This window comes from Protomyctophum bolini (assembly GCF_963924005.1).
Source record: "Protomyctophum bolini genome assembly, chromosome: 1".
Lineage (NCBI taxonomy): Eukaryota > Metazoa > Chordata > Actinopteri > Myctophiformes > Myctophidae > Protomyctophum > Protomyctophum bolini.
Genome location: NC_137862.1, coordinates 37,143,211 through 37,355,710, shown reverse-complemented (window position 1 = coordinate 37,355,710; position 212,500 = coordinate 37,143,211). Strand labels below are relative to the sequence as shown.

General features: G+C 41.1%; 7 protein-coding genes across 8 annotated transcripts in view; 2 read left to right on the top strand and 5 right to left on the bottom strand.

The window, feature by feature from the left end:
• Positions 1-12,242, top strand: part of cmtm4 (CKLF-like MARVEL transmembrane domain containing 4) — a 28,363-nt gene extending 16,121 nt beyond the window's left edge. Inside the window, exons 3-4 of the mRNA XM_080767550.1 lie at positions 6,975-7,073; positions 7,809-12,242. Of these exons, the coding sequence (XP_080623676.1) occupies positions 6,975-7,073; positions 7,809-7,973 (264 nt within the window). The 3' untranslated portion in view covers positions 7,974-12,242. The remainder of the gene's footprint in view (positions 1-6,974; positions 7,074-7,808) is intronic.
• Positions 12,243-16,894: 4,652 nt separating this feature from the next.
• Positions 16,895-26,965, bottom strand: LOC308313173 (CKLF-like MARVEL transmembrane domain-containing protein 3). Its single transcript, XM_080760130.1, has 5 exons — positions 26,668-26,965; positions 21,058-21,213; positions 20,489-20,584; positions 19,748-19,871; positions 16,895-18,209 (listed from the first exon to the last, which is right to left on the bottom strand). Exons 1-5 carry the CDS (start codon positions 26,782-26,784, stop codon positions 18,181-18,183), a joined length of 522 nt encoding a protein of 173 aa, XP_080616256.1. The 5' UTR covers positions 26,785-26,965; the 3' UTR covers positions 16,895-18,180.
• Positions 26,966-109,532: 82,567 nt separating this feature from the next.
• cklf (chemokine like factor) lies at positions 109,533-112,040 on the bottom strand. Of its 2 annotated transcripts, none has more exons than XM_080761143.1 (4): positions 111,944-112,040; positions 111,034-111,189; positions 110,255-110,350; positions 109,533-110,153 (listed from the first exon to the last, which is right to left on the bottom strand). In XM_080761143.1, exons 1-4 carry the CDS (start codon positions 112,001-112,003, stop codon positions 110,034-110,036), a joined length of 432 nt encoding a protein of 143 aa, XP_080617269.1. In that variant the 5' UTR covers positions 112,004-112,040; the 3' UTR covers positions 109,533-110,033. The 2 variants fall into 2 exon arrangements, with proteins under 2 accessions (XP_080617269.1, XP_080617270.1); XM_080761144.1 differs by having other exon boundaries at positions 110,279-110,350.
• galns (galactosamine (N-acetyl)-6-sulfatase) lies at positions 111,035-142,643 on the bottom strand. Its single transcript, XM_080761133.1, has 15 exons — positions 142,470-142,643; positions 142,039-142,162; positions 140,686-140,760; positions 139,742-139,844; positions 139,150-139,293; positions 137,388-137,454; positions 134,227-134,354; positions 132,621-132,760; positions 132,174-132,277; positions 127,670-127,827; positions 127,237-127,339; positions 120,845-120,966; positions 115,317-115,434; positions 113,456-114,304; positions 111,035-111,152 (listed from the first exon to the last, which is right to left on the bottom strand). The coding sequence occupies exons 1-14, from the start codon at positions 142,584-142,586 to the stop codon at positions 114,218-114,220; spliced, it is 1,590 nt and encodes a 529-aa protein (XP_080617259.1). The 5' UTR covers positions 142,587-142,643; the 3' UTR covers positions 111,035-111,152; positions 113,456-114,217.
• Positions 142,644-142,913: 270 nt separating this feature from the next.
• Positions 142,914-144,815, top strand: trappc2l (trafficking protein particle complex subunit 2L). Its single transcript, XM_080782474.1, has 5 exons — positions 142,914-143,012; positions 143,287-143,459; positions 144,201-144,288; positions 144,459-144,538; positions 144,638-144,815. The coding sequence occupies exons 1-5, from the start codon at positions 142,980-142,982 to the stop codon at positions 144,681-144,683; spliced, it is 420 nt and encodes a 139-aa protein (XP_080638600.1). The 5' UTR covers positions 142,914-142,979; the 3' UTR covers positions 144,684-144,815.
• Positions 144,816-144,824: 9 nt separating this feature from the next.
• Positions 144,825-147,555, bottom strand: pabpn1l (PABPN1 like, cytoplasmic). Its single transcript, XM_080782349.1, has 5 exons — positions 147,180-147,555; positions 146,620-146,687; positions 146,417-146,523; positions 145,821-145,908; positions 144,825-145,419 (listed from the first exon to the last, which is right to left on the bottom strand). The coding sequence occupies exons 1-5, from the start codon at positions 147,256-147,258 to the stop codon at positions 145,096-145,098; spliced, it is 666 nt and encodes a 221-aa protein (XP_080638475.1). The 5' UTR covers positions 147,259-147,555; the 3' UTR covers positions 144,825-145,095.
• Positions 147,556-154,595: 7,040 nt separating this feature from the next.
• cbfa2t3 (CBFA2/RUNX1 partner transcriptional co-repressor 3) lies at positions 154,596-208,073 on the bottom strand. The gene is made up of 12 exons (XM_080765154.1): positions 207,907-208,073; positions 178,069-178,224; positions 174,869-175,110; positions 173,846-173,935; positions 170,476-170,657; positions 167,082-167,365; positions 165,228-165,313; positions 162,146-162,392; positions 161,558-161,626; positions 159,860-159,913; positions 156,858-157,048; positions 154,596-155,092 (listed from the first exon to the last, which is right to left on the bottom strand). The coding sequence occupies exons 1-12, from the start codon at positions 208,007-208,009 to the stop codon at positions 154,730-154,732; spliced, it is 2,067 nt and encodes a 688-aa protein (XP_080621280.1). The 5' UTR covers positions 208,010-208,073; the 3' UTR covers positions 154,596-154,729.
• Positions 208,074-212,500: the final 4,427 nt, after the last annotated feature.

Genomic DNA, 212,500 nt, shown 5'->3' with positions numbered 1-212,500 from the left:
GTGTGTGTGTGTGTGTGTGTGTGTGTGTGTGTGTGTGTGTGTGTGTGTGTGTGTGTGTGTGTGTGTGTGTGTGTGTGTGTGTGTGTGTCACAGTTCGTGTGCAAATGAAAATAGCCAATCTACAACATGTCAAGTCCAGGGGGGCAGTCAGACAGATATTTTGTGAAGCCACTAAGGAAATCGAGACATCCTGAAAGTTCATATAATGGCCTGTTGTGGCGCTGTCATTGGGCCCAAAAAAACCCATATCCCCATAGAGGTCCATGTATTTGGGCCCAACTTAATAAACATGGTTGAAAACATGAATACTTTCTGCTTCCAGTCACTAGTTTAAAGTCTCATTTCTCATGTCATAATATTCTTTTTGGAAAATTATGGTCCCATTTATTTAAAAAATGACCATATGTTCTGAGGGGCGTGGCAACCGTTACAGTCTATGAACGGGAGTCACCCCCCGTTCGAGTCAAAATAAAAACCAACTAAGAAGAAGGGGGGAAGTCCCGCCTCGTTGTCTGGGCAGGCCAATGGCCAGCTGGGCCAAAACGGATCTAGAAAAATGGCTATTTACAATTCAAGGACTGACTGGCTTCATTTTACGTCCATATCAGACCCGGCGAACGCTTTGTCCATATATTTTTTTACAGTCTATGGTCAAGTCGTAACACGCTGTGGACTTGTAGATTGGCTATTTTCATAATTAACATATATCGCTCATTAATCGTCATTTAGGCAAAGCGTTGAAGTTTGATTGTGATACTGATTTGAGGACCCAGGACATATCGCCCCAGGACATATCGCAGCATCGCCCCAGCCCTTCTCAGGACTTTGCCATGTACTTGAGCCATGTTTAAATCAGCATGAACTTCTCTGCAGAAGTCTTCTTCGTTTGGAAGGGGCATAGTTCAGTGGTTCCCAAAGTGGGGTCCGGGGACCCCTAGGGGTCCTAGAGGGAGTTCTAGGGGGTCCCCAGCTAAATGATAGTTTGGAACCAAATGTACCCTTATGGGTCTGTAACTCTGAGAGTGTACAAATGGAACCAATATTTGTTTGGGAACAACTGGCATAGTTGACATGGCATAGTTGACCAGTTGATCAGAAAGGTTTCTACAGCTGGAATCGCATTCGTTTTTCTAGCACATAAACACAGCCCTATAGATACACAGCCACTCGGACGTAAACATGCAGCATATTGTCCTTGTCATACCACATTGTTCTGCAAAGCATTTCAATTCTCCTTTTATGTAATTATATACTGTATAGTAGTTGTCAGACACTGTGATGCAACACGTTGTGAGCTTGTAGATAAGAATGAAAGTTCTTAAATGTGTTTTAACCAATGAAAAGCATTTACAAGAGCTTGTGACAAAATAACAACTACATTGGAACACAGGTTGTTTTTCTTATATTTCCTGAAAAGTAATCAGTTTGGACATAACAAGGATTCCGCACAACATGCAGGTTTGGTTCTCATTTTGAATGAAGCAAAAATATATAGGAAGACCATTTGTTTTGTTTTATTATTTCAAAAGAGAAATCTGTGGAGCAGTCTTGATGACTAAGGCCCAGGGCCAGCGGTTTTGGGGGTAGTGTATGTGTGTTATTTAAAGGTTTACAGAGTGCTGGCCTGGTTAGGATGTGGAATGTGGGAAATGACTGGAGCAGAGCGCGGCAGGGGTCAACCAGAAGGACAGGACTCACAGGGTTGTAACAGAATGCGCATGGGATCATTCTGAATGGCTTTGTTGTCCCTGAGAGCAGGACGGCACTGGAACTGACATATACCGGTTCCTGAAAAACCAGTCAAGCCAGAAAAGGTGTGTGTGCATGCATGCGTGCATGCGTGCATGCGTGCGTGTGCGCGGCTTTGCGTGCGTGCACGCGTGTCTCTATGTGGGGGTGTGCGTATGTCTCTATGTGGGGGTGTGTGTATGTCTCTATGTGGGGGTGTGTGTACAAATATTGTATAAATGGCATTCATAAAATCACCATCCCATGTCTTCGCAAGTATAGTAATACAAACGTACTTGTGTGTGTGTGTGTGTGTGGGTGTGTGGGTGCATGCGTGCGTGCGTATGTGTGTGCGTGCATACACATGCTTGTGGTATGATTACATATTAACAACACTTTGCTACATTAACCACATGAACCCTTACCCTATCCCTTTTCTGGACATTTCGTAAAACAAGCCAGAAGTACAGTGAAAATAGCTCTGCTTCCTATTTTCGGCCACGGACACGGATAAGAATATAAGCACCAGGAGTACATAGGGTTAAAAGGACCACCCATAATTAATTATGTCCTCACTAATGCTCATTGTAAGCTGGCAGCATTTCTGTCTACACTCTCTGTGTCTCAGTTGAGGGCTGTGGACAGTTCAGAAACCTGTCTACACTCTCTGTGTCTCAGTGGAGGGCTGTGGACGGTTCAGAAACCTGTCTACACTCTCTGTGTCTCAGTTGAGGGCTGTGGAAGGTTCAGAAACCGGTCTACACTCTCTGTGTCTCAGTTGAGGGCTGTGGACGGTTCAGAAACCTGTCTACACTCTCTGTGTCTCAGTTGAGGGCTGTGGACGGTTCAGAAACCTGTCTACACTCTCTGTGTCTCAGTGGAGGGCTGTGGACGGTTCAGAAACCTGTCTACACTCTCTGTGTCTCAGTGGAGGGCTGTGGACAGTTCTGAAACCTGTCTACACTCTCTGTGTCTCAGTGGAGGGCTGTGGACGGTTCTGAAACCTGTCTACACTCTCTGTGTCTCAGTGGAGGGCTGTGGACGGTTCTGAAACCTGTCTACACTCTCTGTGTCTCAGTGGAGGGCTGTGGACAGTTCTGAAACCTGTCTACACTCTCTGTGTCTCAGTGGAGGGCTGTGGGCGGTTCTGAAACCTGTCTACACTCTCTGTGTCTCAGTGGAGGGCTGTGGGCGGTTCGGAAACCGTACCTACCCTACCAGTGATGATGATGATGTTGTAGATGATCATCATCATCATCATAATCATCATCATCATTATCATCAGTAGGCAGTGATTTCAAACAATTACGTTATTCTGTAATTTTTATTAATGCAAAAACAATGTCTTATTTCAGCATGCTAACTTTCCAGGAAGAGAAAAGTTTCTATCAGCTTGGAATCCCCATGGAGGATGTCATTGGTAGGCAGATTACTGAACTGTCCACAGTTTACCACCAATTGAGGCTGAGTAGACAGAAATGGTGCCATCTTATAATGAACATTAGTGAGGGCCAATTATATGAAGATGAGGTTGAAAATGGTTGAAGTGCTCTGTAAAGCTTTACAGTTTCCTGGCTGTGCACACGAGTTGTTAACAGACTCGGTTTGTTCAAGTATCATGTGTGCGTTTGTGGCATGCAACCACGTGTCATCATCATGTGAGACAATGTCAGGCATTATTACCATCACATATCTAATCATGGGGCTCCACGCATGCATGGCCCAGTCACGCTGCCTTCGCCCTGGCAGCTACACAGCTACAGGCTACCAAGTGATCACACAACGTTTGCTATACAAAATCTACAAAGCTGCAATCCAAGTTGAGCTGGCTGGCTTCAACTGCGTCTACAATAATATACTGATAATGACATCAGTGATCTCCATATATGAGCATAAAAGGGACACAGACTGACATAGAGATCTCCATATAGGCATATACACGTGTGAGTGAGTGAGTGTGTGTGTGTGTGTGTGTGTGTGTGTGTGTGTGTGTGTGTGTGTGTGTGTGTGTGTGTGTGTGTGTGTGTGTGTGTGTGTGTGTGTGTGTGTGTGTGTGTGAGATCTGAGTTGCTAGGTAGCTTTGAAGTGTGTGCTATGTTGGCTTTGTTAACCCCCTGGCGTTTTAAATCCAGGTATAAACAGGAACAAATGGCTGAGAATGTGAGAAGTTCAGCAAAGCCTTTGAGAGTTCAGCATCATATACAGCCTTTTTGTACATGTCATGAAGTCAGACCCCGGCGTGTTGAGAAAGTAATTATTTATATGTACAGTGCACTGAACGTATTGTGTGTGTGTGTGTGTGTGTGTGTGTCACGCGCACTCAGATCAGCTAACGCAGGGAAGCTGGAAGTACCCTCACTAAAAACGCCGGGACAACGCTCCACACGTCCCAAACTCTTCTCCCTTCTGGCTCCAAAACTGTGGAATGCACTTCCCATGGCAGTCAGAACTGCAGCATCACTCCCAATCTTCCGCCGTAGTCTGAAAACCCACCTTTTCAGACTCCATCATGGCCCATAGCACTTACTCTACCCTAGATAGCACTTCTGTAGACTTAGATAGCATTTGAAACAGACTTATAGCATGTTATGTAGACAGCACTAGAATTGCATTGTATATAGTCATAGCACGCCATAGTACATATGTATAGCATAGTAGTATATATGTAAAGTTTATACGTATAAATTTCATTATATAGATATTCCACTGTTACTTTCTTGATAAAGCCGAGGAAATCAAAAACAATCCTCGGGAGCTCTGGAAGCTACTAAACAATCAACTAGGCTGTGGTCAGAAACTTAAAACCAGGTTTACTAACATAAACATCAAATCAAATAACACCCTCATCACTGACAAGGTTGATGTAGCCAATCACTTGAACATCTTCTTTACAAACATTGCAACAATGCTGGTTAACAAACTGCCCTCCCACTCTGGGCGTTTTGGTGTAGAGCACATCAAAGGCTTCTACAAAAACCTAGGTGTTTGTAAAGATGATTTTAAAATGACAATGGTAACAACTGAGGAGGTACTTAAGAAACTGAGTGCCCTCCAACCCCACAAGGCCACTGGCCATGACTTATGACATATATTCCCTCCATATATAGACTCAGCCATTTCCATAGCTCCAGTCATCACCCACATAGTTAACCTCTCCATCAAACAAGGACAGGTCCCCAGAGATTTTAAACTGGCCAAAGTAACCCCCCTGTACAAAAAAGGGAGCAAATTAGAACCCGGCAACTACCGCCCTATTTCTATTCTAAGCTCCATCTCGAAAGTGATGGAAAAAATAGTCTATGAACAGGTTGAAAAGTATCTTGCCACTAATAAATTGTTGTACGAGTTCCAATCTGGTTTCAGAACATCCCACTCCACTGACACATGCCTTCTCTATTTGAGCGACCACATCAAACACGAGGTGGATGCTGGAAAATACTGCGGCATGGTCATGCTGGACCTCCAAAAGGCTTTTGACACCGTGAACCACTCCATACTGGTTAACAAGCTTAAAGCTATTGGTTTTGATAGCACATCAGTGAGCTGGATGCAATCCTACCTGGAGGGGAGAGAACAGATGGTGGAAGTGAACGGAACACTGTCCCCCCCCCTCCCAGTGAGCTGTGGCGTCCCACAAGGAAGCATACTAGGGCCTTTACTGTTCCTAATATATGTAAACGACATGACTTCAGCTTGTGACTGCAACTTGTTCCTGTTCGCAGACGACTCAGCACTGCTGGTCTCGGACAGGAACAAACTGCAGGTTGAAAAGACCCTCAGCTCTGAACTCGGTAGAATCTGCACCTGGCTCGCTGATAACAAACTATCCTTACACCTGGGAAAAACTGAATCCATTCTCTTCGGATCAAATAGTAATCTCAAAAAGGCAGATGGCTTCTTGGTTAGAGTTGGTGATGATATTATCACACGGAAGGATCAAATTACCTACCTAGGTTCCATCCTGGAGGCCAATCTTTCCGGTGATAAGATGGCCACCAACGTAATCAAAAAAGTCAATCAAAGAACAAGATTCCTCTACAGGATCTCCTCACTGGTCGACAAAAACACCTTGAAGACCTTAACAGGAGCCCTTGTACAAGGTTTCTTTGACTATGCATCCACCTCCTGGTACCACAGCACCTCAAAGGCCCTTAAAACAAGGCTCCAGACCTCCCAAAACAAACTGGTCAGGCTCCTACTTGGCCTCACCCCCCGAACCCACCTCACCCCTGCCCACTTTGACAGGCTGGGATGGCTTAGGGTCGACGACAGAGTACAGCATCTTGCAATGGGTCTGGTCCACAAGATTAGATACACCACCAAGATACCCATGTACCTGTCTAAATACTTCCTTAATGTAAACGAAGTCCACACCCACAACACCAGAGGGAGTGCAACAAACCATGTACAACCCAGATTCGGCACAAACAAGGGACTAAATTCTTTTCGCTCCTATGCGACCAAAATGTGGAACGCCCTACCAACAGTCATTAAGACATGTGAATCCCTTGGCTCCTTCAAAACTGCTCTCAAAGGGCACCTACGGATGGCTGCAATTCGAAACTGGCCTCTGTAAAAGCTGAATTTGTATCTGGATTGTACTATGTTTTTGTATGGACGTGATGTTGGGTGCCTGCACATATGCACACATGGCATCAACGCATGGTGTTGTGTGCAGGCGCCCTACACTCTGTCTTTGTACTATGGATTGTACTATGTTTTTGTATGGACGTGGTGTTGGGTGCCTGCACATATACACACATGGCATCAACGCATGGTGTTGTGTGCAGGCGCCCTACACTCTGTCTTTTGTTTTCTTTTCTTTTATCCCCCTGTTCCCCTCACTGTATATATACTTTTTTTCCCTTTTCGCTTCCTATATGATGAATTCCTGTTCTGTTCTTTAACTACATAGAAGTGTCTATTTGTTTGTCTCTAAATGTTTTGATGAATTGAACAATGTGGACCCTGTTGTAAACAAGTGTAAGGCTTAATTGGGTCGTCCACTCACAGTTAACAGTCTTTGTATTGAGTTTGTGCTTGAAATGTACTGTAATTCTGCAAACTGTTAATAAAGATTTCAATCAATCAATCAAAAAGCTTACGCATGTTTCATGATGAATGTTTTTATGTGATGTATTCCCATGCTTTTGTTCTTGCTTAATGTAAGTCGCTCTGGATTAAGAGCGTCTGCTAAATGCCTAAATTGTAAATTGTAAATTGTGTGTGTGTGTGTGTGTGTGTAGGACCTGGTCAACACTGCCGCCAGCACGGTCTTCTTCTTCCTGTCTTCTCTGGTGTTGGCCTGCATCAACCACAACACTGGAGCTGAGGTAGCAGCGGTGGTGAGTAGAGTACCATTAATCTATTCATCCATTCATTAATTCATTCGTTGGTTCGTTGGTTCATTCATTCATTCATTCCCACATCCACTCTCACTACTTATGTTTACGGCTGCTTGATTACGCACACACGCACAGGAAGAAACACAGTTGCGTCTGATTAGAGAGTTTTTTCAACCTGTCTGTTATTATGATCCTGCCAGCCTGTCTGAGGGAGAAGAGCACCTTGGTATTGTTGTCTTAGTCTGGTTTCATGTCCATTGAGCGCTGCTGCCCTCTTGTGGACCATTATCTCAGCCTCATCACCATCATATCACATGGTGCCTTTGATGAGCGAGAAAGGGACATCCAATCACAATCAGAATGCATTGCTCCATATGTCAACTTTTTAGGTGTTTTGTTTGTCATCGTCATAGTACAGTGTCACACAAAAGTAGCAAAAAGTGGCAGATCTACAAACTGACATTTAAGTGAAAGTGTTTAGGTGTGTCTGTGGGTTTTATACATACTGAATCAGTGAAAAGTATTAACAAGACCTTACTTACGTTACTCTTCGTGCTGGATAGCACGTAAGTTCTTCACCAGTTTAGTGAATAAATATAACTACCTCCATTGGAACACAGGTTATTTTTTCAGTTTAGCTGTTCAAGGTTTCCACCCGACAGCAACGACATACTGTATGAACTGAAACTCATAACGTCTTTTTTATATAATAACAACCGTGTCATTTGAATGCAGATCTTTGGCTTCCTGGTGACGTGTGTGTATGGCGCCAACACCTTCCTGGCTGTGCGGAGGTGGCGTCGCGGGGACAGCGCGCAGGGCGTGGCCCAGAGCAGCGAGTACATGCGAGCACGCACCGCATCGCGCGGCGAGATGGAGGCGCGACCTGAACTCGCATGAAGGACTCGACTGACCGGGCGTTCAAACTGAGAAGGAGTGGCTGCACACGGTCACAGTGGCAGCAGAAGACAGCCTGACAAAGGAGAAGGAACGCACGCCTGCGTTAAGGAGGTGCTGACCACGGTAGACACAGAACTGTTTGGGAAAAGGCGGTCGCACAGCTCGTAGGCACGATGCAATATTGTTGTATTTACAAGAAGATGACACTAATCGTTTTGATCTGACAATAATCATACGGCAGAGATTTTGATTTGTCGTGAAATTGTCCCTCATACACTGGACTGGACTTTTTCTGTGTACAATAAATCTCTGCACCGGCCATGAGCTTGACAATTGCGGTGATGAAGAAGGTGAAGGTGATCCAAAAAATAGAAGATCTACAAGCTTGCAGATCTATGTTTAGCTAATGGATGCTGGGGTGCAAGTGGTTAACAAAGGTGGTATTTTAAGAGTTTTACACAAATTTGGATGATCGCAATAATGTCATTAATAATCGTGACATGAAATGACCATATTGTCCCACCCAGTATAGCCTTCGTCAGGGTTTTGATAATGAGCAAAACTACACTGTTCAAACATTGGTTGTCATCCTTTTAGAATAAAACAGTATTGCATCGTGGCTACGAGCTGTGCGAGCTTCTTGAGAGCAGCAACAGACAGTCTGCCATCGAACATGGCACTCGATTTCAATATTACTGATTGCAATGCCATCATGCCCATCACACCCACCCACAACACCCACCCACCCACACCAAAGACATCAGAAACAAAACATGGTGATCTTTAGCTTTACAAATCAACGTGACTCAAACTCACCACTTTCTTCACTTTGCTATTATCTTGTTTGCCTTCACTGCAGGTGAATAAGTCCTTGTTTCATAGCCATGTGATAGAATACATCAGTGGTTCTTAAAGTGGGGTCTTTCACAGGGTCTTTCACAGGGTCCCAGGGGGGGGGGTCCCCAGAAAAAATGGTTAATATAGCATCAAAATCTGTTTAATCACTTTGGATAGTTGGATATTTTAAAATAGACAACCTACAAGCGAGTTTGTAGATCTGCTATTCTCAACAAATCTTGTAATATTTATGAAACAGTTTAGCAACATATATCTTGTATGGAGAGGTCACTGGCACACATTATTGTCAGATGGGTGTCTGCAGCCAAACACATATTAATATGGGGGTCCTTGATTTTAAAAACTTGCCGGAGAAACACAGTAAAACTCTACACAAGTTGGAATTGGGTTGAGGTGCAATAAATGAGATATGAATATTTTAATGAAGCAGAGGGAAAGAAGACTTCCGTGATGCGTCGTGGATTTCATTCTTCATCACGTGGCGGTGTCTTGTGGCGAGAATAGCCGACCTGCAAGCTCACACCGCCCGCCTCACAGTCTAGGTGCACCACGCTGTGAGCTTGTAGTTCTGCTATTCTCGGGGTAACACTTTCTATGACGCCCATGTCTATAATAATGATAATTCTTATCACTGTGATGGACCACTAATTGGTTACTTTAAGTAAAGAAATGACATTCCTGAAGGTGTATGGAGGTATTGATATATTCTTTTACTTTAATTAAATGTATGCATTATATAAATATGCTTTACACAGAACATCAAGCAAAGGAAACACAATACAGTGACATTAGAAATAGGATGTATAAAACAGAACAGATAACAGATACAGTGCAGAAGAAAAAGAAAACAGACAAAAAGAAGAAAAGTACTCAATCAAAGGCAGTGGAAAACAGAAAGGTCTTTGTGTTTTAAAAGGAAAAATGTGCAGATAACATTGCTTTATAAAGCAGATAATAATGCATTATAGGTGTGTTTTTATTATGAGTTATAGACATAGGCTTAAAATGCATTGTTACCTAAACCATTTATGAAAGGAGAATCTGCAAGATGATCAAACTATTGCATGATTTGCTCAAGCCCCTGTCTATGGAATCTGTGGTATACGTGTTAACATAAACATACCATGCCCTTACAGACAGCAGTCATCGGAACAGCAACCCACAGAGGAAACGTGACCTTAACTACTTGAACCTCAAACCCTATTCTAGGGGGAATGTTCGCCAGAAATGGCCGATCTATATCGGCTATTTCTGACAAAGCCATTCGGTGTAGAATGGAAACAAGAACATAGTTGCAGAGTTGCAACTCAGTTTCCCTGACAATAGAAGATTGAACTGGTTAATGAGGCTTTTTGCATCTGTACATGAGAAGGATTTATTACAAGGGTTAGAAACTAGGGGTGCACGATTATGAAATTATGACCGATATCCGATCTCTGATTATTTGCAGGTACCGATTCTGACAGATTCCAATATTATACAGATTATGCTATGCTGCCTTCAAACATTAGAAATAAATAAGACAAAAGCGACAGAGCCATTGACGGTCACATTATTTTGCGTCATCAATATCTGTGAAAATAATCAGGGTTATTTTTAGACCGATCCAATACCGATAAGGCATTTTTATGGCCGATATGGCTGATTTCAATATGCTACCGATTATATTGTGCATGGAAACGTTTAATTTTAAACATTAGACAAGTTGTAATAAATGAAAGGATGAAGATTGTATTTATTTTGACTGGTTCTAATGAATTCCTTTTGCATGTGATTTTTAGCCACTGTAAAAAATCCTTTGCTGCCAGCATAATACGGTCTATGTACTGTACGTCCGACTGCAATAAAGTGAGTTGAGGGATAGATGCAATGTTATAAAACATAAAGACTTGGCAATCCCACAAGACCAAACTATATTCTGACTGCCTTCATCATTTCTGGATTAGTCTTGTGAGTGTATTGGTATATTGATGCCCTGTTAAGCGCCAGAATCCAATTTTAAACAAAGAAGAGAGTTCTAAAAAAAGCCCCCAAAAAAGGAAAGAATAACAGCTCCAATAATGATATAGGGTCGAATAACAGAAATGGAATTGAGATGTATGTGCATCTTGTTGGCTGATGATTTCGCAGTAGGTATAATGATTGTTTAATATTATGTTGTTAAATATTTTACTATTTTATAAATACGGGGCCTCAGGAAATAGAAATTAACAGAGGTACGTAAATGTGGTACATTTGAAAATAAGAATCTACATGTGAGATAAAGATCAGTGTACTTATATCTCAGGTATTGAAATAGACATGGTGAATTTTAAGACTGATTGAAGTGAAATTGCAGTGTGCCTTGATCTGAAAGCTGCCCCCCCCCCCTGTTTTTCCTTTCAACCCTATTTTGAGCATGTCATTATAGGCAAAATGTTTGAAAATCTAAAGTAATTTGTTTGTTCTTAAAATGTTTCAAAAATAACAAATAGTAGCAACATATTGATCTTGTAGATCTGCTATGTGTGCTATTTGTCACAGGACAAAGTATATGAAGTGGTGTATCAGTGGCCATGACCGGACTGTCACACAGAATGGGGAACAGATCATTTTGTTTTACTTCTCAAAAAGAAGAATCGATAAGACTTGATTGCATTATAAAATGTCTGCATTTGTGTCATTTGATCAGATTCTATCAAATATTATTAAACCCCTTTATGATTCCACAATGTATCTGTCATGTGACTTGTGATATTGAAATACAGAACTCAAAGATGTCTCATCATTCCATTTTTGTTTTACTTACTGTTGTAGCTACTGTACTTGATACACAAACGGTAGGCTTGAAAACTGATCATATATGCCTGTGTCTTGGTAGAACTTTTTGTGTGTGTTGTTTTTGTATCATTCTAATATATTTGTTTGTATCTACACCAGTGTCGTTCAATATGTGTGTTCTATGAATTGTTTGAGACCTCTGTATGTATATGTGGCTCATGGTAATGTTTGTACAGTTTAAGGGAGTTGTGCTCTAGTCAAAATGGACTGAACAGCACCATCTCCTGGTCTTTGTCTAAATTATATTTGACAACAATGGACCAATCAAGGCCCAATGTCAATGACTTTGAATTATGTTTGAGGGAACATTACCTAACTTCAGTAAGTGATTCTTGTGGACTGTTAGTGAAGATAACCTTTACAAACAATGTCATAAATATGTTTGAATGTAACTTAAAGATCTAGTACATTGTACACAGACTCATAAATACAGTAAAGGCACATTGACAGCTAGAAAACAGAGAATTTCTCATATTGTTTGTATGATTTAGAAATGAGTTCAGTCCCCAGGCGCGGTGCCCAGGATTACTTTGAATTGACAATCAAATAAATGTATATTGGTTTCTCATTACATAAAAATACTTTACTGTTTTCTGTTTTCACTTGTACCGACACCTCTGCATTATAGCAATCTATTCTGTACATCACGAACACCTTACAGATAATCATGAGTGTCATATCTCCTGGAAAAAAAGAAAAAGGCTTTCAAAATGACCATTTTAACATGTTAAGACACTAAGTTACACCTACATGTATTCACAAAGTAAAACAGAAATGCCTAGCTCCATTTTACCAAACTGTGCTTCATAACAAAGGTCATATTATCCAGGTTTCAAAACCTGTAACTGTATGATGAATTGCCTGTAATTTTGGCAAAGTTATAATATGGGCTGTTGTTTTAAAGTGACATGCTTTTTTTCTTTCCTTTTAGCTATATGGTCTGTCAATGATAATGTTTTTCTTGTACATCACGATGCCGTACTTAACTGTATTTTTGTATTTGAAATTCAGCATCAGTATAGTTTATAGCGACAATTTAAATAAAAATGATGTGGGCACACAAGACACAAGTGGTCTATTTTTATTTGAAACGTTTATTTACAAAAGGGTGAGCAATGCTGTTTGGAATTTCTTCACAGCATTATTAGTGGTTAAGATGTTGGCCTTCAGTGCAGGGGAACTGTGAGGCACATAAATGTTGCTTGGGGCCACTAAAGTCCTAGAACCGGCACTGCTGTGTTCGATTCCTGGGTGTTACACTAACAGACAAAACAACTCTTGAACAGCACTCAAAGCATCTGAGGAACGTGATTCTATGTTCAACTCTTGATTCTTTCAACTTTACTAACTGAAGGCTAACATACAAAAGATTTGCTTCAACAGTACGAAGAGGCAGTTGTTACTGAGTGATGGTGTCATGTTCAAATCCCACTCTTCCTAAAGTTTAATGCTAGTTATTGAGCTTAATTTACTGCTATTCTAGCAGTGTCTCACAGCCTCAGCCTAACCTCAAAACTCTAATTGTCGTAGTGGTTAAGATGTCGGCTTTCCACATGGGAGACCAGGGTTCAATTCCCAGCTGTTACACAAATACAAAAGAAGACCTCAACGGTGCTAAGAAACATCTGATGAATATGATTCTCTGTTATTTTAACTTTACTAACTGGAGGTTAGTACAAAAGATCACTTCAAAATTACCAAGAGACTTTGGCTGATAGTCTCTGACTGATGGTGAACAACTTTTAACTTTTCATGGCTTGAATAAAAAATAAAAACTCAAAAGCACCAGGAGACATCTGCTGAATGCCCAAAGGTGCCTTGGCTCAATGGTGTGGTGCGCTTGATAGTTTGCCTCTGCTACAGACAGTTGGCAGGTTCAAGTCCCATGTCATCAAGGTGCTGGAGGACCATCGGGAGATGGTGCTCTCTACCTCTCTAGAGTTTTGACGTGTTCAGGCTGAGGCTGTGAGCCACTGCTAGAATAACCTTCAGTTAATAAATCTGAATAATCCCACCTCCCCTCTTTTCTTCTCTTCTCTACAGCTCTACATGTTCAAATCCCTGTTCTCTTATAGTTTAATGCTGGAGTGTTTCAACTTTACTAACTGAAGGCTACCAGGATACTTTGACTGAGAGTGTCTGACTGATGGTGCAATGGTCTAATGATCAGACTTTCTGTATGGACATTCCATGTTCAAGTCCCATTGCATACAGTATGTAGGACTAGTACCATGCCAAAATGGGTGCTATTGCCATTGAGAATGCATTGGGTGTTTAAGTTAAATAACTACAAAACATTTCAAAGTAAAAAGTTCCAGCATGTGTCTCTACAGTAAACTGAATTATAAAAAGTGTGAATGAAGTTTCTAGGTGAAAGTGTTTTTTTGACATGCCAAAACCTGCCATTGACCCCCATTTTGAATTTCTCAAATTTAAAAGCATTACATTTCTAAAACTATGAAACATTTCAAAGATTAATTTTCAGGCAAACATGTCCACTGTGGCCCGAGCGGCTGGCGTAGCTGTCTGGGCACCTTGGCTGGTAATCCAGTTTGGCAGTGTGCTGCGGGTTCGTCTCCAGATCCCAATGGCCTTTACTGCATGTCACCCCCCCATTTCCTGTCAGCCTACTTTCATCTATCGCTCTATCAATATGTAGTGGGTTGAGCTTTTCCAATCATGTGACACCCCAATTACCCATATTCAGGACAGCTTACACCTGGCTGATCACTGAATAAGAGGGAGCCACACCCAGCTATCAGAGTAGCTGGCTGGCTTGTTGTGTTTGCCTGGTGGTGTGTTGGGGTCGTATGTGCAAGAGAATGTCATTGACGGTATGTAAGGTCTCCTATGTGTTTGTGTAATTGTAAAGTTATGAGCAAAATCTAAGTGTCTTATTCTACAGTCATCTGACAGTGGGAATCCCACCCTGGGATAGGCTGCTGTGTGTTGGTACAGTTGGTACTGTTCAACCAAGGCATCCAGATTTGTCCCCATGTCATGTCATCTGCCCTCTTTTGCCTTGCAAGCGGAGGCATTGTCCTGTGCTGTGGGCACGTCTGCCCAATATGTGTTTGAACCGTTTAACAGAGGTAAGGCAGAACTGCCTTACCTATAGTCTATACTAGACTATAGTTTGATTTCAGTTAATCATGTCCAGGTATTAATGGTATCCTTTTGTTTGTATTAGGAGAACTCAATCCAGTGATCTGCCTTGCCTCTGCTGTTTTTGTCTTATTTTGGTTATGATTTCGTTTTGTTTCGGTTTATTTTGTTTATTGTTTGGTGCAAACCTATAGTATCTCAGACTTGATGCCCCTTTGATAATGCTTGAACATAACGTGTAATGTAATATTGGGCTCTGCAGTTTATAGTAGTGCCAGTAGTTAAGGGTGCTGTACGTGTAGGTGTAGGTCACGTGGTCCTGTAGGCTGTCTTGGGGTTTAGCTATAGTGCGTGCTATTTGTTTAATGTTAGACCAGTGCTGTGTGTATAATTGTATTCTCTTTTCTTGCAGTGTTTCATGTGAAGTGTGTGTGTCCTTGGTGGCGGTGATTATTTCCCCTCACTCCCTGCCTTCCTCCTGTCAGTAAGGACACCTTGGCACCCCCTGGCTACTGGTATTTGTAGTTTTAAGATATTTATAGGCTGTTGCCTTTTTAGATCCTTTTGATATTGACCTGTGATTAAAGTCACTTTTAATTAACATTTTGTATTGAACATAATATAAATGATGTATATACAAAATAGTATAAAACTATATAGTTCAACTGGAACGGCACATCTCTGCTCCCCTTCTTATCTTTGCCCAGTGGGCTTGCAATTGTGTATTATATTCTCTGGGGGAAATTCCCATTGTGGCGTAGTCTGGCTCTGTTTCCGGGCCTTAGTGCCCAGGTTACAAATACAATGGCGAAAGCCAAAAAAGAAAAAAGTCTTTAAACATGTCCACCGTGAGATGAACCAAAATAGGTTTGAATGGGGTTTCTATATGTAGGACTAGTAGCATGCCAAAGTTTGTGCTATTGCCATAGAGTGGGGTGATTAAGTTAAATAACTCGGAAACTACAAAACATTTCAAAATAAAAAGTTCCAGCATGTGTGTCCACATGTAAACTGAATTGTAAAACGTGTTAATGGAGTTTCTAAGGTGATAGTGATTTTTTTTTGTACCAAAACCTGCCATTGACCCCCATTCAAATTAGCCTACATAAGGTGGTCCCTGATTGGTCAAGCGCTCCCACCAACATGTGATTGGTTAGCTCATTTTTTTCGTTTACATATGACGTAAGTTTTCCCTTCAATGTCAATAGCGTTTAATGTTTTATTTATATTTTGCCATATTTAGCGGAACTATCACCTCTTGTCATCATGCATCATCTCATACTGGCCAATCAGAATGCCTGTTGCCTGTGATTGGTTAGCTGATTTGCTCGTTTACATATGAAACATTTTCCCTTCAATGTCAAAATGTGATTTGATGTTTAATTTTTCCGTTCATTGTCAATGGCAAATATTGAGACGTGTGGGGACAAGATTTTGCGGACATTTGACCCTGAATTTCCTTTTCATTGTCAATGGCAAATCTTGAGATGTGTGGGGACAAAAGCTGTAAGGGGCCCTTAAAAAATACTCAGGCTAACAAAGCCATTACAATGCTACCTCTTGTGCTGTTATCAGACACATATGACGTACATTCTCCATTCATTGTCAATGGGAATTGAATCTTTCCAGGACAAAACAGATTTCCTCGTCCACATTCTCCATTCATTATCAATGGGAATGTAATGTTTGTGTAAGACGGAAGTACAGATTTCCTCAGACACATATTACATTGGAATTACATTTTTGTGTAGGACATAAAATGCATCAAATTGTTGGAAAGCGCAGACATAGACTTGAAAAAATCAATCTTAATATACATCTTGATCACATAACCCCAGAGATGATGTGTATCGATTAATGTGAGTTTTGAACACAATCTGTAATAGTAGTAGTAAAAAGTGTGGCATTTCTTCCTTTATATAGTGGGAATGTACGTGCAAAGTTACACGGCAATTGAACTCACTGTGTTCATGATTTGAGGCATCTTGTTCATCTTGTTCAAAACAATTAACTCTTGACAATCTTTCTAGTGCGTTTAATTCATTAGCATTCCTTGACACTAGAGATCTTTACTTAGTAGCCGTAAACAATGTCTGCCATTTTGAAGGTGACAGAAAAGTAGATTATGACAGAACAAGTTAAATTTGCAATTCAACACAGTATATTTATTCAAATTACATTATCAAGCTAAACAAGACTACACTAAGTGGTTATAACCCATTGTTAAGGCTGTTTGTGACCCTCACTCAAGCACATAGTGTAAAAAATAAAAGTAGCATTTCCATTCTGCCATCCCAATTATCACACAATTATTATAGTTTTACAACATTGTAGCTACAGCAAGCAAAACCGGTATTAGACAAGAGGATGTACCAGCCAACCTGCTGCCAATCTATTCATTCATACAGTAAACATAATTTGTTGGAATAATACAAATAAAAAAATACTGTGGCATATGCCGATTTGTCTAGTGAAAACAATTACAGAAAGGGTCTTCATAATTCCCAAACACACGCATTGTTAAACGGGTTAATACACTTTTCACACAATTATGCAATTTCTGGACAATAATAAAAGAAATTAGATTAAGGCTCTCCATATTTTTACCCAGGATTCATTGGGAATTAGGTGCTCTAGTTTGACCAAAATGGGCTTTTGTTACTAGGTGCATCGCCAAAAACAACCAGTCACTCTTAAGACAGGGGTCATTATTACTAAAAAACTGCCCATGGCCACATGTAGAAACAATATTCAGTCTGTTGTAAATGCATATCGAAGCCCTCAATATGACATTACAGACTATTCACAGCTTTGACATTTTCAGGATCATGCAGGTTCAAAAGAGTTTGAAAGGACAGCCAACAAATATAGATATTTATGTCTATAATATTGTAGATGAAACGGTGAAAACAAAAGCTATTCGCAGTGAGCAGAAGAATTTAAAGAAAACGATACACAATTCAGTGTAGAGTTTATCAGTTTTCCTTGGTAGGAGTAACATTTCAGATATTTCCATAAGGACTTTTCAAATAAGATCACTGAAGACCTGCATTTTGTACCAATATGGCGTTTTTTACCATCTCTATATGAATGAAATGTACACATTGTATAGAGCCAACTAAAGTATTCTCACATTTAGTTTATGCATCTTATTCTACATGTGCCATTGCTGGACAATACATTTCAAATCCAAATGCTGTTCAGTGAGTGCATCATTAATTCACCAACAATCAATGTGACTTTTGCATGGATCTACCATAGAATGCCTTCATTTATCACTGAGGAATGATGGAAGATGTGTAACATTCTAGAATTCAGAGTAGTGGTAGCTGTCTCTGAGCATCTCTGTTCCTCAGCATTCTCTTGCACAACTTGATGTAAACAAAAAACATATTCGCTGGTGAGGATACCTGGAGTGAACTGTTCAGTCTGAGTCGGAGTCTGAAAGATCCTCTGCAAAGAAAAGAAAATCATAGGTCAATTAAAACTAACTCTGCTTTCATGACTACTGTCTTTTCCAGTATGTACCTTAGTCTCACATTGCCAGTCCTAATTCTATCCACCTAGATATCAGGTGACCTCTAAATTCAATGTATGGAGTCAGCTGACGATAAGTAATATCCAGTAATATCCAAAAATGTGTTTTGCTCCTGGTGACACTAGTACTATGACTACTATAACAGGCCGATGTGAAAACTGTTCGGCAGAGGCTCTGCTTTGGCCTCCAAGGAGCGTGTGTGCACAGTTTCATGTCGATCGGACCAACAAGCTCACGTGTCGTGTTGCAACCTGTTTTGAGGTTGTAGATCTACTATTTTTTGTGCATTTTCTAAATGTCCATACAACAATGCATTGTTGATATTAAATAGAAAATGTACATTACAATTTGTAGCTTTGAATACTTTTACTTGAGTACTATTTACTAGTATATACTTTGTCCACCACTGCAACAGCTACGTTTACATGAGCAGTTAAATCCCCTTTTCATTCCGAATAGAAGTTCAATCCTATTACACGTTGTCATGTAAACACCTACAAAAACTTAAATCCGAATGATAATGCTCGATGCGATCTAAAAACCATTCCGATGTCACTGGCCGGATTATTCCAATGTTCAATGCGATTGAAAGAAAATTGGACATATGTATACACTGCTTCGGATGTAAGTTCATTGTGGTCTTTCTGAGCATGCTCCAAGGCGCTCATATCCAAGGCGCGCCGAGGAGTTTGCACATAGAGCGCGTTATTTCGTGCATTTTGCAGATCCGACATCCACAAAAAAAACGTGGAGCAGCAGCAGATGATGATACCCCTGTGTGTGTGCGTGTGTGTGTGTGTTCAACGGTCTCTCTCTCACACTCTCTCTCTCTCTCTCTCAAAAATAACGAGCACCCGATACAATAATAATCAGTGTGTTGCGTGCCCAGCCCTGGCCGTGCTGTAGATAATAAAGTACACATAAAAACGAGATGATCACCTTCCCAGCGGAGAAGGGGAGCCGCAGCAGTTGGGAAAAAAAAGACGGTAAACAATATGTCCGCCCCTATCCAAGCAGCAGCCTCAAAACTACTGCGGAATGAAATTATGGGATTTCAAAGTGTCGTCTTTCATCTGACAGTCACAATGAATGAACTGTCTATATTTTATGTGTCCAGCTGATGGCGTAGTTTCACATGAATTAACATATATCATGTCTTATATCACATGCATGTAAACAAACATTCGGAATGACCATTTCCCATGGAAACGCGCAGCAAAAAACATTACTTCCGAAGTATTTTATTCGGAAGTATTCATTCAGAATGATCACCCTGCATATAAACGTGTCCGTCATTTAATCTCATGTTTTGATTTCTATTCAGTGAATGAGTCATAAAGCATCAGCGTATGCACTCGTGCTAACACACTGTAAACAATGCATCTACAAGTTGTGCAATGAGCAATGTGATTGTTATGTCCATATCAAAAAAATAAACATGAGCTTGAATTACCCTGGCGTCTTGGTGCTTCCTCATTTGACTCCCCTCGGCCTCCATGCTTGAGGAAGTCAGCCAGGTCATTAAAGATTACGTAAAAATCCAAGGCAAAAACGATCGTGGCAATGAACCCGAAAACCTGTGAAGAGAATGGTGTTGGTGCCAGGCAGAAAATGTGTATTTTCATTAGGTAATCATAAAATTAAAATTAAAATAAATAAACAGGGAAAGTGGGGAGGGGCCTCTAGCGGTGACACATTTGACACAAGTAAAACGCAAACGCGGGAAGCGAACGCAGCTCGTACATTTTTGGGTTTTTTAAGATATATTTTAAAAGTTATGTTTTTTATGTTTTTGTGTGTGTGTGTGTGTGTGTGTGTTTTGTGTGTGATACAGCTGCGCCCTCTGGTGGCGGGCATGTGGTGTTACAGCGTGACAGACAGACAGACACACAGACAGACAGACATGGTCTGCTAGGTCTCATAGTTAGTGCTCATTGCGTTCGCAATCACAGCAAATAGGGCAGTAGGTATTACACAGGATTCTTGTGTTACACATTCTTGTGAATACAGTAAATAGGACAGTTGCATGGATGCAATGTAGTGTGTTGTAGACTGTATTTGTGCATGGAGAGATTTGTGCAAACAGAGTGGTTTGGTAGAAGACGACAAACGGATAAACGGGTGCCCCCTTTTCAATTAGGGTAGAAGGATGTAAGCTTTGACAATTAATTGTATCAAACTTGATCAACTTTACCCCAGCAGCCCTGGAAGCTCCATCTGAGTATCTGGACACTGACATTATGGAGATGATGAAATACAGGATGGAGGCACTCACACATCTCAGGAAATCCTTGAAAGGGAAAAAGAGAGAGACTGATTGAGAGAGACGCACATTGTTATAGGATATTAATTTACTTTATGTTTGTCTCACGTGGAGGGGTCTAGATCAGTGGTTCTCAACCTTTTCATGTCAAGGAGCTCCAAATTCATATACTGTAGGTATTTGGGCCACAGACTCCCATCTGAAAACATTTTGTGCCGGGAACCCCTCATACAAGATGTGTGTTGTTAAAATGTTTCACAAATCCTTTGTCAAATCTTTTCCATGTGTTCTTTAAAATAGCCGTTCTACAGTATCAACGCGTCACATCACGCTGTGAAGTTGTGGATCAGCTATTTTCAAATGGTCAACGTACTATAGGGTCCCCATTGATCCCCGTCAGACAAGGACCACTGGGGGTCCCCGGACCCCACTTTGAGAACCACTGGTCTAGCTCATGTGCCAGTAGACTTTCAATCATTTTGTGTTAATTGTGTTATCACCATAAGAGGCCACTGGAAGCCTTTAAATCTCTCATTGAACTTGGTGGAATAGGCAAAAAGCAAGAAGAGTGCCAGCAGGAACTCAAGGAGGGGCGCCGTGACGAAAGCTGCTGCTTCAGACGCCGCGAAACATGTGAACGAGATGAAGGACAGAGCCTAAAATGACAAGAGACAAAGCATTAACGTCAAATGTGCATCATTTCAAAGGTTCTAAAATACACAAGCTAATGATTTACTTATACCAACGCTGTAGCTGTTCCCTTCTCAATTTAGTTTTTCAATTATTTTATTAGCTATACCCGCCTACCCCACATTTATCCAAGCATCATAAAGGGGGTCTTTGTGATGCTTGGATAAATGTGCTGTATACGTTATAATTGGTCTATTCCAGACAGCCTTGGATAATGAGTGGGAGGTTTTAGGTTGCAACTGTTGCTCTTTTCTATCCGTGTCTGATCCTTGTTGTTGTTTCTCTTTTTTTGAGTGGTGCAACCACTCCAAGGAACAGCAATGTCCCTATGTCCATCCCTATGTCTGTATGTCCCTATGTTTAGGGTACCGACAGGGGGCGCTGTTGCACCACTCACTTCAGACAGGTCTGTTTTTTCTGAGAATGGCTGTGTTGTTAAAACAAAAAAGACACAAGCTTCTGATAAGCTGCATGTGTGCACACCACTTCAGTTTTCAGTTATCATTGTGATTCAACAGCACATTTCTCCCTTTTGAGAAAAGCTGTGATTTACACACAGGCCTACTTCCTGTATTTAATGAGATACAGCTGTTTAAAGACAATGTTTATTCACAATGGTTGCACAGCATAACATCTCTCTCTGCACATGCATGCATGCGCACACAGCCGCACACACACACACACACACACACACACACACACACACACACACACACACACACACACACACACACACACACACACAGCAACTAGAGTTAAACTTCACAACGAACTCTTACAAAGTGTATGTGTATGTATGTATGTATGCAGCAACAGTATGTGAACCAGTTGACCATTGGATAATGGGTCTGGTTATAACCTGCCTTGACTTTATTCTTTTCCCTAGTAAGCACTAACTGGACACAAACTGGGAGTGTGGGCCTGTCCAGACACTGTAATCTTAAGCAGACTCAGCCATCTTGTCTTTGTTGCAGCCAGTCATCAAAACTGCACAGATGTGGGACGTTGGCCTGGGGGTATAGAAACTCCCTCCTGTGTTAACTAAAACTAAAACTGCTGCGGCTGCGGTTTCCGCAGACGCTGGCCAGGTCTACTGTACATTATTCCATTGGTTCTCAGGGTGGGGTCCGGGGACCCCCCAGGGGTCCTTGGTGGGGTTCCTGGGGGCCCCCTGCAAAAGTAGTTCAAATAGTGTCGTTTAAACCACTTCCATTTATTACATGTTGACTATTCAAAAATAGCAATTAGGGGTTCAGAGTCTTGCTCAAGGACGCTTTGACACTAAGGGGGAGCCTGGGTTCGAACTGCCACTTTACCCCTGAGCCACCACCACCCCAAGAAAACGCTACAAAATTTGTATTTGTACAATTAAATGGATAGATTAGTTGGATTAACTGTTGAACACATCACTGTTGTTGTTCACTTATTGTATGAAGAAAAGATCACCGTATTATCAGTACTTTGCATTTGCCAAATAAACCACTTCCTGTACCGGAAATGTCTTCATAAAATAGCAACCATGACAGTGGAGTGGGCAATCATGTGGTGATAAAGTCACAATGAGCTTTTCATTACATTATAACAAGCTTTAAAGATATATGTTTTGGTGCTATAGGTTGCATTCAACAACTTTGAATAAGTTACAGGTTTGTATTCTTCAAAGCCTACAACACTGAAATATGACCAATGTTTTAAGGCTAGATCAGGATGGGGAAAATCATGATCATGTTTTCCCATCATACTTTATCAAAACCGGTATCGGGAAAAGTATCGGATCGGCCTTTATTTGTCATATCGGTATCGGTGAAAATGCCAGTCTAACCACAGATCCGACACAGGGGTAAGGGGTTAGGTAAATGTTGGACATGTGGAATTTGCTTTGGAGTTGCCCAAACTGCAAGTGCACAATTGAGTGAGGACTCTGCTATAAACACAAAATGAGATATATAGCTAGATAGCTATAAACACAAAATGATATATATAGCTAGATAGCTATAAACACAACACGAGATGTATAGCTAGATAGCTATAAACACAACATGAAATCACAACACTGGTATCGGTATTCGGTATCGGCTAACACAGAAATGTAGGTATCGGGTTAGGATCGGAAGCGAAAAAAGCGACATCCCTAGTTGATACACAGAATGTGTAAATGTGTTTTTTGACTTGAACAGTGTTGATAAGAGAGGAGGTCGCACAGCTTGTAGCTACAATGCGAAACATATTTTTTTGTTGAAAGAAACCAAACTTTTGACAGTCTTCAGAGTTTTTGACCTTGAACAGTGACCCATATGACATTAAGCTTTAATGCCTCACACAGTTTTTGTACCATTTCAAATACAGCGAGGAGTGTGTTTCATCTTAAACATATAGCTTACAAAATGTGAGTTCATACATCTCCCCATGGTCTTGAAATAGCTGCAATTGAAACACACAGTAAGCCATACAAGGTGCTCTGATGCACTGTTTATAGAAGCACAGTGAGATCTGTGACTGACTAAATACTCTATATGCCCAACAGTTCAACTATCTTATAAGCCTACTTGTTGTTTTCATTAGGCCTACATCTAGTGGTCCAGCATGAATACTGGAATCACTTTCTGACATGGTGGGGTGAGTTGTCTGTACTTTCTGACATGGCGGGGTGAGTTGTCTGTACTTTCTGACATGGCGGGGTGAGTTGTCTGTACTTTCTGACATGGTGGGGTGAGTTGTCTGTACTTTCTGACATGGCGGGGTGAGTTGTCTGTACTTTCTGACATGGCGGGGTGAGTTGTCTGTACTTTCTGACATGGTGGGGTGAGTTGTCTGTACTTTCTGACATGGTGGGGTGAGTTGTCTGTACTTTCTGACATGGTGGGGTGAGTTGTCTGTACTTTCTGACATGGTGGGGTGAGTTGTCTGTACTTTCTGACATGGTGGGGTGAGTTGTCTGTACTTTCTGACATGGTGGGGTGAGTTGTCTGTACTTTCTGACATGGTGGGGTGAGTTGTCTGTACTTTCTGACATGGTGGGGTGAGTTGTCTGTACTTTCTGACATGGTGGGGTGAGTTGTCTGTACTTTCTGACATGGTGGGGTGAGTTGTCTGTACTTTCTGACATGGTGGGGTGAGTTGTCTGTACTTTCTGACATGGTGGGGTGAGTTGTCTGTACTTTCTGACATGGTGGGGTGAGTTGTCTGTACTTTCTGACATGGTGGGGTGAGTTGTCTGTACTTTCTGACATGGTGGGGTGAGTTGTCTGTACTTTCTGACATGGTGGGGTGAGTTGTCTGTACTTTCTGACATGGTGGGGTGAGTTGTCTGTACTTTCTGACATGGCGGGGTGAGTTGTCTGTACTTTCTGACATGGTGGGGTGAGTTGTCTGTACTTTCTGACATGGTGGGGTGAGTTGTCTGTACTTTCTGACATGGTGGGGTGAGTTGTCTGTACTTTCTGACATGGTGGGGTGAGTTGTCTGTACTTTCTGACATGGTGGGGTGAGTTGTCTGTACTTTCTGCGGGGGCGAGTTGGTAAAGGGAAAAGACAGACAGAGCCGTGGACAGCTCGCCTTAATATTTCCCGACCACATAAGACAGTATAAATGACTATAAGACATGATTAAATGAGCTGTTATTGCCTTTTGCTGTCTGAAGAATGGGGAGTTATATTGTTGAAATAACAGGGCCAATTCATTGCTGTTATGGATGGGAGAATGATGATGAGAATAATAGGGTTGAGTGCAACTAGGCGGGACAGAGCTATATCATGCTGTAAGCACTTGTGTAGTAACCAAGTGTTTACCACCATCACTACATGCTATTGTTCAATACAGACAGCTCACAGAGGGTGATGGGTGAGGGACGGTGCTAACAGACCCATCAGATTGGTACATCAAACATCAGTCTGGATTTTCAGTGGTGAGGTGACCACCGAACTACAACATGACATGACGTCACGGGCCGCGGTGAAGAGCAAATCACCGCCACCGCCCCAGCCCCCCCTTCTTTCTGTTTTTACTCACCACCGTTTAACGTTATTTCAGCTCCGGTGGTCACCTCACCACTGAAAATCCAGACTATGAATGAGCCTTTACCATCCAGCAACTGCGTACGGACTGCTGCTTCAATATGACACAGACAATATTATAAGACCATTATGGAATGGCTTCATCGTGCCAACATTAAAAGCAATTCTGTTGCCACAAATATCTGAGGTGGGAGCTACAAAGCTGTGCTTTTAGTAGGCCTACAGGTGTCTTATGTTAAGACATTTTATTTTATTGACCCTGGGGAATTCAGTTGCCAAAAGCAGCACAGCAGTTAACATACAGATTACAGGGCAATAAAAGTATACTGTAGAATGATAAAGCAGGGTAAAATACATCACCCTCAAAGAAACAAAATGGTGACACTGAATTCTTGTGCAGCCTATGATGCCTATCCACCCACCCACCCACTTTGTCATTCACTGATATTAGAGGCCATATACAGTTTCAGATTTGAAAGCCAGGGGTGAGGAGGATCACATTTTAATGTGGGAGTGGACGTCCATTGTTGAAGCAGACAGATAGTGCCCAGGGCAGGGCAAGGGGTCCATATAGTCATAGAGCCCTAGCTATCCCTGCATTTACACAGTCAGATAACTGTGCCTTTGGGAACAGTGTGAATAGAGATAGCTGTGTCCAAGGCTGTACTGTCACATGATAGCTATACTGGGCTGGCTGTGACGACACATATTATTGGGACATTTATGATACGTCTCCTGGATTTATGGTACAGAATGAAAACAGTCTAGAAGCTTTTTTCCACAGATTATAATTCGCTTTATCCTAATAAACAGTGACTTTTGTAATGATGTATATTCTAAAGTTAAAAAAGCCGAAGTAACGGGACAACTCGAATGACCCATCCCTCATGGTGGACACACCCCCGTTCTTTCCTGATCTGTAGACTATACTTTCATTTCATTTAAAAACAAAGGGCATTTTAAAAGCATATAATATCAAATATGTTTTGCTGATTGCATAAACTGTGGGTAGTATAGATCTGGATTCAGTAGGCGTATCAGTGCATCATTCATGACAATGTATATATATATATAGGCTACGATTCTACCAATCGCTAAACATTGCATAACTAATAGAAAGTATCCACATTTAAAGTTCGGTGTTTACCACAATATACGTTAAATTGTTAGGCTATTAACCGCCACACCATGCTCCTCCCTTGACTAATGCAAACCTTGTGATGGAGACTGCTATAGCCTATAGAAAATGACAGATTTGAAACGGTGCAAACTTTAATCAAAATATTCCAATGTTTCCCTGTCGAATCTAAAACTGGCATAAAAACGCACAATTGCGCAATTTGACTCATCTACGCATTTGAGACATATGGCTAAAACCAATGTAAAAATCACTTCTAAGTTCTTACCACTTCAGCAATAAGAAGCATTCCTTTCCGTGAAGTGGCAAACTCTTTGCTGGGGAGAATGGAGAGTAAAACACTTTCGCGAGGTCCAGTGGAAGTGGGAGCTTCGATGTCCCCCATTGTGAAGATCTGTCTTTAAACTAGGCCTAATTTGAAACAAATCAACTCAACTAAAGTAAACCTATGCTAAGCTTGCTTGAAGACAATGTCAAAATGCACAACTCGCGCGTGATAGGCCTACTTCTTGACAGTGGAAACGGAAACAATGACACTGCGGTCTGCGGAAACGCAGAGTGCTTCACAAAGGCGCAACATCTGCATTCTCCAGATGTGAAACGCGATGCCCCGGGCCCATAGTCCATGGGCCCAGACCAGAATTTTCATTAGTGAGCGACATTCAAGGTGGCAAATGCTATGTTTTTTTTAAGGTCTATATCCCTATAGAATAGATAATATTGCAACATGATAGCAGTTCCTTAAAGTGGTAGGTTAGTTGCAGTTTTGATTGATTGAAATATTTATTAAAAATTCAAAAAACATGGGCTATAACTCATCGTTTTTTTCATTTTTTCATTTTTATCAAATCCTCAAAAATGATGAAAAACGGCGTGTTATAGTATGCCGTACTATATGAACTATAGCCCATGGTCCAAAATGATGAAAAACGAGGATAAAAAAAATAATCAAAAATTCAAAAAACATGGGCTATAACCCATCGTTTTTTTCATTTTTTTCAAATCCTCAAAAATGATGAAAAACGGCGGGCTATAGTATGCCGTACGATATGGGCTATAGCCCATGGTCCAAAATGATGAGAAACGAGGATAACCTTTTTTTTCAAAATTTCAAAAAACATGGGCTATAACCCATCGTTATTTTTAATATTTTCATTTTTGTCAAATCATCAAAAATGATGAAAAACGGCGCGCTATAGTATGCCGTACGATATGGGCTATAGCCCATGGTCCAAAATGATGAGAAACGAGGCTAACTTTTGAAAAAAAAAGTTTTTTGAAATTAAAAAAAAAAAAGTTAGCCTCGTTTCTCATCATTTTGGACCATGGGCTATAGCCCATATCGTACGGCATACTATAGCGCGCCGTTTTTCATCATTTTTGAGGATTTGAAAAAAATGACGAAATGACAAAAACGATGGGTTATAGCCCATGTTTTTTGAAATTTTGGAAAAAAAAGTTAGCCTCGTTTCTCATCATTTTGGACCATGGGCTATAGCCCATATCGTACGGCATACTATAGCGCGCAGTTTTTCATCATTTTTGAGGATTTGAAAAAAATGACGAAATGACAAAAACGATGGGTTATAGCCCATGTTTTTTGAAATTTTGAAAAAAAAGTTATCCTCGTTTCTCATCATTTTGGACCGTGGGCTATAGCCCATATCGTACGGCATACTATAGCGCGCCGTTTTTCATCATTTTTGAGGATTTGAAAAAAATGACGAAATGACAAAAACGATGGGTTATAGCCCATGTTTTTTGAAATTTTGAAAAAAAAAGTTAGCCTCGTTTCTCATCATTTTGGACCATGGGCTATAGCCCATATCGTACGGCATACTATAGCGCGCCGTTTTTCATAATTTTTGAGGATTTGAAAAAAATGACGAAATGACAAAAACGATGGGTTATAGCCCATGTTTTTTTGAAATTTTGGAAAAAAAAGTTAGCCTCGTTTCTCATCATTTTGGACCGTGGGCTATAGCCCATATCGTACGGCATACTATAGCGCGCAGTTTTTCATCATTTTTGAGGATTTGAAAAAAATGACGAAATGACAAAAACGATGGGTTATAGCCCATGTTTTTTGAAATTTTGAAAAAAAAGTTATCCTCGTTTCTCATCATTTTGGACCGTGGGCTATAGCCCATATCGTACGGCATACTATAGCGCGCCGTTTTTCATCATTTTTGAGGATTTGAAAAAAATGACGAAATGACAAAAACGATGGGTTATAGCCCATGTTTTTTGAAATTTTGAAAAAAAAGGTTAGCCTCGTTTCTCATCATTTTGGACCGTGGGCTATAGCCCATATCGTACGGCATACTATAGCGCGCAGTTTTTCATCATTTTTGAGGATTTGAAAAAAATGACGAAATGACAAAAACGATGGGTTATAGCCCATGTTTTTTGAAATTTTGAAAAAAAAAGTTAGCCTCGTTTCTCATCATTTTGGACCATGGGCTATAGCCCATATCGTACGGCATACTATAGCGCGCCGTTTTTCATCATTTTTGAGGATTTGAAAAAAATGACGAAATGACAAAAACGATGGGTTATAGCCCATGTTTTTTGAAATTTTGAAAAAAAAAGTTAGCCTCGTTTCTCATCATTTTGGACCGTGGGCTATAGCCCATATCGTACGGCATAATATAGCGCGCAGTTTTTCATCATTTTTGAGGATTTGAAAAAAATTACGAAATGACAAAAACGATGGGTTATAGCCCATGTTTTTTGAAATTTTGAAAAAAAAAGTTAGCCTCGTTTCTCATCATTTTGGACTGTGGGCTATAGCCCATATCGTACGGCATACTATAGCGCGCCGTTTTTCATCATTTTTTGAGGATTTGAAAAAAATGAAAAAATGAAAAAAAAATCCGCAATTTCCGCAATTACCGCAATTTCCATTTCAAATTATTTCAAATTCCAAATTACCATTTCCGCAATTCCGCAATTTGACAAAAACGATGGGTTATAGCCCATGTTAAAAAAAAAAAAAAAAAAAAAGTTACCCTCGTTTTTCATCATTTTGGACCGTGGGCTATAGCCCATATCGTACGGCATACTATAGCGCGCAGTTTTTCATCATTTTTGAGGATTTGAAAAAAATTACGAAATGACAAAAACGATGGGTTATAGCCCATGTTTTTTGAAATTTTGAAAAAAAAAGTTAGCCTCGTTTCTCATCATTTTGGACCGTGGGCTATAGCCCATATCGTACGGCATACTATAGCGCGCCGTTTTTCATCATTTTTGAGGATTTGAAAAAAATGACGAAATGACAAAAACGATGGGTTATAGCCCATGTTTTTTGAAATTTTGAAAAAAAAAGTTAGCCTCGTTTCTCATCATTTTGGACCGTGGGCTATAGCCCATATCGTACGGCATACTATAGCGCGCCGTTTTTCATCATTTTTGAGGATTTGAAAAAAATGACGAAATGACAAAAACGATGGGTTATAGCCCATGTTTTTTGAAATTTTGAAAAAAAAAGTTAGCCTCGTTTCTCATCATTTTGGACCATGGGCTATAGCCCATATCGTACGGCATACTATAGCGCGCCGTTTTTCATCATTTTTGAGGATTTGAAAAAAATGACGAAATGACAAAAACGATGGGTTATAGCCCATGTTTTTTGAAATTTTGGAAAAAAAAGTTAGCCTCGTTTCTCATCATTTTGGACCGTGGGCTATAGCCCATATCGTACGGCATACTATAGCGCGCAGTTTTTCATCATTTTTGAGGATTTGAAAAAAATGACGAAATGACAAAAACGATGGGTTATAGCCCATGTTTTTTTAAAATTTGAAAAAAAAGTTATCCTCGTTTCTCATCATTTTGGACCGTGGGCTATAGCCCATATCGTACGGCATACTATAGCGCGCCGTTTTTCATCATTTTTGAGGATTTTAAAAAAATGACGAAATGACAAAAACGATGGGTTATAGCCCATGTTTTTTGAAATTTTGAAAAAAAAAGTTAGCCTCGTTTCTCATCATTTTGGACCGTGGGCTATAGCCCATATCGTACGGCATACTATAGCGCACAGTTTTTCATCATTTTTGAGGATTTGAAAAAAATGACGAAATGACAAAAACGATGGGTTATAGCCCATGTTTTTTGAAATTTTGAAAAAAAAGTTAGCCTCGTTTCTCATCATTTTGGACCGTGGGCTATAGCCCATATCGTACGGCATACTATAGCGCGCCGTTTTTCATCATTTTTGAGGATTTGAAAAAAATGACGAAATGACAAAAACGATGGGTTATAGCCCATGTTTTTTGAAATTTTGAAAAAAAAAGTTAGCCTCGTTTCTCATCATTTTGGACCGTGGGCTATAGCCCATATCGTACGGCATACTATAGCGCGCAGTTTTTCATCATTTTTGAGGATTTGAAAAAAATGACGAAATGACAAAAACGATGGGTTATAGCCCATGTTTTTTGAATTTTTGAAAAAAAAGTTAGCCTCGTTTCTCATCATTTTGGACCGTGGGCTATAGCCCATATCGTACGGCATACTATAGCGCGCCGTTTTTCATCATTTTTGAGGATTTGAAAAAAATGACGAAATGACAAAAACGATGGGTTATAGCCCATGTTTTTTGAAATTTTGAAAAAAAAAGTTAGCCTCGTTTCTCATCATTTTGGACCATGGGCTATAGCCCATATCGTACGGCATACTATAGCGCGCCGTTTTTCATCATTTTTGAGGATTTGAAAAAAATGACGAAATGACAAAAACGATGGGTTATAGCCCATGTTTTTTGAAATTTTGGAAAAAAAAGTTAGCCTCGTTTCTCATCATTTTGGACCGTGGGCTATAGCCCATATCGTACGGCATACTATAGCGCGCAGTTTTTCATCATTTTTGAGGATTTGAAAAAAATGACGAAATGACAAAAACGATGGGTTATAGCCCATGTTTTTTTAAAATTTGAAAAAAAAGTTATCCTCGTTTCTCATCATTTTGGACCGTGGGCTATAGCCCATATCGTACGGCATACTATAGCGCGCCGTTTTTCATCATTTTTGAGGATTTTAAAAAAATGACGAAATGACAAAAACGATGGGTTATAGCCCATGTTTTTTGAAATTTTGAAAAAAAAAGTTAGCCTCGTTTCTCATCATTTTGGACCGTGGGCTATAGCCCATATCGTACGGCATACTATAGCGCACAGTTTTTCATCATTTTTGAGGATTTGAAAAAAATGACGAAATGACAAAAACGATGGGTTATAGCCCATGTTTTTTGAAATTTTGAAAAAAAAAGTCAGCCTCGTTTCTCATCATTTTGGACCATGGGCTATAGCCCATATCGTACGGCATACTATAGCGCGCCGTTTTTCATCATTTTTGAGGATTTGAAAAAAATGACGAAATGACAAAAACGATGGGTTATAGCCCATGTTTTTTGAAATTTTGGAAAAAAAAGTTAGCCTCGTTTCTCATCATTTTGGACCGTGGGCTATAGCCCATATCGTACGGCATACTATAGCGCGCAGTTTTTCATCATTTTTGAGGATTTGAAAAAAATGACGAAATGACAAAAACGATGGGTTATAGCCCATGTTTTTTGAAATTTTGAAAAAAAAAGTTAGCCTCGTTTCTCATCATTTTGGACCGTGGGCTATAGCCCATATCGTACGGCATACTATAGCGCGCTGTTTTTCATCATTTTTTGAGGATTTGGAAAAAATGAAAAAATGAAAAAAAAATCCGCAATTTCCGCAATTACCGCAATTTCCATTTCAAATTATTTCAAATTCCAAATTACCATTTCCGCAATTCCGCAATTTGACAAAAACGATGGGTTATAGCCCATGTTAAAAAAAAAAAAAAAAAAAAAGTTAGCCTCGTTTCTCATCATTTTGGACCGTGGGCTATAGCCCATATCGTACGGCATACTATAGCGCGCAGTTTTTCATCATTTTTGAGGATTTGAAAAAAATGACGAAATGACAAAAACGATGGGTTATAGCCCATGTTTTTTGAAATTTTGAAAAAAAAAGTTAGCCTCGTTTCTCATCATTTTGGACTGTGGGCTATAGCCCATATCGTACGGCATACTATAGCGCGCCGTTTTTCATCATTTTTTGAGGATTTGAAAAAAATGAAAAAATGAAAAAGAAATCCGCAATTTCCGCAATTACCGCAATTTCCATTTCAAATTATTTCAAATTCCAAATTACCATTTCCGCAATTCCGCAATTTGACAAAAACGATGGGTTATAGCCCATGTTAAAAAAAAAAAAAAAAAAAAAAGTTAGCCTCGTTTTTCATCATTTTGGACCGTGGGCTATAGCCCATATCGTACGGCATACTATAGCGCGCAGTTTTTCATCATTTTTGAGGATTTGAAAAAAATGACGAAATGACAAAAACGATGGGTTATAGCCCATGTTTTTTGAAATTTTGAAAAAAAAGTTAGCCTAGTTTCTCATCATTTTGGACCGTGGGCTATAGCCCATATCGTACGGCATACTATAGCGCGCCGTTTTTCATCATTTTTGAGGATTTGAAAAAAATGACGAAATGACAAAAACGATGGGTTATAGCCCATGTTTTTTGAAATTTTGAAAAAAAAAGTTAGCCTCGTTTCTCATCATTTTGGACCGTGGGCTATAGCCCATATCGTACGGCATTCTATAGTGCGCAGTTTTTCATCATTTTTGAGGATTTGAAAAAAATGACGAAATGACAAAAACGATGGGTTATAGCCCATGTTTTTTGAAATTTTGAAAAAAAAAGTTTGCCTCGTTTCTCATCATTTTGGACCATGGGCTATAGCCCATATCGTACGGCATACTATAGCGCGCAGTTTTTCATCATTTTTGAGGATTTGAAAAAAATGACGAAATGACAAAAACTATGGGTTATAGCCCATGTTTTTTGAAATTTTGAAAAAAAAAGTTAGCCTCGTTTCTCATCATTTTGGACTGTGGGCTATAGCCCATATCGTACGGCATACTATAGCGCGCCGTTTTTCATCATTTTTTGAGGATTTGAAAAAAATGAAAAAATGAAAAATAAATCCGCAATTTCCGCAATTACCGCAATTTCCATTTCAAATTATTTCAAATTCCAAATTACCATTTCCGCAATTCCGCAATTTGACAAAAACGATGGGTTATAGCCCATGTTAAAAAAAAAAAAAAAAAAAAAAGTTAGCCTCGTTTCTCATCATTTTGGACCGTGGGCTATAGCCCATATCGTACGGCATACTATAGCGCGCAGTTTTTCATCATTTTTGAGGATTTGAAAAAAATGACGAAATGACAAAAACGATGGGTTATAGCCCATGTTTTTTGAAATTTTGAAAAAAAAAGTTAGCCTCGTTTCTCATCATTTTGGACCGTGGGCTATAGCCCATATCGTACGGCATACTATAGCGCGCAGTTTTTCATCATTTTTGAGGATTTGAAAAAAATGACGAAATGACAAAAACGATGGGTTATAGCCCATGTTTTTTGAAATTTTGAAAAAAAAGTTAGCCTAGTTTCTCATCATTTTGGACCGTGGGCTATAGCCCATATCGTACGGCATACTATAGCGCGCCGTTTTTCATCATTTTTGAGGATTTGAAAAAAATGACGAAATGACAAAAACGATGGGTTATAGCCCATGTTTTTTGAAATTTTGAAAAAAAAAGTTAGCCTCGTTTCTCATCATTTTGGACCGTGGGCTATAGCCCATATCGTACGGCATTCTATAGTGCGCAGTTTTTCATCATTTTTGAGGATTTGAAAAAAATGACGAAATGACAAAAACGATGGGTTATAGCCCATGTTTTTTGAAATTTTGAAAAAAAAAGTTTGCCTCGTTTCTCATCATTTTGGACCATGGGCTATAGCCCATATCGTACGGCATACTATAGCGCGCAGTTTTTCATCATTTTTGAGGATTTGAAAAAAATGACGAAATGACAAAAACTATGGGTTATAGCCCATGTTTTTTGAAATTTTGAAAAAAAAAGTTAGCCTCGTTTCTCAACATTTTGGACCGTGGGCTATAGCCCATATCGTACGGCATACTATAGCGCGCAGTTTTTCATCATTTTTGAGGATTTGAAAAAAATGACGAAATGACAAAAACGATGGGTTATAGCCCATGTTTTTTGAAATTTTGAAAAAAAAAGTTAGCCTCGTTTCTCATCATTTTGGACCGTGGGCTATAGCCCATATCGTACGGCATACTATAGCGCGCAGTTTTTCATCATTTTTGAGGATTTGAAAAAAATGACGAAATGACAAAAACGATGGGTTATAGCCCATGTTTTTTGAAATTTTGAAAAAAAAGTTAGCCTAGTTTCTCATCATTTTGGACCGTGGGCTATAGCCCATATCGTACGGCATACTATAGCGCGCAGTTTTTCATCATTTTTGAGGATTTGAAAAAAATGACGAAATGACAAAAACGATGGGTTATAGCCCATGTTTTTTGAAATTTTGAAAAAAAAAGTTAGCCTCGTTTCTCATCATTTTGGACCGTGGGCTATAGCCCATATCGTACGGCATTCTATAGCGCGCAGTTTTTCATCATTTTTGAGGATTTGAAAAAAATGACGAAATGACAAAAACGATGGGTTATAGCCCATGTTTTTTGAAATTTTGAAAAAAAAAGTTTGCCTCGTTTCTCATCATTTTGGACCATGGGCTATAGCCCATATCGTACGGCATACTATAGCGCGCAGTTTTTCATCATTTTTGAGGATTTGAAAAAAATGACGAAATGACAAAAACGATGGGTTATAGCCCATGTTTTTTGAAATTTTGAAAAAAAAAGTTAGCCTCGTTTCTCATCATTTTGGACCGTGGGCTATAGCCCATATCGTACGGCATACTATAGCGCGCAGTTTTTCATCATTTTTGAGGATTTGAAAAAAATTACGAAATGACAAAAACGATGGGTTATAGCCCATGTTTTTTGAAATTTTGAAAAAAAAGTTAGCCTCGTTTCTCATCATTTTGGACCGTGGGCTATAGCCCATATCGTACGGCATACTATAGCGCGCAGTTTTTCATCATTTTTGAGGATTTGAAAAAATTTACGAAATGACAAAAACGATGGGTTATAGCCCATGTTTTTTGAAATTTTGAAAAAAAAGTTAGCCTCGTTTCTCATCATTTTGGACCGTGGGCTATAGCCCATATCGTACGGCATACTATAGCGCGCGCCGTTTTTCATCATTTTTGAGGATTTGAAAAAAATGACGAAATGACAAAAACGATGGGTTATAGCCCATGTTTTTTGAAATTTTGAAAAAAAAAGTTAGCCTCGTTTCTCATCATTTTGGACCGTGGGCTATAGCCCATATCGTACGGCATACTATAGCGCGCCGTTTTTCATCATTTTTGAGGATTTGAAAAAAATGACGAAATGACAAAAACGATGGGTTATAGCCCATGTTTTTTGAAATTTTGAAAAAAAAAGTTAGCCTCGTTTCTCATCATTTTGGACCGTGGGCTATAGCCCATATCGTACGGCATACTATAGCGCGCAGTTTTTCATCATTTTTGAGGATTTGAAAAAATTTACGAAATGACAAAAACGATGGGTTATAGCCCATGTTTTTTGAAATTTTGAAAAAAAAGTTAGCCTCGTTTCTCATCATTTTGGACCGTGGGCTATAGCCCATATCGTACGGCATACTATAGCGCGCGCCGTTTTTCATCATTTTTGAGGATTTGAAAAAAATGACGAAATGACAAAAACGATGGGTTATAGCCCATGTTTTTTGAAATTTTGAAAAAAAAAGTTAGCCTCGTTTCTCATCATTTTGGACCGTGGGCTATAGCCCATATCGTACGGCATACTATAGCGCGCCGTTTTTCATCATTTTTGAGGATTTGAAAAAAATGACGAAATGACAAAAACGATGGGTTATAGCCCATGTTTTTTGAAATTTTGAAAAAAAAAGTTAGCCTCGTTTCTCATCATTTTGGACCGTGGGCTATAGCCCATATCGTACGGCATTCTATAGCGCGCAGTTTTTCATCATTTTTGAGGATTTGAAAAAAATGACGAAATGACAAAAACGATGGGTTATAGCCCATGTTTTTTGAAATTTTGAAAAAAAAAGTTTGCCTCGTTTCTCATCATTTTGGACCATGGGCTATAGCCCATATCGTACGGCATACTATAGCGCGCAGTTTTTCATCATTTTTGAGGATTTGAAAAAAATGACGAAATGACAAAAACTATGGGTTATAGCCCATGTTTTTTGAAATTTTGAAAAAAAAAGTTAGCCTCGTTTCTCATCATTTTGGACCGTGGGCTATAGCCCATATCGTACGGCATACTATAGCGCGCAGTTTTTCATCATTTTTGAGGATTTGAAAAAAATTACGAAATGACAAAAACGATGGGTTATAGCCCATGTTTTTTGAAATTTTGAAAAAAAAGTTAGCCTCGTTTCTCATCATTTTGGACCGTGGGCTATAGCCCATATCGTACGGCATACTATAGCGCGCGCCGTTTTTCATCATTTTTGAGGATTTGAAAAAAATGACGAAATGACAAAAACGATGGGTTATAGCCCATGTTTTTTGAAATTTTGAAAAAAAAAGTTAGCCTCGTTTCTCATCATTTTGGACCGTGGGCTATAGCCCATATCGTACGGCATACTATAGCGCGCAGTTTTTCATCATTTTTGAGGATTTGAAAAAAATGACGAAATGACAAAAACGATGGGTTATAGCCCATGTTTTTTGAAATTTTGAAAAAAAAGTTAGCCTAGTTTCTCATCATTTTGGACCGTGGGCTATAGCCCATATCGTACGGCATACTATAGCGCGCCGTTTTTCATCATTTTTGAGGATTTGAAAAAAATGACGAAATGACAAAAACGATGGGTTATAGCCCATGTTTTTTGAAATTTTGAAAAAAAAAGTTAGCCTCGTTTCTCATCATTTTGGACCGTGGGCTATAGCCCATATCGTACGGCATTCTATAGTGCGCAGTTTTTCATCATTTTTGAGGATTTGAAAAAAATGACGAAATGACAAAAACGATGGGTTATAGCCCATGTTTTTTGAAATTTAAAAAAAAAAGTTAGCCTAGTTTCTCATCATTTTGGACCGTGGGCTATAGCCCATATCGTACGGCATACTATAGCGCGCCGTTTTTCATCATTTTTGAGGATTTGAAAAAAATGACGAAATGACAAAAACGATGGGTTATAGCCCATGTTTTTTGAAATTTTGAAAAAAAAAGTTAGCCTCGTTTCTCATCATTTTGGACCGTGGGCTATAGCCCATATCGTACGGCATTCTATAGCGCGCAGTTTTTCATCATTTTTGAGGATTTGAAAAAAATGACGAAATGACAAAAACGATGGGTTATAGCCCATGTTTTTTGAAATTTTGAAAAAAAAAGTTTGCCTCGTTTCTCATCATTTTGGACCATGGGCTATAGCCCATATCGTACGGCATACTATAGCGCGCAGTTTTTCATCATTTTTGAGGATTTGAAAAAAATGACGAAATGACAAAAACTATGGGTTATAGCCCATGTTTTTTGAAATTTTGAAAAAAGAAGTTAGCCTCGTTTCTCATCATTTTGGACCGTGGGCTATAGCCCATATCGTACGGCATACTATAGCGCGCAGTTTTTCATCATTTTTGAGGATTTGAATTTTTTTTCGAAATGACAAAAACGATGGGTTATAGCCCATGTTTTTTGAAATTTTGAAAAAAAAGTTAGCCTCGTTTCTCATCATTTTGGACCGTGGGCTATAGCCCATATCGTACGGCATACTATAGCGCGCGCCGTTTTTCATCATTTTTGAGGATTTAAAAAAAATGACGAAATGACAAAAACGATGGGTTATAGCCCATGTTTTTTGAAATTTTGGAAAAAAAAGTTAGCCTCGTTTCTCATCATTTTGGACCGTGGGCTATAGCCCATATCGTACGGCATACTATAGCGCGCAGTTTTTCATCAATTTTGAGGATTTGAAAAAAATGACGAAATGACAAAAACGATGGGTTATAGCCCATGTTTTTTGAAATTTTGAAAAAAAAAGTTAGCCTCGTTTCTCATCATTTTGGACCGTGGGCTATAGCCCATATCGTACGGCATACTATAGCGTGCAGTTTTTCATCATTTTTGAGGATTTGAAAAAAATGACGAAATGACAAAAACAATGGGTTATAGCCCATGTTTTTTGAAATTTAGAAAAAAAAGTTAGCCTCGTTTCTCATCATTTTGGACCGTGGGCTATAGCCCATATCGTACGGCATTCTATAGCGCGCAGTTTTTCATCATTTTTGAGGATTTGAAAAAAATGACGAAATGACAAAAACGATGGGTTATAGCCCATGTTTTTTGAAATTTTGAAAAAAAAAGTTAGCCTCGTTTCTCATCATTTTGGACCATGGGCTATAGCCCATATCGTACGGCATACTATAGCGCGCGCAGTTTTTCATCATTTTTGAGGATTTGAAAAAAATGACGAAATGACAAAAACGATGGGTTATAGCCCATGTTTTTTGAAATTTTGAAAAAAAAAGTTAGCCTCGTTTCTCATCATTTTGGACCGTGGGCTATAGCCCATATCGTACGGCATACTATAGCGCGCAGTTTTTCATCATTTTTGAGGATTTGAAAAAAATTACGAAATGACAAAAACGATGGGTTATAGCCCATGTTTTTTGAAAATTTGAAAAAAAAGTTAGCCTCGTTTCTCATCATTTCGGACCGTGGGCTATAGCCCATATCGTACGGCATACTATAGCGCGCAGTTTTTCATCATTTTTGAGGATTTGAAAAAAATGACGAAATGACAAAAACTATGGGTTATAGCCCATGTTTTTTGAAATTTTGAAAAAAAAAGTTAGCCTCGTTTCTCATCATTTTGGACTGTGGGCTATAGCCCATATCGTACGGCATACTATAGCGCGCCGTTTTTCATCATTTTTTGAGGATTTGAAAAAAATGAAAAAATGAAAAAGAAATCCGCAATTTCCGCAATTACCGCAATTTCCATTTCAAATTATTTCAAATTCCAAATTACCATTTCCGCAATTCCGCAATTTGACAAAAACGATGGGTTATAGCCCATGTTAAAAATAAAAATAAAAATAAAAGTTAGCCTCGTTTCTCATCATTTTGGACCGTGGGCTATAGCCCATATCGTACGGCATACTATAGCGCGCAGTTTTTCATCATTTTTGAGGATTTGAAAAAAATGACGAAATGACAAAAACGATGGGTTATAGCCCATGTTTTTTGAAATTTTGAAAAAAAAAGTTAGCCTCGTTTCTCATCATTTTGGACCGTGGGCTATAGCCCATATCGTACGGCATACTATAGCGCGCAGTTTTTCATCATTTTTGAGGATTTGAAAAAAATGACGAAATGACAAAAACGATGGGTTATAGCCCATGTTTTTTGAAATTTTGAAAAAAAAGTTAGCCTAGTTTCTCATCATTTTGGACCGTGGGCTATAGCCCATATCGTACGGCATACTATAGCGCGCCGTTTTTCATCATTTTTGAGGATTTGAAAAAAATGACGAAATGACAAAAACGATGGGTTATAGCCCATGTTTTTTGAAATTTTGAAAAAAAAAGTTAGCCTCGTTTCTCATCATTTTGGACCGTGGGCTATAGCCCATATCGTACGGCATTCTATAGTGCGCAGTTTTTCATCATTTTTGAGGATTTGAAAAAAATGACGAAATGACAAAAACGATGGGTTATAGCCCATGTTTTTTGAAATTTTGAAAAAAAAAGTTTGCCTCGTTTCTCATCATTTTGGACCATGGGCTATAGCCCATATCGTACGGCATACTATAGCGCGCAGTTTTTCATCATTTTTGAGGATTTGAAAAAAATGACGAAATGACAAAAACTATGGGTTATAGCCCATGTTTTTTGAAATTTTGAAAAAAAAAGTTAGCCTCGTTTCTCATCATTTTGGACCGTGGGCTATAGCCCATATCGTACGGCATACTATAGCGCGCAGTTTTTCATCATTTTTGAGGATTTGAAAAAAATGACGAAATGACAAAAACGATGGGTTATAGCCCATGTTTTTTGAAATTTTGAAAAAAAAAGTTAGCCTCGTTTCTCATCATTTTGGACCGTGGGCTATAGCCCATATCGTACGGCATACTATAGCGCGCAGTTTTTCATCATTTTTGAGGATTTGAAAAAAATGACGAAATGACAAAAACGATGGGTTATAGCCCATGTTTTTTGAAATTTTGAAAAAAAAGTTAGCCTAGTTTCTCATCATTTTGGACCGTGGGCTATAGCCCATATCGTACGGCATACTATAGCGCGCAGTTTTTCATCATTTTTGAGGATTTGAAAAAAATGACGAAATGACAAAAACGATGGGTTATAGCCCATGTTTTTTGAAATTTTGAAAAAAAAAGTTAGCCTCGTTTCTCATCATTTTGGACCGTGGGCTATAGCCCATATCGTACGGCATTCTATAGCGCGCAGTTTTTCATCATTTTTGAGGATTTGAAAAAAATGACGAAATGACAAAAACGATGGGTTATAGCCCATGTTTTTTGAAATTTTGAAAAAAAAAGTTTGCCTCGTTTCTCATCATTTTGGACCATGGGCTATAGCCCATATCGTACGGCATACTATAGCGCGCAGTTTTTCATAATTTTTGAGGATTTGAAAAAAATGACGAAATGACAAAAACGATGGGTTATAGCCCATGTTTTTTGAAATTTTGAAAAAAAAAGTTAGCCTCGTTTCTCATCATTTTGGACCGTGGGCTATAGCCCATATCGTACGGCATACTATAGCGCGCAGTTTTTCATCATTTTTGAGGATTTGAAAAAATTTACGAAATGACAAAAACGATGGGTTATAGCCCATGTTTTTTGAAATTTTGAAAAAAAAGTTAGCCTCGTTTCTCATCATTTTGGACCGTGGGCTATAGCCCATATCGTACGGCATACTATAGCGCGCAGTTTTTCATCATTTTTGAGGATTTGAAAAAATTTACGAAATGACAAAAACGATGGGTTATAGCCCATGTTTTTTGAAATTTTGAAAAAAAAGTTAGCCTCGTTTCTCATCATTTTGGACCGTGGGCTATAGCCCATATCGTACGGCATACTATAGCGCGCGCCGTTTTTCATCATTTTTGAGGATTTGAAAAAAATGACGAAATGACAAAAACGATGGGTTATAGCCCATGTTTTTTGAAATTTTGAAAAAAAAAGTTAGCCTCGTTTCTCATCATTTTGGACCGTGGGCTATAGCCCATATCGTACGGCATACTATAGCGCGCCGTTTTTCATCATTTTTGAGGATTTGAAAAAAATGACGAAATGACAAAAACGATGGGTTATAGCCCATGTTTTTTGAAATTTTGAAAAAAAAAGTTAGCCTCGTTTCTCATCATTTTGGACCGTGGGCTATAGCCCATATCGTACGGCATTCTATAGCGCGCAGTTTTTCATCATTTTTGAGGATTTGAAAAAAATGACGAAATGACAAAAACGATGGGTTATAGCCCATGTTTTTTGAAATTTTGAAAAAAAAAGTTTGCCTCGTTTCTCATCATTTTGGACCATGGGCTATAGCCCATATCGTACGGCATACTATAGCGCGCAGTTTTTCATCATTTTTGAGGATTTGAAAAAAATGACGAAATGACAAAAACTATGGGTTATAGCCCATGTTTTTTGAAATTTTGAAAAAAAAAGTTAGCCTCGTTTCTCATCATTTTGGACCGTGGGCTATAGCCCATATCGTACGGCATACTATAGCGCGCAGTTTTTCATCATTTTTGAGGATTTGAAAAAATTTACGAAATGACAAAAACGATGGGTTATAGCCCATGTTTTTTGAAATTTTGAAAAAAAAGTTAGCCTCGTTTCTCATCATTTTGGACCGTGGGCTATAGCCCATATCGTACGGCATACTATAGCGCGCGCCGTTTTTCATCATTTTTGAGGATTTGAAAAAAATGACGAAATGACAAAAACGATGGGTTATAGCCCATGTTTTTTGAAATTTTGAAAAAAAAAGTTAGCCTCGTTTCTCATCATTTTGGACCGTGGGCTATAGCCCATATCGTACGGCATACTATAGCGCGCAGTTTTTCATCATTTTTGAGGATTTGAAAAAAATGACGAAATGACAAAAACGATGGGTTATAGCCCATGTTTTTTGAAATTTTGAAAAAAAAGTTAGCCTAGTTTCTCATCATTTTGGACCGTGGGCTATAGCCCATATCGTACGGCATACTATAGCGCGCCGTTTTTCATCATTTTTGAGGATTTGAAAAAAATGACGAAATGACAAAAACGATGGGTTATAGCCCATGTTTTTTGAAATTTTGAAAAAAAAAGTTAGCCTCGTTTCTCATCATTTTGGACCGTGGGCTATAGCCCATATCGTACGGCATTCTATAGTGCGCAGTTTTTCATCATTTTTGAGGATTTGAAAAAAATGACGAAATGACAAAAACGATGGGTTATAGCCCATGTTTTTTGAAATTTTGAAAAAAAAGTTAGCCTAGTTTCTCATCATTTTGGACCGTGGGCTATAGCCCATATCGTACGGCATACTATAGCGCGCCGTTTTTCATCATTTTTGAGGATTTGAAAAAAATGACGAAATGACAAAAACGATGGGTTATAGCCCATGTCTTTTGAAATTTTGAAAAAAAAAGTTAGCCTCGTTTCTCATCATTTTGGACCGTGGGCTATAGCCCATATCGTACGGCATTCTATAGCGCGCAGTTTTTCATCATTTTTGAGGATTTGAAAAAAATGACGAAATGACAAAAACGATGGGTTATAGCCCATGTTTTTTGAAATTTTGAAAAAAAAAGTTTGCCTCGTTTCTCATCATTTTGGACCATGGGCTATAGCCCATATCGTACGGCATACTATAGCGCGCAGTTTTTCATCATTTTTGAGGATTTGAAAAAAATGACGAAATGACAAAAACTATGGGTTATAGCCCATGTTTTTTGAAATTTTGAAAAAAGAAGTTAGCCTCGTTTCTCATCATTTTGGACCGTGGGCTATAGCCCATATCGTACGGCATACTATAGCGCGCAGTTTTTCATCATTTTTGAGGATTTGAATTTTTTTTCGAAATGACAAAAACGATGGGTTATAGCCCATGTTTTTTGAAATTTTGAAAAAAAAGTTAGCCTCGTTTCTCATCATTTTGGACCGTGGGCTATAGCCCATATCGTACGGCATACTATAGCGCGCGCCGTTTTTCATCATTTTTGAGGATTTAAAAAAAATGACGAAATGACAAAAACGATGGGTTATAGCCCATGTTTTTTGAAATTTTGGAAAAAAAAGTTAGCCTCGTTTCTCATCATTTTGGACCGTGGGCTATAGCCCATATCGTACGGCATACTATAGCGCGCAGTTTTTCATCAATTTTGAGGATTTGAAAAAAATGACGAAATGACAAAAACGATGGGTTATAGCCCATGTTTTTTGAAATTTTGAAAAAAAAAGTTAGCCTCGTTTCTCATCATTTTGGACCGTGGGCTATAGCCCATATCGTACGGCATACTATAGCGTGCAGTTTTTCATCATTTTTGAGGATTTGAAAAAAATGACGAAATGACAAAAACAATGGGTTATAGCCCATGTTTTTTGAAATTTAGAAAAAAAAGTTAGCCTCGTTTCTCATCATTTTGGACCGTGGGCTATAGCCCATATCGTACGGCATTCTATAGCACGCAGTTTTTCATCATTTTTGAGGATTTGAAAAAAATGACGAAATGACAAAAACGATGGGTTATAGCCCATGTTTTTTGAAATTTTGAAAAAAAAAGTTAGCCTCGTTTCTCATCATTTTGGACCATGGGCTATAGCCCATATCGTACGGCATACTATAGCGCGCGCAGTTTTTCATCATTTTTGAGGATTTGAAAAAAATGACGAAATGACAAAAACGATGGGTTATAGCCCATGTTTTTTGAAATTTTGGAAAAAAAAGTTAGCCTCGTTTCTCATCATTTTGGACCGTGGGCTATAGCCCATATCGTACGGCATACTATAGCGCGCAGTTTTTCATCATTTTTGAGGATTTGAAAAAAATTACGAAATGACAAAAACGATGGGTTATAGCCCATGTTTTTTGAAAATTTGAAAAAAAAGTTAGCCTCGTTTCTCATCATTTTGGACCGTGGGCTATAGCCCATATCGTACGGCATACTTTAGCGCGCGCCGTTTTTCATCATTTTTGAGGATTTAAAAAAAATGACGAAATGACAAAAACGATGGGTTATAGCCCATGTTTTTTGAAATTTTGAAAAAAAAAGTTAGCCTCGTTTCTCATCATTTTGGACCGTGGGCTATAGCCCATATCGTACGGCATACTATAGCGCGCAGTTTTTCATCAATTTTGAGGATTTGAAAAAAATGACGAAATGACAAAAACGATGGGTTATAGCCCATGTTTTTTGAAATTTTGAAAAAAAAAGTTAGCCTCGTTTCTCATCATTTTGGACCGTGGGCTATAGCCCATATCGTACGGCAAACTATAGCGCGCCGTTTTTCATCATTTTTGAGGATTTGAAAAAAATGACGAAATGACAAAAACGATGGGTTATAGCCCATGTTTTTTGAAATTTTGAAAAAAAAAGTTAGCCTCGTTTCTCATCATTTTGGACCGTGGGCTATAGCCCATATCGTACGGCATACTATAGCGTGCAGTTTTTCATCATTTTTGAGGATTTGAAAAAAATGACGAAATGACAAAACGATGGGTTATAGCCCATGTTTTTTGAAATTTTGAAAAAAAAGTTAGCCTCGTTTCTCATCATTTTGGACCGTGGGCTATAGCCCATATCGTACGGCATTCTATAGCGCGCAGTTTTTCATCATTTTTGAGGATTTGAAAAAAATGACGAAATGACAAAAACGATGGGTTATAGCCCATGTTTTTTGAAATTTTGAAAAAAAAAGTTAGCCTCGTTTCTCATCATTTTGGACCATGGGCTATAGCCCATATCGTACGGCATACTATAGCGCGCAGTTTTTCATCATTTTTGAGGATTTGAAAAAAATGACGAAATGACAAAAACGATGGGTTATAGCCCATGTTTTTTGAAATTTTGAAAAAAAAAGTTAGCCTCGTTTCTCATCATTTTGGACCGTGGGCTATAGCCCATATCGTACGGCATAGTATAGCGTTGCAGTTTTTCATCATTTTTGAGGATTTGAAAAAAATGACGAAATGACAAAAACGATGGGTTATAGCCCATGTTTTTTGAAATTTTGAAAAAAAAGTTAGCCTCGTTTCTCATCATTTTGGACCGTGGGCTATAGCCCATATCGTACGGCATTCTATAGCGCGCAGTTTTTCATCATTTTTGAGGATTTGAAAAAAATGACGAAATGACAAAAACGATGGGTTATAGCCCATGTTTTTTGAAATTTTGAAAAAAAAAGTTTGCCTCGTTTCTCATCATTTTGGACCATGGGCTATAGCCCATATCGTACGGCATACTATAGCGCGCAGTTTTTCATCATTTTTGAGGATTTGAAAAAAATGACGAAATGACAAAAACTATGGGTTATAGCCCATGTTTTTTGAAATTTTGAAAAAAGAAGTTAGCCTCGTTTCTCATCATTTTGGACCGTGGGCTATAGCCCATATCGTACGGCATACTATAGCGCGCAGTTTTTCATCATTTTTGAGGATTTGATTTTTTTTTCGAAATGACAAAAACGATGGGTTATAGCCCATGTTTTTTGAAATTTTGAAAAAAAAGTTAGCCTCGTTTCTCATCATTTTGGACCGTGGGCTATAGCCCATATCGTACGGCATACTATAGCGCGCGCCGTTTTTCATCATTTTTGAGGATTTAAAAAAAATGACGAAATGACAAAAACGATGGGTTATAGCCCATGTTTTTTGAAATTTAGAAAAAAAAGTTAGCCTCGTTTCTCATCATTTTGGACCGTGGGCTATAGCCCATATCGTACGGCATTCTATAGCGCGCAGTTTTTCATCATTTTTGAGGATTTGAAAAAAATGACGAAATGACAAAAACGATGGGTTATAGCCCATGTTTTTTGAAATTTTGAAAAAAAAAGTTAGCCTCGTTTCTCATCATTTTGGACCATGGGCTATAGCCCATATCGTACGGCATACTATAGCGCGCGCAGTTTTTCATCATTTTTGAGGATTTGAAAAAAATGACGAAATGACAAAAACGATGGGTTATAGCCCATGTTTTTTGAAATTTTGAAAAAAAAAGTTAGCCTCGTTTCTCATCATTTTGGACCGTGGGCTATAGCCCATATCGTACGGCATACTATAGCGCGCAGTTTTTCATCATTTTTGAGGATTTGAAAAAAATTACGAAATGACAAAAACGATGGGTTATAGCCCATGTTTTTTGAAAATTTGAAAAAAAAGTTAGCCTCGTTTCTCATCATTTTGGACCGTGGGCTATAGCCCATATCGTACGGCATACTATAGCGCGCGCCGTTTTTCATCATTTTTGAGGATTTAAAAAAAATGACGAAATGACAAAAACGATGGGTTATAGCCCATGTTTTTTGAAATTTTGAAAAAAAAAGTTAGCCTCGTTTCTCATCATTTTGGACCGTGGGCTATAGCCCATATCGTACGGCATACTATAGCGCGCAGTTTTTCATCAATTTTGAGGATTTGAAAAAAATGACGAAATGACAAAAACGATGGGTTATAGCCCATGTTTTTTGAAATTTTGAAAAAAAAAGTTAGCCTCGTTTCTCATCATTTTGGACCATGGGCTATAGCCCATATCGTACGGCAAACTATAGCGCGCCGTTTTTCATCATTTTTGAGGATTTGAAAAAAATGACGAAATGACAAAAACGATGGGTTATAGCCCATGTTTTTTGAAATTTTGAAAAAAAAAGTTAGCCTCGTTTCTCATCATTTTGGACCGTGGGCTATAGCCCATATCGTACGGCATACTATAGCGTGCAGTTTTTCATCATTTTTGAGGATTTGAAAAAAATGACGAAATGACAAAACGATGGGTTATAGCCCATGTTTTTTGAAATTTTGAAAAAAAAGTTAGCCTCGTTTCTCATCATTTTGGACCGTGGGCTATAGCCCATATCGTACGGCATTCTATAGCGCGCAGTTTTTCATCATTTTTGAGGATTTGAAAAAAATGACGAAATGACAAAAACGATGGGTTATAGCCCATGTTTTTTGAAATTTTGAAAAAAAAAGTTAGCCTCGTTTCTCATCATTTTGGACCATGGGCTATAGCCCATATCGTACGGCATACTATAGCGCGCAGTTTTTCATCATTTTTGAGGATTTGAAAAAAATGACGAAATGACAAAAACGATGGGTTATAGCCCATGTTTTTTGAAATTTTGAAAAAAAAAGTTAGCCTCGTTTCTCATCATTTTGGACCGTGGGCTATAGCCCATATCGTACGGCATAGTATAGCGTTGCAGTTTTTCATCATTTTTGAGGATTTGAAAAAAATGACGAAATGACAAAAACGATGGGTTATAGCCCATGTTTTTTGAAATTTTGAAAAAAAAGTTAGCCTCGTTTCTCATCATTTTGGACCGTGGGCTATAGCCCATATCGTACGGCATACTATAGCGCGCCGTTTTTCATCATTTTTGAGGATTTGAAAAAAATGACGAAATGACAAAAACGATGGGTTATAGCCCATGTTTTTTGAAATTTTGAAAAAAAAAGTTAGCCTCGTTTCTCATCATTTTGGACCGTGGGCTATAGCCCATATCGTACGGCATACTATAGCGTGCAGTTTTTCATCATTTTTGAGGATTTGAAAAAAATGACGAAATGACAAAAACGATGGGTTATAGCCCATGTTTTTTGAAATTTTGAAAAAAAAGTTAGCCTCGTTTCTCATCATTTTGGACCGTGGGCTATAGCCCATATCGTACGGCATACTATAGCGCGCCGTTTTTCATCATTTTTGAGGATTTGAAAAAAATGACGAAATGACAAAAACGATGGGTTATAGCCCATGTTTTTTGAAATTTTGAAAAAAAAAGTTAGCCTCGTTTCTCATCATTTTGGACCGTGGGCTATAGCCCATATCGTACGGCATACTATAGCGCGCAGTTTTTCATCATTTTTGAGGATTTGAAAAAAATGACGAAATGACAAAAACGATGGGTTATAGCCCATGTTTTTTGAAATTTTGAAAAAAAAGTTAGCCTCGTTTCTCATCATTTTGGACCGTGGGCTATAGCCCATATCGTACGGCATACTATAGCGTGCCGTTTTTCATCATTTTTGAGGATTTGAAAAAAATGACGAAATGACAAAAACGATGGGTTATAGCCCATGTTTTTTGAAATTTTGAAAAAAAAAGTTAGCCTCGTTTCTCATCATTTTGGACCGTGGGCTATAGCCCATATCGTACGGCATACTATAGCGTGCAGTTTTTCATCATTTTTGAGGATTTGAAAAAAATGACGAAATGACAAAAACGATGGGTTATAGCCCATGTTTTTTGAAATTTTGAAAAAAAAGTTAGCCTCGTTTCTCATCATTTTGGACCGTGGGCTATAGCCCATATCGTACGGCATACTATAGCGCGCCGTTTTTCATCATTTTTGAGGATTTGAAAAAAATGACGAAATGACAAAAACGATGGGTTATAGCCCATGTTTTTTGAAATTTTGAAAAAAAAGTTAGCCTCGTTTCTCATCATTTTGGACCGTGGGCTATAGCCCATATCGTACGGCATACTATAGCGCGCAGTTTTTCATCATTTTTGAGGATTTGAAAAAAATGACGAAATGACAAAAACGATGGGTTATAGCCCATGTTTTTTGAAATTTTGAAAAAAAAGTTAGCCTCTTTTCTCATCATTTTGGACCGTGGGCTATAGCCCATATCGTACGGCATACTATAGCGCGCGCCGTTTTTCATCATTTTTGAGGATTTGAAAAAAATGACGAAATGAAAAAAACGATGGGTTATAGCCCATGTTTTTTGAAATTTTGGAAAAAAAAGTTAGCCTCGTTTCTCATCATTTTGGACCGTGGGCTATAGCCCATATCGTACGGCATACTATAGCGCGCCGTTTTTCATCATTTTTTGAGGATTTGAAAACATTTACGAAATGAAAAAAACGATGGGTTATAGCCCATGTTTTTTGAAATTTTGAAAAAAAAGTTAGCCTCGTTTCTCATCATTTTGGACCGTGGGCTATAGCCCATATCGTACGGCATACTATAGCGCGCGCCGTTTTTCATCATTTTTGAGGATTTGAAAAAAATGACGAAATGACAAAAACGATGGGTTATAGCCCATGTTTTTTGAAATTTTGAAAAAAAAAGTTAGCCTCGTTTCTCATCATTTTGGACCGTGGGCTATAGCCCATATCGTACGGCATACTATAGCGCGCAGTTTTTCATCAATTTTGAGGATTTGAAAAAAATGACGAAATGACAAAAACGATGGGTTATAGCCCATGTTTTTTGAAATTTTGAAAAAAAAAGTTAGCCTCGTTTCTCATCATTTTGGACCATGGGCTATAGCCCATATCGTACGGCATACTATAGCGCGCAGTTTTTCATCATTTTTGAGGATTTGAAAAAAATGACGAAATGACAAAAACGATGGGTTATAGCCCATGTTTTTTGAAATTTTGAAAAAAAAGTTAGCCTCGTTTCTCATCATTTTGGACCGTGGGCTATAGCCCATATCGTACGGCATACTATAGCGCGCCGTTTTTCATCATTTTTGAGGATTTGAAAAAAATGACGAAATGACAAAAACGATGGGTTATAGCCCATGTTTTTTGAAATTTTGAAAAAAAAAGTTAGCCTCGTTTCTCATCATTTTGGACCGTGGGCTATAGCCCATATCGTACGGCATACTATAGCGCGCAGTTTTTCATCAATTTTGAGGATTTGAAAAAAATGACGAAATGACAAAAACGATGGGTTATAGCCCATGTTTTTTGAAATTTAGGAAAAAAAAGTTTGCCTCGTTTCTCATCATTTTGGACCGTGGGCTATAGCCCATATCGTACGGCATACTATAGCGCGCCGTTTTTCATCATTTTTGAGGATTTGAAAAAAATGACGAAATGACAAAAACTATGGGTTATAGCCCATGTTTTTTGAAATTTTGAAAAAAGAAGTTAGCCTCGTTTCTCATCATTTTGGACCGTGGGCTATAGCCCATATCGTACGGCATACTATAGCGCGCAGTTTTTCATCATTTTTGAGGATTTGAATTTTTTTCCGAAATGACAAAAACGATGGGTTATAGCCCATGTTTTTTTGAAATTTTGAAAAAAAAGTTAGCCTCGTTTCTCATCATTTTGGACCGTGGGCTATAGCCCATATCGTACGGCATACTATAGCGCGCGCCGTTTTTCATCATTTTTGAGGATTTGAAAAAAATGACGAAATGACAAAAACGATGGGTTATAGCCCATGTTTTTTGAAATTTTGAAAAAAAAAGTTAGCCTCGTTTCTCATCATTTTGGACCGTGGGCTATAGCCCATATCGTACGGCATACTATAGCGCGCAGTTTTTCATCATTTTTGAGGATTTGAAAAAAATTACGAAATGACAAAAACGATGGGTTATAGCCCATGTTTTTTGAAAATTTGAAAAAAAAGTTAGCCTTGTTTCTCATCATTTTGGACCGTGGGCTATAGCCCATATCGTACGGCATACTATAGCGCGCGCCGTTTTTCATCATTTTTGAGGATTTAAAAAAAATGACGAAATGACAAAAACGATGGGTTATAGCCCATGTTTTTTGAAATTTTGAAAAAAAAAGTTAGCCTCGTTTCTCATCATTTTGGACCGTGGGCTATAGCCCATATCGTACGGCATTCTATAGTGCGCAGTTTTTCATCATTTTTGAGGATTTGAAAAAAATGACGAAATGACAAAAACGATGGGTTATAGCCCATGTTTTTTGAAATTTTGAAAAAAAAGTTAGCCTAGTTTCTCATCATTTTGGACCGTGGGCTATAGCCCATATCGTACGGCATACTATAGCGCGCCGTTTTTCATCATTTTTGAGGATTTGAAAAAAATGACGAAATGACAAAAACGATGGGTTATAGCCCATGTTTTTTGAAATTTTGAAAAAAAAAGTTAGCCTCGTTTCTCATCATTTTGGACCGTGGGCTATAGCCCATATCGTACGGCATTCTATAGCGCGCAGTTTTTCATCATTTTTGAGGATTTGAAAAAAATGACGAAATGACAAAAACGATGGGTTATAGCCCATGTTTTTTGAAATTTTGAAAAAAAAAGTTTGCCTCGTTTCTCATCATTTTGGACCATGGGCTATAGCCCATATCGTACGGCATACTATAGCGCGCAGTTTTTCATCATTTTTGAGGATTTGAAAAAAATGACGAAATGACAAAAACTATGGGTTATAGCCCATGTTTTTTGAAATTTTGAAAAAAGAAGTTAGCCTCGTTTCTCATCATTTTGGACCGTGGGCTATAGCCCATATCGTACGGCATACTATAGCGCGCAGTTTTTCATCATTTTTGAGGATTTGAATTTTTTTTCGAAATGACAAAAACGATGGGTTATAGCCCATGTTTTTTGAAATTTTGAAAAAAAAGTTAGCCTCGTTTCTCATCATTTTGGACCGTGGGCTATAGCCCATATCGTACGGCATACTATAGCGCGCGCCGTTTTTCATCATTTTTGAGGATTTAAAAAAAATGACGAAATGACAAAAACGATGGGTTATAGCCCATGTTTTTTGAAATTTTGGAAAAAAAAGTTAGCCTCGTTTCTCATCATTTTGGACCGTGGGCTATAGCCCATATCGTACGGCATACTATAGCGCGCAGTTTTTCATCAATTTTGAGGATTTGAAAAAAATGACGAAATGACAAAAACGATGGGTTATAGCCCATGTTTTTTGAAATTTTGAAAAAAAAAGTTAGCCTCGTTTCTCATCATTTTGGACCGTGGGCTATAGCCCATATCGTACGGCATACTATAGCGTGCAGTTTTTCATCATTTTTGAGGATTTGAAAAAAATGACGAAATGACAAAAACAATGGGTTATAGCCCATGTTTTTTGAAATTTAGAAAAAAAAGTTAGCCTCGTTTCTCATCATTTTGGACCGTGGGCTATAGCCCATATCGTACGGCATTCTATAGCGCGCAGTTTTTCATCATTTTTGAGGATTTGAAAAAAATGACGAAATGACAAAAACGATGGGTTATAGCCCATGTTTTTTGAAATTTTGAAAAAAAAAGTTAGCCTCGTTTCTCATCATTTTGGACCATGGGCTATAGCCCATATCGTACGGCATACTATAGCGCGCGCAGTTTTTCATCATTTTTGAGGATTTGAAAAAAATGACGAAATGACAAAAACGATGGGTTATAGCCCATGTTTTTTGAAATTTTGAAAAAAAAAGTTAGCCTCGTTTCTCATCATTTTGGACCGTGGGCTATAGCCCATATCGTACGGCATACTATAGCGCGCAGTTTTTCATCATTTTTGAGGATTTGAAAAAAATTACGAAATGACAAAAACGATGGGTTATAGCCCATGTTTTTTGAAAATTTGAAAAAAAAGTTAGCCTCGTTTCTCATCATTTTGGACCGTGGGCTATAGCCCATATCGTACGGCATACTATAGCGCGCGCCGTTTTTCATCATTTTTGAGGATTTCAAAAAAATGACGAAATGACAAAAACGATGGGTTATAGCCCATGTTTTTTGAAAATTTGAAAAAAAAAGTTAGCCTCGTTTCTCATCATTTTGGACCGTGGGCTATAGCCCATATCGTACGGCATACTATAGCGCGCAGTTTTTCATCAATTTTGAGGATTTGAAAAAAATGACGAAATGACAAAAACGATGGGTTATAGCCCATGTTTTTTGAAATTTTGAAAAAAAAAGTTAGCCTCGTTTCTCATCATTTTGGACCATGGGCTATAGCCCATATCGTACGGCAAACTATAGCGCGCCGTTTTTCATCATTTTTGAGGATTTGAAAAAAATGACGAAATGACAAAAACGATGGGTTATAGCCCATGTTTTTTGAAATTTTGAAAAAAAAAGTTAGCCTCGTTTCTCATCATTTTGGACCGTGGGCTATAGCCCATATCGTACGGCATACTATAGCGTGCAGTTTTTCATCATTTTTGAGGATTTGAAAAAAATGACGAAATGACAAAACGATGGGTTATAGCCCATGTTTTTTGAAATTTTGAAAAAAAAGTTAGCCTCGTTTCTCATCATTTTGGACCGTGGGCTATAGCCCATATCGTACGGCATTCTATAGCGCGCTATTTTTCATCATTTTTGAGGATTTGAAAAAAATGACGAAATGACAAAAACGATGGGTTATAGCCCATGTTTTTTGAAATTTTGAAAAAAAAAGTTAGCCTCGTTTCTCATCATTTTGGACCATGGGCTATAGCCCATATCGTACGGCATACTATAGCGCGCAGTTTTTCATCATTTTTGAGGATTTGAAAAAAATGACGAAATGACAAAAACGATGGGTTATAGCCCATGTTTTTTGAAATTTTGAAAAAAAAAGTTAGCCTCGTTTCTCATCATTTTGGACCGTGGGCTATAGCCCATATCGTACGGCATAGTATAGCGTTGCAGTTTTTCATCATTTTTGAGGATTTGAAAAAAATGACGAAATGACAAAAACGATGGGTTATAGCCCATGTTTTTTGAAATTTTGAAAAAAAAGTTAGCCTCGTTTCTCATCATTTTGGACCGTGGGCTATAGCCCATATCGTACGGCATACTATAGCGCGCCGTTTTTCATCATTTTTGAGGATTTGAAAAAAATGACGAAATGACAAAAACGATGGGTTATAGCCCATGTTTTTTGAAATTTTGAAAAAAAAAGTTAGCCTCGTTTCTCATCATTTTGGACCGTGGGCTATAGCCCATATCGTACGGCATACTATAGCGTGCAGTTTTTCATCATTTTTGAGGATTTGAAAAAAATGACGAAATGACAAAAACGATGGGTTATAGCCCATGTTTTTTGAAATTTTGAAAAAAAAGTTAGCCTCGTTTCTCATCATTTTGGACCGTGGGCTATAGCCCATATCGTACGGCATACTATAGCGCGCCGTTTTTCATCATTTTTGAGGATTTGAAAAAAATGACGAAATGACAAAAACGATGGGTTATAGCCCATGTTTTTTGAAATTTTGAAAAAAAAAGTTAGCCTCGTTTCTCATCATTTTGGACCGTGGGCTATAGCCCATATCGTACGGCATACTATAGCGCGCAGTTTTTCATCATTTTTGAGGATTTGAAAAAAATGACGAAATGACAAAAACGATGGGTTATAGCCCATGTTTTTTGAAATTTTGAAAAAAAAGTTAGCCTCGTTTCTCATCATTTTGGACCGTGGGCTATAGCCCATATCGTACGGCATACTATAGCGTGCCGTTTTTCATCATTTTTGAGGATTTGAAAAAAATGACGAAATGACAAAAACGATGGGTTATAGCCCATGTTTTTTGAAATTTTGAAAAAAAAAGTTAGCCTCGTTTCTCATCATTTTGGACCGTGGGCTATAGCCCATATCGTACGGCATACTATAGCGCGCAGTTTTTCATCAATTTTGAGGATTTGAAAAAAATGACGAAATGACAAAAACGATGGGTTATAGCCCATGTTTTTTGAAATTTAGGAAAAAAAAGTTAGCCTCGTTTCTCATCATTTTGGACCATGGGCTATAGCCCATATCGTACGGCAAACTATAGCGCGCCGTTTTTCATCATTTTTGAGGATTTGAAAAAAATGACGAAATGACAAAAACGATGGGTTATAGCCCATGTTTTTTGAAATTTTGAAAAAAAAAGTTAGCCTCGTTTCTCATCATTTTGGACCGTGGGCTATAGCCCATATCGTACGGCATACTATAGCGTGCAGTTTTTCATCATTTTTGAGGATTTGAAAAAAATGACGAAATGACAAAAACGATGGGTTATAGCCCATGTTTTTTGAAATTTTGAAAAAAAAGTTAGCCTCGTTTCTCATCATTTTGGACCGTGGGCTATAGCCCATATCGTACGGCATACTATAGCGTGCAGTTTTTCATCATTTTTGAGGATTTGAAAAAAATGACGAAATGACAAAAACGATGGGTTATAGCCCATGTTTTTTGAAATTTTGAAAAAAAAGTTAGCCTCGTTTCTCATCATTTTGGACCGTGGGCTATAGCCCATATCGTACGGCATACTATAGCGCGCCGTTTTTCATCATTTTTGAGGATTTGAAAAAAATGACGAAATGACAAAAACGATGGGTTATAGCCCATGTTTTTTGAAATTTTGAAAAAAAAAGTTAGCCTCGTTTCTCATCATTTTGGACCGTGGGCTATAGCCCATATCGTACGGCATACTATAGCGCGCAGTTTTTCATCATTTTTGAGGATTTGAAAAAAATGACGAAATGACAAAAACGATGGGTTATAGCCCATGTTTTTTGAAATTTTGAAAAAAAAGTTAGCCTCGTTTCTCATCATTTTGGACCGTGGGCTATAGCCCATATCGTACGGCATACTATAGCGTGCCGTTTTTCATCATTTTTGAGGATTTGAAAAAAATGACGAAATGACAAAAACGATGGGTTATAGCCCATGTTTTTTGAAATTTTGAAAAAAAAAGTTAGCCTCGTTTCTCATCATTTTGGACCGTGGGCTATAGCCCATATCGTACGGCATACTATAGCGCGCAGTTTTTCATCAATTTTGAGGATTTGAAAAAAATGACGAAATGACAAAAACGATGGGTTATAGCCCATGTTTTTTGAAATTTAGGAAAAAAAAGTTAGCCTCGTTTCTCATCATTTTGGACCATGGGCTATAGCCCATATCGTACGGCAAACTATAGCGCGCCGTTTTTCATCATTTTTGAGGATTTGAAAAAAATGACGAAATGACAAAAACGATGGGTTATAGCCCATGTTTTTTGAAATTTTGAAAAAAAAAGTTAGCCTCGTTTCTCATCATTTTGGACCGTGGGCTATAGCCCATATCGTACGGCATACTATAGCGTGCAGTTTTTCATCATTTTTGAGGATTTGAAAAAAATGACGAAATGACAAAAACGATGGGTTATAGCCCATGTTTTTTGAAATTTTGAAAAAAAAGTTAGCCTCGTTTCTCATCATTTTGGACCGTGGGCTATAGCCCATATCGTACGGCATACTATAGCGCGCCGTTTTTCATCATTTTTGAGGATTTGAAAAAAATGACGAAATGACAAAAACGATGGGTTATAGCCCATGTTTTTTGAAATTTTGAAAAAAAAGTTTGCCTCGTTTCTCATCATTTTGGACCGTGGGCTATAGCCCATATCGTACGGCATACTATAGCGCGCAGTTTTTCATCATTTTTGAGGATTTGAAAAAAATGACGAAATGACAAAAACGATGGGTTATAGCCCATGTTTTTTGAAATTTTGAAAAAAAAGTTAGCCTCTTTTCTCATCATTTTGGACCGTGGGCTATAGCCCATATCGTACGGCATACTATAGCGCGCGCCGTTTTTCATCATTTTTGAGGATTTGAAAAAAATGACGAAATGAAAAAAACGATGGGTTATAGCCCATGTTTTTTGAAATTTTGGAAAAAAAAGTTAGCCTCGTTTCTCATCATTTTGGACCGTGGGCTATAGCCCATATCGTACGGCATACTATAGCGCGCCGTTTTTCATCATTTTTTGAGGATTTGAAAACATTTACGAAATGAAAAAAACGATGGGTTATAGCCCATGTTTTTTGAAATTTTGAAAAAAAAATTAGCCTCGTTTCTCATCATTTTGGACCGTGGGCTATAGCCCATATCGTACGGCATACTATAGCGCGCGCCGTTTTTCATCATTTTTGAGGATTTGAAAAAAATGACGAAATGACAAAAACGATGGGTTATAGCCCATGTTTTTTGAAATTTTGAAAAAAAAAGTTAGCCTCGTTTCTCATCATTTTGGACCGTGGGCTATAGCCCATATCGTACGGCATACTATAGCGCGCAGTTTTTCATCAATTTTGAGGATTTGAAAAAAATGACGAAATGACAAAAACGATGGGTTATAGCCCATGTTTTTTGAAATTTTGAAAAAAAAAGTTAGCCTCGTTTCTCATCATTTTGGACCATGGGCTATAGCCCATATCGTACGGCATACTATAGCGCGCAGTTTTTCATCATTTTTGAGGATTTGAAAAAAATGACGAAATGACAAAAACGATGGGTTATAGCCCATGTTTTTTGAAATTTTGAAAAAAAAGTTAGCCTCGTTTCTCATCATTTTGGACCGTGGGCTATAGCCCATATCGTACGGCATACTATAGCGCGCCGTTTTTCATCATTTTTGAGGATTTGAAAAAAATGACGAAATGACAAAAACGATGGGTTATAGCCCATGTTTTTTGAAATTTTGAAAAAAAAAGTTAGCCTCGTTTCTCATCATTTTGGACCGTGGGCTATAGCCCATATCGTACGGCATACTATAGCGCGCAGTTTTTCATCAATTTTGAGGATTTGAAAAAAATGACGAAATGACAAAAACGATGGGTTATAGCCCATGTTTTTTGAAATTTAGGAAAAAAAAGTTTGCCTCGTTTCTCATCATTTTGGACCGTGGGCTATAGCCCATATCGTACGGCATACTATAGCGCGCCGTTTTTCATCATTTTTGAGGATTTGAAAAAAATGACGAAATGACAAAAACTATGGGTTATAGCCCATGTTTTTTGAAATTTTGAAAAAAGAAGTTAGCCTCGTTTCTCATCATTTTGGACCGTGGGCTATAGCCCATATCGTACGGCATACTATAGCGCGCAGTTTTTCATCATTTTTGAGGATTTGAATTTTTTTTCGAAATGACAAAAACGATGGGTTATAGCCCATGTTTTTTGAAATTTTGAAAAAAAAGTTAGCCTCGTTTCTCATCATTTTGGACCGTGGGCTATAGCCCATATCGTACGGCATACTATAGCGCGCGCCGTTTTTCATCATTTTTGAGGATTTTAAAAAAATGACGAAATGACAAAAACGATGGGTTATAGCCCATGTTTTTTGAAATTTTGAAAAAAAAAGTTAGCCTCGTTTCTCATCATTTTGGACCGTGGGCTATAGCCCATATCGTACGGCATACTATAGCGCGCAGTTTTTCATCATTTTTGAGGATTTGAAAAAAATTACGAAATGACAAAAACGATGGGTTATAGCCCATGTTTTTTGAAAATTTGAAAAAAAAGTTAGCCTCGTTTCTCATCATTTTGGACCGTGGGCTATAGCCCATATCGTACGGCATACTATAGCGCGCGCCGTTTTTCATCATTTTTGAGGATTTAAAAAAAATTACGAAATGACAAAAACGATGGGTTATAGCCCATGTTTTTTGAAATTTTGGAAAAAAAAGTTAGCCTCGTTTCTCATCATTTTGGACCGTGGGCTATAGCCCATATCGTACGGCATACTATAGCGCGCAGTTTTTCATCAATTTTGAGGATTTGAAAAAAATGACGAAATGACAAAAACGATGGGTTATAGCCCATGTTTTTTGAAATTTTGAAAAAAAACAGTTAGCCTCGTTTCTCATCATTTTGGACCGTGGGCTATAGCCCATATCGTACGGCATACTATAGCGTGCAGTTTTTCATCATTTTTGAGGATTTGAAAAAAATGACGAAATGACAAAAACAATGGGTTATAGCCCATGTTTTTTGAAATTTAGAAAAAAAAGTTAGCCTCGTTTCTCATCATTTTGGACCGTGGGCTATAGCCCATATCGTACGGCATACTATAGCGCGCGCAGTTTTTCATCATTTTTGAGGATTTGAAAAAAATGACGAAATGACAAAAACGATGGGTTATAGCCCATGTTTTTTGAAATTTTGAAAAAAAAAGTTAGCCTCGTTTCTCATCATTTTGGACCGTGGGCTATAGCCCATATCGTACGGCATACTATAGCGCGCAGTTTTTCATCATTTTTGAGGATTTGAAAAAAATTACGAAATGACAAAAACGATGGGTTATAGCCCATGTTTTTTGAAAATTTGAAAAAAAAGTTAGCCTCGTTTCTCATCATTTTGGACCGTGGGCTATAGCCCATATCGTACGGCATACTATAGCGCGCCGTTTTTCATCATTTTTGAGGATTTGAAAAAAATGACGAAATGACAAAAACTATGGGTTATAGCCCATGTTTTTTGAAATTTTGAAAAAATAAGTTAGCCTCGTTTCTCATCATTTTGGACCGTGGGCTATAGCCCATATCGTACGGCATACTATAGCGCGCAGTTTTTCATCATTTTTGAGGATTTGAATTTTTTTTCGAAATGACAAAAACGATGGGTTATAGCCCATGTTTTTTGAAATTTTGAAAAAAAAGTTAGCCTCGTTTCTCATCATTTTGGACCGTGGGCTATAGCCCATATCGTACGGCATACTATAGCGCGCGCCGTTTTTCATCATTTTTGAGGATTTTAAAAAAATGACGAAATGACAAAAACGATGGGTTATAGCCCATGTTTTTTGAAATTTTGAAAAAAAAAGTTAGCCTCGTTTCTCATCATTTTGGACCGTGGGCTATAGCCCATATCGTACGGCATACTATAGCGCGCAGTTTTTCATCATTTTTGAGGATTTGAAAAAAATTACGAAATGACAAAAACGATGGGTTATAGCCCATGTTTTTTGAAAATTTGAAAAAAAAGTTAGCCTCGTTTCTCATCATTTTGGACCGTGGGCTATAGCCCATATCGTACGGCATACTATAGCGCGCGCCGTTTTTCATCATTTTTGAGGATTTAAAAAAAATTACGAAATGACAAAAACGATGGGTTATAGCCCATGTTTTTTGAAATTTTGGAAAAAAAAGTTAGCCTCGTTTCTCATCATTTTGGACCGTGGGCTATAGCCCATATCGTACGGCATACTATAGCGCGCAGTTTTTCATCAATTTTGAGGATTTGAAAAAAATGACGAAATGACAAAAACGATGGGTTATAGCCCATGTTTTTTGAAATTTTGAAAAAAAACAGTTAGCCTCGTTTCTCATCATTTTGGACCGTGGGCTATAGCCCATATCGTACGGCATACTATAGCGTGCAGTTTTTCATCATTTTTGAGGATTTGAAAAAAATGACGAAATGACAAAAACAATGGGTTATAGCCCATGTTTTTTGAAATTTAGAAAAAAAAGTTAGCCTCGTTTCTCATCATTTTGGACCGTGGGCTATAGCCCATATCGTACGGCATTCTATAGCACGCAGTTTTTCATCATTTTTGAGGATTTGAAAAAAATGACGAAATGACAAAAACGATGGGTTATAGCCCATGTTTTTTGAAATTTTGAAAAAAAAAGTTAGCCTCGTTTCTCATCATTTTGGACCATGGGCTATAGCCCATATCGTACGGCATACTATAGCGCGCGCAGTTTTTCATCATTTTTGAGGATTTGAAAAAAATGACGAAATGACAAAAACGATGGGTTATAGCCCATGTTTTTTGAAATTTTGAAAAAAAAAGTTAGCCTCGTTTCTCATCATTTTGGACCGTGGGCTATAGCCCATATCGTACGGCATACTATAGCGCGCAGTTTTTCATCATTTTTGAGGATTTGAAAAAAATTACGAAATGACAAAAACGATGGGTTATAGCCCATGTTTTTTGAAAATTTGAAAAAAAAGTTAGCCTCGTTTCTCATCATTTTGGACCGTGGGCTATAGCCCATATCGTACGGCATACTATAGCGCGCGCCGTTTTTCATCATTTTTGAGGATTTAAAAAAAATGACGAAATGACAAAAACGATGGGTTATAGCCCATGTTTTTTGAAATTTTGAAAAAAAAAGTTAGCCTCGTTTCTCATCATTTTGGACCGTGGGCTATAGCCCATATCGTACGGCATACTATAGCGCGCAGTTTTTCATCAATTTTGAGGATTTGAAAAAAATGACGAAATGACAAAAACGATGGGTTATAGCCCATGTTTTTTGAAATTTTGGAAAAAAAAGTTAGCCTCGTTTCTCATCATTTTGGACCATGGGCTATAGCCCATATCGTACGGCAAACTATAGCGCGCCGTTTTTCATCATTTTTGAGGATTTGAAAAAAATGACGAAATGACAAAAACGATGGGTTATAGCCCATGTTTTTTGAAATTTTGAAAAAAAAAGTTAGCCTCGTTTCTCATCATTTTGGACCGTGGGCTATAGCCCATATCGTACGGCATACTATAGCGTGCAGTTTTTCATCATTTTTGAGGATTTGAAAAAAATGACGAAATGACAAAACGATGGGTTATAGCCCATGTTTTTTGAAATTTTGAAAAAAAAGTTAGCCTCGTTTCTCATCATTTTGGACCGTGGGCTATAGCCCATATCGTACGGCATTCTATAGCGCGCAGTTTTTCATCATTTTTGAGGATTTGAAAAAAATGACGAAATGACAAAAACGATGGGTTATAGCCCATGTTTTTTGAAATTTTGAAAAAAAAAGTTAGCCTCGTTTCTCATCATTTTGGACCATGGGCTATAGCCCATATCGTACGGCATACTATAGCGCGCAGTTTTTCATCATTTTTGAGGATTTGAAAAAAATGACGAAATGACAAAAACGATGGGTTATAGCCCATGTTTTTTGAAATTTTGAAAAAAAAAGTTAGCCTCGTTTCTCATCATTTTGGACCGTGGGCTATAGCCCATATCGTACGGCATAGTATAGCGTTGCAGTTTTTCATCATTTTTGAGGATTTGAAAAAAATGACGAAATGACAAAAACGATGGGTTATAGCCCATGTTTTTTGAAATTTTGAAAAAAAAGTTAGCCTCGTTTCTCATCATTTTGGACCGTGGGCTATAGCCCATATCGTACGGCATACTATAGCGCGCCGTTTTTCATCATTTTTGAGGATTTGAAAAAAATGACGAAATGACAAAAACGATGGGTTATAGCCCATGTTTTTTGAAATTTTGAAAAAAAAAGTTAGCCTCGTTTCTCATCATTTTGGACCGTGGGCTATAGCCCATATCGTACGGCATACTATAGCGTGCAGTTTTTCATCATTTTTGAGGATTTGAAAAAAATGACGAAATGACAAAAACGATGGGTTATAGCCCATGTTTTTTGAAAATTTGAAAAAAAAGTTAGCCTCGTTTCTCATCATTTTGGACCGTGGGCTATAGCCCATATCGTACGGCATACTATAGCGCGCCGTTTTTCATCATTTTTGAGGATTTGAAAAAAATGACGAAATGACAAAAACGATGGGTTATAGCCCATGTTTTTTGAAATTTTGAAAAAAAAAGTTAGCCTCGTTTCTCATCATTTTGGACCGTGGGCTATAGCCCATATCGTACGGCATACTATAGCGCGCAGTTTTTCATCATTTTTGAGGATTTGAAAAAAATGACGAAATGACAAAAACGATGGGTTATAGCCCATGTTTTTTGAAATTTTGAAAAAAAAGTTAGCCTCGTTTCTCATCATTTTGGACCGTGGGCTATAGCCCATATCGTACGGCATACTATAGCGCGCCGTTTTTCATCATTTTTGAGGATTTGAAAAAAATGACGAAATGACAAAAACGATGGGTTATAGCCCATGTTTTTTGAAATTTTGAAAAAAAAAGTTAGCCTCGTTTCTCATCATTTTGGACCGTGGGCTATAGCCCATATCGTACGGCATACTATAGCGTGCAGTTTTTCATCATTTTTGAGGATTTGAAAAAAATGACGAAATGACAAAAACGATGGGTTATAGCCCATGTTTTTTGAAAATTTGAAAAAAAAGTTAGCCTCGTTTCTCATCATTTTGGACCGTGGGCTATAGCCCATATCGTACGGCATACTATAGCGCGCCGTTTTTCATCATTTTTGAGGATTTGAAAAAAATGACGAAATGACAAAAACGATGGGTTATAGCCCATGTTTTTTGAAATTTTGAAAAAAAAAGTTAGCCTCGTTTCTCATCATTTTGGACCGTGGGCTATAGCCCATATCGTACGGCATACTATAGCGCGCAGTTTTTCATCATTTTTGAGGATTTGAAAAAAATGACGAAATGACAAAAACGATGGGTTATAGCCCATGTTTTTTGAAATTTTGAAAAAAAAGTTAGCCTCGTTTCTCATCATTTTGGACCGTGGGCTATAGCCCATATCGTACGGCATACTATAGCGCGCCGTTTTTCATCATTTTTGAGGATTTGAAAAAAATGACGAAATGACAAAAACGATGGGTTATAGCCCATGTTTTTTGAAATTTTGAAAAAAAAAGTTAGCCTCGTTTCTCATCATTTTGGACCGTGGGCTATAGCCCATATCGTACGGCATACTATAGCGCGCAGTTTTTCATCAATTTTGAGGATTTGAAAAAAATGACGAAATGACAAAAACGATGGGTTATAGCCCATGTTTTTTGAAATTTAGGGAAAAAAAGTTAGCCTCGTTTCTCATCATTTTGGACCATGGGCTATAGCCCATATCGTACGGCAAACTATAGCGCGCCGTTTTTCATCATTTTTGAGGATTTGAAAAAAATGACGAAATGACAAAAACGATGGGTTATAGCCCATGTTTTTTGAAATTTTGAAAAAAAAAGTTAGCCTCGTTTCTCATCATTTTGGACCGTGGGCTATAGCCCATATCGTACGGCATACTATAGCGTGCAGTTTTTCATCATTTTTGAGGATTTGAAAAAAATGACGAAATGACAAAAACGATGGGTTATAGCCCATGTTTTTTGAAATTTTGAAAAAAAAGTTAGCCTCGTTTCTCATCATTTTGGACCGTGGGCTATAGCCCATATCGTACGGAATACTATAGCGCGCCGTTTTTCATCATTTTTGAGGATTTGAAAAAAATGACGAAATGACAAAAACGATGGGTTATAGCCCATGTTTTTTGAAATTTTGAAAAAAAAGTTAGCCTCGTTTCTCATCATTTTGGACCGTGGGCTATAGCCCATATCGTACGGCATACTATAGCGCGCAGTTTTTCATCATTTTTGAGGATTTGAAAAAAATGACGAAATGACAAAAACGATGGGTTATAGCCCATGTTTTTTGAAATTTTGAAAAAAAAGTTAGCCTCTTTTCTCATCATTTTGGACCGTGGGCTATAGCCCATATCGTACGGCATACTATAGCGCGCGCCGTTTTTCATCATTTTTGAGGATTTGAAAAAAATGACGAAATGACAAAAACGATGGGTTATAGCCCATGTTTTTTGAAATTTTGAAAAAAAAAGTTAGCCTCGTTTCTTATCATTTTGGACCATGGGCTATAGCCCATATCGTACGGCATACTATAGCGCGCCGTCTTTCATCATTTTTGAGGATTTGAAAAAAATGACGAAATGACAAAAACGATGGGTTATAGCCCATGTTTTTTGAAATTTTGGAAAAAAAGGTTAGCCTCATTTCTCATCATTTTGGACCGTGGGCTATAGCCCATATCGTACTGCATACTATAGCGCGCCGTTTTTCATCATTTTTTGAGGATTTGAAAAAATTTACGAAATGAAAAAAACGATGGGTTATAGCCCATGTTTTTTGAAATTTTGAAAAAAAAGTTAGCCTCGTTTCTCATCATTTTGGACCGTGGGCTATAGCCCATATCGTACGGCATACTATAGCGCGCGCCGTTTTTCATCATTTTTGAGGATTTGAAAAAAATGACGAAATGACAAAAACGATGGGTTATAGCCCATGTTTTTTTTAATTTTGAAAAAAAAAGTTAGCGTCGTTTCTCATCATTTTGGACCGTGGGCTATAGCCCATATCGTACGGCATACTATAGCGCGCAGTTTTTCATCAATTTTGAGGATTTGAAAAAAATGACGAAATGACAAAAACTATGGGTTATAGCCCATGTTTTTTGAAATTTTGAAAAAAAAGTTAGCCTCGTTTCTCATCATTTTGGACCGTGGGCTATAGCCCATATCGTACGGCATACTATAGCGCGCCGTTTTTCATCATTTTTGAGGATTTGAAAAAAATGACGAAATGACAAAAACGATGGGTTATAGCCCATGTTTTTTGAAATTTTGGAAAAAAAAGTTAGCCTCGTTTCTCATCATTTTGGACCGTGGGCTATAGCCCATATCGTACGGCATACTATAGCGCGCCGTTTTTCATCATTTTTTGAGGATTTGAAAAAATTTACGAAATGAAAAAAACGATGGGTTATAGCCCATGTTTTTTGAAATTTTGAAAAAAAAGTTAGCCTCGTTTCTCATCATTTTGGACCGTGGGCTATAGCCCATATCGTACGGCATACTATAGCGCGCGCCGTTTTTCATCATTTTTGAGGATTTGAAAAAAATGACGAAATGACAAAAACGATGGGTTATAGCCCATGTTTTTTTTAATTTTGAAAAAAAAAGTTAGCCTCGTTTCTCATCATTTTGGACCGTGGGCTATAGCCCATATCGTACGGCATACTATAGCGCGCAGTTTTTCATCATTTTTGAGGATTTGAAAAAAATGACGAAATGACAAAAACTATGGGTTATAGCCCATGTTTTTTGAAATTTTGAAAAAAAAGTTAGCCTCGTTTCTCATCATTTTGGACCGTGGGCTATAGCCCATATCGTACGGCATACTATAGCGCGCCGTTTTTCATCATTTTTGAGGATTTGAAAAAAATGACGAAATGACAAAAACGATGGGTTATAGCCCATGTTTTTTGAAATTTTGAAAAAAAAAGTTAGCCTCGTTTCTCATCATTTTGGACCGTGGGCTATAGCCCATATCGTACGGCATACTATAGCGCGCAGTTTTTCATCAATTTTGAGGATTTGAAAAAAATGACGAAATGACAAAAACGATGGGTTATAGCCCATGTTTTTTGAAATTTAGGAAAAAAAAGTTTGCCTCGTTTCTCATCATTTTGGACCATGGGCTATAGCCCATATCGTACGGCAAACTATAGCGCGCCGTTTTTCATCATTTTTGAGGATTTGAAAAAAATGACGAAATGACAAAAACGATGGGTTATAGCCCATGTTTTTTGAAATTTTGAAAAAAAAGTTAGCCTCGTTTCTCATCATTTTGGACCGTGGGCTATAGCCCATATCGTACGGCATACTATAGCGCGCCGTTTTTCATCATTTTTGAGGATTTGAAAAAAATGACGAAATGACAAAAACGATGGGTTATAGCCCATGTTTTTTGAAATTTTGAAAAAAAAAGTTAGCCTCGTTTCTCATCATTTTGGACCGTGGGCTATAGCCCATATCGTACGGCATACTATAGCGCGCAGTTTTTCATCATTTTTGAGGATTTGAAAAAAATGACGAAATGACAAAAACGATGGGTTATAGCCCATGTTTTTTGAAATTTTGAAAAAAAAGTTAGCCTCGTTTCTCATCATTTTGGACCGTGGGCTATAGCCCATATCGTACGGCATACTATAGCGCGCGCCGTTTTTCATCATTTTTGAGGATTTGAAAAAAATGACGAAATGACAAAAACGATGGGTTATAGCCCATGTTTTTTGAAATTTTGAAAAAAAAAGTTAGCCTCGTTTCTCATCATTTTGGACCATGGGCTATAGCCCATATCGTACGGCATACTATAGCGTGCCGTCTTTCATCATTTTTGAGGATTTGAAAAAAATGACAAAATGACAAAAACGATGGGTTATAGCCCATGTTTTTTGAAATTTTGGAAAAAAAAGTTAGCCTCGTTTCTCATCATTTTGGACCGTGGGCTATAGCCCATATCGTACGGCATACTATAGCGCGCCGTTTTTCATCATTTTTTGAGGATTTGAAAAAATTTACGAAATGAAAAAAACGATGGGTTATAGCCCATGTTTTTTGAAATTTTGAAAAAAAAGTTAGCCTCGTTTCTCATCATTTTGGACCGTGGGCTATAGCCCATATCGTACGGCATACTATAGCGCGCGCCGTTTTTCATCATTTTTGAGGATTTGAAAAAAATGACGAAATGACAAAAACGATGGGTTATAGCCCATGTTTTTTGAAATTTTGAAAAAAAAAGTTAGCCTCGTTTCTCATCATTTTGGACCGTGGGCTATAGCCCATATCGTACGGCATACTATAGCGCGCAGTTTTTCATCAATTTTGAGGATTTGAAAAAAATGACGAAATGACAAAAACGATGGGTTATAGCCCATGTTTTTTGAAATTTTGAAAAAAAAAGTTAGCCTCGTTTCTCATCATTTTGGACCATGGGCTATAGCCCGTATCGTACGGCAAACTATAGCGCGTCGTTTTTCATCATTTTTGAGGATTTGAACAAAATGACGAAATGACAAAAACGATGGGTTATAGCCCATGTTTTTTGAAATTTTGAAAAAAAAAAGTTAGCCTCGTTTCTCATCATTTTGGACCGTGGGCTATAGCCCATATCGTACGGCATACTATAGCGTGCAGTTTTTCATCATTTTTGAGGATTTGAAAAAAATGACGAAATGACAAAAACGATGGGTTATAGCCCATGTTTTTTGAAATTTTGAAAAAAAGGTTAGCCTCGTTTCTCATCATTTTGGACCGTGGGCTATAGCCCATATCGTACGGCATACTATAGCGCGCCGTTTTTCATCATTTTTGAGGATTTGAAAAAAAATGACGAAATGACAAAAACGATGGGTTATAGCCCATGTTTTTTGAAATTTTGGAAAAAAAAGTTAGCCTCGTTTCTCATCATTTTGGACCGTGGGCTATAGCCCATATCGTACGGCATACTATAGCGCGCAGTTTTTCATCATTTTTGAGGATTTGAAAAAAATGACAAAATGACAAAAACGATGGGTTATAGCCCATGTTTTTTGAAATTTTGAAAAAAAAGTTATCCTCGTTTCTCATCATTTTGGACCGTGGGCTATAGCCCATATCGTACGGCATACTATAGCGCGCAGTTTTTCATCATTTTTGAGGATTTGAAAAAAATGACGAAATGACAAAAACGATGGGTTATAGCCCATGTTTTTTGAAATTTTGAAAAAAAAGTTAGCCTCGTTTCTCATCATTTTGGACCGTGGGCTATAGCCCATATCGTACGGCATACTATAGCGCGCCGTTTTTCATCATTTTTGAGGATTTGAAAAAAATGACAAAATGACAAAAACGATGGGTTATAGCCCATGTTTTTTGAAATTTTGAAAAAAAAAGTTAGCCTCGTTTCTCATCATTTTGGACCATGGGCTATAGCCCATATCGTACGGCATACTATAGCGCGCCGTTTTTCATCATTTTTGAGGATTTGAAAAAAATGACGAAATGACAAAAACGATGGGTTATAGCCCATGTTTTTTGAAATTTTGGAAAAAAAAGTTAGCCTCGTTTCTCATCATTTTGGACCGTGGCCTATAGCCCATATCGTACGGCATACTATAGCGCGCAGTTTTTCATCATTTTTGAGGATTTGAAAAAAATGACGAAATGACAAAAACGATGGGTTATAGCCCATGTTTTTTGAAATTTTGAAAAAAAAGTTATCCTCGTTTCTCATAATTTTGGACCGTGGGCTATAGCCCATATCGTACGGCATACTATAGCGCGCAGTTTTTCATAATTTTTGAGGATTTGAAAAAAATGACGAAATGACAAAAAAGATGGGTTATAGCCCATGTTTTTTGAAATTTTGAAAAAAAAAGTTAGCCTCGTTTCTCATCATTTTGGTCCGTGGGCTATAGCCCATATCGTACGGCATACTATAGCGCGCAGTTTTTCATCATTTTTGAGGATTTGAAAAAAATGACAAAATGACAAAAACGATGGGTTATAGCCCATGTTTTTTGAAATTTTGAAAAAAAAGTTAGCCTCGTTTCTCATCATTTTGGACCGTGGGCTATAGCCCATATCGTACGGCATACTATAGCGCGCCGTTTTTCATCATTTTTGAGGATTTGAAAAAAAATGACGAAATGACAAAAACGATGGGTTATAGCCCATGTTTTTTGAAATTTTGGAAAAAAAAGTTAGCCTCGTTTCTCATCATTTTGGACCGTGGGCTATAGCCCATATCGTACGGCATACTATAGCGCGCAGTTTTTCATCATTTTTGAGGATTTGAAAAAAATGACGAAATGACAAAAACGATGGGTTATAGCCCATGTTTTTTGAAATTTTGAAAAAAAAGTTATCCTCGTTTCTCATCATTTTGGACCGTGGGCTATAGCCCATATCGTACGGCATACTATAGCGCGCAGTTTTTCATCATTTTTGAGGATTTGAAAAAAATGACGAAATGACAAAAACGATGGGTTATAGCCCATGTTTTTTGAAATTTTGAAAAAAAAGTTAGCCTCGTTTCTCATCATTTTGGACCGTGGGCTATAGCCCATATCGTACGGCATACTATAGCGCGCCGTTTTTCATCATTTTTGAGGATTTGAAAAAAATGACAAAATGACAAAAACGATGGGTTATAGCCCATGTTTTTTGAAATTTTGAAAAAAAAAGTTAGCCTCGTTTCTCATCATTTTGGACCATGGGCTATAGCCCATATCGTACGGCATACTATAGCGCGCCGTTTTTCATCATTTTTGAGGATTTGAAAAAAATGACGAAATGACAAAAAAGATGGGTTATAGCCCATGTTTTTTGAAATTTTGAAAAAAAAAGTTAGCCTCGTTTCTCATCATTTTGGTCCGTGGGCTATAGCCCATATCGTACGGCATACTATAGCGCGCAGTTTTTCATCATTTTTGAGGATTTGAAAAAAATGACAAAATGACAAAAACGATGGGTTATAGCCCATGTTTTTTTAAATTTTGAAAAAAAAAAATAGCCTCGTTTCTCATCATTTTGGACCGTGGGCTATAGCCCATATCGTACGGCATACTATAGCGCGCAGTTTTTCATCATTTTTGAGGATTTGAAAAAAATGACGAAATGACAAAAACGATGGGTTATAGCCCATGTTTTTTGAAATTTTGAAAAAAAAAGTTAGCCTCGTTTCTCATCATTTTGGACCGTGGGCTATAGCCCATATCGTACGGCATACTATAGCGCGCCGTTTTTCATCATTTTTGAGGATTTGAAAAAAATGACGAAATGACAAAAACGATGGGTTATAGCCCATGTTTTTTGAAATTTTGAAAAAAAAGTTAGCCTCGTTTCTCATCATTTTGGACCGTGGGCTATAGCCCATATCGTACGGCATACTATAGCGCGCCGTTTTTCATCATTTTTGAGGATTTGAAAAAAATGACGAAATGACAAAAACGATGGGTTATAGCCCATGTTTTTTGAAATTTTGAAAAAAAAAGTTAGCCTCGTTTCTCATCATTTTGGACCGTGGGCTATAGCCCATATCGTACGGCATACTATAGCGCGCAGTTTTTCATCATTTTTGAGGATTTGAAAAAAATGACGAAATGACAAAAACGATGGGTTATAGCCCATGTTTTTTGAAATTTTGAAAAAAAAGTTAGCCTCGTTTCTCATCATTTTGGACCGTGGGCTATAGCCCATATCGTACGGCATACTATAGCGCGCAGTTTTTCATCATTTTTGAGGATTTGAAAAAAATGACGAAATGACAAAAACGATGGGTTATAGCCCATGTTTTTTGAAATTTTGAAAAAAAAGTTAGCCTCGTTTCTCATCATTTTGGACCGTGGGCTATAGCCCATATCGTACGGCATACTATAGCGCGCGCCGTTTTTCATCATTTTTGAGGATTTGAAAAAAATGACGAAATGACAAAAACGATGGGTTATAGCCCATGTTTTTTGAAATTTTGAAAAAAAAAGTTAGCCTCGTTTCTCATCATTTTGGACCATGGGCTATAGCCCATATCGTACGGCATACTATAGCGCGCCGTTTTTCATCATTTTTGAGGATTTGAAAAAAATGACGAAATGACAAAAAAGATGGGTTATAGCCCATGTTTTTTGAAATTTTGAAAAAAAAAGTTAGCCTCGTTTCTCATCATTTTGGTCCGTGGGCTATAGCCCATATCGTACGGCATACTATAGCGCGCAGTTTTTCATCATTTTTGAGGATTTGAAAAAAATGACAAAATGACAAAAACGATGGGTTATAGCCCATGTTTTTTGAAATTTTGAAAAAAAAAATTAGCCTCGTTTCTCATCATTTTGGACCGTGGGCTATAGCCCATATCGTACGGCATACTATAGCGCGCAGTTTTTCATCATTTTTGAGGATTTGAAAAAAATGACGAAATGACAAAAACGATGGGTTATAGCCCATGTTTTTTGAAATTTTGAAAAAAAAAGTTAGCCTCGTTTCTCATCATTTTGGACCGTGGGCTATAGCCCATATCGTACGGCATACTATAGCGCGCCGTTTTTCATCATTTTTGAGGATTTGAAAAAAATGACGAAATGACAAAAACGATGGGTTATAGCCCATGTTTTTTGAAATTTTGAAAAAAAAGTTAGCCTCGTTTCTCATCATTTTGGACCGTGGGCTATAGCCCATATCGTACGGCATACTATAGCGCGCCGTTTTTCATCATTTTTGAGGATTTGAAAAAAATGACGAAATGACAAAAACGATGGGTTATAGCCCATGTTTTTTGAAATTTTGAAAAAAAAAGTTAGCCTCGTTTCTCATCATTTTGGACCGTGGGCTATAGCCCATATCGTACGGCATACTATAGCGCGCAGTTTTTCATCATTTTTGAGGATTTGAAAAAAATGACGAAATGACAAAAACGATGGGTTATAGCCCATGTTTTTTGAAATTTTGAAAAAAAAGTTAGCCTCGTTTCTCATCATTTTGGACCGTGGGCTATAGCCCATATCGTACGGCATACTATAGCGCGCGCCGTTTTTCATCATTTTTGAGGATTTGAAAAAAATGACGAAATGACAAAAACGATGGGTTATAGCCCATGTTTTTTGAAATTTTGAAAAAAAAAGTTAGCCTCGTTTCTCATCATTTTGGACCATGGGCTATAGCCCATATCGTACGGCAAACTATAGCGCGCCGTTTTTCATCATTTTTGAGGATTTGAAAAAAATGACGAAATGACAAAAACGATGGGTTATAGCCCATGTTTTTTGAAATTTTGAAAAAAAAGTTAGCCTCGTTTCTCATCATTTTGGACCGTGGGCTATAGCCCATATCGTACGGCATACTATAGCGCGCGCCGTTTTTCATCATTTTTGAGGATTTGAAAAAAATGACGAAATGACAAAAACGATGGGTTATAGCCCATGTTTTTTGAAATTTTGAAAAAAAAAGTTAGCCTCGTTTCTCATCATTTTGGACCATGGGCTATAGCCCATATCGTACGGCAAACTATAGCGCGCCGTTTTTCATCATTTTTGAGGATTTGAAAAAAATGACGAAATGACAAAAACGATGGGTTATAGCCCATGTTTTTTGAAATTTTGAAAAAAAAGTTATCCTCGTTTCTCATCATTTTGGACCGTGGGCTATAGCCCATATCGTACGGCATACTATAGCGCGCCGTTTTTCATCATTTTTGAAAAAAATGACGAAATGACAAAAACGATGGGTTATAGCTCATGTTTTTTGAAATTTTGGAAAAAAAAGTTAGCCTCGTTTCTCATCATTTTGGACCGTGGGCTATAGCCCATATCGTACGGCATACTATAGCGCGCAGTTTTTCATCATTTTTGAGGATTTGAAAAAAATGACGAAATGACAAAAACGATGGGTTATAGCCCATGTTTTTTTAAATTTTGAAAAAAAAAGTTAGCCTCGTTTCTCATCATTTTGGACCATGGGCTATAGCCCATATCGTACGGCATACTATAGCGCGCCGTTTTTCATCATTTTTGAGGATTTGAAAAAAATGACGAAATGACAAAAACGATGGGTTATAGCCCATGTTTTTTGAAATTTTGGAAAAAAAAGTTAGCCTCGTTTCTCATCATTTTGGACCGTGGGCTATAGCCCATATCGTACGGCATACTATAGCGCGCAGTTTTTCATCATTTTTGAGGATTTGAAAAAAATGACGAAATGACAAAAACGATGGGTTATAGCCCATGTTTTTTGAAATTTTGAAAAAAAAAGTTAGCCTCGTTTCTCATCATTTTGGACCGTGGGCTATAGCCCATATCGTACGGCATACTATAGCGCGCAGTTTTTCATCATTTTTGAGGATTTGAAAAAAATGACGAAATGACAAAAACGATGGGTTATAGCCCATGTTTTTTGAAATTTTGAAAAAAAAAAGTTAGCCTCGTTTCTCATTATTTTGGACCATGGGCTATAACCCATATCGTACGGCATACTATAGCGCGCTGTTTTTCATCATTTTTGAGGATTTGAAAAAAATGACGAAATGACAAAAACGATGGGTTATAGCCCATGTTTTTTGAAATTTTGGAAAAAAAAGTTAGCCTCGTTTCTCATCATTTTGGACCGTGGGCTATAGCCCATATCGTACGGCATACTATAGCGCGCAGTTTTTCATCATTTTTGAGGATTTGAAAAAAATGACGAAATGACAAAAACGATGGGTTATAGCCCATGTTTTTTGAAATTTTGAAAAAAAAAGTTAGCCTCGTTTCTCATCATTTTGGACCGTGGGCTATAGCCCATATCGTACGGCATACTATAGCGCGCAGTTTTTCATCATTTTTGAGGATTTGAAAAAAATGACGAAATGACAAAAACGATGGGTTATAGCCCATGTTTTTTGAAATTTTGAAAAAAAAAAGTTAGCCTCGTTTCTCATTATTTTGGACCATGGGCTATAACCCATATCGTACGGCATACTATAGCGCGCTGTTTTTCATCATTTTTGAGGATTTGAAAAAAATGACGAAATGACAAAAACGATGGGTTATAGCCCATGTTTTTTGAAATTTTGAAAAAAAAAAGTTAGCCTCGTTTCTCATTATTTTGGACCATGGGCTATAACCCATATCGTACGGCATACTATAGCGCGCTGTTTTTCATCATTTTTGAGGATTTGAAAAAAATGACGAAATGACAAAAACGATGGGTTATAGCCCATGTTTTTTGAAATTTTGAAAAAAAAGTTAGCCTCGTTTCTCATCATTTTGGACCATGGGCTATAACCCATATCGTACGGCATACTATAGCGCGCTGTTTTTCATCATTTTTGAGGATTTGAAAAAAATGACGAAATGACAAAAACGATGGGTTATAGCCCATGTTTTTTGAAATTTTGAAAAAAAAAAGTTAGCCTCGTTTCTCATTATTTTGGACCATGGGCTATAACCCATATCGTACGGCATACTATAGCGCGCTGTTTTTCATCATTTTTGAGGATTTGAAAAAAATGACGAAATGACAAAAACGATGGGTTATAGCCCATGTTTTTTGAAATTTTGAAAAAAAAGTTAGCCTCGTTTCTCATCATTTTGGACCGTGGGCTATAGCCCATATCGTACGGCATACTATAGCGCGCCGTTTTTCATCATTTTTGAGGATTTGAAAAAAATTACGAAATGACAAAAACGATGGGTTATAGCCCATGTTTTTTGAAATTTTGAAAAAAAAAGTTAGCCTCGTTTCTCATCATTTTGGACCGTGGGCTATAGCCCATATCGTACGGCATACTATAGCGCGCAGTTTTTCATCAATTTTGAGGATTTGAAAAAAATGACGAAATGACAAAAACGATGGGTTATAGCCCATGTTTTTTGAAATTTTGAAAAAAAAAGTTAGCCTCGTTTCTCATCATTTTGGACCGTGGGCTATAGCCCATATCGTACGGCATACTATAGCGCGCAGTTTTTCATCATTTTTGAGGATTTGAAAAAAATGACGAAATGACAAAAACGATGGGTTATAGCCCATGTTTTTTGAAATTTTGAAAAAAAAAAGTTAGCCTCGTTTCTCATTATTTTGGACCATGGGCTATAACCCATATCGTACGGCATACTATAGCGCGCTGTTTTTCATCATTTTTGAGGATTTGAAAAAAATGACGAAATGACAAAAACGATGGGTTATAGCCCATGTTTTTTGAAATTTTGAAAAAAAAGTTAGCCTCGTTTCTCATCATTTTGGACCGTGGGCTATAGCCCATATCGTACGGCATACTATAGCGCGCCGTTTTTCATCATTTTTGAGGATTTGAAAAAAATGACGAAATGACAAAAACGATGGGTTATAGCCCATGTTTTTTGAAATTTTGAAAAAAAAAGTTAGCCTCGTTTCTCATCATTTTGGACCGTGGGCTATAGCCCATATCGTACGGCATACTATAGCGCGCAGTTTTTCATCATTTTTGAGGATTTGAAAAAAATGACGAAATGACAAAAACGATGGGTTATAGCCCATGTTTTTTGAAATTTTGAAAAAAAAAAGTTAGCCTCGTTTCTCATTATTTTGGACCATGGGCTATAACCCATATCGTACGGCATACTATAGCGCGCTGTTTTTCATCATTTTTGAGGATTTGAAAAAAATGACGAAATGACAAAAACGATGGGTTATAGCCCATGTTTTTTGAAATTTTGAAAAAAAAGTTAGCCTCGTTTCTCATCATTTTGGACCGTGGGCTATAGCCCATATCGTACGGCATACTATAGCGCGCCGTTTTTCATCATTTTTGAGGATTTGAAAAAAATGACGAAATGACAAAAACGATGGGTTATAGCCCATGTTTTTTGAAATTTTGGAAAAAAAAAGTTAGCCTCGTTTCTCATCATTTTGGACCGTGGGCTATAGCCCATATCGTACGGCATACTATAGCGCGCAGTTTTTCATCAATTTTGAGGATTTGAAAAAAATGACGAAATGACAAAAACGATGGGTTATAGCCCATGTTTTTTGAAATTTTGAAAAAAAAAGTTAGCCTCGTTTCTCATCATTTTGGACCATGGGCTATAGCCCATATCGTACGGCAAACTATAGCGCGCCGTTTTTCATCATTTTTGAGGATTTGAAAAAAATGACGAAATGACAAAAACGATGGGTTATAGCCCATGTTTTTTTAAATTTTGAAAAAAAAAGTTAGCCTCGTTTCTTATCATTTTGGACCTTGGGATATAGCCCATATCGTACGGCATACTATAGCGCGCCGTTTTTCATCATTTTTGAGGATTTGAAAAAAATGACAAAATGACAAAAACGATGGGTTATAGCCCATGTTTTTTGAAATTTTGAAAAAAAAGTTATCCTCGTTTCTCATCATTTTGGACCGTGGGCTATAGCCCATATCGTACGGCATACTATAGCGCGCCGTTTTTCATCATTTTTGAAAAAAATGACGAAATGACAAAAACGATGGGTTATAGCTCATGTTTTTTGAAATTTTGGAAAAAAAAGTTAGCCTCGTTTCTCATCATTTTGGACCGTGGGCTATAGCCCATATCGTACGGCATACTATAGCGCGCAGTTTTTCATCATTTTTGAGGATTTGAAAAAAATGACGAAATGACAAAAACGATGGGTTATAGCCCATGTTTTTTGAAATTTTGAAAAAAAAAGTTAGCCTCGTTTCTCATCATTTTGGACCATGGGCTATAGCCCATATCGTACGGCATACTATAGCGCGCCGTTTTTCATCATTTTTGAGGATTTGAAAAAAATGACGAAATGACAAAAACGATGGGTTATAGCCCATGTTTTTAGAAATTTTGGAAAAAAAAGTTAGCCTCGTTTCTCATCATTTTGGACCGTGGGCTATAGCCCATATCGTACGGCATACTATAGCGCGCAGTTTTTCATCATTTTTGAGGATTTGAAAAAAATGACGAAATGACAAAAACGATGGGTTATAGCCCATGTTTTTTGAAATTTTGAAAAAAAAAGTTAGCCTCGTTTCTCATCATTTTGGACCGTGGGCTATAGCCCATATCGTACGGCATACTATAGCGCGCAGTTTTTCATCATTTTTGAGGATTTGAAAAAAATGACGAAATGACAAAAACGATGGGTTATAGCCCATGTTTTTAGAAATTTTGAAAAAAAAAGTTAGCCTCGTTTCTCATTATTTTGGACCATGGGCTATAACCCATATCGTACGGCATACTATAGCGCGCTGTTTTTCATCATTTTTGAGGATTTGAAAAAAATGACGAAATGACAAAAACGATGGGTTATAGCCCATGTTTTTTGAAATTTTGAAAAAAAAAGTTAGCCTCGTTTCTCATCATTTTGGACCGTGGGCTATAGCCCATATCGTACGGCATACTATAGCGCGCCGTTTTTCATCATTTTTGAGGATTTGAAAAAAATGACGAAATGACAAAAACGATGGGTTATAGCCCATGTTTTTTGAAATTTTGAAAAAAAAAGTTAGCCTCGTTTCTCATCATTTTGGACCATGGGCTATAGCCCATATCGTACGGCATACTATAGCGCGCCGTTTTTCATCATTTTTGAGGATTTGAAAAAAATGACGAAATGACAAAAAAGATGGGTTATAGCCCATGTTTTTTGAAATTTTGAAAAAAAAAGTTAGCCTCGTTTCTCATCATTTTGGACCGTGGGCTATAGCCCATATCGTACGGCATACTATAGCGCGCCGTTTTTCATCATTTTTGAGGATTTGAAAAAAATGACGAAATGACAAAAACGATGGGTTATAGCCCATGTTTTTTGAAATTTTGAAAAAAAAAGTTAGCCTCGTTTCTCATCATTTTGGACCGTGGGCTATAGCCCATATCGTACGGCATACTATAGCGCGCAGTTTTTCATCATTTTTGAGGATTTGAAAAAAATGACGAAATGACAAAAACGATGGGTTATAGCCCATGTTTTTTGAAATTTTGAAAAAAAAAAGTTAGCCTCGTTTCTCATTATTTTGGACCATGGGCTATAACCCATATCGTACGGCATACTATAGCGCGCTGTTTTTCATCATTTTTGAGGATTTGAAAAAAATGACGAAATGACAAAAACGATGGGTTATAGCCCATGTTTTTTGAAATTTTGAAAAAAAAGTTAGCCTCGTTTCTCATCATTTTGGACCGTGGGCTATAGCCCATATCGTACGGCATACTATAGCGCGCCGTTTTTCATCATTTTTGAGGATTTGAAAAAAATGACGAAATGACAAAAACGATGGGTTATAGCCCATGTTTTTTGAAATTTTGAAAAAAAAAGTTAGCCTCGTTTCTCATCATTTTGGACCGTGGGCTATAGCCCATATCGTACGGCATACAATAGCGCGCAGTTTTTCATCAATTTTGAGGATTTGAAAAAAATGACGAAATGACAAAAACGATGGGTTATAGCCCATGTTTTTTGAAATTTTGAAAAAAAAAGTTAGCCTCGTTTCTCATCATTTTGGACCATGGGCTATAGCCCATATCGTACGGCAAACTATAGCGCGCCGTTTTTCATCATTTTTGAGGATTTGAAAAAAATGACGAAATGACAAAAACGATGGGTTATAGCCCATGTTTTTTTAAATTTTGAAAAAAAAAGTTAGCCTCGTTTCTTATCATTTTGGACCTTGGGCTATAGCCCATATCGTACGGCATACTATAGCGCGCCGTTTTTCATCATTTTTGAGGATTTGAAAAAAATGACAAAATGACAAAAACGATGGGTTATAGCCCATGTTTTTTGAAATTTTGAAAAAAAAGTTATCCTCGTTTCTCATCATTTTGGACCGTGGGCTATAGCCCATATCGTACGGCATACTATAGCGCGCCGTTTTTCATCATTTTTGAAAAAAATGACGAAATGACAAAAACGATGGGTTATAGCTCATGTTTTTTGAAATTTTGGAAAAAAAAGTTAGCCTCGTTTCTCATCATTTTGGACCGTGGGCTATAGCCCATATCGTACGGCATACTATAGCGCGCAGTTTTTCATCATTTTTGAGGATTTGAAAAAAATGACGAAATGACAAAAACGATGGGTTATAGCCCATGTTTTTTGAAATTTTGAAAAAAAAAGTTAGCCTCGTTTCTCATCATTTTGGACCATGGGCTATAGCCCATATCGTACGGCATACTATAGCGCGCCGTTTTTCATCATTTTTGAGGATTTGAAAAAAATGACGAAATGACAAAAACGATGGGTTATAGCCCATGTTTTTAGAAATTTTGGAAAAAAAAGTTAGCCTCGTTTCTCATCATTTTGGACCGTGGGCTATAGCCCATATCGTACGGCATACTATAGCGCGCAGTTTTTCATCATTTTTGAGGATTTGAAAAAAATGACGAAATGACAAAAACGATGGGTTATAGCCCATGTTTTTTGAAATTTTGAAAAAAAAAGTTAGCCTCGTTTCTCATCATTTTGGACCGTGGGCTATAGCCCATATCGTACGGCATACTATAGCGCGCAGTTTTTCATCATTTTTGAGGATTTAAAAAAAATGACGAAATGACAAAAACGATGGGTTATAGCCCATGTTTTTAGAAATTTTGAAAAAAAAAGTTAGCCTCGTTTCTCATTATTTTGGACCATGGGCTATAACCCATATCGTACGGCATACTATAGCGCGCTGTTTTTCATCATTTTTGAGGATTTGAAAAAAATGACGAAATGACAAAAACGATGGGTTATAGCCCATGTTTTTTGAAATTTTGAAAAAAAAAGTTAGCCTCGTTTCTCATCATTTTGGACCGTGGGCTATAGCCCATATCGTACGGCATACTATAGCGCGCCGTTTTTCATCATTTTTGAGGATTTGAAAAAAATGACGAAATGACAAAAACGATGGGTTATAGCCCATGTTTTTTGAAATTTTGAAAAAAAAAGTTAGCCTCGTTTCTCATCATTTTGGACCATGGGCTATAGCCCATATCGTACGGCATACTATAGCGCGCCGTTTTTCATCATTTTTGAGGATTTGAAAAAAATGACGAAATGACAAAAAAGATGGGTTATAGCCCATGTTTTTTGAAATTTTGAAAAAAAAAGTTAGCCTCGTTTCTCATCATTTTGGTCCGTGGGCTATAGCCCATATCGTACGGCATACTATAGCGCGCAGTTTTTCATCATTTTTGAGGATTTGAAAAAAATGACAAAATGACAAAAACGATGGGTTATAGCCCATGTTTTTTGAAATTTTGAAAAAAAATATTAGCCTCGTTTCTCATCATTTTGGACCGTGGGCTATAGCCCATATCGTACGGCATACTATAGCGCGCAGTTTTTCATCATTTTTGAGGATTTGAAAAAAATGACGAAATGACAAAAACGATGGGTTATAGCCCATGTTTTTTGAAATTTTGAAAAAAAAAGTTAGCCTCGTTTCTCATCATTTTGGACCGTGGGCTATAGCCCATATCGTACGGCATACTATAGCGCGCCGTTTTTCATCATTTTTGAGGATTTGAAAAAAATGACGAAATGACAAAAACGATGGGTTATAGCCCATGTTTTTTGAAATTTTGAAAAAAAAAGTTAGCCTCGTTTCTCATCATTTTGGACCGTGGGCTATAGCCCATATCGTACGGCATACTATAGCGCGCAGTTTTTCATCATTTTTGAGGATTTGAAAAAAATGACGAAATGACAAAAACGATGGGTTATAGCCCATGTTTTTTGAAATTTTGAAAAAAAAGTTAGCCTCGTTTCTCATCATTTTGGACCGTGGGCTATAGCCCATATCGTACGGCATACTATAGCGCGCCGTTTTTCATCATTTTTGAGGATTTGAAAAAAATGACGAAATGACAAAAACGATGGGTTATAGCCCATGTTTTTTGAAATTTTGAAAAAAAAAGTTAGCCTCGTTTCTCATCATTTTGGACCGTGGGCTATAGCCCATATCGTACGGCATACTATAGCGCGCAGTTTTTCATCATTTTTGAGGATTTGAAAAAAATGACGAAATGACAAAAACGATGGGTTATAGCCCATGTTTTTTGAAATTTTGAAAAAAAAGTTAGCCTCGTTTCTCATCATTTTGGACCGTGGGCTATAGCCCATATCGTACGGCATACTATAGCGCGCAGTTTTTCATCATTTTTGAGGATTTGAAAAAAATGACGAAATGACAAAAACAATGGGTTATAGCCCATGTTTTTTGAAATTTTGAAAAAAAAGTTAGCCTCGTTTCTCATCATTTTGGACCGTGGGCTATAGCCCATATCGTACGGCATACTATAGCGCGCGCCGTTTTTCATCATTTTTGAGGATTTGAAAAAAATGACGAAATGACAAAAACGATGGGTTATAGCCCATGTTTTTTGAAATTTTGAAAAAAAAAGTTAGCCTCGTTTCTCATCATTTTGGACCGTGGGCTATAGCCCATATCGTACGGCATACTATAGCGCGCAGTTTTTCATCAATTTTGAGGATTTGAAAAAAATGACGAAATGACAAAAACGATGGGTTATAGCCCATGTTTTTTGAAATTTTGAAAAAAAAAGTTAGCCTCGTTTCTCATCATTTTGGACCATGGGCTATAGCCCATATCGTACGGCAAACTATAGCGCGCCGTTTTTCATCATTTTTGAGGATTTGAAAAAAATGACGAAATGACAAAAACGATGGGTTATAGCCCATGTTTTTTGAAATTTTGAAAAAGAAAGTTAGCCTCGTTTCTCATCATTTTGGACCTTGGGCTATAGCCCATATCGTACGGCATACTATAGCGCGCCGTTTTTCATCATTTTTGAGGATTTGAAAAAAATGACGAAATGACAAAAACGATGGGTTATAGCCCATGTTTTTTGAAATTTTAAAAAAAAAGTTATCCTCGTTTCTCATCATTTTGGACCGTGGGCTATAGCCCATATCGTACGGCATACTATAGCGCGCCGTTTTTCATCATTTTTGAAAAAAATGACGAAATGACAAAAACGATGGGTTATAGCTCATGTTTTTTGAAATTTTGGAAAAAAAAGTTAGCCTCGTTTCTCATCATTTTGGACCGTGGGCTATAGCCCATATCGTACGGCATACTATAGCGCGCAGTTTTTCATCATTTTTGAGGATTTGAAAAAAATGACGAAATGACAAAAACGATGGGTTATAGCCCATGTTTTTTGAAATTTTGAAAAAAAAAGTTAGCCTCGTTTCTCATCATTTTGGACCATGGGCTATAGCCCATATCGTACGGCATACTATAGCGCGCCGTTTTTCATCATTTTTGAGGATTTGAAAAAAATGACGAAATGACAAAAACGATGGGTTATAGCCCATGTTTTTTGAAATTTTGAAAAAAAAGTTAGCCTCGTTTCTCATTATTTTGGACCATGGGCTATAGCCCATATCGTACGGCATACTATAGCGTGCGCCGTTTTTCATCATTTTTGAGGATTTGAAAAAAATGACGAAATGACAAAAACGATGGGTTATATCCCATGTTTTTTGAAATTTTGGAAAAAAAAGTTAGCCTCGTTTCTCATCATTTTGGACCGTGGGCTATAGCCCATATCGTACGGCATACTATAGCGCGCAGTTTTTCATCAATTTTGAGGATTTGAAAAAAATGACGAAATGACAAAAACGATGGGTTATAGCCCATGTTTTTTGAAATTTTGAAAAAAAAAGTTAGCCTCGTTTCTCATCATTTTGGACCATGGGCTATAGCCCATATCGTACGGCAAACTATAGCGCGCCGTTTTTCATCATTTTTGAGGATTTGAACAAAATGACGAAATGACAAAAACGATGGGTTATAGCCCATGTTTTTTGAAATTTTGAAAAAAAAAGTTAGCCTCGTTTCTCATCATTTTGGACCGTGGGCTATAGCCCATATCGTACGGCATACTATAGCGCGCAGTTTTTCATCATTTTTGAGGATTTGAAAAAAATGACGAAATGACAAAAACGATGGGTTATAGCCCATGTTTTTTGAAATTTTGAAAAAAAAAAGTTAGCCTCGTTTCTCATCATTTTGGACCATGGGCTATAGCCCATATCGTACGGCAAACTATAGCGCGCCGTTTTTCATCATTTTTGAGGATTTGAACAAAATGACGAAATGACAAAAACGATGGGTTATAGCCCATGTTTTTTGAAATTTTGAAAAAAAAAGTTAGCCTCGTTTCTCATCATTTTGGACCGTGGGCTATAGCCCATATCGTACGGCATACTATAGCGCGCAGTTTTTCATCATTTTTGAGGATTTGAAAAAAATGACGAAATGACAAAAACGATGGGTTATAGCCCATGTTTTTTGAAATTTTGAAAAAAAAAAGTTAGCCTCGTTTCTCATCATTTTGGACCGTGGGCTATAGCCCATATCGTACGGCATACTATAGCGTGCGCCGTTTTTCATCATTTTTGAGGATTTGAAAAAAATGACGAAATGACAAAAACGATGGGTTATATCCCATGTTTTTTGAAATTTTGGAAAAAAAAGTTAGCCTCGTTTCTCATCATTTTGGACCGTGGGCTATAGCCCATATCGTACGGCATACTATAGCGCGCAGTTTTTCATCAATTTTGAGGATTTGAAAAAAATGACGAAATGACAAAAACGATGGGTTATAGCCCATGTTTTTTGAAATTTTGAAAAAAAAAAGTTAGCCTCGTTTCTCATCATTTTGGACCATGGGCTATAGCCCATATCGTACGGCAAACTATAGCGCGCCGTTTTTCATCATTTTTGAGGATTTGAACAAAATGACGAAATGACAAAAACGATGGGTTATAGCCCATGTTTTTTGAAATTTTGAAAAAAAAAGTTAGCCTCGTTTCTCATCATTTTGGACCGTGGGCTATAGCCCATATCGTACGGCATACTATAGCGCGCAGTTTTTCATCATTTTTGAGGATTTGAAAAAAATGACGAAATGACAAAAACGATGGGTTATAGCCCATGTTTTTTGAAATTTTGAAAAAAAAAAGTTAGCCTCGTTTCTCATCATTTTGGACCGTGGGCTATAGCCCATATCGTACGGCATACTATAGCGTGCGCCGTTTTTCATCATTTTTGAGGATTTGAAAAAAATGACGAAATGACAAAAACGATGGGTTATATCCCATGTTTTTTGAAATTTTGGAAAAAAAAGTTAGCCTCGTTTCTCATCATTTTGGACCGTGGGCTATAGCCCATATCGTACGGCATACTATAGCGCGCAGTTTTTCATCAATTTTGAGGATTTGAAAAAAATGACGAAATGACAAAAACGATGGGTTATAGCCCATGTTTTTTGAAATTTTGAAAAAAAAAGTTAGCCTCGTTTCTCATCATTTTGGACCATGGGCTATAGCCCATATCGTACGGCAAACTATAGCGCGCCGTTTTTCATCATTTTTGAACAAAATGACGAAATGACAAAAACGATGGGTTATAGCCCATGTTTTTTGAAATTTTGAAAAAAAAAGTTAGCCTCGTTTCTCATCATTTTGGACCGTGGGCTATAGCCCATATCGTACGGCATACTATAGCGCGCAGTTTTTCATCATTTTTGAGGATTTGAAAAAAATGACGAAATGACCAAAACGATGGGTTATAGCCCATGTTTTTTGAAATTTTGAAAAAAAAAAAGTTAGCCTCGTTTCTCATCATTTTGGACCATGAGCTATAGCCCATATCGTACGGCATACTATAGCGCGCAGTTTTTCATCATTTTTGAGGATTTGAAAAAAATGACGAAATGACAAAAACTATGGGTTATAGCCCATGTTTTTTGAAATTTTGAAAAAAAAAGTTAGCCTCGTTTCTCATCATTTTGGACCGTGGGCTATAGCCCATATCGTACGGCATACTATAGCGCGCAGTTTTTCATCATTTTTGAGGATTTGAAAAAAATGACGAAATGACAAAAACGATGGGTTATAGCCCATGTTTTTTGAAATTTTGAAAAAAAAAGTTAGCCTCGTTTCTCATTATTTTGGACCATGGGCTATAGCCCATATCGTACGGCATACTATAGCGCGCCGTTTTTCATCATTTTTGAGGATTTGAAAAAAATGACGAAATGACAAAAACGATGGGTTATAGCTCATGTTTTTTGAAATTTTGGAAAAAAAAGTTAGCCTCGTTTCTCATCATTTTGGACCGTGGGCTATAGCCCATATCGTACGGCATACTATAGCGCGCAGTTTTTCATCATTTTTGAGGATTTGAAAAAAATGACGAAATGACAAAAACGATGGGTTATAGCCCATGTTTTTTTAAATTTTGAAAAAAAAAGTTAGCCTCGTTTCTCATCATTTTGGACCATGGGCTATAGCCCATATCGTACGGCATACTATAGCGCGCCGTTTTTCATCATTTTTGAGGATTTGAAAAAAATGACGAAATGACAAAAACGATGGGTTATAGCCCATGTTTTTTGAAATTTTGGAAAAAAAAGTTAGCCTCGTTTCTCATCATTTTGGACCGTGGGCTATAGCCCATATCGTACGGCATACTATAGCGCGCAGTTTTTCATCATTTTTGAGGATTTGAAAAAAATGACGAAATGACAAAAACGATGGGTTATAGCCCATGTTTTTTGAAATTTTGAAAAAAAAAGTTAGCCTCGTTTCTCATCATTTTGGACCGTGGGCTATAGCCCATATCGTACGGCATACTATAGCGCGCAGTTTTTCATCATTTTTGAGGATTTGAAAAAAATGACGAAATGACAAAAACGATGGGTTATAGCCCATGTTTTTTGAAATTTTGAAAAAAAAAAGTTAGCCTCGTTTCTCATTATTTTGGACCATGGGCTATAACCCATATCGTACGGCATACTATAGCGCGCTGTTTTTCATCATTTTTGAGGATTTGAAAAAAATGACGAAATGACAAAAACGATGGGTTATAGCCCATGTTTTTTGAAATTTTGGAAAAAAAAGTTAGCCTCGTTTCTCATCATTTTGGACCGTGGGCTATAGCCCATATCGTACGGCATACTATAGCGCGCAGTTTTTCATCATTTTTGAGGATTTGAAAAAAATGACGAAATGACAAAAACGATGGGTTATAGCCCATGTTTTTTGAAATTTTGAAAAAAAAAGTTAGCCTCGTTTCTCATCATTTTGGACCGTGGGCTATAGCCCATATCGTACGGCATACTATAGCGCGCAGTTTTTCATCATTTTTGAGGATTTGAAAAAAATGACGAAATGACAAAAACGATGGGTTATAGCCCATGTTTTTTGAAATTTTGAAAAAAAAAAGTTAGCCTCGTTTCTCATTATTTTGGACCATGGGCTATAACCCATATCGTACGGCATACTATAGCGCGCTGTTTTTCATCATTTTTGAGGATTTGAAAAAAATGACGAAATGACAAAAACGATGGGTTATAGCCCATGTTTTTTGAAATTTTGAAAAAAAAAAGTTAGCCTCGTTTCTCATTATTTTGGACCATGGGCTATAACCCATATCGTACGGCATACTATAGCGCGCTGTTTTTCATCATTTTTGAGGATTTGAAAAAAATGACGAAATGACAAAAACGATGGGTTATAGCCCATGTTTTTTGAAATTTTGAAAAAAAAGTTAGCCTCGTTTCTCATCATTTTGGACCATGGGCTATAACCCATATCGTACGGCATACTATAGCGCGCTGTTTTTCATCATTTTTGAGGATTTGAAAAAAATGACGAAATGACAAAAACGATGGGTTATAGCCCATGTTTTTTGAAATTTTGAAAAAAAAAAGTTAGCCTCGTTTCTCATTATTTTGGACCATGGGCTATAACCCATATCGTACGGCATACTATAGCGCGCTGTTTTTCATCATTTTTGAGGATTTGAAAAAAATGACGAAATGACAAAAACGATGGGTTATAGCCCATGTTTTTTGAAATTTTGAAAAAAAAGTTAGCCTCGTTTCTCATCATTTTGGACCGTGGGCTATAGCCCATATCGTACGGCATACTATAGCGCGCCGTTTTTCATCATTTTTGAGGATTTGAAAAAAATTACGAAATGACAAAAACGATGGGTTATAGCCCATGTTTTTTGAAATTTTGAAAAAAAAAGTTAGCCTCGTTTCTCATCATTTTGGACCGTGGGCTATAGCCCATATCGTACGGCATACTATAGCGCGCAGTTTTTCATCAATTTTGAGGATTTGAAAAAAATGACGAAATGACAAAAACGATGGGTTATAGCCCATGTTTTTTGAAATTTTGAAAAAAAAAGTTAGCCTCGTTTCTCATCATTTTGGACCGTGGGCTATAGCCCATATCGTACGGCATACTATAGCGCGCAGTTTTTCATCATTTTTGAGGATTTGAAAAAAATGACGAAATGACAAAAACGATGGGTTATAGCCCATGTTTTTTGAAATTTTGAAAAAAAAAAGTTAGCCTCGTTTCTCATTATTTTGGACCATGGGCTATAACCCATATCGTACGGCATACTATAGCGCGCTGTTTTTCATCATTTTTGAGGATTTGAAAAAAATGACGAAATGACAAAAACGATGGGTTATAGCCCATGTTTTTTGAAATTTTGAAAAAAAAGTTAGCCTCGTTTCTCATCATTTTGGACCGTGGGCTATAGCCCATATCGTACGGCATACTATAGCGCGCCGTTTTTCATCATTTTTGAGGATTTGAAAAAAATGACGAAATGACAAAAACGATGGGTTATAGCCCATGTTTTTTGAAATTTTGAAAAAAAAAGTTAGCCTCGTTTCTCATCATTTTGGACCGTGGGCTATAGCCCATATCGTACGGCATACTATAGCGCGCAGTTTTTCATCATTTTTGAGGATTTGAAAAAAATGACGAAATGACAAAAACGATGGGTTATAGCCCATGTTTTTTGAAATTTTGAAAAAAAAAAGTTAGCCTCGTTTCTCATTATTTTGGACCATGGGCTATAACCCATATCGTACGGCATACTATAGCGCGCTGTTTTTCATCATTTTTGAGGATTTGAAAAAAATGACGAAATGACAAAAACGATGGGTTATAGCCCATGTTTTTTGAAATTTTGAAAAAAAAGTTAGCCTCGTTTCTCATCATTTTGGACCGTGGGCTATAGCCCATATCGTACGGCATACTATAGCGCGCCGTTTTTCATCATTTTTGAGGATTTGAAAAAAATGACGAAATGACAAAAACGATGGGTTATAGCCCATGTTTTTTGAAATTTTGGAAAAAAAAAGTTAGCCTCGTTTCTCATCATTTTGGACCGTGGGCTATAGCCCATATCGTACGGCATACTATAGCGCGCAGTTTTTCATCAATTTTGAGGATTTGAAAAAAATGACGAAATGACAAAAACGATGGGTTATAGCCCATGTTTTTTGAAATTTTGAAAAAAAAAGTTAGCCTCGTTTCTCATCATTTTGGACCATGGGCTATAGCCCATATCGTACGGCAAACTATAGCGCGCCGTTTTTCATCATTTTTGAGGATTTGAAAAAAATGACGAAATGACAAAAACGATGGGTTATAGCCCATGTTTTTTTAAATTTTGAAAAAAAAAGTTAGCCTCGTTTCTTATCATTTTGGACCTTGGGATATAGCCCATATCGTACGGCATACTATAGCGCGCCGTTTTTCATCATTTTTGAGGATTTGAAAAAAATGACAAAATGACAAAAACGATGGGTTATAGCCCATGTTTTTTGAAATTTTGAAAAAAAAGTTATCCTCGTTTCTCATCATTTTGGACCGTGGGCTATAGCCCATATCGTACGGCATACTATAGCGCGCCGTTTTTCATCATTTTTGAAAAAAATGACGAAATGACAAAAACGATGGGTTATAGCTCATGTTTTTTGAAATTTTGGAAAAAAAAGTTAGCCTCGTTTCTCATCATTTTGGACCGTGGGCTATAGCCCATATCGTACGGCATACTATAGCGCGCAGTTTTTCATCATTTTTGAGGATTTGAAAAAAATGACGAAATGACAAAAACGATGGGTTATAGCCCATGTTTTTTGAAATTTTGAAAAAAAAAGTTAGCCTCGTTTCTCATCATTTTGGACCATGGGCTATAGCCCATATCGTACGGCATACTATAGCGCGCCGTTTTTCATCATTTTTGAGGATTTGAAAAAAATGACGAAATGACAAAAACGATGGGTTATAGCCCATGTTTTTAGAAATTTTGGAAAAAAAAGTTAGCCTCGTTTCTCATCATTTTGGACCGTGGGCTATAGCCCATATCGTACGGCATACTATAGCGCGCAGTTTTTCATCATTTTTGAGGATTTGAAAAAAATGACGAAATGACAAAAACGATGGGTTATAGCCCATGTTTTTTGAAATTTTGAAAAAAAAAGTTAGCCTCGTTTCTCATCATTTTGGACCGTGGGCTATAGCCCATATCGTACGGCATACTATAGCGCGCAGTTTTTCATCATTTTTGAGGATTTGAAAAAAATGACGAAATGACAAAAACGATGGGTTATAGCCCATGTTTTTAGAAATTTTGAAAAAAAAAGTTAGCCTCGTTTCTCATTATTTTGGACCATGGGCTATAACCCATATCGTACGGCATACTATAGCGCGCTGTTTTTCATCATTTTTGAGGATTTGAAAAAAATGACGAAATGACAAAAACGATGGGTTATAGCCCATGTTTTTTGAAATTTTGAAAAAAAAAGTTAGCCTCGTTTCTCATCATTTTGGACCGTGGGCTATAGCCCATATCGTACGGCATACTATAGCGCGCCGTTTTTCATCATTTTTGAGGATTTGAAAAAAATGACGAAATGACAAAAACGATGGGTTATAGCCCATGTTTTTTGAAATTTTGAAAAAAAAAGTTAGCCTCGTTTCTCATCATTTTGGACCATGGGCTATAGCCCATATCGTACGGCATACTATAGCGCGCCGTTTTTCATCATTTTTGAGGATTTGAAAAAAATGACGAAATGACAAAAAAGATGGGTTATAGCCCATGTTTTTTGAAATTTTGAAAAAAAAAGTTAGCCTCGTTTCTCATCATTTTGGACCGTGGGCTATAGCCCATATCGTACGGCATACTATAGCGCGCCGTTTTTCATCATTTTTGAGGATTTGAAAAAAATGACGAAATGACAAAAACGATGGGTTATAGCCCATGTTTTTTGAAATTTTGAAAAAAAAAGTTAGCCTCGTTTCTCATCATTTTGGACCGTGGGCTATAGCCCATATCGTACGGCATACTATAGCGCGCAGTTTTTCATCATTTTTGAGGATTTGAAAAAAATGACGAAATGACAAAAACGATGGGTTATAGCCCATGTTTTTTGAAATTTTGAAAAAAAAAAGTTAGCCTCGTTTCTCATTATTTTGGACCATGGGCTATAACCCATATCGTACGGCATACTATAGCGCGCTGTTTTTCATCATTTTTGAGGATTTGAAAAAAATGACGAAATGACAAAAACGATGGGTTATAGCCCATGTTTTTTGAAATTTTGAAAAAAAAGTTAGCCTCGTTTCTCATCATTTTGGACCGTGGGCTATAGCCCATATCGTACGGCATACTATAGCGCGCCGTTTTTCATCATTTTTGAGGATTTGAAAAAAATGACGAAATGACAAAAACGATGGGTTATAGCCCATGTTTTTTGAAATTTTGAAAAAAAAAGTTAGCCTCGTTTCTCATCATTTTGGACCGTGGGCTATAGCCCATATCGTACGGCATACAATAGCGCGCAGTTTTTCATCAATTTTGAGGATTTGAAAAAAATGACGAAATGACAAAAACGATGGGTTATAGCCCATGTTTTTTGAAATTTTGAAAAAAAAAGTTAGCCTCGTTTCTCATCATTTTGGACCATGGGCTATAGCCCATATCGTACGGCAAACTATAGCGCGCCGTTTTTCATCATTTTTGAGGATTTGAAAAAAATGACGAAATGACAAAAACGATGGGTTATAGCCCATGTTTTTTTAAATTTTGAAAAAAAAAGTTAGCCTCGTTTCTTATCATTTTGGACCTTGGGCTATAGCCCATATCGTACGGCATACTATAGCGCGCCGTTTTTCATCATTTTTGAGGATTTGAAAAAAATGACAAAATGACAAAAACGATGGGTTATAGCCCATGTTTTTTGAAATTTTGAAAAAAAAGTTATCCTCGTTTCTCATCATTTTGGACCGTGGGCTATAGCCCATATCGTACGGCATACTATAGCGCGCCGTTTTTCATCATTTTTGAAAAAAATGACGAAATGACAAAAACGATGGGTTATAGCTCATGTTTTTTGAAATTTTGGAAAAAAAAGTTAGCCTCGTTTCTCATCATTTTGGACCGTGGGCTATAGCCCATATCGTACGGCATACTATAGCGCGCAGTTTTTCATCATTTTTGAGGATTTGAAAAAAATGACGAAATGACAAAAACGATGGGTTATAGCCCATGTTTTTTGAAATTTTGAAAAAAAAAGTTAGCCTCGTTTCTCATCATTTTGGACCATGGGCTATAGCCCATATCGTACGGCATACTATAGCGCGCCGTTTTTCATCATTTTTGAGGATTTGAAAAAAATGACGAAATGACAAAAACGATGGGTTATAGCCCATGTTTTTAGAAATTTTGGAAAAAAAAGTTAGCCTCGTTTCTCATCATTTTGGACCGTGGGCTATAGCCCATATCGTACGGCATACTATAGCGCGCAGTTTTTCATCATTTTTGAGGATTTGAAAAAAATGACGAAATGACAAAAACGATGGGTTATAGCCCATGTTTTTTGAAATTTTGAAAAAAAAAGTTAGCCTCGTTTCTCATCATTTTGGACCGTGGGCTATAGCCCATATCGTACGGCATACTATAGCGCGCAGTTTTTCATCATTTTTGAGGATTTAAAAAAAATGACGAAATGACAAAAACGATGGGTTATAGCCCATGTTTTTAGAAATTTTGAAAAAAAAAGTTAGCCTCGTTTCTCATTATTTTGGACCATGGGCTATAACCCATATCGTACGGCATACTATAGCGCGCTGTTTTTCATCATTTTTGAGGATTTGAAAAAAATGACGAAATGACAAAAACGATGGGTTATAGCCCATGTTTTTTGAAATTTTGAAAAAAAAAGTTAGCCTCGTTTCTCATCATTTTGGACCGTGGGCTATAGCCCATATCGTACGGCATACTATAGCGCGCCGTTTTTCATCATTTTTGAGGATTTGAAAAAAATGACGAAATGACAAAAACGATGGGTTATAGCCCATGTTTTTTGAAATTTTGAAAAAAAAAGTTAGCCTCGTTTCTCATCATTTTGGACCATGGGCTATAGCCCATATCGTACGGCATACTATAGCGCGCCGTTTTTCATCATTTTTGAGGATTTGAAAAAAATGACGAAATGACAAAAAAGATGGGTTATAGCCCATGTTTTTTGAAATTTTGAAAAAAAAAGTTAGCCTCGTTTCTCATCATTTTGGTCCGTGGGCTATAGCCCATATCGTACGGCATACTATAGCGCGCAGTTTTTCATCATTTTTGAGGATTTGAAAAAAATGACAAAATGACAAAAACGATGGGTTATAGCCCATGTTTTTTGAAATTTTGAAAAAAAATATTAGCCTCGTTTCTCATCATTTTGGACCGTGGGCTATAGCCCATATCGTACGGCATACTATAGCGCGCAGTTTTTCATCATTTTTGAGGATTTGAAAAAAATGACGAAATGACAAAAACGATGGGTTATAGCCCATGTTTTTTGAAATTTTGAAAAAAAAAGTTAGGGTGGAGCGAGATTAATTCGTGGCGGTGACGACTCGCCACGACCTATTTTTTTACGCCATGACGTATTCTTCATTATCCGCCGTGGCGAGTACAGAATCCGCCATGGCGAGTACAGAATCCGCCATGGCGGGGACTCGCCACGACCTATTTTTTTACGCCATGACGTATTCTTCATTATCCGCCGTGGCGAGTACAGAATCCGCCATTGTTTATTTTTTTTTTGCGTGCGTTGGGGCAGGTTTTATTGTCCTAGTAGTACTATTCTCGGAATTATTTCATCCTCTTGTAGCGTAACGGTTAGCGCTCTCGCCCCTATAGTCAAGGCACTGTGCCGGGCCAAGTTCGATTCTTGCAAAAAACAAACTTTTTTTTTTTAAAGTTATTTTTTTACCCGTACATACAGTGTGTGTGCGTGCGTGCGTATACAGTGTGCGTGCGTGTATGCGTGCGTGCGTATACAGTGTACATTTATTATTATTATTATTATTATTAATATGCAGGTAATAATAATAAATACGATGAAGCACGCACGCACGCATATACAGTGTGTGTGCGTGCGTGCGTATACAGTGTGCGTGCGTGTATGCGTGCGTATACAGTGTGTGCGTGCGTGCGTGCGTGCGTGCTTCATCGTATTTATTATTATTACCTGCATATTAATAATAATAATAATAATAATAAATGTACACTGTATACGCACGCACGCATACACGCACGCACACTGTATACGCACGCACGCACACACACTGTATGTACGGGTAAAAAAATAACTTTAAAAAAAAAAAGTTTGTTTTTTGCAAGAATCGAACTTGGCCCGGCACAGTGCCTTGACTATAGGGGCGAGAGCGCTAACCGTTACGCTACAAGAGGATGAAATAATTCCGAGAATAGTACTACTAGGACAATAAAACCTGCCCCAACGCACGCAAAAAAAAAATAAACAATGGCGGATTCTGTACTCGCCACGGCGGATAATGAAGAATACGTCATGGCGTAAAAAAATAGGTCGTGGCGAGTCGTCACCGCCACGAATTAATCTCGCTGTCTCTCCTCGTTTCTCATCATTTTGGACCGTGGGCTATAGCCCATATCGTACGGCATACTATAGCGCGCCGTTTTTCATCATTTTTGAGGATTTGAAAAAAATGACGAAATGACAAAAACGATGGGTTATAGCCCATGTTTTTTGAAATTTTGAAAAAAAAAGTTAGCCTCGTTTCTCATCATTTTGGACCGTGGGCTATAGCCCATATCGTACGGCATACTATAGCGCGCAGTTTTTCATCATTTTTGAGGATTTGAAAAAAATGACGAAATGACAAAAACGATGGGTTATAGCCCATGTTTTTTGAAATTTTGAAAAAAAAGTTAGCCTCGTTTCTCATCATTTTGGACCGTGGGCTATAGCCCATATCGTACGGCATACTATAGCGCGCCGTTTTTCATCATTTTTGAGGATTTGAAAAAAATGACGAAATGACAAAAACGATGGGTTATAGCCCATGTTTTTTGAAATTTTGAAAAAAAAAGTTAGCCTCGTTTCTCATCATTTTGGACCGTGGGCTATAGCCCATATCGTACGGCATACTATAGCGCGCAGTTTTTCATCATTTTTGAGGATTTGAAAAAAATGACGAAATGACAAAAACGATGGGTTATAGCCCATGTTTTTTGAAATTTTGAAAAAAAAGTTAGCCTCGTTTCTCATCATTTTGGACCGTGGGCTATAGCCCATATCGTACGGCATACTATAGCGCGCAGTTTTTCATCATTTTTGAGGATTTGAAAAAAATGACGAAATGACAAAAACAATGGGTTATAGCCCATGTTTTTTGAAATTTTGAAAAAAAAGTTAGCCTCGTTTCTCATCATTTTGGACCGTGGGCTATAGCCCATATCGTACGGCATACTATAGCGCGCGCCGTTTTTCATCATTTTTGAGGATTTGAAAAAAATGACGAAATGACAAAAACGATGGGTTATAGCCCATGTTTTTTGAAATTTTGAAAAAAAAAGTTAGCCTCGTTTCTCATCATTTTGGACCGTGGGCTATAGCCCATATCGTACGGCATACTATAGCGCGCAGTTTTTCATCAATTTTGAGGATTTGAAAAAAATGACGAAATGACAAAAACGATGGGTTATAGCCCATGTTTTTTGAAATTTTGAAAAAAAAAGTTAGCCTCGTTTCTCATCATTTTGGACCATGGGCTATAGCCCATATCGTACGGCAAACTATAGCGCGCCGTTTTTCATCATTTTTGAGGATTTGAAAAAAATGACGAAATGACAAAAACGATGGGTTATAGCCCATGTTTTTTGAAATTTTGAAAAAGAAAGTTAGCCTCGTTTCTCATCATTTTGGACCTTGGGCTATAGCCCATATCGTACGGCATACTATAGCGCGCCGTTTTTCATCATTTTTGAGGATTTGAAAAAAATGACGAAATGACAAAAACGATGGGTTATAGCCCATGTTTTTTGAAATTTTAAAAAAAAAGTTATCCTCGTTTCTCATCATTTTGGACCGTGGGCTATAGCCCATATCGTACGGCATACTATAGCGCGCCGTTTTTCATCATTTTTGAAAAAAATGACGAAATGACAAAAACGATGGGTTATAGCTCATGTTTTTTGAAATTTTGGAAAAAAAAGTTAGCCTCGTTTCTCATCATTTTGGACCGTGGGCTATAGCCCATATCGTACGGCATACTATAGCGCGCAGTTTTTCATCATTTTTGAGGATTTGAAAAAAATGACGAAATGACAAAAACGATGGGTTATAGCCCATGTTTTTTGAAATTTTGAAAAAAAAAGTTAGCCTCGTTTCTCATCATTTTGGACCATGGGCTATAGCCCATATCGTACGGCATACTATAGCGCGCCGTTTTTCATCATTTTTGAGGATTTGAAAAAAATGACGAAATGACAAAAACGATGGGTTATAGCCCATGTTTTTTGAAATTTTGAAAAAAAAGTTAGCCTCGTTTCTCATTATTTTGGACCATGGGCTATAGCCCATATCGTACGGCATACTATAGCGTGCGCCGTTTTTCATCATTTTTGAGGATTTGAAAAAAATGACGAAATGACAAAAACGATGGGTTATATCCCATGTTTTTTGAAATTTTGGAAAAAAAAGTTAGCCTCGTTTCTCATCATTTTGGACCGTGGGCTATAGCCCATATCGTACGGCATACTATAGCGCGCAGTTTTTCATCAATTTTGAGGATTTGAAAAAAATGACGAAATGACAAAAACGATGGGTTATAGCCCATGTTTTTTGAAATTTTGAAAAAAAAAGTTAGCCTCGTTTCTCATCATTTTGGACCATGGGCTATAGCCCATATCGTACGGCAAACTATAGCGCGCCGTTTTTCATCATTTTTGAGGATTTGAACAAAATGACGAAATGACAAAAACGATGGGTTATAGCCCATGTTTTTTGAAATTTTGAAAAAAAAAGTTAGCCTCGTTTCTCATCATTTTGGACCGTGGGCTATAGCCCATATCGTACGGCATACTATAGCGCGCAGTTTTTCATCATTTTTGAGGATTTGAAAAAAATGACGAAATGACAAAAACGATGGGTTATAGCCCATGTTTTTTGAAATTTTGAAAAAAAAAAGTTAGCCTCGTTTCTCATCATTTTGGACCATGGGCTATAGCCCATATCGTACGGCAAACTATAGCGCGCCGTTTTTCATCATTTTTGAGGATTTGAACAAAATGACGAAATGACAAAAACGATGGGTTATAGCCCATGTTTTTTGAAATTTTGAAAAAAAAAGTTAGCCTCGTTTCTCATCATTTTGGACCGTGGGCTATAGCCCATATCGTACGGCATACTATAGCGCGCAGTTTTTCATCATTTTTGAGGATTTGAAAAAAATGACGAAATGACAAAAACGATGGGTTATAGCCCATGTTTTTTGAAATTTTGAAAAAAAAAAGTTAGCCTCGTTTCTCATCATTTTGGACCGTGGGCTATAGCCCATATCGTACGGCATACTATAGCGTGCGCCGTTTTTCATCATTTTTGAGGATTTGAAAAAAATGACGAAATGACAAAAACGATGGGTTATATCCCATGTTTTTTGAAATTTTGGAAAAAAAAGTTAGCCTCGTTTCTCATCATTTTGGACCGTGGGCTATAGCCCATATCGTACGGCATACTATAGCGCGCAGTTTTTCATCAATTTTGAGGATTTGAAAAAAATGACGAAATGACAAAAACGATGGGTTATAGCCCATGTTTTTTGAAATTTTGAAAAAAAAAAGTTAGCCTCGTTTCTCATCATTTTGGACCATGGGCTATAGCCCATATCGTACGGCAAACTATAGCGCGCCGTTTTTCATCATTTTTGAGGATTTGAACAAAATGACGAAATGACAAAAACGATGGGTTATAGCCCATGTTTTTTGAAATTTTGAAAAAAAAAGTTAGCCTCGTTTCTCATCATTTTGGACCGTGGGCTATAGCCCATATCGTACGGCATACTATAGCGCGCAGTTTTTCATCATTTTTGAGGATTTGAAAAAAATGACGAAATGACAAAAACGATGGGTTATAGCCCATGTTTTTTGAAATTTTGAAAAAAAAAAGTTAGCCTCGTTTCTCATCATTTTGGACCGTGGGCTATAGCCCATATCGTACGGCATACTATAGCGTGCGCCGTTTTTCATCATTTTTGAGGATTTGAAAAAAATGACGAAATGACAAAAACGATGGGTTATATCCCATGTTTTTTGAAATTTTGGAAAAAAAAGTTAGCCTCGTTTCTCATCATTTTGGACCGTGGGCTATAGCCCATATCGTACGGCATACTATAGCGCGCAGTTTTTCATCAATTTTGAGGATTTGAAAAAAATGACGAAATGACAAAAACGATGGGTTATAGCCCATGTTTTTTGAAATTTTGAAAAAAAAAGTTAGCCTCGTTTCTCATCATTTTGGACCATGGGCTATAGCCCATATCGTACGGCAAACTATAGCGCGCCGTTTTTCATCATTTTTGAACAAAATGACGAAATGACAAAAACGATGGGTTATAGCCCATGTTTTTTGAAATTTTGAAAAAAAAAGTTAGCCTCGTTTCTCATCATTTTGGACCGTGGGCTATAGCCCATATCGTACGGCATACTATAGCGCGCAGTTTTTCATCATTTTTGAGGATTTGAAAAAAATGACGAAATGACCAAAACGATGGGTTATAGCCCATGTTTTTTGAAATTTTGAAAAAAAAAAAGTTAGCCTCGTTTCTCATCATTTTGGACCATGAGCTATAGCCCATATCGTACGGCATACTATAGCGCGCAGTTTTTCATCATTTTTGAGGATTTGAAAAAAATGACGAAATGACAAAAACTATGGGTTATAGCCCATGTTTTTTGAAATTTTGAAAAAAAAAGTTAGCCTCGTTTCTCATCATTTTGGACCGTGGGCTATAGCCCATATCGTACGGCATACTATAGCGCGCAGTTTTTCATCATTTTTGAGGATTTGAAAAAAATGACGAAATGACAAAAACGATGGGTTATAGCCCATGTTTTTTGAAATTTTGAAAAAAAAAGTTAGCCTCGTTTCTCATTATTTTGGACCATGGGCTATAGCCCATATCGTACGGCATACTATAGCGCGCCGTTTTTCATCATTTTTGAGGATTTGAAAAAAATGACGAAATGACAAAAACGATGGGTTATAGCCCATGTTTTTTGAAATTTTGAAAAAAAAAGTTAGCCTCGTTTCTCATCATTTTGGACCGTGGGCTATAGCCCATATCGTACGGCATACTATAGCGCGCAGTTTTTCATCATTTTTGAGGATTTGAAAAAAATGACGAAATGACAAAAACGATGGGTTATAGCCCATGTTTTTTGAAATTTTGAAAAAAAAAAGTTAGCCTCGTTTCTCATCATTTTGGACCGTGGGCTATAGCCCATATCGTACGGCATACTATAGCGCGCCGTTTTTCATCATTTTTGAGGATTTGAAAAAAATGACGAAATGACAAAAACGATGGGTTATAGCCCATGTTTTTTGAAATTTTGAAAAAAAAAGTTAGCCTCGTTTCTCATCATTTTGGACCGTGGGCTATAGCCCATATCGTACGGCATACTATAGCGCGCAGTTTTTCATCATTTTTGAGGATTTGAAAAAAATGACGAAATGACAAAAACGATGGGTTATAGCCCATGTTTTTTGAAATTTTGAAAAAAAAGTTAGTCTCGTTTCTCATCATTTTGGACCGTGGGCTATAGCCCATATCGTACGGCATACTATAGCGCGCCGTTTTTCATCATTTTTGAGGATTTGAAAAAAATGACGAAATGACAAAAACGATGGGTTATAGCCCATGTTTTTTGAAATAAAAAGTTAGCCTCGTTTCTCATCATTTTGGACCGTGGGCTATAGCCCATATCGTACGGCATACTATAGCGCGCAGGTTTTCATCATTTTTGAAAAAAATGACGAAATGACAAAAACGATGGGTTTTGAAATTTTGAAAAAAAAGTTAGCCTCGTTTCTCATCATTTTGGACCGTGGGCTATAGCCCATGTCGTACGGCATACTATAGCGCGCCGTTTTTCATCATTTTTGAGGATTTGAAAAAAATGACGAAATGACAAAAACGATGAGTTATAGCCCATGTTTTTTGAAATTTTGAAAAAAAAAGTTAGCCTCGTTTCTCATCATTTTGGACCATGGGCTATAGCCCATGATCTTGGAATGATTAGTCTATTTTTTCAAATCCTCTAAAATGAAAAACGGCATACTGAAAAAAGTTCCATGGACTTCTAATATGGACCCGCAACCCCCAACTGACTGCCGAGTGTGACCGTGGACTGCCATTTTTGGTGGAAGGAGAAGAGAAAACCAAGAGTACCTTCGGGCTTGTCCCTAAATAGACTTGTAACCCAAATGTAGAGTACAAACGCAGTAAAGAACCTGGGGGTTATCATCTCTGAAAAGGCAACAATGAGCAGAAAATGAACCATGTAAATACAACAAATTGAGGGCACCGCAGGGAGTTGAACCCCATTCTGGTAAACCAGTAGTACCACACCAGTGCCTTAGTTTGTTTTGTTGTAATTTACAGGTCCAAAAGCAATCACATTCATAATAATTTGAATCATAATGGACTATAAATGATAGCCATGATTATATCTTACAATTGAAATCGAGAAGAAGACTAAGGAAAACTCCTCAGACATAAACTAAGAAAATATTTAATTTTTCCGTGCTCATAAAGAGCTGCAAAGTGCTAAAAGTGAAAAGTGCAGCAGAAAACCTTTGGGTCATAGGCCCATCGTCAATGCCTCGCCTACTGACCGGCATGAATTAAGTTTTAGCTGCAAATGGCAGCATAAATAAATCACATCAATACACACCACATAATGTGATGTGAACTGACACGATGAAGCTTCACTCACACATTATAAAAGACATACATCACATCAATCCACATCACATACCTAACCCTAGCCCTAACCCTAAATTCATCATGTGATGTGGGGATGACGTGATGAAGCCTTACTCACCAATGTGAAATGATACGAGACATAAACACACATCACATACCGGGCCTGTGTTCATATGTGATGTGGGCTTAGATGAAGCTTTATACTCACAAATTGGATCTGATAATATAGCACAAACAATGCTCTTATGACCTAGAGGTTTGCTGCTGGACTTCTCACTTAAAGCACTTGGAGCGCTTTATGAACATGAACAAAACAAAAAGATTCTTGGTCTCCGCCCAAGCAGTTGGCCTTAGGTTTGTGGCCAGTCTTTCTAGCCAGTTGTCCCACATTTCTATTTTAAAATCTACATGTTTTCAAAAGAATTGCCCACATTTAAATATACATTACAATTTATGCCATTTGTGGACGATTGACAAATTATACGAGGTGCAAATTATGCAATGGCAGAAGCATTCTTTGGACCCCAGTATTTGTCAGCAATACAGCAACACTATGAACATGAGAACACAACATACATACAACACTGAGGATGACATTAGAACACAAGAGCAATGAACAGAGTGCATGGCGTGCAACGAGCTATCTGCAATTTGTGAAATAATCACATAAAAATATCACATAAATGCACATCACATACCGGCCTGTGTTCATATCTGATGTGAACTGACGTGATGGCGCTTTACCAGCAAATGACACAACGCAAATGACGTGAAACGATACAGCTCCAATCAAATGATTAGAAACTGTATGAGAGACACGACCCGACACACGCACCACATACACTAGTGAAGAACTAGTGATAGATAGGAAAGAAAGAAATGACTTATGAAAAATAAAGCAAAATGCGATTAAAAACTCTGACCAGAAAAAACAATAACTTTATTAAAGCAAAGAATAGAAGAGAAGATGAAAGGTCGGGGTAGAAACCGTGCATGTTCGATACTAATAGGTTATATTCAATAATGGATGATCTTTGCATCGTGAGCTTGTAGATCAGCTATTTGCTACTTTAGTGTGTGACACTGTAGCATGACCAAGTAAGGAAATTAATTTACAAAAGGTTGAACTATGGAGATACAAGGTTTCTGCCCGACATCAAAAGATAATAAACTACGCCCACTTACCTTCAATATCAGCACTAAACAAAACAAACTAACCAACGAAGAAAATCTGCCATAATTTTCATCCTGTTAGTTTGGACAGATCTACAGCATAGAAGGCTGTAAACAGTGTTAAGCAGGCTACATGCTACCATAATGATACCGGAAATAAGTCGCATGACGCCAAATCACATTTTGTACACACAGTCCACTAGTGAAGAACTAGGGCAATGGGCAAGGAGAAATAAATAAAAAAAACTTTTTTTTATTAAAAGAGAAAGGAAATAGAAATTCTAATAACTCGACACAGAAAACAGCACAGAAAGACTACAACAGAACATACATAATGTGATGTGACGTGACGCGACAGCTTTACCCGTAAATTATGTTAAACAATACATAAATCACATTGCGGCATGTGATGTAGAGTGGCATTATACACAGATTGCGTGAAACGATACACGGTGCGAATGACAACCTATGGTATGGTAGCATGTAGCCCACTTACACAAGCATCAGGAATCAAAAGGTTCATTACTAACCTTCACTGCCAACAGCACCCAGGAGTGGCAACAGCACTGTACCTTCAATACCGACGTCGCCTTGTCAGCTTCACGTTCTGAAATGACAAGAAAAAAATATATCTATTTAGTTGTCGGCCTACAGGATGACATTTTGTAAGTCATAACAGTCACTGAAAGCTGTGTCACCAATATCTTACTTTATTATTGTCACAAATTGTGATTAAAGCTCCTATAAGCAATAATGTCAATTTTAATGATTTTTATTTCATTCAGCAATGAGTAAAACACACATGATTTAGTCTCTGCGATACATCTAGGGGCCACAATCTGCAGTCAAAGATATTCCTAGAAGCTTTGTCATTGGTCAGAGAAAAAAAAAAGAACCCGGTCAAAATGACTGACCAATCAGGAAGTAGACAGGCAAATCGACCAATGACAAAGCTAGGAACATCTTTGAATGCAGATTGTGGCCCCAAGATGTGTCAGAGACAATATTGTTTTACCCATTGCTGGCAGTCTGAATACCAATTTTATTTAAAGTAATTACATTTGACATATTGCTTATAGCAGCTTTAATGATTCAACCCATTAAACGGCGACTTCACCCCTTTTGCAACGCGAGAGCTTATTTTAATGATGTTTGGGAGACAAGAAACACTTTCCTGGGTTTTTTATGTGGGTAATCGTCGTTTTTATATATGTAGTATTTCAAAAGTGTCCATGGGCTCCATGATGTCATGGACAATGGGCTCACTTCCTCCCTAGACTACATGTTGTCTCAGTAAGACAGCCCTCCCCTATGCACAAGGAGCAGTGCACCAAAGCATTATGGGAATTTAGTCTGGGTAGGAAGTGTCCATGAAATCATGGACACATTGAAATACTAAAAACACATAAAAACCTCAGTAAGGTTTTTCACCCAAACATATGTAAAATCATATGTATGACAATGAATGGTCAACTTGACATGTAATGGTGACACTGCCCTTGTTTCTACTACAGCCACATGTAATCCAGGTACATACCATTGGGGGGCTTCCGTCGCTCAGTTGAAGATAGCCGGTATTAATAGAGCCGCGTAGGTTGTATGGCACAATACGTCCCGAGCACCGTACGCCTCGTAATCTCAGGGAGCGTTCGTTGACACCGTTATACGTTTCAGCTCAGCCGAGTAGACACTCTATTATCAATACCAGCCATCTCCTGATGACCCCATCCAAGGTCACACATGACACCAAGGTCACATGATTAACCTGCAAGACATAAATAAAAACAACATTACTCTTTATCCAGATTTCATACATTGTAAAATTCATATAATATTTCACTTTATCGTCTACTCAGGCTTATGTGAACACTGCAGACAGCTTTTAAGTTGCTTGATTCAGTATTTAAATATTCATTTTAGCTTTTTAGCATTTTAACTTAAAAACTGTCTGTAGTGTTCACATAAACCCGAGTAGATAATACAATGACAAAAAGTTAGTTTTTTAAAGTGAATTGTCCCTTTAAGATATTGGTAAAAAAAAATCTAAACTTCAAAATCTACATTATATAACTTGAGTCAAAGTTAAAAGGTTTTGGCATCAAAATGTAAAACATTTCAAATGGGACAATCTGCATACTTGGTCATTTTGAACAGAAAAAACCCTTTTGAAAATAGCAGATCTAAAAGCTCACAATGTGTCACATCACATTCACAATGCATTGTGAGCTTGTAGATCAGCCATTTTCACAGACAAGACAATGCTTTTGTTGCGATCAAGGCCCAAGGCCTCAGTCACACATAAGCATAATGTTCTGGGCTCTGCCTGCATGCGTTTGATTGCCCCCCAAAATCAAACACAAATGTTTGGTCAAAGCATGTGCCTCCCATTGGAAATGCATTGGGGCGGCCATTAAACAGACAAGACAAAACAGTTTTTTGTGTGATCGAGGCCCAAGGCCAAAGAACGAGTCCTATAAAAGGACAAACATTGCTGACATTGTTGTCCATTTAGTGTCACAATAAACAGTCTTATAAATACTCTGTTTAAACAATAAACAGTCCTATAAATCATCTTAATGTCTAAACAACAACAGTGCTCAAGGATAAAACCGTGTTTCTCAAACAAACGCTTCTTACCTTGGAACAAACAGCTCTGCTCACAGACAGCATGAAGTGGATCCCAAACCAAACAGCATGCTGGGAAAAAACATGGCCGCTCCTATTTAAATCCAAAGCCCCGCCCACTGGATCCGGTCACCTGTTCAACTAGTCCGTCCGTCATTGGTCCGTTAGTCAGATTGATTTGTGTTTGGATCATCCACTGTTGATGTAACTGCTGTGTGCACCACACACACACACACGCACACACACACACACACACACACGCACTCATGCACTCACGCACGCACGCACGTGCATTATTTCACCCTTTGGTTGGTTATAAAGGCTTATATTAATAAACACAAGGACGTGTGTGTCTGTGGCTGTCTGTATCAGCCTTTATAGGTTTGTTTATTCCGCCATCTTGTTTGATATTTGTTTGAGTGTCACCACCATCAGCCTTTAACAGGTGTTCAATCAGGCAAATGAGCACCAGCAGCCATCTAGCAGCTGATGCACTCTGGGAGATGTAGTTGTTGAGACTGTAGAAGTTGTCTGAGGTGTCTTGTAGAAGATCCATGCTCCATTTATGAGTTTTAACTCAACAATAACGATTCATTATGAACTAATAACCTATAAGCTCATCAAGTGTGGTAGGACAAGGTGTCAAATCTTGAGGTCCTGCAGAAGTGTGGTCTACCCAGTGTTGAAAGCCTGATCATCAAGGCCCAGTTCCGGGCAGTAATGATACTGCCTGTGATACTGACATGATACTGATACGATGTAAAACTTTTCTCAACAATATGACCCGTAATTACATTATTAACTGTGAATTGAGCGGCTACATGTAACACATTATTACATGATTACATTATGCAAAAATCCATTATTATGTTATGCTCTCATGATGTATTACATTGTGACCTTATTAGCCTACATTATGGGCCTTTACTACATTTAGGTTATCACATTATGAACTGTTATTACATTATGTGCCGTTATTACATTATGAGTTGCTATATTAGACTCAGTATAATTATGATATTCTAACTACCATAACATCCCTGAAACTGGCACTGCTGGGAAGGCAATTCCCAGCTGCCTTTGGTCTAGACCTCTGGGTTTAAGTAGAAGCGTTTATGACTGATTGGACTTGATGGCTCGTGCTGTTCTTTGGTCAAGAACTGGGGGAACCACCTGGAACTCTGTCCTGTAGTGTGAATGCAGTGATAAAATCTTCCCCGTGTCAGGCTAGTTCAGGATAAAATGCAATTATTTCACATAGCCATCTTTGTGTTTCTTTTAATACTCTAACCCAGGGATACTCAAATAGATTTACCTGTGGGCCACATTACAAAAATGGCAAGGGGCCAGGGGCCAGTAGATAAAATTACGACATTAATGATACTTGATAACTTCTCTCTTTCAAATTGCTTTATTTTCACAAAATGTATCAAAGTACAATGTGCATGCACACAATATGTAAATAAATAAATGTGTTACATTTTCTTGCATAAACACAAAGAGCTGTTTCCATAACTGCACAAATTTTGCAGTTGGAGTTGGAGTTTCTAGGTGAAAGTGATTTTTGTGTGCCATAGAGCTGCCGTTGACCCCCATTATATTTGCTGCGAGAGTGAGGTCTAGCCAACACCAACTCGGGATTCCTGGATCGCTGCCCTCCACAATTTCCTATCCAACATCAGGTTCTTGAGCTCTGCAGTGTTGTCAGCCAAGCTGTCACGCTGCAGCACGTCTATATACTGTATGCTTCTTTCCCCTCCTGTCTTTTTATTCACCCTAACTAGCCTGCAACAGTTTTAAGTGTCCACTTGCCTCCCTGTACAGTTATGATTTTATCTTCAGCGTCTCCAGTCTCCACATTATATTACTATTATTATATAGACACCTTTTTATTTCAGGATAAAAACACCATCCTCAGTTCAATTAACTACATTAATTGTGGGTTTCAGCCATGCCTTTGGCTATATCTGTATACATTTTGTTATGGTATTGTACACGAGTCTAATGTCCTCGACTTAAACCCATTTAGACCTGGAAAGTCTAAACGTTGTTATACCTTTAAATCCGGTAAAGCTTATACAGCTGTTGTCTTCATGTGCCTGTATAATAGATGTAACAATTAAATGAAAATGTAAAGGCCAACACAATGAGTAGGGCACAGTAGGGAATTGAACCCCATCCCAGTCAACGAGGAGCTCCATTCCTGTACCTTGATTTGTGTTTTTCTTTGTGTTATTCTTTGTTGTTTTGGCAAAGTAAATGACGTGACCCCTAGCAGCCTTAGCTGCAGCAAATAAGTAGTAATGTGAAATCACTTTTTTAGTCATGTATGTTGTTTTTCATGGCTTTCAACAATGAAAAATTACGAAAATCATATTTTTTTTTTTACTTCTGTGCAATACCGGTAGAGGGCCCAGCAGAGTAACAAAGTATTTTCTTTCCGGTGGAAAACAATCCCTTTTTGCCCAAAAAGTGCCGTTTATACGTGCGGTGGGGGGCTCAGAGTGCTTCCACTAAGGAAAGTAGGTTTTCTAATGACACAACACGCCGTTGTTTTAATTGGTGAGTAGCAAAAATGTTCTTTTTATTTACGCTAAAGACAAGGCTGGTCTGCATTCATGCAAGCCCCGGAAGTCATCTGTAACATAGCTCAAAATGCAACACATTGGAGCTATGGACGAGAGCTGCACAAACTGCTACTTACAGTTACTATTTCACAGCATACTATAGACTGTAGTTTTTCATGGTTTTGGTCAAATTACATTTTTCATGATTTTCAACGATAAACAATTGACTAAAATCAAACCCCTAACCCTAACCCTATAGTATGTAATTTTTCATGGTTTAACGATATATATATTAGTTTTGGACGAAAATCAATCATCACTATTACACTTACGTTATTACACTATTACAGTTTTTACACTATTAAACTTATTACATTTTTTACACGTATTACTCTATTACACTTATTATACTATTGCACTTATTATACTATTGTACTTACTACACTATTACACATATTACACTTATTATACTATTACACTATACAGTTATTACTTATTTTACTATTACACTATTACAGTTATTACACTGTTACTTATTGTCATGGCATACTGTAAGTGGTATAAACGATTTATCAAAACGGTATACAACTTTGAAAAGTGGTATTTAAGCCATTTTTGGGATGACATACCATTCCCAGGAACAGCACATAACATTTTTCAAAATGGTATACCGTTTTAAAAGCGGTATGAAACACTTTTTCAAAACGGTATTCTTCTTTTGAAAAACTGTATATATTTATAGTACCACATACCACTTTTTTAGCTTGCCCCTTATGTTTGTTTTTTTAATTATTATTACTCTTTACTTCCTATTCATTTTGCCATTTTTATTAGGAAGAAAACTGAATCTGTGGATGCTGATTTTCAAAAAGAAAAAAAAAACAGTACTGGGTTTGGTGATGTTCTATATTGTCCGAATCATCGTTGTTTCTGTTCATTTACGTACAAAAAATAGAGCCATTTCAGTCAATTGAGGAGCATAATTATTTTGAATTAGGCCTATCAATTTCTAATCAATGGAGCAATTATTCTCGATTTCTTGTCCACATTTGGAGTTACATCATTATGAACCTTTTTACTTCCAAACAAAACAGTGTGCCATGTAGGCTATACTTGCTGGTGTCCTGTGTGTGTGTGTGTGTGTGTGTGTGTGTGTGTGTGTGTGTGTGTGTGTGTGTGTAGACACATATTTACATTTCATAGCACACTGCAGCAGATTAATATGCAGCTGGTGATAATGTCAAGTCAACTCTGCTCCACTCCAAATGACATAAAAGGACGCAACTCCAAATTTCCAACTCAATCCAATGATTCTTTATTTTCCAACTTTTATTCTCATTGTTGGCTTCATTGCTGATTGGCTGGTCATTTCAGTTAGGTTGAAAACCTTTGAACACAGAGAAACAAAGATTAACAACAATGCCAACCAACAAATGATAATCCTTTCAAAAACAGCAGGTTCTCTTTTTAACCATTCTTGATTTTAAACATTGAATATTCTTAAATAAGCATGTCCTTTAAACAATTAGTATTTTTAAACAATGAATGCCTGAATTGAGTCTTTTAAATTAACATGAAAGTCAACATTTTAAACAAATTAAACATTTCAAACTACTTTACCCTTTAAGCTTGGATAAATTATTAAAGTTAAGTAAACATAGCATTTGAACTTGAATAAGTGAAGAAAAATAGCTGAACTTTAAGCTTGTAGAGCAGCTCTAATTGAACAAGGCATTTTAAACCTTTAACATGAATTGTCCACATTTTTAGCAGTCTTTCAAATTCTCAAATCATTTTAACATTTTATTTTGTAAAGTTATACTTTTAAACTTGTCAATAGAAATGAAGGCAATACTGCAGTGTTAATGTGTTCCTTCCCCACTTCAAATGGAAACAGTTTAACCTACTATTCATAATTAGCCTGATTTTAACCACAACTAACAGTACTGCAGTGCATACACAAGTGTAAATAAACAAAACATCACCGACCATTGGCATCTTTGGAGGTAGAGCTCTTGAGTAGTCTTGCGGTTTGCATTAGTTTGTTTTTTGAGAATGACTGAACCTCCATTCCTTTTAAGGTGCTCCTAATCAAGTAACGAGCAGCCATCTTGCTGCTGCATTATGGGAGATGTAGTTTCTGAGGTCTGAGTTGTCATGCTGACCAGATTTGTGGTCCATTTCTGAGTTTTGACTCAACAGATAATATGACTAAACTCATTTTATGCAAACACCTAAGTCACTATTTACACATTTTTGCACACATTTATCAGCCACTTTCATGCTCACAGCTGTAATCACTCCACCAGAGCGCCAATTTGTTAGTTTGTGCCTGTTACTAGCAAACTTTAGGAACCCCATATCTTTTGACGTGTTATATGGAGATCAAGAACTGACAGTCACACAACTGGCATTGTCTATATCTGCAGAGATATAGACAATGCCTCCAGAGACCAGTTAATGGGTGCCCTGAAGGAGCAGGAAGAAATCAATTTCCGTCTGCGGCAGTACATGGACAAGATCATCCTGAATATCCTGGACCACAACCCCTCCATCCTGGAGATCAAGAACTGACAGTCACACAACTGGCATGAAAATCATTCTATGGTGCTAGAGTGAGGATCATGTCTAGTTGTCTGAGCAGAAACTGAAAACCCCATTTTGAAGGGGAAAGGGAGTGTGAATGCAGCACTGGACCACTGGATAGATACAGACAAAGGTGGACGAAGCCTCACAGGAGTTACATGACAGGGGACATTGTTGTTGTCATGGATCAAAATGCTCCTCGTGGATCATGGATCATGGGAAAGGTGACAAGGACCTTACCGGACAGGAAAGGATTCGTACGTTCAGTTCAGTTGAAGACAAGGACAGGGCAGTTGGAGCGGCCCATATCCAAGCTCTTCCTGCTTCAAGAAGCACTGTAATAATTTATGACTTAATATTGAACTATGGCTCCCTTTGATAATTGCTCATCATATTCACAATTAGGGGCCGGGGAACCTCACCCAACAGCAGTCAATGCCTGGACATTATATTATATACGCGTCAAAAACGGTTTCTATGTGTCCAGCCGAGTGGCAAAGTACAGTTTGAGCTTGCCATTACATATGAAATTAACAATTCTTGAAAAGAAGTTCTGTACACAGTACTACACACAGATCTTGGCATAAGTTACCAAATCATGAATATTTGCTATAGGCTAATGTAAAGTAATTTTTTTGCTATTGATTGAAAACCTTGAGTAGCCTATATATTGTTTTGGGGTTTCATATTTGAATACCATTTATGTTTGATGCTTTTTGTTTTCATTGAAAGCAAATATGTTTAACCTTACCCACCCTGGTTCAAATACACGAGACTGATCCAATCTAATTTAAGGGTTCTTTATTATTTTTATTGAGTCCTTATTGTGTCCGATTTCCTTTCCACCTGGCTACGCAAAAAAAGGAGAGGCAAAGTTCCTCTCTGGTAGGTACACGCCTGCATACCTGGCAACCCAAATCAGCTAACTGAGGAAACCGTTACAACTTGTGTTTCTTTTCTCGACTTGTTGAATGTGATCTTGTTGAATAATATGTAACCGTCTCCACACAACAGCACCACTGCCATTAAACCCACGATCTGGAAGAAGAAAACACATTTAAAAAAAGTCTGTGTATCTTCAAATAAGTCCACTAAAATGTCACAATCCAATGATAATTATTATTGATGGACAATCTCACCCCTCCACCCAGTGTGTTCCTCACAGTGTAAGTAGACACGGCCATCAGACTGAAGACGAGCACAAGCGCTGCACCAAACACTGAATTGAACACATCCTGAAAAGAGGAAACATTTTGAAACATGAAAAGACAAAGATGTAAAATGAACCACCGCTCATCTGCTGAAAGAACTTAAGTGAGGTGCTGGAGTCACAAAGGGATACACTCAGATCTGCGCACAATCAAAGTATTCATTTTGCAAGCTTTCGGTCTACTGACCTTCTTCAGGCACGTGCAGAAACGTAAAAAGACCAAATGGTTGTCTCTCACTCATTAGACCACCTTGCATAATAGCAATATATATTAGGGATGCACGATTAATCGGTAGCATAATCGGAATTGGCCATATCCACCATAAAAATGCCATATCAGTATAGGAACGGTCTCAAAATAATCGGTTTTCCTGAACAAAAAATACATAAAAATGTAAAAGAAATCTACATTTAATTGGTGTACTCATCTAATTCAGTAGTCATTCAGTTGTGAAAACAGACACTTGGAAAAGTATTATGCTAGTATTGATTGATTGAATACTTTATTTACAGGTTTTGGACCAAACCCACCCACTTGTTTCGCATAGTGGTCCTATGTATAATATCGGAATCGGTCAGAATCAGTATTGGCAGATATGACCCTGCGAATAATCGGATATCGGTCATAATTTCATAATGGTGCACCCCTAATATATATGTACTTTGTTACAAGTATTGTCACTGGGTATGATGATAGATATGTCTTACTATGAGAGGCCAGAAGAAGAAAGTCAGCTTCTTGTTCAGCTTCAGTGTGTATAATAAGAGTAGAAGACTGGTGACCAGAAACTCCAGGACTGTAGCTGCGACGTACTTGGGTCTGGATGCTGCCGAGAAGCACATGAGCGCCACAAACAGAGTCAGCTGAACAGGAGGGAAATAAAATAAATCCAATTAGTATTTTTCACTGAACAAAACAACTATAAATTGTGAAACATTCTATAAAGGTTTTCTACATCCTGACAGTTTTCTTAAAAAGCTATGTTTCTATGTCAGTGGTTCTTCGATTTTTCAAAAATAGCAGATCTACAAGCTCGTAGTGCGCCACTCGGTGGCACGCTATGAGCTTGTAGATCTGCTATTTTTCAATAGCTAAAGCATAACATACAACACCAAAAGGGGTTCCCGCCCAAAATGGGTTAAAGTGTTGTTAAAGCTTGTGACTGAATTTTAACCACATAGAATATGTCCAGTAGACAGTAACACAATCTACTACAGTAGCCTATGTTGCATGTTACAATATTATCAGCCTGTGATTATCACAACCATTGATCAAGCAAATCACATCAGTGCAAATCGCTAACACATCATGCAAGGACATGTTCAATCAATAGAACTAGAAGATAATTTTCCCACGAGGACCACATTTCCTTTGCATACATTGGATGCAAAATATTAAATATCCATGTATTCCACATTGACTATGTTAAATTAAACGGTAAAATATTTTCTTGCCATGATCCCTTGGCTTACATGATCCATCCTAATACCATGAGAGACACAGAATATTTATCAATAAACAAATCTTAGGTAGTATGTAAAGAAATTAGATATACTCTACTTATGCTCTGTAATAATAGAAGCTGTTGAACCCAACATTATATACATAATATCTCACCATCTCTGCTAGTTTCACAATGCCCCTCACAGATCTGAGAAAGGCTGTATCAACATCCATGGCGGTTAGGGTAAAACAAATTCTGTTTTTGTTGCAATGTCCTCAACAGCACTATCTGTGCCTGCTTCCTGGTGAAGTAAGTTCCCCTTAAGCCGTGTAGGAAATGACTTAACAGTTTTTGAGTGGTGCAACCACTCCAAGGAACAGCAATGTCTGTGTTAAACTGTTAACCTATGTGTGTGACTATGAGTAGCAGTAGGGGCAAAAGTGTCAGGCATGCCCAAATATGGAGTGTTGTGATGTCAGAACAGGACAGCTCCATATATGAAGCCTGGGCAGGGACCCTATCCAGAGGCTTACACTAGCCTAAATAAGTGATAAGATGTGCTCTGGATAAGAGCATCTGTTAAAAGCCTAAATTATAAATTGTAATTGTAGACATCTCTGGAGGATAGCGCCACAAGTTCTGCCTAGACGCAGGGGAGGTATACCGCCTGGGCAGAGTGCAGATTTATGGGGCTGGACCCAGGGGCTGAGGAGCCCACGCCAGTGGAGTGTTTTGTAGAGGCTTGTCAGCTTTTCTGTCACTAGAGAAGTGAGAAGGGTGTACACCTGGGACTTCCTTGGGCCTCCAGGTCAGCACAGAGGACAAAGATGATGAATGGGACCCTGTGAAAATGGAGGGTGGGAGGGGTAGCATACTTAACCCCAGGCCAAAAGCAAACAGGAGAGCTGTGCCCAAATGGTTGGAGCCAAAGAGATGACAGTCCTTAACTTGTCATCACAACTGTATTGGTGCAGCCGTGAAAACAGACTCAAGGTGCTGCTTTTCCACCATTGCTTTTTATAGGCTGATAATTTGAATAACACAAGCAAATAAATAATTTTGTTATTTTATAATAGAAAAGTCAATGTCATATGTATGAATAATAAATGTAGGGTTTTGATAATGAATAAATAATATTTTTTATTTTGTTGTGTTATACTTTATATGTTTAAAGAGCTAAGTCTTAAAAAGACAAGTGGCCGCACAGCGCACACAGTCTTTTTAAGACTCATCTCTTTAGATGTTTCTGCTGTGAGCTGGCACCACTACTAAGACTGGTGTGCGTTTAGTATCCTCCTGCACAGTGTTATACTTTATATGTTTGTCATTAGGCTTTTGTGAACTGTGTTTCTGTTTTAGTGTGTTGTGCTACAGTATGGCCTACTAGTGTGCAACAAGCAAGTATGCACTCGACAGAGTGCATTTCTAGTTACGGTTAAGATTAGGCATGGGTTTCATTTATATTCTTTAGGTAAAATTAGGCATGCCCAATTTTAACTATAGTAACTTCATTCAACCCAGGCCTAAACTTAACTAAACTAAACATAGTAATAATGTCCAACATTAACCAAAGTAAATTAATTAACCCAGACTAAACTTAACACTGTCCTTGCTAATAATGACATGGCCATTGGGAAGAAATGTGAAGAAAATAAATTGTGTATCGAATTGAAAATAAGACTCACCATCAAAACATACTTATTTCCTGGCCCACGACGTTGGAATAATCAGTATCAGTATTCAGGCCGGGCACCTAGGCTGCAATATAGTCCGACAGTGTGCCACAGGTTCGAATCCAGACCACGTTTGCTGTGTCACTCCACAACTCTCGCTCCCCATTTCCTGTCAAACTACTGTATACTATCAATAAAGACAGAAAAAGCCAAAATAATATCTTAAAAGTTAAATAAATAAATACTGATGACCTAACTCTTTTCCAAGTTGGTGAGAATCCACACATTGTGTCTTATATAAATGTCTTATATTTTGTACACAAACAGCAACAGGGGTGAGAACATAACTATTTGAGATCACAATGACTTATTTCAGTTGTTGATATATGGTTAAATATGGATTGGCACTGGCAGGGCATTGGGCAATGGGACTGGATTTGTACGAGTCTTGATCCAGGACACCTTATTATAGTCGTTTTCTGCATGTCAAAACAGTTCACATTCATTTAACACATTGGATTGGTTCTTCATCGGCAGGGTTAGACGCACAGTTCATCTGATGCTTCAATTCAGAGACGAAAAGTTCTTATAATTGTCACAAGGGCCCGCCCCGCCCCGCCCCCCGCACTCCTTTGCATTTGAATTTCTGAACTGTGCAAACGTAAACAGTCCGGACAGTGAGGACAAAAAAGGTGTTTTCTTCATGGGGGCACGAGCCCCGCAGTCCCCACAGAGATGACGTCACTGCTTCTTCTCTGGCTCAGGCATGTGCACTTAGTGAGGCCAGTCACACTTCCAGGGCTTAGACTCTGGAGCTTTAAGGCACTTTCCTAATTTCTCACATCCTGCTGGGGCCCAGTTCTGTTACAGAGAGAGAGAATGAGTGGACGGAGATCCATTAGTTCAGTTAGAATTGTGCAGTGCATGCTGTTTATTCTATTCCCCACAAGGGGGCACTGCTGGTGTAAGAATGATGCACACTAGAGCAGGGGTTCTCAATGTCTTCGGTGTGCTCCATGTATGAAGACCCACGCCCGCCCCGCCCCCTTCCCCACTCCCAATACAAACTGACTTAAAAAATAACCTTAATAATAACCAGATATAATCATTAAGGAAATGTACTATGTAAACTCTTCATTTCCATTTTCCATTCAGTTGCAAAATAATAAAATAAAATAAAATAAATAATTTGGGGACCCCCCCCCCAAAATAAGAGCTCTGTGAGAGCCGTACAAGTTTAGGAAACAAAGCTATAATTAAATTAAATTGACTTAATATAAATGCATGAAACAATCAGCAACAAAAGGTTTCCAATAGGGTGATGACTTCTGATATACGGTACGCTATAATTTTACCTCATAAGGAGATTAGGAAAATATTGGTAAGCATATGAACATAAAAGACTGGTGTAGTGGAAAAACATCCTCAGGCCCACTGCTGACTGAATGCAGAGGAAATGAGAAACATTGGTACACAGAAGGGTTTAACGACTCAGTTGTTTCATATAGTAAAGGCTTTAATCCTTAATTGTGTATCTGATGTATAAGAAAAGAATGAAAATGAAATGAAATGAAAAGCAAAAAGCTCATCTGCACTAATGAAAACTTTTCACATGTGACTTTGAACACACACACACACACACACACACACACACACACACACACACACACACAAACACACACACACACTTTTTTGTAATTATCCTTTCACGAGACAATGCGAGTAGACTTGAAAATGGACTCAGTTCAAATATGTATTATTTGACATGAAACTCTGCTACTTTGGTACACTGCACCAAGAAAACTAGTAAATAAGTAAATAAAATAATAAATTAGTCATTTTTGTGTAAATGCATGGAGTGCATGACTCTCACCATCACAGCCAAGTCACACATGTTGAGCTGGGGAACTGCTGGCACCAGGGTGGTCTTATGCTGCTGCACAACGGGAGAGATGAGGCTCAATACAGTCTGGTACTCCTTCGATAACACACTGCACGCGCACACACACACACACACACACACGCACACACACACGCACACACACACACACACACACACGCACACACACACGCACACACACACACACACACACACACACACACACACACGCACACACACACGCACACACACACACACACACACACACACACGAGAAAGAACAGACATCAGACCTAAGAAGAATAGACATTGTTACAACGATGTGATTCCTGAAGGTCGGCCTCAATGATTCTCATGTCAAGGACCCCCAAATTCATATACATTTGGCCATGGACCCCCATCTGAAATTATTTTGTGCCAGGGTTGTTTCAAAAACACTATTTATATTACTACTTCTGCTATTTTCAAATAGCAAATATACAGTAGGGATAAGAGCCATTCACAATGAGCTCTATAATAATATTGTTATGGTTATAGTTGTGATGTCAACTCCCATCCACTTTACCTAGAACGATTTCTTTAAGTATATCTTTATAGTTATAGTGCTCAGTGGCCCTTTAAAGAAGTTATTATATTATAATTACTATAATTACTTATATCAAGTCATAATGGTAGAGACCCTCTGGAATGTACTCAAGGACCCAACTTTGAGAACCACTACTGTTACTTTTCAAGAAATGGAAAAAAACCTGCGTTCCAATGGCTCCAATGTAGTTAGCATTTACTCACAAGCTCTTGTTAATACTTTTAATACTACTATCACTTAATGTCTTTATTAAAAATAGCAAGAATAACAGATCTACAAGCTCACAACTAACTAGAAGCCAATTCTGAAACTTGGGAAAAAAAGGGAATAAAATAATATATATATATATAAAGTTGAAATATGGAGATACAAGGTTTCTGGCCAACATAAATTACATGCTGTCCATGCTGACCTCCTTTGGTAAAGCCCACCAGTGAGACCCCCCCCCCCCCCTCCCTCTCCCCTGTCTCTCAATTACTGTTGTTGGACACCAGCGAGCCCCACGCAGCACCTCTGTGCATCATTATAGTCAGTGTGTAAAACACAGAGGCCCTGAAGGCTTTCAAAGGAACGCTACTCTCAATAGGACCTGTAGGGTTAATGGGCTCTGTGAGTGTGTGCATGTGTGCGTGTGTTTTGGACAGTGGGCGTCTGGTGGCGTGACACCCAGATAGACAAATATCACCAGTGCAATTACACCCCAGATACACTCACCAGCAGCACCTGTGCCAGCCTTCCACCCTCCCTCCTCTCCCACCACCCTCTTCCCAAATCGAGCCTCTCTGATTGGCCCCTGGGGAGCATGTGCATGCGTGTGAGGTGAAGTGTCAATTAGAGTAATAACCCCGGGCCCTGTCCAGCACGTCCACCCCCCACGTCCACCCCCCTCTACCCCTCTGTATGGATCTCCCACAGGGCAGTGGGGCTTCCACCAATGCGACAGCACCTGCTCCTCTCTTCCTGTATTCATAGCCTTTACTCTGGCCTACAACGGCTGGACTGGTAGGGTACAGTCTCTCTCCATGCGTGCCACATATTACACAAGCTTAGCACCGACAACGTTATCTCAGGATTACTTCCCACAGAAAATGAAAAAAAGCTGAGAATCACATTAAGATTGGCCCAGCTATCTGAAATCGCAAAAATTGTGATTTCGCGGGAAGACAATATCTTGATCAGCATGAGGGATATTTAATTTCCCCGCTATCTGTGTTTACTATTGATTGTTGTGATTTCTGTTCTGATAAATGATGGAGCCGCGTACAACAAGTAAATGTGAGGCAGACGCATCAATGAGCAAGAAGTATTCAAGAGAGCATCCAGTCGAGGCAAACAGACACGGTGTGTACCAGAGGCTGGCAGCAGCATAATGCAAACTTATATTGTTTTGTCTGTGCATTGAATATCCCATTCTGCAGACCTGTAAATCAGAAACTAACAATATATTTGTTCATGCCCTCTGTGCTCTCCAAACAAATAAATGAAAAGCCCACAGTCAGCAAAGCTTATTATCATGATTATAACCCTTAGCTCGCTAGTGCAAAAGCAAAAACCCAGAATAATAACCAGGCTGTATGCAAATGAAGTCTTTTGATTTATAATGTATGACACCCAGGGGGGGATGGGGGGCATTGCTCAGGTGTGTCACCACTCTGATTACTGATTCATAACCCTACTGCTGGAAAACACACACACACACACACACACACACACACACACACACACACACACACACACACACACACGAGAGAGAGAGAGAGAGAGAGAGAGTGAGAGAGAGAGAGAGAGAGAGAGAGAGAGAGAGAGCAGAAGGTGGGGGAATTGAAGAGACAATCAAATACCTCTGCCCTGCCTCCCCCCTCCCTCCACAATCTTCTCCACCCTAGTGGAAATTGAGCAGTTCAGTGAAGACTATTGATTGGGCCCAGATGAGCTTGGAGGCAGCCAGGTACAGTAGAGAAGATGAGGCCAAATCTGCCTGCTGCATAAGGGATTGTTTGGAAGGTGAGCTAAAGGCAGCACAAGACACACATCCAGTGGGATGTTTCCAGTGTCCCCATGCATGACCTGGGTTGGTTGATAGTTGTCCAAGACGTGTCGTGCATTCCAGTCTAATGATCTGAGTTCCCAGAAGCTCTCGGTCTAAAAGGTGCATGTGGAAAAGGACATGTTTTCACAAAGCAAAACTTAATTAAATTATCTTAATACCAGCATTCTGTTAGTGTGAAGCCTATACTGTGCTACTGGGTGATAGGACTGGGCTGGTCAGGGCAGGGCAGGGCTGGCCGGTGTGTGTGTGTGTGTGTGTGTGTGTGTGTGTGTGTGTGTGTGTTCTTTGCTGTATCACAGCCTGCCACAGTAGTGAAGGTATGTGTGCGGACAGGCCCTACATCATCTTAAGTGGCTCTTTAGGTGGAGACAAAGATTAATGATGGCCGGCCAGCCAGCCAGTCCAGCTGGGGGACTGAGGAGCACATGGCCAAAACACACACACACACACACACACACACACACACACACACACACACACACACACACACGTGCGTGCGCGCGCACTCATGCACAAACACTACTAGGACGGGGGAGAATGGTCCCAGTGGATACCAAGGGACAAGAGCTGAGTAGTGATCCAAGACACAGAGCGAGAGGAGCAGAACAAAGAGTAACAAGGGGTGAGTTTAGAAAGAAAGGAGAATTAACAATACTAACAAGAATGAATGAAAGGAGAGAGAAGGAAGTAAAGGGCGTACCGTGCTGTGTGGGATTGGAGGGCAGAGAAGACCAAGAATATGGTGACCTAGACCAACCCAATGACCTCCACCCACAGACCTCAGCCGTGATTTGGTGTGTGTGTGTGTGTGTGTGTGTGTGTGTGTGTGTGTGTGTGTGTGTGTGTGTGTGTGTGTGTACAGTCATGTATGTCATACATACATGACTGCCTATTGATTTGTTTTCCTTTTTTGCTTTCCTATAGTTGAATCTAAGCAAGAAAAGCTTGGAGAAGATAAAACAAAAACAGCATTAATGTTTAATCATCCAATCTCTCCTTCGGTGTGAAAAGGGGATTGAGGGAACGTTAAAGATGAATTGACGACTGGCTGTAAAACGAGTTACACAGACCCAGTCAGGGAGCGTAAGTCCATGGATGAGGATAAATCCAGAGAAACTATGGGATCATTAAAAAGGAACATTACACCTTCACATTGTCATTATAAATGTGGAATGCATTCCTAGCTTGAATTAATATCTCTCTTCTTCTTCTTTTTTTGAGGGGCACCAGCCCCTCCTATGGCCAGCTTTGTGTTTGTGTGTACCACGGTTTGGCTGATTTGATTGGCTGAGCATGGGATGTAATGTAAGATGATGTGTGACGATGTATGATGATATAAGAGCGGTGGAGAGTAGCCAATTATTGCCTTTGTTCTACTCCTCCCGCCCACCAGTCCCCGGTGACAGGTGCCGCCCCAGCCCGTAGGAGTACATGCAATGACCAATATCACCCTCCCCGGCGCCGCCCAGCTTCCCTCACCCGAACACGGGCCGATTGTGTTCGCATAGATGCGCACCATGATGGATTCAAACCCACAACCTCCGTGGTTGTGGCAAAGACTTTACCACTGCGCACTAAATCTCTCATATTCTTTTTAGGCATGCACCAATGTTACATTTCTGGCCAATATGATATGAACAGATATCAACATTGCTGTTATGGTCGATATTTACCCATGTCGATATTATCTGTATAAAGACTAGTTAAAATGTTGTCCATTCTGAAAAACACAAAGCCTCTTTATTACAGATCTAGGGATATTGGGATATTGAAAAATCTAAACACAACTTTGAAATATTTTTCTAGCTTGCTGACCCTTCTGGAACAATACACAGCAAACATTGATTCATTATTGTAATAGGCATTCAAACTGGAATATTGGCTAAAACCATATTATGTTGATATCAGTTTGATACCAATCGGTTAAAGGAGAATTCCATGCTAGAAGGCTTTCTTACCTTGATTTGTAGTTGTTACGTCCCCACCAAAGAGGTCCAGGTGTCATTTTGTGCAAAAGTGCATTATTGGCTATTTCCCCTACCATAAGCCCTCAATGAATTGCATTGAATTGCATTGAATTGAATGGGGCTATGGGGTGTTATGCTAATTCGCTTCTTTCCATCGCTCAAAAAACAAACAAAAATTGTATATAGCCTCTCTTCATAATGTAAATAGCATCCCAAGCGGCACACTTTACTACTTATTTTGATGGAAATAAGCGAATTAGGGGAATAGCCAATAATGCACTTTTGCACCTGGACCTCTTTGTTGGGGACGTAACAACTACAAATAAAGGTAAGAAAGCCTTCTAGCATGGAATTCTCCTTTAAGGCCAATATTGCAGATACAAATATGATGACCGATATATTGGGCACACCAGTTGTCTTTTGCACACTGATCTACCTTCTCTACCCTCAGTGTTTCTCAACTCTCCCCATTACTATGGGCTCTGACAGAGGGACGCACAGGAGAGACAACTCTCTCCCTTGATTGAGAGCTGAACAATACGGTAATTTTAATTTGCAGTGGACACATTGGATGTGACTGAAGGAGGTGGTGGTGGTGGGGGGGGGGTAGATAGTGATCTTTTAAGGAGCTGTTTGCAACCGCAAAGAGGAGGGTTTAATCAGGCGCTCTCTGGCTGAGTGGCTCAATCAGTCCTTACCTTACCTCCCTCCCTTCTTTTCACACCACTGAATCAGCATCGATCTCAGTGGTATCAGGACCTGACAGTTCACCTTGCTACCCATCCACCCTGCGACCATCCCACCTCTCCTGTGGTGTTCGCAGTGTCTGACCATTGCTCTGCCACACACCCTCTTGCTCTTCCTCTGCTCTGCTGGAAGCCGCCCCAGAGGGGAGACAATTATGTAAAAGGAGACTGACCTGATAGGATATTTCTCCCCCGGGTCCCGACCCAGGTGGAAAATGATTGGCTCCATTGTGTGTTCTTTCTGGACGTGAGTGGTCACGCCTGCAACCTCCTGACCTGGACAGAAGTTGATACCCTGGGAGAGAAATGCACACGCATGAGAATGTTACAGGAAAAACCTAGAGCCTCTAAAACATGTAGGATGGGTGTATGTGAACATATAACATTTCTGAACATTTCCATCAAAATTCAACTTTTTTACACACCTTTACTGTCCCACACACACACACACACACACACACACACACACACACACACACACACACACACACACACACACACACACACACACACACACACACATCTATACATCATACGAAATTAAAAGGTTTAGAGTAACCAAATGCATGTACCAAAGCAGGTCAAGGCCACACAATGTGCGGAAGCACTGTGAAGCCTATGTGGAGAAAAACATAATTGGTCTTCAGATGAAAAATACTTGATTTATGATTTTGAAAAAGTAGTGTTCTGAAATTGCAACAAACATTGGAGAACAGTAAATTAGCTAAAAAGTATATAAAAAAACATTTTTTTTAAAAAATATCTTACTGGGATATCTTACTAACTTGCAATACAAATTAGGCTTCAGGCAGCTCTGTTGGAAGTAATAAACATGTGCATCAGAGCAATTCTTTCTATTTACCCCTTGAAAATCACCTGCATTCCTATATTAATTTATCCTCTTCAACCATGTCAAAATAATGTATGATCAGGCAATTATTCTGGAGCAATATATGGAGGAAATCAGGTCAATTCAGAGTTCATGCCTTCATGGCTCCAATCACAGACCTATTGACTTGAGCGCACACACACACACACACACACACACACACACACACACACACACACACACACACACACACACACACACACACACACACACACACACACACACACACACACACACACACACACACACACACACACAATATTAAGAAGGCATTGGTCTGTAAGGTGTCGTACCGACCCCCCTCTGGGACCCCAAGGAAGACACTCAAAGCTCAATGGAGCACATCCAAACTCTTTCTCCTCCTCTCGTTACCTCCAACTTCTATGCCTGCCCCTTCTCTCTCTCTCTCTCTCTCTCTCTCTCTCTCTCTCTCTCTCTCTCTCTCTCTCTCTCTCTCTCTCTCTCTCTCTCTCTCTCTCTCTCTCTCTCTCTCTCTCTCTCCCTCTCTCTTCGCTCTCTGTAGAGTACCCTGTGATCCAGACTTGCCCATACTGCCTTTTGAAGACAGGGTCTTGGAAATGTAAAAGATCTTGTCCCAGAGGATTGCAAGAAAGGACTGCCATGTGTATATCTCTGACTCTGTCTCTGGTAGCCAGGACAGAACAGCGAGAGCTCCATATCTCCCCTGACATTAATGCTATAGATACTGCTAGACTGCTTTCAAACTGGAGCGGAGGGGGTTCTTATTACAAGATAAGGTGCAGCAGCAGCCAGGGGCTGTGGGGAGGACTGGAAAAATGAATCTTTGATCCCCCCCCAAAGGGAAAAAAAAATCAATTTTGCACGAAGATATCATTCTCCAAGTATAACTACATCAAGTATAGGATTTTTGTGGGTTGCTGCTAAGTTTATAAAATAAAATTGTTCCATTTCACCATAGTACGTTTATAATAAAAAGCAGGTCACGGATGATGAGTAAGCGATAACGCAGAACGAGGTAGCCTGATATAGGAGAATAATGGATGAGGCATATAGGTGAAGGTCTAATGGATGAGGCATATAGGTGAAGGTCTAATGGATGAGGCATATAGGTGAAGGTCTAATGGATGAGGCATATAGGTGAAGGTCTAATGGATGAGGCATATAGGTGATATAGGAGAATAATGGATGAGGCATATAGGTGAAGGTCTAATGGATGAGGCATATAGGTGAAGGTCTAATGGATGAGGCATATAGGTGATATAGGAGAATAATGGATGAGGCATATAGGTGATATAGGAGAATAATGGATGAGGCATATAGGTGAAGGTCTAATGGATGAGGCATATAGGTGAAGGTCAAAATTAGCCTCGCCATCATGCATCATTTTTCAATAGCTGAGCTGCTCATCATGGATAATCTCCCACTTACATACACACCTAAAAGATATTGGTCTGTGTACTGGACTCTGAGTAAAGCCTGAGTTATACAGATATTGGTCTGTGTACTGGACTCTGAGTAAAGCCTGAGTTATAAAGATATTGGTCTGTGTACTGGACTCTGAGTAAAGCCTGAGTTATACAGATATTGGTCTGTGTACTGGACTCTGAGTAAAGCCTGAGTTATAAAGATATTGGTCTGTGTACTGGACTCTGAGTAAAGCCTGAGTTATACGCCAGCATCGCTTGCCTCTCATTGTGATGAGACGTGTTGTGGACTTGTAGATCAGATCTCGTCTACAAGCGACGCATCGTACAGAGTGCTATAAATTAAGCTAAATATTGTGAGTGAGTGCCACTATCACTCTACTCTGGCCTGCATATACAGTGTTTTGTCAAACAAAGTAAAATTACCACCAGTTTACCATTATTATTTATTATCTACTGTATTATGGTTACGTACTGTGAAAAACAATTAGTGGAGGTAGAAGATGATCTCTGGACACACAGGGCGACACCTCTTATAGGCCAATGGGACCCCCAGGGGTCTTTGAGGGGGTTATAGGGGGTCCCCAGCACCTCTTATAGGCCAATGGGACCCCCAGGGGTCTTTGAGGGGGTTATAGGGGGTCCTCTTATAGGCCAATGGGACCCCCAGGGGTCTTTGAGGGGGTTATAGGGGGTCCCCAGCAAAATGATTTAATAATGCATGTGATGCGTTGGGAGCTTGTAGGGGGGGGGAATATTTTAACAACGCAAATCTTGTATAGGGGGAGGGGGGACCAGGGCCAAATACATATTCATTAGGGAGTCCTTGAAATGAAAAATAAATATTATAGACGGCTAGCCTCCTGCAGAGCCACGGCATAATTACAGCCATAGTTGCCAAAAGTATTTCCCATTAACATCACCGTGATGCCGCACAGGGAGAAGAGTTAAGAGTTTGATGAGAGCTATTTAAGGCTGTGAAATTTCCCATTTTCCCCGTGACTGAACCACACGGGCACTGCCAGGACTGAACAATAGTGCCTCCCTTCCCCAGTGATTAACCACACATTTCATTCTTCACAAACATTCACGGCCCGTGTTTAGATTTGCACCATAGGCCCGGAGAACAATAATGTTAACTCTAAAGTGTTGCAGAGGATTGAGATGGGAAGCAGAAAAAGGTGTATGTTGGTGCTGTGCCATACACAGTAATATCCTGAGTGTTCATTTAAAGCTGAGATAGTACAAATTGTCACCTTCTTAATTAAAATGTCATTTTTGAGGCAATTTGTATAAATTTGCAATTTGTTTAGATTGTCATGTAGTATATATTTTTATTAGGGATGTCCCGATCCGATCACGTGATCGGAAATCGGATCGGGAGCAAAAAAATGCGATCGGGACATCCTTGTATCAATATTATATCCATATCATGATATCAGGTGGCTCCATTAATATAATTAAAGGACATTTTGATTGAGGAAGAACTTGAACAGTTTACATGTGTTTTTGTGAACCACCATGTTTTTGTCACACGGAGGTTGATCAAGCTTAGTGGAACTGATATGCTGAAATCAGACTGCACTGCAACATTAACTTTCACATACATCGTCATAGCACAAGAGGACAGGACAACACACACGCACATACATAGAGACATGTACATTTGTGTATAGACATGCATGTGCACGTGCGCGCGCACACACGCCTACATGCATACACCAATCGATAGGCAACTCACAGGCAATCAGACGCCATTATTTGTGAAGTTCCACTCCAGTTCACATGAGCTGATAAAGGAGGCTGCTATTGATTCAGCGGCCCTGAAGGAGAGAGCAATTTAAGCGACCGATGGGGCATAAAACAAACTGCCTTGCTCGAATCACAGAGCCATGGCTGGGAGAAGTCATTTTAAGGACAGGGGGATGAAGGGAAGACCCACTTCTTCCCTGTGGGTATCCGATCAAAGCAGCACAAGCAGGGTTCCCCGGTTTTCAATAAGGGAGCGTGAATTTCCGCGCGTGTGATGAATATAATTACTGATGGGATTGATATGATTATTTTGACCTGAGGTGGAGTTTATCCCAGTTAGGACGGGAACCCCTTTTGGGGTTCTTGTTGCCATCTACTTCTTAGGGCCTCAGTCCTAAATGGGCTATGCCACAGTGGAACGCTCAGTGGTGAGCAAACTACTCAACTGCAGTACTTGAGTCAAAGTATAAATGGTAAATGGTGCATTTATATAGCGCCTTTATCTAAGGCGCTTTACATAGATTGTGCAATATAACAGCAAATATTGAGACGTCTGAGGACAAAAGCTGTATATAGGAGGGGCTAGCACCCCTCAAAAATAGAGTAGAGTTGCTGGCCAACTCCATATATGGGCTTATTAATATTGATGACATCACAAGGCATGGCCATATATGGGGTGTGACTGACTTGCTGACAGGAAATGCAATAATTCCGAGCTGCTTTCATATCTGTGGCAGTGTAATAGTCAGTATGCAATGCCAGTTGCATACTGACTCTCCAGGGAAGATGAACCAAAAAGAAAGCAGTAAACCACAACTGGAATTGCATACTGACTGTTACAGCTGTGGTGGTCCATGTGCATCTGTTTTGTTTTTGTAACGTGTATGTTTCTCTGTCACAACCTCGCGGCCGTGGTTTTCGTTCGTTTCTGATGTTCATATATACAGTAAATGAGTTTGATCTACCAATTGTATAAATCTACCAGTAAGACGCGCAAACGCGGGAAGCGAACGCAGCTCGTACATATTTTGGGTTTTGGACGTATAGCTGCTTTGGGGACTCCTTATATGGTTATGGCTGAGTCATGGTGACACAAATCACTCAGCTCCATATATGGGCACAAAAGCGGGACAGACAGACACACAGACAGACACACAGACATGATCTGCTAGGTCTCATAGTAAGTGCTCATTGCATTCGCAATAAATGCGGCAAGTCTGTGTGTGTGTGTGTGTGTGTGTGTGTGTGTGTGTGTGTGTGTGTGTGTACCTACGTCTGTAATAGACGTAATGCGAGAACCGTTCGCTCCCACCGACTTCAAATTCAATACATGCGTTCCACACCCCCACAGGGAGTGCAGTGCCCGGTGTCGAGTTGTTCCACACCCCCACAGGGAGTGCAGTGCCCGGTGTCGAGTCCGTCGGACAGCCGGTTGTCCCTTCATTGTCAATGCGTTTACAAAACAAACATTGAACTAAAGACAAACATTAACACCCCCATCGTCAAGTTTATTGATATGAAAACGGATCGCATCGCTTCACAGCCTGGGAGCGCCTGTTGCGCAATCCTCGATGTTGCGCAACAGTGAGACGTCATCGAAAATGTCCCCCCCCTGTTTAGCCGACGACAACGAAACTCTTAAAACGATTCGATCGCATCGAGAGTGGTTTGTCTACATCTACAGTAGCTGCCAGGAGGGGAAAGAAAGCCAGGAAAGAAGCGTACCACTTATATAGACGTGCTGCGGTGCGACAGCTTGGCTAACAACACTGCAGAGCTCAAGAACCTGATGTTGGATAGGAATTTGTGGAGGGCAGCGATCCAGGAATCCCGAGTTGGTGTTGGCTAGACCTCACTCTCGCAGGAACTAACAGTAGCTGCTACAGCCACATCCGGAGGAACTAACAGTAGCTGCTACAGCCACATCCGGAGGAACTAACAGTAGCTGCTACAGCCACATCCGGAGGAACTAACAGTAGCTGCTACAGCCACATCCGGAGCAACACCTGGTCCGTCGGTAAAAGTGCTCCGTTGCTATAAATCGACTGGGCGCTATAATTTAATGGATTAAATAACCCCGGGCAATTAAGGTGTTAAACTGTGTGTATATAAAAATAGAAAAACTGTATTCAAGTACAGTACTCGAATAAATGTACTTTGTTACTGTTCACCAGTGGGAGTGCTTATATGTTCAAAAGGAGGAACAAGTGTATGTTACAGAGAGGAAAGCCAGTGAATGACATTCTCTACTGGATGCAAATCAACGGGCTGATAAATGATACAAGTTTGCTTAAGTGGGGTCTCTTCATTAATATTCATTACCCACTTATGTACAAAGGCAGTCAAACAACGAGCAATTTTTCAGATAACACCAACAGTGAAAGAGTGTGTGTGTGTGTGTGTGTGTGTGTGTGTGTGTGTGTGTGTGTGTGTGTGTGTGTGTGTGTGTGAGAGAAAGATTAGGGAAGACAAAGAGTGAGGGTATAGCAAATTAAGTGAGGAAAAGCTCTGTGGTCACCTTGTTAAACTCCTCCCACGAGTTACTCCACGTCCAATAGTGTGCCTTGTATGATCCGAGCCTCACGGCCATCATCTCATTTCCACGGTAATAAAAGATGGGCCTGTTGAGTGCAAGAGAGGTTTCTGAGAAGAAAAGACGATGCCACGCAGCCAACAAAAGCTAAACCCAAACAACTGCTCTTTGAGGGGCGCTAGCCCCTCCTATACACAGGTTTAATGTTTGTCTTTAGTTCAAAGTGTTTAGTAAATGCATTGACAATAAAAGGGGAGAATTCACATCATAGACTTTAATATATTAGTGCCCCTCACTTCACACGGGTGTTTAAAATATGATAATTTAAAAGTAAGTAATACCATCTCATGTTTGGATATTTGATCCACGCACACGCGTACACACAAAAGGACAACACAGTTACCATGCACCTCCTCACCTGTCAGAGAGTGCAGAGTGTTGGAGTGTGTGTGGGTGGTTGAACAGCACAGGTGAAAGGTCAAGACCATCCAGTGCTTGGTGCTCCTGTGGGTCAAGGCCAGCCAAAGCTAGGGTGGTGCTGTACAGATCCATCACGCTGGCCAGCTGATGGCTCACCTGCATTATGGACAAATAAACAAGAGATTACAGCAGTCTCTCTCTCTCTGCGAGGTGTGTCCACTGTCCACACTCCACACTATTCGCTACAAAACGGAGAAACCTGCTTCCAATACGTTTTGTACTCTGAACTCTGACTTCAATTGTATAGTGCACTAATAGATAAAATACTACAGATGTTATCCAGTATCTGTGTTATACACGGCCATTTCAATTTCCTTTGTGCCCGTTCACAGAACCAATTCAGTGCAGTATATCTTCAATGTGCTTTTGCAATGCTCACTGCAACACTCAACTCTCCTCCTGTAATCACTGTGAAATTAGAGTTGTGCTACCATGTAGGCCTACTGTGTAAATGGTGCATTTATATAGCCCTTTTATCCAAAGATTAGGTGAATATTCACCCATTCATTCATTCACCGATGGCGGAGGAAACCGTGCCGTTTTATGGATGCTGATAGAACATTAGCAAATAAATAGAGATAGTTGAAAATCATGATAGGGTCCCTTCAAATGTTCAAGATGGGAATTCTGTTTTAGGGATTATTTTATTCAAAAGTCAACAAGGTAGCAAACAGTCATGAAAAGGTGTGTGTGTGTGTGTGTGTGTGTGTGTGTGTGTGTGTGTGTGTGTGCGCGCGCACACACACACATGCAGGCGTGTGCCATGCACGCATGTGTATACTGTATAAAGGCTGCAGGGAGCGCATTTTTTCAGTCTCCCTATAATCACTGATGGCAGGTTTATTATAAAGCCTCCAAAAAAGCCTCTCTCTATAAATGTGTGTATGCGTGTGTGCGTATTTGTGATGTGGAGGAGAAGGGGTGATGAAGAGGAGCAGAAGTTAGGAGGAGGGATACAGGACCAGGTTAGGCAGGCAGCTGGGGCTGGAGCTAGCTGGTGTTTTATCTCCTCTTCCCAGTCCCAGTGAAAAGCTTTATTTTATTTATAAACTTTGAACTATTTTCAGATAAAATGCCATTTTTTCCACTGTCATCCTTGATCTTCTGTTCCATTCTCTCCTGAGCGAGCCTTAGAGGGAGACGGCACACTCACAATCAGATAGCGCTATCAGGCCTCGGCAGCTGTGCCGCCATGTGCCGCTTTTGCTCCTATCGCCAGCTCGCACGCGCACACACACACACACACACACACACACACACACACACACACACACACACACACACACACACACACACACACACACACACACACACACACACACACACACACACACACACACACACACACACACACACACACACACACACACACACACACACACACACACACACACACACACACACACACACACACACACACACACACACACACACACACACACACACACACACACACACACACACACACACACACACACACACACACACACACACACACACACACACACACACACACACACACACACACACACACACACACACACACACACACACACACACACACACAGTGTCCAACCACTGAAATTAATTCCCTTTTCTCCTGCAGCCAAAGAACTAGCCGTAGAAAGGGCCCCGGACCCACAATGCATTCCATGATCCATCTATGCTTCCAGACAGATGCTCTCACTCTCTCCATCTCTTACACTGACAGAAACAGACAAACACACAACACACACACACACACACACACAAGCTTTTTTTTCATTTTTTAGCTATTGTTTAGATTGCCAAAAATTCAAACCTAAACAATGCGCATTTTGAAATGGAAGTTTATCTTATTAGCTGCCATCTATCATCATCACCCTCCCTCCCCCATTTCTTTATCAACCTCACCCCTCTTTTGTAATCTAAATGAGACTTCATTCTTTTCCCTCTCTCCATTGTTTCTTCCTTTATTTTCGTCTGCCTCATCACACTCTATTTATGCCACTCTCTCTTCCTCTGTGTGTATTTCTCCGTCTCTGCATTAACTGGTGAGTGGTGATGTTGGTTATCTGAGGAGGCAGGCCTTCTATCCCAGCCTCAGCCACTCTGCCTGTGTGTCTGTCGCCTGATAAAAACACAACAAAAGGGACTGCGATGCTCCAGTGTTGGAGGGTCAAATCCACCGTCCCCCTCCCCCACCACCACCCTTTCTCTATTTTCTCTAACTGTCACCCCACCCAACCCAACCCAAACCTCCACCACCACCCCCAACTCATCCTTGGTAATGGCCACTTTCCTCCAGAGGCAACGGGGGAATCCGGACGAGCATCTCCCTCCAACCTTCATTCCAATACACTTTCCTCCTTTTCACCCATCTGAGAGTGTGAATACATGACTGCAATAGAGAGAGCACACTTAACTGGCTGCCCACAGCGACCTTTTAACCAGAAAGCGCTCAACAACAAAGCTAATGGAGCTAAGAGAACATTTTTGATTACTTTTATCTAGACGGGAGTGTATAGAGAGAAGAAAGTGCGGTTAATTGGTCAACACACTGTCCAGGCAGCTACCAGCGCACTCCACAACCTGACAAATCTAAGTAAAATAACAATCAATGTACAGTGCTTTTCAGACTCACAGTTAGCATGTGCCTTTTCACAGTAAAATTAAACAAAGGTGCACCCTGCTCATGATCCTGTAGCATCCACAGCAGAACTGCGCGGATAGTTCAGTGGGATTACCCCACACATACACTGGAATCACCATCCTTTTATTGAGTGGATAGGTACTAGTATGTAAACACCCTTGACACCTTATCTCTTGATCTTAATACTCTAAAGCTTTGAATGAGGCCTAATTCAGACGTGCTGCCCCAGTAACACAGCCAGAAGCCCGCGTAACAAAGGATTCACGTTGCCGTTCATTGTGTGCAGCGTTTTATTCAAAGGGCTTATGGACATTCCAACGTGTAGATCAACAGTGATTTCTCTACAGTATAAAAGGAACAAAAAGGGAGGAAACTCTGCGCCTCCCAAGCAGCAGAGCAACAGATAAAGCAGAGCAGAGTTGTACTGCACGGTAGCAGCAACAAAGGAGCTTTGTCATCACAACGCTGGAGAGCTTCAGGGAGAAGTGGACCTCCTTTCTCTCCAAGCCAAGCCTCCTCCTAACAGCAACAAGCGCACCCATACGGGATTGTATGATGCTCGGCTCGATAGCCACTTCATTCACAGCCGTGTGTCTGTTCAGCAAACGTCGCTGGCAGTTAGGTACGGTGCCAGCCTTTTCCTCTATTTTACCAGGCAACCTTTTTAGCTTGCTCCCTTCCTTGCCCCCCCCCCCCCCCCCATCCCCTCCGCCCCGCTCCCACCCCTCAACCCCCTCCCCTTTATCCTGAGCGCCTGGCATATTCAGATACTGAAGTCCTCATTACGGCTCAATCCAACCTCAGCAAACACACAAACAGATTAGCCGCTTAAGACGCTCCCAATCCCCCTCTCCCTCGCCACTCTGCAGCGCTATCAGGCCCCAGCACACCCCTGTGAGATGAGCCGGGGGCAAGGCTTACCGCAGCCTGCAGAACTGTAGCCTCCGCTCGCTCTCCCCTCCACAAAATCCCTCCGCGTCACAGCCCCGTGTCACAGCTGCCCCTAATACAATTAAAAGTCATTTGCAGAGCGCACAGGCTTAGAAGATCAGGGTGGGGGTTATGTTTGGGAGGAGGCGAGGGGGGTCCTTCCCACACACACACACACACAGACTAGGCATGATGGAGAAAGTGTATGAGAGAGTGTGTGGGGGGGGGAGAGAGAGAGAGAGAGAGAGAGAGGCACAAGAAAGAGAGCATGAGGGGAATGTTTTTCTAAGTAAAAAATAAAAATAAATCACACTTGTGTGAAGAGAGGGGCACTCTTATCATCATAATCATTATATATCACATTCTGAGCTCAGCCAATCAAATCATCGCAAGTAGGGTACACACAGATACACAAAGCTGGGCATCCCTCAATAATAAAATACCATGACAATTTTAAAGAAATTAAATATAATCACAAAATCATAAACATTATCACAAAAATGTTTTTTGTGTTTTGACAATTATTTAGGGGCCCACTTCGACTTGCAATATCCTCATGGCCCACCAGTTGTCCCGGGCCCAAATGTTGGATATCACTGTTTTAGAGATGATACAGAAATGCAAAGAAAGCCGGGGAGAGGATTAGTGATATAATTACTGCTTTTAGCCTCTATACCTGCTTTATATAACAGCGGCGGCAGTATTACAAAGTTCCAGTCGCCTGTTGATAGGCACACCATAAGTGGAGTGAGTGTGCATGGGAGTAAAACCTGTGTTTATATCTATCCGGCTGTGATGTTTTTCAGGATGATAGGATATCCTCCTCTCTTTTTTGATAGGCTTGATTTGACTGAGTGTGTCTGCATGGGAGTATTCTCACCGTGCCTCCTGGAATGTGATCAGGCCACCAAGCGATGGCAGGCTCCCTCATACCACCTTCAAAGGTGGTTTCCTTTCCACAAAGAAACGGCCCATTACTGCCACCTGGAGAGAGACACACACACACACACACACACACACACACACACACACACACACACAGTAACAAGTATTTCAATGCCAAATTCTGTGGCGGGTGTGTGAGCATGCGACCAAGTACACTCACTACAATCCAAAATTACACTACAAAGTTTACACATGAATACTGTTACAATGCTGGGAAATAAGTTAACAAACTGCCAGCATAGGCAGGGAAGGTCAAGGGAGATAAGTCAAAATTAAATACACCAGTAAATTGGCAGCCTTTCCAGTTAAGTGTGAATGGGCTTTCAGAGTGAATTAACATTCTGGATATTTTGCTGTGTAAAGTCGTCTGTATATCACTTACTCTGATTTGGGCCAGACATAACAGCAGCTCCGTTGTCTGAAGTGAAGAAGACAAAGGTGTTGTGTTCGATGCTCAGAGCCTGCAGCCATGCAATCATCTGGCCAACACTGTCGTCCAGCTCCATCACAGCATCACCATACCTACAACACACGGTAAATCATTAGATTTTAGATTTCTTATGACATGGGTATCTGCAATTATGCAACCGACATGTTTCTGTCCCTATAATTTATATCAATTAATATCAATCGGTAGTCTATGACTCTCCAAAATCGGTATTGGACTCCCAATTATGGCGTTGTTCAGGCTCTACCTACAACACAGTTAACACAGCAGAGGAATCCCGGCTAGAGAATAAAAGTTATGCATTGCCGCTTTATCAGCTCAAACTAACACCAACTAGAAAAAGTGCCCTTCTGGGCACAGGTCTCCACCAGGATAGGAGTGTGTGTGATTTGGCTAAATGTTTCTAAAAGTAATATAATCATGTTTGTGTGTGTGTGTGTGTGTGTGTGTGTGTGTGTGTGTGTGTGTGTGTGTGTGTGTGAGATGCGGCTTGGCCTGTTGTAGCGCCACCATGAGGCTGATTTCTTCCTCAGCCTAGTGGGAATATGCATGCACAGTTTCACCGCAATCGGACGCTGCGTTGAGTAGTTGTGGCAATTTGTACAAAACGGGTACAAAGCGGGCTACTCCTGAAAAGTTTAGAAGCCAATCGTAGGCAATGAAGGTGGATTATGAGAAATCAAACAAACCCGTCTTGATCACATGACTATGGAGAGCATGTATAGTTGTATACCGATTCGCGTGAAATTTGGATAAAATCCGAAGGAGTAATATTAGAAAATGTGTTTTACATATGTCGGCCTCCTGGTGGTGCTATAAAGAGCAGATGTGAAAGATTGCAGGCAAAGATTTTTCCTTGGCCTCTCTAGGGAGTTGGCATACGAAGTTATCCACAGATCCGTGCAGTTAGAGGTAAAAACACTTTTAGGCCAGTTATAGCGCCACCATGAGGCCGAGTTGAAAATGTTCACGTGGCATTTCTTCCTCGGCCTAGTGGGAATGTGCGTGCACAATTTCACGGAAATCACACGATGTGTTCATGATTTGCAACATTTTGTTTGAAACCGAGCACTCCTGCGAACTTTGGAAGCCAATCTTAGCCAATCAGTATGGAGTCGGAGAAATCTGAAAGACCCGTTTCGTTGAATGGCTCTAGACTAGAGAGACTGTGTACCAATTTGCATGATGTTTGGACAAAATCTGTAGGTGTACTGTCCAAAAACTTGTTTTGCACAAAGAGGCCTCCTAGTGGCACTATAACAGGCCGTTCTGGAAATTTCGGGGCAGAGGTTCATCGTTGGCATCCAGGGAGTGTGTTTGCAAAAACCGGGTTAACGGTGCCGGAGATTAGCTGTTCACAGACGGACGGACAGACACACGGACGGAGTGCAAAACATACTCTCTCCCCATGCCTTCGGACTGGTGGAGACAATAAAGCCAGGATGCATTACTAAATAACATGTGGTTACAGATTATTTTGTAGGCTATATAATGTAATGGAACCTTTGGCAGACTCAACAAACAGGAAATGGGATTGTACCGGCCTCGCTGACTCTTCCCCAGGAAACGCTTGGAGGCGTAGACGGGGGCGTGGGTGGCATCGGCTGCCCAGTACAGGAAGAAGGGTCGCCGAGCAAGAGTTTGGCGGAATATGAAGTCGAGACCCTCCTGTAAAAGTGGAAGAATGATGTAATTTACTAGCAATCACAATGTAATTTTGTCTAATCTGGATGGTAGAGTATGTTCATACAATATAACTTATACAATTGGGGTGGTTGTATTTGGTCTCCCTGCTCTTCTACGGATACCTTTAGATCCTGTGTTTGGTTTGACACGACTGGTTGACATGCCTTAACATATCCCTTCTACAAAAAACGTTTTGTGAACTTGTGATACATTTGTGTAGATCGGCTATTTTTGGAAAAGACCAAAAAAAAAAAGCAAAAAGGGAGGGCACCAAGTATTGACCCCTGGGTAACTACGTATATTATAGGGTTTGAGTGAATAAAACGGTAAATCTGTAACATTATGTGCTTGGCCTATTTGCACCGCAGTTCAATTCGCAATTGCAATGTAAAACAACAACAATGGCTACGTTTACATGAAGGGTGATCATTCCGAATAAATACTTCCGAATAAAATACATCCGATGTAATGTTTTTTGCCGCGAGTTTACATGGGAAATGGTCATTCCGAATGAGTGTTTATATGGAGAAGTGATAGAAGACATGATACATGTTAATTCACGTGAAACTACGCCATCTGTTGGACACATAAAATATAGGCAGTTCATTCATTGTGACTGTCTCAACAATACAAACATAATTATTACAGACGAAAGACGATACTTTGAAATCCCATCATTTCATTCCGCAGTAGCTTTGAGGCTGCTGGTTGGATAGGGGCGGCGTGGGCATATATGTTTAGTGTTTACCGTCTTTTTTTCCCCACCCGCTGCGGCTCCGCTTCTCCGCTGGGAAGGTGATCATCTCGTTTTTATTTGTAGGCCTACTACTATACTTTGTATCTACAGCACGGCCAGGGCACGCAACGCAACACTGATGATTATTATTGTATCGGGTCGCTCGTTATTTTTGAGAGAGAGAGAGAGAGACCGTTGAACACACACACACACACACACTGTGACACACACACACACACACACACACACACAGATCAGGGGTATCTCATCTGCTGCTGCTCCACGTTTTTTTTGTGGATTTCGGATCTGAAAAAAGGAACGAAATAACGCGCTCTATGTGCAAACTCCTCGGCGCCGACGGCGCGCCTTGGATATGAGCGCCTTGGAGCATGCTCAGAAAGACCAGAATGAATTTACATCCGAAGCAGTGTCAAATTTCTTTCAATCGCATTGAAAATCGGAGTAATCCGGCCAGTGACATCGGAATGGTTTTTAGATCGCATCGAGCGTTTTCATTCGGATGTAAGTTTTTGTAGGTGTTTACATAACAACGTTTAATAGGATTGAACTTCTATTCGGAATGAAAAGGGGATTTAACTGCTCATGTAAACGTAGCCATTGTAACATTCAGTCAGTATGGTGCAACCCTATTGGACACAGACATGCAAGATATGTTACACTTGGTGGTAAACCAAGCTGAACTAAGCTGATCTCAAAGGACAGCATTACTATCATTTTTCTTTTGGCTCATTACCAACAATGGCTCACAAAAAAGCAGTGGTAGCTTTAACATACACAATTACACACTATACATGTCTCCTATAGAGAGTCGCAGTCCCGCCCCCTTTCATGACGACGCCAGGCCCAGGAAATGAATCCCAATGCATTTTTCCATTGACATTTCAAAGCGTATTTATTTAAAGACCTTTTAAGCGTCGTACGAAGCCAACTCTTGTCGTGACGAATCATGACAACACACACAATATTTTTGACCAAACAAATAATTACAAATAAGAAAAACATGCCGTTTTCTTTTCTTTTTTGGCCCGAAAAATTGTGTTTGTTGTCATGATTTGTCACGACAAGAGTTGGCTTTGTCTGCGGTGTAAACGTCTTTAAATAAATACTTTCTGAAAAGTCTATAAGGAAAATGAACGGGGATTTCTTTTCTGGGTCTCTCGAGGGGGCGGGACTGCGACGCTCTATTGGATATCCTCCAAACGGTATTGGCAACGTTTCGATCCATTGCTACCCAACAACATTAACCACTTAAGCCCTATTCAAAACTTTTTGAAAATAGCAGAACTATAAGCTCAAAATGTGATGTCTTGTGAGCTTCTATAGCTGCAATGTTTAAGTGGTGCAACCACTTCATTAAGTAACCGTGTGTGCCTGCCTGGCTGGCTACCTGTGTCTGAGCACGGAAATAGCATTTGGTTGGTTTTCAAAACTAAAAAGTGTCACTGTTGTGCAGCCTAACACGCACATACATATTAACTGTATATATATGATGTCAGGTGTATCAGTACAGTACAGTACAGGGACCCCTGGGGACCCCCACATGGTAACTCTGTCATTTCTCAACCGTTTGACGCGGGCGGCTCGCCGGAACCGGCCCAGTCCCCTGGGCGAGTTGGTGCGGGTCTGGCAGTTCCGGGGAGTGGGGACCCCCACACGGAGTTGCACCACTTACTTCACACGGGTGTGATTTTTAAAGATTTTTAAGGCTTTGATCATATCAGTGACTCTTGGAATGTTTTTTTAGACGAGCTGTAATCCATCATTGGAGAAAAAGAGTTTATAACTCTAATACCATAGTATTTAAGGCTTATTTATGAGAGAAATTTTCAGTTTTCCGCAGTTTTGAAAGTTATCTGGTGGATGAGGAAATGCAGACCAAAAACAATAGTCCTCACAAGATGTGATAAAGTAATCATTCCTCCTCCATTTATCAAGACATCACATTTTCAAATGAGCAAACTTTGAACATTGTTACACTGCGACGTTGGTGAATTATTCTAGTTAAGATGACAAAATGTGATTATTTTCAATTCCTGTCAGAAAAACATTATGGGGTGGCACAAACAAAAGACATACATTTGAACAAGTAAAAGGCACCAGTGCCTTTCTTCTGGTGTAGATGTTGGTTATATGAAACTAACTCAGTCTGTACAAGCATGAACAAAACAAAAAGGAAAATATTAAAACAATGTGCACCGACCGGTCTGTTCTATTCTAATAACTAAATGGAAAAAGAAGAAGTTGAGCCTTGAACTTACCTCCAAGTAGATCTGAGTGAGATTTGATTCTCCCGTCTTCTTATTAATCTCAAACTCTTCATAATATCTGGAAAAGCAAGTGTTCACACAGTCAATTCAAGCTTCCCTCTCAGTTTTACTTTCAATCATTTTATTCTTTCACAAACTGATACATGACTCACATATACGCCAATAACACAAAGAAACCCGGTATACGTATACAATATACTGTATATACAAACATACGTCCATACATCATCTTCTTCTTCTTTGCCCTTGATAAAATGTCTGCGTAGTCTCCCATATACCGGTATTCCATAACGTGTCCCCAAACTAAGACAAATCCATTCATGTCTCATTGGAGAACATGTGTGAGCCGTTCTAGTGGGAGCAGTTGCAGAACATTGTGGAGCCAACTTGAGACAGATGGTACAACATCATCAAGCCAACCTTGTAATATTGACAACCTTGCACAGTACCATAGAATAATAAGAATTATCTTAATCTATTTAATTCAGGTGTCGTTGGGTTTACGGACAAAGCCACATTAGATGCACATTATGTACCCATGTTTTCCTTGCATTTAAAAAATTTACCGGAGCAGTCTCTCTCTCTCATTTATATAGCGCCTTTATCCAAGGCGCTTTACATAGATTGTGCATTACATTCACACACCGATGGCGGTGGAAACCATGCAAGGCACCAACCAGCACATCAGGAGCAATTAGGGGTTCAGTGTCTCTCTCTCTCTCATCTCTCATCTCTCATCTCTTTCTCTCTCTCTCTGATTCTGCATATACTGTCCCCTCAGGGTGCAGCGAGTGCATTTCCCTCACAGGATGCGTTTAGAGGAGCGTTCGCAGAATGACAGATCCGGGAAGTCTCGTCAGCGCAGAGTCGAGCATTGGGAACGGTTATGTGGCGGCGCTGAAGCATGGCGCGGCAACGGGAGAAGCAGTGACAGGCGTCTCTCTCGCTCTCTCACGCTCTGCTTGGTCCAGGTGTCCTCGTAAGCCGCAGACGCAACCTGCCATCTCCTGGGGGCATGTGTGTGTGTGTGTGTGTGATGTGTTGAGCGTGCGTCTGTCCAGGTCCCAGGTACGCAGTGCTGATTAAACTCGTGGCTAAGCGGAAAACCGCATTCGGCTGCCAGCGCCAATGACCCTGAATACACATATGGCTGTTTTGGGGGGAACAAAATGGGCGGAAAATGGAATACACAAGCACAGCTGGTACAGAGAAGAGAGGGGTGGGGTGGGTACACTCAACTCATTCAGAGCAGCAGCCAGGCAAACCATTCCACTGAGTCATAAGAAAGCACACGTCATGTTTTGTTCTGTTCTTTGATTTGATGTTTTCGATTTATATAAAGCACTTCGTAACATTTTTGCTCTATAAATAAGTTTATTATTATATTATCGTCTTCATCAGGCCTTCTGACATCAGTGAGTATAGGGGCGTGTGTGTGTGTGTGTGTGTGTGTGTGTGTGTGTGTGTATGTACGTGTGTGTCTACCTGCCAACTCATTCCTCTCTCACTCCCTTGAGAGAAACACTCAGATGGATGAAGTTGAAAACTGTCTGATGAAGGTCTGAGTGACCGAAACATTGTATTGCCAATTAATACATTTTTGTGTGTGCGGGACTCCCTGAGACTCCATGAAATTCCCCTTTGGGGCATGGGGCACCTGCTCTCCCAAAGGTATGTGCATATGTGTGTGTGTGTGTGTGTGTGTGTGTGTGTGTGTGTGTGTGTGTGTGTGTGTGTGTGTGTGTGTGTGTACCTGCCAACCATCTCAGAGTTGTTGTACACAGGGACATTGGGCCTGTAGCTGCTGTTGTTGGGGCCAAAGTGGCAGTTTGGGGCACCGAACCATTCATCAAAACCGTGCTCCAGAGGAAGGTACTGCGGTCTGTGGCCAAGATGCCTGCGATAAAGCACATTCACACAAACCAGAAACCAGACAATGCCAGCATTTTAACAGCTCGTTTGAGACAAGGGGTCCCAGTTGTCATTATTTCCCTTGTTTATTACACTAATCACTACTAGCCCATTAAAACTGTGGGCAACATGGATAAACCAACTTCAACTTGGATATCATCGCTTCCAGAAGGACTACCAGTCATGCATAATGCTCAACCCTAAGTATACATGTACACCTGGTTAAATATTACTCAACTACAAGAGAAAGTTGTAGTACTGAAGTATTGAAATGTTGTCATTTTGTGACACATTGTGAGCTTGTAGATCTAATATTTCTCTATATTTGAAATAAGGCTTGAATGGATAATTCATGATAGTGAATAGTGGAGTTAAAAGTTTACATTTTTCAAATGTAGTGGAGTGAAAGTCCAAAAATAAGTTTATCAACTCACCACTTGCCAACTATCTTGCTGACATATCCCCTTTTCTTCAGCATCTGTGGTAACAGAGTCTCATCCTTGGAGATCCCTCCCACAATCTCCTGAGGTGTGTACGCTGCAAAGGTCAAGTGTTAGTGTGAGGTTAGCTAGTGGGCAGTTGGTGTGGATTCCAGAACCTTCCCGGTCTCTACATACAGTACTGAACAGTAACATTCTCAGTGATTCCTGGCCCTGGCAATGTGTCCCTGATCAAGGCTTTGTTTTAACCCCTAACTCAGGGGTGCCCAAAAGGTAGATTGCGATGTACCAGTAGATCACAAAGGCTGTGCAGGTAGATCACATGGCATGGTCCTACAAATATATTTAATTTAAATATAAAACCTTTTTGACATCTGCCACTTGAATTTAAGATGACTTGATTGATTGACATTTAGAAGGGCCTGTCAGCTCAAACCCACAATGCAATACTTTGGTTTTCAAGATTGTTGTTGACAAACGTCAGTAGCATTACAAAGTTATTATAAAAGAAAAACTCTACCAATTCCATTTCCAAGTGTTTGTCTTATGTCTGACTTACTCTATGTAACGTCAGCACCACTATTCTAAAATCCCCTCAGGTACATTTTTTAACAAATGGGATCTGATAATTTTTTGGTAGGTGTCTCTCTCTCTCTCAAGGGAGCGAGAGGGGGATGAGTTAGGCATCCCCCTCTCGCTCCCTTGAGAGAACCACTCAGCTGGATGAAGTTGAAAACTGCCTGATGGTCTGAGTGACCGAAACATTGTATTCCCAAATGAATACATTTTTGAAAAAATAGATCTACTTCTCTCCTGAGTTATCAAATGGATAAATCAATACTTAAGATCTTACTGTGTGTACAATTGTGGACTTTGCACTATGCAAGGACGTAACTGCAACTGAAGGCTAAGCAGGGAGGTATACACGGAAGATTCACCATTTCTAGCGTGGCCGTTGGTGGTGTAGAACCCATTTCTGACAGGCAGCCTCCCTGTGAGCAGTGCAGCTCTAGCTGTAATAAAAAGATAAATAGCACATGAGCTATACACAGTCACACACACATATATAATGCAGGACGTTATTCAGGTAAAGAAATTAAAACAGGTGCGCTTCCTCTGGAAACTGCCCTTGGTTAAAGGACCACTTCACCACTTGTCAACCTACCTTCATATAATTGTTCCTCACTAATATAATGTTTAAAATGATAGGGAATGCAAGCTAATAGAAACTGCAGGCTATAATGGAAGCCATCAATTTTAATAATCTTGTTTTAAAAAGAAATCTATCTAACGATGATGTCACTGGTGGACAGGTTTCTGAACTGCCCACCGCCCTCCTATAAGACACAGAATGAGTAGAAATAAATTGTGGCATTTTATCATGAACATTATTTAGGACCCACGGCTGCAATAAGCAACCCACGGCTGTAATAAGCAACCCAAGGATGTAATAAGCAACCGACGGCTGTAATAAATTAATAACTTTTTTCCCCCAACAGTTCAGGTGCTTCTTCCAACTTTGCGTACCTGAGTCCCATCCCGCTTGATTAAATCCAACTGTTATCAGTTCAGGTGTTTGTCATTACTGTAGGAGGCGCATCAATGATGGGAATACTATAGTAGAGTAACACCTGCATACTGCAACTATTACCTAATATTACCTAGTAATAATACAGTGATATTTTGGGGATTGTTAGACACTAATAGACAGACTAAAGAACAGGAACAACATTTCTTTCAGCTACAATAAAGATGTTCAAATCAGTTTTCTAAATCAAAGGTCAAACCATGGAATAGAGTCAACAATATAATATCAAGATAATTGAGTGCTAAAGGGAAGTTCCATGAGATATGGGACTACTTTTATTTATATATCAAATATGTTGCAGTAACAATTTGTATTTATACATTATTTATGACATAATCACGAGTGTCAACAACAGAGTGTGGAGGGGTGTTGTCCAGGGGTGTTTTTTTTTTTTTTGACTGCTAGTTGTGTTTTGTTTGTTTTTCTTGTCTTTTTCTTTTGTGTAAGTCATGTGAATTGTGTATGCTTTATTGAAAAATCATTAAAAAACTTGATGACAAAAAAAAAAAAGATAATTGAGTGCTCAAACCTTTTAATTTCAAGGACCCCTACTAGCTCTGGTCCATAGAATTAGAAGCAGCTAAGGAGAACACCAGAGCTAAACACCAGACCTGTCCATTTGGAACCCCCACAAGGAGCCAACTTTTGGAACCACTGGTGTACAAAAAACAATCTGATTTTGGACTGTGTAATGCCGACTCACAGGGGGAGCACAGTGGGTTGGCCGTGTAGAAGTTGGGGAACAGCATCCCCTGTGCTGCCATGGCATCCAGGTTGGGGGTCTCTTTAGAGGGCTGGCCAAACACACCCAGGTCACCCCACCCCATCTAGAGGAAATGTAAACTTCAAGTACCACTCCATCAGGTACTGTACATAAGAGGCAGCAGCAATCTCTTTTTCTCTCCATGACTCACTCACTCACTCACTCACACTTTTGGGAAAGCAAACCTGATTAACCTGTTGAAGAGCCTATCAACAACAACAACAACAACAACACCACACACACACACACAAACACACACAAAAACACACACACACACACACACACACACACACACACACACACACACACACACACACACACACACACACACACCTCATTCACTGAGAAAACAAAATAAAAAGTGAACTTACGTCATCCATAAGCATGATGATGATGTTTGGTGTAGAAATGTTTGACGGCTTCTTGGTCCAACAGCCACATAGTAGACATGAAAACACAGCCAAAGTTTGAACAGACCAGCAATACATTACAGTGGAGTGCAGCAGCAGCCACAGCCAGATCAGTAAGGCTGGGACCAAGGCTACACACAGCCAGCAGCAGCTCTCTGGTCATGTGACCACAAGTAGCTCCGCGTCACGAGGTCACGCGTCAGGAAGTGGGTGGATTAATTTACCACTTTCATCATGAACGATTGTAGCGCAACGTTTACGCATACCGAATGAAAAGTATTCCAATCCAAACAAGCACATAACATAACATAACATAATCTGAAGGTGTAATTTTTAAATATAAAGAAGAATAAACATAGACATTTTATTTTCTACATAGTTAGTTGATAGAGAGAGGAGGAACCTTTTATTTCTAATGTTATTTTTCCGTAGCAATCACGTGACATAATTTGACAGTAGAAGGAGAACAACATGGCGGTGTGCATAGCAGTTATCGCAAAGGAGGTAAACAATAACTTTTTGCATTGACTTTGGTTGATTTATCCATACATTATTCTCGCTGGATATATTATTTGAACCATATCATCTTCATTTTCAACCGAGTTAGATTATTGTGGTCGAATAAATGTGGTCTCATACCACAAAGCCGCCTATTACCTACGCAGCTAACATTAGCTTATTTTTTACAAGCTATAGTTCCATTATGTAACAATTTTAAACTTGTCTTTGGTTGTTTGTTATTTTGTATTAATGCTCATCTGCTTCTCTACAATTATAGAATTACCCGTTGTATATTCGGAGTGTTCCCACTCAGAATGAGCTGAAGTTTCATTATACCGTCCACACCTCACTGGATGTGGTTGAAGAGAAGATCTCAGCAGTGGGCAAAGCCATGGCAGACCAGAGGGAACTGTATCTGGGGTTGCTCTATCCCACTGAAGATTACAAAGTGTATCCATTTTTACAACTTGTTAGACGTTTTTAGTCTTTACTCATATAGTCACCTGTGATATTACATACATATGGATACATTTAAATAACAATAATGTATTGCATACAGTGGGCACCTTCTAACCTGTAGCGCTGCATGTATACTCTGCTGACAGTTGGGGTTGGCTCAGTTACAATGTCCATTTGAAAGGTTCTGGCATAAAACATCTAGTCAAATATCTACACTTTTCCATGAGCTTCACGCAGAAATAATTCTCTGTATGCGACGGCTGCAATTATAACAACACTAAACATGGAAACTTCCATCAATGACCGCATAGTTAGTTACATACAGTCCCATCCATGCCATATGTGCCCGTTGAAGGAATTTTACATTGTGTTCAGTGCGGCAGTCAATGCAGCCCCGTCACAGAGAATGTAATTAATAAATGTAATGTAATTATCCATGTAAATCTCATGGAAAAAGTGGATATATTTGACTGAATACACGTTTTATGCCAGACCTTTCAAATGGATATGAAACTAGATGACAAGAGCTGACCCCAAGTTACAGCAATTATTGCACAAGTAGTACATATGAAGTGCATCTGTTGGTGTCGCTGCAATGACTCCCCTCCCCTGGATGGATGTGTTCTATGGCTTTGTATATCATGTACATGAAATGTAATATCCATTCTATGGCTACTAGAAACCATATATCTTGCTGTATTCAGTTTGTGAAATCCTTCACTTGTAAACCAGATATGGCTACGTGACCAACTCTAAAGTAAAGTTTGTCATTGTTGTGGACTCTTCGAATACATCTTTAAGGGACAATGAGATTAGGAGTGTAAGTTCAGCGTTTCTTACATTTGACAACTATAAACCTGCTGTTTTAATGTATTATGGATAAACAGATCTAAAATATGTAACAAACTTTACTTGATACATAATATTCAATGGTTGTTTTCTTGCAGAGTATGAATTACTTTTACTTAATTAGGCTACATTGTTTTTCAGATGTTCAGAAAATTACACAACTCATTTACTGATGTGATGTGTAACCCATTCTACAATCCAGGCGACCAAATTCAATCCAAGTGAGTTTTCTTGTTACTATTAAATTCATGATTGAACCTAACATTTATTATTTTCCTGTAAGACTGGCATTATTTGTCTGATCTTTGACGACTCCCCAGGGCCTTTGATGGAATGGTATCTGGAATGATGGTACAAGCCAGCTGATATTCTCCTACCTGCATCCCCTGTAAATAATGTCCTCGCCTCTCATTGCCTGCTTGAAGTAAATTGTTCTACAGTGCATTCATGGGTCATTTATTCATTGTAAAACCAAATAAAATAAATTGTAAACACGTGGAGCACAAATTAGGTGATCAAGTCATTTGTTTTATTTATTCATTTCTTTTCACAATGCTAAAAAGTAAACCCAGATAGTCTCCCCTGGGCAAATTTATTTGTTGGCACGAAGAAAAGAATTCAAGAATCAAACTTTGCTCCTTTAGTCTCAACCAAATTTTTTGATTAATAGGAAAGCCAAACTCATTGTCCACTGTCTCTTAGACATTACACAGAATCCAACCCAGCAATGATTTAAACCAGAAATTCCTTGAATGTGGCAGGCTTTTATGCCAATGTGTTAACGCTGTTGAGGATAGTGATGTTCACTCGGCCCGGCTCCCAATTCCTCCGACGGTGGGGTGATGAGAAGAAGGCACGGATAACGTTTGGGGGTCTGCTCACGATACTCCATGTGTCCCCACTGTCTCTTCCCCACTGAGGAGCCCCCATAGTAAGGATGTGGCACTGGATGGAGCGGCCTCGCTGATTGATACCGGAACCTGCCCTGAAAGTTGTTTTGGAAGCGGGGTGGACGGAAGCCTCTGCCTCTGGCGCGGCCGCCTCGAGGGCCGCCTCTGTCTGTGGTGCTAATCCCTGGCATGTTGGTCCTCTTGGGCATCACCTGCAGGTCAAAGGTCATGGATGGTAAACCAAAGACAGTACACATTACAATTTTGTGTAGTTCAAGGACACTTGGTAGGTTTGGGTTGTGTACTTACACCTTGCCATGATGCAACTCCAAAGGTGTGCAAGATCCTCCATTGACTCACATTGTACGGTGAAACAGTGCTCAAAGTCACTCTTATCACCGTAAAGGTTGTTTCAAGTCAACGAGGAGCATATTTTGAATAATCAATTTCTAATGAATGGAACCATTTGAAACCATTTGTGATATCTTGCCTGCCTTCAGAGTCAAGTCATATGGCAACACAAACCTTTACCAAAGTGTCCTTGCACTTCAAGGTAAACCGGCATGTTAGACCAGTAGCTGACCTGCTGAAGACCAAAGTTAATGACACTCACCTTGAGGACTCTGCCTCTGAACAACGTCTCATCCAAGCTAATAGCAGTGTTAACAGAGTCCCGATCTGAGAATTCAATATAGGCAAAGCTGTGAAAAGAGAAGATCAATGTCATTAAGAACAATGTTTGTGTAAACACAAACATTGCGTAACAAGTTCGGATCCCGGGCTCCCCCATAGTGTCGAAGTGTCCTTGAGCAAGAATCTGAACCCCTAATTGCTTTTGATGTGCAGGTTGGTGCCTTGCATGGTTTCTTCCGCCATCGGTGTGTGTGAATATAATGCACAATGTAAAGCACTTTGGATAAATGCACCTTTTCCTTTTTACCATTTAGATATGGGGGTCCCCGTCCCCGTCAGATGGGGGCCAAATACATTAATGTCATGGTAATTGGCATGAGAAGGTTTGAGAACCACATGAAAAGCTCAAAAGCAAAAATGTGTAGGATTACTGTGTTAATTTAACATAGTTAAATTAACACTAGTACCAGCAGTAGTAGTTTGCAAAATAATCAGTTTTAAGCAGCCACATAGGATGAATACATTTTGACTGTCTGGGCCATTTTTTTTTTAGTTAAATAAAACGTTTTAACCTACCCCTTGGGATGACCAGAGAACCTGTCACATAGGATGGTCACTCTGTTGACAGGTCCGCAGCCGTTGAAGTGGATCTCTAACTCGTCTGCAGTAGCTCCATAGTCTACCTGGAGAGTGTGGAGCGACGTAGGTATCAGAACAAATGTTTGGAAGATGCTGTTGTACAGGCTTTAGAATAATGTGGTAAAATAAACAAGGCATACATTTCCCACATAAACTGATCTGTTGTCGGCATCTATCCTCTCCTCATGGGTCATGTTGTAGAACAGTCCTGCAGCAGGACACAAACATACATTACTCTTGCACATCAGTGCAATGTATACAGGAATTCATTGCATAATCTGTGCTTTCTTCCACAATACATTATATGACATAATCTCATATTCCAGCTCCCTTCTAAGGAGGCACCAAGGACAGACACAGGAATAAAAATGAAGAGAAGCACAGTGGCAGCAAATATCCATGAGCAAGATGATGAACCCTTTTGGGACCCTTGCACTCACTGCATCATCTCATTGGACAGAGATGATAAGGCACATGCAAGTGTTTCACATTGCTGTGGTCCAGGTGTAAACCAGATGGCCAAGACTTCAGACAGCTAGCTCACCTACCTGAAGGCTGCTATGCTATGCTATACAGTATACACCTATGGATCAGGCCCTGCAAGCTTTCACATCAGTGTTTCAGTTGTGCAGCATAAGAGAACAGCAACAGTCCTAAAAGCAAACCATTGTGCATGCACTGTAGCTGCAGTCTCTCTTACCAGGCTGAGAATTACTGGATATCATATGCATTTCGGCAGCCTGTTCCTCTTCCCTCAGCTTGTCTGCTTCCTCTTCCATCTCCAGCTCCAGGACCCTGGCTTTGATGGCCGCCAGCTCCTGATAGATACAGGAATGGAACCCGATATGCTGCTGCTATATCGTCTCTACTAGCAGTAGCATATATTTTACACACACATACACAAAGACTACTGCAAGCGTTCAATTCAATTCCGATCTAGACAGATCTGCATGCGTTAGTTCACCGCCTATAATAATTATAATACGATTCAGAAGTACGGTGATACCCCATTATTTCCCTGTGGAAATGCGGAGTGTTTTGTTAGCTACGGATGCAAAGGATCCCATCCAGGGATGGTCTGCGCATGCGCGTCAGATACCCACAGAACTGCCGTGGGTACTGCAATTTTTAGAATCGTTAAAAATAAAAGATTGTGTTGGTCGATGCGCGCTTTTCATTTTACCCAACACTTGCAACATTTGTGCACGATTTAAACCATAATAGAGAGCTTAATAATGCACCGTTAAATCACAGGTTTTTTTTTTTTTTTTACTTCTGCATCTGCAGTTCTGCACTGTAATTTATTTTCATTTTTATTTCAGTTTGTATTGTGACCGGCCGGGTAGAAATAAGAAGTGTCCCTTTACAGGGGTTCTTTTTCAAACGTATTTGTAATGCGTTTATCCTGCCTCGTTTCGTCGTACGGTGTCGCTCGCCGAAAATAGCAGACCTTTATGATGAATTGAACATGGTGGACCCTATTGTAAACAAGTGTAGGCCTAATGCTTTATGGTGTCGTCCACAGTTAACAGTTTTGTATTGAGTTGTGCTTGAAATGTAGGCCTACTAATTTAATTCTTTAATATGTTAAATACTTCAATCAATCAATACAAACATGTGTAGAGTTCACTCAGTTCACTTCCAAAGTTCCAGGGTCTCGAGTCGACACGTTTTCAGATGGGGGTCCGTTAGCTGAGCTCTGGTCCAGGGGAGGGGCCCCATCTGAAAACGTTATAATTATGTGTAGGCTATTATAAATAGCGCACACCGCACACACATATGATCATATGTTGGATGGATGTTTAACTCACCGGGTCCTCCTCGGTGAAATGCCCCCCGCTGGGCTCTGCGCCTTCCAGGTAAACCAAAGTCCCCCGATTGTCTAACAACGCCATATTCATTGATTCAACTAAACTTTAACATAACAGCTGCGGCTCCAGCCGCCCGCTAGTCTAAACACAATGTAGCCTAGGCTAGATCGCAAATTCTAACAGACAATAAAACGTACAAATAAAAAAATAAAGTAGCCTAGTCTATATTTACTTCCGACCCTTTTATATTTTCGTTGAAGAGACTAAATTAACAGCACTAGTCCACTAACAATACATTTTTACCTCTCTAACCAAGCTTCTAGTTCAGTTGAACAGGAGTAATCTGTAGCCTACGTTCACCGCGTTGGTGAAATGTCCACCATCAACCTGGCAATGATGAGCAGGTATGCTGATAAGGATCACCTGTGAGAGGCTAGACGCTAGAGTCACACTGATTGACCGAGAATGAATAACCCAGCCTATGAACATTGTGTTTTATATTTTGTATGGCCATAAAGTATATATTTTGTCGTTGCAAACTTGCTGAGAAAATGTCATTGATTTTGATGGATGTAGTGTACACCTATGCAAACTAGAATGCAATTTATGAAAGACTTTAATATGTTTTATTTGACCAGCCATCTGTTCATGAGGTGGGCCAATTGTTTATCCCTCAAAATGATATGGCTGCTTTGACCTTTGCATGAGACAAATAAGTCATTGTGTCTGAAAATGTCAGTAGCTAACTATAAGAAAAGTAAGAATCACCATTGTGATAAATATTTCATTTCATGTTTTAATTACACAGTTACATTGTTCAACACAGACATTAACCTGAATTAGAATGTTTTACAGCTTCACACATCCAACAGAGCGAACAGTTAAAGAGCGGTAATAGCAACAGGGAGGAAAGCATGCAAGAAATAAATAATACAAATCAGAATTTAATTCTTCTGGCACAGATCACTTCAGCTAAAATGGTAACAGGACCGTTAAAGAGGACAAAAAAATGAAAACTCTTCAAAGCGCCAACCTTTCCTACAGAAACAATCCTTTTTTCTGTAATAATGTATTGCACAATACAGTATATAATGCTTCCCTACACATATAAAACCAAACCTTTTTCCATTTGTGTATGTATGTATGTAATATGTATGTAAAGGTAAAAACAGGACCATCCTGAGCCATGGCCTTTGGGGAAAGATCCACTATTTGCCATATCAGCTTCCTACTAAATCAGTGCTTGCTTCATGGGAAAGACATGCCTCCATCACATTAGATGAGCCTTTGAACCTTCATTGGTAGAGAAACACAGTTGCCAACCTGCAAACATTTGCCATTTTTAAACATATACTTTGTCCCTATCTACTGACTACTGTATAACAGAAATTGAATAAATAAACAGATGTTTTGAGACCCTTTCATGGTTTTCACAACAGGAAAGCACTTATGCATTTGCCATTTACTATACTGTAACAACAGAATGCTAGGAAAGAATATGACACAATAATACACCTCTGCACAAAAGTGGTTTCACACAAAGTGAAAACAGAAAATTATTGATCTATTCCATCTAATGATAGTCACTGGGATGAATCCCAGTGAATGATACTGGTAGACTGGTTGCTCACTCCATTATAGCTACACTCCCTTTATGAGACCTCATGTCCCACCACATCTACCCCAGAAGAAGTGTTCTAATCCTGGGCCAGAACACAAAACACATGGACATGAAAATAAATAAAAAGGTATCTGTAGCTTTTGGTTGGATTTTGGTCATTCTTAAGTGGTCATTGAGTTTGGTTTTGTTTTATTTTATGAGGGCTGACTGGCAGGCAAGGAGGCACACGCAAAAAGCACTTTGGATTGAATGGAATTGACATTTCAATGTGGATCAGGTATGCTAATGTTTTTACTCTCACTCTAAAGAAAAGCTCTTGAATCTGAACCATTAGTCTGTTAAGGATGTTTCATTAAAGCTCTGGAGGTTTCAAGTAGTTTATACAGAGGTGACGACGAAAATATATTAAAATAACTAACATTCACACACAAACACACTTGGCATGCATTCAATATAATATCTCTGCAAGGCTTTGTACTGCAAGAACACTCGAAGCAATCAGTAGGCATGCTATAAAGAGCTCGTCCTATTGTTCTGAGGAATTGTTTGATATATAGAAAACAAGCTGTTTGATTGCTTTAATTGCTCATTTACATACCATATCTCATACTCAGCCTGATGGTTGAGTGTGCTCTTTACTGGTGTGCTCTGACTGTGTGTATTTCAGACACTTTGGTTAAATGGTATAGTGGAGTTCTAACCTCATTATTTCTGGTCTTACAATACACAGCATGTCAGAGCCTACTCTGGCAATGCAGGATTACTTTGGTCTGTGCTTTTATTGGTTTTGGGCTACAAATGCCATGTAATGGTTGGTTCTGTTTTTATTTTGGTAATGGGAGATGTGTACACTGAATACACGTGAAGCATATAGAGTATACACATACAGTATACAGTGTCTAGTTAAATGCCAACAATTCTGGCGACTATTGCCATAAAAGCGAACAAATAATATTAGATCGAGTGGAAATAAATATCCCTTCACATGACTCACAATGCCAATTCCGTTCAATGCCATAGTTTTTATAATAATGCACAAAGTCATATCCATTTTGAATGTGCATTCCCATGCCTGTTCTCAGCCCAGCTTTCAAAGTCCAGGTCAACCTCTCCTGGTGGTTAGCTGTATGGTCACAGGAGGTAGCTAGTGTGAGGGGGCTTAAAGAGAGGCCTGTGGTAGTGGTGATGAGATTAGATGGAAGGACCGAGCGAAAGAGGAGCAAAATACAGGAAAAGGCTGAATTCAATGCCATATCTCAAGGTATGATAGAACACACATACAGGTAGATACAGGTATAGACAGATGCACGGGTAGCCAAATGTCAGTATTTCCATTTTGACAAATTATGTTATCTGCCGTTTAACAAGTTTGGTCCATCTCTAGAGGTATGACACCAATTTTCTTAGGGATTAGACTAGTAAGAATTCAATTAGCTTGATAATTAATGTTCTTTATAGCTTGTTTATGCAAGCTATAAAGAACACATTTTCGTTGAGGCCGATTACAATGCTAGTAGTCTTAACAAACAACATAAAAGGGGAAATGCTACTCACGTCTTGGCTCGCATGAATGCTAATCAGTGCCAAATCACTGAGGTACCATTTAGTCGATCATATATCAAACTGCAGAAATAATGTAATATAACTGGGGTAAAGTTTAACAGATGGATAAACAAAGTATAAACAAAAAAAGCTTTGAGGTTAGTTTTCCTGTAGCTTAACACTGGTGTATCTCTAACTCCTACAGTAAAAAGTATGTAGGTGAGTGACCTAGCGTACATAGACACAGGTTGTTGAGGACGAGGTGGCACTTAAGCCCAAAGGATGGTAAATGTTTCACACCGAGCCCCAAGACTGAACGAAACTCAACACAGTAAAACCCTGTGTTGTTAATTTAACTCACATACTTACAAAATGGTTAATTTTGTACAAAATGGACCATTTTGTACACTTTCAGAATTAAAGTAAAACTCTGGATTTTACAGTGAAGGTTTGACTTTGAATCCCACATTTGATGTGTCGTAATTTTGCTCAAGTTTTAGATGGGCCTAAAAACCTTTGTCCCCTTTTTTTTGTCACCATGCTGTTGAATCCTCACCAGTAGGATGAAAACTGACCTGAGGCCGATGAAGCACAATAATGAATCCATCAAATGTAAAGAAAAAAACACAAAACAAGGTGAAAATATATTATCTTTGTTTCTGTCTTAGGCTGGCATGACAACTTTGGACTTAATTCAAGAAATGTTGAGATGTCCATCCAACCATATAGTCTCCATCCATTTTTCAGCTACATGTGTAGTGTTTCTATATGGACATTTGTCTTCTGTTCCATATGGAATTTCATCTTCATTTCATCTGTGAAATTTGAGTGTTTAAATGCTACGAGAAAAGATGAGAAAAGAAAATTATATTCCGGACATTTGACTTTAAAGGTTTCTGTTATTTGGCAAACACATTTTTGGACCTCTTTAAATACTATGTACATTCACATTAAGTTACTGATGTTACTTTAAATATATTTATATGTATCTATATTATATGACACCCTATGGGCAGTTGTTGAGGTTCCATTCAGTAGCTGAATTCTCTTCATATTGCACCTCCGTCCTCTCACTGTCTTACAATGCGAGCAATACAAAATATTCTACAAGAGGAGTTTCATCTCATTGATATAGATACAACAAATTAAACAATAAGTACAACATGGGGCTTTTCCTCGTAAAAGAATGTCCGTGCTCCGACTTCAATATTCAGCCCAAACTAAAGGAGGAAAAATGAAAGAAAAACAAAGTCCCATCTTTCTGGATATACACAACGGCAGCACAGGTGGACGTCAGCGACAAGAGACATTATTGAAAAAACCCAAAGCAAATAAAAGGAGTATCTACAAGCAGGTTTGATCCCTTCCCACGCGACTTCTCATAGGCTTTGTCCAAAGTAGACTGGGGGTCCAGGGCCAGTGGCGGGGAGGAGCAGAGAGGGGTTGATGTGGAGGCGAGGGGAGGTAGAAAGAGAGGAGAAATGAGTCTACACCGCTCATTACGAGGCTCTTTAGTCTGTTTATCATGCTTTGGAAAAGGAGGGAGAGAATGAAAAGGTAACAGCAAATATCTCCTCTTCATGGAGCTTGTTTAAAAAACAAAACAAACAATTTAAAAACAACCTTTCCATATTTCTCCATATTATACAATGCTTTCTTGGGCAAGTTAGTTTTTTGAGGTTTTCAGGCAGCTCAGTTTGTTTTTTTTCTTTTCCCATGTTATCTTCTTTCCAAATAGCTTTCCTTTCCTCTTTTTGTCTGTCCTCTCTGTTACTGTTCACATAAATCACTCATTGGCAGGGTCTCCGTCCATTCCAATAAACGTATCTGGCGGGCGAGTTCACCACAATGTCCATTCTTGTGTTCACTAGTCTGGGCCGTCACTGAGGAATCACTGTTGGTTTGTCCAGGCTTGCAGCAGGCGGCTACAGAGCATAGCATGGCACAGTCTACAGTATGTCTATCTGACTGTCTCTGGGTGCTGTTCTGTAGCACCTCTGCAGTCTGGCCCTCTCCGGGCTGGCTTAAACTTGATTCATGCTTCGGCAACAGTGTAGCTCGACAAAAATAACACAAGTCTTCAATTGAAATAAAAAATAAATAAAGAAAAAGTGTTATTTAAATATGTTTTGCAGATCGACACTGTTTTTCCGAAGCATGGATCAGGTTTTATCTGCTGAGGAGGTGATGTTGCTTTGCGTTTGGTTACAAGATGAGTGCTTCTCCTTATCTCTTACTTCCTCACTTTGGCAGTGTAATACAAAGGTTTGGATCATGTTATTATTATTTTTCTCTTCTTTGAATTCATTTGGGTTCACAATGGTGCAGAGAGGTGTGTCCGGTGTAGATTTTCTTGGCTCGCTAGCAAGGTAGTTAACAGTTTAAAATTTATTCTCATATCATTATTAGCATCATCGTCGTTATTCATTTAGAATATTTGGACTTTTCTTTAATTTCCCTTAAAGCCAAAAAAAGAAATATCAGATAAATAACTGTATTTCTGAGGAATAAATCGCATCAATGACATTTCCCCCCTTCCCTCCTTCAGTAGAAGAAAAGTACTATTCTCTCCCCCTGCACGTTTTCTCAAAGACACTGTGTGCAGGAAGTGCCACTTCTGTGAGAGGTGTGATATATCATATAGTAGTGCACACGTCAGGGGCTGGGCATTGCTGTCACTGGTGCTGAATTAAAGGGAAATCCTATCCAAGTGCTAAGCAATTAGTTAACCTCTCTTCCAGTGTTATGTTTCCACACATCCTCTGCTGTCTAAGGGCACATATTAGTCTTATATCAAAGCTCGCTTCATCAGCAAGTAAGCCTGATATGTTACTGAACACGGGGAGAGGAGTCACTGTACCTTCAATGCTTTACACTACACTGAAACCCAGACTGGTCTCTATGTGTGTGTGGGGGTTGGGGTGATGTAGAGCAGTATATCTGACTGACACAAGTATTTTCTTAATTTCTTTTTCATCATCAGCTGTACAGTAAAATCCTCAGTGATAATCCATCCATTGGAATCACAGAATATACAAATGTAACTAAATGGACCATTTGGTTACAATTCTATACTCACAGAGTTAAACTTAACACTTAGGATTTTACTGTGTATAACTGTGAGCGCTTCAGTGAGTTGAGAGTGAAGCAGGGAAAGAGGAATGGGTGCAATGTGCGATGAAGATTCCTCAGTTTGGTTTGGTTTTTCGTTGGGAGTGTCGGGCACTGTAGCGTCTAGTGTCCAAAAACAAAATAAAGGAGTGAAGGGCTCAGAGGTCAGCGAGAGGTGGCGTCCAGCAGGGCAGGGGTGGCCGGGGTGGTGGAGCGAGAGGCACTGCTGGAACTGCTCTCCTTCGGGCTGGCAGAGACGCTTCCACCACCTCCTATACAGGCCTGGCCTGCCAGGGACAGGGCGCCTGGCGGAGTGCTCTCCGTATGGGTCGGGGGCGCGCTGGAGGTCGCAGAGGCCGACGGGGTCCCCAGCGGGACGCTGCTGCCCCCTGGCAGTCCCTGCAGACCCTGGCCACATACGTGGTGGTGCTTCTCCCAGTCCTTGTGCTGGCAGAAGGAGCCGCAGTAGCGAGCCGTGTTGCAGCCACTGCACGTCTCGCTGGCCTTCCTGCCGCAATTCCAGCAGCTCTGGAGAGACAGTGGGGGGAAAGAGAAGCGGGTTGATAAAGATAAGTCTCATCTAATAGAAGTTATCTGGTTTTACTTTTGGCTGTTATGCTGCATCCCCCCCCCCCCCCTCTTTTTTCAGTCGTTTACTTATACATGCTGTCTTTTTGGTAACAGGTCAGGTGGGCACTGGGTACCAAAACCATCTGGGCACTAGGCACATGTGGGCACTTAGGGGTGGAGATAACTGGACACTTTGGTGAGTGGGCACCTGGACAACTGGGCCCCCATGTCCCTAGTGCCCAGATGGTTTTGGTAGCCCAGTTGTCCAGGTGCCCACTTGTCCAGGTGCCCAGTCATCTGAAAAATATGGTGCCCAGATGTCCCTAGTTCCCACCTGTCTTGTATTAATATTTGTAATACTTTAATACTGTAATAATAACCACTTATGACCACTAATGGGTTAAGCTTGTTCATACCATGAACAGTGAAAATAGACGATCTACAAGCTCGAAAGCTATATTTGAAAATGTTTTTTGAAATTTGTAATTATTTTTTACATAGCCATTTTTTGTATTATGAATGAATTATAATGAATTATTATGCTTTAATTTGCATTTGTTGCACATTTTATTTCAGTGTTCCAAGGCTTGTGGTCAGCGGTACCAGCAGGTGGTGGTCAACTGCTCTCTAACGGCCTGTCTGGCATTCTGCTCCGGCCATCTGGGTCTGCCTATTTACTCAGCTGGACAGCCTCCTCTATAATCAAAATGGCAACATAGTGCTAGACCACAGCAACAGACTTTGGCTACAGTAGGCAAAGTCGTTTTTTCCTGATATGAAATGGGACTCATTGTCTGCGCCAGGCGATAGCATGACGGAGAATATGTTTTTGCCCCCGTCCGTCCATCCATCCGTCCGTCCGTCCGTGTGTCTGTCCTTCCGTCTGTTATGAGCTAATCTATGGCACCGTTGGCCCGATCGTTACGAAACTGCACACACATTCCCTGGATGCCAATTTTGAACCTCTGCCCCAAATTGTCCAGAACGGCCTTTAGCGCCACCAGGAGACTGACTTTTGTAAAACACATTGTTTGATATTACTCCTTCAGATTCCAAAAATACCACAAATCGGTACACATTACACAGTATCTCTATAGTCATATGATCAAGACGCTTCTGTCCGGTATTTCATATTCCAGGCTAACATTGGCTTTCAAAGTTTGCAGGATTGGCCCGTTTTGAACAAAATAAATACAAATACAAATCATGAACGCAGCGTGCAATTTACGTGACATTTTTCACGCATATTCATACTAGGCAGAGGATTAAATCTCACCCTTTTCACATTGGCCTGTTATAGCGCCACTAGTAGGTTTTGCAAAGCACATTTTTGGAACGAAATGCTTCAAATCATGAATTTGAACATCCAATTTCCGTCAAAGGCATGAGAAGAAATGACATGATGAGCACTTTTTTCTAGTTTGGGTTCTAACCTATTCCGTCCACCGTAGCTTGCCTACTTGGACGTGCACAACTCAGCTCGGAAGAGTTGAGGAAGCGAGTGAATAATGAGCAAGTAAGGACGTGAGGGTGTATACCGCAAAATCCTGAGCGTTGTTCAACTAGACTGTTAAAATGTAAACAATGTTTGTTTCGGAGATGCACCGGACCTGGTGGAACTCTCTACTGTCAAAATGTAGCTACTTATTATGTTTTTCTCAGTTTAATGAACGCTCAGGATTTTACCACGTGGCAGGAAGGGTGGGGGGTCTGTGATGCTCACTTCACTTGAGTCCTCCTGCTGGTTGATGACAGTCAATGCATCCTCGGAGGCCTGCCGCTTGGCATCGGCCAGGGCCCTCTCCATCTTAGAGCGCTCCGCTGAGATCATCTCGTGAGCTTTCCTCTCAGCGTCTGACACCGCCTTCTGCAGCTCTGACATCGCTTGTCTCTTCACCTCATTCACAGCCTCCTCTGCAGAGAGGGAGGGAGAGAGAGAGAGAGGTGTTACTTCTGAAGACCTGTGGTACTAAAAAAAAAAAAAATGGTGCCAGGGTTTCGTTGCCAGCTTGTTGGTCGGCTATTTTCAAATGGCAGATGGGGTTAAAGTGGTTAAACACATTTTGCTGCATGTCGATCCCCTGGGACCCCCTCAAGGACCCCTGGGGGGTCCCCGGACCCCATTTTGATAACCACTGCTGAAGACCGCTCCTGTTCTGTCCCCTTTATTGAGGCTCTCTAAAGCTTGATTTATCCTTTTTCGTAGGATGGTGTTGTGGGAAAATAGCAAATGTACAAGCTCACAACGTGACTTATCGTGAGCTTGTAGATCTGCTCATTTCCACTACGCGACACTGTCGTGTGGCGCAGTATAAAACAAGCATACGCTTGTTGCTTGTTGCATCTCAGCTAACAGATGTACATCATCCAAGATTTAAAACCTTCTGTCAGAATACGAAAGCAGACAGACTTGAATAATTAAATGAAACACGTTTCGCAGCAATCATTTTCAGTGCTGACAACAGCAGATGTCTCCAAACTTTGTTCACCAACTTCAATATTAACCCAGTGGTCTGGGATTCCCTGCTGTTCATAAATTGCCCTCCTGCCATTACAATGAGTCAATGGGGAAACAATATGAATAAAACACATTAAAGTGAAGACACTGCATTGCCTCCCCATCAGTGATGTATATCGTCACTGCAGGAGTCTCCATGAAGGAGACGTTAGCCTGTGGCCTTTTGTTCTACAAATGCCAGCACATATACATGAGTGAGTAGGCTGTGTTTTTAGGCAGGTGCATGGACTCCTTTACAGACGGAAGTCTAAAATAGGAGTTTCCAGAGCTCCCAAATCTCAATAAAAGGCAGGAGTGATTGTATTTTGCCATCTTTCCTAGCTCTCCTCACAAGAAAAACAAAACAAGCGTACATTTTCCATACCTTGCAGAGCTCTAGAGAATACTGTGTGGAGAAAGGGGCTGCTCAATTTACAAGGCTTAGAATTATGCAGAGAGACAATTACTAAATTGATATGTCACGACCACAAGAAGTTTCCAGCCAAGAAAACTTTTGTCCCAGCAGTCATGACATTTAAGAGACTTGAGAGATACTCTCCACTGCTGCATCATCTGTGAGTCTGTCCGTGTAAATGAGAGAACTCATGCAGTTGGCACTCGCCCAGTTGTCTCAAACTGTCGAGAAGAAGGCAGCAAGCTTGTGTGTATGTGTGTGTGTGTGTGTGTGTGTGTGTGTGTGTGTGTGTGTGTGTGTGTGTGTGTGAGTTTGTATTCTTTCGACCCTCCCAATGCCCCCCCCCTTCTCTCTCACACACACACACACACACACACACACACACACACACACACACACACACACACACACACACACACACACACACACACACACACACACACACACACACCTCTACTATCTGCACCATCCTAAGCTTCTCAGCTATCAGCACTAATACATTCACCACTAAGATTAGTTGGCAAATTTAATTAATTCTTATCAAGGAGACTGCATAGCAGATGCCAGGGCAATTAGCACTTAATGGAAAACACGGGGCATCAATATTAACATTTTAATTCCACAGGGAATGTGCATTTCTGTTCGCTTTTTCACACTTTTGATCTTGTTTTCCAAACGCACTGGAGTCTCTTCACCTGAACCAGACCAGAGAGTACGTGTCTGGAGTCTCTTCACCTGAACCAGACCAGAGAGTAGGCTACGTGTCTGGCATCAATTAAGGGGAAGAAGTGCTACAACAAACTAGCTGGCTTCTGAGGCAGCAGGGAGATACACCCCATTTATACAGAGAGAGAGAGAGAGAGAGAGAGAGAGAGAGAGAGAGATGGCATCACACTAGAGCTGGGCAATTATCTGAAAATAATAATAAAAAACAAATACTTAGAAGAACCAATATCAGACTTATAACCGAATAATCAAGTCCCCTCCCCCTTATACATCAACAAATTGACTTAAATCGACTAAACCGATTACTGATTAGTCTGATTAACCACTTCCCTGTATTATACTTTGATGTATAATGGTGATTACAACAATAGGGAAAATAGCTGATCTACAAGCTTATTGATCTGCAATTTCCACATCGAAATAGTTTTGTTAATTAATCGTAATCGAGACAAAAGTTTGAAATAATCGTGATACTGATTTGAAGTCATATCGCCAAGCCCTACTGAGACATGAGAGATCTGCCGATCACTGAGAGATGTAGCCGATCTGCAAGCTCACAACGCCTCCCGTCGCAAGGCATTGTGAGTTTGTAGATCGGGTATTTTTGGCACGCAACACCAATGCACAACATAAGAATAAAATAAGCAACAGAGATGGTGGAAAACGTGTGCACACACTGCACACACATATACTCAAACAACTAGCAGCGAGTAGGCCTGCACGATATTAGGAAAACATGTGATAAGAGATAACATTGCTGAAAAGCAATGTATATACTCAAAACTTTTTCTTGTAATCTAAACAAACATCCATTATACCTGAATTGTTAAAATGAATAAAAACCTGAAAACAAGTTAAATAATCAGTAGGGCTCCAAGTGATGGACAAAATTAATGAATGGTCATTGAATGCTAAGTGTGAATACATGGCATGTGCAATGTGCATATACTATTTATTGCAGTTCCACCAGCTGCGATATGTGCAGTATATTGTGCATGCTGTTGTTAATATTGCGATGACAAAACGTTTTACATTCTTTAGCCCTAGCAGCAAGATGGTAGGATGTGAGGTGAGGTGCATTACTCACCCTGCTTGTTTTGGAGGTGCTTTAGTGCTGGGGAGAGTGGGATGCTGGTGGTACCTGGATAAAAGACAACTGCTATTAAAAGAGCTTTGGGTTTTCTTTTGTTTTTGTTTTTCTGCACGTGAAAATGCAGTACGGTATTCTGCAGACAGCAGCAGCTACAGTAGGTCGGGTATTGGTGGATGACTGCAACAATAGTGCTGGGACCATGTGTGGTGTGACCAGAGCCGAGCTGGGCTAACAATATCTGCTATACAATATTGTCACTGTCGGGTGGAAACCTTGTATGTCCAAAATTGTGACTATTCAGAAAATGGAATAAATAACCTGTGTTCCTATTAAATACGGAGATACAAGGTTTCTGCCCGACAGCATGATATACAGAAAGGCCCAAACAATGCAACCCTTCCATCTATTGGACCACACTTCCACGAAAACATGAGCCAAATTATCCTCATCAGGATACCATTGTAACCAACTTCACCCAATTCAACGATCCCAGGGACCTTTGTTTGATTCAACCAAACTATGTTTATGTATATTGTGCAGAAGCTATACTGTTAGCTGTCACAATGAAAAGCAGTATGAAGTCAGGGTTTTTCTGATTCCAGTGGAATCCAGTTATAATGCTGGGACACCAGCCGTATGCTGCGCTGCTGCGGTCCGCCTCGGGCCAGGTGACTGCATTTTCACTGCAACTTTAACTGCAGTGGCCTTTCATAGTGGTGACAGATGGAGAGTGTTTAGCCCTAATGACTCAGAGGGCCTCCAATCCTCTGGCCTTATGGACCTGCAAACTGCAAGGCCTCTGTTCTGTCTCTGCCTCAGGTAGTGTGTGTGTGTGTGTGTGTGTGTGTGTGTGTGTGTGTGTGTGTGTGTGTGTGTGTGTGTGTGTGTGTGTGTGTGTGTGTGTGCGCGTGTGCGTGTGCATGCGTGCGTGCGTGGTGAGAAGCCAAACATTTACTGCTGCTCAGCTCTAAGGGCTATCCCCCTTGGCCAAGGAAGATATAAGGCATCTGGGGTGTCATTTCTAAAACCGCATGGATTCCATACTAAAGGTTTACACAAGGCAGACAGATTTATGAAACTGTAAACACACATACCTGCACAATACTCTCCCAGTCCCTTTATATCCTACCCTTAAGTTCCACAATAAATTAACCATAATGATTCATGCAAATTTTAGCAGATCAATACAACTGAAACCAGTGTGAAGCAGTGGTTAAGTACTAACAATAGCTATATTATACATCAATAATAAACCACTTACTTCTTCAGTTAAAAAGCCAGAAAAATTACTATAAGGAGTAGTAACTTATCAAGAAGCCAGCCATCAGACACTAGTCCAGTGAGTCTGATTCGTAGTCTCAGAATAAAGTAACTGTGGGTTGAGCAAGGCCATCGAGCTACGTTTGTCAGAATTTTGCTTCACATACAATAAAATGCTTTGCTTTCCAAGTGTAATAGAAGGCTGAGTGATTTGATAGGGAGTGAAATTAACACACGTGTCAGAGTTACTGTACTGGTGTGCACATTCTCCCATCAAATTACCTTTTATAAATCTACCAACTTTTGTGCAGGAGGTGGTGTGCGCATCTTTCATGTCCCGTTTTGCGCATACCACGGTTAATTCAGGTAGAGCTACTGTGCATGTGGACCATGCAGACGACAATACATTACATAATGGTTGTTGAGTCTTACCAGCTTTCCTCCAGATCTCTTCAGGCAGGTATCCTGAGGCAGGCCTGTGCAAGAAGTCTCGGTGGATCTCTGAAAAGTACACAAACACGCACAGTACACAAACACGCACAGAAAATAAGAAATGACTTTAATGATATGCCCAAATAGGGACACCAGGTTGAAAGAGGTTAGATTGTGAGGGCTGAAAGTCATTAACTGTCAGCAATACTTAATGACATGTCATGTATTATCCATTTGTATGCTCGGTACTTCCAAAACACACACATTTTCGCTCAAAATGTACTACTATTTCTGGATAAACTGTTTCATTTACAAACAAGGAGCGTGCCTGGGCAAGTGGGCATGCACAGTTGCAACAGTTCAAACTAAACTGCATTTTAAAGTATTTTCTCCATTTTTGCTTCTTCAATCACCATGAATTCAAGGCATTACAGCAACTCCTTTAAAACATAATCAAAGCGACCCCCCCCAACCACACACACACACACACACACACACACACACACACTCCCACTATGACGAGAACGTTTTGCTCAGGTGATTTATTTCTGTGGATTCGTAGTGATTTTCAGCAGCAGTTTTTAGTACCTATGTTCTGAGGCTCGCTGCTGTTAGCTGTGTTGGAGGAGTTGTGGTGAGGAGGAGGGAGAGGAGGAGGAGGAGGAGGAGGAGGGCGATGTTGTTGTCCATTGCTCCCACCTTTTTTCATCTCCTCCACGTCGCTGTAGCGCCGTATCCAGTGGTTCATCTCCTCGCGGTCGGCCTCCTGGCAGCGGCGCAGCACCGTCAGGGAGCGCCGCGTCTTCTCCACCATGTCCATGATGCAGTTCAACAGCTGCAGCGACAAGACGGATAGAAGGGACAGGAAGAGGTTTAGATGACGCACAACACGTCGCCTTTACCGTCACTGTGGTGTGGCTGATGTCTGATTTAAGCAGTCACACCTGGCCAGAGTCCAAACATCAACGGGACACTGAGCTGGGTGTGACCCTTTAAAATGAGCGGTTCTCAAAGTTTTGCATTTGACCACGAACCCCCATCTCAAGGACCCCTTGGGATCCCAGACCCCACTTTGAGAACCCCTGTTTAATCAGCCATCAATCACATCAGAGTCACATGACAAAGGAAAAGAGAAGTGAAAGTTCCTCCTCCCTCCCATTCTCCACCTCAACAAACACACAAGTGAAAACTGCCGTTTTCTGGCGATGATGAGAACAGTTACATTTATTTGCAACTGTAAACAACCTTGATTTGAACCCAAGTCAACTGGAAGCGAAACCAAACACCACCCTCTGAGCTACAGGCAGGGCTGCTCTACTACAGATACTGAGGCTCAAATATGAATGTCCTTCTACAGTATTAATTTATCCATTTGTTACAGGTCCATTTTACTGTGTAGGGAGCACTGAATAGAATCACTGTGTTACTGTAGGTGAGTAGATATAAACAAGAGAATGTCTTTTGTGTGTTTGCATGTATGACTCTGTGTGTGTGTGTGTGTGTGTGTGTGTGTGTGTGTGTGTGTGTGTGTGTGTGTGTGTGTGTGTGTGTGTGTGTTTCTATTGAAGTGCATAACAATGGCAATGTAACAGCTGGGCTACTGATGAAAAAACAAAAACGAACCGATTCCTTCCACCCTTCTGCTCCATGCTTTGCCTGTTAAACCGCCTTGAGTCTCTCTCGTCTCCTTTCCTTTCTTCCTTAACACTATGTCAGGGTTTTTATTTTCCACCCTTCATAATGTTTCCATTCTCCTCTGGTTCTGTTAAATTGGTTTGACATGCTCTGCATTAAGTCCATATCTTTCCTTGTATTCACACTCTCTCTCTCTCTCTCTCTCTCTCTCTCTCTCTCTCTCTCTCTCTCGCTCTCTCTCTATAGAGAGAGATGCGCCGTAAGTTAGCTATATTTATTTCACTGAAGTGTTTGTAATTTGGCAGGGGTCCAGGCCAGGCCAGTTCCATCCATGACTGAAACCCTTGTCTCAGCTGCTCTCCCCAGCTGGAGCCGCTCTCTACTGAGTCCTGAGCTCCATCTGGGGCCCTGTGTGTGTGCGTGTGTGTTGTGTGCATGTGTGCATGTGTGTGAGCGTATGCGTGTGTGTGCGTGTGTGTTGTGTGCGTTCCCCAGGCTTGATGGGTCCAACTACACCTTCTATGCTTATGTTCAGAAGAGAAGAGAGGTTTCATTTCATTTCTTCATCACGTCAGGTCGTCGGCAACAGACCTAAAAGGTCAGCTGTCAAATCCTCATCAAATCCTAAAGTCAGTCACCGAGATTCTTTGTCTGGTCAACACTCCTGACCTTGTCTGATCAACACTCCTGACCTTGTCTGGTCAACACTCCTGACCTTGTCTGGTCAACACTCCGGACCTTGTCTGGTCAACACTCCTGACCTTGTCTGGTCAACACTCCTGACCTTGTCTGATCAACACTCCTGACCTTGTCTGGTCAACACTCCTGACCTTGTCTGGTCAACACTCCTGACCTTGTCTGGTCAACACTCCGGACCTTGTCTGGTCAACACTCCTGACCTTGTCTGGTCAACACTCCTGACCTCCTGACCTTGTCTGGTCAACACTCCTGACCTTGTCTGGTCAACACTCCTGACCTTGTCTGGTCAACACTCCTAACCTCCTGACCTTGTCTGGTCAACACTCCTGACCTTGTCTGGTCAACACTCCTGACCTTGTCTGGTCAACACTCCTGACCTTGTCTGCCATCTCTCTAGCACTAAAACCTACAGTCAGTGGTGAACAGTAACAAAGTACATCTACTTGAGTACTGTACTTAAGTACTTTTTTATTATTTGTATTTTTGGATAATTACAGTATGCTACTATGATAAATATTGTAATTTTGGCTCCGCAACATTTCTAGGAATGGGAAAAATGTAGGGTGCACGATTATGAAATTATGGCCGATATACGATAACTTGCAGGGTCATATCTGCCGATACCGATTCAAACCGATTCCAATATTATACAGAGGACCACAATGCAAAAAGCCTAGGCCCTATAGGGGCCCAAAGCCTGTTAATAAAGTATTCAATCAATCAATAAATAGCCTATACTATTTTCCAAGTGTCTGTTTCCACAACTGAATGACTACTGAATGAGATGAGTACACAAATTAAATGTAAAGTTTATTTTTACTCATTTTTATCATATTTGATTTGGCTTTTGTTCTAGACTAGAGGTTACGGTACTAGACACTTTTGATTTATATTGAACTCATTGATGAATTTTTACATATTTCATTTTATTTTTGCTTGTGAAAACCGATTAAATAATCTGGATTATTTTGAGACCAATCCGATACCGATATGGCCGGTATGACCGATTCTGATTATATCGGTCATCCCTAGAAACATTTCATTATAAATTAACCACCTGTGACCCTTTTTGAAATATAGTAAGAACAGTCTGTCTACAGTGTGTAGATCTGCTATTCTTACATATTTTTAACAGAACAACTTTCACTTGTAGTTGTGTAACATTTGACCAGAAGTATCTATACGTTGAGTACTTTGTCCAGCACTTCCTACAGTAAACTTCAGCCTTGCTTGGTTCTGCTCCTGTGTATGCACAAAGGGACTTTTGTCTTCAGGAACAAAATAAAGGAGTCAGTGTTAAAAAAAACAAAAACGTAGCTACCCCGCTGATGCGTACATTATCAAGATGCTTCCATTCCTCTGCCCACTCCCGATCGGTCAGGCGGTGATCGATCACTTCCTCCTGGCGCGCTCCGTGAACTGCTGCAATGCAAACACATGGAACAGCACCGCCATCAGATACACAGAACTCTGTCGTTGTTCTGTTGGGTTATGAGCAATATGAGAGTGTGGTGGCATGTGTTTTATGTGACTTTTTTTTAAACAATAATATATAATAAAAAATACAGCCAGCACTCAGACACAACTGACTGTTTGCCGCACAATAACATCCTCAACATCAATTCAACTTAGGGCTCAGATTGTTACAGTAAATGAACATATTACTCTGCAGCAAAAACACTGTAAGCTCCTTCTAATAAAACAATGTGTCTCTTTCAAGTTGGTGCATCATACAGTACATGATTGAAGTAGAACGCAGTCATTCATAACTCTGAGAGTGTAGAAATGGAACCAAACATTTGTACACTGTCAGAGTTACAGACATGTAAGGGTGCTTGTGGAACCCCCTCAAGGACACATGAGGGTCTCTGGACCCCACCACGACGGAACTAAGACTAGTGTAAAGTTTCTAAAAAGTAACATATTTCCAAAAGCATAAAACATTTCAAAACGTTTAAAAAACATCCTCTCTATTCCGAAAGAAGACAAAAATAATTAAGTTTGAACAAAGCAAGCTTCTGGGTGATAACAGAGCTAGAGCGAGCCAAAGTGTTGCGGAGGAAAGGTTACTTACATGATGTATAGTAATAAATAATAATAGTGAGAGGAACATAACTGGACTCTATCCAAATATAGAGATGGAGCCCATGCAGTTAATTATGTCTCAATGCATTGTACTCTACCCTTGTAGGGGACATTATGGACACTGACATGGCATTCAATCTACAAATGGATATTCTCTAAATCCTGTATGTTACAGTATGCCCATTGAAAACAAAATCAAAACAAATGAACTTCAACAAACAATTCAATGTAGATAGTTGTATATATAGTGTATATATATCTCACACCAAAACCGCATCGGTTCAGTGGATTAGTTTGGCAGTTCACCACAGGAGAGAGTCCTTGGCAGGAGGCAGACATATATGGATTGACACAGTGGCAGGACATAGGCATGCACGGCTGCAGGCTTTATATAGAGCCAATGCCTCATGGATTATCACACTCCACTGACAACTGGCCTTTGTTCCCTGCATGCATATACACCAAGAGACTCTTTCCCACGTACACAGTCAAGTCCTCGACGTCGTTTTATACCCATTTAAATGTAGATCCCCATTGCACTCGCAGATATTATGTTTCCAGTTTTTGTGTGTCTATGAGGTGACAGTACTTCATTAGACACCCTGGAGTCGTTTTTATGTGCAATGGTGTATTAACTTTGTATGTAGGGTTTCTTCCTGGAGGCTGAACCCTTGACAGTCAAACGGGCCAATGAAATATACAGTAATATAGTGACATCACACTATCAGCCCCTCCCCTAACCCCTCCCCTTTCATCATACAACTACAGCTTGTGGGTCCATATCTTTTCAGGTGGATCACCACCCATCACTACCCACCAGGCAAACCAGGCATACTTAATGAACTGGTGGGCGTGTCCACATAAAAGCATGAGTTTAACAAATACTGTACACTTTTTGAAAAAAAGTATTAGTATTATTATAATAATACCTGATGATCATGTCTTAGGGTGGAAAAAATCGTGGCACTCCATCTTTAAACTAACAGATAATACAGACATATAACAACATATCCAGTCATACACTGTCACTCGTTCAACCAACTGCATCACAGACTGAAGTGTATTTTAATTTGATTCCCTGAATCACGATCAGCTCTCTTCTCACCTGTCTGCCGGTGCCTCTCTCTGGCGTCGCGGTGTTCGTTGTGTCGGTAAGCGTCTCTGTAGTGGTGTGCCAGGGCCATGTCCTCCAGCCGGTAGTGTTGTGGACCCGCGGGGGGGTTGGGGGGGTGGGGCAGGCCGTTGGGAGGGTGCGTGGGGAGGCCGTTGGGCGGCGGGTGAGCAGGGAGCCCTGTGCTCGGGCTGAAGCGTTGGCTGGGGCTGAGGGTGCAAGGCCTCTTAGCCAGGTGCTCTGGGTGCAGGCCGTCTCTCTCTGAACTGTCTTTGGTCCTGATGGCAGAGGGGGGACACAGTGATCAGTTGGTGTTAAAGGTCTAGACTGTAATTGTGGATACAAAGGTAATACAATTGGGGTGGTTGTATTTGGTCTCCCTGATCTCCTATTGAAACATTTGGATCCTGTCTAGGTTAAAACACAATCAGTGCCGGAAGTGCTTCAAAATAGGAGCTCTGGGTGGCCGGAGTTGTCTCAGCGCTTTTACTCTGAAAGCCATGACCCATTGCTAGCTTACATTGCGATCATTTTAATTTATACGATATATGATCCAAAAAGCGTTCATATTTTGCGGGAGAGACGGATGAGGATCAGAAATTAAGCGCCAGTATATCGATCCTGTTTCTGGTGTGACAAAGAAATGTATCATCATTCTTTTCCTGTCCCAAAGGCCACCTCCAATATAAAACAACCATAGCTTAAAAACAGAACATAATAACCTGTGTCTGTGTGTACTATATGGATTAGAATACACTCCTGTCTTGGTGTTGTTTCTCAGCACACACACACACACACACACACACACACACACACACACAGTACATACGTCTGCAGTATGCTAGAGAATGTAGTTGTGTGCAGTAAGACAGCACAGCTGTACACCATATGTATTAACCAAACAGACCATCTCCACATCCTGCATCTCAAGCTCTTAATCTGAATATACTGTACCACAGCCAAGTGAAGCCTTGTGCTCTCTGTTTCTCTCACTCTCTGTCTCTCTCTGTCTCTCTGTCTCTCTCTCTCTCTCTCTCTCTAACCTAAAGCATTACATGCCCTGTGTTTGACAGATGTTTCTGATGTTTAGTGACACTTATTTGAGTCTCTGTGTGTGCGTGTGTCTGTGTGTGTGTGTGTGTGTGTGTGTGTGTGTGTGTGTGTGTGTGTGTGTGCGTGCGTGCGTGCGTGCGTGCATGTGCGTGCGTGCGTGCGTGCGTGCGTGTGTGTGTGTGTGCGTGCGTGTGTGCGTGCGTGCATGTGTGTGTCTGTTCAAGCCATCTGGACATTTGAAATGTGAGTGTTGATATTAATCTGTTTAGCTGGATGGAACTAGCTGTGCATTGGGATGTATAAAGCATGCTGTCATTGCTTTATCATCCCGGGGATCAGAGACAGCAACAACTCTGCCGGAGATTAACGTGGTCTTCCACTGTATTCCAATATTCTGTGCGTGTGTGTGTGTGTGTGTGTGTGTGTGTGTGTGTGTGTGTGTGTGTGTGTGTGTGTGTGTGTGTGTGTGTGTGTGCGAGCGTACAAAGCTGTGTGTTCATATTTAGTTGTGAATGCGCATGGGCCATAAAAATCCCTAGCATCCAGCATCCCTGCCAGGCTGCCAATCACCCAAACAGCTGGCCCGGTCAGTGGTGGAAAGCGATTAAGTACATTTCACTCAAGTACTATACTTAAGCACAATGTTTAGGTAGCCTACTTTTACTTTACTTGAGTATTTCCATTTTTCGATATTTTATACTTTTTCCACCACTGCAAACAGCTGGCCCACCATAGGCCCTTCATGGCCTCGAACCTACTGTATAGCTCTGCCCTGCCCCCCCCCCCCCACCCCACCCACTCAGCCCTGCACCGCCATGACACTGTAAGCCAGCGGCCGGGAGGGAGAAGGCGGAGGTGTGCGGATTACGGTGGGATTGCCCATTCCTCTATGCCCCCCCCTCCCCCTCCCCTCAGGATGTGCTCAGGCGGGCAGGGGTTCAGACCACCACCATCTGGACACACATCCCTGACATATGGACAGCTGCTGGGTCAGCCTGCCCCAGACGAGAGAGAGAGAGGGAGAGAGAGAGAGAGAGAGAGAGAGAGAGAGAGAGAGAGAGAGAGAGAGAGAAGATGGTCTATATACTAAGCATTGGTTCTCAACCGTTTCTGGATTGGAGCCAAAAATCATGAAAGTCGGTTCCTTGTAAAGCGACTTTGGGAGTTTGGGTAGAAAAGTGCTATATAAATCTGAGCTATTATTATTATTATTATTATGAAAGTGTTTACAATCCACCCATATACCACTTAATCACTCAGCAATATTCAATTCAGTTCCTCATTAATTCCTCATGGACTAACCTGAAAGTACCTGAACCCACCAAGCATATTAAGTCTCCGGTATGTGTCTTAAAACACATCTGGGCAGTGTGAATTTTAATTAATGATAAATCAATTGATTGTGTTCTGGCTTAGAACAATGGAACCAACATAATATATTTCAAATTGCCTCTCTCTCTCTCTCTCTCTCTCTCTCTCTCTCTCTCTCTCTCTCTTGCTTGCGTTCCCCTTTCATTTTTCCACTCTCCCTCCATCCATCCATCTCTCTGCCCCCCTCCCCCCTCCCCCCATTCTCTCTCTCTCTACCTCCCAGACAGCTGGCAGAGCCCTTGCTTGGCATCATGGTTGCCCAGACTTCCGCCCGCCTCCCGCGCGGAGGATTTATAACCTCCCCATGTCGCTTGGCACTCTGAAACACCCCGAAATAATTCATTTATTTCGGTGCCTGCCTGTGTGAGAGCCACCATGCATGCGTGCCTGTGCGTGCGTGTGTACACTGCACTGAAGGAAAGAAAGGGAGGGTCTACTAAGTAGTTTCACAGCTGTGATAGTAGACGGGTTTGTGTACGTCTGTGAATGAACACGTGTGTGTGTGTGTGTGTGTGTGTGTGTGTGTGTGTGTGTGTGTGTGTGTGTGTGTGTGTGTGTGTGTGTGTGTGTGTGTGTGTGTGTGCAAACAGGTAGTCTGTGTTTGCATGCAGTATATTGTTGTTGTCAGACAGAAATCTCGTATTTACATATTTCACCTTTTAATGTTTTTCATCATTTAATGCCCTACTTCGTCATACTACAGCGTCACACATCGGATTCCTGGTTTTGGACATGCAAGGTTTCCACCCGACAGAGACCATAATATGATCAGTGTAACGTTGTCTACTGTTACCTGTCAGGGGTCCTTCTCTTGCCATAATATGATCAGTGTAACGTTGTCTACTGTTACCTGTCAGGGGTCCTTCTCTTGCCATAATATGATCAGTGTAACGTTGTCTACTGTTACCTGTCAGGGGTCCTTCTCTTGCCATAATATGATCAGTGTAACGTTGTCTACTGTTACCTGTCAGGGGTCCTTCTCTTGCCGTGCTCGTTGATCTCCAGCATTATCTCGGAGGAGTCCAGCGGTGAGCTGGCGTTGGCGTCCAGCAGCAGCTGCTCGTGCTGGGCCAGGTACTGGGCAGGGGTCTGCTTGGCCAGCCTGGCGCAGTGGAGCAGCTCTCTTTGTAGCAGTGGCAGGTTCGCCTGCAATGGACCACACACACAGCAAATGATGGGGCTTTCCATGTGTGTGTAATGTGTATGCAATCTATGCGTGTGTGTGTGTGTGTGTGTGTGTGTGTGTGTGTGTGTGTGTGTGTGTGTGTGTGTGTGTGTGTGTGTGTGTGTGTGTGTGTGTGTGTGCGCGTGTGTGTGTGTGTGTGCGTGCGTGCGTGCAAATGCACAATCACAGTCAAATCAGGAACGCGTGTGTGTGTGTGTGTGTGTCTGTGTGAATTCCTGTGTGTCCGTTCTCGCAAACCGCTGGACTGAATAGTGCCAAACTTTGTATGCACACTACTAGTAGACAACAGATTACTTTTTTCACATACGTTTAGTCACTGAGGATCAGTTCAGGCTAAAAACTTGCCCAAATTTGGAGATATGTAGAGATGTCAGTTCTCAAAGTACCGTCCGGGGAACCACAGGGGTCCTTGAGGGTGTTCCAGGGGGTCCCCAGACGCATCAGTTAATATAGTATCAAAACCACTTCAACCACTTCAAACCGACATACATTGCAGGCTTTTTGAAAATAGCCGATCAACAAGCTCACAATGCGTCGTTGATCTGCCATTTTCAAAACGGGATGCACACGCATGTTAGACACACCAACGGACCGACATGCGGAAACAACGGTCGGACATGCGCTTCTCCCGTGCTTGCGGTTAGGCTTTGGTTAGGGTTTGAGGTATACTGTAGGTCTAAACTAAAGCCTGTACCCTTTCAAAACAGCTTGAAAGAATGCGGGAAATTTTGAATATTTATGAAACATTTTAACACAAATCTGGTATGGGGGTCCCTGGACCACATACCCTGATGGACCAGTAGAGGGGTGAAGCACTGTCATAGACATTTATTTTCTTAATTATTATTCAATCTGGCCACATAGGGTTTGACTGGTTGACCAGGGTTTGACTGTACAAATGCATACTGTCCATATCTTAAATCCTTTTTCTGTAGCATGGGTTATGACAATGATTAATTGCATAGTATAGATGTAATGTACTAATAAAGGGGGTGTGGTATGTGTGTTAAGTGAAAAAAGCGAAAGATGGAAACACGGCAGGAGAACAGACAGGGAGTGGAATCATGTTAGGTTGAGAGAGAGAGAGAGAGAGAGAGAGAGAGAGGTGAAGAGACAGGATGAGATAAGACAGATCCTTTAACACATTCCTCTGCCTTGTGTCTATTTCTCCAGGGCACGCTGTCGTGCATTCTGTATGTGCGTGCGTGTACGGCTGTATGTGCGTGCATGTGCACGTGTGTGTGTGTGTGTGTGTGAGAGAGAGAGAGAGAGAGAGAGAGAGTGTGAGTGCTGTCAGATAACTCTCTCAGCTTGTCTGGTTGATAAAGCCCAGCCATTGCTGCCATGTCCCAGATGTGGAGACTCACCACATACCAGGAGGTCTGACACACACACACACACACACACACACACACACACACACACACACACACACACACACACACACACACACACACACACACACACACACACACACACACACACACACACACACACACACACACACACACACACACACACACACACACACACACACACACACACACACACACACACACACACACACACACACGTGTGGTCCGTGCACACCCACACAGATTACATCTGCGAAGAACTTGAATGAATCCAACCTCTGTCCACACTCATTATACTGTAAATACTACTCTCTTCCTAATGAGCCAAACCTTATGCACTGCTGCTTGTACAGCAGCTATCACATGCAAACCGTAGTACTGGCATAGCTACACAGTAAAATAATTACCGTTAATTTAACTCTCAGGCGCAGATTCACAAAGAATGAATTGTGGCTGCTGATAGCACCATGAATTACACGTCACTTGCACCCATTATCTGCCCCGTTTCAAGGGTTGATTCACTAAAGATATTGCACTAATTATATGACAGCAAAAACACGCCCTTAACGTTTTGCACCTGATTGCAATTATAATGTATATATGTGTCATTGACTGTCACAGAGCAGTTAGTGGAGGCGTTAAAGCAGGCCTAGCAAAAGCCTGAAAATGCCAGTGAAGTAATCATAATTGTTATTTTATTAGAGCTAATGGACTCAACGATCTGCAATTTGACACTCTTTTGTCTGAAAATACCATATTACTGGCCTACCGTGCCACACTGTGTTAAAACATTTCTTTCAATTAGGCAACTTACTCATGAACAACATCGTTACAGTCAGTGCTTGAATTTGGCCGGTACTCACCAGCACTGAGTACCAGTTCAGCTGTCTTTTGGTACTCACCAGTACTGAGTACCAGTTCAATTTCATCTTACTGTGTACAGTTATTTAAATACCGTACATAATATTGATCATGTTTCTTAACAGCATTCACAGGTGCCGCGTGTCACTCCCCATCTCTCTCCCCATTTCCTGTCTGTCTACTGTTCTCTATCAATAAAGGCAGAAAAAACAGCATTCACAGTAGCATAATACTAGAACTCCTCACAGCCCTCGGAGTTCACCACTGCCTTTGCTTGAACCCTGTGTGCCCCTCTGTTTTGAGTCTAAATAGGACCGAGCGCGTGGGACAGGAATGTGTGCCCTGGTGGAATGTGTGCCCTGGTCACTGCCAGCAGGCCAATACACACCCTTACACACAGCCGGGTCAAGCCTCACATGTACGTCTACAAACAGCACCCACCCACCCACTCACTCACTCACTCACTCAATCAATCAATCAATCAATCAATAACTAGTATCTCATAAAGACTGAATGAAATCACTCTCCATGTGCTCCATAATGAACAGCCGGTATGGTGTGTGTGTGTGTGTGTGTGTGTGTGTGTGTGTGTGTGTGTGTGTGTGTGTGTGTGTGTGTGTGTGTGTGACTGTGTGTGTGTGTGTGTGTGTGTGTGTGTGTGTGTGTGTGTTTTAACACTAGTTTTAATGAGTTCTAAACACAGGCCATATTGACTGAAGTGCTAAGCTGTGTGACTGTCTGGAGGAGGCTACTGCATGGCAGAGACATCAGGCCGGATAGTAGAAGTATAAAGTAGCAACAAAAAGTAAATACTCAAGTAAAGTACAAGTACCACAAAATGTTACTTATAAGTACAGTGCTTAGTATACTAGGACCAGCACTGCATCAGGCTCATATTCACGTTGAGTCGGATATGACAGGCGTGCACTCACCTTGAGGAAGGGAATGACGAAAGGTCTCAGAGGGAAGTTGGTGGCCTCCTGCAGCTTAGAGTGAAACTCCTCGATGGTGAGAGTGGAGTTCTGTCCACAGTGGAGGAAGAGGACAAAGGACATGAGATCATAAATGAATGCACTTGAAGAACCAAAGACTTGATCATGATCGTTATCGTAATATCATGTGTATGTGCCTTAACGACCCTGGGATCCCTATTTGGGGCATGCGATTGCTTTGTGAGTGTGGGCGTCACAAACACAACATCTGGATGTGATTGGACGGTAGGCGCCACAAACACAACATCTGGACGTGATTGGACGGTAGGCGCCACAAACACAACATCTGGACTTGGTTGGACTGTAGGCGCCACAAACATAACATCTGGACTTGGTTGGACGGTAGGCGCCACAAACATAACATCTGGACTTGGTTGGACTGTAGGCGCCACAAACATAACATCTGGACTTGGTTGGACTGTAGGCGCCACAAACATAACATCTGGACTTGGTTGGACTGTAGGCGCCACAAACATAACATCTGGACTTGGTTGGACTGTAGGCGCCACAAACATAACATCTGGACTTGGTTGGACTGTAGGCGCCACAAACATAACATCTGGACTTGGTTGGACGGTAGGCGCCACAAACATAACATCTGGACTTGGTTGGACGGTAGGCGCCACAAACACAACATCTGGACTTGGTTGGACGGTAGGTGCCACAAACACAACATCTGGACTTGGTTGGACGGTAGGCGCCACAAACACAACATCTGGACTTGATTGGCCAAGCTTCACATGACGTAGTGCTCTGATCAGTGCTACTAGAAGGCAGCCTGAAATATATTACAAAAACCGTCCACCACTGGTTATTAATACACAGTCACTCACCACCAGCCCCAACACAAGGCTGCGGACCCTCTCTCCGATCTGGTTATTAATACACAGTCACTCACCACCAGCCCCAACACAAGGCTGCGGACCCTCTCTCCGATCTGGTTATTAATACACAGTCACTCACCACCAGCCCCAACACAAGGCTGCGGACCCTCTCTCCGATCTCGGGCGAGATGTCGTTGCCGAACTGCTGCAGCGTGGTGAGGAAGCGCTTCAGCTTGCACAGCTGGCGGGCGCCGCAGGCCGGAGGCAGCTGCTGATTGGACAGCGAGGCCGTGGAGGACATGGCGGGGCCGTTACTGAAGCCGTTAGGCGTGGAGGGAGCACCGTTCAGCGACGTGGGAGAGTGACTGCTGCCGTTCAACACTGCGCACGCACGCACGCACACACACACACACACACACACACACACACACACACACACACGGAGGGAAGGCATTCGTTTGTGTTATAAACTGCACCTTAATTTAATTATCACTCAGGAATTTACTGCGTAGTACAGTATATATTCAATGTGTGTGTGTGTGTGTGTGTGTGTGTGTGTGTGTGTGTGTGTGTGTGTGTGTGTGGTTGAGTCCTCCTGTTCATTTCCGCAGTTCACTGCGTAGTACAGTATATATTCAATGTGTGTGTGTGCACTGCGTGTGTGAGTGTGTGCGTGCACTGCATGTGCGAGTGTGTGCGTGCACTGCATGTGTGTGTGCATGTGTGTGCACGTGCACATGCGTGTGTGTGTGGTATAACTTCAGCTGTCTCACAAGTGGGACAATTTGACTCCCACCACCACCACTATGCCAACTAGTCTCATCAATCTATTCCACGCGCCTCTCTCTCTCTCTCTCTCTCTCTCTCTCTCTCTCACTAGGATACAACTATAACAGGAACTTGTTAAAGACCTGCCAAAAATAGACCTGTGGTCTGTGTTACTTTTATTCCAATAGCAGGTGTGTTGCTAAATGTGGCCCTGCACATGTCCACCAGCTGAAAGTAGATTTGCAGCTTTGGCTTTCAGAACAGTCCGCAAGCGTGCGCGCACGCACGCACACGCACGCACGCACACACGCACACACACACACACACACACACACACACACACACACACACACACACACACAGTATATAATTATTCACCTAAACTCGTGTGTACCGTTTTTCTAATATTCCTTTAAGATATACCCGCATGATGACACAAAATATGTGCAAGTTCAATGTGACGGTACCGCAAGGAAACGTGATTTAGGTATCAAACGCTTTCCTAATTCCTATGTTTTCTTTCTTTCTTTCTCTTAAGATAATATTTTTTCATGCTTTCTTCCGACAGGGGCGTGTAGAGAGAGAGAGGATAAACATGCAAGATAAGACGGGGGTCAGGCCAGGTGGCCACTGGCCTAGCGGTCCGGTCACCTAGGCTCCTATCATTGATAAGACCCGGACCGCTGGCCTAGCGGTCCTTGATAAGACCCGGACCGCCGGACCGCTGGCCTAGCGGTCCTTGATAAGACCCAGACCGCTGGCCTAGCAGTCCGGTCACCTAGGCTCCTATCCATTGTAGCCTGACAGCGTGTCCTGGGTTCGAGTCCCGATTCTTTGCTGCGTGTCACTCCCCGTCTCTCTCTCCCCATTTCCTGGCTGTATCAATAAAGGCTGGAAAAGCAAATGGGTCAAGGCAGGGTCACATTCGAACCTGGTCCTCGTGCTTAGTACTGTCAGGTACCCCCACTTAAGTCTCCTACACAGTTAAGAACTTTTGTGATTATGTCTCCTACATACATGCTTCTTGCATGCACTGTATTGATTTTCCACTGTATCATAACAGCATTCTACAGTAGGCCTATAGCAATGGAAGGAATGTTCTGTGGTCAAACATAAAGCAACACTGCAACAGGCCTATAAATCACTTTGGACTACAATGTGCTCATCTTTGAACACAACACATTACAGAATGCTTATTTCAGAGTCCAGGCCCAGTAGTTAACTAACCACTTAAAACACGGTGGTTAACTGGAGTCAACCTAGGGCTCCATACCAGATCCTCTAGTCTACACCAAATGTCTTCTGAAAATAGCTGATCTTGCGACACTGTCTAAGCTTGTAGATCTGCAATTTTGTGCCAAACGTTCGCCCCCCAGAATAGGGACGCTAGGGTTCAAGTGGCTAAGACTTGCATGTCACTCTAATCTGTTGGCTGGAGGTCTCAACACATATGGACTAACCCATGTGATTCTGGGGGGGGGGCAGCACTTGTGTTCTGGTTTTAGAGAGAGAGAGAGAGAGAGAGAGAGAGAGAGGGAGAGGGAGGTGAGGAGAGAGTTACACTCTCTAACCGGCCGCCACAACAGGTGAAACAACATGGAGTGTCATTGCTATATAGGGAAGAAAGTAGACTACAAACCACCGCCACCGTGGCTGATGTCCCCACTAGCACTGTCTCAATACCAGCTGGTAAACAACACGCATGCATGCACACACACACACACACACACACACACACACACACACACACACACACACACACGTGCTCAAAGACACATGTCCCATTAGCAAGGGCATTCTGCATGCCCAAAGCCAGACACACGCACACACGCACGGACGCGCGGACACACACACACACACACACACACACACACACACACACACACACACACACACACACACACACACACACACACACACACACGTCATTGTGTCAAGTGTTGTCAACTGACACAGGGAACAGCTACACACTCTCAGAGTTAAATTAGCACTCAGAATCTTACTGTGCATGCTTCGAATCCCCCACCGCACATACAAGCATATAAGGTGTTCATGTCATGACAGTTGCACTAAGATCGACAGTTGACTGAAATGGCATACTTCATCATAGCCAACATTGCCGATAGACAACACAGCATAAATTAACAGTAGCTATACTGTATGATTATTCCACATACAGACGTTTAGGCTGTTTGTACAAGGCCGTTATTATGACAAGAGGGGCTATTTAAAAGCAGGATGTGTACACTGTACACACATACGTACGTGCATTGGGCATTGAAGCTTTTCTGAGGTAAAGTGTATCATGAAGGTAAACCCATGCCTATATGCTCTGTCTGGGGAACAATCTAAAGATATCTGACACCACACCAAAAATAACACTTGGCCATGATGGCAAATGTATGATCCGATAGTCTGCGAGTATGTATGATTATACAGTATATTCTACTGCTGCTTTTTGTCCAAATGTGGCGGCCCAAACTCATGTAGTGTAGACTTCAGAGTGTAATTTTGGCATTTAAGGTGTCTTGAATCTTGAAACTTGAATGTGTATAACAAACATGTCCTCACTTGATTTGCTTGTGGTGGGGGTGAATGAAGCGTTGCGATTGGCTGCCTGGCTGACGGCCGGTGGTGGAGGAGGCATGGTAGGTGGGGTGGACCTGGGCTGGGTTTTCACATCCGCAGGTGAATCTGGCATTGTTCCGACCTTCTGCACTCTGCTACCTGCAGGACAACGGGGAGAAGGGGGTCGAGGTGAAGAGAGGGACAAAATATTGTTTTAAACCTTAAAATGGTATTAAGTTATTCAAACACAAACCTATTCCCTCCTCAAACCAGAACTTTTGGTGAGAAAGAAAGAATGAAAAAGGGCATTTCCAAAGCAAATCAATGCGTAGCGGCGTAGCAGCGTAGCAGCGTAGCAGCATAGCAGCGTAGCGGCGTAGCGCACTGAAAAACCAATGCAAACTTGCATCGTGTCTCTCTTGGCTGGAGATTCAGGGACTTGGGAAACATACAGAACCACCTGCTCATCCTCTCAGCTGCTGCCGACCCCCCCCACCCCCACCCCTACCCCCCACCCCCATCCCCATCCCTTCCAACTCCCCATCTCCCCCTTCTCTCTCTCTCTCTCTCTCTCTCTCACACACACACACACACACACACACACACACACACACACACACACACACACACCGCCGTGCAGCTCTGACATCCCAATCAGAGGGCCCCTCTATCTCTATCCCCTCCGCAGCCCTCCTCCCCGCCTGTCCCCTCTCGTCCCCCTGTTAAGACAGCCGGCTTGACAGTCAGTGACAAGTGTAGCTGGATCTGCTGCCGTCCATCACCGCGCATGCAGGACGGTCTCTCAGCAGGCCCTGTGCAGCGCGCTACAGGCTCCACTGTGTGCTCTGCCAGACATCCTGGCCAGGACCAAACAAGGCAAGGCCAGCCTGGGACAGGACAGGACAGGACAGGGAGAGAGAACGGCAGCATGCATGGGACAGCTGTGTGACCGTCAGGACGACTCAGGAGCGCACCACAAGGACTGTCGACCCATTTACACATATAGGTGCACCAGAACTGCTATGTTGGGAAGTGCCCCAAACCCCATCCTTGAAAACCCTTTCCCCTCTAACCTTATACATTACATGCAAGAGCTGCAGTCAATTTAATGTGGTTCTTTAACCTCCAGTGCCTGCATTGGTAAGACCCGTTGCATAGACAGTTATGCCACCCTTTGTCCTCGACGTGGCACGTTCAGTTCACATGGTTCATGTACGGAGCGTGCACCTAAGAGGGTTCAAGAGCTACACAGTTTGGTGTTTGGAACTATAGGTCCTGGTGAGAACTTTGGGGCAGAGGTTGAGCTCTGGCATCCAGGGAGTGTGTGTGCAGAGTTTGGCTGCGATCAAGGCCAACGCACCGTTGATTAGCTGTCCACAGACGGACGGACGGAGTGCAAACATACTCTCTCCCCATGCCTTCGGCCTGGACTGGTGGAAACAATGATATGAACATTCTTTGCTTACAACGGAAGTCTAGGATTGCTTTCAAAGGTAAAATTTAAAATACCCTGGCCAGTCTACTCGTGAGTGTGCGATGGAATAAACTCTTTATTCTCAGAAAGATCTTTCTGCCTAAAACAAAATGTATTATAGTGCATAAAATAACTCACTAAGGCGATTTTCTGAAAAATCTGCTTCTAATTTAAACTTCCATGCACCGATCGATATGGACTGTGAGTCCAATATTCTCCTCAACAGAGCTGGAAGCTCAATTGGCTTCAGTCCTGATAGTTACCCAAGTTCTGAGAGAGACTTCATGTAGACGTGTTAAACAGCTGCTGTCTGTATTTAAAGAGTGCTACACAGTGTTAATGTATCCATTTGTAATGTACAAATGGAACAACGTGGACCCTTAGGATGTAGGCCTATGTAACTCTGAGAGTAGAATGTAGTGTACACATTTAATCAAATGGCCCATTTTGTTACAATCTCAGAGTGAGTTAAATTAACAATGACTTAACTGGACAACAGGGCTTAAGTGGTTAAATATAATGAATTCTAGTAACTAGTCAAATATCCTCAAATAGAATGTTTTTCAAATTGATTAGAACATTTTGCACTTTTTGACAAAATATCGGACCCAAAAATATGCCATGGGTCACCAGGGTTGGTCTCTACTGGAGTCAGCCTACGGGCTCTACTAGTCAGCTCTACTGGAGTCAGCCTACGGGCTCTACTAGTCAGCTCTACTGGAGTCAGTCTACGGGCTCTACTGGAGTCAGCTCTACTGGAGTCAGCCTATACGGGCTCTACTGGAGTCAGCCTACGGGCTCTACTGGAGTCAGCTCTACTGGAGTCAGCCTATACGGGCTCTACTGGAGTCAGCCTACGGGCTCTACTGGAGTCAGCTCTACTGGAGTCAGCCTACGGGCTCTACTGGAGTCAGCCTACGTGCTCTACTGGAGTCAGCCTACGTGCTCTACTGGAGTCAGCCTACGGGCTCTACTGGAGTCAGCTCTACTGGAGTCAGCCTATACGGGCTCTACTGGAGTCAGCCTACGGGCTCTACTGGAGTCAGCCTACGGGCTCTACTGGAGTCAGCCTACGGGCTCTACTGGAGTCAGCCTACGGGCTCTACTGGAGTCAGCCTACGGGCTCTACTGGAGTCAGCCTACGTGCTCTACTGGAGTCAGCCTACGGGCTCTACTGGAGTCAGCCTACGGGCTCTACTGGAGTCAGCCTACGGGCTCTACTGGAGTCAGCCTACGGGCTCTACTGGAGTCAGCCTACGGGCTCTACTGGAGTCATGACGAACTTCATTGACACAGTGATCCTCAAGAACAGGAGGGGAGCCCCCCCCCACCCCAATGCCAGACACTCCAAACATAAACACACAACAAGGTTGTAGAGGCAGCCCGGGCCAGGTGGTATAAATAGCTTCCATAGACCCCCCACACACACACACACACACACACACACACACACACACACACACACACACACACACACACACACACACACACACACACACACACACACACACACACACACACACAGTAGTACACACTCAACAGCTCTGGCACTGCACTGATGGTCCTCCTTGGTCAAATGTTATGTTAATTAATTTAATATGTGTAGACCATTATTTTTATGGTTTGCAGCAGGGGTCTTCCTAAAAACAATCCAATACATGTTAACATAAATCAAACATATTATTAGCAACGATTAGGTGTAAACAAACATAAAACTGATTCATATTGCTGTGGAACAACTATACGAAGCTGCAGCACCACTTGGAGACAACACATTAAAAGACAAACCTGTGGAATGCTTGTTATTTCCAAGCTAGTCTCAAATCTCGTGGTGAATGAATGGTGAACACTGAACAGACACTGATGAGACGAGAGGATCCGTTAAATAAGGTGATCTAGATTTGGAAGGCTTATCAAGTTGTAGTATAATGTTGTGGGTGTCCCAGCTCCGTCTCTCTATCAGCTAAGGGTCTACGGGTAAATGTTGGAATACCCCTGGTTTACAATAAATTTATAAATACATCATGCACCAATCGTCATATCCAAAATATATTGTACAAGTTACATTTTCTGCTAATAAATTCTCCATATATTCAAAGGTAGACCTTTACAGATACTGCGGGGGGGATTCAGATTCAGCTTCACCCAGCTGATGGCTGCTCAGTGCTCAGGTGGTCAACATGTACACTGGGCAAGCCGGGGGTAAACCAGCAACCATCCTATACCCAGACAGTCCCTCTCTCATAAGGCCGGCTTGTCAATTATTTCATTAATTGAAAAATGTATCGACAGAATAATTGCTAAGAAAATAATCGATAGAAGCAGCCCTACAAATATAGTTAGCTCTGTCGTGCATTCCCAGCAGCTCCCATGGAGCCAAATCCCACACAGTCAACCTTTCTATATATTAGCATAGCAATTACCTGGAATAGAAGGTAACATTCAAATACAATGTTCTCACTCTAATAATAGACTATAGCTGTCAAACTCTGAGAATAAATACACATAGCAACAGCAAAAGTGTAAAAAACAACAATAAAAAACACTACAGTTGAGAGAGGATAAGAGAATTAAGGAGAGGAGAAATGGGGTCTGACTGCACTGCATGCACCGTGGGATTATAGACAGCTGTTTAATCTGACCAGCTAAAGGACAGGGCACGCGCACGCACACACACACACACACACACACACACACACACACACACACGCACACGCACACGCACACGCACACATGCACACACACACACACACACACACACACACACACACACACACACACACACAAAACAAGCTCTGGATCTGACTTTTAATACATTAGGACATCTACTGGGTCTGCAACCCCATCTGTGCTCCCGTTGTGCTTTGTGCTGAAGGACAAACCCCTCATGCCAAGAAGATTCAGAGGGATACAGAGAGACACGCATCATTTAACCCCGTGGTAAAATGGACCCGCTCAGAATTAAACTAATACTCTGTGTTTTCCTGTGTGGGCTAGGCTTCGGGGCAGGGAGGGGAAGACTCAGCGGGGTCCAGAGGGGTGGACGGTGCTGAGCCCAGTCTATACTGGGGTGTACTAATTGTTCCATTTCCTCCACAGGCCTTTATCTGCCTTTCTGAAAGGACCCCGACTCTGTGATCAATACAAGCTCTGTTCAGGATGTCTGCTCCTTTCCCTCTGGACACGGACACCAGGGCACTGTAATGACTGGATGACTGGATGGATGGCTGACTGGATGGATGGCTGACTGACTGGATGGCTGACTGGCTGACTGGATGGCTGACTGGCTGACTGGATGGCTGACTGGATGGCTGACTGGCTGACTGGATGGCTGACTGGATGGATGGCTGACTGGATGGCTGACTGTCAGGATGGCTGACTGGTTGGCTGACTGGCTGGATGGCTGACTGGATGGCTGACTGGCTGACTGGTTGGCTGACTGACTGACTGACTGACTGACTGACTGACTGACTGACTGGCTGACTGACTGACTGACTAGTTAGCTCAATGACTGATGGCCAGAATCTTGGATGTTATGCTGACTGGATCGGATTACAGTCTCTCAGTTTTGTACTATGATGAAACAATGAACATGAAAAACATTCAAGCTGACATGCACACAAACACGTACATGCACACAAACACGTACATGCACACAAACACGTACATGCACAACACACACACACACACACACACACACACACACACACACACACACACACACACACACACACACACACACACACACACACACACACACACACACACACACACACACACACATACAATCAAATACTACAGTGGTTTGTCATTTTTCTCTGAAACTGTTTTTGGGACACATTATTGAGGACATATGCTTTTAAGTCTCTTAAAACATATGCTTGTGCACGCGTGCACAGTTGCACACACGGATATGAGAACATCGCATAATGACAGGCTGTTAGAAGAGCATTCAGATGCTGGTAGCGAGGATGTATGGTCTTTATTTCACATTGCCGTGTGACTGTGTGTTGTGTTTGACTGCGTGCATGCATCGCATGTGTGCCTGTCCGCGGTCCCACTGGTCATGGAAATACAGCTGTATCTTATTAGCACTAGCTAACCAATGCAGAAAAGTCCCCTTAAATCCCCCCTGTCTCTTCAATCTCTCACACTCCGTGGGGACTCTTGTCGGTGACCACAGAGCTCTAAAACTCTCCCTCTGTCTCCCTCCCTCCCCTCCCACTGTAATTCCCCCAGTCTCCAGGAATGCTGTTGTTTTTAATTTCTCCCAGCTGCTCTGGCTGGCTGCCCGGCCGCCTGCCTTCGCACATCTGCTCCCCATCAGGCCGCTGAGGAGTCCACACAAACAGAGCCTGCCCCCCCCCACCACCACCACCACCCCGCCCCACCCCCTCCCGGACCCCCAGCCCCTGTGGCCCTCACATCAAAACACTCTGCCCTGGACACAACACCCAGGGAAGCAGCAGTCTGTCCTGATATCACATTTAAGTTGAGGACTTAAATATACAAAGTCATTATTGATATATTTAATAATAATGTTATACATGTAAAATAGCATAAATTGTTTGGCCTATAAGCACCTAGACTAGAGAGTAGAAGCCTGTGTTGTGTGTCATGCTTAGTAGCGGGCAGGTGTCGCGGACCGATAACACTGGATCTACAAGCTCACAACGCGATATTCTAGTCTAGTGTATACTGTGTTGGGGGATGAAGTCTGAACTGTCTCTAAACCATGTATGATGCAAGTGTGGCTGTGTTAAAGCACTGTGTATACCAGTATGTATGTATGTATAAATGTTTGTGTGTGTGTGTGTGTGTGTGTGTGTGTGTGTGTGTGTGTGTGTGTGTGTGTGTGTGTGTGTGCATGAGAGAGAGAGAAAGAGAGAGAGAGAGAGAGAGATAGTGAGCAATATGCCTTTGCAGAAATATAAGTCAGACTCAATTTAATCTTGAGCTGATTTAGGGTTCACAGACTTAAAAACCCATCGCTAATGACAGGGTGGGAGACAGGCCGAAGGGGTGCATGCATTCACACAGACACGTACATGCGCACGCGCACGCACACACACACACACACACACACACACACACACACACACACACACAGACAGGCTTGCTGACTCCATGCGCATATGTTGTGCGTGTAATCCCTTTTTATTTCTCAGATACTTGAAAACATGATACTACACAAGCAAAACAACTAAAGAACAAAAAACACAAGGAGGATGAGACGCACAGCCAGGCCTCCCTCATGAAGACTGACAGAAGCCATGTCTTTGATCAGATTACCACTGTGACAACCCCTGTCGCCCCATACAGTGACACACTGTCTGTACTTTAAGAGCAGAGAGGATGAATATCTGAGGGCGGCGTGGGAGCGGTGGGGCAGCCGAGGGGGTCAGAGGTGCTACAAGGGAGGGCAGAGGAGTATCTCGGTGTGCGTTGTCTCTCTCCTCTGCCGGAGCTGCGGGGATCCTGTCACGCGGTGTGCTGACGGCTGTGAAAGCTGTTATTGATGTAATTGTATTGAAGTTCCAGCGGCCATCTGTTCTCCTCGGGGAGGGCCTGCCTCCCTCTCTCGTCAGCAGTGAAGTGGTTATGTGCGGCACATCGACGCTGCCGACGCGCAAGCTCGCACAGAGAAAAAACTTCCTTTTCAGATGTTCCCCACGGCGGCTAATAAAACCCAGATGCTAGACCGGAGCTGTCTCTACCTCTCCCTCTCCCTCTCCCTCTCTCTCTCTCTCTCTCCGTCTCTCTCTCGCTTTCATGAGTTCACCTCTCATACTACTTTCTCCATCTCCTCTCTCTGTGTTACAAATCGGTTACCCCCCCCCCCCCCACCCAGTCTGTTCTTCCTCCTCCCCACTCCACACCATCTCCCTCCATCCCTCTCCTCTATCTCTCTCTCTCTCTCTCTCTCTCTAGCCACACTAACCCAGAGCCGTTCCTAAATAAAGGAAAGTATTTGTGACATTCAGCCGCGGCGGGCCGTGCCAAGAACAACTCCCCGGCTGGCCAGACGCATCTGGAGTGTGTTACGACCACACTGGGCACTGGTACCGACACTGGACATCCACCACCACACGCACGCACGCACGCACGCACACACACACAGTCACTCACACACACACACACACACACACACGCATACAGGTCGTGTATTACATTCTCTCACTGACTACCTTGTTGTGTACAGTACACCATCCTTGTTATATTTAACCGACGCTTTCAAAGAAATTCAATTCAATAGCAATAAATAACAGATGTATACGATCACGACAGTTTGTGAGCTTGTGGATCATTCTGGCTATTGGGCTATGATAGGGCTTAAGCATCCCTGTACTACATTTATATTGTACAGTGTTACTTTACAGTAACTCAAAGTTCAATTACCATTCAGGATTGTGCAAACGGTGTATATAGAAGGATCTACAGTATGCAAGCAAGCCAGCAGAATGTAAATGTCTTGTTTTCCAGCCCAGTCTGAGCACTCATTCCCACTCCCCAGTCAAACTTGTTGCGGGGTTGTTGACCTGTTCTCAGCCACATGTATATAATATCTGCCAGACAGTTTATGTATACATACATGCATGCGTGCGTGCGTGTGCGTGTATGTGTGTGCGCGTGTGTATGTGGGTGTGCGCAACTGTGCATGTGTCTCAGAAAGCCTATGAGCTACAAAGTAAATCCTCAGTTTAACTCCAGAGTGTACAAATTTGTAAATGTATAAATTAACACTGAGGTTTGTACTGTGAACAACAGCGCGTATGGACACAATTCTGTGTGTGTGTGTGTGAGAGCGAGCGAGCGAGCGAGCGTGCGTGCGTGCGTGTGTGTGTGTGTGTGTGTGCGTGCGTGTGTGTGTGTCTCCCAGGTCTCTGTGTGAAAGGAGTTGAGCACCTGAACATCAATAACTGCCATGCAGGCCACCTGGGGCCCCACAGCCAGCTTGCACCACGGGCACACAGCCATCACCAGCACAGCTGCCACGGAGAGAGAGAACGAAGAGAGAGAGAGAGAGAGAGAGAGAGAGAGAAAAAAACCCAGAAGGAGGAGTTTATGGAGAGAGAAGTAGGCCTCCATGATGGATAGATTGTGAGAGTGAGACAGAGAAAGGGTGAGTGAGAGAGAATTAGGGAGATGCGGTGGAGAAAACGCTGTTGCCTCGGCTTCTTGCAAACATTGACAATCCCTCATTTCCTGCTAATTCCTCTCTCTCTCTCTTTGTCCTTTCAGCCACATATAGCCTCTGGTGTTTAGCCAGCTGAGAGATCGGCCTCCATCATCTCAACCAAAATGACCTCTGTCCTCCTAACCTTCATGGACAACACTTGGTACGTTCATCTTTCTATGACCATATTCACATTATTTTCTTACTTATACTCCGGTGTGTGTGTGTGTGTGTGTGTGTGTGTGTGTGTAAATAATAAACAATTATAAGTATTATAAATATTATAAGAATCCACCCACCCCCAAAGTATTACATTAAGTAAGAACAAAATGTCTGCCATGGTCTATGATCACCTGAAGACACTGCAGGCAAACTCATTTTCCCTTCATTTCCCCATTATTCCCTTTCAGCTCCCTCGGTTGTTTAGAGTCAAGTACACTGTACCCCTGAGCACCTATATTACTGAAATAGCAATAAATAGGGGGAGAAAAAACTGTGCCAAAAGCACTGCAGCCCTCCCACCCCCTCAGTGTTCACAATGAATGCACTTACATAAATATCCTCTGTGATCCAAACACCTGCAGGATCACCCAGCACCCATTAGCTCATCAGGCTTTTAATTACACTGTTAATTGTATACAGGCAGCATGAGGGGCAGTCTGGGAATAGGGCGAAGGGGGGCCTCGCAAGGACCCGCCGTGACAATCCTGACAAACAAAGCAGAGGCTTTCCTTCTACAAGCATGGTAAGACAACAGGCTGCCTCATCGGCACTGGCAGCACTATCCTATCCTGTTGGGCACGGCTGGTCCAAGTCCCCATACCAGCACCATGTCCCCATACCAGCACCATGTCCCCATACCAGCACCATGCTCCCCATACCAGCACCATGTCCCCATACCAGCACCATGTCCCCATACCAGCACCATGTCCCCACACCAGCACCATGTCCCCATACCAGCACCATGTCCCCATACCAGCACCATGCTCCCCATACCAGCACCATGTCCCCATACCAGCACCATGTCCCCATACCAGCACCATGTCCCCATACCAGCACCATGCTCCCCATACCAGCACCATGTCCCCATACCAGCACCATGTCCCCATACCAGCACCATGTCCCCATACCAGCACCATGCTCCCCATACCAGCACCATGTCCCCATACCAGCACCATGTCCCCATACCAGCACCATGTCCCCACACCAGCACCATGTCCCCACACCAGTACCATGTCCCCACACCAGTACCATGTCCCCACACCAGCACCATGTCCCCATACCAGCACCATGTCCCCATACCCCACCACCAAAATGTGTTGGTCAAATGCGGTAGTAGAGCGTTCTCCCGGGTGCTTCAAAACGCCACTGAGCAACTTAACTTCCATTGAAATGAATGACCCAGGGCTGTCGCTCCAGTCTGCAAACAGAGTGACGAAAATAATTGGAGAGAGAGAGGGATGGGTGGGGTGAGATAGGGAAATGTAGAGCCATGTTAGAGGGAGTTATGTGTCCATCTGCGCGCTGCATTCTACATCTGGATTAGTTCATATTGGTCACGGGAGAGGCAGAGCTTGTGGTTGGGGGGGGGGGGGGTGTCAGAAGCAACCGTGGGAATAGTATCGCTCTCCTCCTCAGTTTAGGCCATGTGAGCTTATTGTATGTGTGGGAGAGTTAGGCTGGAGTGTCCACACAGTGACCTGCCTGTCAAAGAGCACAGCAACAACACTGTAAACATCCTTTAATCTATGTGTAATCTCCACACAGAGAAACATTCTGCAGCACGCACGGACGGACACACGCACAAGCGGTACAGCTGCAGGCTAGAAGACGGTCGACATGAGAAAGGCGAAAGGAGGCATGAGAATGACCATATTGGCTTTTTTTTGTGGTGCTATCTTTCTTATGTATTGTATCTATCTTATTTTTCCTATCAATGTCATATATTGTATCTACAGTATCTATCCATCCATCCATCCATCGTATCTATCATATCTATCATATCTAAACATGCGTATAGCAGATGCCCTCTCCCTGCATCCCTCCCAGGAGCAGTGTTTGAGGAGGTGTATCCAGGAAACAGTGGACTGTGTTCACTTCCTGTGTGACAGGTGCGCAGTGGAGGCTGACAGCTGTGTCCCTCCTGCCCTCTCTCTCTCCGCTGTCCCTCCTGTACTCTTCTCTCTCTCTCCCTCTCTCTCTCTATCTATCTCTCTCTCCCCCCCTCCCTCCCTCTCTTTCTCTCTCTCCCTCTCTCTCTCACCCACCAGCTGCAATAGATAGCAGCTCCATTTGTTCTTACATCACCACTGCAGCCTGCTGATTTATGGAGCACAAAAGACTTCGATTTGACCCCCCTCAACACACACACACACACACACACACACACACACACACACACACTGTACGCTCACACACACTGTACACTCGCTCGCACCACACACAAACCATGACAGCTGCAGCATCTGTGTCCTTCCTGCCCATAAACTGCGACACTTAGCGTGCACGTGTCTGTTAAACGAAATGTGTGAATTGCCGTGGAGTATATTTTCCTCTCTACGTCTTTGCACTCAATGTTGTGTGTGTGTGTTATTAAAAAGCTGACACGTCGCTGTCACAGCTGATACAGGAAAACAAACAGGTCAGATTAGTCATTCTCCGTGCCTTGATGCCACGTATTTCATTTAGTTCGGTGTTAAATGTCTTCTCTGTCAGTGCTACTGCTGACAAGCCTGTCCGTGGCTCTAACTGCTCCCCAGCCTGCCAGCACTCATAGCTCTTCATTTGGCCCCCAAATGAAGAGCCACAATAGCTCCTGACGTTAGCCAGGCACAGACTGGGTGTTCTTTATTATTCTGCAGCATAGGTATCACACACACACACACACACACACACACACACACACACACACACGCGCCCACACCCACCCCCACACCCACACCCCCGGAATACACAATGGGACCCACGGTGTGATCATGTGACAGGTTAGAGAGAAGCTTTGACAGTTTCTCCATTTAGCCTGCAGCCACCGCAGCTCCAGCCTCCAGCCCACGCTGGAAGTCGCTGAAATAAATACATGCTACTCCTCTGGGACACTAGCTGACTACAGGACGCCACTGCTAAAACAGAGAGAGAGAGGGAGAGTGTGCGGGTGAGAAACGGAGCTAGAACAGAACCAATAGCAGGCTAATTACCTGAGCTAATTGACTAATTAAAATGACCGGCTGTCATGTCATGGTCTTGGAGAAAGTCAGTTGACGTGTGTGTGTGTCGTGGGGTGTGTGTGTGTGTGTGTGTGTGTGTGTGTGTGTGTGTGTGTGTGTGTGTCGTGGGGGGGGTCTGGTTTGTGTAATCTTCCGTCAAGCTGTTCCATTTCTTATCCACCTGCACAGGTGTGCAGGTGGATAATCTCAGATCAGATCGACCTGGTATTGCTGTTCTGTTGTAGGTTCTTAGCTGTAACTTATTATTTGTCCTAAAGTTGGTGTGACTAAGAATAGTTACCTCATTTTGACAGTTTTCTCATGTAGAATTCCTAGTCATATGATGTAACTGGGATCATGGGATAGACCTCCCATATACACAGGGATGTTTCATAATGAAGATCTGCAGGATACTTGAACCAGTTTGTCTCATTTCATGCAGTTTAGTATTTTAGGTGGAGAAGGCCGAAAATCAAGGAATAGCCACAAGACAGATAAGATTAAGAGCCGTTCGAACATACATGTCTTTCTATCTCATGTGTTTGGCTGTCAGCAATTCAGATACATGAACAAAAAAAAACATTAATCCGTTTTCACTTAATGTAACTTATTTCTTAATTTGTTTTTAGGAGAAAAAATACTTGTCTTTAAAGGCGTCTGGGGAAAAATGCCTGCTAAACCTTTTTCTTGAAGCACAGGCTAAGGAGCCCATAAAGGTAAAAAGCCATAAAGCCAAGGTCGCCCCCGTCCTCCCACGTACCATGACATGACTGACCTGACGTTCTCTCTCACAGGAGACTCTTGAAAGGCTGTGGCTTTTGCCAAAAAGTCTACTGTAAGTCATCAAGCACAGCCCCCTCGTAGCCCCTTCCTCTGTGACTTTAGAGATGCAAGGAGACAATATCACCCTCCTCAAAGACAACTCTCTGACATGCACCTCTGTCTGTGCACTTTAAATTAAAATAACTACTCTTTCTCTCTCTCTCTGTCCTGTAGTTAGCAGTATAAAGGAACAATGCCTTTATCTGGGGTGGGGTGTGTGGAGAAAGACAGAGAGAGAGAGAGAGAGAGAGAGAGAGAGAGAGAGAGAGAGAGAGAGAGAGAGAGAGAGAGAGAGGAAGGAAGGCTGGAGCAGAGATTAAGGTCTGTAGCAGTAACTGGTAGCACAACAGCCTCCCATTGGAAGAGAGACGGAACCATCTGTGAGGCTTTGACTCTGTTTCCAGGAGATAACGCCTTTCTGATTTAAAAAAAATAATAATACCGTACAAAGATAGAGTGAGAGCAATAGTGCACGTGAGAGAGAGAGAGAGAGGGGGGGGGTGCTGGGTCTATCTATAATATACTCTAACACACACACACACACACACACACACACACACACACACACACACACACACACACACACACAAATGTGTGTGTGTGTGTGTGTGTGTGTGTGTGTGTGTGTGTGTGTGTGTGTGTGTGTGTGTGTGTGTGTGTGTGTGTGTGTGTGTGTGTGTGTGTACTATATGTCTTCTAATGTATATGTATGTTTGTTTGCAGTATGTTTGCAGCTAGGCTGCACCCTTGTAGTGACGCATGAGTCGTTTGCTTTTGGGTAAAAGGCCTCTCATTAACTTTAATCTACAGCCAGCGATGCTTTGTGGCCGTTCTGAAGGGCGGTGGGAGTGGTATTATCAGGTAGCATCGGTGGATATGAACTTCCCACACTCTCTCTGTCAGTGGGACATTTCGGTCCGTTCAAAACGGCACTCCGCGCTACTGCAGATTAGCCCAGCTGTTTCCTGTGTGTGTCTCTGATCTGAACACACTTCCTACCGGGAGGTCCCACATGGAGTGGCAGGGGGGGGGGGGGGGGGAGGCGGAGGGGGAGGGGGAGCTGGGAGGTCAATAGAAGGTGGGAAGTCATTAGGCATGCAAGTACAAGTGTTAATGGTGGGTACATTAAAAAACAAGAAACATAGCCATGAGGAGAAATGTAAGAGAGACAAAGTCTAAATTAGCCAATTAGTCTCTTTTATCTCAAGTGTTTGACTGTAGCTGCTAGCAATTTAGTGAATTGTGTATTGTACTGTCATCTGAGACACACTTTTGTCAGCAGTTGCACTCGAACATTTTCTGTACAAGTCAAAGTGAGACCCGTTCTAATTGAACATCTGAGGTGCAACTTGGATGTTTACACTGTACACATGGTCAATGAAGTCAAGGTTCAATATTTTGCGAGAAATACTCAGATGGTGAGACTTTCACTTCTCGTGGTCACAGATTTAGGTTAAACTGTTGGCGATACAGGCAGAAAAACTAAAGATATTTAAAGAAACCACAACGCATAGACGAGATATTCTTATACTACATAAATGGTGAGTGTACATGAAAGGAAGACAGAAAGAGAGAGAGAGACAGTGGGAAGGAAAGGGCCCGCGAGAGAATTTCTGCACACGCATTTGGGGCTTTGACTTGGCCTCCACCCTCTGCTCTGCTCCCACGCTGTGGCGTCAGCCGGCCAGCCAGAGGTCTGTGTTTCTCATTCCTCCAGATGTTGAGAAGCTGGTCGTTTTCTCTGCCTCTAGACTCTGACATTCCCCTTCTCCCCGGGGAGGCCGGGCGGCCATGTCACAGTAATGTCAAACATATTTGGAGCAGAGCATTTAAGAGGAGGACAGCATGAGGAGAAGCCATAAAGGCCTACACTGTATTATATGGATCAAAACAGCAGTGAAACCATAGAGATCCAGCAGTGCAGCGTGTGTGTGTGTGTGTGTGTGTGTCTCTTTCTCTGTGTGTGTGTGTGTGTGTGTGTGTGTGTGTGTGTGTGTGTGTGTGTGTGTGTGTGTGTGTGTGTGTGTGTGTGTGTGTGTGTGTGTGTCTCTTTCTCTCTCTCTATCAGGGTAATTGCACATAATTTAATTTCCTTTACTACATTATAGGATTTGTGTTTTTCTGTTGTGGTGCCAATCGCCACTGGGTTGAGTATTGATATCAGTCGCTGTTTTTTTATGTTGTTATTTCTGTATGTTGTTTTGTTTTGTGGGGTGACATTTTATGTTAAGAGTATTTTACTGTGTAGGTACATTTGTGATTATTAAAGATTGGGGGACACCACATGGGGCATTGGGGCCAGGTACCTGCCAATATCTCCTGTCAGTCTAGTGGTCTGTCATACAACTCCCATACACATACGGTTTACACACAAACGGCAGAAACATCTGCCGCTCTTGCACCTAAAATTAAAGCCTGACCAATGCCAGATATTTGGAGTCATAGTCCACTGGGTACCAATGTTTTGACCAATAGTTTGTCAAAAAGAAGCACAACACAGGCACTCGGGTGGCGCAATAGTAAATGTCCCTTCCCAGCCCACCAACCACGGAGGTTGTGGGTTCGAATCTACTGTGGTGCATTCGGTTTTGTTGGCCGTCTAGCCGTCTATGCGATGTGTTCATTGCATGTACTACAGGCTGGGGCAGCACCTGTCAGCAAGGAGTGTTGGGCAGGAGGAGTAGGGTGAAGACCCTACATCCTCCTGGTGGGGGCTCCTCACTAGCAGGTGAGTCAGTAGGATACAAGCAGTGACAACACAGAAATGTGTGTGGAGAGGAATTCATTGCCCAAACTGACTAAATTGGGGAGAAAAAGGTGGTAAAACAAAATGGCTATATATAAAAAGTGCAATGCTTTATTATGTAATCGGCTGCATAACTGCCAATGTTAAAAAAAAAAAGAAAAACGCTCAAATAAATGGCCAATATATCGACCAATATAACCTAAGACTATATGGATTCCTCAATGTCTGTAGTCTTCACTCTTAGCACATGGTGTCAGACACATGGTGTCAGATAAACACAAGAGGGAGAGAGTCATTTCACTCTTACATTATCAGTGTGTCTGTAGTACACTGTGACAATAACCCCACTCTGAATGCATACTGTAGCTGTTATTAGAGAGTTGCGCTTGAATGTTTATCTTCTGCTAATGTAACAGGGTAGTCCCTTGTTACTGTGACAAATACAAAAACGGTTGGCAATAGACAAACACTCCATAAAACAAAGCATGATGGACACGCGCGTGCACACACACACACACACACACACACACACACACACACACACACACACACACACACACACACACACACACACACACACACACAGACACACACACTTGGCTTTGTTGTGTGATGCCGTTTGTGCAACTGTACAAAGGAATTATGGGGAATTAGGTTGACTAGCTAATCTGATGGATGCATAGAGTTCAATTAAAGGTATCAGCCCTGGGAGACTAGGAATATAACACACACACACACACACTTACAATTACATTGTGCACAGTGAGTACGACAAAAAAATGCATTATTTCAACTATTTGTGTTTTCGTTAATGTACTTTTTTCTCTGTTTTGTTTCTGTGTTTTGTCTTTTCTTCATGTAGGGGGGGATGTGTCATACTGTGGATGCGGATACGCTAGCTTGACATCTTTGGCTTGTGTCAGCCGTTTGGCGTGCCTTGTTTGTGATGGACCAGGTGTCTGTGTTCTGCTGACCACCTGACCAGCTGGCTGTGTGCTCCCGGCTGCCGCCCACCCACGGCCATCTGCTCCTCTCATTAATTAGGAGACAGCCAGCTTCACCTGCACTGCCCGCATTCAGATTACTATAATTACCACACGCAAATGCAACGCGCACACTCACTGAGCATACACACACACACACACATACCCAATGCATGCTGTGTGCCCGTTAACACGCATGCACACCCACCCACATACAGCGCACACATAAATACATACATACATATAGGATATAGCACAAGCCACCCAACTAGTGCCACAGCAAGTCACAGCACTGTCATCTCTACCAGGTGGTACAAATGTTTAGGCACTACGCCTAGGGAACGCACCTCCTCAGGTCGCCCACTGAACACACTAAAAACATCTGATGAATGCTTCAGTTATACTGTCCGGAGCAAATGTAGATCTGGGCAAACAGATCCCTCGAGCACCTGGCAGTAAAAATCGTTGTCCATGACGTTCTTAAGAAAACATCGTTGACAATACATACAAAAAGCAACGAAGCACACCGCAAAATCATCAGTGCTCTTATAGATTTTTAACTCAAGAGGAACCAAAAGTGTACCTTTACGGATCCAGTTGGTTCCATCTGTGCATTCTCAGAGTTAAATTAACACCGATATTCTTACAGCGTAGCGAGCAGGCAGGCGAGACTGCGTTCTGATGTCTCTCTGCTGGCCCGTGGCTTTGGCAGACACCATCTATCTCTTTAAAAAGAAGACAGGTTCCACTCTGTCTTTTCTCAAGTCTTGTGGTATTTCTTCCCCCTCCGTCCACACATACGACAGGTGCCATCCGTACTGCTGTGCTAGATAGGAATTGAATAAACACTCAGCAGGCTGAGGTCATAATAAATGGCCTGCCTTTAAGAGGAGCTACTTAGAATCCTGATGTAGTGGGGGACATCTGCCTCATGCTTAGTATACTCCCCGTCGTACGATGGTGTCACACACCGAAAATAGCCGATCTACAAGCTCTGTGAGCTTGGAGATCTGCTACTTTCTGCACGCAACCCCATCGTACGTTGACATATAATTCTGGCTTCAGGTAGCAAAGTCAGGCAGAGCTGAGGGCGAGGGGGGGGGATGCTACTGGTGGCGGTGGGGGTAGGCTATAATGTGCGGTGAGGCTGGGTGTCTGCAGTGCGGTTTCACCTCTGCAACCTCCCATCCATTGTTCAAGACTATTATCAGCTGTTCAATTATTCAGATGATCTTTACCAGGGCCAATTATACAGGGCATGTCCTGCAGAGAAAATGGCCTCTGTGTGTTTTACTGTTGCACTCAGGGAGAAAAGACAGGACTGCTGAGGCAGTTCAAGTCAGGGTAAAAAATATCGGCTTGTCTTGTTTGCTCAGAGTTGGTGTGCTCTCACCAATGAAAGCCTTTGGTCATGATTTAATTGAGTTTGACTTGTTTGTTTTGTTTAGGTTAAAATCATATTTCAGTCATACAGGAGGAAGTCTTCAGGTTTATAAATGGAATCAATTGTAAACCAACCTCATGCTGCAAAGGCACAAAGATATGTTCAAATGACTCTTTCAATTGAGCAGTTAATGTTCTGTAAGGGGAAGCAGGGGGATGTCAGCTAGGGAACAGTAGAGAAACACCATCATACAGTTCTCCTGTGTAGTGTACCCACAGAGAAACACTACAGTTCTCCTGTGTAGTGTACCCACAGATAAACACTACAATTCTCCTGTGTAGTGTACCCACAGATAAACACTACAGTTCTCCTGTGTAGTGTACCCACAGAGAAACACTACAGTTCTCCTGTGTAGTGTACCCACAGATAAACACTACAGTTCTCCTGTGTAGTGTACCCACAGATAAACACTACAGTTCTCCTGTGTAGTGTACCCACAGAGAAACACTACAGTTCTCCTGTGTAGTGTACCCACAGATAAACACTACAGTTCTCCTGTGTAGTGTACCCACAGAGAAACACTACAGTTCTCCTGTGTAGTGTACCCACAGATAAACACTACAGTTCTCCTGTGTAGTGTACCCACAGAGAAACACTACAGTTCTCCTGTGTAGTGTACCCACAGATAAACACTACAGTTCTCCTGTGTAGTGTATCCACAGAGAAACACTACAGTTCTCCTGTGTAGTGTACCCACAGATAAACGCCATCATACAGTTCTCCTGTGTAGTGTACCCACAGATAAACACTACAGTTCTCCTGTGTAGTGTACCCACAGATAAACGCCATCATACAGTTCTCCTGTGTAGTGTACCCACAGATAAACACTACAGTTCTCCTGTGTAGTGTACCCACAGAGAAACACTACAGTTCTCCTGTGTAGTGTACCCACTACCCACAGATAAACACTACAGTTCTCCTGTGTAGTGTACCCACAGAGAAACACTACAGTTCTCCTGTGTAGTGTACCCACAGAGAAACACCATCATACAGTTCAGGATCAACTTCACTTCACCATCTGTCAAAGGCCAGATCAAACATCAAGTGTCAAATGCTTCTCTTATCTCTCTGATGAGGTAGAGGTAGACTAAGGTAGACAGACCCACTGACAGTGGGAAAACAAGTGACTCTCAAGTGTCATCTAAACTAAACAAATGCGCCCCCCCCCCTTCTCTCTCTCTCAAAACAACTAAAGCATTAAGTGCCATGGTAAACAATAGATTTTCAGATTTCGTAGAAATCATGTAATCATATACTCATTGCCTGAATCTAAATAAGCTAGCCTAATACATTTGTATTTGTCTAAAACATGCATTCTGCCTTTTTTCAAATAGCCTAATAAATATGGTTATGACAAAAAAATTGTTTCTTCTGTATTACAATTCAATATGCGACATCAAACGGTGGCGAAAATAAACAAAAGACTTGTGAAAGTCAGGTTTGTTTCAAAAGTAGGTGACAGCAGTTCAAACACAGCAGTACATTTCACATTCTTATTGATTTACATCAATAAGAGACCGCATATATGGTCCACTCCACATGAACACTCAAAACAAGCAAATAATTTGGCGTACAGGCCTACTATTTCTACATGATATAATATAATAATAAGATTGGCACAGATATATTTGTCATGAGATCAAATGGGCCTATATACAGCTATACTTACTTTGTGAAGGTCGAGGTCAGTCTGAGGTAATTGTAGCGGTGATAATCCACACCGAATAGTTTCGACAAAATGGTTTATAATATCACCCCAATCCTCATTATTCGGAGAAAAAAAAGATAAAGCCTTGGAGAGTTCTGATAACTACTAAATGCGGTATTCCCTTTATTTATTTTTTAGTTCTATTGAAAGAGGAAACGTGAAGTCACCCAAAAGTATCGCATCTACAGTAAAAAAAGAAAGAAAGACATAATATTTAAGTTTCCTTTGGATTTAAAAAGGGTCTTGACTTTTCCGCTTCAATACAATAATGAGGTATTTATCTCTTCCGTTATAGAAAGAAAAAGAAAAGCCATGCAAGGCTTTTGGATCCTTGACGTCTTTGGTTTACAGTCTGTTTTAATGATGAAAAGCCAACCGCTTTATCTTGAACGTTAGTGGTGAAGAAAATCAGAACTTGTCCCAGTCATCTGAATCCGCGCTGTGACTCATTTTAACCCTCTCGTAGAATACGAGACAAGCAAGCACCAAAGTAGCTCTTTGAGCTACAAAAGAGACCGTATTTTTTCAAACAACTGATGTGCGTTATTATTATGGCTTCTACTATTCTTCAGTCAAGTCCACAGATCCCCGGCTGCATCTCCACCAGTGTCACCCACCACAACATACAGTAGAACACGGATTCTGAATGTGGATCCTCTGGTCTGCGGCGTCTCTCTCTCTCTCTCTATCTCTCTCTCTTTCTCTCTCCTGTGACAACTTTCAGATCATCATTGGATTTTTAGCATACAATCGCAGTCTGATGTTTCACGCGAGCAAGTCCTTATACTTCCGATAGATTCGCGTCCTTCTTGATTCAGATGTGTAGAAATGGCTTGCTGTATGTTATGGACACAGCACGCTCCTCTAAACAGTCCTCCTCCAACGCACCGATCCTCGCTCTGACAACCGCTCGTTCGCTTCCAACAATTGGCTTTGAGGTCGGTTGGTTTGGTTGTTGTTCAACTCGAGTCCCCCCACCTAATAATAAACTCAACCACAATTTAATGCGCGTCACAAAAAGGATGACTTCTTTCGCTCAATTCATAATTTGGTTTTTAGTGTTATCTTTCTAATTGGTTCCGAGCTGTGCTGCGCAGTCTCGTAGTTCTCTCTCCTCCTCTCTATCCTCTCTGTACCCTTCTGTCTGCGTTTAATACACCATCTGGAGCTTCTAACCTCTCTCTCTCTCTCTCTCTCTCTCTCTCTCTCTCTCTCTCTCTCTCCCCGTCTCTCTCTGCCTTTATCTCTCAGCCTCCCTCTCTCTCCCCCCGTCTCTCCCTCCTTTCTCAGAACGGAGCAACAGACACATATACTGTAACTACTCGCACTCAAGGCATCTCTAAAATAAGGATTTTATTTATATTCATATTTGAGTTTTTAAAATGCACCTAGAACTTAAAATATATTATGTATAATTTATAGTATAAAATTGTTTTTGCATTCTCTCCGCTAGTCCGCTCTGAAATACAATGGAATAGAAATAGAAATTGGAGCTTTCCACATAAACGTAAAGAAGAACGCCCATTTTATGGAACGTTAACTGCTACATGTTATTTAGTTAATCTAAATAGATGAAATTGTCAAATGCTACTGGAACGTCTTTCCGCTGTCTACCCGCGGGGGCCGCTGTTTCCTCATATCAGGACAATGGGACGACAATTTCCATCACCCTTAATGGCCTTAATCAGTCAATGCGAACTGTAACAGTTGTTACTATGACAATTGTTAACCTTCCCTCAAGTCGGTAGACTTTATTTGAGACAATTGCATCAACAAAAAATAAGTAGGTATTCATATAATATTAATATAATAGGACTATAAAAAACGAGGTCCACCTGATTTTATGATGGTGAATGTGGAATAGCCTATGATGTGTGTGTGTGTGTGTGTGTGTGTGTGTGTGTGTGTGTGTGTGTGTGTGTGTGTGTGTGTGTGTGTGTGCGTGCGTGCGTGCGTGCGTGCGTGTGTGCGTGCGTGCGTGTGTGTGTGCGTGGGTGTATGTAATGCATGTATGTAGGCCTATGTGTATGTAGGAAAGTAGCCTACATCCTCGCATTGCCCATTTAGAGAGAGAGAGAGAGAGAGAGAGAGAGCAGGTGTATGGCTCCTCAGCACTGAGAATCTTCCACCTGTCCACAATGGTCTGCTTGTATACGTCTCTCCTGCTCTCACCTGTCTCACCCCTTTGCTTGGCTCGCACGCACACACACACACACACACACACACACACACACACACACACACACACACACACACACACACACACACACACACACACACACACACACACACACACACACACACACACACACACACACACACACACACACAGGGGGACAGGAGACAAAGCTGACACCTTCCTGACCCCCTCCTGTGTCTACAGAACAAACAGAACCAGCTTGTAAAGTACACATACACAGACAGCTGCTGAGCCATGACTCCTGTCTCACCAGCCCACACCTCAGACACTGGCTCAAATATGGAACCAAGACAGACTTTGAAAACACTTTAATACTGATTTAAATAGTCTGACTGGATCACAAGTAAAGGAGGGATGAATTAAACACTCTAATGTCCTCTTCCACCAACAGCTCAGAATAGGTTGACATGAGGTTCAGTTGCTATACCCTTTTATTCAAGCTATAATAGGTCCTCAGTATGACTATAGGTCTTCTACATTTCATGAGCTGTTGTTAGCTGTTGACCAAAAAGCCACAAGCATACTGTGTACAGTATCTCAGAATACACACGCACACACACGCAGGCACGCGTGTGCACGCACACACACACACACACACACACACACACACACACACACACACACACACACACACACACACACACACACACACACACACACACACACACACACACACACACACACACACACACACACACACAGTCACAAAAGTAATTTCTATATCACCACAAGCACCAATTACAAGAGTGAGTTAACTTTTTTATTTCTTCTCTATGTAGGACAATTAATTTTCAGCACGCTGATGAAAGCTGGATACTTAGCCAAGATGTTTGTAAAGACACGGAGAAGAAATAAAAAATCACACTCGTGTGTAAGTAAGCAGTGGCTTTAATCATGATGATGATGTCTGATGATGTCAATAACATGATGTTTGGTTTTCCTGTAACATGGTTTGAATCCATGCGGTACTGTACATACTCCTGCTACTAGTACCACTGGCTTAGAGCAGGCACTGCTCGGGGACTGCAGCTGCTAATTGCTCATCATAGTTCAGATTGTTTGTGAAAATGTAAATGAAACACACCAAACAACACACATACGTACATAGAGATCCACCGGGGCACAGAAACACATAGGAATTCCCACAAACAAACAGCAATAGAAATATAAACAAATGCCCAGACCCACAAGCTGGGTCTGTCAGGCCCTGCAAGCAGCATTATGTGGTGGAAGTACGGTTGTCAGGGAGATGGATGGAGTGTTTATGAAAGTCTCGCTCTCTCCTTCACCGACTCTCTCAGTTATTCTGTAGCTCTAGTTTCTCTGCACCCATGCCGCATACTGAACCATGTGTTTGTTTGCATGTGTGTCTGTGTGTGTGTGTGTGTGTGTGTGTGTGTGTGTGTGTGTGTGTGTGTGTGTGTGTGTGTGTGTGACTGTGTGTGTGTGGCACAACTCCCAAGAATGTTTGCTGCATGCCTGATGTGTTTTCTCTCCAGCGTCCATCGCATAATCTAGAAAAGGTGAGAGGTATGCGTGCATGGCCTTGAGTGACAGAAAGGTTGGAGTTGGGGGGTTGCATCCAAAGAAAGGATTCCTGTCAAGGTGAAAGCTCTATGATTGACAGAATGCTATTCTCCACGGAAAAGGCGTCAGTCAGCTTGTCAGCCTGTCAGCCTTTCTGTACAACAGACTCAGTTCTTCTAATTTGGCCTTTTGTTGAGTGGTCACTGGGTTAACCTCAGAACTCCATGTGGGCCAGCCTGATAAACTGTGCACTGCACAATAAAGCACGTGCAAGGTGGACTGTATACTCTATTAACTCTCTGTGCCATAACACAGCAGCGGGCAATCCCTTTGACGGCACTAATGAAGCAAACAGCTAAGAGCTTTGTCTCCTTCTTTCTGTCACTCAATGCCCGCGCAAGCATGCGTCATGCGTGTGTGCACAGTTGCACGCACGCACGCAGGCACATCACAAGCTACACCAATCCATTGCGTTCAGCTGTATTGTATTGACAGTATCTGATGACGGTTTGAGGACTTGCTGAGATGTGGGGTTGATTGGTCACTGTGGTTGTATGGAAATTATTTATTATGAGTGTGTGTTTGTGTGTTTGTGCGTGCGTGCGTGCGTGCATGCGCAGAGTCAGAGTCAGAGTGGGAGAGATAGTGGCAGAGAGAGAGGGCATTTAGAGAGAGGTTTGCAGCATTTCCTCCACTAACACATTGTAAATCCTTTCCTATAGCAGCAGTCACAGGCTAGTGTGTTCAAAGGAGATAAGGCCTTGAGCCCAGTGAAAGGAACGCTAGGCCCATTGTGTTCCCGCCTAGCTTTCTCTTCTCCTTGCCTGTGCACGTCCAGCACGACACACTTGTGGAAATTGCCAATAAAGCCGAAAATAGCTGATCTATAAGATCACAACGCTTTGTGGTGCAACGCTTTGTGAGCTTGTAAATTAACTTTTTTTGGCTTGTGACACTGGGCCGCAGTGGGCCGGCATGCAACAAATTATTATGGATCTTAAAAAACTCACAAAAACAATTGCAACTAGATAAAGTGCCCCTCGCTGCACAGGTCTCCACCAGGGCAGGTCAGGTTGTGGCCTCCTGGTGGCGCTATAATAGACCAATGTGAAAAGGGTACCATTTCTTCTTATGCCTTGGATGGCAATTAGATGATTTGAGGCATTTTGGCAACAGGCACAGGTCTGTTGGTGGCGCTATAACAGGCCAATGTGAAAAGGGTGGGATATATTCCTCAGCCTAGTAGGAAAGTATGTGAAAGATTTCACGTAAATTGCACGCTGCTTTCATGATTTGAGGGTTTTTGTTAAAAACGGGCCAATCCTGCAAACTTTGAAAGCCAATGTTAGCCAATTCGGATGGAATATGAAATATCAGACAGATCCGTCTTGAACACATGACTAGTGTGTAACGATTTTTGGACAGAATCTGGAGGAGTAATATCCAAAATGTGTTTTTTAAAAGGCAGCCTCCTGGTGGCGCTATAACAGGCCGTCCTGGACAATTTGTGGCAGAGGTTCATCGTTGGCATCCAGGGAGTGTGTGTGCAAAATTTGGCATCAACCGGGTAACGGTGCCGGAGATTAGCTGGTAACAGACGGACGGACGCACACACACACACACACACACACACGCACACACACACACACACACACACACACATACACACATTTGAATTATTTTATTTGGATCTGCACAAGTGGTGTATACAGAATAGACCCAAACACTGGTCAGAATAAGGTTATACATTACATGGTCACACACACACACACACACACACACACACACACACACACACACACACACACACACACACACACACACACACACACACACGGACGGACGGACGGACGGACGGACTCACACACACGGACGGAGCGCAAAACGTACTCTCTCCCCATGCCTGCCTGGTGGAGACAATGAAAAAGAATAGAGCACTTAATGGAAAGAAGGACAAAATGTCACGAGCAGTATTATGCGTACACACCCAGATGATCTACTTAAGCTCATGTTGATATTGAGATATTTCCTTTTTCAGTGATGTTCATCCTCCTCAGTCCTGAAAAGGTGTGTTTTGAAATTTAAACAGTGTTTTCGCTGTCTGATAGCGTCTGAGTGGATGTTATTCTCTCACCTTCCCTATTAACATGTTTATTCTGTGAGCACACTTTTCCTGCATGCATACACACAGAATGCATAACATTGTGGAAAGGGGAAGAAATGTCTATGGGATGAGAAACAATACATGGGTGGGGAGACTCGGGAGAGGATGGGTGATGGAGAAAGAAACAGAAAGAGAGAAAGAGAGAGAGAGAGAGAGACCTTCTGTAATGTGCCGTGGTATAACGGATCATTGACCCACCCACTCAAGCACAGACATTGGATGCTGCTTTTACAAATTGAGCCCACAGACATTCTGTTTGCAATTGAGCAGCAAAGTGCTTGTTTGAGACAGACAATTCAAATCTCAATCCTTGTTCAATACATGCTTGACATTGCATAAGAGTAACAGACAACAGTTTTGCACTTTTGACAAAAGATTTATGGTTTCTGATTTGATTTATGTTTCATAGAGACGGAGACAAATTTCCACAATTACTTGCCAGTATGTATCCGGGGGGACGACGACGACGACTACTGTACATGCACTTTGAATTCAAAACTAAAAACATACAGTCAAGTTGACATCAAGTCATGTCAGACATAATGGATAATGAGTCAGGCAGAAAGCTGTACGGAGTTGTATTGAGTTGTGCTTGAAATGCACTGTAATTCTGCAAACTGTTAATAACTCCTTCAATCACTCAATCAAAAAACGGGGGCAGAGCCAAGTTTGGGGGCAGAGCTGACTGACATAAAGTGCTAAATGACAAAGCAGGAAATGGCACCTGATTACATCAAGTGTTGACTCAAGAGCAGGATACAACAGTCTGGGTATAGGGAACAGTCCTCAGCATACAGCTGAATACACCTCAATATATTCACATGGGAAAGGTACAAATATGTCTGTGTTAGCCAAGAGCCAACGTGTGTGTGTGTGTGTGTGTGTGTGTGTGTGTGTGTGTGTGTGTGTGTGTGTGTGTGTGTGTGTGTGTGTGTGTGTGTGTGTGTGTGTGTGTGTGTGTGTGTGTGTGTGCGCGTGCGTGCGTGCGCGCGTGCGTGCGGGTGCATGCATGTGTATGTGTGCAGCTGACAGTTGGTGGTGCTGCCGCTGGAGATAGTAAGTAGAGGGAGATGAGGCACTGTATCAAGTTGTGAACATCTGTTCCTCGTAGAAACCGCAAAGCTGGTGCTGAGAAAATAGAGAGGATAACTGCTCTGCTGTGTTTCTCCTCTCCCTCCACCTCTCCCTCCACCTCTCCCTCCCTCCCCCCTTTATTCTCCCAAGTTGTCCCTGCATTTTCGTCTTCCATCTTCTTCCCCGGCATCTTGTTGTTGTTCACTTTCATTTTCTTTCTCACAATCAATCTGATTCACTATAGACCAAAAGAGAACGGCTGGTTGAACCACACATTAAACTATGGTTCATTGAACGGATGGTCATGCGGGTAGCCGGATACTACATGTAGAATACACAGCACCGACACCGAATAAGCCCTCAAATTAACAAATGATCATATATTCACCCTTACAATGCAATTGCTGTACCTTGCACAATTACATGTGGGTAAGGTTTATTCTGGCGCTGTCTAGTTAACAAGGTTAGGCTTGGAATCGAGACCCTCAATAAATGCTGGAGATGGAAAAAACTACGTAAACATGAGTTTAGGACCGCTGTTTGTCACATGTTGAAATAAATATTCATCACAATATGACACAAATCGATGGAGACTTTTATGAACTTCAGATGTATGTTCATTGCTGAGAGCTTCTCATTCAGCAGCCATGGAGGATTAGGATTGATGGAGCTTTATGAAGGCGGTGATACAGCAGGCATGAGCCGGCGCTTTGTTAGGGATTCAGTTCACCTTTTTTCTCCTCAAAGTCTCCTGATTTAGTCCTCGCTCTCCTTCCGTCTCTCTCCCTCTAGCCTTCCTCTCTCTATCTGGGCCCTGCTGTGAGGAGGGCGTACTGGTGGCAGGGTGGCAGTTCCTCATTGTAAAGCGTGTATATGGGAAAGGAGGTGTGGGGGGTGTGTGTGTGTGTGTGTGTGTGTGTGTGTGTGTGTGTGTGCGCGTGTGTGTGTGTGTGCGTGTGTGTCTGTCTGTGTCTGTGTGCTGCATGCGGGTGATAAGACCCAGGGAGAAGAGCCAGCATGCCGACATATCCCTGCCACCGCGGTTATCGCCAGCCACAGCTGTGCATGAGCTCTGCGACATCTGCTCCCTCACAGGAAGCCTCTGCTGTAGCTCACATCACCTCACACTCAAACACACACACGCGCTCGCGCACACACACACACACACACACACACACACACACACATGCACGCACATAGACACACGCACCATGCATGTCCATATGAAAACCTCAGTGAACTGCATGCGCGCGCACACACACCAGGTAAACTACCTGAGACAAAGAACTGTGTTTAGAACTGTTTTCTTAGTAAGTTCACACTGACTGAAGTCCAGCCTGGTGTGTGCGGTTGTTGCATGTGTGCATGAGTGTGGGTGTCTGTGTGTCTGTGTGTGCGTGCATGCATGCGTGGCGTGCATGCGTGAGAGAGAGAGAGAGAGAGAGAGAGAGAGAGAGAGAGAGATGAACGGTTGGAACAGCGACACCAGAGTTCTACTGGGTTTTTATCACAGAATTACAGGGGGATGCTTATGACTAAGCCTAATTATAGAGGCCTTATCACTGAAACGTCCACAAAGCTCATTACTGCCAAGAGACGGCAGGCGCCGCAGGTAATTCACTACATCGGGTATTAGTCCTCTCCCAGGCGCACTATTTCTACACATTTAGAGTCTATAAAAGTAGGGCTTTAATGTCGGCTGCTTAATACATCCCTCTGTCCTCAAACACCACTGCTGGTTTTTATTTTTACCCAAAGGCACACCGTCAGTGTTTTCAACGTGCTTTAAGATTCAATTACATTTATTTCTAAGCATCCCCTGGATTGGCTATCTGACACGTGAGTTTTACTTTGTGGTATAACTGTGTCGTCACTTTCGTGCTCTGAAAATAGCATCTTCTATACACTCGCAATGCATCACGTCAACACATTGTGAGCACAAACTATATGCAAATCAACAACGTAAGCATGCCGAAAGAGGCCTTGAGGCTTGTGAGCCGCGTCAACGAGCAGCCAATGGCCTCGCATGTCAACAAGTGCACCGTCTGAGGTGGAAAGCCATGGTCAACGATTGATTATCACCTGTTCAAAATGTTCAATAACGTTGGGGCAGCGGCGGACTAAAGGTTAGAGGAGCGAGTCCGTGAGTGAAAGTGCCCAGGACCAATATGAATGGCCACCACGTACCCCTCCCCCAACACCGCTAAAGTGCCATTGAGCAAGGCACTGAACCCCAACTGCTCTGTGATAATAATCATAATGTGATTGTGCAGACACAGACTGACAGACACAGACTGCAAGTGGACAAACGTCACATTCACACATCGCTCCATTTCTTCTCATTGTTCCGTGAAAGTATGTCTTTGTGTTTACATTCCTTCAGTTTGATGTTGTATTCAAACCTCTGAGCACTTTCTACAAGCATTGGAGCAGCAGAGTAGACATTAATTAATGAATTAATCAATGGGCATTGTGTGCATGTGTGACATGACGCCATATTGGATGTGTGTGCTCTGTATAATGGTCATACATACGTCATTAAAATGTGAACTGAAAACCAAACCATACGAGTACAACGTAATAATATGAAATCATTTACCTGTTTATTGACTGTATCATGAGACAACCTCTTCAACAAACTCATGAAATCACAGTTGAGGCAGGATACCATGCCACAAAATAGCCAGCTTAGAACCACACATTAAATTACACATGACAAAATAGCAGCACTCTGCAGTGGCACTATTAATGTATACATAATCGCCACACACACACAAATACACACACACACACACACACACACACACACACACACACACACACACACACACACACATACACACACACACGCACACACGCACGCACGCTCGAGGACACGTATATGAGCTGGACAGTAATATCAGGCTCGTCACTTTTGACACCGTAATAAAACATCGTAATGATTTCTACCATTATGTTGTCATCCTTAACAAATTATACACTTTGGTCAAACTTATGTCCGTAATTAAACTGAAACTTTAAATTAAAGTTGTTCTCAAAAGCACTTCAAAACCTAGCTATAATCACCCAATCACGTTTTAGACCACATACTTCAAAACAACTCACCTTGCTCCTTATGGCATGTGGCGCTAACTCAACACAATCTGATTAGCTGTCAATCACTCAAAGTTAATGAGCAGATGTGACAACAGGGGACGCTCAACTCACAGTCACTCATCACAGTAAAACACTGCCAAAAATAATTCATAAAACAACCCCTTTTGTGTGTGTGTGTGTGTGTGTGTGTGTGGGGGGGGGGGGGGGGGGGGTGACCTCCTACCTTCACTATATCTATAGTAGTGTCTGGTTGCCAGGTTTAGCTCCAAGTTGCCAGGCGGGGGTCTGTGAGGGCTGCGTTCATCCATCAGCTCCCTGCGTCTCATAAGTGTGACCGTGGGGACACGAGGAGCCGCCGGTCGCAACGAGTCGGCTCTTCTGTGGCACTCGAAGCGGACTGTCCTGTAAGGGATTGAGTGACATGGTTAGTGTTGCTAGACGGACCCGAATGTATGTAACACCACTCTGCTTCCGCCCAACCTAAAGTAAACAGTTAACTACAACAGCTCTCTCCGTCTCTTATTATATGTGAACTATAATAGCCTAAGGCTTACACAACATGGTGTCAGAAGCTCGGAATGAATTTAGAAGAACGCACGGAAAGAAGAAAATAAAATAAATAAAAAAAGGAACTAAAAAGACGACAGGATGGCAGACGCAGCACCCTCGCTACCACAGTTGGCTCCGCTAGGCAAGTTTGATTTCAGCAACATTAATGACTGGCCGAGATGGATGAAGCGATTTGACCGCTATAGAATAGCGTCGGGATTGGATAGACAATCAGAAGAATTCCAAGTAAATGCCTTCATGTATGCAGCGGGGGACGACGCCGAAGACATATTAAGTGTGTTGCCGCTCACGGATGCACAGAAACAAAAATACAAGGACGTCACGGACGCTTTCACTGCACATTGTGTCGGTAAGAGGAACGTCATATATGAGAGGGCACGTTTCAACAGACGGGACCAAGAACCAGGTGAGAGTGTTGAGTCCTTTCTCACTGCTGCACACACATTCGCTGAACATTGTCAGTTTGGAGCCTTAAGAGAAGAATTGATTAGGGACAGAATTGTAGTAGGCATAAGAGATGCCAAGCTATCAGAAAGCCTGCAAATGGATGCAGATTTAACTCTGGAAAAGGCAATGACCAGAGTGAGGCAGAGTGCAGCAATAAAGAAACAACAGCCCACCTTAAGAGGCACTGAGCACCAGGCAGCAGCACAGGTAGAGGCGATACAAAAAAACAAGTGGCAGAAAGCACCATACAAGTCTGACACACAGTCTTCAGGATGTGGCAGATGTGGAAATATGAGGAAACATACGTGGAAGGAATGCCCTGCTCGTGATGCCGAGTGTAGAGTGTGTCATAAAAAAGGACATTTCGCAAAGTCATGCAGATCAGGAAAAGGAGTCCATGATATCACACTGGCACACACAGAGTCTTCTTATGACGAAGAGGAGGAGGCCTTTGCATTCCTGAATGTAGTGAACCTAGAGGAACCAGAAGATGAATGGCTGGAACTGCTGGAGCTGAATGGACAGGAGGCTATATTCAAACTGGATACAGGTGCCCAAGTCACAGCTGTACCGAGCAGCATGCACTCGGTTGAAAAACATGGAAATCTACAGCCACCACGCAAAGTACTGTATGGACCTGGAAAATACAAGTTGAATACAATAGGGTGCTTCGGGGGTGAGCTGACCATTAGAAAGAAAACAACAGAACAATTAATTTATGTTGTTGAAGAGCTGACCAGGCCCCTCCTAGGCCTTCCTGCGATAGAGGCGCTTGGACTCATCAAACGGCTGCACACGGTTGCAGTCCAGCAAGAGGATGTCAGAGTTCAATACCCCACAGTGTTCTCGGGCTTAGGGAAGTTAAAGGAGCCCTACAAGATTGAGCTGGAGCCCGATGCTGTCCCATACGCCCTGTCGACTCCACGTCGCGTGCCCTTGCCCTTACGAGAAACAGTGAGAGCAGAACTAGAACGGATGGAGAAGATGGGGGTGGTTACTAAAGTGACACGCCCCACACCATGGTGTGCAGGCATAGTCGTGGTTCCCAAGCCAAAAGGGAAAATACGGCTGTGCGTGGACATGACACCGTTGAACAAGTATGTCAGACGTGAGAGACACATTCTTCCGGCGGTAGATGAGACACTTGCTATGCTTGAAGGGGCGAAGATATTCACAAAGTTGGATGCTACTGCTGGCTTCTGGCAAATCCCATTGTCGGAAGAAAGCAGACTACTCACAACCTTCATCACCCCGTTCGGGCGGTATGCATTCAATCGCCTCCCGTTCGGGATTTCGTCGGCACCAGAGCATTTTCAACGCCGTATGTCACAAATGTTGGAAGGCTGTACAGGTGTCCAGTGTCATGCTGATGACATACTGGTGTATGGAAAGGACATACAGGAGCATAATGAGAGGCTGCACAAAGTCCTAAAGACACTGCAAGCAGAAGGCCTGACACTGAACAGGGAAAAATGTGAGTTTGCAAAAAACAGCATCATGTTCTTAGGGCACCGCATAACGGCAGACGGAGTGGCCCCGGATCCAGCTAAGGTCAGAGCAATCTTGGAGATGCCTGAGCCTACCGACGTCGAGGGAGTGAAGAGACTTATGGGGATGGCCCAATATATAGGGAAGTTCTTACCTCATCTGGCCACGTACACTCGTCCGATCAAAGACCTGCTGTGCGGAAATAATGAATGGGTCTGGGAAGCTCCACAAAAGGAAGCTTTTCATAGACTGAAGGCAGAGCTGATTTCTCCGAGGGTGTTAGCCCCGTACTCACCTACAGCTGAGACCTGCGTATCTGCTGATGCCTCGTCCTACGGTATCGGAGGCGTTCTGACACAGCAGCAGGAGGATGGAGCGTGGAAGCCGGTCATGTTCATTTCTAGAAGCCTGTCGAGCGCGGAGAAGAATTACGCACAAATAGAGAAGGAGGCGTTAGCAGCCACATGGACATGTGAGCGGTTGTCATCCTATCTTCTGGGACTCAAGTTCAGACTAGAGACTGATCATAAGCCGCTGGTGCCGTTGCTGAGTTTCAAAGCACTGGATGAGCTCCCACCCAGAGTCCTGAGGTTTCGGCTGAGACTGATGAGATTCACATACGAGGTTGTGCATGTGCCCGGTAAGCATCTGATAACGGCAGACACATTGTCAAGAGCTCCTGTCGAACACACTTTCACACAAGAGGAGTTGGACAGAGAGACAGAAGTTAAAGTGTTCGTGGATGCAGTTGTACAAGGCCTCCCAGCCACGGAAGCCAGGCTGAGGAGCATTCAGGAAAAGCAGAGAGTTGACCCTGTCTGTGCAAAGCTCATCAGGTACTGTCAGACACGTTGGCCGGAGAAGCGTGACCTCCCACCAGAGTTGGGAGCATACTGGCCAGAAAGGGAGAACCTCACTCTGGCGGGTGAGCTACTGCTGCGTGGTCAGAGGATTGTGATTCCCCAAGGTGAAAGACAGGAAGTGCTGAAGGATCTACACACTGGACATCAAGGAATCGTCAAGTGCAGAGCAAGAGCACGCCAGTCAGTCTGGTGGCCCGGACTGTCAGTTCATATCAATCAGCTAGTGGACAAGTGTGACACATGTTCACAACACAGGGCAGACCACAGAGAGCCCTTGGTCCCTACACCAGTGCAAGAACGGCCCTGGCAGAGGGTTGCTACAGACTTATTTTTCTGGGAGAAACAGATTTATATTGTGATAGTGGATTTTTTCTCGCGCTACATAGAGGTTGCACACCTCAAGGTGGCTACAGCGGAGACTGTTGTGGCAGCACTGGTGGACGTATTCAGTCGTCACGGGGCCCCTCAGACCGTGGTCTCGGATAACGGCGTCCAATACAGTGGGTCGTCCTTCCAGAACTTTGCTCGCGAGTATGGGTTCACCCATGTGACCAGCAGTCCACGGTATCCGCAGGCTAACGGTGAGGCTGAGCGGGCCGTGGCTACAGTGAAGGGGCTGTGGAAAGGTGGGGGCGACAAGGCAAAGGCGCTGATGGCGTACCGTGCAACACCCCTGGAGAGTGGTTATTCCCCTGCACAACTGCTCATGGGGAGACAGATTCGCTCCAACATACCACAGCACCCAAAGGCCCTGCTTCCTCGCTGGCCAAACATCAGAGAGTTCAGGAAGTCAGAGATGCAGGCAAAGGAGGATCAACGTCGTCGCTACAACCTGCATCACAGAGCCCGTCCCTTACCTACGCTGCAGTGTGGCCAAAAGGTGTGGCTCCCCAGGGAGAAGAGAGAAGGAACGGTCATACAGCAGGCGACAACGCCCAGGTCATACGTCGTGGAGACGGACGACGGACAGTTGAGGAGAAACCGCGCCCATCTGCGCACTCTTCAGCAACCTGCTCCGCTGACGACGACACCTGTGGTACCTGGGACAACCGTGGAACATGGTAACACAGAGACACACGCATGCCAACCAGCTCAGAGTGACAGAGATACTAGGCATGACGGACATTCTGATAACACCAACGCACCCTATGTGACCTCCTCTGGTAGAGTGTCACGCCCTCCGGCTAGACTGGACATGTGAGAGACTGGGGGGAGGTTTAAAAAAAAAAAAAAAAGAAAAAAAAAGAATGTGATGGTTTGATTATGTGTTTTGAGAATGTGAATTGTTTTTTCTGAAAGAAGAGAAAAAGAAAAAAGAGAAGTGATACAGAGGGAAGGGGAAAAGAGTGATGTGAATTGTATGTGTTTTTTGGGAACTGCAATTGTTTGCTATTTTGGTTTAATACTAGTTTGTTATATTTCTTACTAAAAGGGGAAGGTGTCCTGTAA

What these genes read in the sequence shown, in the direction of transcription:
- pabpn1l (XM_080782349.1), bottom strand. Translation starts at nt 147,258, where the DNA reads ATGGAAGAGGAAGCAGACAAGCTGAGGGAAGAGGAACAGGCTGCCGAA. An exon ending in GATCAGTTTATGTGGGAAAT is followed by an intron (nt 146,524 to 146,619) that starts GTATGCCTTGTT and finishes CACACTCTCCAG; the next exon opens with GTAGACTATGGAGCTACTGC. An exon ending in TCAGAGGCAGAGTCCTCAAG is followed by an intron (nt 145,420 to 145,820) that starts GTGAGTGTCATT and finishes TTTGACCTGCAG; the next exon opens with GTGATGCCCAAGAGGACCAA.
- LOC308313173 (XM_080760130.1), bottom strand. Translation starts at nt 26,784, where the DNA reads ATGGGGGACATCGAAGCTCCCACTTCCACTGGACCTCGCGAAAGTGTT. An exon ending in TGCTTCTTATTGCTGAAGTG is followed by an intron (nt 21,214 to 26,667) that starts GTAAGAACTTAG and finishes TTGTCATTTTAG; the next exon opens with GCTCTGTCCTTCATCTCGTT. An exon ending in GAGCTTCCAGGGCTGCTGGG is followed by an intron (nt 19,872 to 20,488) that starts GTAAAGTTGATC and finishes TTCTCTTCACAG; the next exon opens with GTTTTCGGGTTCATTGCCAC.
- cklf (XM_080761143.1), bottom strand. Translation starts at nt 112,003, where the DNA reads ATGGATGTTGATACAGCCTTTCTCAGATCTGTGAGGGGCATTGTGAAA. An exon ending in TCTTCTTCTGGCCTCTCATA is followed by an intron (nt 110,351 to 111,033) that starts GTAAGACATATC and finishes TCCTCTTTTCAG; the next exon opens with GATGTGTTCAATTCAGTGTT. An exon ending in GGAACACACTGGGTGGAGGG is followed by an intron (nt 110,154 to 110,254) that starts GTGAGATTGTCC and finishes TTCTTCTTCCAG; the next exon opens with ATCGTGGGTTTAATGGCAGT.
- galns (XM_080761133.1), bottom strand. Translation starts at nt 142,586, where the DNA reads ATGTATTGCTGGTCTGTTCAAACTTTGGCTGTGTTTTCATGTCTACTA. An exon ending in TCATCATGCTTATGGATGAC is followed by an intron (nt 142,163 to 142,469) that starts GTAAGTTCACTT and finishes CATTTCCTCTAG; the next exon opens with ATGGGGTGGGGTGACCTGGG. An exon ending in GGGGAGAAATATCCTATCAG is followed by an intron (nt 115,435 to 120,844) that starts GTCAGTCTCCTT and finishes GTGCGCGTGCAG; the next exon opens with TGTGTTATCGAAGGAGTACC.
- cbfa2t3 (XM_080765154.1), bottom strand. Translation starts at nt 208,009, where the DNA reads ATGAGACGCAGGGAGCTGATGGATGAACGCAGCCCTCACAGACCCCCG. An exon ending in CCCCACCACAAGCAAATCAA is followed by an intron (nt 175,111 to 178,068) that starts GTGAGGACATGT and finishes GTGCGTGCGCAG; the next exon opens with TGTTGAACGGCAGCAGTCAC. An exon ending in AGAGATCTGGAGGAAAGCTG is followed by an intron (nt 159,914 to 161,557) that starts GTAAGACTCAAC and finishes TCTTTTATCCAG; the next exon opens with GTACCACCAGCATCCCACTC.
- trappc2l (XM_080782474.1), top strand. Translation starts at nt 142,980, where the DNA reads ATGGCGGTGTGCATAGCAGTTATCGCAAAGGAG. An exon ending in CCCACTGAAGATTACAAAGT is followed by an intron (nt 143,460 to 144,200) that starts GTATCCATTTTT and finishes CTTGTAAACCAG; the next exon opens with ATATGGCTACGTGACCAACT. An exon ending in GGGACAATGAGATTAGGAGT is followed by an intron (nt 144,289 to 144,458) that starts GTAAGTTCAGCG and finishes ATTGTTTTTCAG; the next exon opens with ATGTTCAGAAAATTACACAA.